Below are 233,095 nucleotides of genomic sequence, written 5' to 3' on the forward strand. Positions count from 1 at the left end.
TGCTTTGTAGAATAGGTTGACTCCCTCTTCTTTGTAGCAGCCCTTGAATTATTGCTATCATGTCTCCCCTGGTCTTTCTTTTCATTAAACTAACCTCAACCGTTCTTCATATCTTTTAGCCTCCAGCCCCCTAATCAGATTTGTTGCTCTTCTCTGCACTCTTTTGGCTTTGGCCTATGATTCTGCGCATGTGCAGGAAATGGAAAGATGGGCATGCACTTGTACACACTCCCGCGCCCCCTCCTGAGTGTTCCAGTAGAGCCACGAATGGCTGCCCCGAGTCTTCGGAGAGGGGCGGCATACAAATCTAATAAATTGAATTGAATTGAATTGAATTTACTGGTACCAGCTAGCACTCTCATTACACCATCCAGCTCTGTTAGTTCATGAGAACATGAACTTTCCCTGAACTTTCCAGGCCTACCCAGAAATCCATAATTGCAAAGCCTGAACAAAACGCATGCTAACTTTTGCTAACAGCATAATGTGAACTAAGCACCCACGCGCAGTTTCTGGCATATCTGGGCATGCCCATCCATATGGCCTTTGACCTACACAAGGAATACTACACGCCCATCCAGATGTCATCACGAATGATTTGCGCATGAGCAGAAGTACCACCCACATGTGTCCACAGTTCCGAACCGTTAGCGAGGGGAAGTAAAACCCACGCCTGCTTCAAAGATGGTGAAAACGTGCAGAACTCTCTTAGATCTGGTGTCGCACCGACTCTTGAAACCTGACCGCCAGGAGCCTTGAGTGTCCCCCCCCCCCCCGCCCCAAATTACAGCTTGGAAGGTGCAAATTGGTTGTGTTTACCAACTGCTGTTTTTCAAATTGCTTCTCGGTGGGACACCTTCTCCCCATTGTACTCCGCAAATGTCATGTTAGATATTGTTTGTGGGGAAATTACCTTGCTCTTTTAGCAGAAAGGTTAGTTTAAGCTCATCAAGAAAATTAATTGCGAGTTTAGCCCTAATATGCAGAACTGTTGCAGATCCTCAGAGCTGGGGGCAGCTGCCCAAGCTGTAATTCTTTCCGCAGATCCTTCCTCTTGGTTAATTGTCTATCAGCATGCCAGCCGTGGACGTTTCAATGAGGAGACCCCTGAAATGAACTTCTTTTCCCACCATGGATTAGATTGGTGCCTCGAGTGAGGCCGGCCCTTATGGCAAAAGCTGCCGTTGTCCACAGAGAAACATAGAAGATTGACGGCAGAAAAAGACCTCATGATCCATCTAGTCTGCCCTTATACTATTTCCTGTATTTTATCTTAGCATGGATCTATGTTTATCCCAGGCATGTTTCAATTCAGTTCCTGTGGATTTACCAACCACGTCTGCTGGACATTTGTTCCAAGCACCTACTCCTCTTTCAGTCAAATAATATTTTCTCACGTGGCTTCTGATCTTTCCCCCAACTAACCTCAGATTGTGCCCCCTTGTTCTTGGGCTCACTTTCCTATTAAAAATGCTTGCCTCCTGAACCTTATTGAACCCTTTCACATATTGAAATGTTTCAATCGTGTCCCCCCTTTCCCTTCTGTCTGTACTGTACAGATGGAGTTCCAGACTGTACAGATGGAGTTGATGAAGTCTTTCCTGATAAGTTTTATGCTGAAGACCTTCTACCATTTTTGTAGTCCGTCTTTGGACCTGTTCAATTTGATCCATATCTTTTTGTAGGTGAGGTCTCCAGAACCGAACTCAGGATTCCAAATGGGGTCTCACCAGCGCTTCATACAGTGGGATCACAATCTCCCTCTTCCTGCTTGTTATACCTCTAGCCAGAGGTCTTCAAACTTGACAAGTTCAAGACTTGTGGACTTCAATTCCCAGAATTCTCCAGCCAGCTATGCTGGGAGTTGAAGTCCACAAGTCTTAAAGTTGTCAAGTTTGGGGACCACTGCCTCTAGCCATAGAAGATGTGAAGCTATTGGCCAGTCCTCTGTGGCTGCTGGGTCAGGATTGAGCAGAATGCCAATGCTGCAATTTTGCTCCTAGGGGAAAGCGTTGGTTGAATGTCTGACTCTTTGTAGATGTTCAGGCAGGCGAGCGCTCGAGGCAGCTAGCGAAATATTAAGAAAATCATTCAGGAAGATTGAAAGCTCAGAATGGCAAGCCCTGGAGAGGCAGCTGGAAGGTAGTTTGGAGAAAGGCCTGCATATGGGGACCACCATTTCCTCTGTGAGTCCCAGCCATTTGGATCCTCCCTCAGGACTTCTGGGCATCTTCTGGAAATGCCCAACCTTTGTGGAACTAAACCATCATCCTGGGGTGGGCTGCTGCCCGGATGGGGTGGGACCACAGTAGGGCAGCAAATATGGGAGCTCCACCCCAGAGCACCCAATTAAAATGTAAAATTTCTATTTTAAAACTTCTGTTTCCTTTATCTACTCTGCTGAAGGAAGCCAATTCCTCCTTAACAACACAGAGGGAAGAAAAAAGGTGTCGTATTTCTGCCCTGTGGAAGCCGAAATCTCCGCTTCCCGAGTTATTGATCATGCAAATTAATTAAACAAAATCTAATATCGATCCAAGCGGCACTCGGTATTTGCAATTGGAAGGGCTTCTGCTAAAAACAACTCTTTCCCATCAATATCCAAGCCGGTCCATTCTTTCTCTAGAGTCAAAGTATTGTCCAGATTTTTAATGACCTCGCAAGGCAGATGCTTCCCAAACCCTCACCTGCCACCATAGTGGCAGCACTAGATGTAACACAAATTTAATATAGTTTATGGTTTATATTATTTTATATGGGGAAACTATTTTAGGTAATCAGCTTAAATGTTGGAGCGAGGGGAATTTTCTCTCTGTCCGTAAGTGATGAAGAATATGGGACTAAGGGAATGTTAGATATTGAGGATAGATTTGTTTTGTTTTTGTTGTTGTTATTTGATGTCTGTTTAAATTTTAGCATCTGTTAACTACCGGTAGTTTAAATGTTGGAGGGATGAAGTTATGGGAGGGGAAAGGGGAAGTAGAAAGTAAAGAAACTCTTTAAAGTACATAAATGATATGGAAATTTGGTATAGGTATGTGATTGGAAATTGGTATTGTGTTTTTATTTACATATGTTTTATCTTAAGGTGGAGAAAAATAAAAATAAAAATTATACCTAAACCCTCACCTACTCCAAGAGTCTTAATAGCTTTGTTTTCTTGCTTTGTTTTCTTGGTTTAAAAAAGACTTGGAAACATTGCAGCAAAAACGCAGAGAGTCTGCTGGGAAGTTAAAAATGGCCAAACAGGGAATTCTGGGAGGGGAAGCCCGCACATTCTCAAATTGCCAAGGTTGAAAGTTCCTGCTTTATTAATAGAATAGAATAGAATTCTTTCTTGGCCAAGTGTGATTGGACACACAAGGAATTTGTCTTTGGTGCAGATGCTCTCAGTGGACATAAAAGAAAAAGAGACCTTTGTCAAGAATCATTTGGTCCAACACTTAAGGATTGTCATAGGGGTCAAATAAGCAATGAGGAAACAATCAATATTAATAAAAATCTTAAGGATACAAGCAACAAGTTACAGTCATACAGTCATTAGTGGGAGGAGATGGGTGATAGGAATGATGAGAAAAAACTAGTAGTAATATTAGTGCAGACTTAGGAAAGAGTTTGACAGTGTGGAGGGAATTATTTGTTTAGCAGAGTGATGGCGTTCGGAGAAAAACTCTCCTTGTATCTAGTTGTCTTGGTGTGCAGTGCTCTGTAGTGATGTTTTGAAGGTAGGAGTTGAAAGAGTTTATTATTATTATTGTTGTTGTTGTTATTATTATTATTACTATTATTATTGTTGTTGTTGTTCTCGTTGTTGTTATTAATTAGATTTGTATGCTGCCCTTCTCCGAAGACCAGGATATGTCTAGGATGTGAGGGGTCAGTCAATATTTTATCCGCCCTCTTTTTGACTTCTGCAGTCTACAGGTCCTCAATGGAAGGCAGGTTGGCAGCCGTTGTTTTGTTCTGCAGTTCTGATTCTCCTCTGAAGTCTGCGTCGGTCTTGTTGGGTTGCAGAACTGAACCAGGCAGTTATAAAGGTGCAGATGTCAGACTCAATGATTTTCTCCACTGCTCCCCTTTTCAAATGACGGGGTTTTCTGTTTTCCCCTGCTCCGTCTCACCTTCACAGCACAATGATGCAACCTGGCCAATTATCGCCGAGATAGCTTTATAAACTCCATGTACATTGGAGCAGGAGGAATAACTCACAGGAGAGCGGGCTCACCTTCCTTTGAGCAATGACACTTAAAAGAAGCTGCAGATTGGTGGGAGGGAACTAGCCGGACGTTAACTGGGCTTGTACAAAACTCTGTCCCTTTGGGTGTCTGGGTTTTTGTTGGACCCCTGCATTTCTAAGGTCGGTGGGGATTGAAACCCACCTTTCCTAACCCTCCTCTGCACCCTCTGACATGTACAATTCCTCCGTGGGTCCCTTGGGACCGGCAGAATAAATGGGAGATGACTTTATTATCTTATAAATGAGATGTAAAACCAAGGTCTTGACCACTGGCGATGATTAAAAATCTCATGGCGCTCGGTGTTAAATGGAGCACAGCCATTTAGCCCGATCTCCTGGCCGCCTTCCAATTGGGCTGTAATTCTAATTAGGCTGTAATTCCAGATTTTCGAAGCCTCCTCTCTACTCTAGGAGAGAAAAGGGTCAAAGGCTCATTTCTGGGGGGCTGCAGCTCTTTCCCCAGCTGGGCAGCTTTTAGAAGGGGAGGTCACCAACCTCCCAGCTTCTAAATTAGTAAGCTGGGACCGTCAGTGTCTCTGTAAGGGAGGGGTGCCCCCCAAACATGGCCACTTTAAGGCTTGTGGACTTCATCTCCCAGAATTCTCCAGGCAGCTGGTCTCCGATGCTCGGATGGACGCAGCTCCTATGGCTCAAAGTCTGTTAGCAGAGGAGCTGGCTGTGATCCAACCACAACAGGTGCAGGGATGGATCCGGAAATAAATTGAAACTTTGAGGAATATACAGTGGTCCCTCTACCTAATTTGTCCCATGACCAGGTTCTTAAATAGAAAAATTTGTAAGAAGAAGCAATTTTTCCCCATAGGAATCAATGTAAAAGCAAATAAGGCGTGCGATTGGGGAAACCACAGAGAGAGTGGAGGCCCTGTTTCCTCCCAGAAGATTCCTAGAGAGGCCCCACGGAGGCTTTTCCCCGCCTTTTCCAGTCCCGTTTCCTCCCAGGAGATTCCTAGAGAGGCCCCACGGAGGCTTCTCCCTGCCTTTTCCGGCCCCGTTTCCTCCCAGGAGATTCCTAGAGAGGCCCCACGGAGGCTTCTCCCTGCCTTTTCCGGCCCCGTTTCCTCCCAGGAGATTCCTAGAGAGGCCCCACAGAGGCTTCTCCCTGCCTTTCCTGGCCCTGTTTCCTCTCAGGAGATTCCTAGAGAGGCCCCACGGAGACTTCTCCTCACCTTTTCCAGCCCTGTTTCCTCCCAGGAGATTCCTAGAGAGGCCCCATGGAGGTTTCTGTCACCTTTTCCGGTTACAGTTTCGGAGGCTCGGGTTTGTAAGTGGAAAATGGTTCTTGAGAAGTGGCCAAAAAACCTTGAACACCCGGTTCTTATCTAGAAAAGTTGAGGCGTTTATAGGTAGAGGTACCACTGTACTTTGACCCGGACTCTGATTTAGTTCAGATGTTACCTGGAACCTTGACAAGAGTCCCACCAGAATCCCTGATGCTGCCGACCAGGAAGAAACCTATTGAGTTTTCTGTCTGAGCTTTTCGGGGGGGAACAAATTCCCCCACCCCCTTGGCTTTTCTTAACTTGATGTCCTGAGCAAGGTATCTCTCTTCTGGAATTAAACAGGAGGAGGCCGAGCGGGCAGGAAGGGATGATGAATGGTTGGCGGAGATGTCACTGTGGAAAACACACGACTTGTGGCCACTTATCTCAATGACACAAGAGGACTCGAAGGCTGGAGAGGAAAGGGATGGGAAGGAGGGCTTCGTGTGCGAAAGAGTCATCACTCGGGGAATTGCCAGCAGCTCTGGACTGGGAAAAGCTGCTTCCTCAAGACTGAAGACGAATGATCTGAAAGAAGAACGGGGGGGGGGGGGCTCTCCCCCACGGAAAAGATCAGTTTGCAAAGCCTCTCCAGGTTTCTTGGTCAAATCTTGACGCTTCCCCCCAAGAAAGAAGCGGACCAGTCATCTTGAGAAAGAGGAGTGACATCGGCCAAGCCCTTGAGGAAGAGCAGAGATGGGCTGAGTCTGCCATGGCTGGCAGGGGAGGAGGCAGAGAAGGCCCTGCTAGAGGGTCCTGAAGGGGTTGAGTTGTCTTCCTGGGAGCCACTTTTGAGCTGGTCACATGCATGAAAATCTAAAAATTGAGCTGCAACGACTCTGGCATAAACCCGTGAAAGTGGTCCCAGTGGTACTTGGCACGCTGGGCGCAGGGCCAAAGGATCTCAGCGGACATTTGAAAATTGACAAAATCTTCATCTGTCAATTGCAAAAGGCCGCTTTACTGGGATTGGCAAACATAATTCGCTGCTACATTACACAGTTCTAGGTGCTTGGGAAGTGCCCGACTGGTGATGGAATACGAAATCCAGCATAGTGATCTTGTTTGCTGAGTTGTATTGACATAATAATAATAAATAGGAATCCATCATCCCGATTTTGATCACATGACCAGGGAGAGGCTCCAATGGTCACAAGTGTGAAAAAACGTTCATAAGTCACTTCTTTCACTGTCGTTGTAACTTTGAACTGTGTTGGTTATGACTTTTAAAGCCCTACATGGCAATGGACCAGATTACCTCTGGAACCGCCTGCTACCGCACGAATCCCAGCGACCGATAAGGTCCTACATAGTTGGCCTTCTCCGGGTCCCGTCGACTAAACAATGTCGTTTGGCTGGCCCCAGGGGAAGAGCCTTCTCTGTGGCGGCCCCGGCCCTCTGGAACCAACTCCCCCCGGAGATTAGAACTGCCCTCACCCTCCCTATCTTTTGTAAACTACTGAAGACTCATTTATACCACCAGGCATAGGGGAGTTGAGATAGCCCTTCCCCCTAGGCCATTACAAGTTATGCATGGTATGTCTGTGTGTATGTTTGGTTTTATAATAAGGGTTTTTAGTTGTTTTTTATTATTGGATTGTACATGTTGTGTTTATTATTGTTGTTAGGTGCCCCGAGTCTGCGGAGAGGGGCGGCATACAAATCCAATAAATTATTATTATTATTATTATTATTATTATTATTATTATTATTATTATTATTATATGACCTGTTGTAAGACGAGAACTGCTTCTAATTGCTTGGAAGCCTCAGGCTTTTATGCAGATTGCCCTGAAATGCAGAATTCGCTCTGGATTTGTTTGCAACTGGGCTCTTTGGATATTTTTTCGCTGCTCTTCCTCCTGACTCCTTTTCACCCATGAAATTTGCCTGATGAACGTGCCATTTGGTTTGTGCTTCTCGAGAGCCTCAAGAGTCGGCAAAGTTGGAGTCGGAGCTGGCGGCCTCTTTCTCCAAACACTTCTCTCTTTGGGTTTTATAGCAGTGGGGTCCTTAGGAAAGACGAGAAACAATGACCAAGTTGCAGACCAAGCGGGCTTCCTTGCCTGTCCGTCGGAGGGATCGATTTGGATTGTTCCGCCAGAAACGGACAATCTGAGTCGATGCCTGGGGTCCTGCCAAACCTCAGATTTCGAAGGCTTGTTTCCCAAAATTGCGGCTTAAATTTCTCCACCTCTGGGCCCTTCAGCATCCCTGCTGGTCCCCTCCTGGGAATCAGGTGCATTGTCAGTTTTAGCATCCCAGCCAATTCTGCCCGACGCTTGTCTAGGAATCACGTTGGAACATTGGTGTAAAAGTAGGTCACCCTCTTTTTCTTCGTCGCTCCAAACGGGGTGCCCGTGTCTCCTTTCATAAACCCTCCACTTTTAGCCCACGTGGGGAGATAATAGCCAAGAAATGACTCTTCCGTCTCGCAGGAGAAAGAATGGCTCCCCGTATGTCGGAGCTCTTCCCTATTCTTCGCCACAAAACCTCCCTCCTCGTTGGCTGTTGTGCAAGTGTGCTTCAGCGCCACTTGATGGGACAAGCAACAAAGAGGAGGGTGTATTCAACAAAGCCAGAATGGGAACGAGCACAATTTCGGCTCTATTTAGCTCTGTGGGTCCCCGTGTCAGAGATTTAAGATTTACTTTGTCGAATGCTTTTTATAGAAGCCCTAGTCCAGCCAAAGCCTTACAGTGGACTCCTCGACTTACAACCACTTGTCTGAGGTTATGACGGCACTGGAAAAAAATGGGACTTTTGATTGGCAGTCGTACTTATTGCAGCATTTCCTAGGGTCAGGTGATCAGAATTCAGGGGCTTTTGGCAACTGGCATGTTTTTAGGATGTGATAGTGACCTTCCAAACTGGTGTTTGACAAGCAACGTCAATGGGGGAAGGTCAGATTTGCTTTACAACTGTGAGATTCACTTGAAAACTGCCAAGTCTTGCTTAACAACTATGGCAAAGAGTCATAAAATTGAGTGTGACTCTTTTCACAACTGCCTTGCTTAGTGACAGAGATTCTGGTTCTAATCTTGGTCATAAGTTAAGAGCAACCTATTTTCCAGCCAATAGGCCGATATTCTGGTTAGGGCTGGAAAGAAACTTATTCAGAGCAAGTTAGAGCAATGAAAAAACCCTGCAAAGACTTAGGGCTTGGAAAGCATTCTTCGGAGAGAGTAACAATGAAAGAGCCCACAAGGTAAAAGCTGGGAAGATCGTTAGCACCTGGTTAGGGCTGGGGAAAAAAAGCTATATTCAGAGTGTAAGACACACCCAAATTATCAGCCTCTTTTAGGGAGGAAAAGGAGGCTTCTCATACTCTGAAAAATACAGTACTTCAGTTCAAAAAAAGAGACCGGCTTTTTGCAGTTTTCTCCAAACCCCCCCTACAAAACCAGGTTATTTCAACTTTTTTTTAAAGTGGGAGTGATAGAGCAGAACAAGAACATTTATTTCATATTTCTCTCTCTCTCTCTTCTCTCTCTCTGCAATTAAGGCATGGTTTGAAAACATATGGTATGGATAACCCAAGAGTAAATAAAGCTGGATGCAAAAATATATACAGCAACACAGTGAAAACACTGATGTGTTTTTGGGGTATTGCAAGAACTTCAGGCTAAAAAAAAAATATTGATGCCTGGAATATATTATGATCGTATCAAGACTGCTGGGGTTTTTTGGGTAACACATCCATCATGGAAAGGAGTTTTTAAAATGCACTTGGACCTGCACAAGAAAAAAACCTATGAGGAACTGAGCAGACTCTCACTCCAGAATTGATGTAAAAGATTCTCTTAGTTCAAGCAGAATCCAGGAGGCAAAGAAAGAGGAGGCGTTTTCTCTGGTTTTGGTTAGATGCAAATGTTTGTGCAATTATTTTGGCAATTCTCTCCGTGGGTCTCGCTTAACCTGAGCGGTTTGTTCGAGCCACTTTGTTTGAAATGGTTTCTGGTTTATATTTCCATCCAAGTGCATGTGGCCTTTATCTATCTATCTATCTATCTATCTATCTATCTATCTATCTATCTATCTATCTATCTATCTATCTATCTATCTACCTACCTACCTACCTACCTACCTTTTCTTCTCAAGCATAAAATAAAGAACAATACATAGTTTCCAACACAAAAATCATGGTTATTATCAAACATATACATTTTTTTTCTTTTTACATTCAATGGAGGCTCTTATATCTCTTCCTTTCACCAAAGGACCATAGAAACATATAATATCTTATACAATCAAAACCTCTTAAATTATAGCTTTTCTCCATCGAATATTAAAACATTACAATAACCTTCACATTAATCGCTGGTCATCAAATTCACATCTTATTTGAGTCTTGCAAATCTATTAAACTAATTATTCCAAAAAACAGTTTTCTTATAATCATCTAAGCAGAGTAGATTATATATAAAATAATTCTTCATATTGCAACAACAAATCTAAAAAATCATAATCCTATATGTCTAATGAAGTAATTATTCCAATAACGAAGTATATCGTATCATAGGATATAATTATCCAGGATTATCAAGGGCCAGGAACAATCCTCTGTTTGATGTTCCACCCAATCGCACGGCCTCCTAAGTCTGGAGTAAACTACTATGTGGGGCCGAGCTCCCATAACTGGGGACTTTGAGAACTCTGCCTTTTGAATGTATGCAAAGCCAGGACAACACGTCTGTGGATTGAAAGGCCTTGGCGCTGAAGGAAATCAATACTGTTGATTAACTACAGCTAGACTCATTACTGGCCTCTGGGCTGAGAATAATGTTTCCCTTCTGTCACTTTAGATGTTGGGATTTGGCAGGAGGGAAGAGTGGAGGCCAGGCTGTTTACAATGGAACAGGATAAACGGAGTTGGCAGGGACCTTGGGGGTCTTCTACTCCAACCCCCTCCTCAAGCAGGAAGCTCTACCCATGACTTCTGTAAAGGACAGCTCCATGGTGGCGCAGTGGTTAGAGTGTAGCATTGCAGGCTGACTCTGCCCACTGCCAGCAGTTGGATCTGGACTGGCTCAAAGGTGACTCGGTCTTCCATCCTTCTGAGCAGTGATGGGCTCCTACGGTACGGACAGGAACGCAGTACCGATAAGTACTGTCGGTTCTATTGCCATTTTTTCAGGCCGGGGAAAAATTAGGTTAGAATGCAACGCTGCAGGCTCCTTCAGCTAACTGCTAGCTGTAGTTCAGCAGTTCAAATCTCATCACCAGCTCAAGGTTAACTCAGAACTTCCATCCTTCCGAGGTGGGTCAAATGAAGACCCAGATTGTTGGGGGCAAGAGGCTGATTCTGTCAACTGCTTAGAGTGGACTGTCAAAGCATTATATAAGTGTAAAAGTCTAAATGCTATTGCTATACCTTCCTTCCTTCTTTCCCCTTCTCTCTTTCCATCTTCCTTCCTTTTTTCCCTTTGCTTTCTCTTTCCATCCCTTCCTTCCTTTCTTCTCTTTGCCTTCCTTCCTTCCTTCCTTCCTTCCTTCCTTCCTTCCTTCCTTCCTTCCTTCCTTCCTTCCTTCTGAAGTGGGTCAAATGAGGACCCGGATTGTTGGGGGCAAGAGGCTAATTCTGACAACTGCTTAGAGAGAGTTGGAAAAGCACTACAAAGCGGTTTATAAGTCTGAATGCCATTGCTACTATGTGCTTGAAAGAAACGCCATTTTTTTTTTAAAAAAGGAACGTAATTGTGCACATTTTTTTTTCCAAAGCGGCAGATTGGGCTGAGCTGTTGCCATGCCCCTGTGCGCTTCGAAATCCGTGCATTTCTTCAGAGTGTGCCAGATGGCAGGAACGAAGCCACGGCCAAAACTTCTCTCTTTGCAGACAAGTGAAATTAATTAACAGTAATCTCTTTCCAATGGATGCCAGGGTCCCATCAGCCACGGCGGCAGCACTTTGCTCAAGACCTAATAATGCTCGGGGAGTAATTAATTTCCACACTGTCCCAGGAAAGCGAAGGGGTATTTTTCCCTTCTTCTCTTCCTAGCCCCCAGAGATGCCAACGGCGTATGCAGCTCTCGGATGCCCAAATGGGGGAGAAGGCCTTAAGACCAGGATCTCCAGTGCCAACAGCAGCGGCTCTCGGAAATCCTTTGCTATTTGGCAGGAAGACAGCCGCCGTTGCCGGTTTGCGGCAAAATAATCACGTTGAAGAAGTGTTGCTAATTAAAACCCTAAGGATGCTGCCAAGCCTCCCCTGTCATTGCCATCCTGTGGTGCTGAAAAGTGGCCGGGTTTAGCGGATTGTCAGAATGGAGCCAATGGTGATTACCGTATTTTTCAGAGTATAAGAGACACCTTAGTTTTGGGGGAGGAAAACAGGGAAAAGAATCTGCTTACCAAGTATTCATCTGGCCAGTGTCCTTAGTCTGGTCAGCTTCAGAACATTATTTTATCCCCTGGTTAGGGCTTTAAAAAAAAACTTTATTTAGAGACAGTAACAATGCAAGAGCTTGCAAGCCAGTAAGAGCTGGGAACATCATTAGCACCTGGAAAGAAATATTAGGAGCAAGTAGAGCAATGGAAAAAACCCTGCAAAGACTTTGGGCTTGGAAAACATTCTTCGCAGAGAGTAACCATTTATTTATTTATTCAATTTTTTTAATGCCACCCTTCTCCTTAGACTCAGGGCGGCTTACAACATGTTTGCAATATAACAGAGCCAGCATGCTGCCCCCACAATCCGGGTCCTCATTTTACCCACCTCGGAAGGATGGGCCTCTCTAGGAATCTCCTGGGAGGAAATGGCCGGAAAAAGCAGGGAGAAGCCTCCGTGGAGCCTCTCTAGGAATCTCCTGGGAGGAAACAGAGCCTCCATCCTCCCTGTGGTTTCCCCAATCGCACACATTATTTGTTTTTACATTGATTCCTATGAGAAAAATTGCTTCTTCTTACAAACTTTTCTACTTAGGAACGTGGTCATGGAACGAATTAAGTTCGTAATTAGAGGTACCACTATAGATGCTCTCTCGGAGATAGCAAGACATGTTAAAACTGTCTCCAGGCATCCAAACCAAACCTTTTTCCAAGACAGGATCAGAAAAATCCAGCGAACCTTTCCTTCACCTGCCTCTCGGCCCTGCTTGGGTTCTTTTGTTTTTTTTAAACAATACAGTACAGTACTTTGGTTCAGTAGGTGTTCCCAAGATAGCGGGACATGTTGTAAGCCCCTGTGGCAGGCTTCCCTTCGTCACTTCTAAGGGACCATTTTTGATTGTCCTTGCAAAACGCCCCCAAAAGGAGAAGCAAAAATATAAAAAAGAAATCAGGATGGTTCATAATTCATGAAATCTCTATTTTCGGTATTCAGATGTTAAAAATGAATGTAAGTTTTCTCGTCAGGTGTGGAATCTCGGGGAGTTTGAGAGCAAAAAATGAACAGCCCAAAGTTTGAGAATGCTGGATTTTACTGCGTTTGGGGTGAGCTTTGGATCCACTGCAGCGAACGGCTCCAAAAATTGTTTACTACCACACGTGGGCGTGGCTTGTTTTGTGGGTGTGGCTTGCCGACCATGTGACCAGGTGGGAGTGGCTTGACGATCATGTGACCAGAAGGGAGTGGCTTAAGGGTCATGTGACTGGCTTAAAGGTGGCCAACTTGACGTCACTCAAGTCAAGGGTTAGGGTTAGGGTGGCTGGCCTCTCCTCGCCTCCAAGAGAGACCATTTCCCTCTCTATTTACTATTCCTGAACATTCAAAATATACTCTTTAATTCAGTGTTTCTCAACCGTGGCAACTTGAAGATATTTGGACTTCAACTCCCAGAATTCTGGGAGTTGAAGTCCAAATATCTTCAAGTTGCCAGGGTTGAGAAACACTGCTTTAATTCTATGTATATATGCCATTTGTGTACATACATATTACACACAGGCACACAAAAATATATATTATCTACTGTACTGCTCAAAAACAAATACAGTATAGGGAACACTCATAGAACACCTCCTAGATCTGAATGAATAAAATATTCTCCTTGAGTATTTCATTTGCACAACTATTCCATTTGCACAACAGCAGGTGAAATTGACTGTCAATCAGTGTGGTGGACAGTTTGATTTCAACAAAGTTTGATTTACTTGAAGTTATATTCTGTTTTTTAAGTGTTCTCTTTATTTTTTTTAGCAGTGTATGTAAATTGTATGTGTATGTATGTGTATGTACACGCACGCACAGCTCTTCTGAAATTATACACATTCAGCCTCATTTACTGTGATAGGAAAAACAGACCCAGAGCCCAGAAGGGGAAAAAATAAAAAAATAAATCATTTTGTTTCTACCGGTCCTGCGTAACTGACCGTATCTGTAGGAGTCCATCACTGGTCCTCTGTGGACAGTCCCCTCAATCCAGAAGGTGTTGGAACCTGTGAGTTTTGGGAAAGTTGCTTAAGTCAGTGTTTCCCAACCTTGGCAACTTGAAGATATTTGGACTTCAACTCCCAGAATCCCCCAGCCTCCCTGTTTTCTTCCTATCAGGAAAATGCCACTTGGACCCAACTCATATTTTTCGGCTGTTCGCACAGCTCTTTTCTCGGATGTGATGAAATTACTGCTGAACGCGAGTTCTCAGTTGTGCAAGGTTGCCGTTCTTCCTGCTACTTTGCTAGTAGGGCATTTTTTATCTCCAAGCTGGCAAGGGGGGGGGGGGGCGGAGAGGGGCTGAGCTTGCAAACTGCAAGGAGAAAGAATCTGGCATTCTGGAGTTGGGGTGGTGGTGGAGGTCTTCTGGCTTAAATGAGGGTGAGGTTTTGGGGTCCAGAGGCCTGGGCCGCTCTGGGGTGGCCCCTGGGAATGGAGAAGGTGTTGAGATGCTGTGGGATGTGTCTTTGTGGCAGAGCAAGGTTAGGAGAAACTTTAAAGCAGTGGTGGTGGAACTCTAAAACTCTAGAGCAAAGTGGTAGTAGTGGTTTTGACCATTCAGCCCTGTCTCATGTTGGGGGCCTTTATAAGCAAGTCCTGTCCATGCTATTCTGTCATAGCTTCTTTCAGGTGCATTTGACTGGGGGGGGGGTGTCAATGGAGAGGGGGCCCACTTCTCCCGAGGGGGTCAACTTGGAGGGTGTGTGCCTGGCTATGGGGGGAAGGGTGAACAGGGAGGGGACACGCCTGGCTGTGGAGGGTCAATGGGGAGGGGGCGCATCTGACTTGGAGGGGGGGTCAACGGGGAGGGGGAGTGCCTGGTTGGGAGGGTCAATGGGCAGGGGGTGAACTTGGCACGAGGGGGTCAACTTAGAGGGGGTGCACCTGTGTAAGAGGGGTGTCAATGGGGGGGTGTGTGCATCAAACTGGGAGGTTAATGGGAAGGGGGCACGCCTGCCTAAGGGGGTTCAACAGGGAGGGGGCGCATCTGACTGGGAGGAGGGTCAACTTGGAGGATGTGCACGTGTCTAAGGGGGGTGTCAATGGGGAGGGTCCGCACCTGGCTGGGAGGTCAATGGGGGGGGCGTGCCTGGCCGGAGAGGGTCAAATTGGAGGGGGCGCGCCTGGCGAAGTGGGGGTTCGATGGGGAGGGGGTGCACCTGGCTGGAAGGTTAGTGGGGAGGGGACGCGCCTGGCTAGGGGGGAGGGGCTGAAGGTGGGCGGGGGCGGCGCGTCGAGAGCCACCGGGGCGCTTCCGTGCTGGCTGCGGCGCGGCGGCCGGGGCGGACAAAGGCCGGGGCGGGGCGGGCTCTGGGCGGGCCGGGGGCGGGCGCTGGAGCCGCAGCGGGCGGGCCAAGCGGCGTCGGCGTCGTCTCGGGAGGCAGGAGGCAGCGGCGGCGGCTGGTGGCGGCGGGGGCGGCGGGGCCGGTGCTGCTGCTGCTGCTGCTGCCGCGGCCGTCGGGGCGTGGGGGTGGGTGGGGGGTGCGATGCGCGGCCGTGGGCGATGGAGGAGCGCGGGCGGCGGGGGCTGGCGGCGCTGGCGGTGCTGCTGGGGCTCTTCGCGGGGCTGCTGCTGCAGTACGGCTGTCCGGGCGGGCGGTGCCGGCTGCGCGGGGGGCCTCCGGGGGCGTCGGGCGGGGGCGGCGGCGACCCTTACCGGGCGGAGGACGGGAGCCCCGCGCGCTTCGTGCCCCGCCGGACCTTCGGGGCTTCGGAGCTGCTGCGCCGCCTGGACTTCCGCGTGGCCGGCGAGGACCTGATGGTCTTCCTGCACATCCAGAAGACCGGCGGCACCACCTTCGGCCGCCACCTGGTGCGCAACATCCAGCTGGAGCGGCCGTGCCAGTGCCGCGCCGGGCAGAAGAAGTGCGTGTGCCTGCGGCCGGGCAAGCGCGAGACCTGGCTCTTCTCCCGCTTCTCCACCGGATGGAGCTGCGGCCTCCACGCCGACTGGACCGAGCTCACCAACTGCGTGCCGGCCCTCCTCGACAGCAAGCGCGACGCCCGCGACCGCACCAGCCGGTAGGACACACGGGGGGGGGGGCTCAGTGGGGAGGGAGGGGGTCCCGTGGGAGGGGAGGAAACGGGAGGGGGGTCCCATGAATGGGGAGGGGAGGAGAGAATGGGTCCCGTGTGAGCAGAGGGTAGAGGGGCCCAGACGAGGGGAGGAGTGGGGAGGGGGTCCCATCAGTGCAGAGGAGACAGGAGGGGTTCCCCTGCGAGAGGGTGAGAAAGGGGAGGGGGTTCCCATGATTGGGGAGGAGAAGGGGGCCGGGCGGATGGAAGGGAGGGGGTCCCATGAGTGTTCCTCCTGTTCGCTTGCCCCGCTCAACTCTCCCCTCCCTCCTTGCAAAAAATATATATACAGTACAGTATATCAATATTTGTACCCATTTTTTTTTCCTGGCGGGGAGCAGGAGAAGCTAAACACTTATTTTATTTTATTTATTTATTTATTTGTCAAACATGTATAGGATTATTGTTTGTATAAACATAACATAAGTTAAAAAGTAACAAAGAAAGAGGATAATAGGTTAGGTCTGTGATACGTTTTAACTCAAGGGGTTTTTTATACTGATGTTTCATGGTGTTTATTCCGTATCTGTTTCCTCTATTGTTATGTATTGATATGTTCTAAGCCGCCCTGAATCTCAGAAGAAGAAGAAGGGCAGCCTAGAAATGGAACAAACAACAAGCACATCAATAAATAGGATAGGAACGGTAGGCACATTGGTGCGCTTATGCGCTGAGTAAGCCTTCCTGGACTCCATGGCAAAGATCCCCAAACTCCCAGGGTTTTTCATGGGATGGGGAGGGGGGGGAGGTGGATGGGGACCCTGTGGGAGGGCCAGGCTGGCTGCAGAGTTTATAAGGGGCTCTTGCAAAGCCCCCCTCCCCATTTTCCCACCCTTGGTGGAGTGCGCTTGGCTGGAAATGTTGTGGGTGGCTTCCCCATTGTTTTGGAGTCCGGAGGGCAGGCTGGGATCTTCACCACCACGACCTCCAGCGTTGGCGGCCTTTTGGGGGGGGGCTCTGCTTTCTCTCCCAAAGAGCTTCTCCTGTTTGGCCTCCTACTACTATGGCAGGGGACCCTGAGTTGATGCTGAGCCCCCCCTCTCTGGGGAGCCCTGCAAGGCCTTGAGGTAGAAAAAGAGCCATTTGCAGCCATTGTTCTTCTTCTCGAGTGACTCCTGTCTTGGGAAGACAGTTGGTTAAGTTGGCACCTGGGCAGAGGTGGGCTGCTATGGTGGGACGGTGAGGTGTGCTCGCCCTGTGCAGAGTCCAGCGCAATTATGCCACAGCACCTGGGCAGGCTAGCAAAATTGCGATGGGCATTTAGTGGCGCCCTTGTTTTGGCACAGTAACCATGGAGTCCAGCGCAATTATGTGTCCATCTGCAATTCTCTACCTGCCAGGTGCAGTAGCATAATTGGGCTGGACTCTGCTAGCACTCAGAGCCACGGGGGGGGGGAGCACAAGTCATCGTCCCCCCCATAGCAGCCCACCTCTGCCCCTGGCTGAAGGCATCCTTGCAGATGAAGGCAGAAGATGTTGGTGGCTGGCGCAGTTAGAATATTGGAGCTGACAATTGTGGCCGGGTTATGGAAATTCACTGGGTGATTTTGAGCAGTTACTCAAGGCCTAACCTACCTCGCAGGGTTGTCATGAGTATGAGAGAGAAGAGAAACTCCGAACTTTTGCTTGTTGCTCTGTGGTGGGAAAGATGATGTCTAAACGGAAATTGCATCGCCTGTTTAAAGCAACCTTGGCAACTTAAGACTTCTGGACTTCAACTCCCAGAATTCCTCAGCTAGCTGGAATTCCTTCCTTCCTTCCTTCCTTCCTTCCTTCCTTCCTTCCTTCCTTCCTTCCTTCCTTCCTTCCTTCCTTCCTTCCTTCCTTCCTTCCTTCCTTCCCTCCCTCCCTCCCTCCCTCCCTCCCTCCCATTCCATTCCATTCCATTTCATTCCATTCCTCATTCTCCTTCCTGGTAGCACTGTGCTTAGAATGTACTACTGCAGGCTGCCTCTGCCCACTGCCAGCAGTTCGATCCTGAGACAGGCTCAAAGTCAATCAGCCTCTGTCCTTCCGAGGTGGGTCAAATGAGGACCCAGATTGTTGGGGGCAAGAGGCTGATTCTGTAAACCACATAGAGAAGGCTTTAAAAGCACTATGAAGCGATATATAAGTCTAAATGCTATTGCTATTCCTTCCGTCCTCCCTCCCTCCCTTCCTTCCTTCCTAGGTGGGTCAAATGAGGACCCAGATTTTTGGGGGCAAGAGGCTGATTCTGTAAACAGCTTAGAGAGGGCTGTAAAAGCCCTGTGAAGCGGTATCTAAGTCTAAGGGCTATTGCTCTTTGGGGCTTATTCTGCAAACCATGGCCTAATGTAAGGCATGACAGCCCCTCCCCCCTGTTTATGACATCTGGGCTTTCCAGCTGTGCCAAACTGTGTACATATGTTTCCACCTCTGGAGAGACAGAACGGGGGGAGAGAGGAATGTTCATCGCCCACCTTTCCTTTTTTGTATTATGACTTAATATAATAACTGCGCAGCACTTCGCAGCCACGATGGCACCTTCCCCGAAACACTGTCTACTTTGACAAGCAATTATTGTCATTGACAGCTTGTGCCTGCTAAAAATGGCAACCTGGGTGAGAAACAGGCATTTGTGCCCCCCCCTCCTTCTCCTCCCCCTCCTCACACCTGTTAGCTGCACTTTTATCTGTTTCTCGCTGTTGTCAATTTGAACCGCACGGCAGCTGGAGGGGGGAATTCAGCAAAGGTCTTTTCCCAGAGTTCACCCAAAGAAGAGAGATTGTGATTATGATTTCCACCAATGCCAACTGGACACCCTTTGCTGCTTAGGGAGGACAACCCCTCCCCCCCCAGAGTATACATATAGCGTATTTTTTGCAGTACAAGGCTGATAATTTGAGTGCATCTTACCCTCTGAATATAGCTTTTTTCCAGCTCTAACTAGCTGCTAACGATCTTCCCAGCTCTTACCTTGCTTGCTCTTTCATTGTTACTGTCTGCAAAGAATGTTTTCCAAGTCCTAAGTCTGTGCACACTTTTATTCGTTGCTCTAACTTGCTCTGAATAGGTTTCTTGCCAGCTCTAATCAGTTGCTAACAATGTTCCCAGCTCTTACCAGTTTGCAAGCTCTTTCATTGTTACTCTGCAAAGAATGTTTTTCAAGCCCTAAGTCTTTGCAGGGTTTCCCCCCCCCATTGGTCTAACTTGCTCCAAATGTTTCTTTCCAGTCCTAACCAGGTGCTAACAATGTTCCCAGCTCTTTCCAGTTTGCAAGCTCTTTCATTGTTACTCTGCAAAGAATGTTTTTCAAGCCCTAAGTTGCAGGGTTTTTTTTGTTGCTCTAACTTGCTCCAAATGTTTCTTTCCAGCCCTAATCAGTTGCTAACAATGTTCCCAGCTCTTAGCAGTTTGCAAGCTCTTTCATTGTTACTCTCTGCAAAGAATGTTTTTCAAGCCCTAAGTCTTTGCAGGGTTTTCCCCCGCCATTGGTCTAACTTGCTCCAACTGTTTCTTTCCAGTCCTAACCAGGTGCTAACAATGTTCCCAGCTCTTACCAGTTTGCAAGCTCTTTCATTGTTACTCTCTCCAAATAAAGTCCAGATCCACATTGAATGGGGAATTCTGGGAATTGAAGTCCACACAACCAAAAGTTTTTATGCTTGGGAAACTCTGTTCTAAGCTATCTGGTGTTTCTCTGAGCTTAGTGCAGCCCTCTCCAGCCTTCTAGAGTGCTGGACTTCAACTCCCAGAATCCTTAGCTGCCAGGTCTTTTAGCAAAGACTCTGGGACTTAGGTTCAACTATGTTAAGAGACACCCCCCCCCTCCAGTTCCTGTTGGCAAAGGGATCTAATCAAGCAAGTTTACTTTCTGGGTGTCGTTTGAAATGGGCAGCCCAGTTTGGAGCAGCTTCATCCGTGGCGAAAACGTCACCCACATGTCACTTTCCGGAGCAGAGGCAATTTGGGGATTATCTCCCCGCTGCAGACATCTGCTTGCGTATCTGAAAGCCTTAACAAGCATCTGGGGGGTTATTAGGGGAGAATGGATTAGAGGGAGAAGGCAACTTTCTTGAGTAATTGGATTGCAGAGGCTTTCTGGTTTGAGAGGGAGCAGAAAGTATTTTTTTTTGCTGGCCGTGATGGTGATGATGAGGATTGAGAAATGTAAGGACCCACCTGGGAAAGGGGCAGATTTAAAAGAGGGCTGTTGCTGAATGGGCCTATGGCTTTTTATTTTTGATTGATTGATTGATTTGACTTCTATGTCGCCCAATCCCTTGGGACTTACAACAATATGACATAGGGGAAGGTGACATAGGGGAAGGTTTGGTAGGGAAGGTTTGCCTATTTGCCGATGACTCTAAAGTGTGCAATAGGGTTGATATTCCTGGAGGGGTCTGTAATATGGTAAATGATTTAGCTTTACTAGATAAATGGTCAAAGCAATGGAAACTGCAGTTTAATGTTTCCAAATGTAAAATAATGCACTTGGGGAAAAGGAATCCTCAATCTGAGTATTGCATTGGCAGTTCTGTGTTAGCAAAAACTTCAGAAGAGAAGGATTTAGGGGTAGTGATTTCTGACAGTCTCAAAATGAGTGAGCAGTGTGGTCGGGCAGTAGGAAAAGCAAGTAGGATGATTGGCTGCATAGCTAGAGGTATAACAAGCAGGAAGAGGGAGATTGTGATCCCCTTATATAGAGCGCTGGTGAGACCACATTTGGAATACTGTGTTCAGTTCTGGAGACCTCACCTACAAAAAGATATTGACAAAATTGAACGGGTCCAAAGACGGGCTACAAGAATGGTGGAAGGTCTTAAGCATAAAACGTATCAGGAAAGACTTCATGAACTCCATCTGTAGAGTCTGGAGGACAGAAGGAAAAGGGGGGACATGATCGAAACATTTAAATATGTTAAAGGGTTAAATAAGGTTCAGGACGGAAGTGTTTTTAATAGGAAAGTGAACACAAGAACAAGGGTACACAATCTGAAGTTAGTTGGGGGAAAGATCAAAAGCAAAGTGAGAAAATATTATTTGACTGAAAGAGGAGTAGATGCTTGGAACAAACTTCCAGCAGACGTGGTTGGTAAATCCACCATAACTGAATATTAAACATGCCTGGGATAAACATAGATCCATCCTAAGATAAAATACCGGAAATAGTATTAAGGGCAGACTAGATGGACCAGGAGGTCTTTTTCTGCCGTCAATCTTCCATGTTAATGTGGGGGGGGCGTAAGTGTGAAAAACAGTCATGAGTCACTTTTTCCAGGCGCCTTCATAACTTTGAACTGGTCACTTAACTGAAACTCCTGTGAAGTCGCGGACTCCCCGTCCATCTGCAGAGGGGCGCCTCCTTCCTCTCGAACGATGATTCCTCCGTTTCCCGTTGGCTGGCAATAAACGCAGACGAGCTGTGAAGATCTTCCATTTCGTTGGCTGGCTGGAAATTTGCTGCCCTCAGCAAAAAGTAAAAAAAATAAAAGTCTCCCCATCTGCTTCGCCTGCTCATCCCTCTTTTCCACTTGACTGGAGACAAGGATTGGAAGGGTGGTGAGAGGAGGAGGACGATGGCTGGGTTTTTAAAAAAGGAGGAATGAGCCTTTCCCTGCCGCATCGGAGACGTTCGTTCAGTGCGTTCGAGATTGACTTAGCTACGCTCGATGCAACGTGGTGTGAAACCCTGGGCCAGCATGATAGGTTGTGTGAACCAGAGCAAGGAGGTGGAGCAAAGCTGCGTTAGTTTGGGGTTTTGCAAGTAGCTTTGAGTGGTCACCCTCCCCAAGATCTTGCAGATCTACTGTACCTTTCGGAGTATAAAATGCACTTTAGATTTTGGGGAGGGAAATAGGGAAAAGATATCAGCTTACCAGGTATTCATCTGGCCAGTGTCCTTAGTCTGGTCAGCTTCAGCACATTATTTTATCCCCTGGTTAGGGCTTTAAAAAAAAGTTATTTGGAGAGAATAACAATGAAAGAGCTTGCAAGCTGGTAAGAGCTGGGAACATCGTTAACACCTGGTTAGGGCTGGAAAGAAACTTATTCAGAGCAAGTAGAGCAATGGAAAAACCCGGGCAAAGACTTAGGGCTTGGAAAACATTCTTTGCAGAGGGTAACAATGAAAGAGCCTGCAAGGTAGGAGCTGGGAAGATTGTTAGCACCTAGTTAGGGCTAAAAAACAAACAAACGCTACATTCAGATTATAAGACGCACCCTAAACATGGGTTTAGGGCAGTGCTTCTCAATTATTTTCTGTTATGACCCTCCTAGGAAGATGTAAACACTTCACCCTCCACACCAACTCTCTGCTGGGACAATTGTTTGCAATATATGGCACATTTTCACTGAAAAAACTCAAGCGATTGGGGTGTAATTTGTTTAAGTGACGCCTTAATTTATTTGCCTGTCCACTACCAACATTTTTAGCCACAGTAAACATACTGCTCTTTCCTTGTCTCCCACCGTAGTCCGAGTGAAGCCAAGCACTACATATGGTTCGTTCTATTTCCTCGTCTTTGCTTTCGGGAGACTTCCGTTTGTTTCATGATCTCCGTCTCTCTCCTCCTCTCTTTTCATCCCTGTTAAATATTTTTCCATGGTGTCTCTTAAGGATTTGTTATCTGCACTTCGCAACTCCTGCTCTGTGCTGGGTGCTATTGTTCGGTGCAAAAAACCCTTACTCCTTGTGGCCCTCGTCATGCGCCCCTCTGGCATTGCTCCAGGCCCCCCCCCAAGGGGCTCCACCCCATTATTTGAGAAGCCCCGGTTTAGGGGAAGATGGTTCTGGAGGTGAGCCCAGCTGGCATGCCATTTTCACCATGTGTCCCATTTTATCCCTTCCGTGGTCCCAGCCACGCAGTGGGATCTTAGCAGTGGATCATTCCCACTCGTGGGCCTGCCTTTCGCCTGGCGCAACCCAAGCCGTTTCTCTCCGTCACGTGCGCCCTTCCTTGTGGCTTCCCTGGGCCACGATCTGTTTTAAAACAGAGCTGTGAATGATGGTTTGCAACGGTGGCTGAAATCCATTCGAGCCAGGTACAAGGGGATTCATATTTATAGCATCGTCTTCTATTAAATTATCAACTCTCTGGGGAAGAACAGGTGGGTGATTTGATTTGGTGGGACATAAAACACGGTGAGCGAAGGCCATGCAGATTTTCATTCTGGTGTGCACAGACCGAGCTTCCTTGGTTCTCTGTGTGTTTAAATGGGAATTTAGAAAAATATAAGATTGACGGCAGAAAAAGACCTCATGGTCCATCCAGTCTGCCCTTCTACTCTTTCCTGTATTTTATCTTAGGGTGGATCTATGTTTATCCCAGGCATGTTCAAATTCAGTTCCTGTGGATTTACCAACCATGTGTGCTGGATGTTTTTTCCAAGCATCTACCCCTCTTTCCGTAAAATAATATTTTCTCACGTTACTTCTAATCTTTCCCACAACTCACCTCCGATTGTGCCCCCTTGTTCTTGGGTTCACTTTCCTATTAAAAACACTTCTCTCCTGAATCTTATTTAACCCTTTAACATATTTAAATGTTTCGATCATGTCCCCCCTTTCCCTTCTGTCCTCCAGATGGAGTTCATGAAGTCTTTCCCGATACGTTTTATGCTTAAGACCTTCTACCATTTTTGTAGCCGGTCTTTGGACCCGTTCAATTTGATCCATCTCTTTTTGTAGGTGAGGTCTCCAGAACTGGACACAGTATTATTCCAAATGGGGTCTCACCAGCGCTCTATACAGTGGGATCACAATCTCCCTCTACCTGCTTGTGATACCTCTAGCTATGCAGCCAAGCCTTCGACTTGCTTTCCCTACCACCTGACCGCAATGTTCACCCATTTGGAGACCAATTTGCCAAGAATTGTGCTCTTTACAAGGACCATGTTAGCAAAGTCAGATTGCTTTTCAAATTTGAGGGCCCGAGTGGCTTTGAAGGGGCCGAGGAGTGGGTTTCTTCTTTGCAAACAGCCTGGTCTCTTAATGCAGTGTTTCCCAACCTTGGCAACTTGAAGAGATCTGGACTTCAACTCCCAGAATTCCCAGGTTAGGGAAACACTGCCTTAATGAGCAATGGAAACTGCAGTTTAATGTTTCCAAATGTAAAATAATGCACTTGGGGAAAAGGAATCCTCAATCTGAGTATTGCATTGGCAGTTCTGTGTTAGCAAAAACTTCAGAAGAGAAGGATTTAGGGGTAGTGATTTCTGACAGTCTCAAAATGGGTGAGCAGTGTGGTCGGGCAGTAGGAAAAGCAAGTAGGATGCTTGGCTGCATAGCTAGAGGTATAACAAGCAGGAAGAGGGAGATTGTGATCCCCTTATATAGAGCGCTGGTGAGACCACATTTGGAATACTGTGTTCAGTACTGGAGACCTCACCTACAAAAAGATATTGACAAAATTGAACGGGTCCAAAGACGGGCTACAAGAATGGTGGAAGGTCTTAAGCATAAAACATATCAGGAAAGACTTCATGAACTCCATCTGTCTAGTCTGGAGGACAGAAGGAAAAGGGGGGACATGATCGAAACATTTAAGTATGTTAAAGGGTTAAATAAGGTTCAGGAAGGAAGTGTTTTTAATAGGAAAGTGAACACAAGAACAAGGGTACATAATCTGAAGTTAGTTGGGGGAAAGATCAAAAGCAACGTGAGAAAATATAATTTCACTGAAAGAGTAGTAGATCCTTGGAACAAACTTCCAGCAGACGTGGTTGGTAAATCCACAGGAACTGAATGTAAACATGCCTGGGATAAACATATATCCATTGTAAGATAAAATACAGGAAATAGTATAAGGGCAGACTAGATGGACCATGAGGTCTTTTTCTGCCGTCAGTCTTCTATGTTTCTATGTTTCTAATAGCTTGGAGGAGACTGAAATGTTCATTGCGATGATTTGCGTCAAGTGGAAAGAGTCGGGAATAGCAAACGTAGCGCTTGAAGGAATTCCCGAAGGCTTTGCATGGAAATAGCCAAGTTAACATAATCCAGGGCTGGGATTACACCAGAAGTCTTGCTGGTAAGCTTGCAAAAACGTCTCCCAGCAACTTCTTTACAAGCAAGATTTAAAAATGCTCCGAGATATGTAGAGACTGGACTCTCTCCAGGAGCCTGTGGTTGTGTGTGTAGGTTTTGTGTTGGTATGTTTGTGACGTGAGAAAGAAAGGTTTTGTGTTGGTATGTTTGTGACGTTGTTTTAGAAGAAAAACTAACAGGTGGTGGCCCCGAAACTCCAGAGTAGTTTGGGTTGGAGAGAGGGGTGTTTATGCACATGTTTTGGGAACGTTTGGTCGTGCAGAAATTCTGGAAAGATGTGCAAGGTGAAAGTAATGTGATGTGGAATATAAAATGGACAATCCCAAAGGAGGTGGCAGGGTCAGTGAAAAGGAGGCAGATGGGGAGAATTCGGAGAAATGAAAGAAGCAGCTGTAGAAAGGGCCCAGGTGGTAAAAGTTTCAGGTTGGAAATAGGCAACAAAAATGGACAATTCAAAATTGGTGCCAGTACACGGTGGAACACATTCAGTTTGAAATTATGGATATAAAGACGGACGTGATTAATGAAAATAAAGTGCAGGAAATGATGGGACGATGGGTTAGAGCTGGCTGGGGAATTCTGGGAGTTGAAGTCCAGATGTCTTCCAGTTGCCAAGGTTGGGAAACACTGGGTTAGCGGTTATATGGTCAGTAGAATTCGAGACCTCCTTTCCTACCCCCTTTAATTATTATTATTATTATTATTATTATTATTATTATTATTATTATTATTATTATTATTATTATTATTAGATTTGTATGCTGCCCTTCTCCAAAAACTCGGGGCAGCTTTCCTCCTTTCCTTCCTCCTTTCCTTTTTCCTCTCTATCCTCCTTTCCTTCCCCCTTTCCTCCTTTCCTTCTCTCTTTCCTTCTTTCCCTTTTCCCTCTATCCTCCTTTCCTTCCCCCTTTCTTCCTTTCCTTTTTCCCTCTATCCTCCTTTCCTTTCCCCTTTCCTCCTTTCCTTCTCTCTTCCCTCCTTTCCTCCTTTCCTTTTCCCCCTTTCCTTCCCCCTTTCCTCCTTTCCTTTTTCCCTCTATCCTCCTTTCCTTTCTTCTTTCCTCCTTTCCTTCCCCTTTTCCTCCTTTCCTTTCTTCTTCTTTCCTCCTTTCCTTCCCCCTTTCCCCCTTTCCTTCTCTCTTCCCTCCTTTCCTTTCTTCTTTCCTCTTTTCCTTCCCCTTTTCCCCCTTCCCTTTCTCCCTCTTTCCTCCTTTGACTCATTTGAGGAGGCCTGATGCCTTTGGGAACCAGAGCTGGGAATGGGGGGGGGGGGGCAGGGGGCAGGAAGGGACGTTCAGGAATGTCCAATATTGACTTAGCCTGGGCCCTCGAGGGAGCTCCATACCCCAAACTCCCAGCCGGCTCTCTTATTAAAAGGGCTGGAGGAATGGAAAGCACGCTCCCCACCACCCCCGGGGAATGGGGGGGGGCGGGCGTTTGGGGCAGGATAAGATGCCAGACTTTCTTAAAAGGTTTTCAGTCTGAGTGCCAGCCGGCAGGGACAAGCGGCTTTCTCTGGGAACAGCGATTGTCGGGATGATGGATGACTGCAGCTTGAGCACGTGGTTGGATCGCCTGGCAGCCTTCCAGGAGGAGCATAAGAGGATTGGAAGCTGGGCCCCTTTTTTGCCCCTTTGACTGGCAGCTGGGCTTCTAAGAAGACATCATTTTATTTTATTTATTTATTTTATTTTATTTTATTTTATTTCATTTCATTTTATTTCATTTTACTGTATTTCATTTTATTTCATTTTGTAAAGTACGTATTGGCAGTATGCAAAAATATAACAATGTTTATATTTTATATTTTAATGTTTCTCTATTATTAGTACCAATATCATGTATATAGAAACATAGAAGACTGACGGCAGAACAAGACTTCCTGGCCCATCTAGTCTGTCCTTATACTATTTCCTGTATTTTATCTTAGGATGGATCTATGTTTATCTCAGGCATGTTTCAATTCAGTGACTGTGGATTCTTCCTTCCTTCCTTCCTTCCTTCCTTCCTTCCTTCCTTCCTTCCTTCCTTCCTTCCTTCCTTCCTTCCTTCCTCATTCTTTCCTTCGTTCCTTGGCTTTCTTTCCTTTCCTCCATCTTTCCTTCCTCCCTTCCTCATTCATAAAAACATAGAAGATGGACGGCAGAAAAATACCTCATGGTCCATCTAGTCTGCTCTTATTCTATTTCCTGTACTTTATTTTGGTACTTGGACCATATTGGTACTAATAATAGAGAAACATTCGGACAGTGGACAGAAGGCAGGCTGGTGCACTTATGCACCCCGTTTACTGACCTCTTAGGAATCGGGTGAGGTCAACAGTGGATAATTTAAGGGTAAAGTTTCAGGTGTTAGGTGATGATACTACAGTCTGGTAGTGAGCGCCAGGCATCAACTACTCAGTTACTAAAGTAGTATTTCCTGCAGTCAAGTTTGGAGCGGTTCACTTTGAGTTTGTACCAGTTGTGTACCCATGTATTGTTGTGATTGAAGTTGTGGTTGATATTAGTGCCACCCAGATGCAAAGGGGGATGCTTGGGGGCATGGGGACCTTTTCAAGAGTGGTCGTTCATCCAGAAAAGAGTGTTGAGTAGCGTCTTGGCCAAAGATCCTCCTGAGTTGGTTTTTATTTGATTTATTTATTTATTTTATTTATTAAATTTGTATGCCGCCCCTCTCCGTAGACTCGTTTTAGCTTCAAGGGAGGGCAGGTGCCCCAGACTTTCTGGAAATACCTTTAAAAAAAAAATCAACTCTACAGTTCTTCTGATTATAAATTTGCCTCTTACTCTAGGGTCAAACATCACTTCTTCTCTCTATAATCAATCCTGTCTAATCGTCTAAAACCATAAATTGTTCCTTCTGCTTTGCCATTTCTGAAAAAAACCCCACCATAAAATCCATAAAGGGTTTCCAGTCAGCAATAAAGGTAGATAGATATTGGCTTTCCTCAGATCCAAGAAGTCAATTTGGCCATCTCAGCCCATCCCACCATCTTCCTCCATCCATCCCTCCATTGTGAATATAATAACCTTGCTGCAATTATCTCATCCTATGAAATCAACATCCTGCGACTTTTTTTCTCCTCGGTTTGTCAATCCCAAAAGAAAAACATTGTGGTCTTAATTGGATATTAATCTTTAGAATCCTCTGAATCCGACTCAGAGGATTCTATGAATATTTTTTTAGCTTTGTTCTTAACGGATCCATCAAACATTATCGAATGCCTTATTTGGTCAATCGTGTTTTCAGCATGAATCAGAAGTGGCATTTTTCTAAACAGTAATATATTTTCTAGATGTAGGACTTGTCTGCAAGCCAACACAATCGCTGAAAGGATGGGATTTGTAGTCCAGCATATTGGAAATGCAGCTACACTGGACCAGCCTCTTTTCAATGAAACATAGAAACATAGCAGATTGACGGCAGAAAAAGACCTCCTGGTCCATCTAGTCTGCCCTGCTACTCTTTCTTGTATTTTATGTTAGGATGGATCTATGTTTATCCCAGGCATGTTTACATTCAGTTCCTGTGGATTTACCAACCATGTCTGCTGGAAGTTTGTTCCAAGCATCTACTACTCTTTACGTCAAATAATATTTTCTCATATTGCTTCTGATCTTTCCCCCAACTAACCTCAGATTGGGCCCCCTTGTTCTTACGTTCCCTTTCCTATTAAAAACACTTCCCTCCTGAGCCTTATTGACCCCTTTAACATATTTCAATGTTTCGATCATGTCCCCCCTTTCCCTTCTGTCCTCCAGACTAGACAGATTGAGTTCATTTAAGTCTTTCTTGGTAAGTTTTATCCTTAAGACCTTCCACCATTTTTGCAGCCCGTCTTTGGACCCCTTTCAATTTTATCAATATATTTTTGTAGTTGAAGTGATGAACTAATGCACAAACCTCTGTTGACTCTTTGAATGCTTTGAGACCTCCAGTTTTCTAACCATGCATTGAGAGAAGAAGTTGGACTTCATGCTTCTCTGATTTTGGTCGGTAATGTTACGTTTTTCCAAGCCAATAGAAGAAGCCTGGACATGAAGCCTTTCTCCGCTCTGAAGGATCTGCAGTGGGTCCAGATGGCTTTGGTGGGTCTGATGCTGACCCTGGAGCAGAGGAGCAGATGGTTTGGGAAGAACTTGTCCACGTGAGTTGGGCCTTGGGTCCCATCTGTTGCCCAGAAGAGGGCACAGCCTGGAGTCCCACCATCCCGGAAAAAAGGGATGGAATAGAAAAGGAGGCAGATGTCAGGGTCCCCAATAGCATCCAAAATTAAATCAGAGTCCAAGGCAAAATATCCTTCAAAGTCCCAATGTATAACACTGGGGAACAATTGGTAACACAAATTCTGTTGAATTTGATTTTTGGGCTTTTTTTATAGTTAATTAGGCATGCTGGTTTCAAAAATGTAGGTAGTTTTCTTCTACCGCTTCAAGTTCCTGCAACATACCCAGTTCCTGCAAAAATAGATCGTGGGTTGTTAGATTTGTTGGTCTTAGTAGCCCTTCCAGTAAGTATGAGATGGTGCACTTTCTTTTAGGTCAAGAACCAACAAGTGTTGGTTATGACCTATAAAGCCCTTCATGGCACCAGGCCAGATTATCTCAGGGACCGCCTTCTGCCGCACGAATCCCAGTGACCAGTTAGGTCCCACAGAGTGGGCCTTCTCTGGGTCCCGTCAACAAAATAATGTCGGTTGGCGGGGCCCAGGGGAAGAGCCTTCTCTGTGGCGGCCCCGACCCTCTGGAACCAACTCCCCCCAGAGATTAGAATAGCCCCCACCCTCCTTGCCTTTCGTAAGCTCCTCAAAACCCACCTCTGCCGTCAGGCATGGGGGAATTAAGATAATCTTTCCCCCTAGGCTTCTACAATTTATGCATGGTATGTTTGTATGTATGATTGGTTTTATAACAAGGGTTTTTAGCTGTTGTAATATTGGATTTTTACATTCTGTTTTTTGTCACTGTTGTTAGCCACCCCGAGTCCACGGAGAGGGGCGGCATACAAATCCAATAAATAATAATAATAATAATAATAATAATAATAATAATAATAATAATAATAATGCATTGGAAGTCCAAATACAAGTCATGATGACCTCCACCTTTCCTACCATACCCTGTTTGATGGTAGCTTGGTATTGTGTTCGGGTCAAGGGCTCAGCATCTGAGATACTTGAGCCCATGGCCCTGGTCCATCATTTCTGACCCCAACTTTTTGTCCAACGTGGTTTCTCCCAGAACTTCTTTAGAATAGAACAAGAATAGACTAGACTAGACTAGACTAGACCAGAATAGAATAGAATAGATTTGAATAGCATAGATTTGAATAGCATAGAATAGAATAGATTTAAATAGAATAGAATAGAATAGAATGGAATGGAATTCTTTGTTGGGCAAGGGTGATTTGTCTTTGGTGCATATAATCTTAGTGTACATAAAAGAAGGAATTTGTCTTTGGTGCAGATGCTCTTAGTGTACATAAAAGCAAAGATACATTTGTCAAGAATCACGAGGTTCAACACTTAATGATTGTCATAGGGGTTAAATAAGCATTCAGGAAATAATTAATAAAAATCTTAAGGATACAAGCAACAAGTTACAATCTTGTAGTCATAAGTGGGAGGAGATGGGTGATAGGAACGACCAGAGAAAGTAGTCATAGTAGTGCAGACTTAAATAGCTTGACAGTGTTGAGGGAATTATATGTTTAGCAGAGGGATGGCATTCGGAGAAAAAAAATATTGATTATAGGAGCCAGAACCTAGCAGAACCGAACGTCTTTGAAAATTCCACAACTTGTTGTAGGCCTCGGTCTGGAGAAGCTGCAGAGGAAGGGGGGGGGGGGGTTGCCTGGGGGGTTCTCGAGGATGGAAACGGAAGCATCAAAATTGATGGTGCATTTCCTGTAATCTTTCCTCTGCATTCCCCCCCCCCTTAATTAAGTCACAGCCTTGGATTGCCTCCACTTGCTTAGTTACTCATTTGGGGGTTCATTGTTGGAAAAGGCCTCCTTCCCCCCCTCCCTCTCCTCTCCTCCAGATGGTGGCTCTCCTCGTCTTCATTTAGAAGAAGCACTTCCTTGGCAGAAGATCTTCACGCTGATTTTTAAAAACAATATTAAGAGCCACACGACAGGAGAGATTTCTTTTGTCTTCTTCCTCGGCCTTGTGCCGTCCCCGTTCTTTCTGTTCCCTTCCGCATTCATGGTTTTTTCCCCCCTATCCTCCAAAAAGGGAAATTTCTCACGAAGAAGGCTCAATTGTAGCCCCGGGATTTGTTGGCAAAATAAGGAGGGGAAAATTTGGCCCATTTCAGAGGCTCCATTCACAGCGTGCTCGCAAGGGGAGTCTAGCATCCCATTCATTTATTTTTAGATGATAGGAGGCCAAAGAGGAAGGAGAGGAGACACACGAAAGCAAAATGGATGGAAGGGGGGGAGGACTGGGAAGAACGCAGAAAATTTGAGCTCGTTTTCTGAAGAATGAGCTTTGTACAGGGGGTGGACAAAAAAATGGAAACACTTTCCAATCCAGATTTGTGAAGCTCCCTTCGAACAGTTTTTGTGGAAAATGGGTTCTGTACATGTCTATTGAGCTCTGCAGCGATTTTAGGAGCTGCTGTGGTCTTGCGATCTGCTTTAACAATTCGGTTTAGAGTCTGAACTGTCTTTCTCAGACAACTTCGACTTTTGACCAGACCTGTGCTTGGCATTTGCTGGCTAGGGAATTCTGGGAGTTGAAGTCCAAATATCTTCAAGTTGCCAAGGTTGGGAAACACTGCACTAGTGACTGCCATTCGAGCACCAACAATTTGGTCTCTTTAAAAGTCTGAGAGCTCTGCCATTTCTAGAAGGTTATAACCCATTTCTTTAAATTTTTGTAAAAAAAAAAAGTAGTTTAAAAAAATATATCAAATAACAGAATTAATAATAAAAAACCACATAAAAATATGTGAAGTTTTGAATGATTTGAACATGTTCAAACATTATGATGCCAAAAAGTCAAGTTTTTCCATTTTTCTGTCCACCCCCTGTATTTGTAAGCATCTGTTCCTGGTCCCCTCGGGGAACTTAGAGCAGCCTTTCTCTCCATTGCAGGAACTTTAAGACGTTGTGGACTTCAGCCCCCAGAATTCCCCAGGATATGTGGATATTCTGGGAGTTGAAGTCCACACGCCTTAATTTATTCATTTATTTAAATTAAGACGTGTGGACTTCAACTCCTCCCCTTCCATTCATTTTGCTTTGCCCTCCCTGCCTCTCCTAACATCTAAAAATAGATGAATGGGATGCTAGACTCCCCTTGCAAGCAGCTGTGAGTGGAGCCTCTGAAATGGGCCAAATTTCCCCTCCTTATTTTGCCAGCAAAACCTGGGGCTACAATTGAGTCTTCTTCACAAGAATTTTCCTTTTCGGAGGGTAGGAAAAAACCCAAATGCAAACCCAAGGAGCAGGCAGGGAAGAGAAAGAACGGGGATGGCAAAAAAAATCTCTCCTGTCGTGTGGCTCTTAATATTTATTTATTGGATTTATATTATTTATTATCATTATAATCATTATCATTCTTCTTCTTCTCCTCCTCCTCCTCCTCATTATTATTATTATTATTATGTCAGTACAACACAGCAAACGAGATCACTATGTTGGATTTCGTATTTCATCCCCAGTCGGGCGCTTCCCAAGCACCTAGGACTGCGTGATGTAGCAGGGAATTATGTTTGCCGATCCCAGTAAAGCGGCCTTTTGCAATTGACAGATGGAGATTTTGTCAATTCCGATGGTTTTCAAATGTCCACTGAGATCCTTTGGTACTGCACCCAGCGTGCCAAGTACCACTGGGACCACTTTCACGGGCTTATGCCAGAGTCGTTGCAGCTCAATTTTTAGGTCTTCGTATTTCACTAATTTCTCTAGCTGCTTCTCCTCAATTCTGCTGTCTCCTGGGATTGCGATGTTGATGATCCATGCTTTCTTTTTCTCCACAATCAGGATGTCTGGTGTGTTATGATCTTCGTATTTCACTAATTAATTTCTTCTTCTTCTTCTTCTTCTTCTTCTTCTTCTTCTTCTTCTTCTTATTATTATTATTATTATTATTATTATTATTATTATTATCTCTGGTGTGTTATGATCTTCGTATTTCACTAATTAATTTCTTCTTCTTCTTCTTCTTCTTCTTATTATTATTATTATTATTATTATTATTATTATTATTATTAGTTATTAGACATATGCCGCCCTGCTCTGAAGACTCAGGGCGGTTTACAACACATAATAAAAAACAATAAAATACAATGGCAAATCCAATTAATTAAACTAGATAAGTAAGCTAAAATCCCCAATATTTTAAAAAATCAATCGTACGCTTGTCCCAAAGGTTGAGAAATACCAGCCTGGGAGAGATCATTTTCATTGCTAGCCCTCTGGTTATGAAATATTCTTTGCTGAACATTCTTCCTTCGATGCCCTCTGCTTTTAACGTCCCTAAAAAACCTTTTACATCTTTTATCATTCGGAAATAATTCCATAATTCTGCTTTGGTTGAGCAGGGCTGGGTTTTTTCTCTTCATGCTTTTGTAGCGTACTATTAGTTGCTAAGCCTGTGTAGGGTGGGCCCTGCCGGTGGTACCAACGTATTAAAGGATGTCCTCTCTCTCTCTCGTTCTCCCTTCATCCCAACCTTGGCTGGTCTCCAGGTAGGAAACTTTTAATGGGCAGGAAAAGATGTATTTTTCCACCAGCCTTCTCTCGCTTGGTATGGCTAAATCTGGAACAGCGTGTGTGAGTGCACACAACTTACACACAAACACACACGGTAGAGAAGGAGGCGAAAGGCTTGCCGCTGTGAGGCTCAACACCCCACTTGGCAATTTTATGCTGCAGTTTGCTTGTTTTGAAAAGTAATTGGTAATAATTAATCTCCCCACCTCTTGGGTTGTTTGCAAATCTCTGGCAAGCGGTCGGTGGGCCAGAGCTGGGCAGCCAGTTGCAAGGCAGCCCCTGGTGAAGTTTATTAAATGCCTGCACTTTTGATGGCCTCCGACATCTGTCAGATTGCCTTCTCTGTGGCTGGCTACAGGTTTGACCGCAGTGGCCAGTAATGACTTCTTCCAGCCCTAGAATCCACCTGTGGTCTCCCAATATGGGTCGGTCTTCGCCGGAAACGCCCCAGCTTCTGGTCCATCTAGTCTGCCCTTATACTATTTTCTGTATTTTATCTTAGGATGGATCTATGTTTATCCCAGGCATGTTTAAATTCAGTTCCTGTAGATTGACCAACCACGTCTGCTGGAAGTTTGTTCCAAGCATCTACTACTCTTTCAGTAAAATAATATTTTCTCCCGTTGCTTCTGATCTTTCCCCCAACTCACCTCAGATTGTGCCCCTTTGTTCTTGGGTTCACTTTCCTGTTAAAAACACTTCCCTCCTGAACCTTATTCAACCCTTTCACATATTGAAATGTTTTGATCCTGTCCCCCCTTTCCCTTCTGTCCTCCAGACTATACAGATGGAGTCCATGAAGTCTTTCCTGATACGTTTTATGCTTAAGACCTTCCACCATTCTTGTAGCCCGTCTTTGGACCCGTTGAATGTGATCCATCTCTTTTTGTAGGTGAGGTCTCCAGAACTGGACACAATATTATTCCAAATGGGGTCTCACCAGCGCTCTATACAGCGGGATCGCAATCTCCCTCTTCCTGCTTGTTATACCTCTAGCTATGCAGCCAAGCATCCTACTTGCTTTCCCTACTGCCTAACCGCACTGTTCCCCCATTTGGAGATGGTCAGAAATCGCTACCCCTAAATCCTTCTCTTCTGAAGTTTTTGCTAACACAGAACTGCCAAGACAACATACCTATAAATGTTACAGTATTGTAAATACATGCTTATACTTACCCGTTCGTACATTTATTTAATTAGACGTCTAAGACATATTTTTAATATGCCAAACTTTGACTTGATGTTAACTTGGCAAAAGCCTGAGCTGAGCTGGCTGTAGAGAGTCTGTTTATTTCTGGTCCTGCTTTGCCCCCCACCCAATTTTTTCCTTTCTACACCTCTCCCCATCCCGACCGTTCCAGAGTTGGTCCAGAAGGCCTTTTCTAGAATCTCGGATCCAAGAACAAGTGAGATGCTGATGTCGGGAGAATATAATAATAATTTAATAATAATTTATTGGATTTGTATGCCGCCCCTCTCCGTAGACTCGCCCCTACAAGGCGGCAATCAGCTGTAGAGAAACTTTTTAATCGTTCGGTTTTCTTGCTGCTCCGGTTTTGCTAATTTTATTTAATCCTTCAAGAGAGTTGAGTCTCCTCCCTCCACTTATGACTCCGTTCCAGGATGCGGCTCTATATGGTTAAAGCAAAGAATATAATTGCATTTGGAAAGTCATTCTCAGGAAAAGTAGCTTAGAGACTATTTGGAATGAATCAACTCCTCTGAGCTCAAGGACAGTTTATGCAATCAAACTGGGTAAAATTGAATGTAAAAAGGTAGGATGAAGGCAGAAGACGCCTCGAGACACTGCTGGTAAGGAAAGAAATGGCTCCTTAGGCTTCCTTTAGGGTGGTGTCAACCTTCAGAAACGAAGAATGGAATGGAATGGAATAGAATAGAATAGAATCCTTTATTGGCCAAGTGTGATTGGATACACAAGGAATTTGTCTTTGGTGCAGATGCTCTCAGTGGGCATAAAAGAAAAAGAGACATTTGTCAAGAATCATGAGGTACAACAATTAATGATTGCCATACGGTACAAATAAGCAATCAGGAAATAATCAATATTAATAAAAATCTTAAGTTGCAGTCATACAGTCCTAAGTGGGAGGAAAAGGGTGATAGGAAGGATGAGAAAAACTAGTAGAAATAGTAGTGCAGACTTAGCAAATAGTTTGACAGTGTTGAGGGAAATATTTGTTTAGCAGAGTGATGGCGTTCAGGAAAAAAACTGTTCTTGTGTCTAGTTGTCTTGGTGTGCAGTGCTCTGTAGCAACGTTTTGAGGGTAGGGGTTGAAACAGTTTGTGTCCAGGATGCGAGGGGTGAGTAAATATTTTCGCAGCCCTCTTTTTGACTCGTGCAGCATACAGGTCCTCGATGGGAGGCAGGTTGGCATAATTTATTAATATTTTTATTAGATTATTGTGTTTGATATTATAGTAAGCAACTGAGATACTACTATGATAGTGGCAAGAGGTGAGCCAAAGTGGCGCAGTGGGTCGAGTGCAGGACTCCAGGCCACGGAAGCTAACTGTAGATCTGTAGGTCATCGGTTCAAATCTCATCACCGGCTCAAGATTGACTCAGCCTTCCATCCTTCCGAGGGGGGTAAAATGAGGACACAGATTATGGGGGCAAGAGGCTGGCTCTGTTTTTTAAACTATTGCTAACATGTTGTAAGCCACCCTGAGTCTAAGGAAAAGGGCGGCATAAAAAAATTGAATAAATAAATACCATGGTTTTTCGAGACCGAAAGATGCCAATGCCGGTGGCAAGATAAAAAGAATATTAATACGGCTATAATTTTTTTTACTTTTTCCAAAACGAGCCTCTTAATTCACGGTTATATTGAATTCAATTTCCCTATTCTCTTGGCTTGAGAGGGATCTTTTGTTGCTGTTCAAAATCTTCAATTTTGCACCGAGGAATTGTCAGCGATGAAGGAAGCCGCCAGAATGCTCCTCTTTGTGTGTCTTCTTCTGCGTTTGGGGGCTGTGACGAAAAAGCAGTAAAATTTGAGCATCGAGGAACGCAAGTGATTGCTGGAAGAAAACAGGGTGCTAAAGTGAACATTTGTTTAATTACTGTACGCATTCAACTGTTTGCTGAAGGAAAAATGGATGCTTTCATGCAGAAAGAAAAGTATTATCTCCTTTTCGACGCAGTGAAGTTATTAATTAAGCAGTAAATCGCCTGTGGCAGGGGCACCATCGCTGCGCATAAGATGGCTGGCGGAAATGCGCGGGAAGACCAGAAAGAGTCGCTTGAAGGGGGGAAAGCTTGTAGTTAGCGCAGGAGAATAGGAGATGCTCTTGAGAATTATCTGTTGAGAAAGACCCCAGGCAGGCAGGAAAGTAGCTCTGTCTGTCTCATGTCCAACCCTTGACAGGTTAAAAAGCCATGACAGGAAGGATGAGTCTTCTCCAATTCCTCAGAATTTGGAGGACAAAACATGGGAAGAATTTATGGGGCCAAATTGGGTTCCTGGAGGTCTGAATCAACCCAAGGAAAACTTGATTAAATGGAGAATGGCCTTGGGTACTTTTTGGTGGTCCCTATAACACAGGTCTACCCAAACATATTTTTTGTAATCATCGCAGTTAACCTTGTATTTTTCTGAATCATTTTTTTGTTCTGAATTAAAAAATGTATATAGTTTTTCTATGGCCGGTATAGTGAGAGGTGGGAACATCATTAGCACCTGGAAAGTGTTCTGCCGTTGTCTCTGGTATGAGCCTCCCGAAAATTCAAGGGACACACACGTTTGAAAATTCAAAACAATGTCCTTTATCACAACACTCGTCCCAAAACAACCTTGTAGGCTGTAAAAAACCCTTAAACAGTCCGAAGGTACTTAGCTAGCAGCTGTGAAGAAATGTCACAGCCCTCCTTCTTCCACAAAGTGAGACACACACACTTTGCTCTGCTTTGGTTTCAAAGGCATGAAAAATCAACAAACAAAGTCCGGAAAACAGCAAGGCACGGTCCTGAAGAAACAACGATCAGATAATCTTCCACAACGGCCAAACCAACACGCTGCTATTTGTATCAGCAGCAATAATTGCTGGAGCCCCACCCAAACACAGGTGGCTTCTCTTATCTCCTGTAATATGTTCTCAATTTGTCTCTTCTACGCATAACTCTGCGCCTGTGTGGGTCCAAGACTTCCGCATCCGAATCGACCAAAGATAATGGAGATTGGCTTCCTGGGCTGTGTGCCAAGCCCCCCTCTTCCAAGTCACCCCCACCTTCTTCTTCGTCCGAGGAAACTGCACTACCTGACTCTGTCGGCAATAAAACAGGCCTATTACATGTTGATGTTTCCCCTGTATTCACCTCCACATTTCTTGGGGCAAGAGCTGGGCCAGAGCCAACCACAACAAAAAAGAAACATTCGGAGCAAGTAGAGCAATAAGAAAACCCTGCAAAAACATAGGGTTTGGAAAACATTCTTTGCAGAGAGTAACAATGAAAGCGGTAAAAGCTGGGAATATTGTCGGCACCTAGTTATGGCTGGAAAGAAACATTTGGAGCAAGTCAGACCAATGGGGGAGGGGAATACCTGCAAAGACTTAAGTTTGGAAAACATTCTTTGCAGAGAGTAACAATGAAAGAGTCTGAAGGTAAGAGCTGGGAAGATCGTTAGCACCTAGTTAGGGCTGGGGAAAAAAACCAAATTATCAACCACTTTTAGAGAGAACAAAGGTGCGTCTTATACTCTGAAAAATATGGTATATTATATTCGCTGTGGTGGAAGTTCATGCTTGTCAGTAAAGTTTAGTTCCAGACATCTTGAGAGAAATCAATATCTCTAGCTGGAAACATCTGTAACGGGAAATCATTGGTGCTTTGGGGGCTCTGTGAAATTGTGAAGCGGTTGGATTTAGGAGCCCTTGAGTTTAATGAAAAGATGATTGACTAATATTGAATATTGAGACTGCCTGGTTACCCCAGGTTCTGCTATTCACGTGGGAAAATGGAGACTGCTGATTGACTGAGCCACCCGACAGCTCCCCGTCTGCTGGATTTTGTACAGACTCTATTTTTGGAGTATAAGACGCCCCCTTTTCCTTCCTAAAAGAGACTGAAAATTCAGGTGCATCTTATACTATGAATGAAGCTTTTCCCCCCCTCCAAAGCTTTTTTCCTGTCGTAACTAGGTGCTAACGATCTTCCCAGCTCTTACCTTGCAAGTTCTTTTATTGTTACTCTCTGCAAAGAATGTTTTCCAAGCCCTGAGTCTTTGCAGGGTTTCTTTTTCATTGCTCTAACTTGCTCCAAATGTTTCTGTCCAGCCCTAAGCAGGTGCTAACAATGTTCCCAGCTTTTCCCAGCTTGCAAGCTCTTTCGTTGTTACTCTCTCTGAATAAGTTTTTTTTTAAAGTCCTAACCAGGGGATAAAATAATGTGCTGAAGCTGACCAGACTAAGGACGCGAGCCAGATGAATACCTGGTAGGCAGATTTCCGCCCCCTATTTTCCTCCCCAAAAACTAAGATACATCTTAGACTTCGAAAAATATGGTCGTTAATAAAGACCCGTTTGTCTCGAAGCCTGTCTCGTACATCCTCAATCCCCCGATGTAACAGTTAACATTGTGATTTTCCTATCTGTGGATGAACTGAAAACTGACCCTAGAATGAAAATGTGCAGCTGTTTCTGTAGGAATTAATTTGCTCTATTTAGAAATTTAAAAACAACAACAACAACTTTGGGTTGTTTCTTCAAATCCTGTGAAATTCATTAACTGTTTGGTTGTGCAGCTTTTTCATTTGGTTGAATTTTATAGCTGCATTCCTATTTATTTTTTTTAAAAAAAAATATTCCTGTATGGCATGATGATGTGGAAGCAACGTGAGAAAATATGATTTGAGTGAAAGAGGAGTAGATGCTTGGAACAAACTTCCAGAAGACGTGGTTGGTAAATCCACAGGAACTGAATTTAAACATGCCTGGGATAAAACTAGATCCACCCTAAGATAAAATACAGGAAATAATAGAAGGGCAGACTAGATGGACCGGGAGGCCTTTTTCTGCCGTCAATCTTCTAGGTTTCTATGGATGGCAAAGATCACCTGCTGGTGACTTTTTTGTATCTCTTGTTTCCTTTTTTTTCCTATTCTATTCTCTCTCTTTTTTAGAAACATAGAAGATTGACGGCAGAAAAAGACCTCCTGGTCCGTCTTGTCTGCCCTTATACTATTTCCTGTATTTTATCTTAGCATGGATCTATGTTTATCCCAGGCATGTTTAAACTCAGTTACTGTGGATTTACCAACCACGTCTGATGGAAGTTTGTTCCAAGGATCTACTACTCTTTCAGTAAAATAATATTTTCTCATGTTGCCTTTGATCTTTCCCCCAACTGACCTCAGATTGTGTCCCCTTGTTCTTGTGTTCACTTTCCTATTAAAAACACTTCCCTCCTGGACCTTATTTAACCCTTTAATTTATTGATTTTTTTTTTATACATACAAGACATACAAGACATTACAGTGGCAAAGTAAACAAAACAAAATATGAAAAAACATATAACAAACATTTCGGAAGTTACTTTCCCAGCTCATTTCGTGTTTTCAATCGGGGAATTTTTCATCATTTTTTGTTTATAGTTATATTGACGTATTGTTTGCATCCTTGCCTTTGTAAGTATTTGTCCTTAAATTTTATTTATTTTTTGTCTTTCCTCTAACCAATATTGTCTTGTTTCCACCAGCCTCCACTTCCCTCCAAGATCCTCCTGGGAGTTGGCCCTCCTAAGATTAGACAGTCATCCTTGAAGGTTGAACTATAGCCATCCTGCCCGATCTGCCAACGTGTAGCATCCTAGGAGTATTAAAACACTGTCTTCCATCATGTTTAGCCAGGAATCGTACAGGTCTACTTTCCCCACAAGAGCCTCCTTAGAGACGCAGCTCTGTTTTTCCCTGGTAGTTGTGTTTTTCTCTCTCTCTCTCCTATAACTTTATTGAATTTCAGAAAAGTATAAAACCCAAAGAACAAAGGGGGAGGAGGGGGGGCAGTTTAAAGGGAGAATTCTTCATTCTCTTCCTAGGTATTGATTGCAGACTGTTCAGTGCTGAAGCCTTGCTTGTCTTGGAGACCGCTCGGAATGTAGAAATTCTTTCATTCCCAGGAATATAAACAATATTTGTGTGTGTGTGTTTGTGTGTAACATAAGGAAGGGAGACTAGCATAGATTTATCTCGAGCTTATTATGGTCTCCTCAGCTAGCCATACCCTTACTGGGATTTGAAAAAGAGGCTGTCTAGCTATCTTGTCTGTTTGTTTAATCTACCTACCTACCTACCTACTTATCTATCTATTTATCTTATCTTGTCTGTCTGTCTCTATCATCTATCTATCTATCTATCTATCTATCTATCTATCTATCTATCTATCTATCTATCTATCTATCTATCTATCTATCTTGTATGTCTGTCTGTCTATCTCTATCTCTACCTATCTACCTACCTATCATCTACCTACCTACTTACCTACCTGCCTATCTATCTATCTTGTCTGTCTGTCTGTCTCTATCATATCTCTCTCTCTCTCTCTCTCTCTCTCTCTCTAATCTGTCTGTCTATCTCTACCTACCTACCTAACCTACCTACCTACCTACCTATCTATCTATCTATCTATCTTGTCTGTCTGTCTCTATCTCTACCTACCTGCCTACCTACCTACCTACCTACCTACCTACCTACCTACCTATCTATCTATCTATCTATCTATCAATCATCTTATGAAGGCTAACAGCAATTTCTTCCCAGAAGTGTTTATATACTTCTGTCCAAGAGGACATTAAATTAAATCCCAAATCTGGCGAAATGTTTTATTATCCCGAGGGTCACCCTGTACCATCCCTGCGAAGAGCCAAGGCCCCGCCTTCCTCGGAAGCAGATTATTGTGGCATTAAGAGCCAGTTGTCCTTGGTACTCTTGTGATAACTTTCTTGACAATAGGGAGGAGGCAATTGCGAGTCAGCAATACCCTTGTCGGGGTCGGTTATGCAGCTGGGCTTCCATTTCAGTCCCCGCCACAGAACTGCCTTCGAAGAAACAGCTGTTTCAAGTTGGAATGAAGGGCAGGTCCTCATGAGTCCTTCTTGCGATTGTGTCTTTGTCAACGTGCGCCCAACTTTGGAACCAAGAAGTCCATAGCTGTTCAACATGGACGATTCCGTGCAGTGAAGGGCTACAACATTTTTCACTACCACACTGTGAGCATGGCTTATTTTGTGGGAGTGGCTTGCAGGCCATGTGACCAGGTGGGAGTGGCTTGACAATCATGTGATCATGGGATGGCTTAAAGGTCATGTGACTGGCTTAAAGGTGGCCAAATTGATGTCACTCATGTCAAAGGTGGCCAAATTGATGTCACTCATGTTAGGGTTAGGGTGCCTGGCCTCTCCTCAAAGGGAGACAATTTCCCTCTCTATTTACTATTACTGTACTGAACATCCAAAATATACCATTGAATTCTATATATATATGTCATTTGTGTACATACATATTACACACAGGCACACAAAAATATATATTATCTACTATACTGCTCAAAAAAATAAAGGTCTGAATGAATGAAATAATCTCATTGAATATTTCATTTGCACAACTATTCCATTTGCACAACAGCAGGTGAAATTGACTGTAAATCAGGGTTGTGGACAGTTTGATTTCAGAGAAGTTTGATTTATTTGAAGTTATATTCTGTTTTTCAAGTGTTCCCTTTATTTTTTTGAGCAATTTATAGAAACTGTGTGTGTTTGTATGTGTATGTACACTCGCACACACAACTCTTCTAAAATTATACACCTTCAACCTCATTTACTGCGATAGGAAAAACAGACCCAGAGCCCAAAAGGGGGAAAAAGAAAAAAATTCAAAGTTTTTCTACCGGTTCTGAGTGCCTGACTGGACCCGTAGGAGCCCATCATTATCTCCGGGACCGCTTTCTGCCGCACGAATCCCAGCGGCCAGTTAGGTCCCACGGAGTGGGCCTTCTCCTGGTCCCGTCAACTAAACAATGTCGTTTGGCGTGGCCCAGGGGAAGAGCCTTCTCTGTGGCGGCCCCGGCCCTCTGAAACCAACTCCCCCCAGAGATTAGGACTGCCCCTACCCTCCTTGCCTTTCGTAAGCTTCTCAAAACCCACCTCTGCCATCAGGCATGGGGGAACTGAGATTATCTTTCCCCCTAGGCTTCTACAATTTATGCATGGTATGTATTTATGTATGTTTGGTTTTATAACAAGGGTTTTTAGCTGTTGTAGTATTGGATTTTTACATTCTGTTTTTTGTCACTGTTGTTAGCCGCCCCGAGTCCACGGAGAGGGGCGGCATACAAATCCAATAAATAAATAAATAAATAGATAGATAGATAGATAGATAGATAGATAGATAGATAGATAGATAAATAGATAAATAAATAAATAGATTCTGCGGCTTTGTAATTCTGTGCTGCGCTACCTACCACCCACTGCCTCCCCAACTCGGAGAAAGGAGAAAGAATGTTCCCAATTACACTTTTTTTACGACTATAGACTTTTCCGCTTTGCATGCTCCAGAGCGCAGGAATGTGATTAATGTGGAAAAACGGTCCAACCGGCATTCATCATAGTTGATTTTCCTATTGATTTCTTTCCCTCCTTGCTGAATATTTTTGTCAGTGGCGTTTATTCTCCTGGTGAACTCTTGCGCAACAAATAAAGGAGTCCCCAAAGTGGAGAGAATAAATGTCATAGATACGTGGGGCTTCAAAGGACGTAAATTGGAAACAGGTCTTTGTGAGTAAATATGGAGACACCTGTGGGGGTGGACGCAACGTACACACCTAGTGACTTAGTGTTTTTTGGTCTGCAGCAGCTCAGGGACGTGTCTCCTTAAAATGACCCAAGGTCTGCTTCTTCAACCTGGTGTTAGCCAGTGAAGAGTATAATGGACCTATGAGTTCCAAGGGTTTGAAAACTCTTTTGTTATGGCTACAAATGTTGTACCCATCTTTTGGCATCACTATTCCATACCAGGATGTGATCAACAAGAATTCTGAGATTCTTTGCCATGTATATGTATGGGTATATGTATACACATTGTATAACAAGACATTGTTATATCTTTGTATGCTACCAATATGTACTTCACAAAATAGAATAGAATAGAATTTTATTGGCCAAGTGTGATTGGACACACAAGGAATTTGTCTTGGTGCATATGCTAAATAAATAAAAACAAGAGAAGGAAGGAAGGAAGCTTAAATATACCATTTTAAATATACTATTTTAAAGAAAGAAAAGGAAGGAAGAGAAAGAAAGAAAGAAAGAAAGAAAGAAAAGGAAGGAAGGAAGAGAAAAGGAAGAGAAAGAAAAAAGAAAGGGAGGGAGGGAGAGAAGGAGGAGGGAAGGAAGGAAGAAAAAGAAAAGAAAGAAAGAAAAAGAAAAGGAAGGAAGAGAAAGAAAGGAAGGAAGGAAAAGGAAAAGAAAGAAAAGGAAGGAAGAGAAAGAAGAGAAAGAAGAGGAAGGAAAAGAAAAAGAAAGAAAAGGAAGGAAAAGTAAAAGAAAGAAGAGGAAGGAAGGAAAGGAGGGAGGGAGAAATGGAGAGGAGGGGAGGGGAGAATACCCACTTTAATTCAAAAGAGTAAATGCCTGGATCTCTTTAAAGGGGATCAGATACGTTTCCAATTTTTTGGAGATATCAAGTATATTTTTTTGTACGGTGAAGCACCTCAACCAGCCACTTTCTGTTCATAATGGAAGAAAATCCATTAAAGAACAAACGTATATGTGGGAGGAGGAATCCAATATTGCAGTGGAGGAGCACAGATGCTGCGTTTTCAAAGGATGCAAACGGTGAGAACGGGTATATTTTAGGAGAAGAGTTTTTGGAAAAAGCCGTTCTATTTTTAAAAAGGCTCCAAACACTATTTGAGAGACCGGTGGGGAGGGGAGGGGGCAAAGAACTTGGATAGATAGATGAGCCCTAGATGATGAGACGGTTTGTAAGGATCAAACACCAGAACCTGCACCCAAAGTGCTACTGCCATGCTTCAAATGTTTGTTTGAAGGGGGCTGAGATTTAATTTGGAGACCAGGTGGGTGGGGGGATCATCTCTTGGTTCCCAGGATCAAAATTTCAGTTTTGTGGCTGACACATGACCCCCTCGTCAAACTATTTACTAAGTCTGCACTACTATTACTATTAGTTTTTTTTCATCATTCCTATCATCCATCTCCTCCCACTTAGGACTGTAAATTGTTGCTTGTATCCTTAAGATTTTTATTAATATTCTTTCCTGATTGCTTATTTGACCCCCCTATGACAGTCATTTAGTGTTGTACATCATGATTCTTGACAAATGTCTATTTTCTTTTATGTACACTGAGAGCATTTGCACCAAAGACAAATTCCTTGTGTGTCCAATCACACTTGGCCAAAAAATAATTCTATTTTATATTCTCTTCTCTTCTATATTCTCTTCTATCTTCTCTTCTCTTCTTTTTTCTTCCATTCCATTCCATTCCATTCTATTCTATATTCTCTTCCCTTGTCCTCTCCTATTCTATTCTATATTCTCTTCTCTTCTCTTCTCTTCTATATCCTCTTCTCTTCTCTTTTATATTATCTTCTCTTCTATCTTCTCTTCTGTCTTCTCTTCTATTTTCTCTTCCTCCCAAACTCCATGGTTCTCTTGCCCCGAATCCAGGGGTGGCGTCCAACCTTGGCAACTTCAAGACCTGTGGGCTTCAACTCCCATAATTCCCCAGCCAGCACCGTTGTTGAAGTCCACAAGCCTTCAAGATAAGTGGCCAAGGTTAGACACCCTCCCTCAAATCACTTTATTGTAGAACCGTGATGGCGAACCTATGGCACGTGTGGGGCCATATCTGAGGGCAGGCGAGGTATCCCCCTTTGTCAGCTCCAGCGCACTGACCAGCTGATCTTTGGCCTTCTGGAGGGAGTGGAGGAGGCCATTTTCGCTCTCTCCAAGCTTCAGGAAAGACGCCGGAGCCTGTAGATGGTGAAAAACGGACCCAATGGGCCAATTTTTAACCCATGTGCTGCATTTTTGCCTGTGCATTGGAGAAACGTCCCCGAACGGCATCGCTCCGTAATTGGAAATGCTCGGTTGCCATTGCAAGATTCCTCTCTGGTTCTTCTCCACATTGTAGGGCCCTGGTCCTCTGTTGCTCCCCACTGCTGGAGTCCCTACAACCCTTTGTTCTCTTCCCCTCTTGGATTCATTAATTTTTCTATCCATTCAGGAAGGGGAGTCCATTCATCCTGTTGTTTTAATGCCTCTCCTTCTCTGCCTTTCGCCCCCGTATCGTCTTATGTCATGCTGCCAAGCGCATCTTATAAGGCCGAGGGTTTTCCTTGTTTCTCCGGAAATTGCAGGCGCCAAACAAGTTTTTCTTCTTCCCCCACCCCTGAGGATGGGGGGAGCGGGTGTTGTGATTGGCACGAATCAACAACCGCGGTTGCCCTCCTTCGGTTTCCATGCGGGGAGCCTTCATCTTCGTGGTGCCGTTTTGAGCAGCATTTGGCAGGCGCGGTGTTGTCATGGACGGTGGGGGGGGGGAGATGCCAGCCGCCCACTTGGAGAAGTGACAGTTAGGGCCAGCTGTCGGCCTTGTCTGCCGAAATAATAGGGAAGATTGCAAACCCACCTGCCGATCTCGGCAGTTCGGCGAGGAGGAGGCTGCTGGAGAAGCAGAGGGTAAGTGTGTTTGCACACCTGTGCACAAAGGAGAGTTGGTCGAATGCTCATTATAGGGACTCTCTGCTACGGGGAGCTCCAGGTGTGAAAAGGAAGGGGGGACATTGAACAGACAGAAGAGGAGACATAGAAACATAGAAGATTGACGGCAGAAAAAGACCTCAAGGTCCATCTAGTCTGCCCTTAATACTATTTCCTGTATTTTATCTTAGGATGGATCTATGTTTATCCCAGGCATGTTTTAAATTCAGTTACTGTGGATTTACCAACCACGTCTGCTGGAAGTTTGTTCCAAGGATCTACTACTCTTTCAGTGAAATAATATTTCCTCACGTTGCTTTTGATCTTTCCCCCAACTAACCTCAGATTGTGTCCCCTTGTTCTTGTGTTCACTTTCCTATTAAAAACACTTTCCTCCTGAACCTTATTTAACCCTTTAACATATTTAAATGTTTCGATCATGTCCCCCCTTTCCCTTCTGTCCTCCAGACTCTACAGATTGAGTTCATGAAGTCTTTCCTGATACATTTTATGCTTAAGACCTTCCACCATTCTTGTAGCTTGTCTTGAGTTGGTCGAATGCTCATTATAGGGACTCTCTGCTACGGGGAGCTCCAGGTGTGAAAAGGAAGGGGGGAACGTAAGAGGTGGCATTGAACAGACAGAAGAGGAAACATAGAAACATAGAAGATTGATGGCAGAAAAAGACCTCCTGGTCCATCTAGTCTGCCCTTACTACTATTTCCTGTATTTTATCTTAGGATGGATCTATGTTTATCCTAGGCATGTGGGAAAGATTAGAAGGAACATGAGAAAATATTATTTTACTGAAAGAGTAGTAGATGCTTGGAACAAACTTCAAGCAGACGTGTTTGGTAAATCCACAGGAACTGAATTTAAACACAGAAACATAGAAGACTGACGACAGAAAAAGACCTCCTGGTTCATCTAGTCTGCCCTTAATACTATTTCCTGTATTTGATCTTAGGATGGATCTATGTTTATCTCAGGCATGTGGGAAAGATTAGAAGGAATGTGAGAAAATATTATTTTACTGGAAGAGTAGTAGATGCTTGGAACAAACTTCCAGCAGACGTGGTTGGTAAATCCACAGGAACTGAATGTAAACATGCCTGGGATAAACATAGACCCACCCTAAGATAAAATACAGGAAACAGTATAAGGGCAGACCTAGATGGACCCCAGGAGGTCTTTTTCTGCCGTCAATCTTCTATGTTTCTATGTTTAAATTCAGTTCCTGTGGATTGACCAACCACGTCTGCTGGAAGTTTGTTCCAAGCATCTGCTCCTCTTTCAGTCAAATCATATTTTCTCACGTTGCTTCGACTTCATCATGCCATACAGGAATATTTTTTTAAAAGCAAAAAAAATAGGGATACAGCTATTAAATTGAACCAAGTGAAAAAGCTGCACAACAAACAGTTAATGAATTTCACAGGATCTGAAAAAAACATCCCAAATTTGTTGTTGTTTTTTTAAAAAAAAAAACAAATCTAAATAGGGAAAATTTAATCCTATAGAGACAGCTGCACATTTTCATTCTAGGGTCAGTTTTCAGTTGCTTCTGATCTTTCCCTCCAACTAATCTAAGATTGGGCCTCCTTGTCCTGGTGTTCACTTTCCTATTAAAAACACTTCCCTCCTGAACCTTATATAATGAAAAGGTTCTGATGGATTATGTGTGTTGTGATTGGGGCTGAAATCCAGCAGGTTCTGACAAGTCCCAGAGAACCGGTAGGGGAAATTTTGAGTAGCTCGGAGAACCAGCAAACACCACCTCTGGGGTGTGTTGTGGTTCAGCCTGAGGCTGCTCAGGGACCGGCTGTGTCTCTGCTGGCTCCATGCCCGGAGGAGGATGACAGCGAAGAGGAGGGGGCTGAACAGTCGGACGGGGGAGAGGAAAATCAGGAATGGGATGAAGGAGAACAGCATGAGAGCCCCGGGGGGGGGGGCTCTCCCCAGCCAGTAGTTGGAGTCATTAGGTGATGAATCTCAAGCCGTCATTGACATGCGACAGAGACGGTCAGATCAAAGAAAGAAGCAATTAAAGAAGTATTATCAGCACTGAATTAGGAACAGCTGGGCTTGGGTGTGGTCCTCCTTAGCAGGGTTTAAAAGGCAGGCAAGCCCTTGAAGCCATGTGGAGTGTTATCAGTTTGGAGTTGCGTTATCCTGTCTTGTTTCTCGGCGTCTCTGTTCTTGGCTTGTGGCCCAGCAGTTTGGAAGACCTATGGGAGGGGTAGGTCTGCTATCTACAGCCTCGGCTTGGCAGCAAGAATCCTGTATTGCTGCATGGACTTTTGCTTTCGTGGATACATTTGAAGATACTGTACAGCATTTTCCTGTTTGTAAGGACATTTTCTGTTACCTGTGTTTTTCTTGAATTTTATAAACTGCCTTTGCCTTTTACCGGTGTGTCTGGCTTCTCTTTTTGGGTTGGTCTTGGCTTCTGGAGTGACCCAGACAGAACAGGGTGGGAATGGGGATTTTGCAGTATCCATCCCCTGCCACGCCCAAAAAGCCATATCCACAGAACCTGTAGGGAAGAATTTTGAATTTCACCCCTGGTTGTGATGGTTGAACTTATTTATGACCTCTAAAAAAATTGCGCTGCCTTCCCTTCACATGCCACGGCTGACATAATTGTCAGCGTTGCCCAATGCAAACTGTTCAATAATCGTTATTGATATCGCCTCCTATTTATTACGTCGTAACCATAAACCTCTGGAGCAATTATAGCTTTCAAGGGTTGCTTGTCCAGCCGTCAATTAATGCCGGAAGAAGCTTCTTAGTTCATGAAGTACAAAGCAATGAAGGAGACCCAGGAAGTCCATTGATGGCGGATTCTGCAGGGCAGGGCCTTCTCCGTGGCTGCCCCGGCTCAACGACCCTTCTATGTCTGTACTGCTCCCACCCTACTGGCCTTCCGTAAGGCCACGAAGACCTGGCTTTGCTGACAGGCCTGGGATGGAGCATGAACTAACAACTGACAGGGCCACAGTGTATGAATGGTAATGATTAAACCTGAGTCGACAGTGGGAAGCAGCTGCAAAAAAGGCCAACACAATCCTGGGATGCATCAAGAGGAGCATAGAATCTCGCTCACGTGAAGTAATCATTCCTCTCTATAGTACTTTGGTACGACCACACTTGAAGTTCAGTTCCGGGGTGTTCTGTCAGGCTCTCTGGTAGACTCCTCCCAAAAATTCACAGGTACAAATTTCAGACACACACACACGTTTGAAAATTTCAAAACAATGTTCTTTATAATGACAATTCATTTAAGCCAAGCCCTCTTTTGGTATAGCAAAGAGCCTTGGTCTCCAAACAAACTGGTAATTTGTACAAGTCCCTTATCAATTCTGTGATACTTAGCTTGCAGCTGTGAGGCAATTCACAGTCCTTCTTCTTTCACAAAGTGAAACACACTTTGCTCTGGTTTAGTTTCAAAGCGGGGGAAAATCAGCACACAAAAAGTCAAAGTCAGTAAAGCAGTCATGAAACATAACGATCAGATAATCCTCCACAATGGCCAAACTCACAGGCTGCTCTTTATAGCAGCCTCACTAATGACCACAGCCCCACCCAACCACAGGTGGCCTCATTTTCTCTGATAATAATCTCTCAGTTGTTGCTGCCTATGCATTGCTCTCCGCATGCGTGGCTGTATCATTAACTCTTGTTCTGAATCCAAGGAGGAGCTAGATAATTGATCTCCTTCTGAGGTGTCTGCCACACTCTCCTCCTCCCTGTCACTCATGTCTTCTTGGTCAGAGGAGCCTTCATCATCAGATTCCACTGGGGGCAAAACAGGTCTGCAGCATGTGGATGTCTCCCCCATATCCACAGTCTTTCGGGCAGGAGCTGGGCCAGAGCTAACCACAACATGGGGGAGCCAATTTTAAAAGCACATTGATAAACCAGAGCAAGTTCAAAGGAGAGTTACAAGTTACAAGGTCTGGAAACCACGTGCTATGAGGAACGGTTAAAGGACCTAGGGATGCTTAGTCTGCAAAGGAGAAGACTGAGAGGAGACTTGATGGCTGTCTCCAAATATCTGAAGGGCTGTCACAGAGCAGAGGGGTCAGCCTTGTTTTCCTTAGCACATGGAAGGACTAGAAACCATGGAATGAAACTGCAAGGGAGGAGATTTAGATGAGATATCAGAAAAAACTTTCTAACAAGTGATAAACCAGTGGAACAGTTTGCCACAGGAAGTGGTGGGCTCGCCTTCACTGGAGGTCTTCAAACAGAGACTGGACAGTCATCTTTCTGGGATGGTTTAATGAATCCTGCATTGAGCAGAGGGGTTGGAGCCGATGACCCTGTAGGTCCCTTGCAACTCTATGATGCTATGATTCTATGTATGGGATTATGACTGCTTTATAATTAATAGATTCCTCTTAATATAGTTTTATATAGTTTTAGATCATATTCGACTTCTTTTTATTGCTTTTATTGCTCTGTATCTATTTATATTTTATTGCAATCCTTCGGGATTGGGCTGCATAGTAGTCAAGTTTTAGTTTGTTATGTTTTAACTGTAGCTAACTGTTGGACTTCCTTTGCTGTTTTGTATTTATTTTTATTGTACTTATATCGTTGTTGTAAGCTGCCCTGAGTCCTTCGAGATTGGGCGGCATAGAAGTCGAATGAATGAATGAATAGTTTGACAGTGTTGAGGGAATTATTTGTTTAGCAGAGTGATGGCGTTTGGGGAAAAAAACTGTTCTTGTGTCTAGTTGTCTCGGTGGGCAGTGCTCTGTAGCGACGTTTTGAGGGCAGGAGTTGAAACAGTTTGTGTCCAGGATGCGAGTGGTCAGTCAATATTTTCACGGCCCTCTTTTTGACTCGTGCAGTCTACCGGTCCTCAATGGAAGGCAGGTTGGCAGCAACTGAACCCTGTCAATCCTGCACATTTGTCATGTTGTTTGCGCATTGGGCAGTGCGTCACTCGCCGAACGGGAAGGAAAAAGAGAAGCGGGCGATCCAAGAGAACCACGTCAGCTCTGTCAACATCCCGCCCCTGACTGGAACATCTCCCTGCGAGGAAGATTATAAATGTTTTTCTTTTTCTTCGGGGAGAAAAACACGCAGAGACAAGGGAAGGCTGGGGATAAATAATTTACCAAGCTGTTGTAGGCTGTGAATAACAAGCCTCCTGAATAATGAATCGGTCCAAGGACTGATTCACACGTAAATCGCTCTTGTCAAGCAGAACCACTGCTACGGTCTTTGGAGGTTTTTTTTTTTAATAAACTTCTTCGCCTTTGAGGACCTGATGCCCGGTTTAATTAAATTATCTTCTGGCAGGTAAACATAAAAACGTCTTCAGGTTGAGTTCGGGCTACTGATGGACTCTCCAGAGAGGGCTCTGCAGTTGTCGTGGTCACAATATAGATGTGGATTTCCACTGCCACCTTAGAAACATAGAAGACTGATGGCAGAAAAAGACCTCCTGGTCCATCTAGTCTGCCCTTATACTATTTCCTGTATTTTATCTTACAATGGATCTATGTTTATCCCAGGCATGTTTAAATTCAGTTACTGTGGATTTACCAACCACGTCTGCGGAAAATTTCTTCCAAGGATCTACTACTCTTTCAGTAAAATAATATTTCCTCATGTTGCTTCTGATCTTTCCCCCAACCAGCCTCAGATTGTGTCCCCTTGTTCTTGTGTTCACTTTCCTGTTAAAAACACTTTCCTCCTGGACCTTATTTAACCCTTTAACATATTTAAATGTTTCGATCGTGTCCCCCCTTTCCCTTCTGTCCTCCAGACTCTACAGGTGGAGTTCATTAAGTCTTTCCTGGTCAGTTTTATGCTTAAGACCTTCCACCATTCTTGTAGCCGGTCTTTGGACCCCTTCAATTTTGTCAATATCTTTTTGTAGGTGAGGTCTCCACCTTCTCACATTTTATTTGGGTTGGGTCCTCCTCCATCGCCCATCCAATGTGGAACCGAGGTTGATTGTCAACCTTCTCCTTGCTTTCGCTTGGTTGTCAATAGTTAGGGGGTGGGTTAGAGATAAGGGTGTGGGAGGGAAGAGCACAGGAGGAGGGTTAGGTTTCCTTTTCCTAGGTACCAGGAGGAGACCGTTAGAAGAAAATCCCAGAAAAGTGACGTTGACGGCCAAGATGTCCCACCTGATGGTTATGGACAACGGGGATTGGGCATTGTCCCAAGAGGGTTGGAAAAGGGGTTTTGATATATGCTCGTATCGCACCATTTTCTCAGACTTTTCTTTTCTTTCGATGCTTCTAGTTCTGGTTTTGATAAATTCACTTTTGAACTTTTACAAAAAGGACTCTGAGTTTTATTTGTCTGAATTCTGACTGGCAGCTTGACATTGATGCTGCTTCTCTTCCCAGTCCCAACACAGTCTGCCAGGTGTTACTACCTGCTAGGGTCGATAACAGTAACAACAACAGAGTTGGAAGGGACCTTGGAGGTCTTCTAGACCAACCCTACACTACTTCAGACCGATGGGTATCCAACATCATCTTAAAATCTTCCAGTGTTGGAGCATTCACAACTTCTGGAGGCAACTTCTGTTCCACTGATCAACCGTTCTGACTGTCAGGAAGTCTCTCCTTAGTTTTAAGTTGCTTCTCTCCTTGTTTATTCATTCATTCATTCATTCATTCATTCATTCATTCATTCATTCATTCAATTTTTATGCCGCCCTTCTCCTTAGACTCAGGGCGGCTTACATCATGTTAGCAATAGCACTTTTTAAACAGAGCCAGCATATGGCCCCCACAATTTGGGTGCTTTAGTTTGCACCCATTTCTTCTTATTCTACCCTCAGGTGCTTTGGAGAATAGGTTGACTCCTTCTTCTTTGGGGCAACCCCTGAGAAATATTGGAGCACTGCTATCCTGTCTCCCCTGGTCCTTCTTTTCATTAAACTAGCCATGCCCGGTTCCTGCAAACGTATTCTTCGTATGTTTTAGCCTCCAGTCCCCTAATCTTTTTTGTTGCTCTTCTCTGCACTTTTTCCTAGAGTCTCAATATCCTTTTGGCATCGTGGTGACCAAAACTGAATGCAGTATTCCAACTGTGGCCTTACCAAGGCCTTGTAAAGTGGTATTAACCCTTTGTGTGATCTTGATTGTCTCCCTCTGTTGATGCAGCCTAGAACTGTGTTGGCTTTTTTGGCATCTGCTGCACACGGCTGGCTCACATTTAAATGGTTGTCCAGTAGGACTCCAAGATCCCCCCTGCTTGACAAAATGAGCTGACAATCACCTTGGTAGGATATTGCATATTTTTATGCACGAAGCTGCACTTTTAAAGGGGAAAAAATAAGAATTGTTTGACAGGAAAAGAAATGGGCTTTGTTTTGGTTATCTCTACCTTCGTGGCTGGCCGTATAGTGTATGCTTTCAAGATGCTGTTCTATCTCTCTCTCTGTCCCTCTGTGCTGAATACAATATGCAAAGTTAGGAGTGTTGCTTTGCTAAAAAAAACCCCACAAACAGTCCACAAATGTTGGCTCATTTACTTTAATTTGCATGCATTTAACTGAAGACCTTAATGAAGGAAAACGGGCAGATCCTATTTGCAGATGATGTATGCGCAGGCCAAGGCAGTTTTCATTTTAGAAGCGACGTCCCATCCTTTAGAAATAAGGAGGGAGGGAGAAGGCGATTGGGAAGCTCATTTTTCTGTAATTTTGGGGGACGTTCTTGAGAATGGAATCCTTTTTTGGCCAAGTGTGATTGACACACTAGGAATTTGTATTTGGTGCAGATGCTCCCAGTGTACATAAAAGAAAAGAGACATTTGTCAAGAATCAGGAGGTACAACACTTAATATGGGATAAACATTTATTTATTATTAATTTATTTATTTATTTATTTATTTATTTATTTATTTATTTATTTATTAGATTTGTATGCCGCCCCTCTCCATAGACTCGGGTTTGCTCACAACAACAATAAAACAATTCAAGACAAATCTAATAATTTTAAAAAATTTAAAAAAAACCATTATTAAAGCAGACATACACACAAACATACCATACATGAATTGTGTAGGCCCGGGGGAGATGTCTCAATTCCCCCATGCCTGACGGCAGAGGTGGGTTTTAAGGAGTTTACGAAAGGCAAGGAGGGTGGGGGTGGTTCTAATCTCAGGGGGGAGCTGGTTCCAGAGGGTCGGGGCCGCCACAGAGAAGGCTCTTCCCCTGGGTCCCGTCAGATGACATTGTTTAGTTGACGGGACCCGGAGAAGGCCAACTCTGTGGGACCTAATCGGTCGCTGGGATTCGTGTGGCAGAAGGTGGTCCCGGAGATATTCTGGTCCGATGCCATGAAGGGCTATATAGGTCATAACCAACACTTTGAATTGTGACCGGAAACTGATCGGCAACCAATATATCCATCCTAAGGTAAAATACAGGAAACAGTCTAAGGGCAGACTAGATGGACCAGGAGGCCTTTTTCTGCCGTCAGTCTTCTATGTTTATAATGATTGTCATAGGAGTCAAATAAGCAATGAGAAAACAATCAATATTAATAAAAATCTTAAGGATACAAGCAACAAGTTACAGTCATCCAGTCCTAAGTGGGAGGAAGTGAGCCGAGGTGGTGCAGTGGGTAGAGGGCAGTACTACAGGCCACTAAAGCTGACTGCTAGATCTGTAGGTCAGCAGTTCAAATCTCACCACCGGCTCAAGGTGGACTCAGCCTTCGATCCTTCTGAGGTAGGTCAAATGAGGACCTGGATTGTGGGGGCAATAGGCTGGCTCTGTTAAAAAGAGCGGAGCTAGAGTGGTGAAACCCAACAAACTATTGGTCACCTGTCTGCCCACAAGACACTTGTCCTTTGGGTTCTTCTCAATGGTGAGGAGAAACACCCAACAGAGTCCTTTGGGAGTTGGGAGGCATATAAATTAGATAGATAGATAGATAGATAGATAGATAGATAGATAGATAGATAGATAGATAGATAGACAGATAGACAGATAGACAGATAGACAGATAGACAGATAGATAGATAGATAGATAGATAGATAGATAGATAGATAGATGGAGAGAGAGAGACAGACAAACAGATAGAGAGAGAGACAGACAGACAGACAGACAGACATAAATAAACAAACAAACACAGGAAGGATCCTGAGGGATCTTGTTGCCAGTCTTTCATTCCTAGCCTTTGTTTTTAGACCCTGGAGGGAACTCTGCTCCGAGTAGGTAGCCCCTATTATTTCTGGAGTTTCTCGAAGGGTATAAAATCCTGCATGGGATAAAAAAGGTGGATAGAGAAAAATTCTTTTCTCTATCACACAATACGAGGACGAGGGGGCTCTCCCTAAATCTTATAGGTAGGAAAGTGAGGACAAACCAAGGGAAATATTTATTCACCCAGAGGGTCCTTGGTTGATGGGATTCCCTTCCAGAACAGGTCGTGATAGCTGTCAGCCTGGAGGGTTTCAAGGCAGGATGAGACAGATTCAGGGATGCCAAGCGTATCATAGGTGGTGATTGAAAGGGACGTCCAAGTGCCGCCTCTATGTGGGTTGAGGCAGGCAGGGTTCCCTGGGGTCCCATTTGTTGGGGGCCAAGGGAAAGGGAGGGTCTTGCCTTCTCTTTCTGCTCAAGATCCCCATGGACAATTGGGGGGGCCACTGTGGGACACAGAATGCTGGACTCGATGGGCTTTGGCCCGATTCAGCAGGGCTCTTCTGAGGTTCTCTTGAGTTCCTTCATTGGACACTTGACTGGGAAAGTGAGTGTAATTCAAGACGTTTGGGATGCCCCACGTTGAAGATGAAGGTACCACCAAAGAATTTTAGCCATCAGCGCTCCGTAGCCTTGGAAACAAATTAAATTTTGCAGGCGAGGCTCCAGTGTCCTTTTTGAGCAAAAACTTTCTGATCACAGATGTGTTTTTGGCATTGAAATCCGTCCGCCATTGATTTTAACCCGCAAACCCGAGTCTCTTTCAACCACCGGAAAACGTTTAGCTAATTGACTGCTTTTCTTTTTCCTTGTAGGACAAACAAAAGCAACCTGTTTCTTAAACGATGAAGTTTCCCATTTAAAAAAATAAAAAATAGAAAATAAGGACTGCTGAGGAGTAGACCGAGATGTAAATTCACTTCCTGAACAAGAAGGGAGCGATAACATCAACCTGTCAGTAATCCTTAAAGGCTACAAAGAATAATCCTTTGGATTGAAGAGATAGGGGCCTGTTTCTTTCAACCTTCAAATACTCCTCTTTATCTGGGCCTTCTGGCTTAAAGCTCAGATTTATCTCCCTCTTAGATCGGGCCGAGAGCTCTCTTGAAGTCACTGCCAAGTTGGCCCATTCATATGCATGAGATGAAAAGTTCTCTCTCAAGGCTTGTGTGTTTTATTGCAAGGTGTTTCATTTGCAGTGATGGGCTCCTAGGGTACTGTCAGGTAGGCAGAACCGGTAGACAAAATCTGATTTTTTTTTCTTTCCCCCCCTTCTGGGTTTTGGGTCTGTTTTTCCTATCGCAGTAAATGAGGTTGAATGTGTATAATGTGTATAGGGAGATTGTGATCCCGCAATATAGAGCGCTGGTGAGACCACATTTGGAATAATACTCTGTCCAGTTCTGGAGGCCTCACCTACAAAAAGATATTGACCAAATTGAAGGGGTCCAAAGACGGGCTACAAGAATGGTGGAAGGTCTTAAGCATAAAACGTATCAGGAAAGACTTCATGAACTCCATCTGTAGAGTCTGGAGGACAGAAGGAAAAGGGGGGACAGGATCGAAACATTTAAATATGTTAAAGGGTTAAATAAGGTTCAGGAGGGAAGTGTTTTTAATAGGAAAGTGAACACAAGAACAAGGGGACACAATCTGAAGTTAGTTGGGGGAAAGATCAAAAGCAACATGAGAAAATATTATTTGACTGAAAGAGTAGTAGATCCTTGGAACAAACGTCCAGCAGATGTGGTAGATAAATCCATGGTAACTGAATTTAAACATGCCTGGGATAAACATAGATCCATCCTAAGATAAAATACAAAAAATAGTATATGGGCAGATTAGATGGATCATGAGGTCTTTTTCTGCCATCAGTCTTCTGCTATCAAGCCGCTTCCATCTAGGAGTCGGTTTTTTTAAAAACGTTTGTGTAAATTGGACAACAAGCCTCCTGGACCTCAGGGCTGGACACGGCTGTCCACTTAATATTTGGAGCCCTCGGACCAGGCCAGATGGACACGCTAAGCCATCTCTGGAACCTCTTTTGCTGTTGTCTCGGCTGTTCTCGGTCTCATCATTTATAGTTAGCAAAACCATCTTTGGATTTATCTGCAATCCGAGTGAGGATATTTGCTCTGTTTCAATGTTAATAGTGCTGGAATAATCGCTGCTGGCTGCTGTAGCTTCGGGCCGGAGGCCAGGAGAGGTTTCTTTGCTCTTTTCCCGGCCAACTCAAAGCTGGTTGGAGGAAGAGCTCCTTTGGGCTGCGAAGGGTCAAACGCCAACGAGGGCCTCTCCATCACAATGTTCTTCTCTGCTTCCTGGTAATTGGAGACAGATGGAGGCTGGGTGCAATCCAACTAATGTCCTTTGCATTCTTAATATTTTGCATTATTAATCAACGCGCAGCTAAACAGACAGAAAAGCCAGATTACTGTTTTCCCCAAGCTGGGACAAAACGTTAGGAGGAATCCGTTTCAAGGCAGCTCGTCTTCAGTTTATGGTCTCTGTTGGTTTAGAAGCAGAGAAACAACATAGAAGATTGACCACAGAAAAAGACCTCATGGTCCATCTATTCTGCCCTTATGCTATTTCCTGTATTTGATGTTAGGATGGATATAATAATAATAATAATAATAATAATAATAATAATAATAATAATAATAATAATAATATTTTTAATAATAATAAAATAGGATCTATGTTTATCCCAGGCATGTTTCAATTCAGTTCCTGTGGATTGACCAACCACGTCTGCTGGAAGTTTGTTCCAAGCATCTACTCATCTTTCAGTCAAATAATATTTTCTCACGTTGCTTCTGATCTTTCCCCCAACTAACCTCAGATTGTGCCCCCTTGTTCTTGTATTTCCCATTAAAAACACTTCCCTCCCGAACCTTATTTAACCCTTTCACATATTGAAATGTTTCAATTGTGCCCACCCTTTCCCTTCTGTCCTCCAGACTAGACAGATTGAGTTCGTGAAGTCTTTCCCATTAAGTTTGTAGTTGAGGTCTCCAGAACTGGACACAGCATTATTCCAAATGGGGTCTCCCCAGCGCTCTATACAGCGGGATCACAATCCCCCTCTTCCTGCTTGTGATACCTCTAGCTATGCAGCCAAGCATTCTACTTGCTTTCCCTAATGGGCTGTGCTTAGGTCGTGTTTAAGGTGACGTAGTTCCAAGCTGGAACTAACTCCCCCCAGGTATCAGAATTGCCCCCACCCTCCTTGCCTTTCGTAAGCTTCTTAAAACCCACCTCTGTCGTCAGGCATGGGGGAATTGAGATATTCCCTTCACCTAGGCTTTAAAAAAAAAAATTATGCATGGTATGTCTGTATGTATGATTGGTTTCTTAAATTGGGGTTTCTTTTTAAAATTAACTTAAATATCAGATTTGTTTATATTGTTTTATTACTGTTGTTAGCCACCCCGAATCTGCGGAAAGGGGCGGCATACAAATTTGATAGATAGATAAATAAATGAATGAATGAACGAACGAGCGAGCGAGCGAGCAAGCAAGCAAGCAAGCAAGCAAGCAAGCTTTCTGGTTCCTCAACACCATCCCCAAATTCAAGGTTCTTGGGGGTTTTCTTGCTCGTATTCCTCGCCTGTAATCACTGGAAATTATAGGGAGACCTAACTGGTGGCTTTGCAGTCTTAGCTTTTTGTTTATGCTCGTTTCTACCCAGGGAGCAGATCGGCCGTATCCAATCAATTTAATTTTTCCTCCCCACACGGCCGCATGAATTTCTAATACTCTCGAGTTTCATTACTTTGTGCCGAATGCGGAATCCAAGGCGCTGTGTTCTTCTGGACTTTGATGCTCCTGGATGTAGTTTTTGCTTATTATTTCTTTTCCTGTGGGGACCATTTTAGGGGTGTTTCCCCCCCCCATTTCCTCCTCTCTATTCTTGCTTCATTTTGCAGGCAAAGGGAGAAAACCAGGAGCCCTCTCGCAAACCACAACGGTAGGGGAGGCAGCCAACGCTTCGGAAATATATTCCTTTATAATCCTCCTCGCAACTTTTCTTTTCCAGCTCGTCTGTGGGGAATCTCAAGGGGGCTGCTCTTCATTCTGCAACTTTTGGGGGGGGGGGGGAAAGGATGTGGGGTAAAAAGTAAAAACAAGAGGCAGGAAACAAGTGACTGTAATTTAAAAACAAGCACAAGAGCCAAGTTGAGCTGAAATATTTGCCGTTGAGAGGCAGCCTGTAATGTAGAGAGAAACTCGAGGAAGATCTAGATGAGATGTTCAGGGAAGAAATTTATTTATTTATTTGTTTATTTATCTATTTTATTTTATTTATTTATTTATTTATTTAATTTTATTTATTCATTTAATTTTATTTATTCATTCATTCATTCATTTATTGATTGATTGATTGATTGATTTGATTTGATTTGTATGCCGCCCCTCTCCGCAGACTCGGGGCGGCTAACGACAGCAATAAAACAGCATATAACAATAATCCAATACTAAAACAGTTAAAAACCCTTATTGTAAAACCAAACATACATACAGACATACCATGCATAAAATTGTAAAGGCCTAGGGGGAAAGATTATCTCAGTTCCCCCATGCCTGGCGGCAGAGGTGGGTTTTAAGCAGCTTACGAAAGGCAAGGAGGGTGGGGGCAATTCTGATCTCTGGGGGGGAGTTGGTTCCAGAGGGCCGGGGCCGCCACAGAGAAGGCTCTTCCCCTGGGTCCCGCCAAGCGACATTGTTTAGTTGACGGAAACAAGAGAAAGAGGAAAAAAAGGTGAGAAAGAAAGTCAAAGGACTTTTGCCTTGACCCTCCTTGGCATCTGGTGGGGCAGAGAGAAAGTTGGGCAGCCTTTTCAGAGTCTGTTATGGCACTGCAATTCAGTGGCTCTCCACCTTTCTAATGCTGCAGTTCCTAATGTTGTGGTGGCCCCCAACCATAAGTCTAGCGCCAATTCTCCCAACAAAGCTTGAAGCTGATTGGCAGGAAAGTCACTGTCAATGCCTGATTGGTCGGGTGGTAAAAATATGTTCCAGAATAGAAGCTTTAGTCCCTAACACTGTGGGAAATTTGTCTTTCCCCTTTTTGTCTTAGGTGACATGGCAGATGTAGGGCCATACCTGAAGACGGTCACAAGCCTCATTCTTTTTGCCCCCAATGCCGTTGTGACTTTGAACTTTGCTGTGGTGAGTTGAGGACTGCCTGCAGTAACAAAGACTGGAGGGGGCTTTGGAGATAACCCAATGAAAGGGGGCACGTACTGCAGGAGGCCACTTGACCCAGGCCTCCTAATGAGCCAGGAGCCCTGTGTGTTTGGTGAAGAATCACCAAGCAACCTCGATGCGTCACGGAGGGGTGGAGGGTTGTGTGCGCATGAGCTGGCTTGCCCCACATGGCGTCAGCACCTTTGGAGGGTTCTCACCAGAGAGGCAATTAGTGTGTGAAGCCTCCGAGTAACATGACCCCACAAATAAGGCCCAAGGAATCTCATCTGCTTTCCAAAGTCTGTTGATTAGGGACACATTAAATTGACAAGGTGTAAATTGGTGTAAGTCCGACTCTGGATAGGTTCCGGAATTAATTTGCATTAATTAATGCGTTCAGTTTTGGTCTCCACGATGCAAAAAAAGATGTTGAGGCTCTAGAAAAAGTGCAGAGAAGAGCGACAAAGAGGATGAGGGGACTGGAGGCTAAAACATTTGAAGAACGGTTGCAGATGGTTAGTTTAATGAAAAGAAGGACCAGGGGAGACAGGATAGCAGCCTTCCAGTATCTCTCAGGGGCTGCCACATAGAAGAAGGAGTCAGGCTATTCTCCAAAGTAAAAGAAAAAGAAAGAAAGAAAGGAAGGAGGGAGGGAGGGAGGAAGGAAGGAAGGAAGGACCAGGGGAGACATGATAGCACTCTTCCAGTATCTCAGGGGTTGCCATAAAGAAGAGGGAGTCAACCTATTCTGCAAAGCACCTGAGGGTAGAACAAGAAGCAATGGATGGAAACTAAACAAGGAGAGAAGCAACTTAGAACTAAGGAGACATTTCCTGATAACCAGAACGGTTAATCAGTGGAACTGCCTGCCTCCAGAAGTTGTGAATGCCCCAACACTGGAAGTGTTTAAGCAGATGTTGGATAACCATCTGTCTGAAGTAGTGTAGGGTTTCCTGCCTAAGCAGGGGGTTGGACTAGAAGACCTCCAAGGTCCCTTCCAACTCTGTTGTTGTTGTTGTTGTTATTATTATTATTATTATTATTATTATTATTATTATTATATATTTTTAAAAAAGCATACAAAGGCTACAATAAAATATGGCTACATTTATGCAGTCTTTAGGGTTGACATAGTGGTCTAGACTGGGAAATTGTCCTCTCTCTGACCTCCGGGGATGGCCCTGGATGGACCGACCCCTTGGCTTTGGTTTCAGCTTTTGTGAAATGTGTCTAGGAGGAGAGGCCGCATTTTGGGGGGGGGTTTACATCCTGCTGAGCTTTATCTAGGATTGATGACTAAACAGTGATTTATGGGCTGCGAAGCAGAGTTCACTGACAAAAAACCTGCAAGTTTATAAGCAGGTTGGACCAGAGGAAACAAAGCAAATTATACTTTCATGTGCCCTGCTTCACAGGGATTCACTAAAGAGCTCTTTCCCAAACTACCTCATCTATGATGAATGCATTTTTTACATTCAGTATAATAATAATCTATCACTATTGTTGTACGAACACTGAGAGCTTATGCATTGGAGACAAATCCCTTGTAGTGTGTAATCACACTTGACCAATAAAGAATTCTCCCCTCCCCTTCCCTCCCCTTCCCTTCCCTCCCCTCCCATTCATTTCCTGAGTCCCATGGGATTGGGTGGCATAGAAGTCAAATACATAAATAATAAATAAATAAATTCCATTATTTTCTATTCCATTCCATTCCATATTCCTACTCTACTCTAATCTATATTGTAATCTATTCTATTCTACTCTACTCTACCCTACTCTCTATTCCATTCCATCCTATTCTAATCTCTATCCCATCCCATTCCATTATTTCCTATTCCATTCCACTCCATTCCAATTTCTCTTCTCTCTTCTCTTCTCATCCAGTCCAGTCCCTATCCTCTATTCCTCCATCCCCTCTATTTTTTTGCTAAAAGGAGATGCTCTAGGTGAACTCTTGGATATGGTCACGTTTGACTACAAATTCTGGGGCCTTCTTCTGCCCTTCCCCTGCTGAGACCTGAGGCCGCCCAGCCGAGAACCAAGAGCGCGATGCAGCCTGGATTGGATCCAGCTTCGCTCTTCTGGTGCGCTGTCACGGTGGGACAGCTCATTGTGCCGAGAAAGAGACACCTGTCAGCTCCATTCGGGCCTCCCCGATGCTCTCCTCTGATCCGCAGTGATGGTCTCTCCCCCCAGCCTCTCCTGCCAATGAGGGTCCTCCTCACGTGGTGCCTCCAGGATCTCTGGTGTCACTTGGGTTAGAGCATCAGAAAGCCGGCGAGGTTTCTGTCAGACAAAGGCAGGGATGGCTTTTTTGCAGCTTGAAAAAGGAGGCTTGTTTTGGTTCGGCAGGTGGGGGCTCACCTGTGGAGCAAGCTTTCATCATGGACATCGGAAACACACCAACTTGCCTGGCTTACCATTTTCCAGGGCTGTTTCTGTGCTAGCTTCGTCCCCCACTGTTCTGTTCTTCTGTTGTTATACACATACATACAGTGGTGCCTCTACCTAAGAAGGCCTCTACTTACGACCTTTTCTAGATAAGAACCGGGTGTTCAAGATTTTTTTGCCTCTTCTCAAGAACCATTTTCCACTTACAAACCCGAGCCTCCGAAACTAATTGGAAAAGGCAGGGAGAAGCCTCCGTGGGGCCTCTCTAGGAATCTCCTGGGAGGAAACAGGGCCGGAAAAGGCAGGGAGAAGCCTCCGTGGGGCCTCCCTAGGAATCTCCTGGGAGGAAACAGGGCCGGAAAAGGCGGGGAGAAGCCTCCGTGGGGCCCCTCTAGGAATCTCCTGGGAGGAAACAGGGCTTCCACCCTCCCTGTGGTTTCCCCAATCGCACACATTATTTGCTTTTACATTGATTCCTATGGGAAAAAATGCTTTTTCTTACGAACTTTTCTACTTAAGAACCTGGTCACAGAACGAATTAAGTTCGTAAGTGGTACCTCTACTTACGAACTTAATTCGTAAGCATAAATATATATATACTTTAAATATACGTATATACTTTTATACTTTTTATATATATAAATATATGGTATCCTAGTACAAACCAAAATATTTCTATTTGTTCTCCTCCATTTCTTTCTCTGGTCCCTTCTCCCTCCCCTGCACCAGCTTTGGGTTTTTAAACTTATCGTGACATTTATAGCCCACCTTATTTGGGTTCCGGGAAGGGAATGACCTTCCAAATAAATAAGTTCCTTTCTTTTTTGAAATTGCATCCTCTGTTTTCTTTGCGGCTCATGGAGAAAGTTCACGAAATAACCAAAGGCGACAGAAACTGCTCAGATTCTGAAACGGTTCAGAAGGGTAAAAATCCATTTTGAAAGAGAAAACAGATAAAATGTGTATGACAGCCCTGAAGACCTTCTCAGATTGTCCTCCGTACATTGGGGGGACGAAAGGAGGCATTTAAAAGCCCTGAGCTAAAGGCCTAGAAATGGTTTTTCAGGTTCCTGTATGGAGACAGCTTCTTCTTGGGGTTCAGCAACCTTAAATGAAGTTGTTGTTTTTTTAAAAAAAGAATGGAATAGAATAGAATTCTTTATTGGCCAAAGGTGTTTGGACACACAAGGGATTTGTGCATATTTGGTGCATCTGTTCTCAGTGTGCATAAAAGAAAAGATAAGTTAATCAAGATAGAATTGAGATCATGTGAAGTGTTAATACTGTATACCACTTTATAAGGTCTTGGTAAGGCCACACTTGGAATAAAGGAAAGAAGGAAGGAAGGAAGGAATGCAGTGAAAGGAAGGAAGAAAGGAAGACGTGGAGGGAAGAAGGGAGGAAGGGAAGGAAGGAAGAAAGACGTGGAGGGAAGAAGGGAGGAAGGGAAGGAAGGAAAAGGAAAGAAGGCAGGAAGGGAGGGAAAGGAATGAAAAAAGGAAGACATGGAGGGAGGGAGGGAGAAAGGAAGATTTGGAGGGAGGGAAGGAAGGAAGGAAAAGGAAAGAAAGAAGAAAGGAAGGCAGGGAAAGGAAGGAAAAAAGGAAGACATGGAGGGAGGGAAGGAAGGAAGAGAGGGAAAGGGGAAAAGAAAGGGCTGGATTGACTTTGACTGTGAAACAACACCAATTTTTGCTTAGCTCCCTGTTCACACCTGTCAAGAGAAAGGAATTGCTCCCCATCCCTCAGTGGCTTGAAGATCGTTTACTCCAGAGTAGTTTTCTTTCTTGCCTTGTTCCTGTTGTGGTTGGCTCTGGCCCAGCTCCTGCCCCAAGGACTGAGGAGGGGGATGCGGGGGAAACATCAACATGTCACAGGCCTGTTTTGCTGCTGACAGAGTCAGACGGTGAATTGTCCTCTGCAGAAGGAAGTGGCGGTGAGATGGAGGAGGGGGGCTTGGAAGACAGCCCAGGAAGAAGTCAATCATCCTTATCTTCCTTAGATTCGGATGAGGAAATAATGATAGACCCACGCATGCGTAGAGCTATGCATAGGAGTGAACAGCTTCAAAAGTATTATAGGAGATAATGGAGTCCACCTGTGGTTGTGGGGGTTCAAATAATTAGGGCTGCTGTTAAATTGGCAACGTGCTGGCCTCGCAGTGTGGAGATTATCTGATCGTACTGGTTTGGACCCTGACTTGCTGTTTCAGGACTCTGTTGATTTTTCAAGACTTGGAAACCAAAGCAGAGCAAAGCGTGTGTGTTTCAACTGGTGGAAGAAGGAGGGCTGTGACGTTTCTTCACAGCTGCTAGCTAAGTACTTAAGGACTGTTTTTACAGCCTACAAGTTGTTTTGGGAAGAGTGCTCTTTGCAATATAAAAAGAGTGCTTTGTTTCTTTTGAATTTTGTGATAAAAAACATTGTTTTTCAATTTTCGTGTGTGTGTGTGTCTGAATTTTTTACCCTTGAATTTTCGGGAGGCTCCTACCATAAAGCCCGGCTGAACAGTTCCCGCAGAAGAAGATAAGGAGATGAGTTGCTGCTGAGCAGCAGCTGTGGGGGGGTGGGGTGGGGGGGTGGGAGAAAGAGAGGCAACAGCTGGGCACTCCGAAAACCAAAGGATGCTTTGGGGAGAGGCACATGCTAAATTTAGCCAAGGAGCTGGAGGCAAGGACATACAGCCAGGCAGGGATAGACCATCACGGCAGCTGGGGAGAGTCGGAAGCTGCTGTGGCTTCAATGCGTGTGTTTGTGTGTGTGTGTGTGAGAGAGAGAGAGAGAGAAAGACACACACACACACACACACACAGAGATGCAGCTTCCTTTTGTTCATGGCAGATGTGAGAGGGAGATGAGAGAATCCACCCAGGTTCCCATCAAGAAGCCATTGGTGGTTTCACAACTCAACAAGAAAAGCCAGAGAGGGCAGGTTGGAGGGTGGGGGGTGGGGTGTCTCTATTCCTTGAAGCCTTCTATATTTTGCGCCTATCTTTTGGAGTGTTGGCTATTCCTGCCAGTTTGGTGTCATCTGCGAATTTGATGAGTTCCCCATCTATCCCCTCGTCCAAGTCATTGATGAAGATGTTGAAGAGTCCTGGGCCTAAAACAGAGCCTTGGGGTCCTCCATTGCATACATCCCTCCATGTAGATGTAGTTCCATGGAGCACTAGACATTGAGTGGGGTTGGTTAGCCCGTTTTGAATCCATCTGGCAGTGTGGCTGTCCATCCCACATTTTTCTATTTTATTTAGAATAGAATAGAATTTTATTAGCCAAGTGTGATTGCACACACAAGGAATTTGTCTTGGTGCAGATGCTCTTAGCGTACATAAAATAAAATACTGTATACATTTGTCAAGAATCATGTGGTACAACACTTAATGATTGTCATAGGGGTCAAATAAGCAATGAAGAAGCAATCAATATTAATAAAAATCTTAGGATACAAGGATATTTAGGATATTTAGTAGTAGGTTATGGTCTACTTTGTCAAAAGCCTTACTGAAGTCCAAGTAAACCACATCGACAGCATTCCCCTGGTCCACTAATTTTGTCACTTTGTCAAAAATGCAATGAGATTAGTCTGGCAAGATCTGTTTTTGACAAACCCATGTTGGCTTTTGGTGATTACTTTGTTTGCTTCTAGGTATTCGTTGATTCGTTGCTTGAGTATCTTTTCCAGAATCTTCCCTGGTATTGAGGTCAGGCTGATAAGGTCTTTAGTCTCCTGGATCTGTTTCCTCCCCCTTTCTTGAAGACGGGAGTTACATCAGCTCTTTTCCAGTCCTCTGGCAGTTCCCTGGGGCTGCAGGATCTTTGAAAGAGATAGTTCAGTGGTTCTGAGATCTCATCTGCCAGATCCTTCAGAACCTTGGGGTGTAATCCATCTGGTCCTGGTGATTTGAATTCATCTAGGCCGGACAGATGTTCCTTTAACATTTTCTTCCCTAGTCTGCCCTGATACTATTTCCTGTATTTTATCTTAGGATGGATCTATGTTTATCCTAGGCGTGTTTAAATTCAATTCCTGTGGATTGACCAACCACGTCTGCTGGAAGTTTGTTCCAAGCCTCTACTACTCTTTCAGTAAAGTAATATTTTCTCACGTTGCTTTTGGATGGCTCCTTCACAAGGCTTCAAACACCGATGGCTGTGTTTTGGAGGGCCACCTTGCCTGACAATTTGTGCTGATGTTCCTGAGGTTTTATTTTGGATACAGGCCCTGTTTTGTCAGCTTTGATCCATGGCTTCGGAGCCTTATTTTTGCCCCAAATGCTTTGGTGATCAGCGAGTCAGAAAAAGAACTGTGACTCCCCCCACCCTTTAAAAGATGGGATTATAAACGGAATAAGCCTCCCATTTAGAGTTGTAATAGTAAGTATCCTGTCACTAGGCTAATCTATGCAAAGTGCATTGCAGGCTTGGTATTTTTATTTGGGGGCTTTAATTAAATAAGAGCCCATAAGGATGGGGGTCGGGAATTCAAAGTCTCTGGGAAAATCTGAAGTTTGACTCCCCTTCTCAAATTCCCCGACCTTTAAGCTCCCCTTTATCCATCACCCAGCCGCTCTGAACTCCCCACCAAAATTGGTTTGTTCATTCAACATGCAAATAAATTACTTTCCGTGGGCTGAAATTTGAATTGACATTTTGGCTGGGGACACACAGGCTCCTTTTAATTATGTAGAAGGGCCAGAAAACTCTCGGTAACCTTGAAAACCGAGCGATGAAAAGTGATGTTTTTCCTTGCAGCAGGAATTAATTTTAATCAGTCTTTCCAGCTAGGTTTACCTGCATTAATACAATCAGGAAAGGATGAATAGGGCAGTGTTTCCCAACCTTGGCCACTTGAAGGTATCTGGACTTCAACTCCCAGAATTCCCCAGCCAGCATTTGCTGGCTGGGGAATTCTGGGAGTTGAAGTCCAGGTATCTTCAAGTGGCCAAGGTTGGGAAACACTGGAATAGGGAACTGTTGCCCCAAAGTGCCAAAATTAATTTTGGGGGCATAAAATAATTCCTGCAGATGAAAGAAATTTACCACAGCAGTAGCTGTTTTCACAAACACACCCTATCACTGCTCAAGGTTGGACTTGTGTAGAACATATTTGTTGTGGTTAGCTCTGGCCCAGCTCCTGCCCCAAGGACTGTGGATGTGGGGGAGACATCCACATGCTGCAGGCCTGTTTTGCCCCCGGTGGAATCTGCTGATGAAGGCTCCTCTGACCAAGAAGACATGAGTGACAGGGAGGAGGAGAGTGGGGCAGACAGCTCAGAAGGAGATCAATTATCTCTCTCCTCCTTGGATTCAGAACAAGAGTTAATGATACAGCCATGCATGCGGAGAGCGATGCATAGGCAGCAACAACTGAGATATTATTATCAAAGAAAATGAGGCCACCTGTGGTTGGGTGGGGCTGTGGTCATTAGTGAGGCTGCTATAAAGAGCAGCCTGTGGGTTTGGCCATTGTGGAGGATTATCTGATCGTTGTGTTTCGTGACTGCTTTACTGATTTTGACCTTTTGTGTGCTGATTTTTCCCCGCTTTGAAACTAAACCAGAACAAAGTGTGTTTCACTTTGTGAAAGAAGGACTGTGAATTGCCTCACAGCTGCAAGCTAAGTATCACAGAACTGATAAGGGACTTGTACAAATTACCAGTTTGTTTGGAGACGAGGGCTCTTTGCTATCCCAAAAGAGGGCTTGGTTTAAGTGAATTTTCATTATAAAGAACATTGTTTTGAATTTTCAAACATGTGTGTGTCTGAAATTTGTACCTGTGCATTTTTGGGAGGATTCTACCAGAGACCCCGACAGAACAATATTAGAGTAACCAAGGCTAATTATTCTTCAAAGGGATCTTTGCAGTGACTACCGTATAAACCGAATTTGGGGAAACCAAGCCATCCAGAACAGAGGGAGGGATGAGAGTCAGTTCTTTAAAAACAAAATGCACAGGTATAGTATAGGTGGTACCTTGCTCCACAGTAGCAACTGCGAGAGGGATCTTGGAGTCCTAGTGGACCATTATTTAAATGTGAGCCAGCCGTGTGCAGCAGCTGCCAAAAAAGCCAACACAGTTCTAGGTTGCATCAACAGAGGGATAGAATCAAGATTACGCGAAGGGTTAATACCACTTTATAAGGCCACACTTGGAATCCTGCATTCAGTTTTGGTCGCCACGATGCAAAAAGGATGTTGAGACTCTAGAAAAAGTGCAGAGAAGAGCAACAAAGATGATTAAGGGACTGGAGGCTGAAACATATGAAGAATGGTTGCAGGAACTGGTTTAATGAAAAGAAGGACCAGGGGAGACATGATAGCAGTCTTCCAGCGTTTCGGGGTTGCCACAAAGAAGAAGGAGTCAACCTATTCTCCAAATCATCTCTAGGGTAGAACAAGAAGCAATAGGTGGAAACTAAAGAAGGAGAGAAGCAACTTAGAACTAAGGAGAAATTTCCTGACAGTCAGAACGGTTGATCCGTGGAACAGCTTGCCTCCAGAAGTTGTGAACGCTCCAACATTGGAAGTTGATAGCAGTGTTCCAATATCTCAGGGATTGCCCCAAAGAAGGAGTCAACCTATTCTATAAAGCACCTGAGGGTAGAACAAGAAGCAATGGGTGGAAACTAATAAGGAGAGAAGCAACTTAGAACTAAGGAGACATTTCCTGAAAGTTAGAACAATTAACCTTGAGCCTGATGAGATTCGAACTGCCAAATTGCAGTCAGTCAGCAGAAGTAGCCTGCAGTACTGCGCTCTAACCACTGCGCCACCACAGCTGGAATCAATAGCTGGAATTGGCTACTGAAACCCTGTCCTTATATATAAGCAGAAGACTTAAACTCTCCGTAGAAATAAAATGCAACGAGAACAAAACTGATTAACGTTAACTATCGAGACAAAGGAAACGTCATCTTATATAACTGGGGGACTTAAGAGTCGGTGGAGAAGAGGTAATTTTGCTTTCTTTTTTCTGAAGTATGGAAATCAACAATGTCCCAAAAAGGGAAAGAGATTAATTACAGCCAAGGAAGCAGTGGCAGCCGTAGACAAGATCAGGAAAGATAAGGACGTTTCAATGTCAGCAGAAACCGGAATCGTTAAAGCGATGTTTTGCCCACTGCTGCTAGAGAGTTGAGGGAAAGCGAGAAAGAACCGGACGCAGAAGACAGATGTCCCTGAATTAAGAATTTGACCGTGGATGCTGCCTAGCAGAGTCACAAGTTGGGTGAAGGTCAAGAAATCCATTTTGTACCAGATAAAGGCAAGACCCCCTGGAGGCCGCAGTGGTCAGCAAGAAAAAAATACACATATTTGGGGCATCCGGTGGTCAGTGGAGTAGAAAAATGGGTTGTATGTGGGAGATTGAGTGAAGTTGGATGGACAGGCCAAAATTGTAGTCTGTCTGTCTGTCTGTCTGTCCGTCCATCCACCCACCCACCCACCCACCCACCCACCTATCTACCTACATATCATCCATTCATTTATCCATCCATCCATCTATCATCTTCCTATCTATCCATCTGTCTGTCTGTCTGTCTGTCTATCCTATCTATCTATCTATCCACCCACCCACCCACCCACCTATCTACCTACCTACCTACCTACCTATCATCCATCCATTTATCCATCCATCCATCTATCTATTATCTTCCTATCTATCCATCTGTCTGTCTTCGGTCTGTCTGTCTGTCTGTCTGTCTAGCTATCTAGCTAGCTATTTATCCATCCATCCATCCTTCCAACCATCTGGATTTCAAAAGTGAAGAATGCTTCAGGATGAGTTCCAGAAACCATGCTTCCCATCCCAATCCCGGTTGAGACCTACGAGTCAATTGCATCTTGGGTGGGGACTCCACCCTGAAAAAAAACCTTGGTTAAGACTGCAGGAAACTGTTTGACCACCGCTGATATAAAGTTCTTCTCAAACAAGCTAATTCCAACAAATTACTCTTTTATTGTGGATCTTGGGGGAATCGAGAGAACTTGTGCCTCTGATTTACTGTCATTCTATTTAATGCCGTCATGAATATTTGATGGGTTGACAGCTTTATCCTCCCTTTTCCTCCTTTTCCTGTAGGTCAGAGTTGTTCTATTTGCCTTTTTTTAAATCCTCGCAGCCTATTAAGATGCCGTCCTCGAAGGCTTTTCGCTGGCTGACTCTCTGATTGCTATTTTGGTTCTAGATGAATTTCAATGATTTGGATCCCTTCGTTAGCGCTGCTTTTACTCTACGCTTGGATTAAAAACAAGACACAAAAACGGGGGAGGTCTCGCCTTTAAACACAGTGCGGTTCTGCAGAGGCTGATTCTGGGGGATGGGAGCTAGTGGTGGGCTTCCAAACCCAGGTTTTACACCCTTTTCCCCCAACTAAGTTTTTTTTTAAAAGGGTGTTTCCAAGTAGCTCAGTTCTGCAATCACAGTGTTCAATTCTGAAGACCTCACCTAAAAAAAGAAGATAACTTCTTCTTTCCTTCCTTCCTCCCTCCCTCCCTCCTCCCTTCCCTCCTTCTTTCCTCACCTACAAAAATATATTAATAAAAATTGAACGAGTCCAAAGACGGGCTACAAAAATGGTGGAAGGTCTTAAGCATCAAACGTATCAGGAAAGACTTCATGAACTCCATCTGTAGAGTCTGGAGGACAGAAGGAAAAGGGGGGACACGATCGAAATATTTAAATATATTAAAGGGTTAAATAAAGTCCAGGAGGGAAGTGTTTTTAATAGGAAAGTGAACACAAGAACAAGGGGACACAATCTGAAGTTAGTTGGGGGAAAGATCAAAAGCAACATGAGAAAATGTTATTTTACTGAAAGAGTAGTAGATGCTTGGAACAAACTTCCAGCAGACGTGGTTGGTAAATCCACAGTAACTGAATGTAAACATGCCTGGGATGAACATTGATCCATCCTAGGATAAAAGACAGGAAATAGTATAAGGGCAGACTAGATGGACCAGGAGGTCTTTTTCTGCTGTCAATCTTCTATGTTTCTATCACATGGAGTTTAATCCTGGAATCTGCAAATATAGGGCGATACGGGGTGGGAGGCTTGGGGGGTGTAGGAAGCTTTATTTTCTCCCCCTGGTTCTGCAGAGTCGACAGGATGTGCTCAGGTCATATTGAAGCTGACGTGTCTTCCAACCTGCCTCTTTCCATCCCCGTCTCTCTCGCAAGGCGCTAAGAGTGACAAATGCCTCGACCGGAGAATGTTCACTTTGCAAAAGTGGCTTTTTGACGGTGTGGCTGTCTGTGACTCCCCGGCATTTTTCACGCTGGGCTCCCCCCCGCCCCCCCCACCAGGGTTGCATTATTTGTATTTATTGGACTGTGAATCGTTGCATGTCTCTTTCCGAGCGAGTGGGGACGTTGTTTTCGGGAACAGAGGGGGGGGGGGGTTGTGGTTGGGCGTAGAGGTTACGGAGGTTGATTTTAACAAAGGAGAAAGCCACGCACACACACACACCCAATGTCATTCCTTCCCCCCCCCTCGAATAAACTTGGCTGGTCCCCCCCTGCCGAAAAGGAATGAAGATTTGGAAGTTTGTTTAAAAGGCTTTTGCTAGTTTTAAGCTGCTGCTCTACCTCTTATTTGCATTTGGGTTTGGGGGGAGGGGGGGTCTGGCAGAATAAGGGATGAGAGTTTGATTTTTAAAAACCCAAGTTTGATTTAATTTCCATGTTAAATATTCAGTACCGTTAATAGAAACATAGAAGATTGATGGCACAAAAAGACCTCCTGGTCCATCTACTTCTACTATTTCCTGTATTTTATGTTAGGATGGATATGTGTTTATCTCAGGCATGTTTAAATTCAGTGACTGTGGATTCTTCCTTCCTTCCTTCTTTCTTTCTCTTCTTTCTTTCTCTTCCTTTTTTCCTTCCTCCCTTCCTCATTCATAGAAACATAGAAGATTGACGGCAGAATAGGTCCATCTAGTCTGCCCTTCTATTATTTCCTGTATTTTATGTTAGGATGGATCTATGTTTATGCCAGGCATGTTTACATTCAGTCACTGTGGATTTACCAACCACGTCTGCTGGAAATTTCTTCCAAGTATCTACTACTCTTTCAGTAAAATAATATTTTCTCATGTTGCTTTTGATCTTTCCCCCAACTAACTTCAGATTGTGTCCCCTTGTTCTGGTGTTCGCTTTCCTATTAAAAGCACTTCCCTCCTGGACCTTATTGAACCCTTTCACATATTTACATGTTTAGATCGTGTCCCCCGTTTCCCTTCCTCCAGACTCTACAGATTGGGTTCGTTAAGTCTTTCCTGATACGTTTGATGCTTAAGACCTTCCACCGTTTTTGTAGCCCGTCTTTGGACCCGTTCAATTTTATCAATATAGGGTCAGACTAGATGACCTGGGAGGTCCCTTCCAACTCTGTTAAACTGCTAAATCTGTTAAGCTTTTCAAGACTTTCAGAAACATTTTACAAGCTCTTTTGCTTTGATCCACCTGCGCTGGGGACCGAGTTTCCTTCCCCACTCAATCCAAGCCCTTTGAATGCCAAATTCTTCTCCCACGTGGTCCTCTGGTCATTAGTCGGCTGAAATTATCCTTCCGTGGGTAAGAAAGCAGAACGGTTGGTCAGATACCTTGGAGAAATACAGGTGATGAGTTCAAAAGGAATGGAGGACCATGATTAACGACGTCTCTCTCCCCCTTAATTTCTTAATTTTTTTTTTTAATCCCCTGTTGGCAGCCTTTGAAGACTTCCCGAAACTACTTCCAGGGTTCTTATTGCAAACTGGATAATGATGCCCATAAAAATATGATATTTCAGCTACTTCGATGTGGGAAGAAAAATTTTCCAGGTTCAAAGTTTTGCATAAGGGAGTTGGTCAGGTTTGGGCCAAGTTGGACGCCCGATGGATGGTTTCCGAATAATGATTTATGATTTTGTGCGACGGGTCACAGGTTGGTCTGGCTTACTCAACAACCCTCAGTTAAAGCAAACCATGGTCTAATGCAGAGCTCTCCAAACTTGACAACTTTAAGACTTGTGGACTTCAACTCCCAGAATTCTCCAGCCAGCATAAAGGATTAAATAAGGTTCAGGAGGGAAGTGTTTTTAATAGGAAAGTGAACACAAGAACAAGGGGCCACAATCTGAGGTGAGTTGGGGGAAAGATCAGAAGCAACGTGAGAAAATATTATTTGACTGAAAGAGTAGTAGACACTTGGAACAAACTTCCAGGAGACATGGTTGGTTAATCCACAGGAACTGAATGGAAACATGCCTGGGATAAACATAGATCCATCCTAAGATAAAATACAGGAAATAGTATAAAGGCAGACTAGATGGATCAGTCCAGGAGGTCTTTTTCTGCTGTCAATCTTCTATGTTTCTATGTAAATAGATAATTCTTGCTACAAAAAAGTAAATATATTTTCTTGAGAACTCCTGTTGCAATGTGTCCATTTGAAGACTTCCGCTTCTTATATCTTGGCCTGTGGCTGGCTGGTTGGGTTGCGTTACCTTCCAAAATCGCAGCTCCAACACTGGTTTAATATCTGAGCTATAGATATTCGCCACTGTTGCAGACAGTCAGCTGGTGCGAAGGCGAGCATGTGCAGAGTGCGCGCTGAAGAGGAAGGAGCCGCTTGGCAGGAAAAGCAGACCCTCCCTTCGCCCCCCACCGGCCCTTTCAAAGCAATCATCTCTTTTCATCCAGGCATGAAATCTTTGCTTTGCGTTTCTCTTTGTGCTACTCGCTGTTTGTTTGGGGGTGGGTGGGTTTGGTTTTTGAGAAGCTAGAAAATGGCCTTTTCTCGTTTTGTAGTCTTAGCATGCTTTGTTTTTGTGTGAATATTTATGATGGTTAAATGCTCACTTCATTTCCAGTCCATTTGGGTGTGTGTGTTTAAAGAAATGTATCACCCAGGAAGATGCACTGGGAATTATCAAAAAGGCTTTGTTTGTTTTATTATTTATTTATCACATGTAAATAATTGCCCATCTCAGGGGTGCAAGGCCGGGATCAAAACTCAGCACATGTAATGGACATTTCTCTGTTTTTTCCTTCCCTTCCTCCTTTTTTCCTCTTCCTCCTTCCCTTTCCTCTTCCTCTTCCTCCTTGCCTCTCTTCCTTTCCTCCTTCCTCCTTTCCTTCCTTCTACCCATTGCTGGGAGTAGGTTGAAATATCCTGCTCAAAATAAATAAAGGGAACACTCAAATATCTCTTTTAAAGATGCAGCCAGCTGCTCTGTCCTTGGGGTGTCAGTTTTGCAACTGGGGGTGGGTGGGGGGCTTCTTCCAGGCCTTTGCTGGGACAGGGAACCTAATAACCCCCCTGTAAAAATTAACCTGGAAGAGACAAGATGCCAAGCACTGAACCTGGGCAATGCAAAATATGCTGCTCAAAAAAATCAAGGGAACCCTCACAGAACCCACCCTAGATCTGAATGAATGAAATGTTCTCATTGAATCCTTTGTTCTGTACAAAGTTGAAGGTGCACAACACCAGGTGAAACTGACTGTCAACCAATGTTGCTTCCTAAGTGGACACTTTGATTTCACAGAAGTTTGATTGACTTGGAGTTACATTCTGTTGTTTAAGTGTTCCCTTTGTTTTTTTGAGCAGTGTATAAATGTGCTTGGTGTGTTTGAGTTTGTTCATTTATCTGTTAATTTTATGTGTGGTTGTGACTGTATTGTTTTGATTGTTTTTACATAGTGGGTTTTTAGTCATAGTTTTTTCATTATTAGATTTGTATTATATTATATTGTTCTTTTGCTGTTGTGAGCCGCCCTGGGTCTTGGGAGAGGGGCGTCATACCAGTCTAATAAATTATTATTATTAAATTTATTATTATTATCTCCTTGCTCGCAAGAGGCCACTTTTGTATCTCCAAATCCTTTTTCCTAGCATTTTCCGTTGGGAGGTGGAGGCCATCAGCTCGATGTGTGTTTTAGGGGTTATAAATAAAACCCCGTTTTACTGACTCTCCTTTTTTCAGAGCACTTGATCGAAATAAAATGTTTATGGCCGGTTGCTGACATCTACCAGGGAGAGAGCTGGATCAGGATTTTTACAAGCAACAGTTGAAAGATGTAAAGATTAAAAGGAAGTGCAGGCTGGATACTAACCTTGGGGACCCCCAGACTTGGCAACTGTTAAGACTTGTGGACTTCAACAAGTTGCAAAGTTTGAAGACCTCTGTACTAATCCATTAATTTATATGCAAATGAGGAATGCTATTTAAAGCCACTTTTACACAGGATTCCTTTCCCTTCCTTCCCTCCTTCCTTCCCTTTGCCTTCCCTCTTTCCCTCTTCCTTCCTTCCCCTTCTTTCTTTCCATCTTCCTTCCTTTCTTCTCTTTGCCTTCTTTCTTTCCATCTCTTCCTTCCTTCCTTCTTTCCTTCTTTCCTTCCTCCCATCCATCCTTCCTTCTCTTTGCCTTCTCTCTTTCCATCCCTTCTTTCCTTCCTTCTCTTTCCCTTCTCTCTTTCCTTTCCCTCCCTCCCTCCCTTCCTTTCTTTATTTCTTTTTCTTTTGCTTTGGAGAAGAGCTTGATTCCCTCTTCTTTGTGGCAGCCCCTGAGAGATACTGGAAGGTTGCTCTCCTGTCTCCCCTGGTCCTTCTTTTCATGAAACTAGCCATGCCCAGCTCCTGCAACCGTTCTTCGTATGTTTTAGCCTCCAGTCCCCTCATCCTCTTTGTCGCTCTTGTCTGCACTTTTTCTAGAGTCTCAACATCTTTTTTGCATCGTGGAGACCAAAACTTCCTTCCTTCCTTCCTTCCTTCCTTCCTTCCTTCCTTCCTTCCCTGGCTAGATGGAAGTATGTGTTCCCCAATGAAAATTGTGTTTGGACAATCCATCTTAAGGCAGGCAAACAAAACAATGCTTGAGTTTGGGAAATGTTCCTTAATCCCATCATTTGAGGCCGTACTTACAGGCATGAGTAATTGCCGTCTATGAGGATGGCGGGGGATTCAGTAATTTCTGCTGCGAAGCAAGACAGTCCCTCCGATCAAGATAGACGGAAGCATTAAGCGCCCCCCATAATTCATGGCATCACCTGCAGAGAGAAACCCACTCCCCTGTCCCCCAGTTCTGCTCTCCCTTCATCCTTCATCCCCCGCCAAGTGCGGAGTTTGACGTGTGATATTATTACTATTGTTATGATGTTTGCTTTGGAGAACGTTGGAATAAGTGAGACGCTTGAAAATTACCCGCCTTGCCGAGCTCTAATAAATCAGCAGAAAATATATTGAAGTCTCCAGCCAAGTATTGGATACCAGACAGAAATAGCAATTCAACGGGTAGGATCGCTGGGGAACAAAAGAGCTAAAATTGTCCTCAATTTGGAGGCGACGGGTGGTTTTATTCCAGGGTTTGTTTGGTGTGTATTTTTGTTCTGGATTTCCTAGCAATTCTGAATTTAGCCTGATGCTGAGAAATAATAATAATAATAATAATAATAATAATAATAATAATAATAATAATTAGATTTGTATGCCGCCCCTCTCCAAAGACTCGGTACCACCGTAGCTGGGTTCCCACCGTAACGAAGCCATCATCTCTTACGTGCCTGTGACTATGTTTACTCATCCCTCTTAAGCTACAACCAAGCGACCACATTATGGCTCAGCCCTGTGATATATGAACCCAATCTGTAGCTCAGCCGCCATTACTCTTGCCCTGTTCCTGAGCAGGCTCTCGGGAGATTTAAGGGCGTCTCTCGAAACAAGGAAGGTGAGAGCAGAGCTCCGTGGAGGTTGGGACGTTGCCAGAAATCATGACGGGAGAAGAGAATATGCCCGGAATGTGGAAACAAGGTGGAGGAAGAAGGGGATGAGTACAAGCTTGGCTTTTTTTTAGCTCAGCAAAGACAGGAGCAGATGGCCATCATGAGCTGCTGTGCTTCGCTGTTCTTTAGGAATGCATGCCTGCAACTGGACCTTGGCCCGTGGACATCTGAATGGATGAAGCCGCGTGCCTTGACAAATGGAGTGGAAGAAGAAGGCTTCTTGAGTAGGCAAGCTAGCCTTGGCAGCAGGGCAAACATTACACACACACACACACACACACACACACACACACACCGAGTTGGGGAAAAACGAGTGAGACCAGAGTCCAAGACTTTTCTTTTTCTTCAGCACTCATGCTCTCCAGTGCAAAAGGATTTTTATTTTTCCCTCCTTTAGTAGCTATGACTCTTCGTCCTGTTTGCAACCTGTGAGAAATTGAAGGTTGAAGGTGGCAGGTTGGGAAAGAAGAGGAGGGGAGTGGCAGTCTGGATCGTCTCATGCTCAGAGGCCCCCTTGCTCTGCTCCCCCTTAAGGATCAAAATGTCAGTAGGCATGTGTTAGTATGTTGGCAATATATAAACAAACTATCAACGTATGTTTAAGTGAATTATAACACTGTAGCTTTAAGAGTTAGTGTTGCAGTTAGACACAAGAGGGTGCTAGAAGCCTCTCTCTCTCTCTCTCTCTCTTTCTCTCCCTCTTTCTCTCTTTCTCTCTCTCTTTCTCTCTCTCTCCCTCTCTTTCTCTCTCTTTCTCCCTCCCTCCCTCCCTCTCTCTCTTTTTCTCTTTTTCTCTCTCTCCCTCTCTCTCCCTGATTATTCTCTGCTAATTTGTCTGTGTGACACTGAAAGTTGGTGGTGTGCTGGAGATTCCATAGGACCTTGGGTGGGATCTACTCCGTTCAACAAATTATGTCTAATCTTCCCTGAAGCTGGGTTAATCATGAGTTTTCCCAAGAGGAAGGGAGATGTTTATTTTATTTTTATTTATTTATTTTATTTATTTTATTTATTTTATTTATTTTATTTATTTTATTTATTTTATTTATTTTATTTATTTTATTTATTTTATTTATTTTATTTATTTTATTTATTTTATTTATTTTATTTATTTTATTTATTCATTTATTCATTTGTCCAATACACAAATACATAGGAAGAAAAATAGACATGTAGTAATATATATAAGGGTAAAGTGAACTTAGAGGAGAGGATATATGAAAGGAAGAGAATATATAAGACAGGTGAGAGAAAGGAAAGACAATTGGACAGGGGACGAAAGGCACTCCAGTGAACTTATGTACGCCTCTTACTGGCCTCTTAGGAACCTGGAGAGGTCAATCGTGGAGAGTCTAAGGGAGAAATGTTGGGGGTTAGGGGTTGACACAATTGAGTCCGGTAATGAGTTCCACGCTTCGATAACTCGATTGTTGAAATCATATTTTTTACAGTCAAGTTTGGAGCGGTGGGATCTCTTTCGTTTTGTTGCCTCAATCAACTTGACTGTCTTCATTATCCTCGGAAGATTGGGGACCTCCGATTCTCGTCTTGAAACCCCCCCCCCTCCAAGATGTCAAGGTCCTCTTCGAAAACGATGGACGGTCATCACTTCACGGTCACATTGAGCTCTAGGATTGCCCGGCTGAACTCTGAAAATGGGGGAGGAAGAAGAAGAAGAACTGAAAGGAGGAAAGGCTTTGTTTACCCCGTTGTTGTGCACATGAATCTCCTTAAGAAGCACCAAACTATGATTATCGCTCCTTATTCATAATGATCCATTTTGCATAACAGCTCACTATTCAAGCCCTATCGATGCCTAGGAAGGATTTATGCAGCTGCCTGGAATATCTCTTCCTGATACAATGGGAGAAGGAGAAGCCATCCCAGGGGGCGAACATTATTTCAGGCAACTTGAATAATTAAACCACCGGGATAATTGTTCGCCACTAGAAACATCCTTAGAAACTTAGAAGATTGAGGGCAGAAAAAGGCCTCCTGGTCCATCTACTGTAGTCTCTGCCCTGATACTATTTCCTGTATTTGATCTTAGGATGGATCTATGTTTATCCCAGGCATGTTTACATTCAGTTCCTGTGGATTTACCAACCACGTCTGCTGGGAGTTTGTTCTAAGCATCTACTCCTCTTTCAGTGAAATAATATTTTCTCTTTTCCCCCCCCAATATTTTTTATTATTTTTTTAAAATATAAAACAAAACAAGACAAACAACATTAAAACATGTAGAGGAGCTCCGCTAAGCATAGAAGTCTTCCTAATACAAAAAAAGAATAACTAATTCTATTTAGATCAATACAGAAAGATAAAAATAATATTTTCTCACGTTGCTTCTGATCTTTCCCCCAACTGACCTCAGATGGTGCAACCCTTGTTCTTGGGTTCACTTTCCTATTAAAAACACTTTCTTCCTGAACCATATTTAATCCTTTAACATATTTAAATGTTTCGATCCCTTCTGTCCTCCAGACTCTACAGATGGAGTTCATGAAGTCTTTCCTGATAGGTTTTATGCTGAAGACCTTCCACTGTTTTTGTCGCCCGTCTTTGGACCCATTCCATTTGATCCATCTCTTTTTGTAGGTGAGGTCTCCAGAACTGGACACTGTATTATTCCAAATGGGGTCTCACCAGCGCTCTATACAGCGGGATCACAATCTCCCTCTTCCTGCTTGTGATACCTCTAGCTATGCAGCCAAGCATTCTACTCGCTTTCCCTACCCCGTGATGTTAAACCTAGTTTATTGAGTTGAAGCAGATGCTTCAACTTCCACCATTTTTGTAGCCCGTCTTTGGACCCATTCCATTTGATCCATCTCTTTTTGTAGGTGAGGTCTCCAGAACTGGACACTGTATTATTCCAAATGGGGTCTCACCAGCGCTCTATACAGCGGGATCCCAATCTCCCTCTTCCTGCTTGCCCTCACCCTCCACCCTTCATCCTTGTGGGCTGTGATGGATTCTGTTCGGTGGAGGTTTCCACCATTTCAGGTTTCTGCACCAACCCAGGCTGGGTCTTCTGCAGTGTCTCCTTAAACGTCATTGCAGCCCTTCAAGGACATTTTTTATTAGCTTCAGTGATGGCAAATCCATGGCTCCTGCCTGTCCTGAGCGCAATGGAACTTCTGGGCATCCAGAGTGGAAAAATTAGCCTGACCTAGAATCCGAGGGAGGTTAGTAGGTCGTCTCCCGCTCCTTGCTGTAATCTTCGGTTGCTGAATAAAACATCCAGCGGTTGGGGCTGCGGCCTCTTACGTCGGCGTTTTCTCAGCCCTTGAAGTTTGAGTCGACTTTAAGGCCTGGAATCCCCCAGCCGGCTTAGTTCATGCAAAGTCCAGCCGTCCAGCCAAGATTGAGCAATGCTGCTCTAAGCCCTGAGCAAATCTTCTCTCATTTAGCTGATGCCCCCAAGGTTTGGACAGCTGGGATCAGGGCTAGCTGAGGAGTCTGGGCTTCAGTGCCCCAATAATACATCTGTGGACGTTGGATTAGGAAACAAGGTTCTGGTGATTCTTTGGGCCAGGTCTCCTCTCCATATCTTCTGATCTTGCCCTACAAGACTGGTCTTGCCCCACAACACTGAGCGGCTGTGGGTTCTGCCTCCTAAGGACTCTACTACCTGTCCGTCTTTGGTCCTGGAGGGGGGAGAAATGACACCCTCAGACAGGGTTTGCAGCTTGGGGGTCCTCCTAGATCCAGAGCTGAGACTAGAGCAACATCTCTCAGCTGTGGGTGGGTGGGGGCTCTTGCACAAGTGCGTCTTGTGTGCCAGTTGCAGCCCTATCTGGACCAGGAGGCTCTTCGTATAGTCACTCATACTCTCATCACATAGAAACATAGAAGATTGACAGCAGAAAAAGCCCTCCTGGTCCATCTAGTCTGCCCTTATACTATTTCCTGTATTTTACCTTAGGATGGATACATATTTATCCCAGACATGTTTAAATTCAATGACTGTGGATTTACCAACCACGTCTGCTGGAAGTTTGTTCCAAGCATCTACTACTCTTTCAGTAAAATCATATTTTCCCATGTTGCTTTTGATCTTTCCCCCAACTCACTTCAGATTGTGCCCCCTTGTTCTTGTGTTCACTTTCCTATTAAAAACACTCCCCCCCGAACCTTATTGAACCCTTTCACATATTTAAATGTTTCGATCATGTCCCCCCTTTCCCTTCTGTCCTCCAGACTCTACAGATGGAGTTCATGAAGTCTTTCCTGATACCTTTTATGCTTAAGACCTTCCACCATTCTTGTAGCCCGTCTTTGGACCCGTTCAATTTGACCCGTATCTTTTTATAGGTGAGGTCTCCAGAACTGGACACAGTACTCCAAATGGGGTCTCATACAGCGGGATCACAGTCTCCCTCTTCCTGCTTGTGATACCTCTAGCTATGCAGCCAAGCCTTCTACTCGCTTTCCCTACCGCCTGGCCGCACTGCTCACCCAATTGGATGGTCTCCAGCCATTGTGTTCTTTGGCAGCTGGGTTTCCTTGTCCCCCTACACTCTGAGGAAAGCCCCCCTAAACCCCAAGGGTTCAAGCCATGGTGGCTGCTATCGGATCGTGTCCATGGATCTTTGGCTGTGAGATAAACCAGCCCCCTCCCACGGGAGACCACCTGGCCAGCTGAAAGTCTCCGGAACCTGCAGAGGCCCAGCTGTCTCTCCTCGATCCAGATGAGTTGGCTTCCTTCTGGCTTCCTATTGCAGAGGACACAGATGGGCCCTTCCAGCCGAAAGCCCCCTCAGCAAAACTGAAAGTCTGGGGTCTTTGTAAAAGGGGAGGGGGGAGGGGAGCGGAAAACCTTGAAGCGAAGCCCCCGCCTCCCTTTCGTTTAAGAAACCCATTGATTTCACCTCGGGCAAGCTGCACATCTATTTCAATGCTCGAGCAGGTTGCAGACGTGCACAAATAATTTTGGGGTTGGGGGGCTTTGCACCGCGACGTCTTTTTCAGCGTGACTTTCTCCCCCCCCCCCCCCCCCCCCCCCCTCCCCCCCTCATAAATACAGGGGCTATTTAAACATAGAAACATAGAAGTCTGACAGCAGAAAAAGACCTCATGGCCCATCTAGTCTGCCCTTATACTATTTCCTGTATTTTTATCTTAGGATGGATCTATGTTTATCCCAGGCAGGTTTCAATTCAGTTCCTGTGGATTTACCAACCACGTCTGCTGGAAGTTTGTTCCAAGGATCTACTACTCTTTCAGTGAAATATTTTCTCACGTTGCTTTTGATCTTTCCCCCAACTAACTTCAGATAGATTAACCAACCCTGCGGCCTTGCTTGGGTTGGATCGGCCGTCCAAGGAATATTCAGGCCTGACCCAGCACAGCTTCTGAGCCAGGCAAGACCAATTATAGTAGTGATGCCGAATGTTTTTTCCTCGGGTGCCGAAAGAGCATGGGCATGTGCTATTATGCATGCGAGAGTGCCCACACCCATAATTCAATGCCTGGGGAGGGCGAAAACAGCTTCTCCTGCCCCTTGGAGGCCCCTTGGAGGCTGGAAATGGCCTGTTTCTCAACTTCCGGCGGGCCCAGTAGGCTCGTGTTTCTGCCTCCCCAGGGCTCCATAGTCTTCCTTGGAGCCGAGAGAGGGTAAAAAACGCCCTCGCTCATCCCCCCCGGAGGCTCTCTGGAAGGCAAAAACGCCCTCCCAGAGTCTTTGTGAGAGCCAAAGATCAGCTGGCCAGCACAAATATACACATTGAAGTTGAGCTAGGTCAACGGCTCACGTGCCAGCAGATATGGCTCCAAGTCATAGGTTCGCCATCACTGGTCTATGAGAAGACGCCGATCCTTTAATCCTTGGTCTTTGCCAAATGCTTGCCATACTCCCATTGGGTTGTCAGGAATTAAACTCCTCATAATGCAAAAAGTAGGCCTCAGTTGAGAATGCTGACTTATTCTGAGGCAGTTGAGCATGCAGCAACCTAGCAATTATGTGAAAAGTATTTAACTATGAAGAGTTCCCTGCTCTGTCTCTCTCTGTATGTTAGCTGTGTGCTGTTGCTGTTCGTGGAGAAGCTGTAACTCTGTAAAAGTTGGTTCCTGTGAGTTATTGAACCAAGATGGTTGTAGCAAGGTACTAGTAAGATACCAGTTTATTGTATGTATAGTTTAGACCAGAGGTCTTCAAACATGGCAATTTTAAGACTTGTGGACTTCAACTCCCAGAATTCTCCAGCCAGTATAGCTGGCTAGAGAATTCTGGGAGTTGAAGTCCACAATTCTTAAACTCGCCAAGTTTGGGGACCCCTGGTATAGACAGTAGTAGTAGTAGTATAAAGAAGTAAATATATTTTTCCACAACTTCCTACTGCTGCTGTGTTTTACTGAAGACTTCAACTCCATTTCTATCGGTCTGTGGCTGACTGGATGGTTGGGTTGGTGGGCTGGCTGGACTGGTTTGCTGCTTGGGCACAAACAAGCTAGCTTCCACAAATGCAAGCTCTGATGTGGGTCGCCATGGAAAGGACCAAAGCTCAAACAGAAACACTTCTACTAGGCAGAGTAAAGGGAGGAAGGCTACTTCCGCCTGGCTGAACCCAGGTTCCTTCGGAGTCTAAACATGGTTTTGTAATTAAACGAAAAAGCAAGGTGGGTGTTAACCTCAGCTGTGGTGGTCACCATCCCCTTGACCCGACGGAAATAAAGAAAGCTTGCTCCCACGCGGTTGGGAAGGAAAGCTTTGCCGGCAGCCGAGAGAAACACAGCTTCAAGGCGATGCAAATCCGCCCGTGGCTGCTGTATTTCCTGGGCATCCAGGGTGATGTATTTTCCTGTTTTATTGGTCTTTGTTGCAATAAATAAACCCAGGAGGTCAAATATATTCCGGGGTCTATAAATATGGATTGGAGTGAAGAAAGATGCTTTCCAAAATCCACTGTCCTTGCGGAGGGAATTTATGAGGATCACAATTTCTGGAGCTGATTTTCATGTGGTCACGTGGGCTGCCCTGTGGCATTTTACAAGCGGGGTAAAATAAGGGTGGAAGGAAGCCATTGCAGGTGGCTCACTGCCTTAGGCCAGTGATGGCAAACCTATGGCACGGGTCCCACAGGTGGCACACAAAGCCGTATCTGCTGGCACACGAGCCGTTGCCCTAGCTCAGCTCCAACGTGCATGTGTGTGCCGGCCAGCTGATTTTTGGCTCACACAGAGGCCCTGGGAGGGTGTTTTTGGCTTCCAGAGAACCTCCAGAGGGATGAGGGAGGGCATTTTTACCCTCCCCCAGCTCCAGGGAAGCCTTTGGAGCCCGGGGAAAGCAAAACACGAGCCTACTGAGCCCACCAGAAGTTGGGAAACAGGCCATTTCTGGCCTCCAGAGGGTCTCCAGTGTCAGAGGAAGCTGTTTTCGCCCTCCCCAGGCACTGAATTATGGGTATGGGTTCTCCTGCATGCATCATAGCACAAGCCCAGGCTCTTTCGGCACCCGAGGGAAAAAAGGTTCTCCATCCTGGCCTTAGGCTGAACAAGTGTGACCCTTTGCTTGAGATGGAAGGATCCCTTGTCAAAACAGGACAGGACTTCCTTGACAAAAAGACGCTTGCCTGGAAGATTTATTTATTTTTATTTATTTATTTGATTTTTATGCCGCCCTTCTCCTTAGACTCAGGGCGGCTTACAACATGTTAGCAATAGCACTTTCTAACAGAGCCAGCCTATGGCCCCCACAATTTGTATTCGTGAAGGTGGAGAAAAATTTTAAAAATTAAAAAGGCCTCATGTAAACATAAGAGGGACCAATTACTAAAAAAAACCCTGGGTGAGATGCTCTCTAACTTCTCAGCTGCCTTTGAATATAAACATATATATATTTCTGTGAGCAGACACTTTTCAAACGAAGCCACCCTGCCATTTTTAATTTCAAATAATGCCCCGGGGGCACTTCGTTGCGGGGTAATTAGGACAGAGAGAGGCGAACGCTGTGCTTTGCAGCACGACACCTTCCTGTTCATAATTTTTAATTAAAAAGTAGAATCTTTCCGAGCATCTCCGTTCGTTCTGTTGTGGCCTCCCCCGGCTGAGAGGGATCAGGCCAGGGCAAAAACTCTGAGCCGGGTCTCTTTGCTCCAAGACGACGGCCAAGAAAATTAAAGTCCGGGCAGAGCAGGGCAAGCGAGCTGTCCATGACACCTTATTATTGCCACTGTGTCCACGCTAAGAAAGAAGATTTGGGTTTGGCTGGTCTAGAGAAAAGCAGGACAAAATCCACCGCATGGTGTTGTGGTTCAGCCTGAGGCTGCTCAGGGACCGGCTGTGTCTCTGCTGGCTCCATGCCCGGAGGAGGATGACAGCGAAGAGGAGGGGGCTGAACAGTCGGACGGGGGAAGGGAAAGTCAGGAATGGGATGAAGGAGAACAGTATGAGAGCTCCGGGGGGGGGGCTCTCCCCAGCCAGTAGTTTGGAGTCATTAGGTGATGACACACAAGCCGTCATTGACATGCGACAGAGACGTTCAGATCAAAGAAAGGAGCAATTAAAGAAGTATTATCAGCACTGAATTAGGAACAGCTGGGCTTGGGTGTGGTCCTCCTTAGCAGGGTTTAAAAGGCAGGCAAGCCCTTGAAGCCATGTGGAGTGTTATCAGTTGGAGTTACGGTGACCTGCTTTGTTCTCGACGCCTCTGTTCCTGGCTTGTGGCCCAGCAGTTTGGAAGACCCGTGGGAGGTGTAGGTCTGCTATCTACAGCCTCGTCTTGGCAGCAAGAATCCTGTATTGCTGCATGGACTTTTGCCTTCGGGGATATATTTGAAGATACAGCGTTTTCCTGTTTGTAAGGACATTTTCTGTTACCTGTGTTTTTTCTTGAATTTTATAAACTGCCTTTGCCTTTTATCGGTGTGTCTGGCTTCTCTTTTTGGGTTGGTATTGGCTTCCGGAGTGACCCAGACAGAACACATACAAAGAAAATGCAATAAAAATGTTTTACAGGTGGCACATGCTCCCTGCAAGGCTAGCCAAAATGTACACTAATCTCAAGCCCAACTGTTGGAAATGTGGTAAGAAACAAGGTTCATATTTTCATATGTGGTGGACCTGCAGACAAGTTAAAGTAATCTGGCTCAAACTTCAAAAGTGGATAAAAGAAATAATTAAGATAGAATTGCAAATGAAACCTGAAATAATTTTGCTTGGTATTACAGTCTTGAAAATCAGATGAATAAGGAACACTACTACTTGATACAGCATTTAATAACATCAACGAGAATAGCCATTGTCGCACGTTGTTTTTATTACTGTTGTTAGCCGCCCCGAGTCTACGGAGAGGGGCGGCATACAAATCCAATAAAAAGATAAAGAAAAGCACAGTTTTGGAAAAATGAAAATATGCCAAACGAACGGAATTTAATAAAAAAAAATGTTAGATTGTGCTGAAGCAGATAAATTAACAATGGAACTAAAAGAAAAAACGAAATATTACCAAATATGGGAAGAATTCTACATCTGGTTAAGTAAAAAGAACATCTCTTTATAGTGCTGCGAGATAAAGAAATAACTTAAAGCAGTGTTTTTCAACCAGTGTGCCGCGGCACACTAGTGTGCCGTGAGACATGGTCAGGTGTGCCGCGAAGCTCAGAGAGAGAAAGAAAGCAAGAGAGAGAGAGAGAAAGAGAAAGAAAGCAAGAGAGAGAGAGAAAGAAAGCAAGAGAGAGGAAGAGGGAGAGAGAGAGAAAGAGAACAAGAGAGAGAGAAATAAAGCAAGAGAGAAAAAGAAAGCAAGAGAGAGAGAGGGAGGGAAGGAGAGAGAGAGAAAGACATAGAGGGAGGGAGGGAGGGAGAGCAAAAAAGAGAGGAAGGAAGAGAAAGAAAGAGGGATGGAGAGAGAGAAAGGAAGGAAGGAAGGAAGAGAAAGAGGGAGAGAGAAATAGAGCGAAAGGGAGAAAGTGAGATAATTTTTTTGTTCAATTTTTTTTAGCCCCCCCACCCCCCGTCGATGTGCCCCAAGGTTTCGTAAATGTAAAAAATGTGCTGCGGCTCAAAAAAGGTTGAAAATCACTGACTTAAAGAACAATCTTCTTTAACAATCAATACAAATTTTGCTTTGCCGCCCCGAGTTTTCGGAGAGGGGCGGCATATAAATCCAATAAATGAAATGAAATGAATAACATAAGAACTTAAGTATAACAATATACAGCTTAAACCACTGGACTTAACACCGCCAAGAATTATTATTTTTTTTTTAAAAAGAGGACGCGGTCAACAGTCCCTACTACAGGAGGAGAGAAGAAACATCTCTCTTGCTGTTTTTTTCATTATTTTATGTAAATGTATTGTTTGTCGTTATTGTCTCATTGTATATATGTAAATAAAAATTATTTTAGACGAGAAAAGCAGGACTCGTGGGGGACGTGTCTGGGATGAAGACCCTTCGTGGTGAGGGCGTGGACCCCCTCCTGCCATTGCTCGCCACACAACCTCCATGAACTCTGCCCCCTCCTGCTGTTTAGACTTGTGGCTTTGGCAAATTTGTGGAGGGAACTTTTCCATAAAATTGTTTCATTTTCTTCGAACGCCGTCTTAAGCCAACGGCTCCCTTTGAGTTATTTGGTGGGGGATTCCATAAATTAAACAAATGGTTGATAGATAAATTTTCTCCGTGCGTAGATAAATCCCTGCCAGATTTAGACGCTAGCTAGGCTTTGGTAATTGTGTGCATATATCTGTTTACAGAATAAGGCAAACCAGTCATTTATTTTGGCTGCCCGTGCGTCTGAATATATGCCGGGGGAAGGAATCGTCTCTGATTTGACAGCTCCAGAAATGCCCTTGGTGTCTAACCACTTTTTGTGCTTTATTATTATTATTTTTCCATAAGCAGTGAATGAATTAGCCAATTACTCACGTCAATTAATCGGCGCTTTTAGCTCCGATCCAGATGTCGGTTTGTTGGAGGCACCAAACGTCCACTCTTGGAAGCGCAAGTGGGAATCAATGTCTTTCACTTGCGCCTTGGAATGGATGCAGAGAGTGTGGTCAGTGGGTTGCGTGGGTCCTCTCTTTGCACAGCTGCCTGAACAGGGGTGGCCTTGCTTGGACAACTGGCCTTGAGTTTTCTTCTGACCAGCAGTGGTCCCCATGTTTCTCCCACCCATTTTTAAAAATTTATTTATTATTTATTTTATTTATTTGTCAAACATGCATAGAATGGTAGTACTTTGTATTAACATAACATACCATATTTTTCGGACTATAAGATGCACCTTGGTTTTTGGGGAGGGAAATAGGGAAAAGAATCTTCCTACCAGGTATTCATCTGACCAGTGTCCTTAGTCTGGTCAGCTTCAGCACATTATTTTATCCCCTGGTTAGGGCTTTAAAAAAAACCTTATTCAGAGAGAGTAACAATGAAAGAGCCTGCAAGCCAGTAAGAGCTGGGAATATCGTTAGCACTTGGAAAGAAACATTTGGAACAAGTAGAGCAATGGGGGGAGAAACTCTGCAAAGACTTAGGGCTTGGAAAACATTCTTTGCAGAGAGTAACAATGAAAGAGCCTGCAAGAGGGTAAGAGCTGGGAATATTGTTAGCACCTAGTTAGGGCTGGAAAAAAAATTAATCAGACCAAGTTAGAGCGATGAAAAAAACCCTGCAAAGACTTAGGGCTTGGAAAACATTCTTTGCAGAGAGCAACAATGAAAGAGCCTGCAAGCGAGCAAGATCTGGAAGAGAAATCCTGAAACACAGAGCCTGCGTAGGAATCGAAGATCACCCGGTCTCTCCCGATCCAGGCTGCACTTCCAATTCCTCCATCTGGATCACCAGGGGGGTCAGGGGGGGCTCCGCTTTTTAGAACATTTCTTTTCTTCTTTGATTTTGATAGCCGCCCATCACAATGGGACTCTGGGCTCCACTTTGACAGGCTCAGTTTCTACCTTTTGGGGTTAAAAGCAGGTTTGTCTGGTGAGCTTAACATCTCTGCCTGCATGTGCTGTCTGAATGGGGCAGCTGAGATCAGTTTTGGGCTTTTGCTGAACACTTGGCCCAGGGGCTGAGCAGGATTGGCTCTTTCTCCCTCCTTCCCTCCCTCCTTTCTCCTTCCTTTCTTCTTCCCTTTCCTTCCTTCCTCCTTTTCCTTCCATTCTTCCTCCCTTTCCTTCCTCCTTTCCTCCCTCCTTTTCCTTCCTTCCTCCTTTCCTCCCTCCTTTCCTTCCATTCTTCCTCCCTTTCCTTCCTCCTTTTTCTTCCTTCCTTCTTCCTCCTTTCCCTCCCTCCCTCCTTTTCCTTCCTTCTTCCTCCTCATTCTCTTCTCATTTCCTCCCTTGCTATGCCTCCCCCCACTCTGTCCTCCCTCCCTCAGTTTCCCTTCCTTCCTCCTTCTCCTCTCTCCTTCCTTTCTTTTCTGGAAGAAACAGACTTGAACGGGCGGGAGAGACTGACAGCTGCAGAGGTGCTCTGGTCTTAATTAACTTATCCTGCCAAGAGCATCTATTGATTTGTTTTTACAGAACGGTGATGAGCCTGATTAAGATTCCAGGGGTGGGGGGGGAGCCCACCGTTCCGCCCCCCCCTCCAAAGGGAAGGGGCAAGCCGCCCGCCAGGGAGAGAGAGGCGGTGGAGGCAGGTGGCCCCCTCCTCTGCTGGGAAGGGGGGGGGGTCCTTTTGCCAGCTGATGGATTCCTTGTTTGTACATCGCTGACAGCATCAGGAGTCTTTGTTTGTCAGCCTTTTTAATTTGACCCCCCCCCCGCCCGCTTTGTAGAACAATGAGCAGCAAACTGTTTTTATTTTTCCATCCAGCCTCCTCCTCCTCTTCCCTCCTCCCCCTTTCTTCTCCCCCCCCCTTTCTCCTTCCTCCTCCTTTCCTCTCCCCTCCCCGGTTTTTGCTCCCACTCCAGCTAACCAGGTGTGCATTTATTTTAGTTTTGCAACCTCCGCTTGCTTCCTGGGCAGCTGCAGGGGAGCCTCCGTGGTTAACCCCCCCAAAAGACCCCAGGTTTTGTGTGTGTATGTGTGAGAGAGAAAGAGAAAGGGAGAGGGAGGGGGAGAGAGGGGGAGGGAGAGAGAGAGAGAGGAGGGAAAGAATGGGAGAGTGGGAGAGGCAGGAAAGGAGGGAGGGAGGGAGAGAGGGAGAGAAAGAGTGGGAGAGAGGGAGAGAGGGAGGTAGGAAGAGAGTGGGAGAGAGGAAGAGAGAGAGTAGGAGAGGGAGGGAGGGAGGGAGGGAGAGAGGGAGGGAGGGAAAGAGGGAGAGAAAGAATGGGAGGGAGGGAGGAAGAGAGTTGGAGAGAGGAGAGAGTAGGAGAGGGAGGGAAGGAGGGAGGGAGAGAGGGAGAGTAGGAGAGGGAGGAAGAGAGTGGGAGAGGAAGAGAGAGTAGGAGAGGGAGGAAGAGAGGGAGAGAGAGTAGGAGAGAGGGAAAGAGGGAGAGTGGGAGAGAAGGGAGAGAAAGAGTGGGAGAAAGGGAGGGAGGGAGAGAGTCTGGGTCCTGCAGAAACAACACCATAAACCTGTGTGTCGTAGAGCAACAACACCTCCTATTTGTGCCAACGCTTCTCCTACTTGGGAGAGAAATTTATGGGCGGACATTTAGTGGTTTCTCTCGGCATCCCGAAGGCTTCCACAGGGGTTCTCTTGAGGTGCCTGAAATGATGTGGTCTCCTCCTGCCTTTCTTGGAAATTATCTCTCGGCCTCGGCAAGCAGCAGCTGGCACCAATAAAAGCCTCCTCTCCCTTTCTCTCTCTCTCTCTCTCCAACTATTTTTGTCCAAGCGCTTATTTCCCGTCCTCCACGGCAGAAAGCCGGGAGGAAAAGCGGCCTGGGGTTTCGTCCCCTGGAGATTCTGGTGGCTGCCTTGGATGGACTCGAGGACAGAGATGGCGAACCTATGGCACGGGGGCCACAGGTGGCATGCGGAGTCATATCTGCTGGCACACAAGCCGTTGCTCTAGCTCAGCTCCAATGTGCCTGGGTGTGCCGGCCAGCTGATTTTTGGCTTTCAGAGAGGCTCTGGGAGGGCGTTTTTGGCTTCCAGAGAGCCTCCAGCGGGATGGGGGAGGGCAGTTTTAGCCTCCCCCAGCTCCAGGGAAGCCTTTGGAGTCTGGGGAGGGCGAAACACGAGCCAACTGGGCCCACCAGATATTTGGAAACAGGCCATTTCTGCCCTTCAGAGGGCTTCTGGGGGCCGGGGGAAGCTGTTTTTGCTCACCCCAGGCATTGAATTATGGGTGTGGGCACTTGTGCCTGCATGATAGCATGCACACATGCTGTTTCGGCACTTCTGGTGGGCCCTGTAGGCTCGTGTTTTGCTCTTCCCAGGCTCCAAAGGCTTCCCCAGAACCGGGGGAGGTAAAAACGCCTTCCCCCATCCCCTTGGAAGCTCCCTGGAAGCCAAAAACGCCCTCCCAGAGCCTCTGTGCGAGCCAAAAATCAGCTGGCCAGCCCCACCCATGCACGTCGGAGCTGAGCTAGGGCAACAGCTTGCATGCCAGCAGATATGGCTCCGTTTGCCACTTGTGGTACCCGTGTCATAGGTTTGCCATCTGTGCCCTAGGAATTTCTCCTAGACGGTCCCACTCCCTAAACCCCTTCCTTAAAACAGCCAAGAAGCTTTAAAGGTTCCCTTGGAGATCCCTTGGCCGCGTTCCTTAAAACCGTCTGCAGAAAATGCCTCCTCTCTCTCTCTCTCTCTCTCTCTCTCCTATTGTCTTTAGAAGTTTTGCAAATATTTGATTAAGGGAAGGAATAAAGAAAGCAGAGCTTAGTCTGCTTAAACGGGGATGCGCGAGCACATTCGGAGCAGGAGATCGTTTTTATGGAAACGCGCGTCGCTATTTTAAGATCCGACAATGCAGCAGTATTCCTCCTCCTGTTTAAATTTTAAAAGGAAGGAGGGGGAGAAAAAAAGGGAGAGAGGGGGAAATTAATATCGAAGCGCAACCGAAGAATGCGAAGTGTTCCAAAGTTAATTACAGGTGAGAGCACCGGGGCGTTTTAATAATAAAATGGTGCGTTTCCACTGGCAGCAAAGCTATCCCACCACTGTCTCTGTCGGAGGAGCCCCGTTTAAGCATCCTAGCGCTGCATTTTTGCACAAAATGCCATTTTTCCAATCAGAAAACATCCTCCACACTTTAGATACAGATTAACAGACTTGGAAGGGACCTCGTAAATCATCTAATCCAACCCCCTCAAGCAGCCCTACACAGCCACAGCCCAAGCTTGATTTATCTGTGACTGGTGACCACTGAGTTGAGACCGCCTTGGGGCGGAGCCACAGCATTTTGGCCCCTCCCACGTGGGCTACAAATTGGTGCATTCGAGGGTGGGGGCACAATCCTATCGTATCTCCCCCTTGAAATTCAGCCAGTGACCGGTGGATGCCTCAAGTCTTTGCAATCGAGGAAAAAGAAATAAGCAACAAAAGAACCTACAAATAATTGCAGAAATTTCTTTAACAACTAGTGTTCCCTCGATTTTCACGGGGGATGCGTTCCGAGACCGCCTGCGGAAGTCAAACCAAGTACGTAGTCTTTCTCACCAGATGCCTTTGTCATAATCAGCAGAGATACCAAGCCTAAACACATTTCAGCCCTCAGACCTATAAAGCCCTTCATGGCACCGGACCAGAATACCTTCAGGACCGCCTCCTGCCGCACGAATCCCAGCGACCGGTTAGGTCCCACAGAGTTGGCCTTCTCCGGGTCCCGTCGACTAAACAATGTCGTCTGGTGGGACCCAGGGGAAGAGCCTTCTCTGTGGGGGCCCCGACCCTCTGGAACCAGCTCCCCCCTGAGATTAGGATTGCCCCCACCCTCCCTGCCTTTCGTAAACTCCTTAAGACCCACCTTTGCCGTCAGGCATGGGGGAACTAAAACACCTCCCCCTTGCCCATGTTGTTTTGTTGATTGATTGACTGTGTGCCTGTTTTTTATATATACTGTTTTTATGAGATTATTAATTTCAATTGGAACTGGATGGGTGGGCATTGGATTTGGTATTGTGTACTGTACTGTTTTTTATTATTGTTGTGAGACGCCCCGAGTTTGCGGAGAGGGGCGGCATATAAATCCAATAAACCTAAACCTAAACCTAATACACGGCTACAATACAGAGAGATTGCAGAGCTAACCTAACAGTGAGTAGCCAGACAGAGGAAACAGAGACGCTGTCTCGGAGAAATATGCTATAAACTCTATCTCCCTCTTGTGGCAGTCAGCAACACCTGCAGCCAGTATATTGCCAACCCAAAAGTTCTGCAGAGTCGGAACAGTCCTGGTGGATGGCTGGGGAATTCTGGGAGTTGAAGTCCACCGGCCTTAAAGTTGCCAAGGTTTGGATACTCCTGGTTCAGACCCAGAACGGGGGCTAGAGGGAGATTGTGATCCCACTGTATAGAGCGCTGGTGAGACCCCATTTGGAATAATACTGTGTCCAGTTCTGGAGACCTCACCTACAAAAAGATATAGATAAAATTGAATGGGTCCAAAGGCGGGCTACAAAAATGGTGGAAGGCCTTAAGCATAAAACCTATCAGGGAAGATATTAATGAACTCCATCTGTCTAGTTTGGAGGACAGAAAGGGGAGACATGATCGAAACATTTAAAGATGTTCAAGGGTTAAATAAGGTTCAGGAGGGAAGTGTTTTTAATAGGAAAGTGAGCCCAAGAACAAGGGGGCACAATCTGAGGTTAGTTAGGGGAAAGATCAGAAGCAACGTGAGGAAATATTATTTTACGGAAATAGTAGTAGATGCTTGGAACAAATTTCCAGCAGACGTAGTTGGTAAATCCACAGGAATTCAATTTAAACATGCCTGGGATAAACCCAAGATAAAATACAAGATAAAATACATGAAATAGTATAAGGGCAGACTAGATGGGCCAGGAGGTCTTTTTCTGCCGTCCGTCTTCTATGTTTCTAACAGGGTCTCCAACAAACCTCTCAATCCACAAGGAACAAACCCCCCATTCCCCAATGCCAAAATCTATACCCCCAACCTCTCCATTCCCAGAACGTTTCTCTGCTCCCACCAGCAGAAAACGCAGACCCTCACCATTAGAGAAGCCTCCGTAATTAATGCATTAAATACTAATATCTCTTCAGCCTCCTGGCAAAAAAAATAAAATTAAAAATAAAAAAACACGGACAGAGCAATCAAGCAGCGCCAGCCCCCAGTAATTTTAATTTAAGCTTCCATTGATTCCATTTAGTGAAGCTCGGGTAGGTGAGGCGGGAGATGGTCTCAATTGAAGGAAAAGAAATATATATTACCGTAGCCGCCCACCCAACAGCCCTCTGGCTTCCCCCGCCCCCCCTCCACCCGTAGCGGAAGGGGATTCTCCTTTAATTGAATTGGAAAAGCAACCCATATTAGCTAAAGAAACTTAATCAGCGCCATAAAATTAAAACGGGGGCCCGGCCACCAGCCACCCCATCCCTGATTAAGTCGCTCGCAAAGCGTTTGGCGAGAACTGCAGAGACTTGTAATGATCTCAAGTCCCCGGACGCCCGAAATGGGAATCTTGGAGCCGACAATTAGAATATTTCATAGGCATTTTTTTCTGCGCAGCACAAGAGCCCATTGTGCCCACCGTGGGCACAGAGGCTCAATCGTTTCCCCCACTGAAGCTACAGGTTTGAAGGATAGCCAGCAAAAAAAAAAGCACCCATCGTTTCTTTTTGCACACTTGGGATCTTCTATTTCTCCGTACTGAAGGAGCGGGTCCAGCAGTCACATGGGTTGCTCATGTCCAATCCGGTGGAACTGAGCCTAGTATTAAAAAAGCTTGCCGGATCCGCCCCTTCCCCAGAATTCGCTCAGTTCGCATATCCTGCGGTTGTATTGTGATAGCTCGTTCAACATTCTAACACCTTCCCTTCGATCTTTTCCTTCAAAAAGTAGTAAGATTTATTGTCTTTATTTATTTACTTGCACTAATTGCGCCAGCCGTTTAAAAGAAAAAAAGAAAAAAAAGCGGCTAGGTTTTTTTCCTTGGGAGAAGTTGCGGTTTCGTTTTCCCCCGGCGGTTTTGCCGGTTACGATTCCTGCGGCCGCTTGTGGATTCTTCTAATCCCTTGGCCTGGAGGTCCCGGTGCAAGTATTTATCCATTGAATTATTGATTATTTATTGTATACAAAAATATTAAGGGCTTATAAAATACCTCCTGCGGAGTGAGACGCCTTCTAGTCTCCTGGACTTAGTCGATCGCTTTTCCCTTAAGAATTTCTACGGAGCGATTTTTTCGGCGCGAAGGCCTTCGCGCCCTTTTTTAAAAATCTAGGCCTCTCGTGTTGGCCTTCTGCCAGCCGCGTAGGCCTCAGTCCACCGCGTGGATCCGGGAGCGGGCCTTGGGGGTCCCAGGCTAAATTCTCCACCGGCTAAGCCTCCAACCAGAGTGCCTTGGTTTTACTTAATTACAAAGTTTAGGGAGGCTGGCCCCGCTGGATTTGGGGGCACGAACTCTGGGTTTGCCCAGATTGTCCTCACTCTTCAGCAGCTTCGAGGCCTCGAAGCAGGATCCATTCCTCTTGGGAAGTCCTTGAAATTCTTCTCCTTATTATTTAATTATTGGCTCAGCCTTGTCTTCTGTTAATTGTCAGACTATGGCTTCTTTTCCCAAGAGAGGCACAACTAAAGGTCCCAGAGAGGCCAGGCCTACAGGCGATGAGATTACTAGTATCCCCCAGGCCTCTTCCTCCTCTTCTCCAGGGGCCCGCCCCTCGACCAAGGTCACCAGGGCCGAGAAGAGAAGGGACCTAGCCCTACAAAAAATTCATGACAAATCAGCCAAACGTTTGAAAGTGCAGGCCCAAGTAATCAGTAGTCAAGACCCACCAGAGGCCTCTAGTCTGCCTCCCTCTGGGGTCCCTGTGTTATCTCTGGATGAGCCAAACCTAGACAGACCCCAACCTAACCTATGGGGCATAGGTCCAGAGGAACCAGATATTATTGAAGATTCCCCCCAGCCAGGATCCTCCCAGGCCTTTAGGGATTCTTCTGCCATTTCTGCTGATATTTCCAGTTTACCTCCTGAGTTCCAATCTATTTTTGCTGTGTTGTCCAAAGCCATTGATGCCAAACTCTCTACCATCAATGAGCTTCCCTTACCTCTTCCTCCTTCTCGTTCCTCCCGCCCCTTGGGTTCTTCCCCAGCGGTCAGAGCTCCTATTCAGGATGATTCAGAATCCTCCCAGGATGAATATGAGGATGTAGAGGAGGATGAAGACCCTTTTCAGGGATTATCAGAGGATGAGGAATCCCAAATAAAGGTCCCTCCTCCAATTACTATTTTTCCTTCTCAACTATTCAAATCTCTCCTCCTCAAAGCTAGAATTTCTACGGGATTAGCGGCCCAGGAGAAACAAGCCTCCACTTCCACTGATCCCCCGGAGGAGAATCTACCTTACTTCACAGAGGAACAGGAGGATAACGAGGTAATTCCTATGCCTAAACTGTTTAAAGATGCCTTACTCAAACAGTGGGATTTTCCAGCCTCTGGCCTTAATCCCTCTACCAAGGACAGAAAGTTGTATAAACTCTCCTCTTCCTATGAAGAGCTTCTATCCTTTCCCAAACCAGATGAACCTGTCAAGATTCTTCACTCGGCAGCGGCTGTGCCAGGCGAGGCGGAGGAAGTCCTCCGCCCAGAGGACAAGCGCATCGAGCAAATGCTCAAAAGAGGATTCACCGCTGATTCCTGGGCTATTAAAAGTTCTGCAGCGGCCTCCTTCTTCTCCAGAGCCATGCTGCTGTGGCTTCGCCAACTTCAACAGCACATTCCTCCCGATGACTTGAGAGGTCAGCAAGACTTCAACAAGGTCTTTGCAGCTGCCCAGTACGTGGCTGATGCCACCTTACAATCTACTAGATTTTCTGCTAAGTCTATTGCAGCTTCTACAACGGCAAGAAGACTCCTATGGATTCGCCCTTGGCAAGCGGGAGTTCGCCAAAAGTGGCAGTTATCCCAGGGCCCCTTAAAGCGCGACCTTCTCTTCGGTGATCTTCTGGATCCACTCCTCACGGAGACCTCAGACAAGAAGAAGGTTTTGGGTCCAACCACGAAAAAGGTTACCAAAACGCAGTCCTTTCGTCGCCCAGGGCGCCAGCAAGAGCAAGCGGCTTCCTATCAGAGATCTCCAGGTCAGTATTCCCCCCGCTTTCGTTCCCAAGGCAGGAACTCCAGGGGTAGAGGGTTTCGTTTCCAAAGGGGAGCTTCCTCTAACAGGGCTTCAAAAAAACCTAGATGGTAATCTTACCTCCATTCCCATAGGGGGTCGCCTGGCTCATTTCGCCTCTAATTGGCGTCTCACCTCCAAGGACCCTTGGGTCATTGACACTGTTCAATCAGGCCTTCTTTTAGAATTTATTTCTCCTCCCCCAAAACGTTTTATTTCCTGCCCTTCTCCCAGGTCATCCTCAGATTGTAACCGTATGGAGGAGGCCATTTCTCATCTATTGTCCATCAGAGCCATTCAACCGGTCCCTTCCGGTCAGAGGGGCCTAGGTTTTTATTCCATCCTATTTATGGTTCCAAAGTCCTCCGGAGGTTGGAGAGCCATTTTGGATTTAAAGAAACTAAACCTATTCATCAAATATAGGAAGTTTAAGATGCACTCCTTGTCTTCTATTTTGGCCGCCATTCACTCGGGAGATTTCATGGTCTCCTTAGACCTCACTGAGGCTTACCTTCACATTCCTATAGCCAAGTGCCACAGAAAATTTTTACGTTTTTCTTTTCAAGGCAGGCATTTCCAATATAGGGCGATGCCATTTGGCCTCTCCTCGGCCCCTCGGGTCTTTACAAAGCTCTTGGGGTCCCTGGCGGCCTATATCCGGGCGTCTCCCATCCACATTTTATGTTATCTTGATGATATTTTAATTCATGGGAACTCCCTAGAGAGAGTGAAAACAGACCTTTCTGTCACCATGTCAGTCCTCCAGGACCATGGATTTTCCATCAACTTTGATAAAAGTCACCTCCAACCTTCCACTTCCATTTCTCACCTGGGATCCATTATTGATTCAAAATCCTCCCAGGTCTTTCTCTCTCCCGAGAGAAAACTCAGTATAGTGGAGTTAATTTCTAACATTTTATCTAAGCCTTCAGTATCCATAGTTACTCTATCTCCCCTTTTGGGGAAGATGGTGTCATGCATAGGCATCATTCCCTGGGCTCGCCTTCATGCTAGGGAACTCCAGTGGCTACTATTGCCTTTTCAGAGATCGGGGCACAGCAACTCAAATCGACGCATTGTCATCCCACTGAGTGTTCGCAGATCCTTCAAGTGGTGGAAGTCTCCAGCCATGGACAGAGGATCCCCGTTCAGGTGCCCGGATCAATTTGTCATCACCACAGATGCCAGTCTATCGGGATGGGGCGCCCACGCCCAGGGGATGATAGCCCAGGGCACGTGGTCCCCGGAGGAAGCTTCCAGGCCAATCAATTGGCTAGAGTTAAGAGCCGTTTCTCTGGCTCTGAAGCATTTCTCTCCTCGCATTCCCAACCGGCACGTTCTCATTCTCACCGACAACATTGCCACAAAAAGCCATATCCGCAGACAGGGGGGCACGAGATCCAAGGCTCTCATGAGGGAGGCCCTCAAGTTGGGTCTTTGGGCGGAAAAACATCTCCTGTCGCTCCTAGCCGATCACATCTCGGGGAGTCTCAACGTCCAGGCGGATTGGCTATCCCGAGCTACGATAGACCCAGGAGAGTGGAACCTTCACCAAGACCTGTTCCATCAAATCACCCTCAGATTCGGCCTACCAGTCCTGGATCTCTTCGCGACCAATGCGAACGCCCAGCTCCCTCGCTTCTATTCCAGATTTCCATCCCCGGGAGCGGAAGCAATCAATGCCCTCCGGAGTCCATGGCCTCCAGGCCTACTCTACGCATTTCCTCCAATTCCAATCCTCCCGGACGTGATTCACAAGGTCCTCACCGAGAGGGCCCGAGTAATCTTGATCGCCCCTCATTGGCCCCGCCGGCCCTGGTTCGCAGATCTCCAACAGCTGTCCGTCCAGGACCCTTGGCGACTCCCCGTTTCGGGGGATATGCTGCGGCAGGGGGCCTCTTTCCATCCAGACCCGGAGTGGTTCCACCTCACCGCCTGGCTGTTATCAGGAGAGATTTAGAACTGCGTGGTCATGACTCCGATTCAGTGGAGGTCATTCTAAAGGCCAGGAGGGGCTCGACCAATCGAATCTACGACCACACGTGGTCCAAGTTTCACCAGTGGTGCCTACAGGAAGGTTTCTCCCCTCTGTGCATCCCCATACACAGAATTATTTCCTTCCTTATGCAAGGCTTCCATAAAGGTCTTTCCACCAGCACCCTCCGGCGTCATCTGGCAGCCATTTCATCTGTCCTAGGGGGTCCCCGCAGACAGCCTCTCCGATCCTTCCCTGAAGTCCAGGAATTCCTCAAAGGCATAGCCAACCTCAGACCTTCCAAGGTCCACAGGTATCCATCCTGGGATTTGCCTCGGGTTCTACATTCCCTCACGCAGGCACCATACGAACCCCTAAAATCGGCGTCCCTCAGGTACCTATCCTTTAAGGTAGCCTTCTTGGTGGCTATTACCTCTGCCCGACGCATTTCGGAGCTAGCTGCCCTCTCAATCAGGCAGGACCTTTGCCAATTCCATCAGGACAAGGTAGTCTTGCGACTGGACCCCACCTTCTTACCCAAGGTCAGTTCCATGTTCCACAGATCTCAGGATATTGTACTACCTTCCTTCTGCCTCCAACGAGACCATCCCTTGGCAATTAGATGGCACACCCTGGATCTCACCAGAGCGCTGAGAATATATATCCAACGCACAGGACCCTTTCGGAGGTCAGAAGCACTTTTTGTAGCCTATCATCCCAGAGTCATGGGGGCCAAAGTGTCTTCATCAGTAATAGGCCGTTGGATCAGAGGGACTATATCTAAGGCCTACGAGTCGGCCTCCCTCTCAGTTCCAAGGAACATCACTGCGCATTCCACCAGGAGCGCAGCCACCTCGGCCGCTTGGGCGACTCAAGCCCCGTTGGAGGAGGTCTGCAAAGCAGCCACTTGGGCCTCGCCAAATTCCTTCATCAGGCACTACAAAATTGATTCTTACGCTTCAGCGGACGCTGCCTTCGGCAGAAGGGTACTCCAATCCGTTATCTCACACGATAGCAAGCTAATCCCACCCTAGGGACCATCTATTGGGTATGTCCCATGTGACTGCTGGACCCGCTCCTTCAGTACGGAGAATAGGCGTTGATTGCTTACCTGAACGCCTCTTCTCGTACGGTGAGCGGGTACAGCAGTCACTTCCCGCCCTTGTATGTGTCTTCTTTACCTTTCTATATCTTTCTTTCCTCTAACAATGAGAGTTGAACACTACAGAGCTTCACAACTGAGCCTAGTCTATGGATTCGCGAATTCTGGGGAAGGGGCGGATCCGGCAAGCTTTTTTAATACTAGGCTCAGTTCCACCGGATTGGACATGAGCAACCCATGTGACTGCTGTACCCGCTCACCGTACGAGAAGAGGCGTTCAGGTAAGCAATCAACGCCTATTTTCCTCCAATTCTCTCTATGAGGGGTTTTTACCCTTCAGAAGACTAAATACAAGGGATACTTTGAAAAAAGCCCGACTGGTTCAGGAAGGGATCTCTAGACGGATTTCCCATGCCCTAAGATCCTCAAGCCTTCAGAAGAGGAGGATTTAGGGGTCGTGATTTCTGACCATCTCAAAATGGGTGAGCAGTGGGGTCAGGCGGTACGGAAAGCAAGTAGGATGCTTGGCTGCATAGCTAGAGGTATAACAAGCAGGAAGAGGGAGATTGTGATCCCGCTGTATTGAGCGCTGGTGAGACCCCATTTGGAATAATGCTGTGTCCAGTTCTGGAGACCTCACCTACAAAAAGAGATGGATCAAATTGAAGGGGTTCAAAGACGGGCTAGAAAAATGGTAGAAGGTCTTAAGCATAAAACTGATCAGGAAAGATATTAATGAACTCAATCTGTATAGTGTAGAGGACATGATTAAAACATTTAAATAGGTTAAAGGGTTAAATAAGGTTCAGGAGGGAAGTGTTTTTAATAGGAACGTAAACCCAAGAACAAGGGGGCACAAACTGACATCAGTTGGGAAAAAGATCAGAAACAACGTGAGAAAATATTATTTTACTGAAAGAGTTGTAGATGTTTGGAATAAACTTCCAGCAGACGTGGTTGGTCAATCCACAGTCACTGAATTGAAACATGCCTTTGATAAACATAGATCCATCCTAAGACAAAATACAGGAAATAGTATAAGAGCAGATTAGATGGACCAGGAGGTCTTTTTCTGCCATCAATCTATGTTTCTAAGCCCGCAGGGATGGTATAATAATAATAATAATAATAATAATAATAATAATAATAGCAACAACAACAACAACAGAGTTGGAAGGGACCTTGGAGGTCTTCTAGTCCAACCCCCTGCCTAAGCAGGAAACCCTACACTACTTCAGACAGATCGTCATCCAACGTCTACTTAAAAACTTCCACTGTTGGAGCAGACACAACTTCTGGTGGCAAGTCGTTCCACTGGTTAATTCTTCTAACTGTCTGGAAATTGCTCCTTAGTTCTGAGTTACTTCTCTCCTGCTTTAGTTTCCACCCATTGCTTCTTTGTCTTGCTTTCAGGTGGCCCAACATATTTTGTAAGTTGGGCAAAACTGGAATAAATTGAAGTGCGTCAACGTCATCCTTTCCCTTTCCACAAAATGTCCTTGAACACGTCTAAAATTGCTGATAAAAAAAGCAAAAACCAAAAAGCAGAAAAAAACCACACACACAACCTGGTGGCAGCTTTGGCATTTTACTTCTAAAGCTCACCCGCGGCCTCTGGCATTTCTCCGTATCCGGCCGATTCCCCGCGGTCCCACTATCCTTCCGTCTGCAGGCAACCCATCTCGCTTTGGGCTTGACGTTCTCACCACACCAACAAAGTCTTGATTGGAAAAGCCGGCTGCGGCTCACGGTCTCACCGGGCTCGGTCGCCTGCGGTGCCCAAAGGAAGACAGCAATTTTGCTGGGATGTTTCTGGGCTCCGCAGATGCGGCTTCGATGCCTCTTGCGGGGGAAGAGGAGAAAAGCTGCCTCGTTGTCGTTGTTCCAGCCTTCCAGCTGTCTCTGGATTAAGGATTTGGGGGAGCAGAGCTGGGATTTGGGGAGCGCTGCCTGTCGAGCAGCTTGGCGCGTCTTTATTTATGAAGTTGCGTGTTTCGACAAACCTGCTGCTGCCTCGAGAAAAGTCTTCTGCGGGCCTGTAATTCCTTTTTTTTTTCCCTCCACACCTTACAGAAATACAAATTCACATACCTTCAAATTAGAATACAACACAATATCAATTGCAAAATGCTCTGCCTACTGCCAGCAGTTCGATCGTGGCCAACTCAAGGTTGAATCAGCCTTCCATCATTTGTCAGTAAAATGAGGACCAAAATTGTTAGGGGACAAGATGCTACTTAGAGAGGGCTGGGAAAGCACTATGAAGTGGTATGTAAATCTAAGTGCCCTTCCTTCTTTCCTTCCCTCCCTCCCTCCTTCCTTCCTTCTTTCCTTCCCTCCCTCCCTCCTTCTTTCCCTCCTTCCTTCCTTCCCTCCCTCCCTTTCTCATTCTTCTTCCTGGTGGCACCGTGCTTAGAATGAAGTACTGCAGGCTGACTCTGCCCACTCCCAGCAGCTCGATCCTGACCAACTCAAGGTTGAATCAGCCTTCCGCCATTTGTCAGTAAAAGGAGGACCCAAATTGTTGGGAGGGGGGGCAAGATAATGACTCTGTAAACCGCTTAGAGAGGGCTGTAAAGCATTGTGAAGCGGTATATAAGTCTAAGCGCTGTTGCTATCCCATCAAACACGAATTTCAATCACCATCGTAGCTGCTATCTTGATTTTTTCTTCTGTTTTGACTGCACCCTGCAGGTATCTACGCAGTGACGTATAGTGTGTATTGTGTTCTTGGTGTGCTGGGGCTTAGGATGGTGTGTCCGTGTGTTTTCTGGGTGGGGAGATTCCTTTTTGGGCCGGTCCCATTTTGCAGAGAGCGTGAAGAGTAGATGGGTTAATGCCATGTTTTATTCCTTTTTTCTTTCTGCTTCTGTTTGATTTCTGCCACTCGGATAGAAACTCCTAAAATGTCTTCAGTCGAAAGGAAAAAGGGGGAAACCTGCAGATTTTCAGTCCCTACAGGGAGGAAAGAAAGCAACTGGATTCACTGGGATCTGATTTGCAGTGATCTGCTTTGGGTACTCTGAAGCCCATCAGGCGGGGTTGGTGCATTTCAGTTGCTCTTCTCTTTTTTAGAGGCGCCTGGGAGAAATTCTGGGGTTTTTTGCTCCAGATTTAAAGGAGGAAGTTTACTTTTTAGCTATTCTGGTTAAAAGATCTGCCAGCTGTGGGGATCTTTTTGTTCTTTTCATGGAACAGCGACCTCTTGTGGCGTAACCCTAGTGAAGCGAGCAAGTGGGATTGAAATTCCAAAATAATTTTAATTATTATTATTTATTTATTTTTTATTCATTTGTCCAATACACAAATACATAGGTAAGAAAGATAGACATGTGATAATATAAAAGAGGGTGAAAGTGAACTTAGAGGAGAGGATATATGAAAGGAAGAGAATATATAAGATAGGTGGAAGAAAGGAAAGACAATTGGACAGGGGACGAAAGGCACGTCAGTTGTGAGTTTTGCAGATCTGTTTGTGTGAGAGTTCTTTGGGCCCGGGTCGGTCTGACATCTTCGGTAGCGGTTCCTTTAGTGCAGTGAGGGTGAATCTTGTGCCACGGGGGCCACAGGTGGCACTAGGAGCCATATCTGTTGGCATGCAAGCCGTTGCCCCAGCTCAGCTCCAACGTGCCTGTGTGTGCCGGCCAGCTGATTTTTGGCTCACACAGAGGCCCTAGGAGGGCGTTTTTGGCTTCCAGGGAGCCTCTGAGGGGATGGCGGGGCGTTTTCACCCTTCCCCGGCTCCAGGGAAGCCCTTAGATAAGAACATAAGAAGAGCCCTGCTGAATGGGGCCAAAGCCCATTGAGTCCAGCATTCTGTGTTCCATCGTGGCCCCCCAATTGCCCATGGGGATCTTGAACAGAAAGAGAAGGCAAGACCCTCCCTTTCCCTTGACCCCCAACAAATGGGACCCGAGGGAACCCTGCCTGTCTCAACCCACATAGAGGCATAGACACTTGGACATCTGTTTCAATCACCACTGATACACTTGGCATCCATGAATCTGTCTCATCCTGCCTTGGAGCTATCCAGGCTGACAGCTGTCACGACCCCTTCTGGAAGGGAATCCCATAAACCAAGGACCCTCTGGGTGGAGAAATATTTCTCTTGATTTGTCCTCACTTTCTTACCTATGAGCTTTAGGGAGGGACCCCTCATCCTAGTATTGTGTGATAGAGAAAATATTTTTTCTCTATCCACCTTTTCTATCCCCTGCATGGTTTTATACACTTTGATCAAGTCACCCCTTAAACGTCGTCTTTCAAGGCTGAAGGAACCAAGGCGTTGCAACCTGGTTTATTAAGAGAGGGGCTCCATTCCTTGATCTTAATTGTTGCCCTTTTTTGCACCTGTGGAGGGGGAAACACAGGCCTACTGTGCCCACCAGAAGTTGAAAACAGGCCGTTTCTGGCCTCCAGAGGGCCGGGGGAAGCTGTTTTCGCCCTCCCCAGGCATTGAATTATGGGTGTGGGCACTCACGCATGTGTGAAAACACATGCCCAGGCTCTTTTGGCACCCAAGGACCCATCACTATACTAGAGAAGGAAGGACAATAAAAAGAAATTATTAAGTATTTAATAAATTAATTCTTTTAATTAGTTCATTGGATTTAATATGTTGTGTACTATATATTTTATATGTTGTGAGCTTCCACGAGTCCTCGGAGAGGGGCGACATAGAAATAATAATAGTAATAATAGTAATAATAATAAATAGTCCATAAACTTACTACCCCCACTGTGTCTTCCACTCCCACCTGTGGGGGCAGCAGCCCGTCACTACAACTGCAGTTGCTTATCAGTGAGGGCCCCACGGAGCCTTCCTCTGCCTAACGGTGCCTTGTTGTTCTTTTCCTCCCTCAGGAACTACTACTACATCACCATCCTGAGGGACCCTGTTTCCCGCTACCTGAGCGAATGGAGGCACGTCCAGAGGGGAGCCACCTGGAAGGCCTCGCTGCACGTCTGCGACGGGCGGTCGCCCACCTCCGAGGAGCTCCCGAGCTGCTACTCGGGGGACGACTGGTCGGGCTGCTCCCTGCAGGAATTCATGGACTGCCCCTACAACCTGGCTAACAACCGCCAGGTCCGCATGCTGGCCGACCTGAGCTTGGTGGGCTGCTACAACCTGTCGGTCATGCCGGAGGAGCAGCGGAACAAGGTCCTCCTGGACAGCGCCAAGGAGAACCTCAAGCGCATGGCCTTCTTCGGCCTGACGGAGTTCCAGCGGAAGACCCAGTACCTCTTCGAGAAGACCTTCAACATGAACTTCATCTCACCCTTCACCCAGTACAACACCACCAGGGCCTCCAGCGTGGACATTGAGGGGCCCACCCAGCGGCGGATCGAGGCCCTCAATTTTTTAGACGTGGACCTCTACGATTACGCAAAGGACCTCTTCCTCCAGCGGTACCAGTTCACCCGGCAGAAGGAGCACCAGGAAGCGCGTCGGAAACGGCAGGAACAACGGAAGCTGGGCCTCAACCGAGAGCAGGACAGCCGGAACGCCACCGCGGATTATATCGGCAACGTGGAACAGTGGCGATAAAGGAGGGAGCGAAGGGCACAGAGAGCTGGGGAGAGGGCTGGGCAGCCTTGTTGCATTCAGTGTCGTGCTGTTCGTTGGGTGGACCTTTTCATCTGTGTTGTCTCGGGTCGGTCTCTGTCAGGGAAGGCGGAAAGGTTGGGAAGTCTTGGGACACCTGGCAGGCCCTCATTCTCGTCGACCAGGATGTCTTGGCAGATCCCAAGTGGGAACGGCGGAGGCTGAGCCACCAGGACTTGGAAGGGGGGAAGGAGGAGGAAGAGGGTTTCCTGAGATGGGGGGTGGCATCACAGGGGAGCCGTTTCTGCATTTTAATAAGGTGGGCTGAGATTCTGGTGCTTTTTTTATATTCCATCCAGGTTTCAGAGAACAGGGAAAAGGGGAGTATTAAAATTGGGCAGCGTGTAGCTGCAAATGACCCGTTCGTTTATTCCTTTCAGCCTGGTACCATCAACAACTGGAGAAGTCAACAGTTCCATTTAATGCTCTTTATTTAACGTTTTTCATTGCTGTGTCTCTTGAGCATAGTCCATGCGCCCCCTACTACTTCCTGCCATAGAGAGGTGGGACTTCTCTGAAGCTCCATCCCTGGCATCCCGGCAACCCAGGTCGAAGGGGCTGCCTCTGGGCCACTAAAAGCATGGCCATGGGTGGACAAAGTGAGTCCCAAGCCAGGATTAGCTTCCTGGGTCAGCTTTGCCACTCAAAACCGACATGTCACATCAGGGCTCTTCCTGCTTCTCGGCTCTGTTACCTTATTGGGGAGTGGATTGAGCATCCCTTTTCAAAACTCCAAAAAAGAATCATTTCAGACCCCTTTTTTAAAAAAAATAAATAAGTTTGGCGTTGGCTTCATGAACACCTTTTGGAAAGGCTGCAAACGGGCCCGCAAAACAAAGCAAAGGAGCGCTTGGAGGGAGAAGGCTTGCGAAGAAGAAGAGGAGAAAGAAAACTGTTGATGATCGTCTGGTGTAAATTGGCTTTTAGCAAAGAGGGGAAGGAGCTGGGCCTATCAATATTTAATCGCTTTTTAAAAAGAAAAATCTCGACTGCCGCTGCCGTTGATGGAGCCCAAGCCTGTTTTATTTTAGGATAGCGGGAAAGAGAGAGAGAGAGAGAGAGAGACGGAGTGAGGGAAGGAGAGAGAGAGACCCAATGGTTTGCTGAGTGTTGGCACCAGAAAACGCAACTGTAGCCTTCTATGAACAGGCTGAATTTTAATGCATTTTTAAAAAGTATCCGGGAAGATTTGAACGTTTTGGGGAAAGAGAGATGGCCTCCCGTGCCCTCCGTCCACTTTAATAATAATTCTTGCAACGTGTGTATTCTTTTAGAAGGGGGAGAGGGGGGCAAAGCTTTTATCTTGCAAGAAATATATATATCTATATTGAGTTATTATGGCCAAGGCTGTTTCCCAATAGAAGCAGCCTTCATCAGAGGAGGGGGGGGGGGCAACTCCAGCATTCGTTTTGCTTTTCAAACACTTTTTGCGACCCAGTGGAAACCCAACACAATTCTCAAGGCAGGAATCCCAAGTCTACGGAAGGGGTGTCCAACCTTGGCAACTTTTGTGGGCTCCCAGAACTTTCCAGTCAGCATGGATAGCTGGGGGAATCTAGGAGTCGGGGTCCACAGATCTTAGAGGTGCCAAGATTGGACTTCTCTTAGCCTCCAGCAGAGGTCTCCACTCAAAAGAGCCTTTTGCACCCGTTTCCCATAGAAAAGAAAACACCGGGAGCCACAAAACCTGGGTGGGCGTGGCCAACTCGTTATTCGCTTCCACTAGTCACATGATCCCCCCAGAGCCGTATGCAGCTCTGGAGCCACAGGTTGCTGACCCCTGGCCTACAGCACTGGCTCCCCATTGTCCGGTGGGTGTCCAGAATAGGCACAGCAGCTGGAGCATTCCAGATGTTTTGGAATGGGTTTGGCATCCATTGAGGGGGTTTTGTTGCTTGGCCCCTTCAAGAAAGGTTCCACTTTGGGGAGGTTTTCTCTCTCTCCCCCCCCCCCCCCCCGATGCTTGAAAACAGTCAAGAAAATGGGGAAGTAGGCAATCGGACGCACATGGACCGTGTGAATCTCTATGCAAAAACTCTTGTGAAGACCGCAAGGATAAATCGTACGTGTTCTGGGCTTTGAAGTTTTTCTACCCTGATGAGGAGGGTTCATTTCCATTTTATGTTCTTCGTAACATAAGTGTTACGTAACATATGAGTTCACGTAACTTTCCTTCCCAACTCTAGGGAAGTGGTTTCCAGCATGTTGACTATTAACCAGCCCCCTGCCCGCCCCTTTTTTTGAACACTTATGGGACATTACATTATAAGAAGCCTCGAGGCAAAAGACATAATTTGAGGGTCAGTTTGGCAGGCCAACAGCTGCTTCTCCCCATTGCGCTAAGACTGAAGTCCTCAGAATTTTGTCCTGTTCGTCAGACCTGGAGGCCACAAAGTTAGCAAGAAACCAATGTAGAATTGGGGCCAATTCGGAGTTTCTTGCAACAGGAGTTCCTTTAGGCCAGTGGCATCTTTTAAGACAGTAGGAATTCAATTCCCAGAATCCCACAGCCAGCATATCTTAAACCAGTGGTGGCGAACGGAGTCATATCTGCTGGCACGCGAGCCGTTGCCCTAGCTCAGCTCCAACGTGCATGTGTGTGCTAGCCAGCTGATTTTTGGCTTGTACAGAGGTTCTGGGAAGGCCGTTTTTGGCTTCCAGAAAACCTCCAGAGGGATGGGGGAGGGTGTTTTTTCCCTCCTCCAACTCCAGGGAAACCTTTGGAGGCTGGGGAGGTCGAAACATGAGCATACTTGGCCCACCAGAAGTTGGGAAACAGGCCATTTCCGGCCTCCAGAGGGCGTCCGGGGGATGGGGAAGCTGTTTTCGTCCTCCCCAGGCATTGAATTATGGGTGTGGGAACTCGCACATGTGCGATACTGCGCACAGAAGCTCTTTCGGCACCCGAGGGAAAAAAGGTTCGCCATCACTGTTTTAAATGTTGCCAAGATTAAGAAACGCTGCTTCGGAACCTTAAAACTTTTAATAATTCAAGAGGAGTGGGATGAGGCACCTCTTAGCAAGATGCCCAAAAAAATGAGGGAGGGAGCTTACATCGTGTTTTTAAACTGGAATCCACAAAGTGCCATTCTAGCATCTTGCATTGATTCTAACAAGGAGAGATGCTTGGCTCTAGAGCAGTGTTTCCCAACCTTGGCAACTTGAAGATATTTGGACTTCATCTCCCAGAGTTCCCCCCACTGCTCTAGACCAAGAAGCTGACCCTTATCGAGAGACACAATTTTGCCCTTGCGCTGTGGTGCGCAGGATTTACAGCAGCAACAACAACAGCAACAAAAGCCTTTTCTTTGTGTATACTGTTTGTTGTATATAGGGGTTGGTATGCCTATGATTTTGTCATAACCATACACTTTTTTCTGGCTTCCAGGATAGGCCGCTATGTAACTGTATAGGTTTACAACTGGCGAAGGTGGGAAGGGTAGGGGGGCAGGTTTAGTCGAATTCAACTGACTCGGATGGTTTCATTTATCAATAGGGTTGATAAAATAAACTTGAATTACTGACTTCGACTGCGGGTTGGTTATTGAAATTGCTCTGGCTGGATCTGTCACAGAGACCACATTTGGAATAATACTGTGTCCAGTTCTGGAGACCTTACCTACAAAAAGATATGGATAATATTGAACAGGTCCAAAGATGGGCTCAAAAATGGTGGAAGATCTTAAGCATAAAACGTATCAGGAAAGACTGAATGAACTCAATCTGTAGAGTCTGGAGGACAGAAGGAAAAGGGGGGACATGATCGAAACATTTAAATATGTTAAAAGGATTAAATAAGGTCCAGGAGGAAAGTGTTTTTAATTGGAAACAGAACACGAGAACAAGGGGGCACAATCTGAGGTTGGTTGGGGGAAAGATCAGAAGCAACGTGAGAAAATCTTATTTTACTGAAAGAGTAGTAGATCCTGGGAACAAACTCCCAGCAGACGTGATTGGTAAATCCACAGTCACTGAATTTAAACATGCCTGGAATAAATATAGATCCCTCCTAAGATAAAATACAGGAAATAGTATAAGGACAGACTAGATGGACCCTGAGGTCTTTTTCTGCTGTCAGTCTTCTATGTTTCTATGTAACAGGTGTCTCTATGCTGTCGTCTTCACAGCAAACCCAGGGGTGAATTGTTGCGGCTAAGAAGAACAAACCATCACAAGACATTCTGCTGTGTGTCTTGAAAGGAAAAAAAAAAAAGAACAACCCCATTGCGGTCTAAATGAGGACTCTCAAAGCCTGGGAACTTTAAAGCTTGTGGACTTCGAATCCCATAATTCTCCTGCACAACCTAGCTGGCCAGGGAATGCTGGGAGTTGAAGTCCGCAAGTTGTCGAGTTTGGAGATCCCCCGGGGGTCACAGGGAACCAAGCATTAGGTAGAGATTCTAGGAACACATTATTATTATTATTATTATTATTATTATTATTATTATAGTAAAGGAAATATTAGAAAATTAAACCTTGGCCAAATTCCTCTCTGTCCCATTTTACAGTAGCGGAGATATCCTGATGCCTACTTTGGGGTGCCATCAAAGGGAGCATCTTAGTCGACCTTGAAACAGCTGATGAAGCTGCAGGCATCTCTGTGGCCACAAGGGGGCAGGACACCTGATCATCGAGACAAGATTTTTTATTCCAGACTGTATATTTATTTTCTCCAAATGGTTAAGTCAGTGGATACACTTGCGAAAAAACTCTACTGGGACTTAGAAAATTCATCTACATGATGATGTCAAGTCTGCATTTAATGTGTGTGTGTGTGTGTGTGTGTTTTTATTCTGCTTTCCAACACCAATCAGTAGCCAGGACCTCCCCAAAGTTGCTTTTGGGAAAGGCAACTGGACTTTGTTTTTCCTTGAAGATGTTTCGCTTCTCATCTAAGAAGCTTCCTCAAGGAGGAACCAAAAAAGCAGTGGTGAAATCCATTTTTCGGTTCTGTGGACGTGGCAGGGGAAGGGCGCTGCAAAATCCCCATTCCCTCCCCATTCTGGGGCCAGCCAAAGGGGGCATTTGCCAGTTCTCCAAACTACTCGAAATTTCCACTACCGGTTCTCCAGAACCTGTCAGAACCTGTTGGGTTTCACCCCCGCAGGAAAGCCCAGTGGCCTTTTCAAAAAGCAACTTTGGGACAACCGTGACCTGGCTGACTGAGACTCTCCATGAAGACTGAGAGACGGGGTTTTATTCTGGAAGTTGGACACATGAGCATTTCTCTCGAGCCAAATTCAGTGGAGGTTTGGGGGAAGATTTCGGCCGCCCACAAGAGGATTCCAGGAGCCCATTCAACGGCCATCTCGCACAAAATATCGCCCGTCCCCATGGTGACAATCAAAATAAATAGAATTTCAAAGTGTGGAATTGAAAATAGTGATGAAGGTTTTTTTAACCTTCTCTGCTGGTTTCAGTTCATTTGATAAGTGTTAGGAGAGAAACCACATGTAATTATTTGGCTGAAGGCTCTCTCTGTATTTTACTAAGTACCGTATTTTTCAGAGTATAAGATGCACCCTTTTCCTCTCTAAAAGAGGCTGGAAATTTGGGTGCTTCTTATACTTTGAATGTTGGCCTTCTCCAGATCCCGTCGACTAAACAATGTTGTTTGGCGGGACCCAGGGGAAGAGCCTTCTCTGTGGCGGCCCCGGCCCTCTCGAACCAGCTCCCCCTAGAGATCAGAATTGCCCCACCCTCCTTGCCTTTCGTAAGCTCCTTAAAACCCACCTCTGTTGTCAGGCGTGGGGGGAATTGAGATATTCCTTTCCCCCCAGGCCTATACAATTTATGCATGGTATGTTTGTGTGTGTGTGTGTATGTTTGGTTTTTTAATAAGGGTTTCTTAGTTATTTTAATATTAAATTTGTCATATGCTCTTTTATTATTGTTAGCTGCCCCGAGTCTGCGGAGAGGGGCGGCATACAAATCAAATCAAATCAATAAATAAATAATAAATAAATAAATAAATAAAAATACTTTGAATGTAGCTTTTCCAAAGCATTCACCCCCAGCCCTAACTTGGTTTTAACAATTTTCCCGGCTTCCTATTCCCTCCAAAGCAGTTTTTCCTGCCCTGAGTCTTTGCAGGTTTGGTTTCATTCCTGCTCCCTCCGAAAAAGGCTTTTTCAGCCCTCACCAGGGGATAAAACAATGTGCTGAAACTGACCAGACTGAGGACACTGGCCAGATGAACACCTGGCAAGCAGATTCTTCTCCCTATTTTCCTCCCCCAAAACTAAGGTGCCTCTTATACTCTGAAAAATATGGTATATAAAAATGCATTTGTTTGCATGGAAAGATTTCATTGTTTGCTTTTTTGGCTACCAGAAAACTACCCAGGTCACTTTCCCTGCTCCAAAGTTGTTGTTGTTGTTTAATAGAAGTGTGGATGTTCATTGGTTTGAGCAAAGAATACAAACGCCCACCCACCCTCCTGCAGCTAGAGAAAACAACCTGCAGGGGGCAGTAAAGCCAAGAAAATGTGATTTATAGTACAGTATTTTCATGTAGGGCACTTTCCTTCTCCCCCTCCCCCATTTGTCTGACCTTAATCTCATTGTCCGAAAGAGGCATGGATCCTCCAGCCCTTGAGAGAGGCTCTGCCTTTCCTCTGGCCTTCCAGAGGAATTTTGAAACCCAGCAAAGAGCTGCTAGGCCAGGGGTCCTCTAGTCCCTGGTAACTTCCACAAGGTGGGTGACTGGGAAGATCGGATGGCCAAGGCTGAGAAAGAGATTACCGTATTTTTAGGAGTATAAAACACACCTTTTTCCTCCCTAAAAGAGGCTGATAATTTGGGTGCCTCTTATACTCTGAACGATCTTCCCAGCTCTTAACTTGCAAGCTCTTTCATTGTTACTCTCTGCAAAGAATGTTTTCCAAGCCCTAAGTCTTTGCAGGTTTTTCCCACATTGCTCTACTTGCTCCAAATGTTTCTTTCCAGCCCTAACTAGGTGCTTAACGATCTTCCCAGCTCTTAACTTGCAGTCCCTTTCATTCTTACTCTCTGCAAAGAATGTTTTCCAAGCTCTAAGTGTTTGCAGGGTTTTTCCCCATTGGTTTAACTTGCTCCAAATGTTTCTTTCCAGCCCTAACTAGGTACTAACGATCTTCCCAGCTCTTAACTTGCAGGCTCTTTCATTCTTACTCTCTGTGAAGAATGTTTTCCAAGCCCTAAGTCTTTGCAGGGTTTTCCCCCATTGGTTTAACTTGCTCCAAATGTTTCTTTCCAGCCCTAACTAGGTACTAACGATCTTCCCAGCTCTTAACTTGCAGGCTCTTTCATTCTTACTCTCTGTGAAGAATGTTTTCCAAGCCCTAAGTCTTTGCAGGGTTTTTCCCCATTGGTTTAACTTGCTCCAAATGTTTCTTTCCAGCCCTAACTAGGTACTAACGATCTTCCCAGCTCTTAACTTGCAGGCTCTTTCATTCTTACTCTCTGTGAAGAATGTTTTCCAAGCCCTAAGTCTTTGCAGGGTTTTTCCCCATTGGTTTAACTTGCTCCAAATGTTTCTTTCCAGCCCTAACTAGGTACTAACGATCTTCCCAGCTCTTAACTTGCAGGCTCTTTCATTCTTACTCTCTGTGAAGAATGTTTTCCAAGCCCTAAGTCTTTGCAGGGTTTTTCCCCATTGGTTTAACTTGCTCCAAATGTTTCTTTCCAGACCTAAACAGGTGCTGACAATCTTCCCAGCTCTTAACTTGCAGGCTCTTTCATTCTTACTCTCTGTGAAGAATGTTTTCCAAGCCCTAAGTCTTTGCAGGGTTTTTTTTCCATTGCTCTACTTGCTCTGAATGTTTCTTTCCAGGTGCTAATGATGTTCCCAGCTCTTACTGGCTTGCAAGCTCTTTCCTTGATACTCTCTCCAAATAAGTCTTATTTTTAAGTTCTAACCAGGGGATAAAATACTGTAATGTGCTGGCTAAGGACGCTAGCCAGATGAATACCTGGTAAGCAGATTCTTTTCCCCGTTTCCTCCCCAAAAACTAAGGTGGGTCTTATACTCCAAAACATATGGTGTATGCAAAATATGTATATATAAGGTGGGGATGGGCTATCATTTGTAACCCTCTTCCTCCTCCCAAGGACGGAACTGAGAAGACCAACCAGACAACTGCGGCCGTATAAAGTTAGGTATTCGGTAGGGGCAAAGTCTCGGGTTGACATGGACTCCTTTGCAAACGAAGGTTTGGCTCCCTATTTTCCAAAGCCCCAGTTATTCCCTTTTTCAACCCCGGCGTCACAATTCTTCTCCTGCAGGAGGGCGTGATCCCCACTCTCGAGGGGGAGAGAGGAAATGGCTAACAGGTAAGTTCAGCTTAACCATAAACCAAAAGCTACAAAGCAAATCATTTTTTTAAAAAAAAGGCAGCACAACAACAGGCCGCAGTGTTTAAATCAGAGGCCTTCAAACTTGGCAACTTTAAGACGTGTCTTAAAAGAAAGTCCAGTTGCCTCTTGAAAAAGCACCTTTGGGATTTTTATTCAGTGCCACCGTCTTTTATGCGGAGGAGTTGAAGTCCATAAGTCTTAAAAGTTGCCACGTTTGGGGAGCCCTGGTTTAAACCCACTGCGTGGCAAAGCTGCTTGAAATCACCCTCCAAAGAGACAAGAGATTGGAAGGGAAACCACTGAGGAGCCAGCAAGACTCCACGGACAGGCGATGAATATTCAGAATATCCTTTAAACGCTGCCCTTGCAAACCCCGATCTCTGGGAACTCGTGCAAGGCGGAAGACTGGTTCCTCCTTCTATTCGGCGTCCTGCCTTCAACCACCTTCCCTGGCAACCCCAGGAAAAGCATCCTGCAGGCGTCTCGCCCGGCCTGCCTTTGCTCAGCCGGGGCAGAAAGTGGGGTGGAGGGAGGGTGCCGCCACGCCTTGCCCTCCCCTCCCTCCCTGGTGAGCAGCAGTAGAACCAGTCGGGCAGAGTCGGCTTGCCAAGAACCCTCCCACCCTTTTTTTAAGGCTTGGAGATCTAGCCAGGTGAACGCACGTGTGCCAGGCCCAGGCAAAGCTTAAGAACATAAGAAGAGCCATGCTGAATCAGGCCAAAGCCCATCAAGTCCAGCATTCTGTGTCCCACAGTGGCCCCCCAATTGTCCATGGGGATCTTGAGCAGAAAGAGAAGGCAAGAGCCTCCCTTTCCTTGGACCCCCAACAAATGGGACCCAAGGGAACCCTGCCTGCCTCAACCAACATGGAGGCAGCACTTGTACATCCCTTTTAATAACTACGTATGATACACTTGGCATCCTCCATGAATCTGTCTCATCCTGCCTTGAAGCTCTCCAGGCTGACAGCTGTCACAACCTCTTCTGGAAGGGAATCCCATCAACCAACGACCCTCTGTGTGGAGAAATATTTTCCTTTATTTGTCCTCACTTTCTTACCTGGGAGCTTTAGGGAGTGACCCCGCGTCCTAGTACTGTATTGTGTGATAGAGAAAATAATTTTTCTCTATCCACCTTTTCTATCCCATGCAGGATTTTATACCCTTTGATCAAGTCCCCCCTTCAACGCCGTCTTTCAAGGCTGAAGAGACCAAGGTGTTGCAACCTGGTGTCATAAGGGAGGGGCTCCATTTCCTTGATCATCCTTGTTGCCCTTCTTTGCACCTTTTCCAGTTCCATTATTATCCTCCTTGAGGTGCGGTGACCAGAACTGTACACAGGACTCCAAGCTTTCCTTCCAAGGGCAAATCCTGCACCGCCACCGATTCCAGCTGTTATTTTGGCAACTTGGAGGCCTCTCTGGCGCTTCGCTCCATCGCCTCGTTCCTCTGCTGAAAAGAGGCTAATTGGTTTAAACGCTGGGCTTGCCGATGCTCCGATGGTGCCAGGCCTCGCCCCCTCTCGAGAAATCCGTCCCCCGCCATCTAATGAAGGGGCTTGGAAGTTTTAATTTGTTTCCCCAGATTGGATTTGCAAAATAGCCTGAATTATTCTAATAGTTGGCAGGATCCCTGCGGAGCTAAGGCCACCGATGCTCGGATGTAGGATGTTCTATGTCACCGCGGCTGCTAAGCCTGGCAGTTTTGGGGAATCTATTTTGGGCAGGTGAAGGGAGGGGGTTATTGCCACAAAATTCAGGCTGAGAAAGCAGATGGACAGCACTGACCCCAAAGGACATGCACTAGAGGGGGAAAAAGAGAGAGAGAAAAAAGACCTTTTTATTTATAGATCCACGCAGTTATTAGAATCTGAATGCTACCTGGATTTAAATGCATAGTTTTTTAATGTTTTCCTTAGTTGGCACATGTCTCAATAGCACAATAGCACTCAGACTTATATACTGCTTTTCAGTGCTTTATAACCTTCTCTAAGTGGTTTTACAGATCCAGCCTTTGACTCCAGCCATCTGGGTCCTCACTTGACCCACCTCGGAAGGAGGGAAGGCTCAGTCAACCTTGGGCCTGGTGAGATTTGAACTGCCAAACTGCAGCCAGCCAGCAGCCAACAGCAGTAGTCCTCAGTACTGCACTCTAACCACTGAGCCACCATGTCTCAAGGGAATTTCTGCAGTGGCTTCCAGAGATTCGGGGTGCACGATATGCAGGAGAGTCCGAGTTGAATGCCGGCCTTGCTGTTAAACTCAGGATCAGCAGCCAAAGAGCATCAGAGGGATTTTATAGAAGTTCTCTTTGAGAGGATCCCCAGCTTCGTTAGGATCGGGACTACCAGAGGTTCATTAGCTGAAGCTGCTGATAAAGGAGAGAGAAGCTCCCATTATCAACTAGAAACAGAGAAGATTGACGGCAGAGAAAGACCTCATGGTCCATCTAGTCTGCCCTTATACTATTTCCTGTATTTTACCTTAGGATGGATATGTGTTTATCCCAGGCATGTTTAAATTCAGCGACTGTGGATTGACCCACCACGTCTGCTGGAAGTTTGTTCCAAGGATCTACTACTCTTTCCGTCAAATAATATTTTCTCGCGTTGCTTCTGATCTTCCCAACTCACCTCAGATTGTGTCCCCTGGTTCTTGTGTTCACTTTCCTATTAAAAGCACTTCCCTCCTGAACCTTATTTAACCCTTTAACGTATTTAAATGTTTCAATCGTGTCCCTCCTTTCCCTTCTGTCCTCCAGACTAGACAGATGGAGTTCATGAAGTCTTTCCTGATAAGTTTTATGCATAAGACCTTCCACCATTCTTGTAGCCCGTCTTTGGACCCCTTCAATTTGATCCATCTCTTTTTGTAGTTGAGGTCTCCAGAACTGAGCACAGTATTATTCCAAATGGGGTCTCACCAACGCTCTATACAGTGGGATCACAATCTCCCTCTTCCTGCTTGTTAACTACAGGACTGGGTGGCTCTCTGGATTTTTCCATGACTGACAGCTGCTGGGGAACAGGCTTTGTCGCAAGAGGTGGTGGCTTAATTCGGCTCTCCCAGGCCATCCTTGCAAGCCCTCCTCTCGCATACTACATTGCTTCTCCTCCTCCTCTGGGTTCTGCCTCCTTTCTCCATTGTCGGGCAGATGCTCCTCCTCAGGGCAAAGGCTTGGCTACCTGATCATGTGGCAGTGAATTCCTTTGGACCAGTCTGGGTTGGGTTTTGCCAAAAAAAAGAAGAAGAATTTTTGCCTGTCCCAGTGCACTCAGTTCTCAGTTCTAGAAGTGGGAAATTAAATTCTGTTCCTTTGGCTCCAAGCTGGCTCCAAGCGGTCTGGCATTTGACCATTGAAAGAGTCTTTTCCATCCTGAGTTTCACAGGCATCTGGAAGAATTGATTTTTCTTTCTTTCTGTTCTCCTAGCGTGACCCATTTTGTCTCTCTGATGGGCTTGCAATCCAACTGCCCTTTCTACGGACTCGGAAAGCTTTTTTTCTTCTCGCTGCACTGGTCTGTTTGTGTAGTCAGTATTTCTTGGACACAAGGACCCCTCAAGTATGTTAAGAGTTTTCAAAACAGCTTCAGATTGGGATGCCTGGAATGGGGGGGGGAGTGCAAAGACAGGGCAAGACCCCCCCCCCCCAAGCTTTCTGATCTGGTGGCAGAGTTTACACACCACCCTGACTTCCCCAGAGTTGGATTAAGCTTGCTCAATTCTATGCAACAGCCCTGTGATTTGCAGGTAAACAAATATATTCTCTGGAGCCCTGAACCGCGTTGCTACCAACTCAGGGCCCAAATAGCAGTCAGGTACCAGGTTGCCACCATGACAGGTTTCCCAAAGCTTGGCTGGCATCTTGGGAGGTGGCTTTGTTTGCGCACCTTTTATTCGTGCCCTCTGTGGAGACTCTCAGCCATTCAGGTCTGGTTGTGCCAAAGGTGCTTTTTCAAGAGGCAACTGGACTTTCTGGGGATTTTTATTTAGTGCCACCATTTTTTATGCAGTGGATTCTCTGATAGCTTGTGAGAAAAAATGCCTCAGGCAGGGAAAAGGAAATAGATCCCCACCTCCTTTTTCACAATTCCAAGTCTACGGAAAGGGGCAGCATACAAATCTAATAAATAAACAAATAAATAAATCTATTATGAAACTACGCAGGCATCCATCCATCCATATCTGTCTGTCTATCAGCTATTTAATCATCTATCATCTGTCTATGTCAATTATTGATCATCATCTATTATCTATCATCTGTCTTTATCTATTTATCTATCGATATATCACCCATATTATCTAACTTATCTATTATCTATCAATATATCATTTATTATCTAACCTATCTAACTTATCTGTCATCTATCAATATATCTTTTATCTATTGTCTATCATCTATCAATGACATTTATTATCTATGATTATCTATCTATATCATATTTCTACCAATATATCATCTGTATTATCTAACTTATTAGATATTATTTATATCTATCATCCATCAATATGCTATTATCTATTATTTGTCTATCTATCCATCCATCCATCCATCCACTTTCTCCTTCTCTCCCTCTTTCTCTCTCTCTCGTGGTCTATAGGAGGAATTTGGTGTGTCTTGTAGTTACTACTGACGTTCAAATTCCTTGAACTGCTGCAAACAAAGGTCCCAACTGATGCTGGATTCATTTTTTTTTTTTGCCCTCAATTAACTCAATCTGGAAAGTAAACAGCCCCGCTAGATGTGGGACTGATATACCTGAACTCCTGGAATTTGATGAAGGGGCCAAATCAATCTCTCCTTGCTGTATAAGTAGGAACAGCTGTGAGGGGAGACGCCAGGAATGTTCTTCATCTCTCAGGCCCAGAAGAGGGAACAGCTGGCTCCGAAGTGCTCTGTCCTGGGATGACCTCTGCTTCTGTGGAATGGGAGAGGCAAGCAGGGGCCGGTTTACAGGGCACCGAAGACCATCGTCCTGTTCTACAAAGGATTGGCTGACACACTGGTTTTGTTCAGTCCTTTGTGCTGTATTTGAGCCCAGTCTCACTTCTTTTCAAACAAAATGCTTTGAAAGGGATTGATCCATCTTCTTGGGAACAACACACACACCCTGAGAAAAAAGCTTTTTGGTCAAAGGGAGGTTGCCAAGGAAGTCAATGGAGGGTCCTGGCAGGGAGGGGTCCCCAAAGCCAGGATGGTGCAGTTTTATTTATTGGATTTGTATGCCGCCCCTTTCCGAGGACTTGGGGCGTCTCACAACATATCAAAACAATAAACAATATACGTACCTAAAAAAATCCAATTAATATAGCTAAAAAACTTTAAAAGCTCTAATAACATTTAAAATCATTCCCATTCACACAATTGCAATGCCTCTCAAAATGGGGGTGGATGGGTGCGCAGCCGTGGCCACCATCTTGGCCTTCTGGACCTCCCTGGGGAACTCCAGGCAATGAAGCTGCTGCCCTTGCCCCTCTGACACAGAAAAAGTGCATCTGCTACAGCCACAAGCCACAATTCTGACTTTTACAGCCTTGCTCAGATGACAGCAGAATGATAGCAGATAGCAGGGGAGGGCCTTCTCTGTGGCTGCCCCGGCTCTATGGAACCAACTATCCCCCCAATGTCTGTACTGCTCCCACCCTACTGGCCTCCTGTAAGGCCACAAAGACCTGGCTCTGCCGGCAGGCCTGGGGGGTTATGAATTTGTACATTTTTCATGGCCAAATTGTATGAATGGTGTGTATGCCTGTGATTTTGACTTTTTATAACAAATGGGTTTTTATTACGGGGTTTTAGTTTTAGATATATTATATTATTATAATATAACTTCTTATTGCTCTGTGTCTTTTTGTATTTATAAATGAAGAGGCAACAGCAGCCACTGTGATCTCCGGAACATTTCAAAATTAATTAAAAGCTACTAAAATTAACTAAGCTTTCGTTAGTGCTCCACTAAGGTCGTCAGTGTTAAAATCCCCAATGAAGGCACTTGATTTTATATTTTATATACTTTTTATATTTGTATTTATATCATTTTGTAAGCCGGCCCGAGTCCTTCGGGATTGGCTGGCATAGAAGTTGACTGAACGAGTGAATGGAATGAATGAATAACAAGAGCTGGAAGGGACCCACCCCAAAGCCCCTCCAGTTCCCATTTCAGGCCTAAGCAGTTACCTGAAAAGAGCATTTTTAAAAAAATCAGGGAGAAGAGGGAGGGTGACATAAACGTCTGGATTTGCTCTGTGGAGGCTACTTCCACATGTTTGGGGGGCAGCAGGTGGAATTACTATTCCCGCCCTATAAAAGCTCTGACGGAAGAAAACCTGACCTGCCCCATACACGTGTCTGAACCTCCGACCCGTCTGAAGGAGCACCGACACGCAACCTGGAACGCCCTCCCCTCTTCCCTCCTTCAGGGCCGGGCCTTGGGCTTTTCTTAAGGAGCGGGTGGGAAACAATGCGGAGGCCCCAAGAGGGCCTACATTTCCCCTCAGAGCGGCGTCCGTTAAATCCCGAAGTCGGGAGTAGGCGGGGCGTCCGTTCCCTTAGCCACGATGACGTCAGAATCGCGCGCGCGCTCTCTCTGGCGCGTCGCCAAGCGGGGTTGCTTAGCAACGCCGCTCCGGACGCGCCTCGGCTGGTGGTGGGAGTGTGGAGGCGGCGGGGAATGTCACGCTTAATCTCCGCCGGTCGTCCCTTCAAACCCCACGAAAGCCAGAGGGGACATGGGCAAGCCAGTGAAAACTTTCCCCTCCCTCGTTGGCGAGGTCCGCCGAGGCCTCGCGGTGAAGGGGTGGGCGAGGCGAGCATTGCTATGGCAACCTTCTCCGCCAGGGCCTGCCGGGAAAAAGGAGACGGGGAGTGAATGAAGGGAGGAGGGGGCGGGGCGAGGAGAGAAACCCCCCCCCCCCAGATGCGTAGTCCCGCCCCTTTTCACGCCCCCAGCCCCGCCTCTCCCTCCTCCCGGGCGTTGGAGTTCCTGGCGCGCTCTGATTGGCTGCTGCTGCTGCGGCGCCGCCGCGTTGGGTGGGAGGGAGGGCGGGAGGAGGAGGAGGGGGTGGCTCTGCGGCTTCTCCCTCCCTCCCTCCCCCCTCCCCGTCCGCCTCGCCTCGCCCGGCCCGGCCTGCCTCGCCTCGCTGCGCCGCGCCTCCCTCCGAAGATGGCGGCCCGCACGAGCCCCTCATGCTAGGCGCGCGCCGCAGCCCCAGCCCGCCGCCCGCGCCTCCAGGGCCCGCGGAGAGCTGCTTCTCCCCGCCGCCGCCGCCGCCTCAGCCTCGCTCCCCTCAGCAGCAGCAGAAGCAGCGGAGCGCCGCGCAAGGTAAGGCCAGGGAGGGCAAGAAGGGAGGGCGCTGGCCGGGCCTGGCGCGCGCCGCCCTTTCCCTCAGGAGGGCTCGGCTCACCCGACGGGCCTGCCTGACGGGCGGGCGGCTAGGCCCAACCGTGGCCTCACGTGACATGCGCACTGAGTGCCGCCGCCGCCGGTCTGCCTGGAGACAAAGGGGGGTCGGGGGGGGAACGGGGACGGGGGGTGTAAAGGAAAGAGAGGGACGGGCGGGGTGCTGACTCACGGCGGGACGGGCGCGACCTTCCGGCCAGGCCGCGCGCTCTGCACCTGCTCAGAAGCCCGGATCACCCGCTGGAAAACAAGGGCGGGGGAGTAGGTGGGGGGGGGACTTCGACTCCCAGGATCCCCCCCATCTGAAGACCCGGCAGGCCCGGCAAACGGGGACAACCGCACCCCCCGCCGCTCGTTTCTTCCAGCTAAAGTGTCTCAAGGGGGGGGGAGTCTTCAGAGAGGGGCGGCATACAAATCTAATAAGTAAATAAATAAAATATTAAGGAAATATGGAGAAGATTGAAGCACTATGGCCTCAAATGATTAGATGTGTTTGGAATAGAAGCAGCCCAAAAAGGTGTATTAGCTAATAGCTTTTTAAATGCAGATAAGAAATTGGAGTAACTATTTTTGGCCAGATGTCAAATGTAAAAAGGAGGCAGCATTGGGTGGATTATGAATAGCCAACTTTAAAAAAAACCGATTTATTGTAATGTAATTCAAGATTGGTGGTGTGTTATTTTGCATATGGGATTGGAGTGAAAAAATTAAAAAAATCTTTGCCCCAAAAAAAGAACGGAGAGCCAGGTGGGGAGAAAGATGCCGCTGCTTCTCCCCCCCTCAAAGAAGGGAGCAGGAGTTTCGGCCTCTGCGGGTTCGATCCTGGGTGAGGCTTTTCTTGGGGAGGGGGGGAAGAAGTAAAGAAGAAGAGGAGGGTGGTCTTTTCCTGGGCCTGCACCAACTCACTCTTCTCTTCCGGCCAGGGGGTTTGAGCCCAAGGGACATAAAACCTTTAAGGGGAAAAAAAGCAATGTGCAGAACAGGCATGAAAAATGCTTTTGGTGGAAAGCGAAGGGTGGCTAGTGGGGGGGATTTGTGGAGTTGATCAGCAACACAAACCCCCGGCACGAATAGGGCAGAGTCCTGTTGGAATTGGGTGGCATATAAATCACAAATAAAATAAATAAAGCTCTCCCAAAGGCTCCCTTCCGAAAGCTTAGAAGGGGCTCCTGGGGAGAGTTTTATGGAGGAGCCCCCCCCCCATTGACTTGCCCTCCCTCTGCATTGGCAAGAGGTGCTTTCTCAGCATTGCAGTGCATTGCAGGGGGGGGGGGGAAGAGATGGGATGCCCTCCAGGGTGACTGGCCAGGGAAGAACTGGGGAGCCTCGTGGCGAAAGCCGGTTCCCCCAGTACAGTTGGTGAGCTTAGACTTAGAATAACTTTATTGTCGCTTTGAATGTACGCTAATCGGCATGCTTTAAAATGAAATTTCATGTGTAGCTCTCAGAAGGTCACTGCCTCCAATAGACACTCCATAAACATGATAAACACAAAACTATGCCTATACCTACATATATTATATGATCCAGAGAACTAACACAGCCTTGTATGGATGTGTGTGTGTGTGCATGGCGAGAAAAACGAACCTTGTGAGGTTTTCTTAAATGTGAGACGGTTGTTGTGGCGCAAGGTTTTAAGCAGGGAAACTTTCCTGTCGAGCCTCGATTTCTCGGCTAAGGTGGAGCTTCTCTGAAGCTCTTTCTCAGAGCCTGGTGGTGCCCCAGAGGGGGGGGCGTCTCCCTTCCCTGATAAGGGGGAAGTTTACAGCTGGTTGTTGCCATAACTCAGCTTTAGCCATCTGTAAACCAGCTTTTGGACACAGTCCAGGCCATTTTGAGGTGTCTGGAGGGCATCCCTCGCCATCTTTAGAGTACAGGCTTTTTTTCCTATCCAGTATGACCCAATAAAAGCCCCCTGGAATTATGGGAATTGTAGTCAGCCACGTATGGAAGTCACCATATGGGAAAGACTAGCAGATCGACACCCTTGCCTGCATTTCAGGCTTTTCCCTAGGCACTGCCAAGACGAATGCAGATTTTTTTCTTTCAATTACCTATCATTCAGCCTTGATTAAAAATTGAGTGTTGTCAGTAGGATTATTCTGCAGTCAAGAATAAGCTTTTGGCCAGACGCAGCCCTAGGATCTCAGGTTGAATATTCTCTGGAACAAATAGATAAATCATTGAGTCTTCTCTCAGATTGCTTTAATAATCCGTGGGAGGAATATTGGGGAAAGGGCAGTTCTGGTTGGATGTAAAATTAATGGTCGTCTTGAAGGAAGTCATTAGAGGTGAGTGGGGTAATTTTCCATCAGCTCAGTGTCAGACACACACTTTTGGGAAGTGAGCCACTGGATTTGTCTCAACAAAAAAAGCAGAGGGCAGATCAGCAGATTTTCAGGTGGCCACGTGGACGTGAACATGAGGCTTGGGTGACTCTGAAACAGCTGAAAATGTCACTTGGCAGCCCCGGTGGGAGGCTTCACCTTCCCTCTGACTTGACTTTGTGGATTTGCCACATGAGCCACAGGTGATTGTTGCAGTGTGTATCCAGCAAACTTTGGGAAGTTTAAGAACATGTTAACTCTTAGGCCTGACGAGGAAGCCGCCTTCTGATTGATCTGGGCCAGGTTTTCTTTCTGGAAGAGCCCCAGAGATTGTGGCAGTCGGTTGCTAATGAAGATTTCTCCTTGGGCTCCGGCGTCCTTAAGTTTCAGTTTGGACACAGCCGATGTCCACAGCTGCATTACATCTGGGGAGGTGGTTACTCGATGCAGAATCCAGAGAAAGTTGCATGTATGCTTGGTTTTTATAATAATGGGTTTTTAATTGTTTTTAGTATTGGATTATTATTGTATGCTATCTTGTTATTGCTGTTAGCCGCCCCGAGTCTTCGGAGAGGGGCGGCATACAAATCCAATAAATAAATAAATTATCATGGCACATGGCTTCTAAACCCAGAAGCTTCAGGTGGACAGAGGACCCAGAATTGTGCAGAAAAAAGAGCCACCCGTCTATACACTTTCGGACAAGGCCACGCCTAGTCTGGTGTCTCGGATCTAAGCACCATTCTTCTGACATGTTTACAAGTCCGACCCAGATCCAAGGCCTGCCACTGGCTCTCAGGGGCATGAATATTGTTTTATTAAATTTCAAAGCAGACACAAGCCGTCTTTCCGAGTGAGAAACCTTCTGCCTTTTTGCCAGAAGACACGTCACCTTCCGTGGGGAAAAGAAAATAGGGTGGGCTGCATCTTTAAATCCAGACAGCCACATAAATAACCAGTATTCAAATAGTGCCACGATAATGTAAAGTTGAGAAGGTAAAACTACAATTTAAAAAATAGTTTTGGCATCAGTTGCCTTCCAAAATATTCAAGTTCTGCTGGTAATAGTACCGGTAATTGATTTTAGGCTCCTAAGGCTCCATGTGAACTCTCATATATACTGTGTCGAGTTTTCGCCCAGTGACCTCCAGGTGGTTTGTGACTTTGTATGGCTGAGGGTAGAGATTGTAAAATTGTCCCCTCTTAGGAGACATTCTGCCTTCCCCCTTTGGGTGTGAAGTGTTCATGTGCACCCTTGGCTGTGGGTATTATGAGCAAAATGTTCAATTGTATCCTCAACACACTTTTCACATTGGCAAGAAAAAAGTGAGAAGAATTCTTAATAACTGTGGATGTAATTGCAAACTATCTAATAGGGGTGTTTTTTGTCACATGTTCTGGACCTAGGTTATTAGCATAATTGTGGTCATCTATCAAAAGCAGGCATTGTTTGAGGCTTGGTAAACAAAGAATTTGGTTGTCTGTGTATTGTGTCTATCTATATGTGTGGAGGGTTGGGTTTAAAGGCGGTACAATGGTTTAGTTGAACCTCTGAATCAGTCTCCCAAATCTAGAAAAATTAACTGAATCTCCCAAATTATTTTCTTTCAGTCTGTTAGATCAATTGATTTATTTATGAAATTTATATGGCCGGTCTGTCTCACAAAAAAATGGCTGAGTGGTATACAGCACTGCAGTAAAAAATAGCAAATATATAAAAATCATGGAAAATTTCAATAAAAAAGTTGAAAAAGATTAAAAATAAATATACATATGACGTACAATGCAGAAATGGGGGAAAAAACGACGCTTGAGCTGTTTCTGATGGGCAAACTACATCAACTTTTCACTATTTTACCTGAAGGCGCATTAATCTCTTGTCCTCCTACAACTCCTTTGAGACACATGAGAAAGGAGAGAAGCGCTGAGAAAGAGGCAGAGCTGGTTTTGGGAATCCATAGAGGCTTCCCATATTAGGCTTGTTCTGGACAAAGAGTGTTTAAGCCCCTATCAGGGGGAAAGGGAAAAAATGGGGAGTGAAAGTTAGGAAGTAAGGCCAGGGTACTCCAGAGCCTCTTTAGCATCGCTCTTCTCTAAGGCAGGGTTTCCCAACCTTGGCAACTTGAGGATATTTGGACTTCAACTCCCAGAATTCCCCAGCCAGTGAATGCTAGCTGGGGAATTCTGGGAGTTGAAGTCCAAATACCTTCAAGTTGCCAAGGTTGGGAAACACTGCTCTAAGGCCCGTTGGCCCTTTCCTGATGGGTTGGGACTCCAGTTCCCAGCATCCTCAGCCACCGCGGCTAAAGACATCCCTGAAGGGCTCTCTTGGGGAAATCCGGCACAGACGTGACTCAGCTCAACCCTGGCAGATCAGAAGGAGCTGCTTTTGCATAGGGGAGAGAGGGGGGGTCACTCCATGCCCAGAGGGTGTAATGGGGGGGGGGGTGACCCCGTGGCTCGCCCAGCGCCTTGTGCGTGGTGGCCCCAAGGGCAAATGGGTTGCTTTCTGCAAGCGGCCTGTGGATCAAAGGGCGGCTGGCAGGCTTTCCCCTAAGGGAGTTCCTTCCCTCCCCTCCCTCCTTGCAAAAGGAGTGGGGGATTTTTGGCAGCCCTCTCAACCGAATCTGGCTGCCGTGTGCCCAGTGCCATTTATTGTTCTGTTTTTGGCACACGGCCCGTTCTCCCCCCAGCGCCAGGTCACCACCCACCGCCAGAGCTGGAACCTTGGGCTGTGTCAAGAGCGGGAGGCCCACGGAAGGGTTTGCGGAGACACAGGCCAGGGAAGAGGAGTAGCTCCTGCTGGGAGGGGCGGAGAAGGGGGAAAGACAGGCGGGGGGGGGCATTCGTTTTCCCTTTCCTGGGTGGGGGCCACCATGCTCCAGGCAGGTCTGGCGCTGGAAAAAGCTTCTCTCTCTGTGCCGAAAAGCCAAGAGGAACTTCTGGAAACATAGAAGATTGACAGCAGAAAAAGACCTCCTGGTCCATCTAGTCTGCCCCTATACTATTTCCTGTATTTTATCTAAGGATGGATCTATGTTTATCCCAGGCAGGTTTCAATTCAGTTGCTGTGGATTGACCAACCACGTCTGCTGGAAGTTTATTCCAAGCATCTACTCTTTCAGTCAAATAATATTTTCTCACGTTGCTTCTGATCTTTTCCCCAACTCACCTCAGATTGTGCTCCTTTATCCGTGTGTTCACTTTCCTATTGAAAACACTTCCCTCCTGAACCTTATTGAACCCTTTCACATGTTTAAATGTTTCAATCATGTCCCCCTTTTTCCTTCTGTCCTCCAGACTATACAGGTTGAGTCCATGAAGTCTTTCCTGATACGTTTGATGCTTAAGACCTTCCACCATTTTTGTAGCCCGTCTTTGGACCCGTTGAATGTGATCCATATCTTTTTGTAGGTGAGGTCCCCAGAACTGGACACAGTACTATTCCAAATGGAGTCTCACCAGCGCTCTAGACAGCTTTTCTGGCTTGCAGCTGCTGTTGAAAGGGCCCAGGCCTTTTAATAAAGTTTGTGAGTGGGAGAAAGTGTCCCTGATTGGGAGTCTGGTAGCGCCAAGGCCTGGCCTAGGATGGGTGCAGCGCCATAGACCAAGCACCCCGTGTGAGGTGTCACACTGTTGGCATGAGCAGTTGTGGGGCTTGGGAGTGGGTGGCCTTGCAAACGTCCTTCCCCCCCCCCCCCTCCGCTGTCTGCCATTGGTTGTGTCCCTTCTCTAAGAGAAGTCAGATTCCTCTTGCGATTTCCCTGCATTCGGACAATTAGAAAGGAGAATTAATCTGCACACGCAGGCACCACATGCAGCAGTTTCTCTCCACCGTGGGGAGCAGATGCAGCCAGTGGCAGGAAATGCTGCTTTGCTGAACTTGTTTTGTAACATGCAAGAGTGGAGTTGCTTCATTCTTCTCCCTCTCTCTCTCTCTCTCCTTTTCTCCCTCCTTCCCTCTCTCTCTCCCTCTCTCTCATTCAACTTCCTGTTCACGGTCTCTGATGAGAAGTCAATGTGTTTTTCCATGTAGCCATTCTGTGAATGTTCTTCTGTTCAGCTAGCATAAATCTCTGACCATTGGGTACAGTATGTTCCTTACTACTACTAAACTTTTATTTTTATTTAACCCTGCTGTTCTGTTCGGGTCGTATGCGACCCGAAGCCAAGTTTGAGTCCCTGTAAAAAATTTTCCCTGCATATCTGAAACTTGAAATTTCATGCTGGTTCATCATTTCAGGGGTTCTCTCTATGAGAATTTTTTTTGGGGGGTGGGGGGCTTAGTTTTTGCTGGGCAAAAAAAGTTACAAATCTTCTGTTCGGGTCACATACGACCCGGACCGAAAACTCTTCATTTGAAGTGCTTATGTTTGGTCAATTTGAAAACTTTTTTCACTTGGAAAGTAGTCTGAACATTTCTGCACACAATGATATGAAAATTGAAATGAAAAAAGTAAATCTTATTGGTTTATTTTGCGGATATAATGCACGCCCCCCCGTTTTTGTGATTTTTTTTTCAATTTATGGATAGTTTTGCTTGCAAAATGCATTCTATTTTACTAAAGTTGGTGTGGGATTGGTAGCTTGAACATTTCTGAATATAAGAAAAATATAAAGGAACTGAAAAAAATGATTCTTATTGGTTTTTTAATATCAGAAATAAGGCCTCCCCCCCCCCCTCGGCTGCTTGCAACCATTTTCACTTTTTATTTTTTTATCCTCCAAATCCGAAATATTCTTTAAAATCTTAGGCATTCATTTACTCAATTTAACAATGCTGATCATCAAAAAATATTTTTGGGGTGGTGGCTAATTGTTTTCTGGGCAAAAAAAAATCATAACTTCGAGTCTGTTTCTGTTCGTATATGACCGGACCAAAAATAATTTTTTTAGGTACTTGAATTTGATCTTTTTGAAAACTTTTTCAACTGGAAAACTAGTTTGAACATTTATGAACATAATGATATGAAAATTGAACTGGAAAAATTGAGACTTATATTTTTATTTTGATCAAAAAGCCCCTCCCCCCCCATCCTTTTTTAATTTCGTGTCAATTTCTATTTTTTTAAGGCTACAAATCCCTAAGGAATTTCCCCCCAAAAGGTTTGATATACTAAATTGAACATTTCTGAATATAAGAAAAATATAAATGAACTGAAAAAAATGGTTCTTATTGGTTTATTTTTGCCACAAAAAGGCCACCCCCCACCCCCGGCCTTGCTATGTGCCATTATTGTCACTGTTTATACATATTTGTCTAGAAATATTTGGAATATCCTTTTGAAAATCAACCACATTGTAGCCAGAGGACTAATTTTATGAAAGAAATCCATTTTACTAAAAAAAAGTATGTAAGTTTGAAATTAACAGCATAATTTTTATATAAATTGAAATAATTGAACACGGGGGGAGGCATACATTTATGTGCAAAATAAACCAATATGCATCAATTTTTCCAGTTCAATTTTCATATCATTATGTTCAGAAATGTTCAAGCTACCAATCCCACACAAACTTTAGTAAAATAGAATGTATTTTGCTAGCAAAACTATCCATAAAGTGAAGACTATTTTAAAAAAACGGGGGGGCATGCATTTCATCAACAAAATAAACCAATATGCATCAATTTTTCAAGTTCAATTTTCATATCATTATGTTCAGAAATGTTCAAGCTACCAATCCCATACCAACTTTAGTAAAATAGAATGCATTTTGCAAGCAAAACTATCCATAAATTGAAAAAAATTTCACAAAAATGGGGGGGGCGTGCATTATATCCTCAAAATAAACCAATAAGATTTACTTTTTTCATTTCAATTTTCATATCATTGTGTGCAGAAATGTTCAGACTACTTTCCAAGTGAAAAAAGCTTTCAAAAAGACCAAACATAAGCACTGCAAATGAAGAGTTTTCGGTCCGGGTCAGGGTGACCCGGGAACAGAAGATTTGTTACTTTTCTTAAACAGAACAGCAGGGTTAAAAAAGAAAATAGTTTAATGGGTGGGAATGTCGATCCGCTATTTATGGCCTGTAGTTTTCTCTCCCCCCCTCCCCTTCCCCCCCCCTCTTCTTCTTTGAAACGCCCTTGCTGCTGTTGGACGACAGGAGTTGTGCAAAGCGCAGAGTAGAACCATTTGTATTCAGTCATGTGGAATCACATGGGCTTGGGTGCAGGCCGGAGTGGAAGAATCCTTGAAGGTTCAGTTTTCGTTTTCAGATTTTATTTTCATTTTGCGTGTGAGCCTGGGATGAATGGAGCAGTAGGAAATATGCACCATGGGCACATTCCCCAATCACAGCCACGTATCAGGTATGCTTGAATAAAAATATAATTCTCGGTAGAAAAAAATAGATTTCAACTTTCATTAGTAGGAAAAGTCTTATAAAATGACCAAGTTGGGGGGGGGGGAGCATCTGTGCAGTCCAAATGTATTTACTAATTTCTGCCAACTTTTATCCATCCATACACACAACAGGCCTCATTTTGACAGACCCAGTTTATTTAATCTCGGTTTGTTAAAGAGCTATAATAGCAAGCTTGCCTTGCTTATGGCTCAGAAGATCAGCAAAATAAATATTCAAATTTCCCTTTGAGGCCACGGTTTTGTGACTCTGCCCCAGAAAAAGATCTCTCAAGGACAATATTTCCAAAACTCAACTGCTAAACATAAAATATATATGGGGCAGATGGTCTGAAAGAAGGACCGGTTTGAGTACAGAATCTCCATTGGTCTTTCTTAAGTGGAGGGAGACCTTTAAAACAGCATTTCTTAATCTTGGCAACTTTTTAAGGCAAGGTTCGACAAACCCAGGCGCCTGGTCGCCAGTGGCGCCTAGAAAATGTTGTCTGGCGCCTAGAAAATGTTGCCTGCTGTACTGTATGTCAGCGTTTCCCAACCGGTGTGCCGCCTGGGCAGGGCGCTGCGGTGCCTCTGACCTCTCCGCTCCTGCCCGATGCCGCGGTTTCTGGCGCTCTCCTGCTGGGTCCCAAAGAAGGCAGGCAGGAAGGAGAGCTCCATTCTTCGCGCCTTTTTCCCGCCTTCCTTCTTTGGGGCCCAGCAGGAGAGCGCCAGAAACCGCGGCATCGAGCAGGAACCGGGAGGTCGGAGGCACCGGCACGGCAGCGCCCGCCCAGCTGAAGGTTCCCTGTCGTCATCGGCAAGTGTCCTTTGGGGCTCGGCGGGAGGGCACTGGCGGTGGGAGCGGGGGGGGGGCCGCGGCTGCAGCGGCACAGGCAGTCGCGGGGAGATGGCGGGGGGAGCGGGGGGCGGCTAAAGCGGCCCCGGGCACCGTTCCCTGTACGCTTTTCCAGGGGCGCGCAGGGAGCCGCGGCCACCCGCCCGCCTACCGGATTTCCCTCCGCGCGGCTGGGGAGGTGGATTCGCCGCCCCCGCCAGCCCGATCTCCCTCCAGTGGCTGGTGACGTAGTTCTACCGCCCTCGCCAGCCTGATCTCCCTCCGTGGGGGGGTGGGGGGCGACGAACCGACGACCGGGGGCTGTCCGTCCGTGTTGGGTGGTGCAGGGCAGGCACAGGCAGCCCCAGGGGAGAACAAGGGAGGGAGAGAAAGGAAAGAGAGAGTAAGGGAGGGAGAGAAAATTGAATGAAGGAGGGAGAGAAAGAAAGAGTAAGAAGCAGAAAGGATAGAGAAAAAGGAAGAGAAAGGGAGGGGGAGAAAGGAAAGAGGGAGGAAGGGGGGGAGAGAAAATTGAATGAAGGAGGGAGAGAAAGAAAGAGTAAGAAGTAGAAAGGATAGAGAAAAAGGAAGAGAAAGGGAGGGGGAGAAAGGAAAGAGGGAGGAAGGGGGGGAGAGAAAATTGAATGAAGGAGGGAGAGAAAGAAAGAGTAAGAAGTAGAAAGGATAGAGAAAAAGGAAGAGAAAGGGAGGGAGAGAAAGGAAAGAGAGAGAAAGGGAGAGAAAGGGAGGGAGAGAAAATTGAATGAAGGAGGGAGAGAAAGAAAGAGTAAGAAGTAGAAAGGATAGAGAAAAAGGAAGAGAAAGGGAGGGGGAGAAAGGAAAGAGGGAGGAAGGGGGAGAGAAAGAAGATATGAAGGAGGGAGAAAAAGAAAGAGAGATAGGAAGGAAAGAGGGAGAGAAAGGAATGAGAGAGAAAGGGAGGGAGAGAAAGGGAATGAAAGAGGGAGAAGGGGTGAGAGATAGAAAGGATAGACAGAAAGGGAGAGAAAGGAAAGAGAGAAAGGGAGGGAGAGGAAGGAAAGAGATGAGAGAGGAAGGAGGAGACAGAGGGGGTGAAAGCGATGTCAGGTGGAGACTCGGCAAAAAACCAAGTTTGCTTAAAAAAAATTCTGGCTCCTAAATTTTTTGGCTGGCTCCTAGATTCTGAACAACTTTGTCGACCCCTGTAAATTTAAGGCATATGGACTTCAACTCCCAAAAGTTGAATCCTGGGAGTCCACACACCTTAAAGTTCCCAAGGTTGTGAAAATGTTCTTTGAAATATGTTGGAGGGGAGGGGACTAGCAAGCCCTGCTACAATGTCCGAAAGTCAGTGTTTCTGCAAATAAACTCATAATGGAGGTGGATTTAAAAATGAAGTGAAAAAGTTTGTCTTCGAGGTGGGGAGAGCGATCCTTCAGAGTTGGTTAAGCCATGATGAAGCAGCTAAAACCACCATTCCGGAAACGGTGAGCCACCACGCTCGCTTCCCCAACCTGCCTGCTTTCAGAGGAATGGGAACAAGAGCCCTGGTGATTAATTTTTTAAAAAACTCTGCCCATTTAAGATTTTTAAAGCAGAAAACCGGTTTCTAAGACATTTAACATGTGTTTTTTTTCTTTCAAAGGAAGAACTTTGATCTTCTCTGCCTTTATCTGAAGTGGGAGCCCTCCAGCCAAGTTTTAAAGGTTTTGGAAGGCTGGAGGGCTCCTTCCTAGCAAGATTGGGATTCCTGACCTTTGGGAAAGAGCCGATTGATGCAGGCTTCAGAGGGGATTTTGAGGTGGGGGTTCCCACCGGGACAGAGATAGGGAAGATGGGGCAGCAAAATCTCAGGCCATTGGCCTCAGTTTAGATTTTTAGGGTGATATGAAGTGGTCACACACTGGACGACAGGCTGGCAGTACTCATCTACCTAGAATCATGTCCCATCCCCCCTTCTGACCATTAAAAGTTAGGTGTGGTTATGATTGTAATAGTGATTGTGGATTGTGTACTGTTGCTTGTTTTTTTAAGATAATTAGCCATAGTTTTAGTTGTTAGATTTATACATACGGTACATTGTTTTATTGTTGTTGTGAGCCGCCCTGAGTCTTTGGAGAGGGGTGGCATACAAGTCTAATAAATTATTATTATTATTATTATTATTATTATTATTATTATTATTTATCTTGCAAACTTCGAGTTGCATCTTGGCCTCATCTGGTGGTTTGATTCCTCCCCGTTTTCCTGCATCATCATTCTTCTTCTTCTTCCTCTTGGTCTTCTTCTTCCGCCTCCTCCTCTTCCTCCTCTTCCTCTTCTTCTCCTTCTTCCCGCCTCCAGCTCTGGATACAGGATACTCCCTGAAATTCATGGTCTGAGTGGGAATTCTACAGGGTTGGAGAAAACACATGGAAAAACACATCCCTGCCCACAAGTCAAAACTTGTGCAGTGTGTCTTCTGCAGCAGATGAAGCAAGGTCTCTGTAACCTTGGCAGCTGCACAAGGCAAGCCGTTGCGTAAGAACAAATTTTGTTTAATATACTGGAGAAATTGCCCAGGAACAGATACGTTCCTTCCCGTGTTTTATCTACGGCATGAAACTTGCACGTGGTGAATGTCGCCGTGGAGAGAAGCCCCCGTCAAGTGGTGGGCCAATCTTTCTAGTTTTCTGCAAGGGCAGCAGGACCTAAACATAAAAACCAACAAAGTAACTACAGCAAATAAAATAAGTGGCAACAATGCCCCGGGATCTAGTGAAGTCACCTGTTGTGTCAGGTGATGGATTCTCTGTTTTGTGGAAGGGGGGCCACTCAATTTTCACACTTTAAGACCAGAACTAAGAGGAAATTTTCTGTCGGTGAGTACAATTAATCAGTGGAACAACTTGCCTCCAGAAGTTGTGGAATACTGGAAGGACTGGAAAGCTGAAAGGGTCTGAAACAGTATAAGGCAGTGATTGTGAACCTTTTTTGCCTCAGGTGCCAAAAGGGTGCATGCACACGATAGCATCTGCGCGCATGCTCACACTCACGCAATGCCCTCCCCCACACACGTGCACAATCCCCCCCCCCATGCATGCTTCCAGGCCTCACTGAAGCCTTGGGACTTCTGGAAGGCCCATTGGGCCATTTTTCACCATCCCCTAAATCCTGGGGAGAGCAAAAAAGGCCAAAAAGAAGACTGAAAATCAGCTGGGCAGCACACACCTGCGCACTGGCGCTGACATAGGGCAATGCCTCATGGGCCCTCAGATATGGTTCTGCAGGCCACCTGTCCCTCGCGTGCCATAGGTTCCCCATCACTGGTATAGGGTCTCCCCAGCGGTGACATCTACTTGCCTTCCCTACTGGTTTGGAAGCATGTGCTATTTCACCAAAGCCTGCATGTGCAGAGGGTTAAAAACGAGAAAGAGGCAATGTCCAGGCAGGTGGGTGGTGCCGCCACTACCGGTTCTCCAAACCACAGGCGAACTGGGCCGGACCGGTGGGGCATTCCACCCCTGGGTCTCCTGTTTGAGCAGAGGGCTAGACTAGAAGGCCTTCAAAGTCCCTTCCATCTCTTCTTCTGTTGCTGCAGAAGCAGTTGTATGAATCACTGCACGGCCCATCTAGGGATTCCTCTGGATTGAAGTTGCTGCAGAAAGATCCTTGTATATATTCCCCCCCCCCTTTCAGAGAAGGGTTTCTCCCTCGTCCACACCTAGGCCAGAAATCCCATCCCGAAGGCGTTTTTCCAAGCTACGTTCCAGCATTTTTCAGTGCTCAGAAATATCCCCCCCCTCCTTCCCATTATTTTTATGGGCCTGTAAAATGTCCTTAGCAGGCTTTCCGAAAGCTCTGCGGAAAACAAATGTTTGGAATTCATCTGATAAGGAAAAGTCTGCGTTTGGGGAGGAAGCGATAAGCGAACCAGCCGGTCAAAAAAGGCTGAAGGACCTCGGCCACATTTTGGGGGGGATATTGTCCTGCTATTGTTACGGGCCACCTTCGTCCAGCAAAACTCTCCGAATCTTTGGAGAGGGGCGGCATACAAATCTAATAAATTATTATTATTATTAATATTATTATTAATATTAATATTTATAGCAATAATGCTATTTTGCAAGGGAGGGGGGAGTCTGCGGAGAGGGGCGGCATACAAATTAATAAATAATAATTAATAATAATAATACAGTAATAACAACAACAATCCTTTGGTTCTTGAATGAGACAATCTATCTTCGGGCTGGATAGATAGATTTGCCTTTAAAAAATTCCTTCTGCCTTCTGGGGAATGGAAGTGGGGGTGCCAGTCCACCCCCTCCCCTCTCAAAATGTGCCTATTCCCAAAGCTCAACTTTCTGCTGACCGGGGCAGGTGCTGGGACCCCAAAATCTTTTCCTTGCTGGGAACCCACTTTCCATGTCTTTACTCTCCCCCCCCCTCCCCAGCCCTCCCAAGAGTTTTTGGCTTCCCAATGTTCACAATGTTCGCAACGCTGCTGCGGTCATAAACAAGTGTCGCAATCCTGGCATTTCCTGCAGGATGGAAGTTTGGGTTGGCTGCTGCCCCCCCCCCCTCTCCGGCTTTGCAGATCGAGCGCTTGGGACCGCCTGCTCCCGAGTTCTTGTTTTTGGGAGCTTTTTAAAAAATAAACAGTCATCATCATCGGGGCCATTTTTGTTCTGCTGAATATTCCGTTGTCCGGCAATTGTTTCACTGTTTATGTTCCTACTGGGAGATGGCTTTCCTTTTAATGGCCGGGCCGAAGTTCTTCCTCCGGGCGGCTGAGTTTGGTGGGCCAGGAATCTCCTTCAGGATTTGAAATGTGCCTTGGGGGGAGTTGGGGAAAAATGTCCCTTGGTTAGAGTGGCGCTGAGGTCTGTGGGAAGGCAGTGGGGCAAATGTGACTTCTCCTGATGGCCTCTATGGCAATGCTTCCCAACGTTGGCAACTTATTATTATTATTATTATTATTATTATTATTATTATTATTATTAATTAGATTTGTATGCCGCAGACTCGGGGCGGCTCACAACACAATAAAAACAGTTTATAACAAATCTAATAATTTACAGTTTAAAATATTTTTAAAAACCCATTATTAAACAGACATACAGACAAGCATACCATACATAAATTGTATAGGCCCGGGGGAGATATCTCAGTTCCCCTATGCCTGACGACAAAGGTGGGTTTTAAGGAGTTTGCAAAAGGCGAGGAGGGTAGGGGCAGTTCTAATCTCTGGGGGGAGCTGGTTCCAGAGAGTCGGGGCCGCCACAGAGAAGGCTCTTCCCCTGGGGCTCGCCAACCGACATTGTTTAGTTGACGGGACTCGGAGAAGGCCCACTATGTGGGACATGATCGGTCGCCGGGATTTGTGCGGCAGAAGGCGGTCTCGGAGATATTCTGGTCCGATGCCATGAAGGGCTTTATAGGTCATAACCAACACTTTGAATTGTGACCGGAAACTGATTGGCAACCAATGCAGACTGCGGAGTGTTGGAGTGATATGGGAATATTTAGGGAAGCCCATGACTGCTCTCACAGCTGCATTCTGCACGATCTGAAGTTTCTGAACACTTTTCAAAGGTAGCCCCATGTAGAGAGCATTACAGTGGTCGAACCTCGAGGTGATGAGGGCATGAGCGAATGCTGGCTGGGGAATTCTGGGAGTTGAAGTCCAGATATCTTCAAGTTGCCAAGGTTGGGAAACACTGCTCTAGGGGACCCCTACATTCAAAAAAACATTGAATTATATGTACAGTAATCCCTCGCTACTTCGCGGTTCATCTTTCGCGGATTCGCTACTTCATGGGTTTTTTCAAAGGGGGCTTAAATCCATTAAATCCATTAAAAATTTTAAATCCATTAAAAATTCATAAAATTCCTCTACAGTATTTTACTCTATTAAAGAAACTGGTAGGATATCACATGTAGTTCCAGCTGAGAAACATTATAGATTGACTGTTTAATGCAAAGGGTGGGTTTTAAAAGTCCAAATACTCGTTAAATACATTAAAAATATCTTTCCTCTACTTCACGGAAATTTGTTTTTCGCGGGTGGTCTTGGAACGCATCCCCCGTGAAAAACGAGGGATCACTGTATTACCCATGGCCCAAAGTTGCAAAATCGTGACTTTTAGGGGCTTGGGTCTGGAATGCTTCAAGGTATCTGAGGGCTGGGTGAGCTTTTAATTTTCAGTCATTATGACTGTTTTGGTGGTCACCCCAGTCAGAGATCTGAGGCTGGGAATTCTTGCCCATAATTTATGGTTGTATGCACAGATGGGGATTGATCCTCTTTCTCTTAAGCAGCCGGGAGCAGGGACTGCCAGCGTTTTGTTTCGTTCTAGCAGATTGTGGGTTTGCTTCATTCAAGGCAGACGGTGGCTTACAATGAAAGTCGGGTCGGTTTCTAAACAAACTGACTTCAGGGCCTTTTGTGGTCGGTTTTTGTTTTCCAGCGTAGCACTTCACAACAGGCCAGGAACCTGCTGTATCGAAATGAAGGGTGTCATTTGTGTGGCTGTGCCAGCCACGCAAAGGGGCCTGTCGGGCAGCGGTCGCCCTTGGAACTTCCTCCTTGCGGGCGAAAGGCTTGGCCAGGCTGGGCACGGTGGTTGGGCAGAAGTCACGGCAGGCTGAATGGCATCTGGCAACCAGAGAGGCAAAAAGTTTTAAACTTGAGAAAAGTCAACAATCCTTTTAACAGATGCACATTTGTTGAGGTCTCCCAACCCAGCTGATCCTCAGATTTCAAATACGGTATTTTTCAGAGTATAAGATACATCTCCACCCCCACCCACCCAAAAAAAGTGGGTGGAAATGTTGGTGCATCTTATACACCAAATACAGCCATTTTTGCTGTCCCAAAGCTGTGCCTTCAGCATCCCATTTTTGGACAGAGGGTCTGGGGAGCCTGCAGAGAGATCCTGGGGACTGGAGGGAGGTAGAAATGCTTCAATTTTTGCAAAAAAAAATGAGCAAAAACCGACTCATTTTTCATAAAAACGAGGCCATTTTTGCCACCCAGGAGCTTTCTGCAGGCTTCCCAGACCCTTTGCCCACCCAATTTTTGGGGAAAAACCAGGCGAAAAATAGCCTGGGTTTTTTTTTTTTTTTTTGCAAAAGTGAGGCTGCTTTTGCCTTGTAATTTTTTTATTTATTAAATTTGTATGCCACCCCTCTCCGTAGACTCTGGGCGGCTCACAGCAGTGATAGAAACAATGTACAATACAAATCTAATAATACGAAGTTAAAAACCCATAATTTAAAAAACATGCACACAACCCACCATACATAAATTATATAGGCCTGGGGAAGATATTTCAATTCCCCCATGCCTGACGGCAGAGGTGGGTTTTGAGAAGTTTACGAAAGGCAAGGAGGGTGGGGGCAATTCTGATCTCTGGGGGGGAGTTGGTTCCAGAGGGCCGGGGCCGCCACAGAGAAGGCTCTTCCCCTGGGTCCTGCCAAATGACATTGTTTAGTCGATGGGACGCAAAGAAGGCCAACTATGTTTTTAATATTAGATTTGTTCCACTACTATATTGTTTTTATTACTGTTGTGAGCCGCCCCGAGTCTTCGGAGAGGGGCGGCATACAAATCTAATAAATAATAATAATAATTTTGAACCACCTTTCCAGGCATCTTTGGTTAAACAACCAAAGGTGTTTTTCTTTTTCATAGGCTGCCAAGTTTTACCTTTTAAATTAGGCAAAATTCCTTGGAGAGGAGAAGCGTTTCGGGTACAGAATGTTCACAGAGACGTATTCAAAGTGTTTATCCACCTTGTGAAGCCCTTGTGTTAACAATTGAGTAGCTCCTTCAGCTTTTCAGTCGGAATGTGTTTCCTAGCAAGGAGGAGAGGCAGAGGGGCTGTCAGTTGCCGTTTCCTGCAGACCCTTTTACGTGATCTCTCTTTGTCCCTCGATTGCTGGGCACTAACCCAAGCTCCTGGCTACCCCGCATGGACGCGGTTTAGGTTTGCCAAAAACTTGCACAATTCCTGCAGAGATTCCTCAAAATGTAGGAGGTGAAGCTGAGACCGGGAGGGAAAGGAAGGTTAACTTGGCACAGTGTGTTCATTGTCCGGTTAACTTTTTTTAATTACCCTTCCTTGGTTGTCCCCCGAATGGTGCAGCGGATGTGACTTGGGCCTTCCCCTCCCTGGCGGCAATCCGGTGACGAGTAGGCAGGGGATGTGGAGATGGTGGCCTTGAAGGACAGAAGAAAAACCTGCTGCCAAGGCAACAGTCCAGTCAACGGGCCAAGAAAGTGATTTATGAAAACAGAGTCAGACGGCCCCTCCCTCCCGCCCATTCACGTTTTTTATCTTAATAAGGAAAAGGGAGGGCATCTTTCAGAACCGGTGTCAGCCAGATAAGGAAGCAGGCACCACCGTTGAGCCAAAAGTTCTGCTGCTGGGTGAAGACATCTGTCGTGTGAATCTGGCTCCATTTTACGACCTTCTCTCCCTGCCAGTCGGTCACACTGTCCACACGTTTAAATGAATCTGGATTCTCCATTGACTCCGCTTGTCAGAAGGTCGTCAGAGGGGGGGGGGAATCACGTGACCCCCAAGGTTTTGCAACGATCATAAATAGGAGTTGGCTGCCAGGCATTTGAATTTTGGTCCGTGGAGATGCCGCAGCAGCCATAAGTGGTGGAAAGGGTTAATAAGTCACTTTTTCCAGTCACCAGAGTAACTGGTAAGTCGAGGCCTTAAATGTGGAGGGCTCTAGATCTAGCACAAGTGTACTGGCAGAAGCTTGCAAGTCGGAGTGTGCCTCCCTCTTTTACCGTCATGTGAATGGGTGGCATGCAACAAAGCCCATGTTGAAATCCTGATCTCCATGACTTCTGGGTTTACTAACCTGCTGGTCGCCATGGCGTCCCTCCAAGACATCCCTCCATGGCATGGCCACCCAACCTGTTTCATGTTTATTGGGCCCTCCCCCATATTTCCATACATCTTGGTTACCATATTTTTCAGAGTATCAGACTCAACAGAATATAAGGCACACCTCAGGTTTTGGGGAGGAAAATAGGGAGGAAAATCTGCCTAATGGGTTTTCATCTGGCTAGCATCTTTAGCCTGGTCAGCTTCAGCACATACCTTATAAGCCAGACCAGATTATCTCAGGGACCGCCTTCTGCCGCATGAATCCCAGCGACCAGTTAGGTCCCACAGAGTGGGCCTTCTCCGAGTCCCGTCAACTAAACAATGTCGTTTGGCGGGATCCAGGGGAAGAGCCTTCTCTGTGGCGGCCCCGGCCTCTGGGACCAACTCCCCCCAGAGATTAGAACTGCCCCCACCCTCCTTGCCTTTCGTAAGCTCCTTAAAACCCACCTCTGCCGTCAGGCATGGGGGAACTAAGATATTCTTTCCCCCTAGGCCTCTACAATTTATGCATGGTATGTTTGTATGTATGATTGGTTTTATAACAAGGGTTTTTTAGTTGTTTTAGTATTGGATTGTTACATGCTGTTTTATCACTGTTGTTAGCCGCCCCGAGTCCACGGAGAGGGGCGGCATACAAATCAAATCAATCAATCAAACAAACAAACAAACAAACAGGAGAGAATAACAGTGAAAGAGCTTGCAAGCCAGTAAGAGCTGGGAACATGGTTAGCACCTGGTCAGGGCTGGGAAGAAACATTTGGAGCAAGTAGAGCCAAGGCTTAGGGCTTGGAAAACATTCTTCCCAGAGAGTAACAATGAAAGAGCCTGCAAGGTGAGAGAGGGGAAGTTCCTTAGCACCTAGTTAGGGGGCTGAGAAAAAAAGCTTTGGAAAAAAAGAGCTACCTTCAGAGTATAAGACGCACGCAGATTTCCAGCCTCTCTTGGGGAGAAGAAAGGTGTGTCTTATTTATACTCCAAATAATGCAGTAATTCAGGGCTTGTGTTTGCTTAGAGCCCCTCCCCTTTCGTTCTCTTAAGTGGCCCGTTGTGACTGGCCAGGTACCAGCCCCCAGCTGCACAAAGACCGGGGAATTCAACAGGCCCAATGTCAGCTTCAAAGCAAAGGTCTTCGGAAGGTGAGGACAGGTCCAGGCAATTAATGCTCAGTGGGTTTCTGAAACGTTTTAGCAGCAAGTCCCCTAGAGCTAAAGTCCTTGGCTTGAGGTCCTCCGGATGACTTGAAGTGACAGCAGCATCCATCATCCTGAGCCGAAGTCGCTAGCTGCGAATCCCAGGAGTGGTGAAAGGGCGTAGTGGTCTGCAGAAGGCTGGCAGAGGGCCTTCAACCACGGATTCTGATTCAGCCGAGAAGCTGCCCAGTTCTGGCTTCACTTTCAATGGGTGTGATTCCTAGAAGAATTCCACCTCATTCCAACCCATACGGCAGCCTGTTGTGGCTTGTTTGCCGAGCTGCGCCCACTTTCTTTCCTCCCTACTCTCCTCGTGGAGTGCAGTGCCAGAACCTTCAAGGCGATGCATCGTGCGTTAATGTCCCTCTCCCACAAGGGAGCGTCCGTCAGGTGGTTGACTCGGCCTGGGTGTTTCTCCAAACCAGGCCTGAACCTGGACCAAGAAGCCAGCTCCATAGGTTCATCTTTTCTCCCCAACCCACCATTTATTTATTTATTTATTTATTTATCTATTTATTTATTTATTTATGTATTAATCAGATTTGTATGCTGCCCCTCTTCATAGACTCAGGGCGGCTAACAACAACAATAATACAATGTAAACAAATCTAATATTTAAGTTAATTTTTAAAAAACCCAATTTAAGAAACCAATCATACATACTGACTTACCATCCATAAATTTTATAAGCCTAGGGGGAGGGAAAGTCTCAATTCCCCCATGCCTGACGACAGAGGTGGGTTTTAAGGAGCTTACCAAAGACTAGGAGGGTGGGGGCAACTCTGATATCTGGGGGGAGTTGGTTCTAGAGGGCTGGGGCCGCCACAGAGAAGGCTCTCCCCCTAGGTCCCGCCAACCGACATTGTTTAGTTGATGGGACCCGGAGAAGGCCAACTCTGTGGGACCTAACTGGTTGCTGGGATTCGTGCGGCAGCAGGCTCCCCGGGGGAAACTAGGGCTCCAGAGCATTTGAAGAGGACTCGCAGGGTAGTCGTGCCAAAGTTCTGCTCTGCTTGTCCAAGGATGTAAACATCTCGGCCTTCTGGGAATTGCTCCAGAGCATTCAGCGATTCATCGGTCAGATTCCAAAAGACTCCCAAGGGTGGACTGCCCGGATGGTTCCTTCATTCCCAGAGGAGGGGAGAGACGCCCTGAAACCAAGTGCCACCTTTGGCCACGTCCAGCTGCTGCTTGCTCTTGAATGCCGCCAGATGCCGAGAACAAAAAATCAAGAAGAGTTTTGTTGATGGGCCTCCTAGAGCAGTGAGGGCGAACCTGTGGGACAGGTGGCTCAGGTGGCATGTGGAACCATACCTGCTGGCACACAAGCCATTGCCCTAGCTCGGCTCCAATGTGCATGTGTGTGCCCGCCAGCTGATTTTTGACTCGCACAGAGGCTCTGGGAGGGCGTTTTTGGCTGCCAGGGAGCCTCCAGGGGGATGGGGAGGGCGTTTTTACCCTCCCAGGGCTCTAGGGAAGCCTTTGGGGAAGGTGAAATACAAACCTACTGGGCCCACCAGGTTGGGAAACAGGACATTTCTGGCCACCGGAGGGATGGGGGAAGCGGTTTTCGCCATCCCCGGGCATTGAATTATGGGTGTGGGCACTCACGCATGTGTGATAGTGCGTGTGCATGCTCTTTCAGTACCCGAGGGAAAAAAAGTTTGCCATTACTGTCCTAGAGACAGTTGGCACGGAATAGTAGTGGATGTACTGGTGGACGCCCTTCCAGCCAACATCTCCATACCTGGGAGTTCTCCCCACCGGGGTGGTGCTATTCATGTCTGGAGAGATAGATGGGTCCTTGGGACAGTTCGGCTTTTGCGGAACTCAGAATCACCGAGAAAATGTATATTATATTTAAGCCTGTATATGGTTGCAGACAAAGAATAAACCTTAATAGGAATCTATAAGAAGTACAAGCATGGTTTTGAGCACATGATATTTTATGAATACATGGGAACTTTAGGACAGGGGACGGCAGGCACGCTGGTGCGCTTATGCACGCCCCTTACAGACCTCTTAGGAATGGGGGGAAGTCAACGGGAGGCAGAGTAAGGTTAAAGTTTTGGAGGGTTGGGGAAGAAACCACAGAATGGGGGGGTGGGAGAGTATTCCTGGCGTTGACTACTTTGTTGCTGAAGTCAAAGCTTTTGCAATCAAGTTTGGAGCGGGGTGTTTGTTTGTGTGTTTGTGTATGTCAAAATATGTACAAGGTAGCAGGCATTGGTATGAACATAAAAAAAAGCACAATAGGTACAGCTAAATTTGGACAATAGGACAGTAAGACAGGGACCGTATGCACGTTGGTGCACGTATGCACGAAAACACACACAAACAATGCTGTTTCTGCTTTCCAAAGTTGTGCAAGTTGCATGGGGGGAAGAATCTGAATTCATGGGTGTATGGGGGAGGGGGAGAGAAATGCCCACAGCTGGAGGAGGGATGGCTGCTGCAAAAACCCAGCTGTTCCAAGAGCCAGCTTTCTTTTTAGCCAGAAAAGAAGCAGTCCCTTCTTCTCTTCTGCACAGGGCTGAAATTTCAGCCGGCCATTGTGCTGAATTTTCCCGGAAAGTGGTGGTGGGGAGTGGGTGAAGGATGCCCTTGTCACTTTCTCCTGAAACTTCGCCTCTGCTTCGGCCCTTAAAGGCGAAATAAGAGGATGGTTGGCCTAGTGCAGTGTTTCCCAACCTTGGCCACTTGAAGATATTTGGACTTCAACTCCCAGAATTCCCCAGCCAGTGAATGGGAGTTGAAGTCCAAATATCTTCAAGTGGTCAAAGTTGGGAAACACTGGCCTAGTGGTTATTGGAATCTCTACGTCCAAGGTGTCCGCCAACAACTGTGCATGGGGTTTTCTGACACTTTCAGTAATTTTATATAATTCTTTTTAAAGTAATTTAGATTTCTTTATATATATTGTTGCATTTATAATGTACGGGTCACCCCGAGTCTCTTCGAAAAGGGCAGCATCGAAATCTAATTAATAAATAAAATAAATAAATAAAGTCTTCGGAGAGGGGCGGCATACAAATCTAATAAATTATTATTATTGTTGTTGTTATTATTATTATTATTATTATTATTATTATTATTATTATTATTAAAAACAAGCAAGGTTGCAGAAGCCAGCAGCAGCTTCCCCCCCTGCCCCCCCCAAAGGGCAGCTGCCTTTTCCGTTGTCTTTGATGACATCATGGCTTCCCCACCCATTTTTTTCTCTTTTTGGTCCAGCTCCTATCTGTGGCCATTCTTCTCGCCCCCACCACCTCTGGATTATGGGATTGGGTGTGGTAGGAGGCCGGGAGGGGGAGGTCTCGGGGGGGGGGGGAAAGAGCTGTCCAGGGGGAAACCCTGGTAATGGCCACTCTTCTGTGTGCCAGGAGCATATTTGGCTGGGGGAGCGGGCAGTCTGGCGGCTCCTTGCGGGTATATCGGCAGAGGGGGTTCTGACTGTCTGTCTGGTCAGCCGAAGGAGGCGTTTTGCATAGAGTGGCACGGAGGGAGGGGGAGTTGAGCATGAGCCAGCTGGGGAAACGCGAGCCAATGTGTGCCAGGACGAGATAAATATGGAACAAGGTCCTCTATTGGGTGTCTGCCCAGACATTGGGTTGCAAGGAGAACTGCCATTGGCTGCTTCCTCCTTACCATGTGCAGCTTCTGGTAGGAAATGCCCTTCTCTCTCTCCCTCTCTCTCCCTCTCTCTCCCTCCCTCCCTCTCTCCCTTTCCCTCTCTCTCTCTCTCTCTCGCTCTCTCTCTTTCTCCTCTCTTTTTGTAATTTTTTTAAAAAGAAAAAGGCCGATAATAATCAGACAGAGGCTGCTGGCATCAGTTTCCTGCCAGTGTTGGAGATGGAGGGGCTTGTCCAGGGGCTTCTCTGGGTGGGATCTGGGCGTGTGAGCCCCCCTTCCCCCGGTCCCCCAGCTGAGCTGATGTTTCTTCTCCTCCTTGCAGGTCGCTGAACAGTGCCTTTTTTGAAACTGGCATCGCTACAGCTGCTTCGACCCCCGACTCGGGCTTTCCCTCACCTGCACCCCGGAGGAGGGGATCGAGAGCGCCCGCCCCCCACAGCCGCCTCCGAGCCCTCCCGTCCGCCCCCTTCTCTGGAAAGAAGCCCCACCCCGTCGCCGCTCGGTGCGCGTGAAGCCTCTCAGCCAGCCGTCCACCCGCCACCTGGTCTTGTCTTTCCCCTCACCTCCTCCCACTGGGTCCGCTCGGTCATCTTTGTGCCCCCTTCTTCTCCCCAGCTATGTAACAAACTCGGTCCCGTACAAAAAGGAAACGAAGAAGAAGGAGAAAGACAAAAAACGCAAAGCAAACCGAAGGGAATAGAAAAGAGAGAGAGAAAGAAAGAAGAAAGATTTCTCCCACCGCTTGCAGCTTTTGTCAATGTTCCAGGCGCAGGATGAAAGGATAGAAACTTGCTGAAGGTTCCTTTTCTGCCAAGAAGCAAAACCGTTTCCCGCAGCCGGTGCCCTGAGCAGCAGCTGTGTCTCTTTGGACTGATCTGGTTGTGTGTGAGCAGAGTGGAAACCCACAACTGGAGAGCACAGGAACCTGTGAGGACACAGCAGCAGAGGAATGCGAGTTGTTTTGAAATAATTTTGGCAGTGGCACAAAACATTATATATATACATAAATATATATATATATATATATATATACATATACATATATATAAAAAACATATATAAATATATAACATTTCTATTTTAACTTTGACAATTGCACTTTTAGGAGCTGGCCTCTAATTTGATTTTTTTAGTTGATTCTGACGAGATTTCTATTTTATGATTGGCTAAAAAGTTTAACCTTTTCTTTTCGACAAGCATAATTTTGAGTTCCATGAAACCTAAGTGCTGACGAATAGAAATTTTACCAAAGCAACAAAGTTATTTCTTCACATTTTTTAACTTGAATTTCCTTTTGATAAAAGAAATCCCGCCCCCCTGACACACACACACACACACAAACACACATTTCCCCCTTTCCTTCAAAACAAATCATTAGTATTCACCCAGAGAACGTTGTGTTCCCCTTTTCCTCCTTTTTCCCCCTTTTGGGGGCAGTTTTTTTAAACATGGCGCTGAACGTTTCCTTAGTACGCGACACAAAATGGCTGACGCTGGAAGTTTGTCGGGAGTTCCAGCGAGGAACCTGCTCTCGCTCCGACACGGAATGCAAGTTTGCCCACCCTTCCCGGAGCTGCCACGTGGAAAACGGACGCGTTATCGCCTGCTTTGATTCCCTGAAGGTAAGGATGGGCTGGCGCACCTGTTCTGTAGCTCTGGAGAGAGCAGAAAGGTTTTAAAATAAACTTTCCTGGTGCGCGTTCTGTTCTTTCCCCAATTTTGGGAGCTCGAGAGGTGAACAATGCGGGTTGTGTAGCCACACAAATCAGTTTTTTTTTTAATTCTCAGCAAGGACAAGGAAGGATCAAAGAGCTTGGACACTGTTCTGTCGGGCTCTCTGGTAGACTCCTCCCAAAAAGTCACAGGTACAAATTTCAGACACACACACACACGTTTGAAAATTTCAAAACAATGTTCTTTATAAGGAATATTCACTTAAACCAAGCCCTCTTTTGGTATAGCAAAGAGCCCTCGTCTCCAAACAAACTGGTAATTTGTACAAGTCTCTGATCAGTTCTGTGATACTTAGCTTGCAGCTGTGAGGCAATTCACAGTCCTTCTTCTTTCACAAAGTGAAACACACTTTGCTCTGGTTTAGTTTCAAAGCGGGGGAAAATCAGCACACAAAAGGTCAAAGTCAGTAAAGCAGTCATGAACACAATGATCAGATAATCCTCCACAATGGCCAAACCCACAGGCTGCTCTTTATAGCAGCCTCACTAATGACCACAGCCCCACCCAACCACAGGTGGCCTCATTTTCTTTGATAATAATCTCTCAGTTGTTGCTGCCTATGCATCGCTCTCCGCATGCGTGGCTGTATCATTAACTCTTGTTCCGAATCCAAGGAGGAGCTAGATAATTGATCTCCTTCTGAGCTGTCTGCCCCACTCTCCTCCTCCCTGTCACTCATGTCTTCTTGGTCAGAGGAGCCTTCATCAGCAGATTCCACCGGGGGCAAAACAGGCCTGCAGCATGTGGATGTCTCCCCCACATCCACAGTCCTTGGGGCAGGAGCTGGGCCAGAGCTGACCACAACAGACACCGGCCAGTGCAAATACGAAGGGTCCATAACGAATCAGTTTCATCTGGTGTTTAAGCACAAGGCTAGGAAACAGGAAACTGGGAGTTCTAGTCCCGTCTTAGCCAGGAGGGTGGCTTTGGGCCAATCGGCAGGAGACTGGGAGTTCTAGGCAGGAAAGCTGGCTGGGTGATAGTGGGTTCTAGTCCTGCCTTAGGCATGAAAGTTTACTTGATTGACTTTGGGCCAGTCCCTCCCTCTCAGGCACCTTACAGGGTTGTTGTGGGGGAAAACAGGAGGAGGAAAGGGTGTAGGACATGTAAAAATAATAAAAAGACAGGGTACAAATAAACGGAAATTTCTGCATGCCTTCCCGCAATAAGGGCCATAAACTACATCTGGCAGAGGCTGCCACAGGCATGGAAATAGCAAATACTGTTTTAGCGAAAGGGGTCCTCCCAAATGGCCTTGATTTGTCCAGCTGACTTGACCGTTGCTTAAAAAAAGCATCTACTTTCAAAACGCAGCCCTGAACTCTCCTTTATTTGAGCAGCAGCTGCTATTTGCCAATCCTGGTGAGAAGGGAAGGAAAATGTCCGGGCTGAGAAGATTGAAGGATTCCATCTGGAGAGGAAGGAAACGGGATGGATATTGGTCCCTCTCCAGCCAAATAACCACAACACAGGCCCCCGTGCCCAGAACGGAGGACCTCGGAATTTGGGCCATAGCCTTGCTTTGCAGAAAGGAGAGCTAGAGTTGCTCAGCTCTGTTATGAGTGACAGTTGCCTTTGCCACCGGCCTACACGTTCTGTGACCTTGTTACTCGGTACAGCCAATTTTAGCTGGAAACACAGATTCTTCTCCTCGTACTTCACCCCAATCCTCCTCCTGAAAAATCTCTGGCAACCGCAGGGGGGGAAAAAAAGCTTTTAAGTTGATAAGCCCAGAAATGGCTTGCTGACTTTTTAGGCTGGCTTCACTCAATGGCCCTTAAGTGTATTTCTCACCATTTTGATCCAAGAATACAAAGGGGATCATGGCTTTGATCTGTGTGAAAAGGCTTGTGGACTCCCCGAGTCCAAAAGAGAGTTCGTTTCCTGGACAAACAGAACGTAGGTAGTCCTCTTTTAGCGACTGCCTCACTTAGCAACCATTCACAGCAGTGATGAAAAATAAATAATTTTACCACCTGTCCTTAGATTTACAACCTTCCGCTGCCCTTTAGAGCTAAGCGAACTCCGAGTCTTCGGAGAGGGGCGGCATACAAATCTAATAAATTTATTATTATTATTATTGTTGTTATTATTATTATTATTATTATTATTATTATTATGTCAGTACAACACAGCAAACGAGATCACTATGCTGGGTTTCGTATTTCATCACCAGTCGGGCGCTTCCCAAGCACCTAGGACTGCGTGATGTAGTGGCGAATTATGTTTGCCGATCCCAGTCAAGCGGCCTTTTGCAATTGACAGATGGAGATTTTGTCAATTCCGATGGTTTTCAAATGTCCACTGAGATCCTTTGGCCCTGCGCCCAGCCTGCCAAGTACCACTGGGACCACTTTCACGGGCTTATACCAGAGTCGTTGCAGCTCGATTTTTAGATCTTCATATTTCACTAATTTCTCTAGCTGCTTCTCCTCAATTCTGCTGTCCCCTGGGATTGCGATTATTATTCTGCTGTCTCCTGGGATTGCAATTGTTGTTGTTGTTGTTGTTGTTGTTGTTGTTATTATTATTATTATTATTATTATTATTATTATTATTATTATTGAGAGTTGGAGTCCGATTGTAAGACCAGTTCTGGTTTCACGGAGTGGCGGCTTTGCTTTAATTTTTGTTCTTCATTGTTCCAAGGAGCCCCAGAGGGTTTGTGTTTTACCACCCAAGAACCTTATCAGGGGTTGGGATGTCACCATGGGCCTTTATGAGAGGGGGAGAAACTCCCCAATAGATATGGTCATTAATTGGAATAAAAGAGATGTTTTCTCTATGGCAGTGTTTCACAACCTTGGCTACTTGAAGATATCTGGACTTCAACTCCCAGAATTCCCCAGCCAGCGAATGCTGGCTGGGGAATTCTGGGAGTTGAAGTCCAGATATCTTCAAGTGGCCAAGGTTGGGAAACACTGCTCTATGGGATGGGATGGCCATTAATGTGTCTTGTCTCTGTTGTGATGTATTTTGGAAGGGTTGCTGAATACTGTATATATATTTTGCTTAAGGGTTTCTGAATATATATTCTGAGAATATTTCCCCCTGTTTTCTTTCGTTCTGCTCTGTCCTTGAAAGCTGGGCGCTTCGACAACCACACAAATACCTTGGATTTCAAGAGTAACGTGTTTACATTGCTTTGCTGTGACATTTGTTCAGCAGCTGAATATTTTGCGTGGCAAATTAGTTTGACTCCTGTATTTGAAATGCAGCCAACACAATGACTGAAGTTGGGGGGGGGTTGTTTTTTCTTTAAAAAAGACCTGAACATGTTGGGTTTTGGAGGTGAAAACAAATTAACTCGGCTCACGAAGCAGAACTGATCCAGTTCACCTCCAAGAAGACAGCAGGGATCTTCCTTTGTCTCCTGTTAGATTTGGAGTTGCTTTGTCTGCTGCTGGCTCTTTCATTTGGGGGTGGGGGGAGAACTGGGTGTACACTTACAACTTGGTGTAGAGCACATCTCTTCCTTCTGTGGATGAGAAAAGGAGTTGCACTTTCTGGCTAATGAGAAAAAGGGAAGAGGAAGCTGTGTGTCGGAGGGAAAAAGTCGGGGCAATTAGGATGTTGCAACCAGCCGTCTCTGTACTGATCATGCTACATCCAGACCAGCCATGCAATTAAGGTAATTGAACCGACAGTAATCTTTAAAAATGCACAGGAGGAATTGCAGAGAAATGCTGGGGATTTCTGGGGGGACGAGCTGTCACCGTAATTATAAAAAGAAGGCAGGAAGGTTTCTAAACCATCCCCCTTCTTTCTTTGAAAAAAAAAATAAACAACATAGATGGCCTTCTCTAAATTATGGCTGGTTTATTTCAATTGCTCTCGATTGCTATTCCGTTTCCCCCTCTCTGCCTCCAGCAAGCGTTTGTCCCCATATTTCCTTTTTCCTATTATGCAGGTGGGCCGAAGCCCTGTTTCTTCCAGCCCCCTTGGCATTTTGGGCAATGAGATTGGGGCCTGGCATCCGAGATAGTAGGAAGCTGATTCCCACAACAGCCGTACAGAAGAAGCATCCCACAATCAGAGATGGGAGGCCACTAAAACCGCTAAAGAGAGACTCTCGTCCCAGGCACGGCTCCTGGTGCTGGCTCTAGGATGCTAGTTTAGGTGGGCCCGTTAGTTTCGGCTGCAAGGTTCCTCTTGGGCAACTCGATAGAGGAGAGCCATCCACATTAGAAATCTGAGTGTTGAGCAGGGTGTCCAGCAAGCCAGGAAAATCGGGGAATTATCAGGGAAATCAGCGGTTTGGGAAATATCAGGGAATTTTTATTTATTCATTCGTTCGTTCATTCATTCATTCATTCAATTTTTATGCCGCCCTTCTCCTTAGACTCAGGGCAACTTACAACATGTTAGCAATAGCACTTTTTTAACAGAGCCAGCATTATTGCCCCCACAATCCCGGTCCTCATTTGACCCACCTCGGAAGGATGGAAGGCTGAGTCAACCTTGAGCCGGTGATGAGATTTGAACTGCTGACCTTCAGATCTACAGTCAGCTTCAGTGGCCTGCAGTACAGCACTCTACCTGCTGCGCCACCCCGGCTCTTTCAGGAATTATCAGGAAATTGGTGAAAAAAAACACAATAAATCGGGGGTGGGTGGGGGGAACAAACCGTATTAAAATGCTTAAAAGTCAGGGGAAAATCATGTTAAAAAAAAGAAAACGGATCGTGCTGCCTGGCAGAGTCACGCAAAAATGAGCATAACCGTGCCAAGAACTTGCTTCCTCAGCTACCGATATTTCTCCACGGCTCAGCCATTTGGTATGATGTCATCTACGACCGGGCCTTAACTAGATTGCAAGTTACAAATGTCAGGGAAATATCAGGGAATTTCAAAATGCTTTTCCCCCCTGGACACCCTGGTTGAGGCTTGTCCTCATGGTACGGTCAGAAACGTCCACGATAACGTCCGTGAGAATGGGAGCTTGGATCACGCGGTTGAGGCTCCCATCTTCTTAATTTCTTCGACCAGGGCCCGTAGATCTTCCTGCCGGCATTTATTCCCCTGATCACAGTCTCTCAAGTAGGCAGGTATCTCTGCACAAGTGAGTTCATCTCTTCCAGGGAGGCAGATAGAAAGGATCCGATTGCTAAGTGGGTACCATTCCAGGGCAACTTCCCTGGCAGAACCTCCTGCTCCTCTGGTCTCCAAAGAGCGAAGCTTTTGTTGTCATCTTCCGTGGCGATCCATTCCTCCCAGCCCAGCGTATTTCTCTCTTCCGCAGCTCTTTCTGCTGGAAGGCACCTAATGGGGACGAGCAGAAGAGCAGAAAAGTCTGCCCTGGCACGGAGCTAGAAGCCACATCAATATTTCAGGAGCTCTCGATAATTTCATGCAGCATCCTCATCACTGGCACGTAGGAAGCAAGTGGCCCTTGTTTGGCCTGATGGTTCCTGTGGAGTGGCCTGCATTTCAGCAGCCAACTTGCACTGATGTCCAAGTGCCACCTCTGTGTTGGTGGAGGCAGGCAGGGTTCCCTCGGGTCCCATTTGTTGGGGGTCCAGGGAAAGTGAGGGTCTTGCCTTCTCTTTCTGCTCAAGATCCCCATGGACAATTGGTGGGTCACTGTGCGACCCAGAATGCTGGACTCGATGGGCTTTGGCCCGATTCAGCAGGGCTCTTCTTAGGTTCTTATGAAGGTGGGGGAATGATGCCATTGGCCCTGGAGTTGCTCTCACTTGGCACAAATCTGCAGCGGCCTTAAAGTTTGGAGAAATGAGACTGTGGTTCCTCCATGAGTTGCCTCCCTGAGAATACTGTATTAGGACATCCCTGAGTGGAGAGGAGATTTTCACAATTAGGGCCTGCAAGTAGGTGGGGCTCTGCTTCTCAGATTTGAACTTTTTCCAGCATCAGGTCACATCTCCCTCCTCGGGATGTGGGAGACCTTTATTTCAACCATTTATTAATTGGCTGTGATTCCCATCCTGCAATGAGGTTTCCCCTCTCCGTATGCTGAAAAGATCGTTCACGTAAACACCTTTTTCCTGCATTTTGTGGGGCCAGAAGAGAACAGGGCGAGAGTGAAAACTTGGCCTTGGTTGGCCATCCCAAGGCACTTGGAGCTCTCGCTCACTGAGGAGGCCGGCTGAGAAACCTCTCCAAAAAAACGGGAAAAAATATTCCCAAACTGTCCTTAAATGCACCAGTCTCTCAGGGCCGGAGAAGTGCATTTGAAAAGCTGCCGTGGCATCGCCCGTGGAGAAGGAAGTCCGGTGGTTGATTCCCAACTGTGTGGTTTGTTTGTTTTTTAACTTGAGCCGAGTGAGCTGCAGGCGGAGAGACGATTCGGCCCCTGTGGGGGGCAAGAGATACAGATCAAGGCCGGGCCTGGTTCTCCTTCAGCCCCGTTGTTCTCGGCCTCACACCAGAAATGGCAGCCAAAAGATACTCCGCTAAAGCTCACTGGGTTATGTGTCGGCTTGCTTCAGCAGGTGAATATGACCGTTCTCACCTTCCATCTGCCCTGACCCTGCTATATCGAGTCTTCGGAGAGGGGCAGCATACAAATCTAATAAATTATTATTATTACTATTATTGTTATTATTATTATTACTATTACTATTACTATTATTATTATATTTCTGCTGGCAGGGAGGTTGTGCCTTTCCCTGCATTTGTATCCAGCTGCTTCCATAACCCCCTGGTGCAGCCAGGTTCATGGTTATGGTCAAGCCATTGACCCCAGCTTGGAATTTGTTCCTGCGTCTGGGCTAGCTCTCCTAGCATTAAGGCAACAAACCTGTCTAATATTTGGCAAACTGCCCGAGGGGGTGATAAGCGCCCTGTGTGTTTTAAATTATTCTTGGAAGGGGCCAAGGATCATCTCTGTCCTGGCAACTTTGAAGACTTGTGGATTCCAACAGGGAGTCTCTACTCACAGTCACTCATGCCCTTGTCACCTCGGGGTTTGACTACTGCAATGCTCTTTACGTGGGGCTACCTCTCAAGAGTGTTCGGATGATCCGGCATTCCTTGACAGTTCGCTTAGTGACCGTTCCCCTTGCAGGGAAATTATTTAATACTTTATTTTTCCCTTTATTTAATTTGACTTCCATGCCGCCCAATCCCACTGGGTTTCCTTGATTCTGTGAATGAAGCAAACCCAGTCAGATCCAACTTCTCCTGTCGGCAGAAGAGGGTGGGCAGTGGTGGGTGGGCTGCCGTGTTTTGTCCAGGCCGGATTTGGGCACAATGTCCCCACCACCCTGCTGCAGTAGCAGGCAGTAGTTCCAGCGCCTTTTATGGCTTCCTGCTTTTTCTTGAAAGGTTAATGAGTTCTCGAGGAGAAAGAGAAGCTCCCCTGTTGTTGCTAAGACTTGTTAGAAATTAGGATTGGGAGGGAAAACAAGGGGACGAAACGGTGGCAAAGGATATCCCACAGAGTGGGCCTTCTCCGGGTCCCGTCAACTAAACAATGTCGGTTGGCGGGCCCCAGGGGAAGAGCCTTCTCTGTGGCGGCACCGGCCCTCTGGAACCAACTCCCCCCGGAGATTAGAACTGCCCCTACTCTTCCTGCCTTCCGTAAACTCCTTAAAACCCACCTTTGCCGTCAGGCATGGGGGAACTGAAACATCTCCCCCTGGGCATGTTTAATTTATATATGGTATGCTTATGTGTATGTCTGTTAGTATATGGGGTCTTTTTTAAATCTTTAAATATTTTAAATTTGTCAGATTATTTATGATTTGATCCACGTGTTGTGAGCCGCCCCGAGTCTTCGGAGAGGGGCGGCATACAAATCTAAGTAATAAATAAAATAAATAAATAAATAAATATCTTCGGAGAGGGGTGGCATACAAATCTAATAAATAATAATAATATCATGGAGGGTTTGCCCATTGATGCCTATTGCAATACCATCCTGGATGGAGTGACATTGGCATTGTTTGTGTGTGTGTGTGTACAGTTAATCTTGTTAAGTTGTGATTGCCACTTAATCTGCTTCTTTGTGCAGGGGAGAGAACATGAGAAGCAGGGCTGTGAAAGCAGGGGGCAGGAAACCAGGGTGTGAGCCAAGCATTAGCCACACTGCTGCTTTCGTGAGCCTCAGCGAGACCGTTGGATCTGCAGCGAGAGAGGCCTCAGCTAACGACATAGACCCTGGTGCAAAGGCTGAGCCAAAGCAGGCTGCCTGGCCCCCTCCCTGTTGGCACTCAGCACCTGGGGAAATATTCGGAAAGGCCAGGCCAATCCTTTCTAAATCACCTAGTTTAATATGACCCGATTTCAAGGAGAGTCACGTTAAAAAGTTCTTTACTCTTCGTGCTGGATCCCAGAGCCCGTCCTCTCCCTCGGCCATTGCGCGCGTTGGAGGCTGATCTCTTAGCTTTGCAGCCTAGGAGCCCAGGAATCTTTTGTTGACATTGAGAGCCGAAGGTTTGGCAGTTAGGTAATTTTTTTACCCAAGGCTGACTTCATTTGACAGGAAAAGAACATTAGGAGGAGAAAGAGCATCTGTTCTCCTTCGCATAGCAGCTCTGATTTTGGCATTCGGGGCTGGAAGCAGGTGGGGGCCCTTGTGGAAAAGGAAAATGTTTGTAACCCTCGGAGGTCCCGAACGACCAGGAACCCTCTGTCCCAGAGGTTTGTTCAGAGAGCAAAAGGGGCATTTCCCCATCTCCTTAAGCCAGTGTTTCCTAACCTTGGCAACTTGAAGTCCAAATATCTTCCAAGTTGCCAAGGTTGGGAAACACTGCCTTAAAAGCAAACCCAGGAAAGGAGATGGACATGAAAGGCATAATTTCAGATCTTAAATTTCATTTCATTTCATTTTATTGGATTTGTATGCCGCCCCTCTCCATAGACTCGGGGCGGCTAACAACAGTAGTAAAAACAACATGCGACAATCCAATACTAAAGAAGCTAAAAACCCTTATTTTAAAACCATCATACATACGAACATACCATTCATAAATTGTGGAAGCCTGGGGGGAAAGAATATCTTAATTCCCCCATGCCTGACGACAGAGGTGGGTTTTAAGAAGCTTACGGGAGGCAAGAAGGGTGGGGGCAATTCTAATCTCTGGGGGGAGTTGGTTCCAGAGGGCCGGGGCCGCCACAGAGAAGGCTCTTCCCCTGGGTCCCGCCAAACGACATTGTTTAGTTGACGGGACCCGGAGAAGATCCACTCTGTGGGACCTGACTGGTCGATGGGATTCGTGCGGCAGAAGGTGGTCCCGGAGGTAACCTGGCCCGGTGCCATGTAGGGCTTTATAGGTCATAACCAACACTTTGAATTGTGACCGGAAACTGATTGGCAACCAATGCAGACTGCAGAGTGTTGGAGTAACATGGGCATATTTAGGGAAGCCCATGACTGCTCTCGCAGCTGCATTCTGCACGATCTGGAGTCTCCGAACACTCTTCAAAGGCAGCCCCATGTAGAGAGGGTTACAGTAGTCGAGCCTCGAGGTGATGAGGGCATGAGTGACTGTGAGCAGTGACCCCCGGTCCAGATAGGGCCGCAACAGGTGCACCAGGTGAAATTGAGATTAGTTGGGGGAAAGATCAAAAGCAACGTGAGAAAATATTATTTTACTGGAAGAGGAGTAGATGCTTGGAACAAACCTCCAGCAGACGTGGTTGGTCAATCCACAGAAACTGAATTTAAACATGCCTGGGAGAAACCTAGATCCATCCTAAGACATAAATACAGGAAATAGCATAAGGGCAGACGAGATGGACCAGGAGGCCTTTTTCTGCCGTCAATCTTCTGTGTTTCTATTAAACTCCAGCAAGAAAGAATGGCATGCAAAGGTTTTGTGTGTGTGTGCAGAAGTTTTGTTTTTTTTTAAAAAGCCAACCACACTTATCCAGGGCAGTCTTCACGTTGGCAAGGCTCGTTTCTCCTCTGATTTCTGCCATAGGTGTAAACCGGATTTTAAACTGGAGGATTTTAATTCCTTGCCTGGAGAACTCTACGATTCTACCTCTAAATGTCCCCCATGCAACCCACTTCTTGGCAACCCCTTTCTGCAAGTTAGTTTTTGGCCTATTAATCTCTATCCCTTTCCTTCCGTCCAGCTGAATCGGCACGATTAGAAAGTAATTTTAAGTTCAGCTTCCTTGCTGCAGGAAAGTTTTCTTGGCTGACTTTAGTCCTAGAACATCTTCCTTCGTTGCCCAGGCTGGGAAAGTTCCACTGTTTTCTCTTCTAGTGGGTAACTGCATTGCTGTGGAAGGCTGTTTTGATTCATATTACAATCCAGATTTCTTTTATGGTACATCCCAAATAATTGCTAACCTTTCCAGAAGTTTTGTTATCCTATTTAGCCAGTCGTCTATAGCTGTTCCCAACCTCCAAAGGAAACAATCCCCCCCCCCCCCCCCCCAAAAAAAAAGGAAGGGCCCATGAGCTCTTTCCTATCCTTCTGTTTGCAGGCCTGGCTAAAATCAAAGGATCGAGTCACCTCCTGCAATCTGAAGGAAGCTATTTTAAAAATGCAGTACATTCCTTGGCCTGGATTCCTTTCCCAGATTGAAAACAAATTGTCAGCTCATATGGATTGTTATTTTTAAGTCCAGGAGGTCTTTATGTTAATTAAAGCAGTTGGTTTTTCCTAAATTATGTGACAACACAAACACACGTTGGCCCTTAACGATTTCCGCAACCTGTCCCTTCAGTGACATAGGGCTCTTTGGAGAGGTCTTCTCTTTCTTTGGGCCTTTTTCTGGTGGGCTCCCCGGGAGCGGAGGAATTGGCACCCCAAACTCTGCCGCAGGAGCAGGAGGAGGGGGCTTCCTCTGAGTTATGCCCCCCTTGCATGTGCTTCCTCTAAAAGGCGCGTTGTCATTCTCAGTGTAGTGATCATTAATAGGACACCTGCTCTAAAAGCTGAAATCACTAGTGTTTTGTGTTGTGTGTGTGTGTCTGCTTCCAAAATGTCAAGAAGGCAGGACCGCCCTCTGCCGCATGCATCCCAATGGCCGGTTAGGCCCCACACAGTCGGCCTTCTCCAGGCCCCATTGGCCAGACAATGTTGCCTGGCGGGGCCTAAGGGAAGAGCCTTCTCTGTGGCGGCCCCGGCCCTCTGGAACGAACTCCCTCCGGAGATTCGTACTGACCCCTCCCTCCCTGGTTTTTCACAAAGCTCTGAAGACCTACCTCTGCTGGTGGGCATGGAGACCATGAGTGATGAGATTGTCCCCGGCCGATATGAATGAGTGAATTGTATGAATGTGGATGACTGTACAAGGTTTTTTAAAAGAATTTTTATTAATTTTGTATATGTCATTTTAAAATAATCTTCACATATATTCTCTGCATTTACAATGCTGTACACCGCCCTGAATTGCTTTGAGGAGGGCGGCATAGAAGTTGAAGGAAGGAGGGAGGGAGGGAGGAAGGAAGGAAGGAGAGGGGGGGGGAAGGAGGGAAGGAAAGAGAGAGGGAGGGAAGGAGAGAGGGAGGGAAGGAGGGAGGGAAGGAAGGAAGAAGGGAAGGAAGGAGAGAGGGAGGGAGGAAGGAAGGAAGGCCTCTGTTGGCATTCAGATGTGGGCCCCCTTAACATCTCCAATTCAGGCAGGCCCGGCTTCCCTGGGCTAGAACCTTCTGCCGCCCCCATAAAAGCCGCACCGATTCTCTGCCCTGCAGCCCCTGTGGCCAGCGACTGTGCCCTTGCGATGCTCGTAGCCAACCTCAGGGGCAGCAGTGCCGCCATCCCCAGGTGACCTTCAGGGAGAATTGCAGAATGGGATTAAGAGATTTGTCCCTGGAAAAGCCGTGTGTTGGTCACAGGAGAGGGGGCAGCCCTTCCTTTCCCCACTGCAGTTGAGAGGCTGCGTAGGAGAGTTGCAGAAACGGTGGCCTTGCCCTTGGAATTACTTACAGCAATGGCATTTAGACTTATGTGCTGCTTTCCAGCCCTCTCTAAGCGGTTGACAGAGACTCAGCCTCTTGCCCCCAACAATCTGGGTCCTCATTTTACCGACTTTGGAAGGACGGAAGGCTGAGTCAACCTGGGGCCTACTGGGCAGCCGGTGATCAGCAGAAGCAGCTTGCAGTCCTGCACTCCAACCACTGCACCACCGAGGCTCTCTTGTTTTATGGAACCATGATATCAGCCTGATGGCAGAGATGTCTGTGGCCAAACAAGAGTCCAGTGGAAGCCAGGCCATCTGAGGGCCCTTCCCAAAGGCAGGAGTGGTGAGCTTGTTGCATTTTTGAGGAAAATCTTAATTCCACTATAAACAGGGCTCGCCTTTAATACCCAGTAAGTTATGGGGATTCTTCCCTGGTGGCTTTTAGACTCCTTGGAAAAAGTCCACTTGAGTTTTCATGACACAATCTGAAGTTAGCTGGGGGAAAGATCAAAAGCGACATGAGAAAATATTATTTGACTGAAAGAGTAGTAGATCCTTGGAACAAACTTCCAGCAGACGTGGTTGGTAAATCCACAGTCACTGAATGTAAACATGCCTGGGATAAACATAGATCCATCCTAAGATAAAATACAGGAAATAGTATCAGGGCAGACGAGATGGACCATGAGGTCTTTTTCTGTCGTCAGTCTTCTATGTTTCTATAAATGAGGAAGGGAGGAAGGAAATAAAGAAGGAAAGCGAAGGAAGGAAGGAAGGAAGGAAAAGAAGGAAGGAAAGAAAGAGAAGGAAGGAAGAATCCTCAGGAACTGAATTGAAACATGCCTGGGATAAACATAGATCCATCCTAAGATAAAATACAGGAAATAGTATCAGGGCAGACTAGATGGATCATGAGGTCTTTTCCTGCTGCCAGTCTTCTATGTTTCTATGACCTATAAAATATTCCTTCCTCTACTTTTTTCCAGTCCTTGTGTAGAACCCTAACCATTACACCACATACTCTCTATTAATAAAAAAAACAAGAATTTGATTAAAGAAAGACAAGTCAAACACAAGGCACTCACGCACATACTTTTCTTAGACTTGGGACTTACTAACACCTTTCAGTCAACAGATGGGACCGTGTTTTTTCATTCTAGCCTGCTGATTCAAGGAAGGGTCCTGCCCTCTGGAAGCTAAAATCCCCCCTTCCCCCTCCTCCAGTCTGTGGTGCGTCCTGCCCTCTCCCCTCCTGCCACATGGCACCACCAAGCTGATAGAATGTTCTGCGGAGTTGCCAATTAAAACAACGCATGTTCCCACTAAAATCTTGGCTCCGGAACTTGGTTGCTTGAGAAGTTGGTGGCATATTTTCACAATATCTCAAGAGGGTTTATTTTAAACTTGGCTGGGGAGCCGTGTTACCTATGTGCAGGGCTGAGGTGTCCATAAGCTCAGCCTTGACCAGTTGAAGACAGTGGACCACCCCCCAGAATTCATGGCTGACAGGAGGAATTCTGGGAGTTGAAGTTTGTTTGTTTGTTTGTTTGTTTGTTTATTTAATTTGTATGCCGCCCCTCTCCGCAGACTCGGGGCGGCTCACAACAGAAACAGAAAAACAGTGTAAAATACAAATTCAATAATTAGAAAGCTAAAAACCCATAATTTAAAAAACATTCACACAACATACCATACATAAACAGTATAGGCCTGGGGAAGATATTTCAATTCCCCCATGCCTGACGACAGAGGTGGGTCTTAAGGAGTTTGCGAAAGGCAAGGAGGGTGGGGGCTGTTCTAATCTCAGGGGGGAGCTGGTTCCAGAGGGTCGGGGCCGCCACAGAGAAGGCTCTTCCCCTGGGACCCGCCAAACGACATTGTTTGGTTATCCTGATCTGTCAAGGGATTCTGCTTCTGAAGTTGTGCTTTTCCTCCCCCCCCCCCCCTCCAAACCTCCTAGGGTCGGTGCACTCGAGAAAACTGCAAATACCTTCACCCTCCGCCACACTTAAAAACGCAACTTGAAATCAACGGGCGCAACAACTTGATCCAGCAAAAGACAGCCGCTGCCATGTTTGCACAGCAAATGCAGTTCATGGTCCCTGGAGCCCAGCTGCAGCCGATTGTAAGTGACAGGAGTCATTCTTTGGTCCGGCTCAGGGGCGGGGGGTGGGTGGGATTCTTGGGATAGAAAGGGTAGAGGTCAGGTAGGGCCTGTGGGCGTTTCCAACAAAGTCAAGATGAAGCAAGGTGATAACTCCTGGACCGCACAGGTCGCATCGATCAGGGAGTTCGCAACACCAGCTCGCAAAATTGTGTCGGTGACTTCAAGGTGGGGAAACGCACTGGAGCGGGCGGAACATCAGCAGAATCCCCGACCTTCCCCCAAAAGCCCAACATCAGCATTCAAAACTGGCACTTTAGCCACGAGATCTAAAGTTATTGTACTCCACCTACCCACCCAGGTTATTTCAGGACAGTGGGCCATGCGTTACAAGCCCCACCTACCCAAAAAAGAAAAAAAATAAATTCTGCCCTCATAAATCAGACGGTCCTTTGAGCACCACAAGATTCGGGGGCGATTTTGTCCAAGAGACCCCAACATTCTGACTTTGTAGGCTTGGGTGTTAGTTTCCTGGGCTGTGTCCTGTCCACACGGACAAGAATATTTTATTTATTTTATTTTATTTATTTTGTCCAATACACAGTGGAGGTTATAGAGGATATACCCGTAGTAAAATATATCAGAGAAAGAATAGAAGAGATATAGGAATAGAAACATAGAAGACTGATGGCAGAAAAAGACCTCCTGGTCAATCTCGTCTGCCTTTATACTATTTTTTGTATTTTATCTTAGGATGGATCTATGTTTATCCCAGGCATGTTTACATTCAGTGACTGTGGATTGACCAACCACGTCTGCTGGAAGTTTGTTCCAAGCATCTACTGCTACTAATAAAATATAGGAATAAAGATATAGGCTATAGGAATAAGATACAGGAATAAAATATATCAATGAAAGAATAGAGAAAGGATATAGGAATAGAAAAAAAGATATAGGAGATATAACTTCCGATCTGTGGCATCCATAAGAGCAGGCACAGAAATCAAATGACCCCAGAACATCTGAGCGTTGGGTGAAAGCAGCATGGTGGGTCAGCTCTGCTAAATGACCAGGGAAGGAATGGATGGTGGAGGCCTGTACATGAATATTGATAGATGACCGTTTGCTCAGTGGTTGGGGGGGGGAGGGATGGACTAGATGACCTCCAAGGTCCCTTCCAACTCTGTTTATCTGATGACAGCCCGTCTTTTGCTTGTTCCTCCCCAACAGACGACGTTTCCCGTGACTCCTTCGCTTGCAACCAGCCCCACCATGGCGTTCAGCCCCTACTTAAGCCACGTTTCTCCAGGGATGGGCTTGATGCCTGCAGAGCTCTTACCAAACACACCCGTCCTGGTGTCCAGCAACCCTGCGGTTTCAGTACCCGGTGGCACCGCGGGGCAGAAACTCATGAGGACAGATAAATTAGAGGTAGGCACTCGCTTTCCCTATCGCCTGACCGCACTCTTCACCCATTTGGAGACGGTCAGAAATCACCACCCCTCAATCCTTCTCTGCTGAAGCTTTTGCTAACACAGAACTGTCAGCATTTATTTATTTATTGGATTTGTATGCCGTCCCTCTCCGCAGACTTGGGGCGGCTAACAACAATGATAAAAAAAACATGTAACAATCCAATTTAATAAAACAACTAAAAACCCTAATTATAAAAACCAAACATACACACAAACATACCATGCATAACTTGTAATGGCCTAGGGGAAGGAAAATATTAACTCTCCCATGCCTGGCGACAAAGGTGGGTCTTGAGTAGTTTGCGAAAGACAAGGAGGGTGGGGGCCGTTCTAATCTCTGGGGGGAGTTGATTCCAGAGGGCCGGGGCCGCCACAGAGAAGGCTCTTCCCCTGGGGCCCACCAAACGACATTGTTTGGTCGATGGGACCCGGAGAAGGCCAACTCTGTGGGACCTTATCGGTTGCTGGGATTCGTGCGGTAGCAGGCGGTTCCGGAGGTAGTCTGGTCCAAAGCCATGTAGGGCTTTAAAGGTCATGACCAACACTTTGAATTGTGACCGGAAACCGATCGGCAGCCAGTGCAGGCCGCGGAGTGTTGCAGAAATGTGGGCGAATCTAGGAAGCCCCCACGATGGCTCTCGCGGCTGCATTCTGCACAATCTGGAGTTTCCGAACACTTCTGAACACAAGACTCAGATGCAGGGTTCCTTTTCCCCGAGTTCCAGGCTCAGCTGCCTCTTGTCCGAATGTGGCCCCCTCCGCCTCCCAAGGCCATTTCCACGCACTGTTGCAGTCTCTCTTTCTATATTGCCAATTGATATGCTTCTTCCCCCCCACCCACCCCAAGTCATACATACCTGACAGAGCAATCGTGGGGGGCAGCAGGACACAGTGATACTTCTACCTAAGAACACCTCTACTTAAGAACTTTTCTAGATAAGAACCGGGTGTTCAAGATTTTTTTTGCCTCCTCTTAAGAACCATTTTCTACTTAAGAACCTGAGCCTGGAAAAATTTCCCAGGAAATTTGAGAGCGGCACGAAGGCCCGGCCAGTTTAATAATAATAATAATTAATCATAATAATTTATTAGATTTGTTTGCCGCCCCTCTCTGAGGACTCGGGGCGGCTCACAACAGCATAAACAGTGTACAAATCCAATTTTTAAAAATACAATTTAAAGCCCTTATATAATAAAATAAAATAATCACACAACCCAATCAAACCACATACCAACCTTGACAATTGGGGTGTGTGTTAGTTTCCCCATGCCTGGCGGCAGAGATGAGTTTTTAATAGCTTAGAAAATGCGAGGAGGGTGGGGGCAGTTTTAATCTCCGGGGGGGAGTTGATTGCAGAGGGTTGGGGCCGCCACAGAGAAGGCTCTTCCCCTGGGTCCCGCCAGACAACATTGTTTAGTCGACTGGACCCGGAGAAGCCCCACTCTGTGGGACCTAATCGGCCGCTGGGATTCATGGGGCAGAAGGTGGTCCCGGAGATATTCTGGTCCGATGCCATGAAGGGCAATTTCATGCCATTCCCCCTGGGTTTCTCTTTCTGGCGCAGTGTGCTCCTCCTCGCCGCCTCAGAGTCCCTCCTTTTTTTTTTTAAGCCTTAAAGTTTTGGATTTTTTTCACTCCCCTCACCTCATCTTCTTCCTTCTTCAGCAACTGTCCTCCTCTTCCTCCTCCTCTTCCTCCTCCTCCTCCTCCCACCCAAATTCCGAGCTTTTCTTTCTTTCCCAATGGGTTTGCACGCATTATTTGCTTTCACATTGATTCCCATGGGAAAAATGGCTTCTTCTTACAAACTTTTCTTCTTAAGAACCTGGTCACGGAACGAATCAGGTTCTTAAGCAGTGGTACCGCTGTACATCATCCCACCCTTGAATCCCCCCCTCCTCTGCCTTTCCAGGTGTGCCGGGAATTTCAGCGGGGGAATTGCACGCGGGGCGAGAACGACTGCCGCTACGCTCACCCGATCGACATTGCCATGATTGACACGAACGAAAACACGGTCACGGTGTGCATGGACTACATCAAAGGCCGGTGCTCCCGGGAGAAATGCAAGTACTTTCACCCCCCTGCGCATTTGCAAGCGAAGATCAAGGCAGCTCAGCACCAGGTGAATCAGACCGCTGCAGCCGCAATGGTAAGGGAGCCGCCTCTGCCGGTCACTTGGCTGAATGTTGTGTTGTCCCACCAAGCATGGGCAGGGGAGGGAGTTTGGGGGGGGGGGGTTCCCCCTTCTCCTTTTTAAGAGAGTCACCCTCCCACAATCTCCAGTTCAGCCCCCTCGTTTAGAAAGAAGCCCCACAGATAGAAGGACCCAGAAAGCAAATCCTTTTGTATCAGGAAACCCCCCTCTGCCACACAACTCCCGGTGAGATCCCACAGAGTTGGTCTCCTCCAGGTCCCGTCAGCTAAACAGTGTCAGCTGGCGGGTCTGTGTCAGAGGGCCTTATCTGTGGCTGCCCCGGATCTCTGGAATCAGTTACTTCTGGAGGTCAGGACTGCCCCCACCCTATTGGCTTTCCGAAAAGCAGTTAAACCCTTTTCCGGCAGGCCTGGAGCCGTTGAGCTCGCAGTTGTAATCGGCGAGATCCGGCCATGGAATAATATGTATGGGTTTTAATTATTTTGATACTTACGATGTTTTTAATATTTTATTGTGTTGTTAAGCCAGCCAGAATCCTCTGGGAGTTAAATTTAGTAAATAAATAACAAATACATTTTAATTAATATAAATCAGGGATCAGGAAGTCAAAGCTGAAAAGAACGGGAGGCATGACTCCCTTCACACCAACGTGTGTGTGCCCCAGGGTGTGTGTGTGTGTGTGTCTTTCGAGCCTTGTCTCTACCTGAGTCATGGCATGAAAAAGACTCAGGAAAAGTTGGTTTCACTCTGAGCAGTGTTTACATCAGAGGCCTTCAAACTTGCCAATTTTTAAGACTTGTGGACTTCAACTCCCAGAATTCCTCAGGTAGCTATGCTGACTGGGGAATTCTGGGAGTTGGAAGCCTATAAGTCTTAAAAGGTTACCAAGGTTGGACACGAATGGGATGGGTGACCATGGACAATGCAGAAAATGGGTGGGGGGGGGTTTGCACATTACAGAGACTTTCTATTAGGAAGCCCGGGGCCAAACTATTTCGCAGAATAGGTTTAGAGTCCAGGGATCCCTAGTGCAGATCCCTCCCTAGGAATTCTGGGAGTTGAAGTCCAAATATCTTCAAGTTCCCAAGGTTGGGAAACACTGCCCTAGTGCGAATCCTTCAGCAAAAAGGTCTCCCTATTCAGAGCAGATTTGAGACGGAAGCGTCATCAGGATGGAAGCTCCGCCCCTCATTTTCCACACGCCCCGTGATGTCACCCTCACCGCGGAAGGGGTGGAGCTTGTGCCCTGTTGCGGCTTTCGTTCCCCTGAGTGAATGAAACGTCCGATCCTACCGGCCTTCCCCCTGTTGCCTTACTTGTGAAAATGGGGGGGGGGGGCGCTAAGGCTCCTGCTTTCCAGGGGAGGCGGTGGGGGTTCTCCCCCCCTCCCCAAAACCCCCCTCCCCGTAGCTATTCTTCCTCCTTTTTAACTGTTGCAGACCTATCTGTGATGCATGCTTTGTTGTCTGAATTTTTTTTGGTTTCGTTTTGTTTTTCAATGACTGTGATAACTGCATTCATTTTACTTTATTTTTCCTTCTCTCCACCTTCTCTCCTTTTGACACATCTCTGCTTGCTGTTTTTTGTCTTGTGCTTCAACCCCCCTTCCTCAATACCGCCATGTGCTCGCTGCCTGCTAATTAAGACTCAGCCAGCTCTCCGATCACAGAAGCGACCCCTGGAGGCAAACTTTGACCTGGTACTTGGAGCTTTGCGTGTGACCCTCCTTTAGATTGCATGGAGCACCTGATTTACTCATTTCCCCCTCTCCCTCCCTCCCTCCCTTTTCTTTTCTGGGACTGCCCACCACACGAGGAACAACAGGGTTCCAATGGGATGTTTTGGTCCGTATTCTTTAGCAGGCCCCTAAGATTGGGGGACAAAAACCCCTCACATTCTGCTGGAATTGAAAATCCGTTTCTTCTTCTTCTTTTTATTATTATTATTATTATTATTATTATTATTATTATTATTAATTACATTTGTATGCCGCCCCTCTCCACGGCTCACAACAATAACAAAGATAATGTAAGAACAAATCTAATAATTAAAAAAAACGCTAAAAACCCCATTATTAAAAGCAAACATACACACAAACATACCATGTATAAACTGTATAGGCCTGGGGGAGATGTCTCAGTTCCCCCATGCCTGACGGCAGACATGGGTCTTAAGAACTTTAAGAAAGGCAAGGAGGGTGGGGGCAGTTCTGATCTCCGGGGGGAGTTGGTTCCAGAGGGTCAGGGCCGCCACAGAGAAGGCTCTTTTCCTGGGTCCCGCCAAACAACATTGTTTAGTCGACGGGACCCGGAGAAGGGACCTACCCGCCAACATTCAAAAGTCCAGGTTCAGCTTTGAAAGAATCTCTGATGGCAGTTATTTCCCCCCTCCCCAGTCCATCTGTTTCCCAAACAGGGCAGGGGGGCTTCTGGGTGGGATTCCCTTGCTAATAGCCGTCTCTCTGACTTTAGCTGTTTAGTTGTTCCCTGTGTGTTGTCTTTCACATTTGTCGCTTCCATACCTGTGTGCAACTGTTTCTGGGCAAGTGAAAATTGTTCTCGATTCCTCTTTCTTTCTTTCTTTCTTTCTTTCTTTCTTTCTTTCTTTCTTTCTTTCTTTCTTTTTTTTTTAAAAAAATCCCCTTCTTTTTTCCCTTGGAAAATCGAACTGTGACCACATTGGTATCTGCTGCAGTCCTGGGAATCCCAGCGGCATCCTTGACCGTTGAAATGTTGTGTAAAAAAAGCAAGTTAAGACGGGTTTAAAAGCCTCCTAACTGTCAAAGCCTAAGAAAGGCGGTGGAGGAGAAGACAAGCAGAGCTCCTTCAGTTCTGGAGCTTTTTACTCCTTTCCCTTAACTCAGCCCAGACGTTCTCCAGAGGTGGGAACCTCAGCTCCCAGAATCCCCCCTGCCCTGACCCTTTCAGAATGGGAAGACCTTAGCCATGGCAGTTAAGTTTGCTTTAAAGGCAACCTGAGACACGGGTGGCAAAGAGGATCTCTCGCCCGCTGGTTGACGTTGGCACAGTTTTCACCTCTCCCGGCTGCCTGGACTGTCAAGGGGTGAATTCCGTCCCATCTCCCGTTTCTTAGCAGCTGCAAATGATTTGAAGGGGATGACGCCTCTCCTGGTGCAGGCCTGCTTCCATTAAACCTTGTTTTCCCTTCTTTCCTCCCTCCCCCTTTTCTCTCCCTCCCCCTTTCCCTCGGCTGCGGTTGTTCCTTTCTGCAGGCATTGCCACCTGGTGCCCTTCAACCTTTACCAAAGAGGCCAGCACTTGAAAAAAACAACGGTGCCACCACAGTCTTCAGCCCAAGCGTTTTTCACTACCAGCAGGCCCTTGCCAACATGCAGTTGCAACAGCCTGCCTTTATCCCAACAGGTAGGTGCCTTGGCTCGGCCTCTTTTGACGTGGGGCCACCAATATATGACTCTCCAAAGGGTCTCTGCCCAGATTTTGCCCAGAGCAGCTGTGCATGACCCCCCCCCCCTGCTGTGAGCCTTCGGTTTGCTGGTGCTGGCTGAGCCATAGGTGACCAGGGAGGGTGTGGAAGGAGAAACGGGCTTCCTCTCTCACTGCCTTCCAAGAATCTTAGGGGTCGAGGCTCTCCAGTTGAATTACAGTGGTACCTCTACTTACGAACTTAATTCGTTCCGTGGCCAGGTCCTTAAGTAGAAAAGTTTGTAAGAAGAAGCAATTTTTCCCATAGGAATCAATGGAAAAGCAGATAATGCATCCGATTGGGGAAACCACAGGGAGGGTGGAGGCCCTGTTTCCTCCCAGGAGGTTCCTAGAGAGGCCCCACAGAGGCTTCTTCCCGCCTTTTCCGGCCCTGTTTCCTCCCAGGAGATTCCTAGAAAGGCCCCACGGAGGCTTCTCCCCGCCTTTTCCGGCCCTGTTTCCTCCCAGGAGATTCCTAGAGAGGCCCCACGGAGGCTTCTCCCCGCCTTTTCCGGCCCTGTTTCCTCCCAGGAGATTCCTAGAGAGGCCCCACGGAGGCTTCTCCCCGCCTTTTCCGGCCCTGTTTCCTCCCAGGAGATTCCTAGAGAGGCCCAACAGAGGCTTCTTCCCTCCTTTTTCGTCCCTGTTTCCTCCCAGGAGATTCCTAGAGAGGCCCCACGGAGGCTTCTCCCTGCCTTTTTCGTCCCTGTTTCCTCCCAGGAGATTCCTAGAGAGGCCCCACGGAGGCTTCTCCCTGCCTTTACCGGCTACAGTTTTAGAGGCTCGGGTTCTTAAGTAGAAAATGGTTCTTTGAGAAGAGGCAAAAAAAATCTTGAACACCTGGTTCTTATCTAGAAATGTTTGTCGGTAGAGGCCTTCTTAGGTAGAGGCACCACTGTAGTTGGGAAGCAGCCAGGGTTTCTTTGGAAAGCGGGTGGCCAGGAATGTCACTATTTGGGGGGGAACGTCTTGGTCTTCTACAAGCAGCTTCTTCAATCTAGTTGCTTTCTTGCATTTCAAAGAGTAACTGATCTCTCCTGCTCTGAATAAACTTCACAGGCAGGCCTGTTTCCTCCCCACCACCACCACTTTTGGATAGCTGCCCCTCCCTCCCTCCCGGGGAAGACCCTCCCCTGCAGCCGAAAGCCCAGGTGGGAACTCTGCTGTTCAGCAAAGATTCAGGGGTCCCACCAGTTTTGTGCAGCTCGCGTAACGAAATGCGACCTGTCCAAAACTTTCCAACTTCGAGATAAAAACATTTGCCAGTGTGCCAGTAATGCCAGCCCGGCTAGCAGATGCCCCCCTCCCCCACCCGGTCATCCATTTCCCTCCTTTCGGGACGTGTCTCCCACAATGCAGCCTTCGAGCTGCAGAATCGGCAAAGCGTAAACTTTGCAAAAAATCCGTTCCCGAATCAAGCGGAGCGGCTTCAGAACTCGGCCTGGAACAAACCCTCTGCGTAAAAAAACCCCAGCATATGTTTCCCCCTTTGGCCACGGCGCTAAAGTTTAAACGGCCCAATTACCGTCGGGTCCGAGTATGTTGTGGGAAATGGCTATGGGCCCTGTCGCATAGAGACCACCAACCCCCCCCCCCCGGGTAAGATATATTGTGTTACTCAGAATGTGTGCCTGTTAACACACGGACGGCTTTCACTAACTAAATATCCCTTCTGTTCATCTTTTCCACGCTTCACTGCATGGCGCGCAGGGTCTGTGCTGTGCATGGCACCCACAGCAAACGTTGGTAGGTTTTTCTTCTCCACAACCTTTTCCTAAGACAGACACGAGGCCTTTGGGTTACTGGGCGGGGAGGGGGGGAATGGGGGGTGGAGAGCGGGAAGGGTGTGTCTGTACGTGTGGGTGGTGGGTGTGCCTCCCAAAGGTTGAAACGGTTGTGCTCTTCCACATCTCTATAGTGCGGCAAGCGTGAGGATAAAAACCCGTGGAACAGAGCATTAAAACTCAACCTTCCCCCCTCATTGTCCCCCCCCCCCCCCAGCAGTCCTTTCCGTGGCCCCTTCTCGTCTCTCCGACTCGCCTTTGTGCAACTCTTTAAAAGCTGGCACGGTGTCATCCACTCCATTCCATGCCCCTTGCCCTTGGACCCAACATTTCCGGGTAGCCCAGTCTGATGGGCTATGTGGTGCTGCGATGTCACCTCTGAGTCTTAGGAGAGGGGCGGCGTACAAATCTAATAAATAATAATAATAATCTCTGATGCGATTCCGGATAGACTAGGGGGAGTAGGCAAAGTTGGCTCTTCTATGACATGTAAACTCCAACTCCCAGAATTCCTGAGCTGACATGATAGGCCTAGGAATTCTGGGAGTTGAAGTCCACCAGTCATAGAAGAGGCCACTTTGCCTACTACCCCTGGGATAGACGACAGCCATGTTGTGTCTTAATCCAGATAGGAGCAGGACATAGAAAGGGAGGGTGTTGTTCAGGCTGTTTTGATCATGTTGGATTCTGGGATATATTTCCACTTCCACGTTAGATTCGGAGACATTATTTCCCAGAATCCAACATTTGTATTTGTATTTATTGGATTTGTATGCCGCCCCTCTCCGCAGACTCGGGGCGGCTAACAGCAGTAATAAAACCGCATATAACAATATAACAATAATCCAATACATCATCACAACAGCCTGAATAACACCCCAGTTTCTCCTTTCTATGTCCTGCTCCGTCCTCTTATTTCACTTGCTTAATGGAGAGACATGTGGCGGTGGTGCTAGCTGAGGAGTCAGCCTGCAAAAGGGATGAACTCGTAGCACCTCTGCTGCTCCTGTAAGAGAGCGCTTCAGGCAAGCAACCCTCTGGAGAACACGAGTCATGAAGAACCGCTGTTTTCTTCATGTCGGTCTGTTTTGCTATCAGTGCAGACCTATATTCAGTAGAGCCTCAATTATCGCCCCTCCGATATTCCGGATTATCCGACATGGCAGCTGCTTGGAGGCGTGGCTGTCGGCATTTCCGCGTCCCTAGACACACCCCAAACATGGCAGCCGCGATGGGGAAGGCGTCCATCCATCCAAGCCGGGACAGCCCGGCCCCCACCTATTTTTAAAACACTGATGAGGGGAGCCGCCAAATTTCAGAAGACCACATAATCCTAAATCATTTCCAGAGCAAAGAAAATCAGCCATGCCGGCATTAATGGGAGAGAAGGATTCTTGGGTGATCTTCACTGAACACTTAAAGCCTTCGTTTTGCCTCCCCATTTTGGCATTTGTATATATTTTTCTAACAGAGATAATGCCCCTGTGTCTGAATAAAGGCAAAACGTGTTTTTCCCCAGCCCCCAAGGAGCATCTGATTTATCAAAATGCAGCCCAGTCCTAAGAAAACTCACACAAATCCATCATGCCTGATTTCAAGGCTTTTATTAGACCTTCCAGATTATCCGACATTTTCGGCTATCCGACTATCATCCCACCCGTCAATGTTGGATAGTCGAGACTCTACTGTATGTATTTTCATTTCTGGGTGTTCTGTTTCCCCTTGACTAACCTTAATGAGGGAGAACAGGAGGCCGGCTGTGGAAGTTGACAAACTAGGTCAACGGAGAATGTAAATTTGGGTCATGGGACGGAGCTTCCTTCCTCCAGACCACAAGAGGCATGTTAGTGGATTGAATCGGCAGTGACTTTGCCCTTGCTAAAAATATAAACACCTCGGAGACCAGTTCCAGAAGGTTTTGAGAGGGGTGTGTGTGTGTTAATGTCCCTCCCACCTAACCTGGGATAAGTAGTAATTTGGTGAAAGTGCCGTTCCAGGATGCCAAGCCTCCTTTTAAGAGTTTTAGGCTCTGGAGCTTGTGGCGACCTGATCTTTCTCCCTGCTTTGCTCCTTGGGACAGGAGGTAGACTTTAAAGGGGCTTATTGAGTTGTCAGCCAAGGGACCTCCTGGGGTCCCCAACCCCCCCACCCAACCCTAGTATTTGTGTTCTCCCTCACCCCCACCCCCCCCTCTGGTCAAGAGAGAGACTCAAGGCTTGGCCGCATAAAGTTAACCTGGCCTCTCAGGACCTCCCTTCCCTTGGTCCCCTCAAATTGCAGCCCACCTTGTTATCCCTTACCTTACAAAAGACCCTACCAAAAACAATGACCAAAGGGTCGTCTTGTATTAAGCGCTACAGGCCATTTTTAGTCTTCCATATTTTTCAGAATATAAAGCAGTGTTTCCCAACCTTGGCAACTTGAAGATATTTGGACTTCAACTCCCAGAATTCCCCAGCCAGCGAAGTCCAAATATCTTCAAGTGAATGCTGGCTGGGGAATTCTGGGAGTTGAAGTCCAAATATCTTCAAGTTGCCAAGGTTGGGAAGCACTGATATAAAGGACACCTTCCCTCCACCCCCCACCCCCCCCAAAAAAGGAGGGTGGAAATGTCTGTGTGTCTTACACACCGAATGCAGCCATTTTTTGCTGTCCCAAAGCCCTGCCCCCTCGTCTCATTTTTGGACAGAGGATCTGGGAATCGTGCAGAGAGCTCCTGGGTGCTGGGGGATAGCAAAATACCTCCATTTTTTTGTGAAAAAAATGGGTGAAAAACAGCTCATTTTTCACAAAAACTGAAGCATTTTTGCCAGCAGCTCCCTGCAGGATTCCCACTCCCTTGCCCACCCAATATTTGCAGAAAAACTTTCCTAAAAACAGGGCTATTTTTGCCTTCTAATTACCCCACCTAGAATGACCGGAAGAGGAATTCTGAAAGCTAAATGCCACGAGTCTAAAGCTTGTCAAGTTTGAAGTTTGTACAAAGTGCACATGGTTGTAAAAAGTATTCTGCTACACTGGTATTTTATGAAACAATATATTACTACACCATTTGGTTCAGAATACTTTTTCCCTTGTTGTCTACTTCTAACGTCTAGGTGCATCTTATACTCTGAAAAAATACTGTTATTTTGGTTCTTTTCTGTTATAGACATTAGGCATTTTTCTCTCCCCCCCCCCCCCCCCCAATATTCTACTTGTTGCAGAAATTGGGGTGGGTCCAGGAGAAAATTCCCCGTAGAGATGCAATGGGGGGCATCCGCACCCACAACTCCATTGGGGCGGAAACCAGCAGAAGTTGCAACTAGGGGCTTCGGGGGGAGCCGGAAAGAACCCCCCCCCCCCCCAAGAGGCAAACAAGGTCCATAAGGACCCTGTTTTGAAAGATAAACTGTGCACTGTTGTTTTTCCAAACATGGGTAATTGCCCACGTGCTGGTAATTGCCATTTCCCCTAGTGGGTTGAGGACCACAGACCCCCTCCCTCCCCCCTGGAGAAAATGTGGTTTGGCTCCTTGTTCCTCCCTCGCCCATCTTTGGAAAATTTCGATCACCCCATGCCCCCCCCCTCCCAGAGTCTTCTATACATCATTGTTCTGCTTATAAATGTTTTACTGAGTGTTGAGAATATTTTAGTTTTTGTTTTCCTTAATTGTAATTGGCTTTTTCCCCTTTTTTTCTCTTATTATTATTTTCTTGTTCTCTCCCCCTTCCCCTCCCCCCCCAAACCCGGACGCTGTTGTTTGCTTTGCTGTGTGGTTGCATGCCGCCTCCTGGTGTCTCCCTCCATGACGTCACCGTGGCTTGTCGCTGTGACTCCCGACGCGCATCCCCCGCTGCGTCCCATCAAACGCTCCACCCTCCCGTTTTGTTGCTTCCATGGTTCCCTACCGAAAAGTTCCCATGATGCACGGTGCTACGCCCACCACTGTCTCTGCAGCAACTACACCCGCCACCAGCGTTCCTTTCGCTGCAACTGCAACAGCCAATCAGGTTTGCCCCCTTTCGATCGCTTTCTTTCATGGGGTCAGAGGGGCCTGGTGCGTTTCGCTAGGGACACGTAGAGACGGGGACAGGGAGGGTGCAGACCAGATGGGTCAGGGGTTGTTTGTCCTGATTCTCCCATTGAGGCCACTGGACTGGACTGGAAACACTCCGCCAACTGGCATGTTTGGGGGCAGCAGGCTCGTGTTTCACCCTCCCAAGGCTCCAAAGGCTTCCTAGGAGCCGAGGGAGAGTAAACACGCCCTCCCCCATCCCCCTGGAGGCTGCCTGGAAGCCAAAAACGCCCTCCCAGAGCCTCTGTTGAGCCAAAAATCAGCTGGCCAGCACACACATGCACTTTGGAGCTGAGCTAGGGCAATGGCTCGCATGCCAGCAGACATGGCTCCGTGTGGCCCCCGTGTCATAGGTTTGCCATCACTGCTGTATTGAACATTCCCAGAATTACCTGATGGCTCACTGGGACCATTAATGTTGCATAACCAGGGCAGCCTTTCTCAAGTCCAACCACTCAGAAGAGGGGAAGGCCTCAGCTCCCAGAACCCCCTAGCCTGCAATGTCTAGCTGCTGAACTCTGGGAGATAAAACTGCCCCCACAGGTTCCAAGTTGACGTAGTTGCAAAACACTGCATCAAAGGAGATGCCTGCCTGCAGCTGTAAAGGAGATTGCTGGCCGGCCTCCCTTTACTTGGAGGGTTTTGGCCTGCTGGGAGGCTTCCTTCCAGGATGGGGGGGTTCGATCCCCAAAGGCCCACAACAAGCCCCCCTCTTTCCCAACCCTCCAAAGCCAGCCACTTATTTATTTATTTATTGGATTTGTATGCCGCCCCTCTCCGTACACTCGGGGCGGCTAACAACAATTATAAAAACAACATGTAACAATCCAATCCAATACTAAAATAACTAAAAAAACTCTTTATTATAAAAACCAATCATACATACAAACGTACCATACATAAAATTGTGAAGGCCTAGGGGGAAAGAATATCTCAGTTCCCCCATGCCTGATGGCAGAGGTGGGTTTTAAGGAGCTTATGAAAGGCAAGGAGGGTGGGGGCAATTCTAATCTCTGGGGGGAGTTGGTTCCAGAGGGTCGGGGCCGCCACAGAGAAGGCTCTTCCCCTGGGTCCCGCCAAGCGGCATTGTTTAGCTGATGGGAATCCTCGAGGGCAGAGAAGACAGGGTCGTGCGGTCAGAGTGACATCTGTCTGTGCACTAGGGTGTCACTGCACAAACGATGTCACAGTGTAGTTGCAAATCAGAGGCTTTAGCATTGTGACCCCAACACCCTCTCTCTCTCTCCCCCCCCCTTGCTTAACTCCCCAGCCCCCCCTCACGACCTGCCTTAGAATCCCTGATGGGGGAATTGGATCTTAGCCGAGAGCGTGAACCCTCCAGGCCACGTTTTAATGCCCTTCTCTTTCCCCCTTTGTCTTCATTGCAGATCTCCCAGTTATCGGTCGATGAACTGAACAGCAGCATGTTTGTGTCACAAATGTAGAAGCCACACAACAGTACGTTACACGCGCCAACTCTCTCGACATGACTTGCCCATCCCTGCCAAATGTCTCCGTTGTCACTTCTTTTCTCCTGTTCCCCCCCCTCTCCCCCCCCTTCCAGCCTCCTGTTAGCACCCTGGAGCCGAAACAGTGGCGGGAGGCTGCGGTGGGCGCTCTGCGTGTTCTCTGCCCCCTTCCCCTTCTCTCCGGCGTCAACAGTAAGGCTACGGCAAACATCCATGTTAACCAAAAACTGATCTGTGGGAATGTCAAAACTTTTTTTTAAAAAAAGCACTATATATATATGTATATATACATAAATATATATATGTATATATATATATTTAAAAAGATTAAGAAAACAACGCTCTGTTATACGAGACATAGAAGTAGAGAACTATAAAATAGACTTTTATAACACCTTACTTTAACACAATTTTTTTTAAAGTGGGGTTTGTTTTTTTCCTCTCCTGTCTACCATCAAGACAAAAGTGCTCTTGCACAGTGGACTTAACTAGGTTAATTGTTCTATCGTCAATGGATAAATGTCTGTCTGTTTTTCAAAGTGTTATCTTAATGTTTTGTTTACATCCTAGTCTATATTGACTTTATTTGGAGAGACAAAAAAAGAGAGTTGTACATCACTATCAACTATATTCCACACCATTCCCCCCCCCCCACACAATCATGATAGCTTACACTTTCAAAGATGACCCTTGTTATCCACTTCCCTTTCCCTCCTCCTTTGTGAAACGATATGCTATAAAAGTTACAATGGGGAAACAGGAAGGCCTGGCTTTTTAAAATAAAATAAACAGAAGACCTGAAGACATTCAGACTGGTTGCAGCTGGTTTCTGATCAATTTCTGATTAGGTTGATTTTTAAACATTTGTAGATAATGCAAAAAACAAAAACAAAAACCCACTGGTCTAGAAACGGACCAGAAAGGAAAAATGGACCAGGGACTAAATGCCGAAGGTCAAAAAATATTGGAAAGAAAAAGAAATATATTTCAAGTTTTTTCAGTTACAATTTCTAGCAGCACGTGGCCCTCAAATTCTTAATTCTTTAGTGATCAGGTTTTTAAAAATCATGTTGAAGAAGATTGATTCTCTTTTTTTTTAAGGGCCTTTTTACGCTTAAAATCAAAGATAATCTGTGAATGAATGCCCATCTAAATGTCCTTCAGGCCCTGGTGGCAGACTTCCTGTTTCCTGGCTTCGTAAGCGAGTTGATGGAGAGAAAAAAACCAGGATTAGGCGCAGATAGTTATATATTTTAAAGATGGTGGCAGCAGCGGTGGCGGCGATGATGATGATGATGATGATATGGGATTTGCACAACCTGTGGCAGTGCCTCTACAGAGAACATCCCTGGTCTCTAGTTGGAAAGATGATTAGACACACGCACACACTCACGCATCTGTGTACACAACGCCAGTGTTAGCTTTACACCCTTCAAGCAAGGAGACGGGGCCTCCGTTTTTTCCAGTGCGGTGTAGATGGAGATTTGTGATATGATCTTAGTCACTTTGATGCAACTCTGGTTTTCTCTGAATGATGTTGAGGAGGAGGAGGAGGAGAAGAAGGAAAAACAGAATTCTTGTGTCAACGTGCAGGGAATGTAAACCCAACACAAACCTTGACTCCCGGCTGTCTTTAATCAAAGTGTCCTGTAACTTTGTTAAGAAACATTGTACTCTTGCAACAGACGTTGAAACGGATCATATGACCCACAAACATAGCCTGTCTCACATGCACTCAAACACACACACACATACACTTTATATGGAGATCCAGTGATAGGTGTGTCAGGGTAACTTTTCTAGGTGCCACAAGAATATTTTTTTTTCCTTCTTGTTTTTTTAATCTCAACTTTTGCAAATTTAGTGTTTGTTTGTAAGAGAGATTTGGGGGGGGGGAGTTTTGAGGAAGGGGGGGGAAAAAGAGAGCAAAGCTTGAAGCTTTGGAAAGTTCTCCAAATTGTAACCCGAGGTTGGGAATGGAAATGCCATTTGTGAGGGTAGCACTATTAAAAGGTTGGTTGTGCAATGACTTCTTTATTCAAGAAAGAAAGAGACAGTCGGTGGACTCTAAATTCCTTAGGAGCTGCATTCTGTCTGCAAAGTCACTGAGCTATTTGGTGACTCTAAAATCAAAATCTCCCGAACCCGGAATTCAGGTGTAAACTTGATTCCAGAGATTTTTCTATAAAGATTGTTCAAATCTGTGTGTGAGTTTTAACGACTTAGTTTTGGAAAAAACGGGCACAGGTGGACCCAAGCCTGTGTGTTCCTTTTTTCCCTTTTTAATTTATCCAAAGTTCTTTCTCTCAAAAGTGTGCGTGTGGTTATCGATTGGTGTGCGTCTGCCCATTTTCTCTCAGCCTTATGCAAATAATATGCAAGAAATGCAGAAACTTGAATAAAACGGGTCGTTGCAGAGGGAAAACGGAAAAGAGCTGATTGATCGTTTTTGAGGGGGGAGATTTGTTAGTCATTCCATTAAAAGAAGAATAAAAGTTTAAAAAAAGAACCTTGAACATAACATGCACAAAAAACAGAGAAGGTTTTAGAAGTCGGTGGATCTGTAAAATTATGATTCTTATCTTAAAAGTACAGTGTTCTGATGGATTAGATTATTTTTTTTTCATAATCAACCCCATTCAGTTTTGTTTTGTTTGGGGTATTTTTACAAAAATTGTTTAGCATAAAGGGATTTTTTTCTCTCTGTGTGTGTGTAAAAGTGGTGTAATTTTTGCAATACAGTGTGAAATCCTCTCCCCAAACTCCTGTTCTCAGAGCCAGCCCACCCCCAGGGCAGCCTTCTGCCCTGGGGGAAAGCCCTACTCAGCAGTTTCAAGTCCTTGCAAAAGAGGGAGATCCCTTGGATCCCGGCCAGAATGGCTCCAGATCCCTCAATCTTGCTAGTCAACTGCTGCCTTAAATCCTGGGAAAACCATGAAGATATTTCTTAAGTGAGACCAAGAAACGAGATTCATTTGGTTTTGCTTAGAAATGGACCGAAGGAGCTGGAAGGGACCTTGGAGGTCTTCTAGTCCAGCTCCCTGCTAAGGCGGGAGAACCTATATACCAGTGATGGCGAACCTATGGCATGGGTGGCACGCGGAGCCATATCTGCTGGCATGCAACCCATCGCCCTAATTCAGCTCCAACATGCATGTGTGTGCCAGCCAGCTGATTTTTGGCTCGCACAGAGGCTCCGGGAGGGCGTTTTTGGTTTCCAGGGAGCCTCCGTGGGAGAGGGGGGGAGGGCATTTATACCCTCCCCCAGCTCTAGGGAAACCTTTGGAGCTTAGGGAGGGCGAAGAACGAGCCTACTGACTCCATCAGAAGTTGGGAAACAGACCATTTCCAGCCTCCAGAGGACCTCTGTGGCATGGAGGAAGCTGTTTTCGCCCTCCCCAGGCGTCGAATTATGGGTGGGGGCATTCGCATGTGCGCAACAGCACATACCCATGCTCTTTCAGCACCCAAGGAAAACAAGGTTCGCCATCACTGCTATTTACCATTTCAGGCCAGGGACTCGAGGGCTCTTCTTAAAAACCTCCAGTGACCAAGTGCCCGTGATTGTTTTCCTTTCTTTCCCCAGCGCATTGTCCCATCCTCAGTCCTTGACTTACGCGACCATGGTTGAGCCCAAAATTTCAGCTGCTAAGCAAGACCTTCGCTAAGGGGGTTTGGCCTCATTTTACAACCTTTCTTGCCACGGTCGTTAAGCTAGTCACAGGGTTGTTAAATGAACTGTCCGTAAGTCAAGGGTTTATTTCCTATCAGCAGAGGACTTGAAAACGCCATTTCTGACTCTTGAAGTGCAGCCTGGAGGAGCTTTGGGGAGAATGCATTCCCCCCCCCTTCTTTTAATCCTAGTCTTTATCCTGGCTTGCAAGCCGCCTAGAGTCGCCACAGTGAGGAAGGGGCCGTATAAATTTGCGGGGTTAATTCCCAAATCAACCTGGCTTCCTCCCAAATCTCTGAACTCAGGGCAGTTGATTGGAATTTATTTTATTTTTAAAAAATTCCTCCTTTGCTTCATCAGGCACCAGGAGTTTGGCAGGCTAACTTCTCAGCAGTGTTTACTTGGAGAGTAAACCTCTGTTGCCTTGAGCAAGATATTGGAGCCATGATGGGTTTTTTTATCCTGTAGGGTTTATGGGGGGCTAGTTATTGCTAGGGAGGGAAGGACACCTTAGGAATTAGGTTCATTCCCTCTTTTTAAAGGGGTTCTGCAGAGACGCCACACCTATCCGAAAGGCAAAAATCTCAGCCTTTCCCTAGCGCCCTCTGGCCCCCAAGTTTTAAGGCCGCAGACTTGCAATCCTGGCTTGTCACAAGTGACCCTTTTTACACACCAGACCAGGGCTCTCCAAACTTGCAAGCTTTTAAGACGACTTGTGGACTTCAACTCCCAGAATTCCCCAGCCTGTGATTAGGTTATGCTGGCTGAGGAATTCTGGGAGTTGAAGTCCACAAGTCTTAAAAGTTGCCACGTTTGGTGACCCCTATAGTAGATAGATAGATAAATATGTTACATGTGGGAAGTCTCCCCAGTGGGCAAAAGGCAGGCAGGCTTCCTGTTAGTGTCAACCAATTACTTATTACAGGAGCGATCGCTAGGACGCGTTAATACACAAAGTTTTAAAAACTGGAGTTTCTTCCCCCTTTTTCCTTTAAATCCGTAATACATTTCACTGACAACTAAAACAAAAAAAAGTGAAATATATGAGGAAAAGTCTTAAATTTCCCCTTCCTCCTGAAAGGGTGTACCGAAATTTATTTTTACCACGTTGCCTGAGCAAGGCCTTAGAATATATTGTATGTTTAAGACTGTAGTAATTTTTTTAAGGAAAAGATACCTATTATTAGTTGATAGCCTAAAAATAATTGTAAATAGAACTTAAAAGACGTTTTTAATAGGCTACAACAAGTTAATTCATGTTGCATTACTTTCCATTTATTTTATTGTTCATTTTAACAGATTTTATTATTACTTTCATATGTATATATATATGTGTGTGTGTATAGATGCACACATACGTGCATATATACATATATAAATATATAATCTATAGTAACTAATGAATTTAATTTTTGAAGGAGAGTTAGAGAATGTTAAGATTTTAAATACATGTATTCAACTCTTTTAGTTATCTTTTTAAGAAAACAACACTGAAGCGCATGCCAACATCATAGAAAACAAAAAATACAGTCCATAATTAGTTTGTATAGTTTACAGTTTAAGAACAAACAGAAGAATTAACTTTGTATGTAACTCCTTACAATGATAGATTCATTGTTAACTAATTATAATTAAGTTGTTGTTGCTATGGCAACAAAACTACAACATGGCTACCTTTGTATACATTATTTGTGAAATTTTCACATGTAAATTTTTAAAAAAAGTAATGTGTAACAGTATGGGTTTGTTTAAGGTACAGTTCAATACTGTCGGAGAAATATATGACTGAATATTTTTAAAATCCCAAAGTCCCATGTGAACGCTGGATTTGTGTCTTCGATGTCACTTTTTCAGTCAAAAGTTTACAACACATGGATTTAGAGTCAGGTTTTATAGCTTGTAGAAATTGTTGTGTGGGTTTGGGTTATTCCACAGTATTTTTCTGGGTGACAGAAATTAGAGAAAGGGTTGCCACACGGTAGCGTTAAAAGCCTTCGTCCCATTTCCAAATACAGTGATACCTCATCTTACAAACGCCTCGTCATACAAACTTTTCAAGATACAAACCCGGGGTTTAAGATTTTTTTGCCTCTTCTTACAAACTATTTTCACCTTACAAACCCACCGCTGCCGCTGGGATGCCCCGCCTCCAGACTTCTGTTGCCAGCGAAGCGCCCGTTTATGCACTGCTGGGACTCCCCTGAGGCTCCCCTCCATGGGAAACCCCACCTCTGGACTTCCGTGTTTTTGTGATGCTGCAGGGGAATCCCAGCAGCACAAAAACAGGCGCTTCGCTGGCAACGGAAGTCCGGAGGTGGGGTTTCCCATGGAAGGGAGCCTCAGGGGAATCCCAGCAGCGCAAAAACGGGCGCTTCTGCTGGCAAACGGGGTGAATTTTGGGCTTGCACGCATTAATCACTTTTCCATTGATTCCTATGGAAAACATTGTTTCGTCTTACAAACCTTTCACCTTAAGAACCTCGTCCCAGAACCAATTACGTTTGTAAGACAAGGTATCACTGCACTACATATTTTGGAAAGCGGAATACAGAATCCGGTCCACAGATTCCCAGAAAGGCCCAAACAGAATCAAGGGGACGTTGTATTCTGCAATTGAGGCCTTTGCTTTCGGTTGGAGAAACCAACTGATTCCCCCCCCCCTCCCCATATCCTTGACGTTTTTTTAAAATCATCTGTTTTAATCATGTTCTAAGCCCATGAAACAATGGTGTTCAAATCAGGACCAGGAAAGAAGAAAGACAAATCTATATTTTTATTTATAAGCAGAACAAGGAAGAGTTAAAATATGTATCACACACACACACACAAAAAAAAATAAAAAATACTGTGGAATAACTCTGTGACAGTGTTGAAGAAACCAATATGCTGCAGTTTAACGGATTCAGTTGGTGTACGAATGTGTGAGAGAGGTCTTTTTGCACTTATGTACATAGTCCACGAAAGAAATCCTTGGAACTTATTTTGAATATATTAAAAAAAAAAAGTCTGTAATAATAATACAAGGTAAAGTTTGTAAAAGAGATTACTAAGGCTTTGAAAAGGAAGAGATTTTTTGCTATAAAACTTATCTGAACGCATGAAGTTGCTTTTTTGATGTTCTCCAAGCTTTGTAGTTTGCCATATAGTTTGTAATACAGCGGACTGGTCACTTCAACCTGCAGCTCAGAAGAAAACTCCAAATACTTGACTTCAAAAATGAGAGTCACCCGCAAAGGTTCCCGGAGGATTTCTTTTTTTTAAGCCCCCCCTTTGGGCCCTTCTCCAAAGCGGAGCCCCTTTCGTTCCAGGGTAGATGTTGAAATTGCTTGCCCGCTGGATAGATCGGTCTGATTCTATCCATGCTGCCTCGTCTGCAAGTCCAAATTGCGGGTCTGGTTCACTTGACCTTCTCAACTGAGGCCTCCCCATGTCCAGTTGGGTCATGGTGGCTGAGGGATTCTGGGAATTTGAAGGCCACAAAAAAGTTGCCAAATTTGGAGACCCCCGGCCTAGAGGGCAGAGATTCTCCTAAGCACCCAGGCTCTTGAGAATAGCTTTGCCCGGAATGTGGAGGTGAGGGAGTGGACCCCACAAACTTGTAGGCTTGCAACAATCTCCGAGATCGATGCCACAAAAAAAATTATTATTATTATTATTATTATTTATTAAATTTGTATGCCGCCCCTCTCCGTAGACTCAGGGCGGCTCACAGCAATAGTAGAACACAATGTAAAATACAAATCTAATAATTAAAAAAACTTAAAAAAAACATAATTAAAAAACATACACACAAATGTATAACATACACACAAATAAATGTCAATTGTCCTGCGCAGAAGGGCACCATGTTATCCGGAAAGTTGGGCAGACAAGCATGAAATGTGAGCTCAGAAATGGATAGATCACAATGGACGTCATGCAGGTTTAAAAGGAAAAGAGCCAGCCAGAGTCCCCAGGGAGGTGGGCAGCATACAAATCGAATAAATAAATAAATAAATAAAAGCCCTCCAAACTAGGGGTTGAGAAGAGAGAGAGAAGATAAAACTTAGGTCAAGCTGAGAAGCGAAGTAAAGCTTTAGGTGTGAGTCGGGTGGGCTACTTGTGTAATAAATGATAAACGTGCCATTGAGCCCTCACTGCCAACGCTCAATATTAACCTGGCCCCCTGGTTTCAAAAGCTCAAGAAGCCTTGGCCAACCCGATGTCAAGGTTGACCTTCCATCCTTCCGAGGTGGGTAAAATGAGGACCCGGATTGTGGGGGCAATAGCCTAGCTCTTTTAAAAAGTGCTATTGCTAACATGTTGTAAGCCGCCCTGAGTCTAAAGAGAAGCGCGGCATAAAAATCGAATAAATAGATAAACGTCCTCCCATTGGGTTGACTTTCAACATTCAGAAGCAGAAACACAACTGGTTGGGGAGTAATGTAGAACAACGGAAGTGCCCCCTAATCCAATGTTTCCCAACCTTGGCAACTTGAAGATATTTGAAATTCTGGGAGTTGAAGCCCAAGTATCTTCAAGTTGCCAAGGTTGGGGAACATTGCCCTACTCAAAGGACAGGCACCTCCTTAAGGCCTCAGCCACCTGAAGGTCCCTCGGTTGGGGGGGAGCGGTCTCTTTTGGGGGTGGGCGTCGACTCTCGCAGCCCCCTCCTCTTAGGAAGCCCAGGAAACCTTTGCTGGTGACCCTCAATAGCCACGATGTGTGTCCTACAATCCGAAGCTTCATGCCTTCTTGAGAAGGCCACGCAAAACAATCCCCCAGATAAATAACGATTGAAATGTCAAAAAAAAAGAGTGGTCTTTTTTTTCCAAACACACAACAGAGGGAAACCACCTGACGTAGAATTTATATGGTTTCAGATCTTTTCTTACTGTACACAGATGCTATTGGATAGTTGTGGAAGCCAAATGATTTTGTTGCCATGGCTCTCGGGGTCCAAACAGCTGCAGGGAACGGCTTCTTCTGTGGCTCCAATGTCCTCTTCAACTGGGCCAAAAATAAAACCTTCCGAAAATTCAGAATGCCATAACAACAGATTTATTTTTTAAGGAAGACCAGAATTTAGTGCAGAAATGTGAATTCTGCTACAAAGAAATCCACGATCAACAGCAGATTTTATTTTATTTTTAAAGCCAGAAAACTTCAATCTTTTTCCAGGTTTCAAATGCTTAATTCATTTGCACAAAATTAACGGGGGGAGGGGTTTTTAATCCTAATTTTTGTAATTATTTGGATTAATTTGATTTGGGTTCCCCCCCCCTCCCAAAAAAACCTTCACTTTTGATTTTTTTTAAAAAAAAAACCAACCTAAAATGATTGAGTAAAAAAATACAATTTTGCAGGCACCAAAAGAAAACTGTAGAAATCAGTGGATTCACTTTTCAATCTGGTTCCATCACGATGCCAATCCAGGTTAGGTCCAATTTGTTAAATTCAAGGCCAACCAGAAGAGATCATTCCCTCAGTTGTTATGGACAGAATATATGCTTTGATGTTTTTATATATTTTTTTTCCTTTTCGCCACTTTTATATTGCTAGAGTGCTTGTTTGTGCTTTCTAGAAACATTGCGTAATGCAACTCATTTTACTATGTTACTTCTATATTGTTATTGTTTATTTTTTTCCCCTCCCGGATCTTTTAATAAAGTGTATAAAATTCTCTCTGTATGTTTTTTATGAACCTATATCAACACATTTAATAAATAGGACTTTACTTTTTAAGTGTCTGGTTGATTAGTCACAACCTCGAAACATCCATCGTTTCCTATTGGGGAAACTTTGTTTTTATTTTCATTCTTTTAAAGGAAAGATTAACGCTGTTTGCCGGTCGTCTTGTAAATTAAATAGAACAGCTAAAGCACCATTACTCTCCCCTTCATGAAGGGAAGAAAAAATATTTATTATTCAGGACTTTGGCTTTTAAGCTGATAATTTTTTCCCTAAATTTTAACTGGTTTCTTTATCATTGATAGAAACATAGAAGACTGACGGCAGAAAAAGACCTCATGGTCCATCTAGTCTGCCCTTATACTATTTCCTGTATTTTATCTTAGGACGGATCTATGTTTATCCCAGGCATGTTTAAATTCAGTTACTATGGATTTACCAACCACGTCTGCTGGAAGTTTGTTCCAAGGATCTACTACTCTTTCAGTGAAATAATATTTTCTCATGTTGCTTTTGATCTTTCCCCCAACTAACTTCAGATGGTGTCCCCTTGTTCTTGTGTTCACTTTCCTATTAAAAACACTTCCCTCCTGGACCTTATTTAACCCTTTAACATATTTAAATGTTTCGATCATGTCCCCCCTTTTCCTTCTGTCCTCCAGACTATACAGATTGGGTTCATTAAGTCTTTCCTGATACATTTTATGTTTTTTCCCCCTCATTTTAATTGTATGAATGGAAAAAGGAAAGAATTTTGAGCATATTAAATTTCAATGGGATGTGACGCCAGGAGAGATTACCTATTAGCTGATGTGCTTATATCCATCTGCCAAAGAGAAAACCCTGTTGTCCTTCACGTACAAATTTAGATTTTGAAACAGGGATATTATTACATGTCATTTGTGTGCAAAGCCCCATTCTGAGTAAAGTCCTCCAATCAAGTCAGTTGGCCTGTTTTAACCCCCCACTTTTAAACCTTTTTTTTTCTTTGCTAAAATGACATTGTAACCATATTGCACATTGAATGAAATGCAAGGACATGATACAGATTAATATCCACTTCACTTAACTGAATTGAATTGAATTTCATTGGCCAAGTGTGATTGGACACACAAGGGATTTGTCTTTGTTGCCTATGGTCTCAGTGTACATAAAAGAAAATATACATTCATCAAGAATTGTCATAGGGATCAAATCATATTACGAACCAGCCAATATAACAATATAAATTGTAAGAATACACGCAACAAGTTACAGTGATAGGGTCATTAATAATAATAATAATAATAATAATAACAATAATAATTTATTAGATTTGTATGCCGCCCCTCTCCGAAGACTCCCATTAGTGGGAGGAGATGGGTGATAGGAACAATGAGAAGATTATTGGTAGTACAGACTTAGTAAAAGGTTGGACAGTGTTGAGGGAATGATTTATTTAGCAAAGTGATGGCGTTCAGGAAAAACTTGTTTCTTAATTGTTTTGGTGTGCGGTGTTCCATAACGTCATTTTGAGAGTAGGAGTTGAAACAGTTTGTGTCCAGGATGCCAGGGGTCGGTAAATAATAATAATAATAATAATAATAATAATAATAATAATTTGTTAGATTTGTATGCCGCCCCTCTCCGAAGACTCGGGGCGGCTCACAACAGTAATAAGAAACAGTGTAATAATGGGACAAATCTAATAATAAAAAATATAAAACCCCCAACAATTAAAATATTTTCACCACCCTCTTTTTGACTCGTGCAGTATCCAGATCCTCAATGGAAGGCAGGTTGGCAGGGATTGTTTTTTCTGCCGCTTTGATTTTCCTCTGAACTCTAGCGAGAGAGTTTTTATCGAGGAAAACCAAGACGAGAAGCCACATAAACTCTCAAGTAAATGAAGCAAGAGAAGAAATATAAAGTGACGCTTGAAGAATTTGAAGACTAAATCCTTGGAACAGTTGACAGAAATATGCTGTGTATTTTGGAAGGTCTTGTCTAAAGACTCAGATCGAAAGCTCCCCTAGAATCCTTCAATGAGTTGGACTTAACAAAAGGGAGGTCCAGTTTTGTTTTTAATTTTTAAAACGATGCATCTGCAGGACTTTGGAAATAGTGCAGGATCAGCTACTGCAGCATAATGGTGTCTGGCTCCAATTCCTGAATTGTGCAGCCAGAAAGTTACTGCACCAGTGGTTCCAGAAAAAAATACTTCTGCTTGCTGACGTTTTCCTCCTAACCCTCTGAAAAGAGCAGCAGACAAAATGCACCATCATCTAGTTTCCTCTTTGGGGTGGGGACAAAACTTTCCATTAATTGATCCACAGAACTCTTCTTGGAGATGAATCTGACAAATGCAGGCTAAAATCATAACCCCCCAATGGATTAAAATGCCAAAGTGCGTCATTACAATCCATTATTCGAACCTGCTAACTATCCTGGCTCTTGGTCTTATATAAACAAGGTCAACTAGAGAGAGACGCACCAGCGAAAACAGGATTATTAGATTTTAGAGGAGATTGCTGGAGATGGGAAGGAGATGTAAGTTTATAATTGCCTGACAGGACCAGAGAACAATTCACTGCCTGCCTCCCTTATGCTAATTTAGATTTTTGAGAGAATCACACCTTCAAAGGGAGGGTTTACGTTAGCTGCCCTTCTCCCCATCTTCGTCTTTGATGGCCAGTTGCAAAGTTCTGTGGAAGTGATCCCATCATAGGGCTCATAGAACAGAATAGAATAGAATTCTTTATTGGCCAAGTGTGATTGGACACACAAGGAATTTGTCTTGGTGCAGATGCTCTCAGTGGACTTAATAAAAAAGATGCATTTGTCAAGAATCAGGAGGTACAAAATTAATTGTCATAGGGTACAAATAAACAATCAGGAAATAATATTAATAAAAATCTTAAGGATACATGCAACAAGTTACAGTCCTAAGTGGGAGGAAATGGGTGATAGGAATGATGAGAAAAATAAGTAGTAATAGTAGTGCAGGCTTAGTAAATAGTCTGACAGTGTTGAGGGAATTATTTGTTTAGCAGAGTGATGGCATTGAACTCGATGGCCTTCATGGTCCCTTTCAACTCTAACAATAAATAAATAAATAAAATAAATGTGCATGGTTGTTGAGTGGGTATGATTGATTTTTAATAAATGGGTTTTTAGTTTAGATTAGTGGGTTCATATTAATTGGATATATGTTGTGAGCCGCCCCGAGTCTTCGGAGAGGGGTGGCATATAAATCCAATAAATAAATAAATCCATAAATAAATAAACGTCTGTGTGGATTGGCCCAGGGAATCGAGGTCAATCGGAGTTTATCGGTTTCTGTTTTGAGGCTGGCCACAGACTGTCCCTTCTCAGCCAGCAGGGCTCAGTTACAATAAATCCCATAAGCTTCCTGCATTTGTGCGTTATTTAAACTCCCGCTGTGTCAGGATTTGGCAGGCCCCAACATGAAAGGTGTCGTTTTCAATTAAAGGTGTCCTCCAGGGCAGGGAACTGGGCAAGCAGCTGCCAAGGGAAACAGGCCAAACCTCAGCCAGACCCTGGAGGGTTTGAGGGGGGAAAAGCGTTGTAAAATTGGTTGGGTCAGGAAACCTCTCCCCATCGTTCTCCAGGGAGGGTTTTTTTCTGAGCAAAACCTTTTAGACTCCTGTCAAGTCGGATCTGCAGAAAATAATTTATTTATTTATTAGATTTGTATGCCGCCCCTCTCCGTAGACTCGGGGCGGCTCACAACACAATAAAACAGTTCATGACAAATCTAATAATTTACAATTTAAAGTATTTAAAAAACCCCATTATTAAGCAAACATACATACAAGCATACCGTACATAAATTGTATAGCCCCGGGGGGAGATATCTCAGTTCCCCCATGCCTGACGACAAAGGTGGGTTTTAAGGAGTTTACGAAGGGCAAGGAGGGTGGGGGCAGTTTTAATCTCTGGGGGGAGCTGGTTCCAGAGATTAGATTAGATTAGATTTATTGGATTTATATGCCGCCCCTCTCTGCAAACTCGGGAATGTCCCTCCCTAATGTGAAAATGCTCTCAGCTGGAGAGGCCCCTGGAATGGATTTATTTAAACTGCTCAAACAAAAAAAGGGGGAACACTCGAACCCATCCTAGATCTGAATGAATGACATATTCTCATTGAATACTTTGTTCTGTACAAAGTTGAATGTGCACAACAGCAGGTGAAATTGATGGTCAGTCAGTGTTGCTTCCTAAGCGGACAGTTGGATTACACAGAAGTTTGATTCACTTGGAGTTATATTGTGTTAAGTGTTCCCTTTATTTTTTTGAGCAGTGTATTTTTATTTTTCGTAGGATGGAACAGGGAAATCGTTAAAAACGTTGAGAGCAATTCTTGTGCTAAGCAAAGCCAAGAAACAGCTGATACTCATGATTTAGCATTATTCAAGTACGAGCAGCTACCTCTCGTAAACCTGTTCCGCCTGTTTGGTAGCTTTTCTGCTTTTGGGTAATCTGCAAACCAACCTGCTTAGGCTTAGGATTCCCTGTGATGAAGGTTTGTAGAAAATACAACCGATCAATACCGTAAGTAGGTGGTTAAATGTCATTGTGCGAACCCAGCTCTCGAGTTCCCCTAATAAAGAACAAGTCGTCTGAAATCTGAACGTAATTCAATCTAGAATTTGGCACAAACAGCCGCTGGGATTGGGACACTTGTGAAATAGCAGCCAAATTCAATTTAAACTGCATTCAACAGCACCAACTCAGGAAGTTGCGGATCCAGTTCTACAGAGAAATCATTGAGTCTGTCATCTGCACCTCTGTAACTGTCTGGTTCGGTTCTGCAACCCAACAGGACCGACACAGACTCCAGAGGAGAATCAGAACTGGAGAAAAAAAAATTGCTGCCTTCCATTGAGGACCTGTAGACTGCACAAGCCAAAAAAAGGGGGGAGAATATTTACGGACCCCTCGCATCCTGGACACAAACTGTTTCAACTCCTATTCTCAAAACATCACTACAGAGCACTGCACACCAAGACAACTAGACACAAGAACAGTTTTTTTCCCCGAACACCCTCATTCTGCTAAACAACAAATTCCCTCAACACTGTCAAACTATTTACTAAGTCTGTACTACTATTTCGACTAGTTTTTTCTCATCATTCTTATCACCCATTTCCTCCCACTTAGGACTGTAGGACTGTAACTTGTTGCTTATATCCTAAGGTTTTTATTAATATTGATTGTTTCTTCATTGCTTATTTGACCCCATGACAATCATTAAGTGTTGCACCTCATGATTCTTGACAAATGTCTCTTTTTCTTTTGTGTACGCTGAGAGCATCTGCACTAAAGACAAATTCCTTGTGTGTCCAATCACACTGGGCCAATAAAGGATTCTACTGTACAAAATGTTCCTTGGTCTTGCCCCAGTGGCTGCTTCGTCCTGCCCAGTAGGGAAGCATGGAGAAAAATGTGCCCTTCCCACAGCAGAGAAGTTCCTCCGCCTGTGAGAGCTGGGCGGGTGACTCTGCTCTTGAGTGATGCCAGCCGCTCCCTGCTAAAAATGGATGCTACGCCCTGAAAGTGTGCCAGCCAGCCTCTCGCTTTGGACAAGCTGATGGTGTGTGTGTGTGTTTGCAGGCTGCACTTTGCCCAGTGGTGCTCCCAAATTGGGGGGGGGGGGGGGGATGCCTGTTTTTAGTGCAACAGCAGGGCAGAGGTTGGAGACAAACAATGCATGACCCCTAACATCCGCATTCGGTCACTGGCTCCCAAAATTAACTCCCAAGCTCCTGCTGTTGTTCTGCAGCGCAGCCCGTAGCCCTGGTCTGCTTTGCTTTGCATAGCTAAGCAGTCATTAAGAGGGCGAACTGAAGTGACCCCCCCCTCCCACAATCTGGCAGCCTAACCTTTCCTCTCTCTCGGAAACGCTCTTTCCTCCTCCTCCTCCCCCCTCCCTCAACTTTGCTGGTCACTATCATTCATGCTTGCGTCAGGGCTAAAATTACATGATAAGCTTGTCCAGATGGGATTCTGGATACCGTTTCCTCGGTCTCCTTGAAGCTTATTTCTCCTCCCGCTAATGTTCTCGCTGTACATGTTGCACGCTTGTTTTGTGTGTGTGGCTGTTGGAGAGAACAATACTTTGGCCCCGCTCCAGTTTAACAAAGGGGCCAAGTCACCTTAAAGCAGTGGTTCTCAACCTTTCTAATGTCGCGACCCCTTAATACAGTTCCTACTTTGTGATGACCCCCATCCATAAGTCTAGCACCAATTCTCCAAACGGAGCTTTAAGCTGATTGGCAGGAAGGTCAGAGGGACACCCCCACTGTAAACGCCTGATTGGTCGGATTGTAAAAATATGTTCCAAGGCGCCAGAATAGAAGCTTTAATTCCTAACACCAGGGGAAATTTGTCTTTACCCATGGTCTTAGGTGACCCCTGTGAAACGGTCGTTCGACCCCCAAAGAGGTCCCGACCCCCAGGTTGAGAACCACTGCCTTAAACAAAAATTATGCATGTTTTGAGTTCTATAGCTACTAACAAAAGCACCCCATATTGCAGAAACATAGAAGATTGACGGCAAGAAAAGGCCTCCTGGTCCATCTAGTCTGCCCTGATACTATTTCTTGTATTTTATCTTAGGATGGATATCTATTTATCCCAGGCATGTTTACATTCAGTTACTGTGGATTTACTAACCATGTCTGCTGGGAGTTTGTTCCAAGCCTCTACGACTCTTTCAGTCAAATCGTTTTTTCTCACGTTGCTTCTGATCTTTCCCCAACTAACCTCAGATTGTGCCCCCTTGTTCTCGGGTTCACTTTCCTATTAAAAACACTTCCCTCCTGGACCTTATTTAACCCTTTCACATATTTAAATGTTTCGATCGTGTCCCCCCTTTTCCTTCTGTCCTCCAGACTCTACAGATTGAGTTCATGAAGTCTTTCCTGATATGTTTTATGTTTTAGACCTTCCACCATTCTTGTAGCCCGTCTTTGGACCAGTTCAATTTTGTCCATATCTTTTTGTAGGTGAGGTCTCCAGAACTGAACACAGTATTATTCCAAATGGGGTCTCACCAGCACTCTATACGCCACTCTCTTAATTTCACTGCCGTTAAATGAAGCGGTGGCTCTCTTGCCGTTCCCAGGTTCCTCTTGTGCCTTTTGTAAATGTATTTATAACACATACCAGTGAATCACTTGTGCCATTTCTACTTTGGCCTCTTCCTTTGAAGAGGAACAGCCAGTAACATTCCAGGAGTCTGGTCAAGATGTAAATAAGCTTATTGCAGTAATTTACAAAATAACCCCCTATGGTCCCGTCCTGCATAAAGCAATTTTTAAGTGTTATTTCGGAGGTTGTGTGTGAAAACAGAGTCTTTTCTTACCGCCAAATAACAATAGAGCTTTATTAAGCCTCTAAGAGTGAAGCTGAGGGCCAAACCTGATTGGAGAGGGAAAAAGAAGTCTGATATTTTCAGAAATCCCCCAGCTTAACAAGGAATCTGGTCCGAGGCATTTAAGGTCATGATGGCAGCCGGTTTGTAGGCCAGGATGTTCAGGATGAAACGGTAGGAAGCGGGAGTTTATTTATTTATTTATGTTTATTGTCATGACCATTTTTTTAAAAAAAAGGTCGCAACAATAATACAGGTCATAGCAGGCCAGCTGGAAGGAGGGGACAAAGCAAGGCAGGGAACAGGATTAAGGGTTTTTTCAGGAACAGCTGCTGTCAGTCCATTGTTAGGATGACTTTAAAGTCCTCCAAGGGATATCGCAATCCTGGGATGTGCTGCTCCCTTGCGGGGCCATTTTAGAATCAATGAAGGTGGGTGGGGGGCTTCAACCCCATATGGTTTATTGCAGAGCGATGTATTGCACCCACTGGATGTTCAGCCTGACCCGGTTTCCCTCCTGGGAAGATGTATCATGCAGCAAAGGACCAGAAATGCTGGGGTGGGGTGGGGTGGAGAGAAGCCCCATGCAGGATCAATCGTCACTGTGGGGAGGAAAAACTAGGAAAGGTTTTCCGGTCTAGAGAAGTGATGGCGAACCTATGGCATGTGTGCCATAGGTTGCTTACGGAGCCATACCTGCCGGCACGCAAGCCCCAGTGTGCGTGTATGCACCAGCCAGCTGATTTTCAGCTCGGGGGGAGGCTTTGGAAGGGGCATTTCTGCCCCTCCCCCCCAGGCTCCCCAAATGCCTTGAGCCTGTGCAGGGTGAAAAACAGGCCTACCAGGCCCACTGGAAGTTAGGAAATGTAGGGGTGAGGGTCGCTTGTGCATGAACAGGGGCATGGCGCATGAGGGGCATTGAATTATGGATGTGGGCATGCATGTGTGCATACGCACAACAGCACCTATGCATGGCTACTTTCAGCACCCAAGGGAAAAAGTTTCATCATCAGTGGTCTAGAGAGGATTGCCCTGGAATCTCCTTGTGGTCTCCCATCCCAGGGATGGCTGTGCTGTGTTCCAGCATTCCTTATTATTATTGTTGTTATTAATACTACTAATAGTAGTAGAAGTAGTAATAATAATAATAACAACAACAACAAAAAATAGGCGTCGCTTTTCCACAAACGGCCAGGCATGACAGGCTGAGCTCGGCTCTTCCGCCTCGTGTTACACTTTTTACCTTCCCCTCCGCCCCGTTCCCCCCACCCCAGCGATCTCTCCCCAACCACTTCCGGGAGAAATCGAGACAGCCGCTCTGCCCGCTGCTTCTCTATCTTTATTCAAGGCGTCTCTACGCCCTTCTTTTTTCTTCCCCCACTTCCTTCCAGCGGAAGCTCTTGGGCTCCACCCCCGGAAGAAGCGACCGCCTTTCTCGCCTCTCTAAAGCCCCGCCCCGCCGGCAAGCGAAGCCTTTTGTTAGGGCATCGAGAGGGGATTTCGAGAAAGCAAGATGGAGGGCTAGAGCGGCCCCTACTCGCGCAGGCGCAGGGCGTGGGCTGCCCCCTTCCGGCGCTCCTCCGCCCCGCGCCCGGAAGTGGCGTCAGTGAGCGCCGCTGCCGCACTCTTCCGCGCGGGCGGTTCCCCAGGCCGGCCATGGAGTGAGGAGGCGGCTGAGGCGGCGGGCGGGCCCGGGGACGGAGGCGAGGTGCGGGCGCGTGGAGCCCTCCTCCGTGGCCTCGGCGGCCGTGGGGCCATGAGGGAGTACAAGGTGGTGGTGCTGGGCAGCGGCGGGGTGGGCAAGTCGGCGCTGACGGTGCAGTTCGTGACGGGCACCTTCATCGAGAAGTACGACCCGACCATCGAGGACTTCTACCGCAAGGAGATCGAGGTGGACTGCTCGCCCTCCGTGCTGGAGATCCTGGACACGGCCGGCACCGAGCAGTTCGCCTCCATGCGCGACCTCTACATCAAGAACGGCCAGGGCTTCATCCTCGTCTACAGCCTCGTCAACCAGCAGAGCTTCCAGGTGAGGGGACACACACTCACACACGTTCACAACACACACACACTGGGGGAGGGAGAGGCTGCTGGGCCTGCTTTGGAGGGGCAAAGACCCCGCCCCCCCATACACTTGCCTCACACACACACAATACACACGCACACATAGGTGGGGAGGGTCTGCTGGGCCTGCCTTGGAGGGGGAAAGACCCCCTCCACCTATCCCCACCTGCCTCTCACACAATACAGATACACACACTGGGAGGGAAGGGGCTGCGGGGGCTGCCTTGGGGGAAAGACTCCCCCCCCATCCCGCCTCCCACACAATACACACACACACCATGGGGTGGGGAGGTGCTGGTGGGGGAGTGTGGAATTGAGCCTGCCCAGCCCACCTTGGATGGGGAAAGAGCACACACACACACACTGTCCTTTCACCCCGCCTCATGCACACACAGACATATGCGCCTGGTTCACAGAGTGGGGGGTTGAGCCTGCCCAGCCTTCCTATGACTCCCCCAAGTATTCCTCCTTCCCCTCTGCCTTAGTGGGGAAGGCTAGTCCCCCCTTCCTTCCTGTGGCTCTGGGCCCAAGGCCCCTCGCCTGGCCCTGCCCAAAAGTACCAGAGGAGCCTCCCAGGGCTGCACCAGCACTGGCTGCCCCGTTCCTCCCTCAGTCAGTTGCTTGGAAGGTTGTGCCCCTGCCCACTTCCTAATGCCTTGTGGCATCCACCAGAAAGGAGGGTGTGTTTTTTTTTTTGACAAACTCCAAATTCCAACCTTGCAGGTCATAGCAGCTTCTCCTTCAGCCTGATGGCCCTATTAGTTTATATGGCCTTTCTTTTGGATAATAGGATGCATCTTTCTTTTTGAGAGTAGAACTGATGATGTTCCCTAGCAGGTTCATGAGACGTCTACAAGGAAAACACCAAGCTCAGAGAGCACCGAATTCCCCCGCAGTTGAACCCTGAGCTACAAATTTCTGTTAGAATATTTTATAGTAACTGTTGTTACCTTAAACTGTCTTCTGGCCCCTACTGAGGGAGGGGGACCCCCGTGATCTTTGGCCCAGCGTGTTAGCATTGCAGACATGGTGATGCCGCCCCTCTGCGCCCCCTCCACTTTGCTCTTGCCCCACCCCTCGAATTTTGGCGAGCGTTCACCCGTCTTTCCCTTCTTTCCCAGGACATCAAGCCGATGCGGGACCAAATAGTCCGCGTGAAGCGATACGAAAAGGTCCCCCTCATCCTGGTGGGGAACAAAGTCGACCTGGAATCGGAGAGGGAGGTTCTGTCAGCGGAAGGCCGGGCTCTGGCCCAGGAGTGGGGCTGCCCCTTCATGGAGACCTCCGCCAAGAGCAAGACCATGGTGGACGAACTCTTTGCCGAGATTGTGCGACAAATGAACTATGCATCCCTGCCTGAAAAGCAAGAGCAGTGTTGTACAACTTGTGTTGTCCAGTGAGGGAGGAAGCAAGCTCTCCATCATGGCCATGCAGAGCAGGTAAGGGCCCCCTCCACTGACCCCTTCCCAAAAGAGACCAGGGGTTGGGCTGTTCCATGCAGCAGCCCCTGGGCTCCCTGGCTGAGTTGGTGGCTGGTGGGTTTTGCGCCCGGGTTCCCTTCAGCTCTTGCTGCCTGAGTATACACAGAGCCAGAATTGGCCAGTTTAACTTTATTTATTTTATTTATTTATTGGATTTGTATGCCGCCCCTCTCCGGAGACTCGGGGCGGCTAACAGCAACAATAAGACAGTGTACAATAACAATCCAATACTAAAAATGATTAAAAACCCATTAATATAAAAAGCCAAACATACATACAGACATACCATGCATAAAATTGTAGAGGCCTAGGGGGAAAGAGCATCTCAGTTCCCCCATGCCTGGCGGCAGAGGTGGGTTTTAAGAAGCTTACAAAAGGCAAGGAGGGTGGGGGCAATTCTAATCTCTGGAGGGAGTTGGTTCCAGAGGGCTGGGGCCACCACAGAGAAGGCGCTTCCCCTGGGTCCTGCCAAGCGGCGTTGTTTAGTCGACGGGACCCGGAGAAGGCCAACTCTGTGGGACCTAACCGGTTGCTGGGATTCGTGCGGCAGAAGGCAGTCCTGGAGATACTCTGGTCCGATGCCATGAAGGGCTTTATAGGTCATAACCAACACTTTGAATTGTGACCGGAAACTGATCGGCAACCAATGCAGACTGCGGACGCCTCCAAAACACACCACACCTGAGCCTTTTTGCGAATTGGTTCTGACTGAGCTGGCAGCACCTTGGAATTTTCTTCCACCCTGTTTCCAAAATAATCTGAATCCAGGATCGGTTGCATTGCGGTGCTTGGTGGGTTCGCCAGAGTAGCAGGGCAAAGAGTCCAACCTGCCTTAAATCCTCCTGCCTCAACACGTAACGCTCACAAGCCATCTTCTCCTGCCGAGAAAGTGCTAGAAGGGGCCCTTTGATTAGAATCAGAATACAGTTGGAAGGGACCCTGGAGGTCTTCTAGTCCAGCCCCCTGCTCAATCAGGAGACCCAAGACCATCTCAGACAAGTTGACTATCCAGTCTCTTCTTTAAAACTTCCATTGATGGGGCACCCACAACTTCTGACCCATTGGATAACTGTCCAGAATTCCTCTTTTTGGAATTCTTACTCCTGCTTGGCAATTTGATGAAATGCAAACTCCACTCAACTTATTCTAAGTATTTACTGCCTGCCCTGCATCTGTGTAGAGCCATTATACGTTTTGGACTCCAACACTCTGGACATTTTAAAGAGAAGATTGAACTGCCACTTGACTGGTGTGCTATAGGGTTCCTGCTTGGGCAGGGTGTTGAACTCGATGGCCTTCATGGTCCCTTTCAACTCTAACGATAGATAGATAGATAGATAGATAGATAGATAGATAGATAGATAGATAGATAGATAGATAGATAGATAGATACTGTAGAGAGAGAGAGAGAGAGAGAGAGAGAGATACATGCTGTAGATAGATAGAGAGAGAGAGATACTATAGATAGAGAGAGATAGAGATAGATAGATACTGTAGATAGATAGAGAGAGATAGATAGATAGATAAATAGATAGATAGATAGATACTATAGATAGATAGATACGATAGATAGATAGATAGATAGATAGATAGATAGATAGATAGATAGATAGATAGATAGATAGATAGATAGATAGATAAATAGATAATAGTTGATCCTTTCCTGACTGCTTATAAATGAATATTTATATATTTGTTTTGCATGGGCAATTTTCTCCTGGGGGCTGTTCTGAAGCATGCAAATGCCTTTGTCTCATTTGAAGACGTGGGAAAGCTAACGGTTGAGTGACAACGCCCACTTCTTAAGTTCAAGCCTTGCGAAAGGCCCTGTGTCAGCTGCCCTTGAGTTTTCCAGGGGCTGAAAGAGACGATCAGCAGGAGAAATCGTGTTGCAGCCACGTGGGTTGCATGAAGCGGAATAAAACGGAAGCAGTGACTTCATTTTTTTCCCCCTTTCCAATGCTCTGCAGCCTTTTGTCTCTCTGAGAGGCTGAACAGCTTCCATCTCAGTCTCTCCCCATTCCTGTAGCCGTGTAGCTGTGCCCTCTTTCGAAATGGCCGCGTGACAAGGGTCACCTTTCTTCAGTCACCAAGGTGGGAAGCCTCATCAGCTCATCAAAGCATTCAATGGTTCGGGAGAAACGATCCCTTTCTCTGATAGAATTGGTCACCAGCTCCCCCAAGCTGCATGGTGTAAGAAACATGGTTGTGGGAGGGATCTACTGGATTTAACTTTCTTTGAGGGGGGGAAGAAGTGCTTCTACTTCTTTCCGCTCTGCATGCATTTTTATAAAACAGGATCTCTGTATGACTTGGAATAAATTGTCCTCTGCTTTAAAAAACAGTGTCCAGCAAACCTTGAAATCAGAGAATTTTCAGGGGAATCGGCGGTTCGTGAAATATCCGAGAATTATCAGGGAATTCGTGAAAAAAACTGGAATAAATCGGGGGAGGGGGGAGAGAGAAACAAACTGTATTAAAATGTTTAAAAGTCAGGGGAAAATCATGTTTAAAAACAACGCGGATCGCGCTGCCTGGCAGAGTCAAGCCAAAAGGACCATAACTGTGGCAAGAACCTGCTTCCTCAGCTGCCGATATTTCTCCACGGCTCAGCCGTTTGGTATGATGTCATCTACGACTGCAGCCTTAACTAGGTCACAAGTTACAGGGAAATATTGGGGAGATATCAGGGAATTTCAAAATGCTTTTCCCTCTGGACACCCTAAAAAAAAAATCAAGTCCCAAATAAAACTCTTGGGGGTTTTGTTTTGTTTTTTATACAAATTTTATTTACAAGAATAAACACACCAACTATACAAATAACAATACAAATATTTAGATGAAAAAAAGAAAAAACAATTATGAAAAAAGAGGACAAACATCAACAAATTATACAATGAACAATGTACAATAATAACAAACAAATAGTAAAAAACGGGCGGCAAATCTGTATCAAAAGTTTGTGCTATAAATATTCTCTATAGCCTGTTACGTTATGACTACAAATTACATGATAAGTAAATAAGAGGTAAAGTTGAGTATAACACATCAAAAAAGTTTTAGAAAGATAAGCTTAATTTTTATCTATATCATATTTAAATCCTTTACTGAAGTAATTTAAACACCAGACTGTTATCTTTGTATATATACAATTTGGTATATACAGTGTTCCCTCGATTTTCACAGGTTCGAACTTCGCGAAAAGTCTATACCACGGTTTTTCAAAAATATTAATGAAACAATACTTTGCAATTCCCCCCCCCCCCCTATACCACGGTTTTTCTCGCCTGATGATGTCATATGTCATCGCCAAACTTTCTGCCACCTTTAATAATTTTTTAAAAAAATAAACTTTAATAAATAAACATGGTGAGTAATAATCTAAATGGTTGCTAAGGGAATAGGAAATTGTAATTTAGGGGTTTAAAGTCTTAAGGGAAGGCTTGGGATACTGTTCATAGCCAAAAATAGTGTATTTACTTCTGCATCTCTACTTCGCGGAAATTCGACTTTCGCGGGCGGTCTCGGAACGCATCCCCTGCGAGAATCGAGGGAACACTGTAGTAAGTTTTAAGCAGTTATTGGTCGGATTGTTGTTGTTTTTTCCCCTAACCAGCAGTAAAAAGAGTCCCAGTATTTATAAAATGCAGATTCTTCATTATTTCTGAGTTCCAGAGTTGTTGGGGTTTTGGGGGGTGCCAGGAAAACGGATCTGGTGATGCTTTCAAAACAGCTCCTTGTGCCCTGGGGGAGGACACACCTGGGGCTCCCTGACGGATTTCTTTCTCTTCCTTGCAGATAAAACTCAGAGGAAATTTGCACAGATGCTGCACCGGAGAACTCTTTTTAAGCCCAGGTTGCGGAACTGAGCCTTGCTTAACCTGGTCTCGGTCTTCAGAGCGCGTTTTTCAGGCATCCGGTGAATCAGGCAAGGGAGCAGCTGGGGAGAGAGAGGCCCAGGCCTCTGCAGACAAACTCTTCGCATGTTTACCCTTTGATTTGGGAATCTGTTCTTGATCTCTTGGGGTGGGTTTTTTTTTTTAAATAGCTTTCTAAGTTCCTATTAATGGCTAATATGCAAAAAAAAACCCTTCATTTTAAACTATTTTATTTCTTTAATTGATTTCTAAAATCTTGTATTTATTAAACTTTAAACTCAGTATTACCTACTTAATGCCTTTTTAAGAGAGAGAGAGAAAAAATTAATGGAGAACAAAAGTGAGCCTTAAACACAAACGGTTACTTCTATATATATTACCTCACATCTGTGCTTGATTTGCGAAAGAGAGAAAGAAAGAGAGAGAGAAGAAAGTGAAAACAAGGTTTCTTCTCCTCCAAAACGTCATTGATTGGAACTTTGAAACATTCTGTTTACATGTGATGGTGTCATAGAAGGAGGTTTAAGAATTGCCTGATAGGGGGAGGGCGCGGCCTCCCCTTCCTCAACAACTGCGGTGGCATGTGGTCGGCCTGTTGGGAAAGCTTTTCTGGTGGGGACTGGAGACATCCAGCAATTTGTACGTGTGTTCCCTGTTGTTATATGGTATTTGGATTTGGGGGGTTTTTTGGAAAGAAAAGGCTGTGTTGAAAATCACTCGTTCATCTGCTTTATTCCATTCATCTTCCAAAAACCTTTTCTTGGAAAACGGACAGCGTGTCGTGTTTAGGTTGTGTTTACAAAGCAAAGCTGAACTTGAGATTCCCCGATAGCATTTAAGGTGATTCTGGCAAAGGGGGAGGAAAAAACCCCCCAACTTTATTATTTAACTATTGTTTCTGTCCAAAAACGTTGAAGCAATAGATGAGGCTCCATCACTTGCTTTGTCAGTCTCTGTTGGATGCAGCCTTGGTGGGTGGAATAGACCACAGCTCCCCCAAACTGCAATTCCACTGACGGTGGTCTTCAAAGAGCAACATAGGTTTTGAGCGGAAGGAAGAGAGCGCTGGTGGGAGTGTTGGCCCTCCAACTGTGGTAGGACCTTTTCCTGGGGCCGATGTAAGAAGTGGCTTTTCTCCACTCCAGGCAGGGGGGTGAACCTGCACCAGGGTTAAAAGCCCCCCTGAAGTCCTTTGACCGTACATCTAATAGATGTTGCCCTCTGTAGCAGCCCAATGACCAAATTTCCTCCTTAAATCAGTCTGGGTTGGCGGTTGGCACAAGGGTGCTGGGCCTCTAACCCGAGATTCTTGCTCTCCCCACTCAAAAGGTGCAGTGAATTAAAAGTTTGGGCTTGCACTTTAATAGAAATCTCCAAGCGTTAAAACCCCCAATTTTGCAGCGCTCTCTACATTGGCCAAGTATCAGACGACGTGCCACGGGAATGCAGAATTCACACAGTGGCTGTATAGCTTATTTCTCTGAGCGGGAGACACATGGCGTTAAGTTCTAAACTTCTCTGCTGGTTGACCTTTTTTTTTAAAAAGAAAAAAATTCCAATTCTTTCTCCGTTGGAGTTGGGAGCGGCAAAGAGTTTGGCATCAGACCCGGGCCGCGGTGTCAGGGCCTGGGTTCCAGAAGGGCTCTGGAGATGCACAAGGCCGCCTCTGGTCCAGCCGAGAAGGTGCTGGTACGTTTGTCCCACCGCCCTGGTTGAATCATGAAGCCTTTTGGGCCAAGATCCCAAAGAGGAAGGAGAAAGACGCTGGTTTTTCAGGGGGGGGGGGGGGAAGCCTCCCTCTCCCGGCTTCAAATCCCTCTTTCTCCACAAGCCAGACGGTGCTCCAATGGGCGGGTGTGGTTGGGGTGTCCACCCAGGGGTCCAAACTCAGCCCTCCTTTTCCAGGGCTGTGCGTGGCGCCTCCTTCCTGGACGTGGGTGCCCCCTCCCCTCTTCTGCCCCAATGTTCTCACCATTTAATTCAGTGAATCCAGTGTACTGTACCTCTTTCTTGGGGAAAAGTTTAAAGACAGAAAGCCTGGAAACTTGGCAAGTTGCGAAACCAGGGCGATGATCAAATGCTTTGTAAAGGTGGACCGCCGTTTATTGTCCCTCTCTCCTTGACCCCCCCCTCCCCCCCGGTTTCATCCATTCTTATTTTGTAAGACAGCCCTACAGTCCAGCTGTTTGTAACTTTTTTAATAAAAATAGATACCTGTATTACCAAAAGCGGCTTCCTCTCTTTTCCTGATTTAGCTACGGTGGAAGTGCGGTTTTTGCGGCTTTCGTTGCAGCCAAGCTTCTGTGCAGCCTAATAGGGGTGTGGGGGACACACCCATGTTGTCCTTCAGCGAATGCAGCAAGAGGCTGTTGCACAACTTCAGCTTTTAGAGTTGTGTGAACCCCACAGAAGGGGAGAATGATGAAATACTCTGGGAGCAATTAAACATTAAGTCCATTTTAACTTCCCTTTTACTGGCCCTGTCTGTTTTGGGTGTGTGTGTGTGTTTAATTGATTTTTAAAATATAAACACACACACAACATAAAACAGGTGCTCTGTGAGTAGTGCCCACCACCAGACAAACATTTACAGCCCACTGTTTTGGGGGGGGTGACCCATGAGCACAACACAAAATCTAATAAATAAATAAAATCTAATAAATAAATCTTCTGTTGCCTTATAATAATTTGGAAAGAAGGTGAGGCTGGAGGTCAAGATGGTTTGGGAGTGGGGACAGTTTGGGCCAGAGGTCCCCAAAGTTGGCAACTTGTGGACTTCAACTCCCAGAATTCTCCAGCCAGCATAGCATAGCAGGCTGGAGAATTCTGGGGGTTGCGACCCACAAGTCTTAAAAGTTGCCAAGTGTGAAGACCTCTGGGTTTTGGCTTTGTCCTGAAGGGATTCTGCAGTCTAGAGCTCTCCTTGTCCGGCTTCCCACCTTGACCGGTCCTCTTCACATCCCAGGACAGGGTAAATAATAATACCCAGTAGTAGGCTTGTGTTTCACCCTCCCCAGGCTCCAAAGGCCAAAAATTTTGGCTCTGTGTGAGCCAAAAATCAGCTGGCCGGCACACATGCACCTTGGAGCTGAGCTGGAGCAACGGCTCGAGTGCCGGTATATACGGCTCTGCATGCCACCTGTGACACCCAGTTTGTTTGTTTGTTTATTTATTAATTATTTTATTTATTTATTGGATTTGTATGCCGCCCCTCTCCACAGACTCGGGGCGGCTAACAACAATGATAAAAAATAACATGTAACAATCCAATTTAATAAAACAACTAAAAACCCTTATTATAAAAACCAAACATACACACAAACATACCATACATAACTTGTAATGGCCTAGGGGAAGGAATATCCTAACTCCCCCATGCCTGGCGACAAAGGTGGGTCTTGAGTAGTTTGCGAAAGACAAGGAGGGTGGGGGCAGTTCTAATCTCCGGGGGGGAGTTGGTTCCAGAGAGCCAGGCCACCACAGAGAAGGCTCTTCCCCTGGGGCCCACCAAACGACATTGTTTGGTCGACGGGACCCGGAGAAGGCCAACTCTGTGGGACCTTATCGGCCGCTGGGATTTGTGCGGTAGAAGGCAGTTCCGGATGTATTCTGGCCCAATGCCATGTAGGGCTTTAATGGTCATTACCAGCACTTTGAATTGTGAACGGAAACCGATCGGCAGCCAGTGCAGTTAGCCATCACTTCGGGTAGACGATGGCCAAGCTTTATGCCTCCATTGTGATGAGAGGAGGAAATAAAACACGCAGGCCGCCTCGCTGAAGTCTTATGGGGCCCATCGGCCAAACGGGACCTCAGAGAAGGCAATTGGGATGAGGTCCAATGAGTTCGGGAGCCGCTTGGCCCATCTGGCTCAGCCAGGCCGTGTGGTGAGAGGGCCAGCTCCAAGAAACGGAGGGCAGCTCTCTCGCCCCACAACTGCACTTGGGTGAGAAGAAGTTAAAAGTGGGGCAGCTCGGGTGTGAGTGTACGATCTGCGCTTCAGATCTGCAGCCGATGGAGAAGGGAGGGATGGAGGACTGACTACCAAAACGGAAATGTCATTTCCTTTTATCGCTTCTAAAAAAAACCCCACCACCACCCAACCCAAATCTTCAACTTCTCGTGCTTTCGACAACTTGCACAAGCCGTGTGCCTCCCTCCCACTTAGCTTCATAACAGCCCTGCGAGATTGCAACCTGGGTTTCTCAGCCAGGAGTGAAATTATTTAATGAATTGATTGATTTCTATTATTATTATTATTATTATTATTATTATTATTATTATTATTTATTAGATTTGTATGCCACCCCTCTCCGAAGACTCAGCATGGGATGGGGAGAAAAGAGCTGCACAAGAGGAGTGGTTGGGCCAGGAAAGATCTCAAAACAATAGAATATGGATAGTAGGAGCATCACATTTACTCTCCCTACTGTGTTGTTTGTTTGTTTGTTTATTATTTATTCAACTTCTATGCCGCACAATCATGAAGGACTCAGAGCGGCTTATAATAATAATATAAATAGAAAGGGCAGACTAGATGGACCATGAGGCCTTTTTCTGCCGTCAGTCTTCTATGTTTCTAAACACAAATAGATACAGAGCAATAAAAAGAAGTCGAATATAATCTAAACTGCCTACCGCCCAATGTGAAAACCCAGATTATTGCAAACATAAGAACCTAAGAAGAGCCATGCTGAATCGGGCCAAAGCCCATCGAGTTCAGCTTTCTGTGTCACACAGTGTCCCACCAATTGTCCATGGGGATCTTGAGCAGAAAGAGAAAGCAAGACCCTCTCTTTCCCCTGACCCCCAACAAATGGGACCCTAGGGAATCCTGCCTTCCTCAACCCACATAGAGGCTGCACATGCACATCCGTTTCAATAAGGGAGGGAAGGAAGGAAGATAAGAACCTAAGAAGAGCCCTGCTGAATCAGGCCAAAGCCCATCGAGTCCAGCATTCTGTGTCCCACAGTGCCCCCCACACAATTGTCCAGGGGGATCTTGAGCAGAAAGAGAAGGCAAGACCCTTTCCCCTGACCCCCAACAAATGGGACCCGAGAGAACCCTGCCTGCTTCCACCCACATAGAGGCGGCACATGGACATCTGTTTCAATAACCACCTATGATACACTTGGCATCCCTGAATCTGTCTAATCCTGCCTTGAAGTTCTCCAGGCTGACAGCTGTCACGACCTCTTCTGGAAGGGAATTCCATAAACCAACGATCATAATCCTTTTGAAAAATCAGCCAGGAATTCCCTAGAGAGCCTCTGAAAAATCCTCTACTGAGCTGCCGCCCCGAGTCTGCAGAGAGGGGTGGCATACAAATCTAATAAATTATTAATAATAATAATAATTTGTGGCCACTGCGACAATCTGAGCTTTGCAGAAGAGTGGCCTGTAGCTCAGCTTAGAAGCTAAGAAGAGCCCTGCTGAATGGGGCCAAGGCCCACCGAGTCCAGCGTTCTGTGTCCCACAGTGGCCCCCCAATTGTCCAGGGGGATCTTGAGCAGACAGAGAAGGCCCCGGCCCCCTTTGCTCCCTGGTGGGGGCAGGGCCCAGGGTGGTGGCACCTCTTCTGCAGAAGGCTTCTGGTGGCTTGCAAGAGGCCTCCTCTTCCGTACCGAGTGAACTTCAGATCTGCAGAGATGAGGAAGGGTGGGCGCAGCCTGGTGTGAAACGGAAATGGGACTTCCTTTAAAAGCTGCTTCTACAAAAAGCTTTCAGCTCGTTCTCCCTCCAAGACCACACAAGGGCTCCGTGCGTATATCCGGCTCGTCCTCACAACCATGTGGGCCCCACCTGAGTTTCATGGTTAATTGAAGGCCTGATTCTGGAGCTCTGTCTGGCAAAGGTGGCCAGGGAGCCTGGATTGTGTTACTTTGGTTCTTGAGACAAGCTCAGCCATGTGAGATGAAGGGGGCATCAGAAATCGCGTCATGTGTTGCCCTGCTTTCTTCTATTATTATTATTATTATTATTATTATTATTATCATTATTATCATTATTATCATTATTATCAATCATCACCATTATTATCATTATCATCATTATTGTTATTATTTCAACAATACAACACAGCAAATGAGATCACTGCTGGATTTCGTATTTCTTCACCAGTCGGGCGCTTCCCAAGCACCTAGGACTGCATGATGTAGCGGCGAATTATGTTTGCCGATCCCAGTAAAGTGGCCTTTTGCAATTGACAGGTGGAGATTTTGTCAATTCCGAAGGTTTTCAAGTGTCCGCTGAGATCCTTTGGCACTGCGCCCAGCGCGCCAAGGACCACTGGGACCATTTTCACGGGCTTATGCCAGGGTCGTTGCAGCTCGATTTTCAGATCTTCATATTTTGCAAATTAGATATTATTATTATTATTATTATTATTATTATTATTATTATTATTATTATTATTATTTCAACAATACAACACAGCAAACGAGATCACTATGCTGGATTTCGTATTTCATCCCCAGTCGGGCGCTTCCCAAGCACCTAGGACGGCGTGACGTAGCGGCGAATTATGTTTGCCGATCCCAGTAAAGTTGCCTTTTGCAATTGACAGATGGAGATTTTGTCAATTCCGATGGTTTTCAAATGTCCGCTGAGATCCTTTGGCCCTGCGCCCAGCGTGCCAAGTACCACTGGGACCCCTTTCACTGTATTATTATTATTATCATTATTATTATTATCATTATTATTATTATTATCATTATTATTATTATTATTATCATCATTATTATCATCATTATTATCATCATTATTATTAGTTTTTAAAACATCACAATATTTTAACGCAGGTCTGCACCCATTTTCTTACATTATTTCTACTTAATAATATGCAATAGTTCATATATTTACAAAGTTCCGCGTTTTCATCATTCGTTTCACGTTGTTTCACAGTCTTTTCTTTTTTCCTCACTCCAGTTCTACCATCTATTCCATATTTCATAGTATTCTGAACTATTTTCTTCTTTTAAGCTCCACGGCCATTCTATCCATCTCAGCGCACCTGTACATTTTGTCCCTAAGTATATTTTCTGGTGGATGCCGAGCCCCTGCGGCACAAGGAGCCATGCCAGTGTGCAACACAGTTGCCGTTCAACACAATCCAAGAGGAAAGTGAGCATTCCAACGCAACCAGGAGGTGGCGCTCTTTGCAAGCCAGTGACGGCCGTTCCATCACACCGTCCACCAGAAAAGAAAGCAACCCTTCTCCCCAGGGTTGTTAAGTGTGAACCACTGCAGTTGTTAGCTTAGCGACCCGGTTGTTGTCTGAATCAGGTTTCCCCGTGGTCGCAAAAGGGGATTCACCCGACGTCTGGATTTAGATCACGTGACCATGGGAATGTTGCAAGTGTGAAAATGGCCACAAGTCACTTTTTTCAGTGATGCCCTAACCTTAAACGGTCATTAAAATGAACTCTCTTGTACAAACGAACCATTGTGCAAAGCTGTTTAAATCCTCCTGACAAGGAACTTCAAGGAAGTCATTTTGGTAATTCAAAATTATTTCCAAAAAACCCCTTTCAGCTTAGAAGGGCCATCTGAGAGCAATCCTATTGGGCCTTCTGCATACATAATTTTCCATTTCTCTGGGGAAGCGAAATTAGATTTGGCACAGCTAAAGGGGGTTGAGATTCCTTATTTATTTTCCCCCCAACAATTGTTAAAACCATGAAAGTGAAATGCAACTTTGGCTGGTAAGCCCTACATCAGTGTTTCCCAACCTTGGCAACGTGAAGATATTTGGACTTCAACTCCCAGAATTATTATTATTATTATTATTATTATTATTATTATTATTATTAATTAGATTTGTATGCCGCCCCTCTCCGAAGACTCGGGACGGCTAACAACAATATAAAAAGACAATGTGAACAAATCTAATATTAAAAACAATCTAAAACCCCCAATTTAAAGAACCACTCATACATACAAGCATACCATGTATAAATTCTGTAAGCCTAGGGGGAAGGGAAATTTCAATTCCAACATGCCTGATGACAGAGGTGGGTTTTAAGGAGCTTGCGAAAGGCAAGGAGGGTGGGGGCAACTCTGATATCTGGGGGGAGCTGGTTCCAGAGGGTCGGGGCCACCACAGAGAAGGCTCTTCCCCTGGGTCCCGCCAAACGACATTGCTTAGTCAACGGGACCCAGAGAAGGCCAACTCTGTGGGATCTAACTGGTCGCTGGGATTCGTGCAGCAGAAGGCGGTCCCGGAGATATTCTGGTCCGATGCCATGAAGGGCTTGATAGGTCATAACCAACACTTTGAATTGTGACTGGAAATTGACCGGCAACCAATGCAGACTGCGGAGTGTTGGTGTAACATGGGCATATTTGGGAAAGCCCATGATTGCTCTCACAGCTGCATTCTGCACGATCTGAAGTTTCCGAATGCTGGCTGGGGAATTCTGGGAGTTGAAGTCCAGATATCTTCAGGTTGCCAAAGTTGGGAAACACTGCCCTATATGGCTCAGGGCCAGACTATTTACAGGACCGGCTACTACCACATACTTCCCAGAGACCTATAAGAACAGACAGAGTTGGCCTCCTCCAGGTCCCGTCGACCAAGCAATGCAGGTCGGCGGGGCCTTTTCTGTTGCTGCCCTGGCTCTATGGAATCAACTCCCCCCCCTCAAGGTCTGTCCTGCTCCCACCCTATTGGGTTTTCGTGAGGCCACTAAGACCTGATTTTGCCGGCAGGCCTGGGATCCATGAATTCAACAACTATCATGGCCATTATTGTTTGAATGTTATGTAGGCATGTTGATGGGTTAGTTATTATGATTTTTAATTAAGATTTTATAGTTTAGTTCTTATATTTGACTTCTTTTTATTGTTTTGTAGTTTCATACTGTTGTAAGCCGCCCTGAGCCCTTCAGGATTGGGCAGCGTAGAAGAATAGAATAGAATAGAATAGAATTTTATTGGCCAAGTGTGATTGGACACACAAGGAATTTGTCTTTGGTGCAGATGCTCTCAGTGGGCATAAAAGAAAATATGCATTTGTCAAGAATCATGTGGCACAACACTTAATGATTGTCATAGGGGTCAAATAAGCAATGAAGAATCAATATTAATAAAAATCTTAGGATACAAGCAACAAGTTACATTCATACAGTCCTAAGTGGGAGGAAAAGGATGATAGGAATGATGAGAAAAAACTAGTAGAAATAGAAGTGCAGATTTAGTAAAAAGTCTGACAGTGTCGAGGGAATTATTTGTTTAGCAGAGTGATGGCGTTCGGGGGGAAAACTCTTCTTGTGTCTAGCCGAATAAACAAACAAACACATACAGATGTATTGGGAATGGATCCATTCCAATCACTGCTTGGGCTTCAGGTATTGGTACATCCAATTTGGACGATGTGGTTTTAAGGGGGAACCCAACTGTGAACGAGAAAGGAAACAGAATTCTCTACCATTGCCACTTGCAAGTAGATTACTCCCCTCTTGGATCTGTACTCGTTTGGGTAGGTAGAGATGGTTCTCCAAGGGGAATCCTACACTCAGCCCTGCCCTGTTTGATCACATGCTGACCTAAATGCCAGGGGGAAAGGATCTTTTTTAAGAAAGACAACGAAGATGCAGAAACCCTACGAATTCTGAACCAACTGCCCCAAACTTTAAAAATGGAGGGGTGGTCATCCTTGTCCTGTGCCATTGGGTGTCTTTGCAACTTGAGGACCGATGGAGCAGGGAGGACCAGTTCCAGAGAACTCCTAGGTCGGGTTCACACGCAACACTGTCTTTATTTATTTCTTCCGGGGAAAATATTTTAGCCACTCCAACGAGGAGGAACTTGGAAAAGAGGTGAATGCGGAATAGGGGCATGAACAAAAGGAATCCTTTTCCGGTTTCGTGATGGTTTTTGTGCGTCTCCTCCATCTTCCCCTTTCGGTCCTCTGCTCCTTTGCAAATATCTGCACTCCGGGCTCCTGTTGTTATCCAACCAAGAATAAAATTCTGTATGAATTGGAAGGCGCCCTCCCTCTCTTCCCATCGCTCACAGAATCTCATGCCGGCTGGCTGCTGAGCCGCTCACCTAAGAATGCTTCATCTCAAAGTCCAATTTCTGGACGACTCTCAGAAAATCTTTGTGGTTGATGTAAGTATATTCGCTGCTTCTTGTCTTATTATTTTGCCTACCGGGATTTGTTTGACCTTGGGCTGGGTGATGTTTTAATTTCTGTACGTTTAAAACAATCTAATTACAGTAGATGCCTGCACCTCCCCACATTTTGAACAATTGCTAATTCGCAGTAACTATTACTTTTTGTATTACTTGAACTCAAGACCCCTTCTGAGAAGGGTCGTGGTCTTATCTGATAATAAAGGAATTGTTTCAATGTTTAAAGACGGTGTTCACCACGAATTCTCCATCTTCAATTATAATCCTCAAACGATAAGAATTGTAAAAATTGTTGTTTTATAAATTAACTCCTGCTTATTTGTTCCATAAAATTAATGTTCCAAAGGATGAATTATATGCAGGCGCTGAAAGCTAAAATCACAGAGTTGCAGTGAGTCAAAAGGATAATTATCATTGAGACAACTTATCATTTTGGTAAATTTAGCATTGTCGCAGTTTATAAACATGGTGTTTGCCTTATAGCTAAAAGCGGAATTACCTAACACCTTTATCTAAAGGATATATCTTTCTGAACGCTTCCTGCCAGAGAGAAACATCTATCAGAAGATAAAGGGATCTGTTTCAAAACGAAATCTTCCAGGCAACAAAAAACATACATTTTGGCATCAAACTGCAGTAGGTTTTTTTTCTACATCCATGTGGATGTGTCTTTGTTTTTAAAGAACAACACTAAGAACAGCACAATATAAAAGTATACAAAAAGGAGCATAAATGAAAAATAATTTAGATTTTTAAAAACCTTATCTAATCTCCATCTTGATGCCGATTTAAGATGTATAGTTCAGAAGATTTATAGTTTGGAAACTCAGAGGCAGAGATTTTATTTATTTTATTTATTCATTTGTCCAATACACAAATACATAGGAAGAAAAATAGACATGTGATAATATAAAAGAGGGTGAAAGTGAACTTAGAGGAGAGGATATATGAAAGGAAGAGAATATATAAGATAGGTGAAAAAAAGGAAAGACAATTGGACAGGGGACGAAAGGCACACCAGTGCACTTATGTACGCCCCTTACTGGGGACCTGGAGAGGTCAGTCGTGGAGAGTCTAAGGGAGAAGTGTTGGGGGTTAGGGGTTGACACAATTGAGTCCGGTAATGAGTTCCACGCTTCGATAACTCGATTGTTGAAATCATATTTTTTACAGTCAAGTTTGGCGCAGTTCGTATTGAGTTTGAAGCTGTTGCGTGCTCTTGTGTTATTGTGGTTGAAGCTGAAGTAGTCATTGACTGTTAGGACATTGCAGCATGTGATCTTGTGGGCAATACTCAAACCGTGTTTTAGGCGACGTAGTTCTAGGCTTTCTAGGCCCAGGATTGTTAGTCTATTTTCGTAGGATATTCTGTTTCGAGTGGAGGAGTGAAGGGCTCTTCTGGTGAAGTATCTTTGGACGTTTTCAAGGGTGTTGATGCCCGAGATGTGGTATGGGTTCCAGACAGATGAGCAGTAGTCTAAGATGGGTCTGGCAAAAGTTTTGTAGGCTCTTGTGAGTAGAGTGAGATTACCTGAGCAGAAGCTGCGTAGGATCAGGTTAACAACTCTAGAGGCTTTTTTGGCGATATTGTTGCAGTGGGCTTTAGCACTTAGGTCATTCGATATTAGTATTCCAAGGTCTTTTACAAAATGTGGGTTAGATTCATTAAGTCTACCATGGAACCCGGATTTCTGGCTTGTAATCATGAAACCCTCCTTTTGTGGGGTCCATTATCTCCGGCTGGGGCAGAGTTTTCCCCCCTTTTAAAATTTCAGATTCATCATTTTTCACTTCCTTCTTTTCCAATTCACCCTCCTGCCCCTTTGCTTCTTGGGTTTAGCATTCTAGGCCATGCGTGCTGCGAGAAATAACCTCCATTAAAGGCCAGGGTTGGGCATCCTTTTCAAAACCTCCAGAATAGCCTTCCAGGCATGTGGTGCATTTGATGTCAAGTAGTCACCCTAATGTCCTGGAATTTAAAAGAAAAAGAAAAAAGAGGGAGAGAGAGATGGAGAGAAAGAGAGATAGCCTAGGGTTACTTTTCCAAGGGATTCTCTTAAACAGGCTCTTGGTAGCAGAACCAGTAGGATGAGCTGGAAGTCTCTTTCAATGGATTTCAAGGTCAGTGAACAGAAGGACTTTAATGACTTCGGCACGGAGAGAGCAAAAAAGGAGAGTGACAATAGTGCCCCTTCCTTGCCTTAAAGATATGAAGGGGTTCATATCATTTCATTTCATTTCATTTATTGGATTTATATGCCGCCCCTCTCCGAAAACTCGGGGCGGCTAACAACAGTCATAAACAATATACAGTAAAAATCCAATACTAAAAACTAACTTAAAACCCCCTAATGTATAAAACCAACATACGTACAAACATACCATACATACAGTTGTATCAGCCTAGGGGGAGAAGAGGTCTTAATTCCCCCATGCCTGGCGGCAGAGGTGGGTTTTGAGTAGCTTACGAAAGGCAAGGAGGGTAGGGGCAATTCTAATCTCTGGGGGGAGTTGGTTCCAGAGGGTCGGGCAACATAGATCCAGGCGTTGAATACTTCTATGCACGGCTTATCATCACTGATAGTATAAAAGGGAGGAGGATGAGAATCCTTGGTGCAGAAGTTCACACCTTCCTTTAAAAAAAAAATTTGTCCAAAACAGCTTTAATTAAATGAACCTTAACAACAAAGCAGACTAGAGTATGTTCCAAAGGCTTCAAACAGAGCTTATAGAGCAGAGGTCTCTTTAAGACTTGTGGACTGCTGGCTGGAGACTTGTGGATTTGTGGACTGCTGGCTGGAGAATTCTGGGAGTTGAAGTCCACAAGTCTTAAAGTTGCCTACTTTGGGGACCCCTGTTGTAGAGTATCTAAAAGTCAAATGAACAAGATACCTGTACTTTTAAGATGATATTCAACGTACTGAATGCTGCTGTCTGAAAGTTTTGATGAACATCTAGGTAACAGTGTCTTTTCTTCCTCCAGTTCATATTGGAAACTATTGCAGTCTCAAAATAACTCATGCCACTATAAGATGCAAAAACTACGGAACAATCCCTATTAATCATTGAGTCAGCTACGTCTCTCTTGAATGAAATGTATATTTCAGTATTTGCCTTGCAAGATCAGCCACGGGTTAATTTAACAATGTGAGAAGAATCATTTGAGCCTTTTCTTAAAGCTGAAGTAGTTTTCATTTTAGCTTAATTCAAGCTAATACTAGGCTACTGGTAAATTCACACGTAGAGAGAGAACTAACAGCCACAGAGTCTCTCTCTTCAATCCTTTTGCAATCCTGAAATCCTGGTTTTTGAGGGCATTTGTCCACGCCGAGAACTAATGAGTTGGACTTATTACCTTATGGTGGTGGACCCTCACTATTAACTGTGCTGGTAAGGAGGGTGGACTTTGCAACTGACATCAACAACAATCAGAAAAGGTGCTTTCAAACCACCACCACCACCTTGATTTAGGGGCTACCCTCACCTGACACCTGCTAGAATAAAATAGAATAGAATAGAATTCTTTCTTGGCCAAGTGTGATTGGACACACAAGGAATTTGTCTTGGTGCATAAACTCTCAGTGTCCATAAAAGTAAATACAGTGTTCCCTCGATTTTCGCGGGTTCAAACTTCGTGAACAGTCTATACCATGGTTTTTTAAAACATATAATTAAAAAAATACTTTGTTCTCATAGGGGTCAAATAAGCAATGAAGAAACAATATTAATAAAAATCTTAGGATACAAGCAACCAGTCACAGTCACACAGTCCTAAGTGGGAGGAAAAGGATGATAGGAATGATGAGAAAAAACTAGTAGAAATAGAAGTGCAGACTTAGTAAATAGTTTGACAGTGTTGAGGGAATTATTTGTTTAGCAGAGTGAGGGCGTTGGGGGAAAACTATCCTTGTGTCTAGTTGTCTTGGTGTGCAGGGCTCTGTAGCGACGTTTTGAGGGTCAGAGTTGAAACAGTTTGTGTCCAGGATGCGAGGGGTCAGTCACTATTTTCCCAGCTTTTTGACTCAGTCTACAGGTCCTCAACGGAAGGCAGGTTGGCAGCCATTGTTTTGTTCTGCAGTTCTGATTCTCCTCTGAAGTCCGTGTCGGTCCTGTTGGGTTGCAGAACCAAACCAGACAGTGATGGAGGTGCAGATGACAGACTCAGTGATTCCTCTGTAGAACCGGATTAGCAGCTCCTTGGGCAGTTTGAGCTTCCCGAGTTGGCGCAGAAAGAGCATCCTTTGTGGTGCTTTTTTGATGATGCTTTTGATGTTAGCTGACCATTTTAAGTCTTGAGATATGAGAGAACCTAGAAATGCTACACCTTGAACGTTGCAAGCATCTGCAAAAGGGTTTGAAAAGAGCATCGGTTCTCGAGCCCAGAAGCCTCATCGCCTCCATTCAAGCTGTTTCTTTCCAAGTCCCTGCGTGATCTCTCTTGAGCTCCCAAATCCTGCAGCAGGAGGAATAAACAGGGGTAATTGCTTTAATTGCTGTTGCCACTCAGCTGTTTGTAAGGAAATAGTGAGGCCTCTCCTCCCCCCCCCCTTCCAGAACAAGCGGTGATTACCCTATCATTTCCCTCGAGGCTTCTTTGGTGCCAGGGTAGCAATTTAAACCTCCGTTGACTGCAACAAGGGATTATCTGCCAGATCTTGGCATGCGCGCTTTCGCACCCAGCACAATGTGCGGCGTGTCAGCAACCCCTCAATTTCCCTGGCAGCCCAAGTCGGGGGACAGGGGTCTCTGGAGGGGTGCCAGGAGCAACTGGCCCACCAGCCGGTCCAGCCACCAACTTTCTGTTCTGTCGGGCTTTCTGGTCGACTCCTCCCAAAAATGCACAGGTACAAATTTCAGACACACACACGTTTGAAAATTCAAAACAATGTTCTTTATAAGGAAAATGCACTTAAACCAAGCCCTCTTTTGGTATAGCAAAGAGCCCTCGTCTCCAAACAAACTGGTAATTTGTACAAGTCCCTTATCAGTTCTGAGATACTTAGCTTGCAGCTGTGAGGCAATTCACAGTCCTCCTTCTTTCACAAAGTGAAACACACTTTGCTCTGCTTTAGTTTCAAAGCGGTGAAAAATCAGCACACAAAAGGTCAAAGTCAGTAAAGCAGTCACGAAACACAACATCAGATAATCCTCCACAATGGCCAAACCCACAGGCTGCTATTTATAGCAGCCTCACTAATGACCACAGCCCCACCCAACCACAGGTGGCCTCATTTTCTTTGATAATAATCTCTCAGTTGTTGCTGCCTATGCATCGCTCTCCGCATGCGTGGCTGTATCATTAATTCTTGTTCTGAATCCAAGGAGGAGCTAGATAATTGATCTCCTTCAGAGCTGTCTGCCCCACTCTCCTCCTCCCTGTCACTCATGTCTTCTTGGTCAGAGGAGCCTTCATCATCAGATTCCACCGGGGGCAAAACAGGCCTGCAGCATGTGGATGTCTCCCTCACATCCACAGTTCTTGGGGCAGGAGCTGGGCCAGAGCTAACCACAACACCTATATCTGTGAAAATCTATGAATATATATATCACCTCCTTATAAGCTTGTATGTATGTGTGTGCACACACACACACACACACACACACACACACACACACACACACACACATATATATATATATATATATATATATATATATATATATACATACATACATACATACATACATACATACATACATACATTATTGTCTTACTAGATCTGAATGAATGAAATATCTTCATTGAATCCTTTGTTCTATACAAAGTTGAATGTGCACAACAGCAGGTGAAATTGAGTGTCAATCAGTGTTGCTTCCTAAGTGGACAGTTGGATTTCACAGAAGTTGGATTTACTTGGAGTTCTACTGTGTTGTTTAAGTATTCCCTTTATTTTTTTGAGCAGTGTATATAACAACTTCCCTGTGGAGTCACCTTGTGGTCTTCCATCCTGGCACTAAGGTGATTTGGTCTTTCTTAGATCTTTTCAATGTGAGCTACGTTTGGTTGATAACTGGAGCTATGGAGGTGCAGTAGTGCTAGGATATGAGGTGGAAGCATTAAAAAAAATACAGTCTATTTATTTCTCACTCTCTCTACAATATGTCTTCCTTCCTTCCTTCCTTCCTTCTCATCTTCCTTGCTTTTGTCCTTCCCTTTTCTTCCTTCCTCCCCTCCCTCCCTCCTTCTCTCTTTCTGGCCCTTTAGCAAAAGTCTTCTGGGAAAACCTTATTCAACCTGAGCTGCAACCACTTGAACCTGGCAGAAAAAGAATATTTTGGGCTGGAATTCTGGAGCTCTGCGGGGCATGCTGTAAGTTCGGGAGGGGGAATGACCCTTAACCTCGGGGTGGGCTGGGTGGGTGGGGGGGAATGCCACCTTGTGTAAGGAGGCCACACGGGGCTCGGATGTGGGGAGTGAGAGGCTGGGTGGGGGGCTTCTCAAATTGCATTCAACTCGCTGTGACACCCCCGTTTGCCTGGGTCTCCCCCTCTGCAAAGGCTCAGGAGCCAAACCCTGGCGATGTTGCTGAAGGCGGCAGAAGCTCAAGTGCAGCATAGTGATCTCCTTTGCTGTGTTGTATTGTTGCCTATTATTATTATTATTATTATTATTATTATTATTATTATTATTATTACTATCATCAATACAACACAGCAAACGAGATCACTATGCTGGATTTCGTATTTCATCACCAGTCGGGCGCTTCCCAAGCACCTACGACTGCGTGATGTAGCGGCGAATTATGTTTGCCGATCCCAGTCAAGCGGCCTTTTGCAATGGACAGATGGAGATTTTGTCAATTCCGATGGTTTTAAAATGTCCGCTGAGATCCTTTGCCAAGTACCACTGGGACCCCTTTCACGGGCTTATGCCAGAGTCGTTGCAGCTCGATTTTTAGATCTTTGTATTATTTTTATTATTTTTATTATTTTTCTTCCTCTTCCTCTTCTTCCTCTTCTTCTTCTTCTTCCTCTTCTTCTTCTTCTTCCTCTTCTTCTTCCTCCTCCTCCTCCTCCTCCTCTTCTTCTTCTTCTTGTTCTTCTTCTTCTTCTTCCTCTTCTTCCTCTTCTTCTTCCTCTTCTTCTTCTTCCTCCTCCTCCTCCTCTTCTTCTTCTTCTTCTTCTTGTTCTTCTTCTTCTTCTTCTTCTTCCTGGCTCTGTGCTTGGTGTAAAAGTGGTGTCTTCCACTCCATGAGTGAAAGGCCCTGAATGGACCCCTTGATCTCCCACAGACCCCCCACCAGGCCTCTCGCTGGCCTTTTGCTAGTGTCCCCCCCACCCCCAAAATACAGCTGGCTGTCCTTTCTCCCTTTGCAGGCCTGGCTGGAACTTCTCAAGCCCATCACAAAGCAGATGAAGAGTAAGTACCTTGGAGGTGGGGGAGATGGGGGAGGTCCCAGCCCCCCCAGGAGAAAGCAGGGAGGGTCGGAAGCTGCTGTCCAGCCTGGGAACCATCTAGTCTTCCTTGCTGGTGGAGGGGCGGGGGTGATTGTCAGAGTCCCAATTAACATCCGAGTAATAAATCAGAGTCCAACCCTTGGCTTCTTCTTGCAAGTTCCAATTTATCGAGAGAGCTATGTTGGATTCTAGGTTTGATATTGTATCCTGTTTTCTATTGTTTATTTTATTTTTTTTAATTTATTCATTGTGTTGTGAGCGGCCCTGAGTCTTCGGAGAGAGGCAGCATACAAATAAAATAAATAAACAAACAAGCAAATAAATAAATAAAATTAAAGAATTACCTCCGTAGCCAGTTTGAGGACTTCTTTAAAGGGCCTTGCCCTGGAAGTGAAGACCAGGGGAAAGAGTCTTATTTTTGGATATATTTTTTTTTTAGTATTAAGAGCTCAGGATAAAATCCCCACCTGAGTGTTGCCTTGCATGGATTTTAGGACGGGAAAACTTTACAGGGAAGATGATAATCAAAGTTCTTTGCAAAGACCGACTTGCTACTCTCATAGGGCGCAAGAAAAGCCAGGGGGGAAATAGAAAAATTCAATATATTAGGTGGGGGGAAAAACATCCTCAGAAACCTGTAGGTTTTCAGATTTGCTAGTGAAGCGTTTCTCAGTCTCACTCTCAGCTACTTGAAAATGGGTGGACGTCAACTCCCAGCATTCCTAAGGCAGCATAGGGGATTCTGGGAATTGAAGTCCACTTAGGGAATTCTGGGAATTGAAGTCCACGACTCTTAAAAGTTGCCAAGTTTGGAGATCCCTGAAATAGAGGAATCAGGGAAGGAGAGGGGTGGCATACAAATCTAATAAATTATTATTATTATTATTATTATTATTTTATTTTATTGTTATTATTGTTATTATTGTATTATTATTGTTTTTGTTGTTCTTGTTTGTTGTTGTTGTTGTTATTGTTGTTGTTATTATTATTATTATTATTATTATTATTATTATTATTATTATTATTATGGATGACCCTTTTTAAGGGCCGGTGGGAATGGCGGGGCAAAAGGGCCGTTTTTGAAATGAGAAGATGTGTAAATATTCCCGACAGACTTTTGAAACCAAACTTATGAAGATGTTGTGTTTTAAGATCCTAAGGACATTCTTTTCAAATTTATGGTGAAATTTTTCCCAGTGGATCCGGGCCATCTTAAAGAAGAGTTGACCAGGTGAGCTGCATGTTGCTTTCCCCTTCATTTCATTTGGTGTTTTTTTATGCATATATTTTTCTTTGCTCATCTCCTAAAGCTTCCTTTTTAAAATAAATAAATGCAATAATTGCAACCTGAAGAACTATTTATTTCCTTTTTGTATGCCTGTTTAAAAAAGAAGGCTTGATGGAAGGCAGCTCCCTGGTTAAATTGTTTGTATACGGTTCAGCGTGGATGCAAAGAGGTTTATTGTTGTTATTGCTGTGACGACAACAACAGGAGGCAGGAAGCATTTCTGTTAAATATATAAACCAGGCAAATAATGCAATGAAAACAAGGGATAGTCATTGTCACGGAGTCCGCGTAGCAAACAATGCTGGATTCAGCACTTTTAAGAAGCTGTTTCTCTCCCGTTCATACCAGTCCTTTTCGATTCAGGTTTCTAGTCCTTAAGGCTAACAATGAACAGAAGGAAGCAGAGAGAAGCATATTTGTGAGTCGTAGGCTATTTTGTCAAGTGGCCATTCAAAGTCAGAACAGCACTAGAAAAATGACTTAATACCGGTAATTCTCGCTAAAAACCTGTTGTAATATTCTCAATGTTCGGGTGATCAAAATCCAGCGATTTTGGGATCCTCCCAAGCAGAGTCAATGTGGGAAGTGGGATTCACTTTAACGACCACACTGATTCCTTTAACACAACCCAGTTAGTAACGGCTTCCTCAGCCGTGGAAATTCCGGTTCCCAAATGTGGTCGTAGAAAGAGGACCCACCTGTGCCGCCTCTCCAGAGGAGTGACAATGTCTTTCCAGGTACCTGTTCACCCTGCAGCTGAAGAAGGACCTGGCCTGTGCGAGGCTCCCTTGCAGCGACAACAGCTCAGCTCTGATGGTGTCACATCTCCTACAATGTGCGTCCCTTGCGGGTTCCTTCGGCGGGAGAGGAAGAGGAGGGACAGGAGGTGGCTGGGTCTTAGGGGGGAGAAGGTCCCCCAATGGGTAACACACAGGGTGGGAAAAGGCATTTCTACCCCACCCCCCTTTGTGCCATGGGCTGGTCTTGATTTTATTATTATTATTATTATTATTATTATTATTATTATTATTATTATTATTATTATTATTATTATTATTTACATTTGTATGCCGCCCCTTTGCTCCTGGCTTACCGTATTTTTCAGACTATAAGACACACCTTAGTTTTTGGGGAGGACAATAGACTCTGCCTACCAGGTATTCATCTGGCTAGAGCCCTTAGTCTGGTCGGTTTCAGCACATTAAGTTAGGGTTGAAAAAAACTTTATTTGGAGAGAGTAACAATGAAAGAGCCTGCAAGCCAGTAAGAGCTGGAAACATCATTAGCACCTGGAAAGAAACATTTAGAGAAAGTTAGGCCAATGGGGAAAAAACCCCCTGCAAAGGCTTAGAGCTTGGAAAACATTCTTCGCAGAGAGTAACAATGAAAGAGCTTGGGAACATTGAGAATACCTGGTTAGGGGTGGAAAGAAACATTTGGAGCAAGTAAAGCAATGAAAAAAAACCCTGCAAAGACTTAGGGCTTGGAAAACATTATTGGCAGAGAGTAACAATGAAAGTGCTTGCAAGCTGATAAAAGCTGGGGACATTGTTAGCACCCGGTTAGAGCTGGAAAGAAATTTACTCAGAGCAAGTTAGAGCAATTAAAAAACCCTGCAAAGACTTAGGGCTTGGAAAACATTCTTCACAGAGAGTAACAATGAAAGAGCCTGCAAGGTAAGAGCTGGGAAGATCGTTAGCTGCTAGTTAGGGCTGAGAAAAAAAACCTATATTCAGAGTAAAAGAAGCACCCAAATGATCAGCCTCTTTTAGGGAGGAAAAAAGTGCGTCTTGTACTTCGAAAAATACAGAATGTGGGTGGACCAGGGTACGTGACCTCCAAATAAAGCCAATTCCACTGACCAGAAAGGTTCTTTATCGCGTCCATTGTTCCCGCAGCCGCACTGGGCGATTTCCACGAAGAAACGGACCGGAAGCACTTGGAGACCCACAAATACTTGCTGAATCAAGAGGATCTGAAGAACAGCATCATGCGCTACCATAAGAAGCACATGTAAGTAGCCAGCCGACTCCACTCGCCCTTTAACAAAAAAAATGTCGGGGTCTGTTCTGTCTGGGTCCCCCCAGACGCCAACACCAACCAGAAAGAGTATCCAGACACACTGGTAAAAAGCAAAGGCAGTTTATATAATTCAAAGCAAACACAGGTAACAAAAACTGTTCTTACAGACAGGAACACGATGCAATTTCACAGAGGTTTCACGAAGGCCAGGCAATAAAACAGGATTCTTGCTGGCATAAACAACACTGGAGATAATAAAACCCACGCCTCCCCCAAGTCTTCCAGACTTCTAGGCCACAAGCCAAGATCAGAGACGCCGAGAATCAAAGCAAGGTCACAGAACTCCCAGTTGATAACTCTCCACAAGACTGTAAGGGCGGGCCTGCCTTTTCAACCCTGCTGAGGAGAACCACACCCAAACCCAGCTGTTGCCAATTCAGGGATGGAAATATCTTTCTAATTGGCCCCGTCTTTGAGCTGCTCATCGCTGCCTCATGTCTATTATAGCCTGTGCGTCTTCATCCAATGAATCCAGGCTACTAGCTGGGGAGAGGCCCGCCCCGGGGGTCTCAGGCTGCTCTCCCTCCTCCTCTTCCTGACGTTCCTCTCCCCCGTCTGCCTGGTCCTCCCCCTCCTGTTCACTGTCCTCCTCCTCTGGGCATGGATCCGGCAGAGATCCAGTCGGTCCCTGAGGAGCTCAGGCTGAATCACAACTGGGTCCTTGGTGCTTCCTGTGCATGGATGCTTTGTTGCAGACATTTCATTGCCCAACTAGGTAACAGCATCAAGACATTTTATATTGGCTCAGGATTCCTTAGAGTGAGAGGAATGAAAACTTCTGAGAAAGTTTCATTCCACGGGACTTTTCCGAACTGGAAATTGGAAACTTGAGAACGGAGAGAAATTCCCAGTCTCTAAACTGGGAGGGAAACATCCTAGCTGAGCCCCCCAAATAAGGAGGAGGGGGGTTTACACAGCCGGCCCCTCCTCTCTGGCTCGGTTGCTGACCCCATCATCTCTTTTCCCAGGGGCAAAACTCCGGCTGAATCCGATGTGCAGCTCCTGGACATAGCGAGGAAACTGGAGATGTACGGCATCCGTCCACACCCTGCGAGTGACGGGGAAGGGACCCAGATCAACTTGGCCGTTACCCACATGGGGGTCCTGGTGCTGCGGGTAACAAAATATATCTTGCGGAGCCCTTTTGGCAGCTGTCAATCATTCTAGAGGGACCTTTTTGATAACCTTAGGACCAGGCTACTTACGGGACCGCCTTCTGCCTCATGAATCCCAGTGACCGGTTAGGTTCCACCAAGTCAGTCTTCTCCAAATCCTGTCAGCTACGCAACGTCGTCTGAATGGGCCTAGTGGTAGAGCCTTCTCTGTGGCAGCCCCGGCCCTTTGGAATCAACTCCAGCGATTTGTACTCCCGCAACCCTGCTGGCCTTTTGTAAATTTTTGAAAACTCATCTCTGCCAGCAGGCTTGGGGCCGTTGAGCATTGATATTATGCTAAGTAGAATGAATGTGATTGTGTTTTACAATAGGGCATTTAGATAAATTCAAATATTTGGGGTTTTAGGTCAATTGGATCATTGCGGTTTGTAGATAAATTTAGATTGTTTTAATCACTGGATTTCTTATATATATTTCTATTGTTCCTGTTGTAAGCCACCCTGAGCCTGCAGAGAAGGGTGCCTTAGAAATATAAGTAATAAAAGACAACATAAAAGGGCAGATTATTATTTAATAGCACACATATTAGCAGCGGTGAGACGCAAAACTGGAAAAAAGAAAACATACCAAATTTATTTATTTATTTATTTTATTTATTTATTAGATTTGTATGCCACCCCTCTCCGTAGACTCGGGGCGGCTAACAACAATAATAAAAACAGCATATAACAAATCTAATATTTAAAATAACTAAAAAACCCTTATTAAAAACCAAACATACACACAAACGTACCATGCATAAATTGTATAGGCCTGGGGGGAAAGGAATATTTCAATTTCCCCATGCCTGACGACAGAGGTGGGTTTTAAGAAGCTTACGAAAGGCGAGGAGGGCGGGGGCAATTCTGATCTTTGGGGGGGAGCTGGTTCCAGAGGGCCGGGGCCACCACAGAGAAGGCTCTTCCCCTGGGTCCCGCCAAACGACATTGTTTAGTCAACGGGACCCGGAGAAGGCCAACTCTGTGGGACCTAACTGGTCGCTGGGATTTGTGCAGCAGAAGGCGGTCCCGGAGATATTCTGAAGAGATGATTAGAAAAGTGTTAGGCTGTGCAAAATTAAACAAAATCAAGCAAATTGGAATTACAGAAAATACAAGAAAAAGAACATTATACTATATGGGGGGAAACTTATCGCTGGATTGGGGGGGGGGAGGAACTAAAATAACTTTTTAAAATGGGGAAAATTGTAGAAACAGAAATGTAAATGTGAATTCATATTAACCTTGTTGACCTCGTTTTTTAATGGCTTTTTATTTGTGTTTTGTGTTTTCAATTTAAAAAAAAGAAATCTAAGTAATAAACAAACCCAAACAAATTATAAATAAACCAACCAACCAACAACCGAATGGAGCCATTGGAAACCAGCTCCCACCAGCAAAGATCCTTTCTAATGTTAATTGGAAGCTTCCTGGTTTAAGTGCAGCCTATTCATTGCCTTCCGTGGGGAAAGCTAGGGGTGGGTATCTGAGAAAAATCTCTGCGGGGTCCCCATGCCGTTTGTGGCTTCGCCCAGCACCCTCTCTGATGTGGGCGCTTGGACGCCTGCCCTCCCTTGCTAAACCCAACGGCTGCCCTGTCAGATCACAGTCGGCCGGCAACTCTTGACCGTATAATTTTCTGCCCAGATTAGCAGTCTCGGTTTTTTTGGCAATTGCATAGTTCTGCAGCTCCTGCGCAGGGGGGAGATGCAGGCTTTGCGCTGGCAAATGTGGGCGACGGCTCCACGACAACCTTCGCCCACAGCTGGGGAAGCAGCAAGGGGAAACTGGGGGGGGGGGCTGCTTTGTTTTCTGGGTGCAAAAAATGAAGGTTTTTGCCAGCAAAACTGCAGGGTGGTGGGGAAGAGAGAGAGAGAATGAGATAAGTAAACTTAAGCAATTTTTTTTTACAATGAAAAGAAGGATGAAAAAATTTAATAATAACAACAACAATTATATTATTATTATTATTATTATTATTATTATTATTATTATTATTATTTAGATTTGTATGCTGCCCCTCTAAAAGGACTCGGGGCGGACAAAGTACAACGTAAATAAATGAAACATTTGTTGTTATTAATAAATAGAAACATAGAAATATAGACGATTGACGGCAGAAAAAGGCCTCGTGGTCCATCTAGTCTGCCCTTATACTATTTCCTGTATTTTATCTTAGGATGGATGGTTGTTTATTCCAGGCATGTTTACATTCAGTTCCTGTGGATTTACCAACCACAACTGCTTGGAGTTTGTTCCAAGCATCTACTACGCTTTCAGTCAAATAATATTTTCTCACGTGGCTTCTGATCTTTCCCCCAACTGACCTCAGATTGTGCCCCCTTGTTCTTGTGTTCACTTTCCAATTAAAAACTCTTCCCTCCTGAACCTTATTTAACTTTTTAACATATTTAAATGCTTCGATCATGTCCCCCCTTTCCCTTCTGTCCTCCAGACTCTACAGATTGGGTTCATTTAAGTCTTTCCTGATCAGTTTTATGCTTAAGACCTTCCGCCATTTTTGCAGCTCGTCTTTGGACCCGTTCAGTTTTATCCATCTCATTTTGTAGGTGAGGTCTCCAGAACTGGACACACTATATTCCAAATGTGGTCTCACCAGCGCTCTATACAACAGAATCTCAATCTTTCTCTTGTACTTCATGGGTGTCCACCCTTGGCCACTTTTAACACCTGTGGACCTCAACCTTTCTGGCTGGGGAATTCTGGGAGTTGAAGTCCCCAGGGCTTAAAGTGATCAAGGTTGAACGTCCCTGACCTATGTGCTTGTCGACTCTTGATTTTTCAGGGCAACACCAAGATTAACACCTTCAACTGGTCCAAAATCCGGAAACTGAGTTTCAAACGGAAGCATTTCTTGATCAAGCTTCACGCCAGCATTTCGGTACCTGGGGTGTGTGTGTGTGTGTGTGAAATTGGGATGTCTCTGTGTCTGCGTATCAATGTCTGTGCGGTTTGGGTTGGGTGATAATGCTTGTCGAAGGCACACTCTGCATAAATCATCCATTGAGGCAGCAGGCGGGGCAGCTGACCATTGCTGCAACCAAGTTCCAAGTTGTTTGGGGTGGACGGCAGGAGGGAAAAGGATGGGTTTCGGGGGGCCTCCAGGCCGTGAAAAAATTAGATTAGGAAAAATTAGGTTAGAGTGCACTGCACCCTACAACTGAACTACAACTGCTAGCCGTAGTTCAGCAGTTCAAACCTCCCCACCGGCTCCAGGTTTTCTCAGCCTTCCGTCCTTCTGAGATGGGACAAATGAGGACCCAGATTGTTGGGGGCAAGAGGCTGATTCTGTAAACAGCTTAGAGAGGGCTGGAAAAGCACCACGAAGCGATAGATAAGTCTAAAGGCTATTGCTAAAAGCAGCAAAGAAAGGAGATCAGAGGGCTGGAATTGGGTGAGTCTAGTTTAATGAAGGACCAGGGGTGACAAGATAAGAGTATCTGAGGGGCTGCCCCATTGAAGAGGAGGAAGGGGTCAACCTATCCTCCAAAGCACCTGAAGGCAGGACTAGAGGGAAACTAATCAGGAGAGGAGCAACCTAGAACTAAGGAGGGATTTCCTGACCGTGAGAATGATGAATCAGTGGAACAGAAGTTGCCTTCAAAATTTGTGGGTGCTCCAATACTGGAGTTCCCAAAGGTTTTTTTTCCAAGAGGCAACTGGACTCTATCCATCCATCCATCTATCCTTCTGCCCATCCATAGAAACATAGAAGACTGACGGGAGAAAAAGACCTCATGATCCATCTAGTCTACCCTTATACTATTTTTTGTATTTTATCTTAGGATGGATCTATGTTTATCCCAGGCATGTTTCAATTCAGTTCCTGAAGAAAGAAAGAAAGAAAGAAAGAAAGAAAGAAAGAAAGAGAGAAAGAGAGAAAGAGAGAGAGAAGGAAGGAAGGAAGGAAGGAAAGAGAAAGAAAGAAACAGAGAGAGAGAGAGGGAAGGAAAGAAAGAAAGAAAGATAGAAACATAGAAGACTGACAGCAGAAAAAGACCTCATGGTCCATCTCGTCTGCCCTTATACTATTTCCTGTATTTTATCTTAGGATGGATCTATGTTTATCCCAGGCATGTTTCAATTCAGTTACTGTGGATTTACCCACCACGTCTGCTGGAAGTTTGTTCCAAGCATCTACTACTCTTTCAGTAAAATAATATTTTCTCATGTTGCTTTTGATCCATCCGTCCGCCCATCTTCTTTTGAAGAGGTTTCGCTTCTCATCCAAGTCGCTTCTTCCACTCTTCCCTTCCCCACCATCCAGTCAGAACTGAAGAACCTTCTTGGATGAGAAGCGAAACCTCTTCAAAAGGAAAAAAAAGCAAGAGAGTCCATTTGCCTCTTGAAAAAAGCCCCTTTGGGACAACCACGACCTGGAGGGCTGAGAATCTCCATAGACATCCGATGCTGGAGATTCGTAAGAAGAGATTCGACGAGCATTTCTCTGAAAAGGTCTGTAGAGCTTCTGGGCTGAGCAGGGGGTTGGACTAGAAGACCTCCAAGGCCCCTCCCAAACTCTCATTTTGCTAGTTCTCAGCCTCGGTTTTCAGAAATATTGGATGCCGGCCGATCTTCAAAAGCGAATCAGAGCATGGATGAGAGGCGATGATCAAATTCCATTTGCTGTGATGCAAATGGAGAATAGAAGCCTAACCTGTGGAGACCAGCTGGACTAAGCCCTGGTCATCTCCTTCTCCGTCCCCAACAGGCTCTCTGCAAAGACACCCTGGAGTTTGCCATGGCGAGCCGCGACACCTGCAAGGCCTTTTGGAAGACGTGTGTGGAATACCATGCTTTCTTCCGCCTCTCTGCGGAGCCCAAGTCAAAACCCAAACCCTTTCTCTGCAGCAAAGGCTCCAATTTCCGCTACAGGTAATTTAGAGGCATTTACAGGTAATTCAACAGACAGGTCCTTGAATACAGCTCACCTGCCTGGAGCCCCCACCGCATTTCGGACATAAACACTCTAGAAAACGTCCAGAGATATTTTACCATAATAGCCCTCCACTCCTCCTCCACTTGCAACAGAATCCCCTACACAACTAGACTTACAATCCTAGGTTTAGAAACCTTAGAATGAAGTCGCTGTAAACACGACCTAAGCACAGCCCATAAAATCATCTGCTACAACGTCCTTCCTGTCAACGACTACTTCAGCTTCAACCACAACAACACACGAGCACACAGCAGATACGAACTTAAACTGCTCTAAACTCGACTGCAGGAAATACGACTTTAGTAACCGAGTAGTTGATGCATGGACCTCACTACCAGACTCTGTAGTATCATCTCCTAACTAACCCCCAAAACTTTCCCCCTTGACTGTCCACTATTGACCTCACCCGTTTCCTAAGAGGTCAGTAAGGGGCGTGCATAAGTGCACCAGCGTGCCTTCCGTCCCCCGTCCCCTTTTTCCTCTTTTACTAGTATCATGTATATAAATATCATTATGTCTTTGTATACCGCCAATATGTACTTGACAAAAGAAATAAATAGATAAAAATGAATAAATAGAGGACCTAGGAAACCAGCCACATTCTCTACTTGGGCTGCCTCACTCTGTCCATCACACGTTCTTCTCCTCTTTGCTGCTCTCAATCTCCTGCCTTTCCTGGGTGTGAAATGTGAAGCTGTTAGCTCCTGGGAGGGGCTGGGGATTGTTCCTCCCCAAGAGACGGCCTCCGTCGTTTTGGGGGGTGCAGTTTGGGGTTCCTTTGCTGGGGGCTGGAGAATCAACTCCCCTTTAATCCCTTCTTCTCTCTTTGCAACCCCAGTGGGAGAACTCAGAGGCAGCTGCTGGAACACGGGGCCAAAGGGAAGCAGAAGAGCCTGCCCTTTGAGAGGTAACTGACCTGTCCAAATAACACTTTTCACAGATGAAGACAAACTTACCATATTTTTCAAAATATTAGACACACCTTTGTTTTGAGGGGGGGGGAAGGGGAAAGAATCTGCTTACCAGGTGTTCATCTGGCCAGCGGCCTTAGTCTGGTCAACTTCAGCACATTATTTTATCCCCTGGTTAGGGCTTTTAAAAAACCTTATTTACAAAGAGTAACAATGAAAGAGCTTGCAAGAGCTTGACTCTTGCAAAGACTTAGAGCTTGGAAAACATTCTTTGCACAGAGTAACAATGAAAGAGCTTGGCGGGGCCCAGGGGAAGAGCCTTCTCTGTGGCAGCCCCGGCCCTCTGGAACCAGCTCCCCCCAGATATCAGAGTTGCCCCCACCCTCCTCGCCTTTCGTAAGCTCCTTAAAACCCACCTCTGTCGTCAGGCGTGGGGGGAATTGAGATATACCTTCCCCCTAGGCCTATACAATTTATGCATGGTATGTTTATGTTTGGTTTTTAATAAGGGCTTTTAGTAATTTAAATATTAGATTTGTTTTATGCTGTTTCTTGTTATTGTTGTTAGCCGTCCCAGTCCAGTCCAGTCCAATCCAAACAAACAAACAAACAAATAAAAGCTGGTAAGAGCTGGGAAAATCATTAGCCCCTGTTAGGGCTTGAAAGAAACATTTGGAGTCCCCAATCTTTGTGCCAAGTCACCTCTTGCCGGTCTAACAATCCCGCTGTGAACATCTCCTTGTAGGATGTTGCAGGAGAAGGTTGGAGAAGCTTCAGGAATGGAAGAGTTTAAAATAACCTTGGTTTTTCTTTTCCAGGAAACACTATTCCTCTCGCTACCACGACAGGCAATGCCGCTCCTCCCCAGACCTGCTAACGGATGTTTCCAAACAGGTATGTAATTTGACTGGGGGGGGGGACCTATTGGGGAGGGGTAAAGAAAGACTCAAAGTAGCAGCCAGTCCACCCATGAACACAACGGCACCTTGGTGCACCTTAAAAATTTTGAGTTTCTGCCCGTTTTGCTGGCTGGTGTGGTTGAAGGGAGGGAGTCGATGGGGTTTGCAGATTCTCCCTTAAAGTCCAGCCCCAACAAGCCTAACGGGTATCGTTGGTCACCTCTGGGTGACAAAGTGGCAAGTGAATTGTTTTATTATGTTGTGAGCCGCCCCGAGTCTACAGAAAGGGGCAGCATACAACTCTAATAAATAAAATAAATAAAATAAGAAGGCAGCCTAAACCAGGGATGGCGAACCTTTTTTTCCTGGGGTGCCGAAAGAGCATGCACACCTGCTATCGCACATGTGTCAGTGCCCACTCCCATAACTCAAGGCCTGGGGAGGGCGAAAACAGCTTCCCCCACCCTCTGGAGGCCAGAAACGGCCTGTTTCCCAACTTCTGGTGGGCCCAGTAGGCTCAAGTTTTGCCCTCCCCAGGCTCCAAAGGCTTCCCTGGAGCTTGGGTAGGGTACAAACGCCCTCCCGCATCCCCCCGGAGGCTCTCTGGAAGCCAAAAATGTCCTCCCAGAGCCTCTGTGTGAGCCAAAAATCAGCTGACCGGCACTCACATGCACGTTGGAGCTGAGCTAGGGCAACACCTTGCGTGCCAGTGGATATGGCTCCGCGTACCACCTGTGGCACCTGTGCCATAGGTTTGCCATCACTGACCTAAACCTCGAGCATTGATGCCTCGCTTTCCCCACAGATGGAAGACCTGCGGCTTGTCTACGGCACCATGGGGAGCTACTACGGCGCCAATGGCATCCACACTTCCGAACCCACGCTAGACAATCGACGGAGGAACTCGGCCGTGGAAGTCATCTTTGCCGATGAACTGGAGCGGTCGAAACCAGAAGCGGACCCGAGGTTGCTGCTGCTCCATTCCCAAAGCAGCTCTGCCTTTCCGGTGGTCTACACGGAGTTGGACCATGATTGGGAACCAGCCGGTCTCTACAGGCCGAGAAGCCCCCTGACCTCTTTCCAGCCCAGCGCCAGCAAGAGCCCTTCTCTGAGTAACGTGAGGGACCGGAGCCCAAGGCAGCAGCTGATGTACACCGATGTCCCCTACGTCGCCAGATCTAACCAGCCCTTGGAAGCGGCTTCTCCTCCGGTCTTCTTCTACGTAGACCGGCCCCCTCAGTACCCCAAAAGCCCCACCATTGACCGTGATGAGGAAAGAGTTGTAGAGATCAACCCCTGCGAGGTGCCTGTGAAGCCACAAAGGAACCCAGCCGCAGCCCACCCCAAGCCGATGGAGCCTCCGGCCATGCCCCAGGCCACCTACATCACCCACCTTAGTATGGAAGACGACGATGACGTCTTTGACTACGGCGTTCAGGATGCCCCCAAAAGATCTTGGAGCCAGTCAGACGTCAAAGCCACCAGATTATTCCCCTGCGGCTCCGAGTTCCGCCCTCTCGGACCCTGCCCGGTCTTGACCAGCAGAAAGATTGACCTCTTGCAATGCCTGCTCGCCCAGCCGCCCTTCCCAGGACCTCCCCAAGTCCAGCGAACCACAGAGCGCTACGTAGGCAGCGGGACCGAATCCAGTGACTCCGACTCGGACCTCCTCCCGGACTACTACGCCCTCTACGGGCGGGTTCTGAAAAGACCCCGGGTGCGAATTCACCTGTCCTCAGGGAGCCTCCAGCTGGAGGGAGAAGAGTCGTTGGTTCCTGCTGCCACCATGGATGATCCTGAGAGCTCCTCCCATTATTTCATGTAGGCAGCACAGCTACGGACCAGGCCAAAAGCATGTGGCATATTGCCCATTTGTCCGGTTATTGGTCAATTTTAAAAATACCTGCTGAATTCATTGACATCGTTAAAGGGAAAAACAGAATTGGTTTTACATATCAGGAGTTTCTTCTCCTTATAGCAGACGCCTTCAATCTCGGCAACTTTAAGACTTATGGACTTCAACTCCCAGAATTCTCCAGCCAGCAGAGCTCCAGCCAACAATTTCATTGCTTTAGTACATATTTGGGAGAGGGGCATCATAAATATAATACTATAACCCCCGATTACGTCCAGAAAGGAGCTGGTTGTAAGAGAAGGGGGGGGGGGAGAGAATTAAGTTTGCTAACTCCAGATAGAAGTCAACAATTGGAATTTGAACTAGTTTTTAAAGGAGCTTCCTTTTTCAAAAAAAGAGCTTCCAGTTGTGAGCTGCAGAGTTGCTAGAAATGCCAAAATGCCCTCTAGATGCAAAGGTAAGAGGTGGCAAAGGTAAGACTACCTGACGTCCACTCGAAGGGCGGAGTCTTGGATGCTGCCAATCATGGAGAACAACTCACCTGTACTGTATGGGGATCTCAGGTTTACGTGGGGGAGGGGGGTCTGGGGACCCTCAAGATAAACTGGGGCACGTGTGTGTTTGTGCGTGTGTGAAAGAGCGCCCAAAGCCTCCTCTCCCCCCCACGTTGGGGACCCTCAACATGAACGGAGGAGGGGGTGGAAAGAGGGGAATAGGGCTGGATCATTAGACCTCTGCCTCTGTGTGTGTGTGTGTCAAAGAGGCTCATCTAGATTCTCCGGAGGGTCTCCGGACCTCACTTAGAATCGGACCTCCCCCGTACCCAAATTAGCTTTTTCAGGATTTCAAGAGGAGGCAAACTGCCCCATTCTTTCCTTCCCAAATTTATCATTTTGTTAGGACCGTTCTGTGCAGTCAGGCGGTGGGGAAAGCGAGTTGAATGCTTGGCTGCATGGCTAGAGGTATCACAAGCAGGAAGAGGGAGATTGTGATCCCACTGTATAGAGCGCTGGTGAGACCCCATTTGGCGTAATACTGTGTCCAGTTCTGGAGACCTCACCTCCAAAAAGAGATGGATCAAACTGAACAGGTTCAAAGACGGACTACCAAGAAGCGGTGGAAGGTCTTAAGCATAAAACTGACCAGGAAAGACTTCATGAATCCAATCTGAAGAGTCTGGAGGACAGAAGGAAAAGGGGGGACACGATCGAAACATTTAAATATGTTAAAGGGTTAAATAAGGTTCAGGAGGGAAGTGTTTTTAATAGGAAAGTGAACACAAGAACAAGGGGGCACAATCTGAGGTTAGTTTGGGGAAAGATCAGAAGAAATGTGAGAAAATATTATTTGAGTGATGCTTGGATCAAACTTCCAGCAGATGTGGTTGGTCAATCCACAGGAACTGAATTTAACCATGCCTGGGATAAACCTAGATCCATCCTAAAATAAAATACAGGAAATAGTGTAAGGGCAGACGAGATGGACAAGGAGGCCTTTTTCTGCCGTCAATCTAGGTTTCTATGATCGGCTGGCGACAAAATGTCCCATGTGGCCAAAAGGCTGAGTGTGGAGTGTTTTGGTGACGGAAGGGCTGGGATGAGCAGCTCAGGGTCTTTCGGCGAGGGAGGAAAAGGCAGTGGCCAATTGTCAGAGATCAAAGGCTGCGGATGGAAGAGCTTCGTCCAACTGGCGGAGGCAAAATGTCCCATCCCCCACCTGGGGCAGGGATGTTTTTTCCAGCCCTTACTTGGTCGCTCCCTTTTTCATCATGGATTTTGTTTTTAACATTTGTTTTTAGCAATAACATGTTAGCAATTGCACTTTTTAGAAACAGAGCCAGCCTCTTGCCCCCAACAATCCGGGTCCTCATTGGATCCCCCTCGGAAGGATGGAAGGATGAGTCAACCTGGAGCCAGTGGTGAGATTTGAACTGCTGACCTGCAAATCTAGCAGTCAGCTTCAGCGGCCTGCAGTACTGCCCTCTACCCATTCGTAGCATTGTCGAAGCCCAGCGGAAAACCGCTTTCCTTTAGAGCAGGGGGCGAGGTCCAATCTTGTTACTTTAAGGCCGGTGGACTTCAACTCCCAGAATTCCCCAGACAGCAATGCTGGGAGTTGAGGTCCACAGGTCTTAAAAGTGGCCGTGGGAGTGGACAACCTTCCTTTGCAGCAGTGGCTCTCAACCTTTCTAATGCCTCCTGTTGTGGTGACCCCCAACGCTAAGCCTAGCGCCAATTCTCCCAATGGAAGCTGATTGGCAGGAGAGAGACCTCCACCTTCAACACCTGATTGGTCGGATTGTAAAAATATGTTCCAAGGAGCCAGAATAGAAGCTTTAGTTCCTAACACCAGGGGGAATTGGTCTCTCCCCCACCCCAGGGTCTTACGGGACCCCCGTGAGATGGTTATTCGACCCCCCCCAAAAGGGGTCCCGACCCCCAGGTTGAGAACCACTGTTTGCAGCATCTTCCTATGTTCTGTTCTG

General features: G+C 45.9%; 4 protein-coding genes and 1 long non-coding RNA gene across 9 annotated transcripts; 4 read left to right on the forward strand and 1 right to left on the reverse strand.

The window, feature by feature from the left end:
• Positions 1–15,390: 15,390 nt before the first annotated feature.
• HS6ST2 (heparan sulfate 6-O-sulfotransferase 2) lies at positions 15,391–110,325 on the forward strand. The gene is made up of 2 exons (XM_070759999.1): positions 15,391–15,908; positions 106,060–110,325. Exons 1-2 carry the CDS (start codon positions 15,391–15,393, stop codon positions 106,742–106,744), a joined length of 1,203 nt encoding a protein of 400 aa, XP_070616100.1. The 3' UTR covers positions 106,745–110,325.
• Positions 110,326–117,471: 7,146 nt separating this feature from the next.
• LOC139171615 (uncharacterized) lies at positions 117,472–121,631 on the reverse strand. Its single transcript, XR_011559771.1, has 3 exons — positions 121,468–121,631; positions 119,895–120,054; positions 117,472–117,506 (listed from the first exon to the last, which is right to left on the reverse strand). It is a non-coding gene; the product is annotated as an uncharacterized lncRNA (long non-coding RNA).
• A 634-nt stretch (positions 121,632–122,265) lies between these two features.
• Positions 122,266–185,117, forward strand: MBNL3 (muscleblind like splicing regulator 3). Of its 5 annotated transcripts, none has more exons than XR_011559772.1 (10): positions 122,266–122,457; positions 146,061–147,360; positions 161,255–161,419; positions 162,629–162,829; positions 164,787–165,023; positions 168,262–168,412; positions 170,183–170,218; positions 174,154–174,248; positions 175,702–183,910; positions 183,985–185,117. XR_011559772.1 is itself a non-coding variant. In XM_070760003.1 (10 exons), exons 2-9 carry the CDS (start codon positions 147,187–147,189, stop codon positions 175,756–175,758), a joined length of 1,116 nt encoding a protein of 371 aa, XP_070616104.1. In that variant the 5' UTR covers positions 122,266–122,457; positions 146,061–147,186; the 3' UTR covers positions 175,759–175,771; positions 175,878–185,117. The 5 variants fall into 5 exon arrangements, 4 of the variants coding, with proteins under 4 accessions (XP_070616104.1, XP_070616101.1, XP_070616105.1 ...); XM_070760003.1 differs by having other exon boundaries at positions 175,702–175,771; positions 175,878–185,117; XM_070760000.1 differs by having other exon boundaries at positions 175,702–185,117.
• An 8,888-nt stretch (positions 185,118–194,005) lies between these two features.
• RAP2C (RAP2C, member of RAS oncogene family) lies at positions 194,006–202,154 on the forward strand. The gene is made up of 3 exons (XM_070760005.1): positions 194,006–194,532; positions 195,689–196,006; positions 199,847–202,154. Exons 1-2 carry the CDS (start codon positions 194,260–194,262, stop codon positions 195,965–195,967), a joined length of 552 nt encoding a protein of 183 aa, XP_070616106.1. The 5' UTR covers positions 194,006–194,259; the 3' UTR covers positions 195,968–196,006; positions 199,847–202,154.
• Positions 202,155–217,411: 15,257 nt separating this feature from the next.
• FRMD7 (FERM domain containing 7) lies at positions 217,412–230,659 on the forward strand. Its single transcript, XM_070760030.1, has 10 exons — positions 217,412–217,424; positions 218,615–218,693; positions 219,488–219,585; positions 220,649–220,763; positions 221,801–221,948; positions 224,792–224,887; positions 226,718–226,881; positions 227,784–227,852; positions 228,675–228,750; positions 229,561–230,659. Exons 1-10 carry the CDS (start codon positions 217,418–217,420, stop codon positions 230,578–230,580), a joined length of 1,872 nt encoding a protein of 623 aa, XP_070616131.1. The 5' UTR covers positions 217,412–217,417; the 3' UTR covers positions 230,581–230,659.
• Positions 230,660–233,095: the final 2,436 nt, after the last annotated feature.

This window comes from Erythrolamprus reginae, chromosome 8 (genome assembly GCF_031021105.1).
Source record: "Erythrolamprus reginae isolate rEryReg1 chromosome 8, rEryReg1.hap1, whole genome shotgun sequence".
Classification (NCBI taxonomy): Eukaryota; Metazoa; Chordata; class Lepidosauria; order Squamata; family Dipsadidae; genus Erythrolamprus; species Erythrolamprus reginae.

Bases quoted from the DNA above. Each gene is read 5' to 3' on its own strand.
- RAP2C (XM_070760005.1), top strand. From the start codon at position 194,260: ATGAGGGAGTACAAGGTGGTGGTGCTGGGCAGCGGCGGGGTGGGCAAG. The intron at 194,533-195,688 runs GTGAGGGGACAC...CTTCTTTCCCAG, and splicing joins TCAACCAGCAGAGCTTCCAG to GACATCAAGCCGATGCGGGA.
- HS6ST2 (XM_070759999.1), top strand. From the start codon at position 15,391: ATGGAGGAGCGCGGGCGGCGGGGGCTGGCGGCGCTGGCGGTGCTGCTG. The intron at 15,909-106,059 runs GTAGGACACACG...TTCCTCCCTCAG, and splicing joins GCCCGCGACCGCACCAGCCG to GAACTACTACTACATCACCA.
- FRMD7 (XM_070760030.1), top strand. The intron at 220,764-221,800 runs GTAAGTAGCCAG...CTCTTTTCCCAG, and splicing joins CGCTACCATAAGAAGCACAT to GGGCAAAACTCCGGCTGAAT. The intron at 227,853-228,674 runs GTAACTGACCTG...TTTCTTTTCCAG, and splicing joins AAGAGCCTGCCCTTTGAGAG to GAAACACTATTCCTCTCGCT.
- MBNL3 (XM_070760000.1), top strand. From the start codon at position 147,187: ATGGCGCTGAACGTTTCCTTAGTACGCGACACAAAATGGCTGACGCTG. The intron at 147,361-161,254 runs GTAAGGATGGGC...CAAACCTCCTAG, and splicing joins CCTGCTTTGATTCCCTGAAG to GGTCGGTGCACTCGAGAAAA. The intron at 170,219-174,153 runs GTAGGTTTTTCT...CCTACCGAAAAG, and splicing joins GGCACCCACAGCAAACGTTG to TTCCCATGATGCACGGTGCT.